The sequence below is a fragment of the Drosophila navojoa genome, chromosome 2, assembly GCF_054131105.1.
Source record: "Drosophila navojoa isolate 15081-1374.11 chromosome 2, UAZ_NAV_1.0, whole genome shotgun sequence".
Classification (NCBI taxonomy): domain Eukaryota; kingdom Metazoa; phylum Arthropoda; class Insecta; order Diptera; family Drosophilidae; genus Drosophila; species Drosophila navojoa.
In genome coordinates, this window is record NC_142890.1 from 12,707,046 (window position 1) to 12,986,448 (window position 279,403).

The 279,403-nt window shown below is 42.7% G+C and overlaps 37 protein-coding genes across 50 annotated transcripts; 31 read left to right on the forward strand and 6 right to left on the reverse strand.

Moving 5' to 3' along the window:
• Positions 1-4,761: 4,761 nt before the first annotated feature.
• Positions 4,762-52,941, forward strand: DIP-gamma (Dpr-interacting protein gamma). 2 transcript variants are annotated; one of them, XM_089259188.1, is made up of 11 exons: positions 4,762-5,817; positions 49,129-49,526; positions 49,623-49,741; positions 49,818-49,918; positions 51,106-51,212; positions 51,280-51,453; positions 51,515-51,643; positions 51,715-51,913; positions 51,977-52,125; positions 52,239-52,298; positions 52,386-52,941. In XM_089259188.1, the coding sequence occupies exons 2-11, from the start codon at positions 49,202-49,204 to the stop codon at positions 52,526-52,528; spliced, it is 1,506 nt and encodes a 501-aa protein (XP_089115314.1). In that variant the 5' UTR covers positions 4,762-5,817; positions 49,129-49,201; the 3' UTR covers positions 52,529-52,941. The 2 variants fall into 2 exon arrangements, with proteins under 2 accessions (XP_089115314.1, XP_089115317.1); XM_089259191.1 differs by having other exon boundaries at positions 4,762-5,033.
• A 71-nt stretch (positions 52,942-53,012) lies between these two features.
• Positions 53,013-57,221, reverse strand: LOC115563745 (prolyl 4-hydroxylase subunit alpha-2). Its single transcript, XM_030387205.2, is given in 9 exon segments — positions 53,013-53,168; positions 54,280-54,445; positions 54,544-54,597; positions 55,720-56,104; positions 56,106-56,247; positions 56,318-56,511; positions 56,581-56,728; positions 56,788-56,939; positions 57,010-57,221. Coding segments are annotated over 9 exon segments (1,473 nt in total). The 5' UTR covers positions 57,171-57,221; the 3' UTR covers positions 53,013-53,097.
• Positions 57,222-58,371: 1,150 nt separating this feature from the next.
• Positions 58,372-59,620, forward strand: tbrd-1 (testis-specifically expressed bromodomain containing protein-1). Its single transcript, XM_030387201.2, has one exon. It carries the CDS (start codon positions 58,419-58,421, stop codon positions 59,580-59,582), a length of 1,164 nt encoding a protein of 387 aa, XP_030243061.2. The 5' UTR covers positions 58,372-58,418; the 3' UTR covers positions 59,583-59,620.
• A 532-nt stretch (positions 59,621-60,152) lies between these two features.
• Positions 60,153-82,568, forward strand: trx (histone lysine N-methyltransferase trithorax). Of its 3 annotated transcripts, XM_030387204.2 has the most exons (10): positions 60,153-60,805; positions 66,593-67,034; positions 68,137-69,220; positions 69,947-70,497; positions 70,652-71,235; positions 71,304-71,486; positions 71,547-80,223; positions 80,283-80,416; positions 80,481-80,656; positions 80,726-82,568. In XM_030387204.2, the coding sequence occupies exons 3-10, from the start codon at positions 68,264-68,266 to the stop codon at positions 80,897-80,899; spliced, it is 11,436 nt and encodes a 3,811-aa protein (XP_030243064.2). In that variant the 5' UTR covers positions 60,153-60,805; positions 66,593-67,034; positions 68,137-68,263; the 3' UTR covers positions 80,900-82,568. The 3 variants fall into 3 exon arrangements, with proteins under 3 accessions (XP_030243064.2, XP_089112237.1, XP_089112238.1); XM_089256111.1 differs by lacking the exon at positions 66,593-67,034; XM_089256112.1 differs by lacking the exons at positions 66,593-67,034; positions 68,137-69,220.
• Positions 82,569-82,612: 44 nt separating this feature from the next.
• Positions 82,613-83,536, reverse strand: LOC115563752 (uncharacterized). Its single transcript, XM_030387214.2, has one exon. The coding sequence runs from the start codon at positions 83,534-83,536 to the stop codon at positions 82,727-82,729; it is 810 nt and encodes a 269-aa protein (XP_030243074.1). The 3' UTR covers positions 82,613-82,726.
• A 46-nt stretch (positions 83,537-83,582) lies between these two features.
• LOC108658409 (uncharacterized) lies at positions 83,583-84,491 on the forward strand. Its single transcript, XM_030387217.2, has 2 exons — positions 83,583-83,714; positions 83,766-84,491. The coding sequence occupies exons 1-2, from the start codon at positions 83,637-83,639 to the stop codon at positions 84,474-84,476; spliced, it is 789 nt and encodes a 262-aa protein (XP_030243077.1). The 5' UTR covers positions 83,583-83,636; the 3' UTR covers positions 84,477-84,491.
• A 531-nt stretch (positions 84,492-85,022) lies between these two features.
• Positions 85,023-86,025, forward strand: LOC108658410 (uncharacterized). Its single transcript, XM_018111083.3, has 2 exons — positions 85,023-85,188; positions 85,241-86,025. The coding sequence occupies exons 1-2, from the start codon at positions 85,111-85,113 to the stop codon at positions 85,967-85,969; spliced, it is 807 nt and encodes a 268-aa protein (XP_017966572.2). The 5' UTR covers positions 85,023-85,110; the 3' UTR covers positions 85,970-86,025.
• A 267-nt stretch (positions 86,026-86,292) lies between these two features.
• On the forward strand, positions 86,293-87,342 carry LOC115563753 (uncharacterized). The gene has a single exon (XM_030387216.2). It carries the CDS (start codon positions 86,318-86,320, stop codon positions 87,113-87,115), a length of 798 nt encoding a protein of 265 aa, XP_030243076.1. The 5' UTR covers positions 86,293-86,317; the 3' UTR covers positions 87,116-87,342.
• A 99-nt stretch (positions 87,343-87,441) lies between these two features.
• Positions 87,442-97,058, forward strand: MetRS-m (Methionyl-tRNA synthetase, mitochondrial). Its single transcript, XM_030387207.2, has 6 exons — positions 87,442-87,652; positions 87,720-88,000; positions 88,059-88,481; positions 88,549-88,813; positions 96,105-96,302; positions 96,504-97,058. The coding sequence occupies exons 1-6, from the start codon at positions 87,559-87,561 to the stop codon at positions 96,992-96,994; spliced, it is 1,752 nt and encodes a 583-aa protein (XP_030243067.2). The 5' UTR covers positions 87,442-87,558; the 3' UTR covers positions 96,995-97,058.
• A 14,127-nt stretch (positions 97,059-111,185) lies between these two features.
• On the forward strand, positions 111,186-112,285 carry LOC115563751 (uncharacterized). The gene has a single exon (XM_030387213.2). The coding sequence runs from the start codon at positions 111,315-111,317 to the stop codon at positions 112,206-112,208; it is 894 nt and encodes a 297-aa protein (XP_030243073.1). The 5' UTR covers positions 111,186-111,314; the 3' UTR covers positions 112,209-112,285.
• A 1,858-nt stretch (positions 112,286-114,143) lies between these two features.
• Positions 114,144-116,126, forward strand: LOC115563748 (brain-specific serine protease 4). The gene is given in 4 exon segments (XM_030387208.2): positions 114,144-114,539; positions 114,617-114,788; positions 114,962-115,563; positions 115,565-116,126. Coding segments are annotated over 4 exon segments (1,500 nt in total). The 5' UTR covers positions 114,144-114,329; the 3' UTR covers positions 116,081-116,126.
• Positions 116,127-116,315: 189 nt separating this feature from the next.
• Positions 116,316-118,240, forward strand: Sp212 (Serine-peptidase 212). The gene is given in 3 exon segments (XM_089256073.1): positions 116,316-116,872; positions 116,935-117,691; positions 117,763-118,240. Coding segments are annotated over 3 exon segments (1,575 nt in total). The 5' UTR covers positions 116,316-116,469; the 3' UTR covers positions 118,178-118,240.
• A 587-nt stretch (positions 118,241-118,827) lies between these two features.
• LOC115563742 (serine protease gd) lies at positions 118,828-121,239 on the forward strand. The gene is made up of 4 exons (XM_089256074.1): positions 118,828-119,196; positions 119,805-119,970; positions 120,030-120,654; positions 120,711-121,239. Exons 1-4 carry the CDS (start codon positions 118,978-118,980, stop codon positions 121,120-121,122), a joined length of 1,422 nt encoding a protein of 473 aa, XP_089112200.1. The 5' UTR covers positions 118,828-118,977; the 3' UTR covers positions 121,123-121,239.
• A 399-nt stretch (positions 121,240-121,638) lies between these two features.
• LOC115563749 (serine protease gd) lies at positions 121,639-124,093 on the forward strand. The gene is made up of 4 exons (XM_030387212.2): positions 121,639-121,951; positions 122,575-122,740; positions 122,802-123,471; positions 123,540-124,093. Exons 1-4 carry the CDS (start codon positions 121,733-121,735, stop codon positions 123,964-123,966), a joined length of 1,482 nt encoding a protein of 493 aa, XP_030243072.2. The 5' UTR covers positions 121,639-121,732; the 3' UTR covers positions 123,967-124,093.
• Positions 124,094-124,240: 147 nt separating this feature from the next.
• On the forward strand, positions 124,241-151,455 carry Dop1R1 (Dopamine 1-like receptor 1). Of its 2 annotated transcripts, none has more exons than XM_030387209.2 (6): positions 124,241-126,008; positions 139,053-139,158; positions 139,488-139,667; positions 142,763-142,892; positions 148,372-148,617; positions 150,253-151,455. In XM_030387209.2, exons 1-6 carry the CDS (start codon positions 125,718-125,720, stop codon positions 150,788-150,790), a joined length of 1,491 nt encoding a protein of 496 aa, XP_030243069.1. In that variant the 5' UTR covers positions 124,241-125,717; the 3' UTR covers positions 150,791-151,455. The 2 variants fall into 2 exon arrangements, with proteins under 2 accessions (XP_030243069.1, XP_030243070.1); XM_030387210.2 differs by having other exon boundaries at positions 139,053-139,113.
• Positions 151,456-167,692: 16,237 nt separating this feature from the next.
• LOC115564776 (uncharacterized) lies at positions 167,693-169,338 on the forward strand. Its single transcript, XM_030389472.2, has 2 exons — positions 167,693-168,294; positions 168,362-169,338. The coding sequence occupies exons 1-2, from the start codon at positions 167,864-167,866 to the stop codon at positions 169,287-169,289; spliced, it is 1,359 nt and encodes a 452-aa protein (XP_030245332.1). The 5' UTR covers positions 167,693-167,863; the 3' UTR covers positions 169,290-169,338.
• A 741-nt stretch (positions 169,339-170,079) lies between these two features.
• LOC115564782 (uncharacterized) lies at positions 170,080-173,244 on the forward strand. The gene is made up of 2 exons (XM_089258070.1): positions 170,080-170,656; positions 170,715-173,244. The coding sequence occupies exons 1-2, from the start codon at positions 170,211-170,213 to the stop codon at positions 173,182-173,184; spliced, it is 2,916 nt and encodes a 971-aa protein (XP_089114196.1). The 5' UTR covers positions 170,080-170,210; the 3' UTR covers positions 173,185-173,244.
• A 229-nt stretch (positions 173,245-173,473) lies between these two features.
• On the forward strand, positions 173,474-175,392 carry LOC115564774 (uncharacterized). Its single transcript, XM_030389470.2, has 3 exons — positions 173,474-174,105; positions 174,172-174,427; positions 174,503-175,392. The coding sequence occupies exons 1-3, from the start codon at positions 173,687-173,689 to the stop codon at positions 175,334-175,336; spliced, it is 1,509 nt and encodes a 502-aa protein (XP_030245330.1). The 5' UTR covers positions 173,474-173,686; the 3' UTR covers positions 175,337-175,392.
• A 365-nt stretch (positions 175,393-175,757) lies between these two features.
• On the forward strand, positions 175,758-179,259 carry LOC115564781 (uncharacterized). The gene is made up of 3 exons (XM_030389478.2): positions 175,758-176,487; positions 176,550-176,802; positions 176,860-179,259. The coding sequence occupies exons 1-3, from the start codon at positions 176,072-176,074 to the stop codon at positions 179,179-179,181; spliced, it is 2,991 nt and encodes a 996-aa protein (XP_030245338.1). The 5' UTR covers positions 175,758-176,071; the 3' UTR covers positions 179,182-179,259.
• A 140-nt stretch (positions 179,260-179,399) lies between these two features.
• On the forward strand, positions 179,400-182,696 carry LOC115564775 (uncharacterized). Its single transcript, XM_089256247.1, has 3 exons — positions 179,400-179,950; positions 180,008-180,242; positions 180,306-182,696. Exons 1-3 carry the CDS (start codon positions 179,535-179,537, stop codon positions 182,379-182,381), a joined length of 2,727 nt encoding a protein of 908 aa, XP_089112373.1. The 5' UTR covers positions 179,400-179,534; the 3' UTR covers positions 182,382-182,696.
• Positions 182,595-185,617, forward strand: LOC115564777 (uncharacterized). Its single transcript, XM_030389474.2, has 2 exons — positions 182,595-183,181; positions 183,241-185,617. The coding sequence occupies exons 1-2, from the start codon at positions 182,763-182,765 to the stop codon at positions 185,492-185,494; spliced, it is 2,673 nt and encodes an 890-aa protein (XP_030245334.2). The 5' UTR covers positions 182,595-182,762; the 3' UTR covers positions 185,495-185,617.
• Positions 185,618-185,709: 92 nt separating this feature from the next.
• LOC115564778 (uncharacterized) lies at positions 185,710-188,763 on the forward strand. The gene is made up of 3 exons (XM_030389475.2): positions 185,710-186,143; positions 186,201-186,453; positions 186,515-188,763. Exons 1-3 carry the CDS (start codon positions 185,719-185,721, stop codon positions 188,723-188,725), a joined length of 2,889 nt encoding a protein of 962 aa, XP_030245335.2. The 5' UTR covers positions 185,710-185,718; the 3' UTR covers positions 188,726-188,763.
• A 654-nt stretch (positions 188,764-189,417) lies between these two features.
• LOC115564780 (uncharacterized) lies at positions 189,418-193,096 on the forward strand. The gene is made up of 3 exons (XM_030389477.2): positions 189,418-189,998; positions 190,059-190,302; positions 190,368-193,096. The coding sequence occupies exons 1-3, from the start codon at positions 189,577-189,579 to the stop codon at positions 192,606-192,608; spliced, it is 2,907 nt and encodes a 968-aa protein (XP_030245337.1). The 5' UTR covers positions 189,418-189,576; the 3' UTR covers positions 192,609-193,096.
• Positions 193,097-202,792: 9,696 nt separating this feature from the next.
• Positions 202,793-203,974, forward strand: Recs1 (protein lifeguard Recs1). Its single transcript, XM_030387815.2, has one exon. The coding sequence runs from the start codon at positions 202,886-202,888 to the stop codon at positions 203,666-203,668; it is 783 nt and encodes a 260-aa protein (XP_030243675.1). The 5' UTR covers positions 202,793-202,885; the 3' UTR covers positions 203,669-203,974.
• Positions 203,975-205,825: 1,851 nt separating this feature from the next.
• Positions 205,826-214,165, forward strand: LOC115564010 (uncharacterized). Of its 3 annotated transcripts, none has more exons than XM_089256076.1 (2): positions 205,826-206,344; positions 213,584-214,165. In XM_089256076.1, exon 2 carries the CDS (start codon positions 213,611-213,613, stop codon positions 214,007-214,009), a length of 399 nt encoding a protein of 132 aa, XP_089112202.1. In that variant the 5' UTR covers positions 205,826-206,344; positions 213,584-213,610; the 3' UTR covers positions 214,010-214,165. The 3 variants fall into 3 exon arrangements, with proteins under 3 accessions (XP_089112202.1, XP_030243674.1, XP_089112203.1); XM_030387814.2 differs by lacking the exon at positions 205,826-206,344 and adding an exon at positions 212,857-213,052; XM_089256077.1 differs by lacking the exon at positions 205,826-206,344 and adding an exon at positions 213,104-213,232.
• Positions 214,166-215,288: 1,123 nt separating this feature from the next.
• Polr2B (RNA polymerase II subunit RpII140) lies at positions 215,289-219,325 on the reverse strand. The gene is made up of 4 exons (XM_030387816.2): positions 219,139-219,325; positions 216,858-219,026; positions 215,856-216,790; positions 215,289-215,792 (listed from the first exon to the last, which is right to left on the reverse strand). Exons 1-4 carry the CDS (start codon positions 219,158-219,160, stop codon positions 215,388-215,390), a joined length of 3,531 nt encoding a protein of 1,176 aa, XP_030243676.1. The 5' UTR covers positions 219,161-219,325; the 3' UTR covers positions 215,289-215,387.
• A 302-nt stretch (positions 219,326-219,627) lies between these two features.
• Positions 219,628-220,793, forward strand: 140up (RPII140-upstream gene protein). The gene is made up of 4 exons (XM_018112144.3): positions 219,628-219,934; positions 219,995-220,160; positions 220,221-220,309; positions 220,372-220,793. The coding sequence occupies exons 1-4, from the start codon at positions 219,762-219,764 to the stop codon at positions 220,727-220,729; spliced, it is 786 nt and encodes a 261-aa protein (XP_017967633.2). The 5' UTR covers positions 219,628-219,761; the 3' UTR covers positions 220,730-220,793.
• Positions 220,746-222,423, reverse strand: twf (twinfilin actin binding protein). Its single transcript, XM_030387825.2, has 4 exons — positions 222,262-222,423; positions 222,114-222,191; positions 221,224-221,999; positions 220,746-221,160 (listed from the first exon to the last, which is right to left on the reverse strand). Exons 1-4 carry the CDS (start codon positions 222,284-222,286, stop codon positions 221,002-221,004), a joined length of 1,038 nt encoding a protein of 345 aa, XP_030243685.1. The 5' UTR covers positions 222,287-222,423; the 3' UTR covers positions 220,746-221,001.
• Positions 222,424-222,470: 47 nt separating this feature from the next.
• On the forward strand, positions 222,471-225,465 carry Abi (tyrosine kinase Abl). 4 transcript variants are annotated; one of them, XM_030387821.2, is made up of 7 exons: positions 222,471-222,633; positions 222,874-223,240; positions 223,299-223,918; positions 223,986-224,076; positions 224,162-224,173; positions 224,234-224,421; positions 224,490-225,465. In XM_030387821.2, the coding sequence occupies exons 2-7, from the start codon at positions 222,885-222,887 to the stop codon at positions 224,651-224,653; spliced, it is 1,431 nt and encodes a 476-aa protein (XP_030243681.1). In that variant the 5' UTR covers positions 222,471-222,633; positions 222,874-222,884; the 3' UTR covers positions 224,654-225,465. The 4 variants fall into 4 exon arrangements, with proteins under 4 accessions (XP_030243681.1, XP_030243682.1, XP_030243683.1 ...); XM_030387822.2 differs by having other exon boundaries at positions 223,989-224,076; XM_030387823.2 differs by lacking the exon at positions 224,162-224,173.
• Positions 225,466-226,442: 977 nt separating this feature from the next.
• Kif19A (Kinesin family member 19A) lies at positions 226,443-234,054 on the forward strand. Its single transcript, XM_089265618.1, has 6 exons — positions 226,443-227,100; positions 231,210-231,378; positions 231,441-232,842; positions 232,984-233,132; positions 233,231-233,574; positions 233,638-234,054. Exons 2-6 carry the CDS (start codon positions 231,268-231,270, stop codon positions 233,852-233,854), a joined length of 2,223 nt encoding a protein of 740 aa, XP_089121744.1. The 5' UTR covers positions 226,443-227,100; positions 231,210-231,267; the 3' UTR covers positions 233,855-234,054.
• Positions 234,055-234,735: 681 nt separating this feature from the next.
• Positions 234,736-240,507, forward strand: LOC149092149 (uncharacterized). Its single transcript, XM_089259369.1, has 2 exons — positions 234,736-235,488; positions 236,704-240,507. Exons 1-2 carry the CDS (start codon positions 235,405-235,407, stop codon positions 238,465-238,467), a joined length of 1,848 nt encoding a protein of 615 aa, XP_089115495.1. The 5' UTR covers positions 234,736-235,404; the 3' UTR covers positions 238,468-240,507.
• Positions 240,508-241,392: 885 nt separating this feature from the next.
• Positions 241,393-244,417, forward strand: PK1-R (Pyrokinin 1 receptor). Of its 2 annotated transcripts, none has more exons than XM_089259381.1 (4): positions 241,393-243,118; positions 243,428-243,645; positions 243,712-243,858; positions 244,040-244,417. In XM_089259381.1, the coding sequence occupies exons 1-4, from the start codon at positions 242,212-242,214 to the stop codon at positions 244,088-244,090; spliced, it is 1,323 nt and encodes a 440-aa protein (XP_089115507.1). In that variant the 5' UTR covers positions 241,393-242,211; the 3' UTR covers positions 244,091-244,417. The 2 variants fall into 2 exon arrangements, with proteins under 2 accessions (XP_089115507.1, XP_030243679.1); XM_030387819.2 differs by having other exon boundaries at positions 244,170-244,417.
• Positions 244,418-247,282: 2,865 nt separating this feature from the next.
• On the forward strand, positions 247,283-247,823 carry LOC115564018 (10 kDa heat shock protein, mitochondrial). Its single transcript, XM_030387828.2, has one exon. It carries the CDS (start codon positions 247,326-247,328, stop codon positions 247,632-247,634), a length of 309 nt encoding a protein of 102 aa, XP_030243688.1. The 5' UTR covers positions 247,283-247,325; the 3' UTR covers positions 247,635-247,823.
• A 237-nt stretch (positions 247,824-248,060) lies between these two features.
• Positions 248,061-255,517, forward strand: CCHa1 (neuropeptide CCHamide 1). The gene is made up of 4 exons (XM_089261890.1): positions 248,061-248,477; positions 253,699-253,734; positions 253,815-253,861; positions 254,919-255,517. Exons 1-4 carry the CDS (start codon positions 248,414-248,416, stop codon positions 255,297-255,299), a joined length of 528 nt encoding a protein of 175 aa, XP_089118016.1. The 5' UTR covers positions 248,061-248,413; the 3' UTR covers positions 255,300-255,517.
• A 389-nt stretch (positions 255,518-255,906) lies between these two features.
• Npc2b (Niemann-Pick type C-2b) lies at positions 255,907-257,885 on the reverse strand. Its single transcript, XM_030387827.2, has 3 exons — positions 257,757-257,885; positions 256,506-256,610; positions 255,907-256,431 (listed from the first exon to the last, which is right to left on the reverse strand). Exons 2-3 carry the CDS (start codon positions 256,588-256,590, stop codon positions 256,037-256,039), a joined length of 480 nt encoding a protein of 159 aa, XP_030243687.1. The 5' UTR covers positions 256,591-256,610; positions 257,757-257,885; the 3' UTR covers positions 255,907-256,036.
• A 4,075-nt stretch (positions 257,886-261,960) lies between these two features.
• Positions 261,961-274,265, forward strand: Klp98A (kinesin-like protein 98A). 3 transcript variants are annotated; one of them, XM_089257493.1, is made up of 13 exons: positions 261,961-262,818; positions 266,353-266,576; positions 269,212-269,525; positions 269,596-269,765; positions 269,825-270,251; positions 270,315-271,061; positions 271,124-271,297; positions 271,437-271,559; positions 271,658-271,771; positions 271,831-272,818; positions 272,883-272,959; positions 273,010-273,058; positions 273,124-273,558. In XM_089257493.1, the coding sequence occupies exons 1-13, from the start codon at positions 262,772-262,774 to the stop codon at positions 273,171-273,173; spliced, it is 3,504 nt and encodes a 1,167-aa protein (XP_089113619.1). In that variant the 5' UTR covers positions 261,961-262,771; the 3' UTR covers positions 273,174-273,558. The 3 variants fall into 3 exon arrangements, with proteins under 3 accessions (XP_089113619.1, XP_030243671.2, XP_030243669.2); XM_030387809.2 differs by having other exon boundaries at positions 261,962-262,818; positions 272,883-273,058; positions 273,124-274,265; XM_030387811.2 differs by lacking the exon at positions 271,437-271,559 and having other exon boundaries at positions 272,883-273,058; positions 273,124-274,265.
• LOC115564020 (putative gustatory receptor 98b) lies at positions 273,170-275,766 on the reverse strand. 2 transcript variants are annotated; one of them, XM_030387830.2, is made up of 4 exons: positions 274,893-275,766; positions 274,745-274,821; positions 274,508-274,675; positions 273,170-274,441 (listed from the first exon to the last, which is right to left on the reverse strand). In XM_030387830.2, the coding sequence occupies exons 1-4, from the start codon at positions 275,761-275,763 to the stop codon at positions 274,343-274,345; spliced, it is 1,215 nt and encodes a 404-aa protein (XP_030243690.2). In that variant the 5' UTR covers positions 275,764-275,766; the 3' UTR covers positions 273,170-274,342. The 2 variants fall into 2 exon arrangements, with proteins under 2 accessions (XP_030243690.2, XP_089113627.1); XM_089257501.1 differs by lacking the exon at positions 273,170-274,441 and having other exon boundaries at positions 274,499-274,821.
• Positions 275,767-279,403: the final 3,637 nt, after the last annotated feature.

The following is a 279,403-nucleotide window of genomic DNA, read 5'->3' on the forward strand; positions in this document are numbered from 1 at the left end:
CCCTCCCTGGACAGTGCCTGACGATGCCTTGAGCCGCTCTGGATTAACAGCATCAGCAGCCGAAAATTTAAATTTATGCCGACTGCGGCACATAATTTAAAAATATCAATCAACTCGATAACGCAGATTGTGTGCAGGACGGCAGGGCGGCAGGGAGGGAGAGAGATCAGGGCGGGCGGGCAGGCAGCCAAGCGCCGAATCGCCCGGGTACCAGGCAGGCAAACAAACAAACAAACCCGAAAACCGTCCCGAATCCAAACCAGGCGAACTGAGGCATTGCGCCGCGTCTCTAGTCCAGGGCCGTGGCAAAGCAGCAAAGCGGCAAAGGCAAAGAAAGAACTTGGTAAACAACAGCAGCAGGCGAAAGCAGAGGCAACAAAAGTTGCTATGGCGCCAGCAGTGGCAGCAGCAGCAGCAGCAGTGGCAGCAACGGCGACGGCAGCAGCAGCAGCAGCAGCAGCAGAAGCAGTAGAAGTCGATGCAGCTCACTTCAATCCGTATTTATCCTTTGCCTTCCAAAAGCCGCTCACTTGCGTCCATTGGCGCACACTGTGGCTGTGGCTGTAGCTGTGGCTGTGGCTCAAGCTTTGCCTGCTGTATGAGGATGCGGCTGAGAGCGCTTGGCCCCAACTAAGCCCAACTGCTAAGCTCGCCAGCTCGAAACTTTGCGGATGCCTGCCCTCAAGCGGAGTGAGCCCTAAGAAGTTTAAATGTATTACAGTCGCATTGTGAGCTCTGTGTATGTATTGGATATTTGTGTGCGTGTGTGTGTGTGTGTGGGTGCGCATTATGCCCATAATGCTGCAAATAGTCTAGGATATGCAGCAACAAACAATAACACCAACTATGGCAAAAAGCAAAGCCAGAGGCGGCAGCAATAGAAACTGGTAAACAAGTTTTCATCTTTGCTTTTTACGGCATTTCACGGTACAGCGCAAATGAGCGTGACCAGCTCTGCAAACAGCAACAACAACAGCAGCAACAGCAACAACTACAACAACAGCTACATGAACAATAAGGCGTTGTTAGTCGCAGTCAAAGCGATCGCTCAAAGGCTGCCGACATCGCCAGCAATGACGAGTGCAACTAGCGTAACAACAAGCACAGGACAACAGAGCAGCGTCAACTGCGACGCGACGCGACGCTGGCAGCAGCAGCGACTGCAGCAGGAAATAACATTTCTCTTCCATTTGCCACGCGAAGCTAGTTTTTATTTGAGCCACGGCAACGCGCGGCAACTTCGCAGCCTTCGCTTCAGATAACGCTGAGCCCCGCGAAACGCTTCATATAAAAGGCAGCAGCTGCAACATGTCTGGGTCTAAAGGGCACTATGCCAACATCGCTTACAATTATGGCGACTGTCAATGCAGTGCCGCAGCAGCAGCAGCAGCAGCAGCAGCATCAGCATCAGCGGCTTTGCTCACCTCATTTTCTTAACTAGAAGTTGTCGATTCGCGGCCAGAGCTCTGCGCAGTTTAGCTACTAGGCAACCCTTGCATGGACGGCATTCGCTTATAAACCTAGAGCTCACCGTGCACTGATCCCCTTAATGAGCGAGATTCTTAATCATTAGGGCTGGCTTTAACTCTAGTCACTTGTTCTTGAGAATAAGATTTAATTACAGAGAAATAAAAACAGAAACAGCTATGAGATAATGGATTATATTATTTACTTTCAATATTGTTTCAATTGCTTAAATAAGGCTTATTTTCTAGGTATACTAAAGAGAATTTATACATCAATATAATTTCCAATAATTTCCTACTTGAAGCATTTCAATAAAATCTTGAGTCAGGTTACAAAAAAAAAAAAAAAAAAAAAAAAAAATGAATTTGAAATTGTGCGAAGTGTGAAGAAATTCCAGCAGTACAACTTTTGAATTAAATATGTAAATAAAATAATGTGCATGAATTGCATATGTAAAACTTAATCAAAAGCATGCAAAAGTTTATTCCGATATTTTTTGCCTGCAATGTAATCCGATGAAATGAACTTTGCAATCAAACTGGATAATTAGATTACACATTCATAATCAGTTTACTTGTTTCAGTTACCGAACGGATTATCGTGGCGTTGATTGGGCCGATTAATCGAATTAAGCAGAAGCTTTGGGTTCGGGTGCATTTAAAGCGAATATCATCTTAATAATATTTTGTTTATTGTTCTGGCTGCTGCTGCTTTGAAATGAATTAAGGAAATTTGTGCCACAAAAGTTTTATAGATTAACAATTTTAATTTCAATATACAAGTCAAATAATATTGATAAATTTGGCATAACAGCAATTGGTTTCAAAAAGTATATCATTTGAAAATTAGATAAATTTAGGGAGAATCTAAATACAATTTCCCAATTACTTAAATTAAGACAGCAAATATTGGCAGCAAACTCAAATTTATAGATAGATTTGCACACAGACTCCGTCGAGTGGGAGAGTGCGGGTGTGGCAGGCATACAACTTAATTACTTTATTGCATAGTTTATAACATATAACTAAAACTGAGCGCCGAGGGTCGAAAGGAAGAGTCCTTAAATATTTTGTCAATGGAAATATCATGTGCAGCGAGCAATGCAGCATCCAGCATAAATGTGTAAAAAGCAACACCTCAACTTGAGCAAAAGCAATCGCCCCGGCATCATGCCACTCCGCCAGACAACTAGACCAGTCGACCAGTTGACCAGTCGACCAGTCGACCCGTTGCCCAGCTGGCTCTGGGCAGACGATTGCCATTGAAACGGACAATTTTAAATCGAAAAATCAAAACCCAAAACAAATTCAATGTCCTGTTTGTGTGCGCTTGTGTTTGTGTATGTGGGGCTGTGGCTGTGGTTGTGGCGATGTTCGTGCCAGTCCTGGCTTGGGGCCACTCCGAGCGGAGCCACCATGCACCATGGGCAAGAACTGCAATATGCGGCTATAAAAAGCGGAAGTCTTCTCGATTGAAGAACTTTGATATTTGTGAATAAGAAAGCGGTCCGACAAGACCAGACCAGACCAGAGACCGGAAGGCGTTAAGTCTGCGAAAGGCTTTGAAATTTCCAAGTCGGAAGCTGATTATGAGGCGAGGAAATGAAGTAGTGGGGCCAAGACTTTTATTAGAAAACCTAGAGTATCACTCAGCTGCACCGGGCTGACGGATAATTAATAATGCCAGGTAAATGGTAAGCCAATCATGAGCAGCACGAGAGAAGCTAATGAAGTGGGGCCAAGACTTTTATTGGAAATGCAGCGGCAATAGTTAATAATGTCAGATGCAAAAACGAAGCTCAATTAAATCTCATGCAAAGCATTATGGCATAAAGAGATAATCTCAGTGCAGTCAGTTGCATTAGCCAAATGTGCTGCCTTATCCACGGTGAGATCATTTTGAGCTGTCACTAAAAGGAAATGACAACAACAACCAAGAGCCAATTAATGACAGCGAACAACTACAATATCTGTCCACACGGCCAAAGGGCAGTCAATGAAAATCAACTAAGCAATTGCCAATCCCCCATTCCATGCCAGTTCAACCTGCCCACTCATCGCTCACACCCATGCCATGGAATGAGCTGTACAAAAACACTGGCTATAGCAGCTGCAGCGTATGGCAAGTGTTTCTAATTAGTTGCTGGTGTCTGTATGTGTGTGTGTGTGTGTGGGCAAAGGACGACTGCAATTGCAGAAACTAACAAAAACAGACAACACAAAAACAACAACAACAACTGCTCAGAGAAGAGACGAACATGAGAGGAGGAAATGGGGACAGCGAGCAGTGAGAACGGAAAACTAAAAACTGAAATATTGTGCGAGGCTGCAGCCAAAGGACTAACGAGCCAAACGCTCTACCTCTAGCAGAGTAAACAAGCAGGAGGCAGACGACAGACGGGAGACGGCAGACGGCAGGAGGCTGTGTTTGGCCAACATAAATGTAATGCCATTATTAGTTATCGATATAGAGAAACAGGCCGCACCTGCATGTCTCCATGGGTGCAAGGATGTGCTGCCGTGTTTGGCTCTGTCGAAGACACCGTTAGTATCCGGCGCAAAAAAGATTTGCTCAGCATCCGGTTGAAAATTTGTTCTATATGTCCACGTTGTTGTTGTTGTTGTTGTTGCTCTTGTAAAGATTGTTGGCAATGCGATTGCGGCAAATCAGAAAATACTCGCACAAGTGCGAATGTGAATATTGATGCCGCACGCTCAGCCCACTCCGCCCACTCTCTAACTACCGTCCGACCCCATCCCCTCCTCTCTCTCCTAGGCTCTATGCTTCTTCGCGTGCCTCACAGCCGACGGCCACTCGACTAGAGGCAGCTACTTCGCGTTACTTCGCCTACTTTCTGATTGCACACCAGCAGCCTCAGCATCAGCTTCAGCATCAGCTTCAGCTTCAGCTTGAGCTACAGCATCATCGACGGCATCAGCATCAGCCCAGCACCGTCCACCCTCCCTTGGCGCTCGTTCGCTCGCTCGCTTACTTGCTACTTCCGCTTCCGAATCCGTTTTGTGTGCTGTCGCCGCAGAAATTTAACGAAGTCGCACGTTAGTCACTGCCGTCGCCAGCTGTGGAGAGCGCCAGCATCCCAACAGCTGCTTTCTGGCGCTCACGCTCGCTTGCCCTCTCTTTTGTCGCTTTGTCACTCTCTTACGGCCAGCAGCAGCAGCGGCAGCAGCATCAGCATCTAACAGCATCGTTTGATTCGGCAACAGCATCGGGTTTGTTGTCGTCGTCGGCCTCGCTTGGCGCTTTGTGTTCAGCATCCTTTGAGGCTTGCAGGATTCCACTTGTGTTTCAGTTTCGAAGCGTTCGTCGTTGCAGTCGGTCGCATCAGCGGAACAGCCAAGCCCATCTATATAGGCAGCAGCCAGTTGACCGCAGCGACAACGTGTCTCGATTTCGCGCCTCTGTTTATATCAGACGTTTTTTTATGCGAATTGCGTAAATTTGAAAGCCCTACGACTGACTCATTCGCTTTCAATATACGTATGTGTTTCGACTTGACTCTAATTCAGTTTATGTGAATTGCAGTGTCTGTGTGTGCCAGTGTATTGGTGAGTGAGTGCTTGTGTCTCTGTGTGTGTGCATATTTGCCGGCATCATTGTTGTTGCAGGCGCCCATTGTGGTGACAGTCGTGCTCGTCCTGCTAGACGACCCGGTCGTGGCATTCAGAATACTTGACATTTTCGCCGCCAAATTGTGCGATTTCTTCAGGCTGTGGCTGTGACATTGCCATGAACGTGGCGCACTTTGCCGCTGCTGTCTCTGCTGGCCGTCCCTCACCCCCCCTCAAGTAGACAAACTCTATCCGCCGCCGATTGACTGGCAAACAAATTTTGCAATTCAATTTCTATTGTACATGGACCAAAAGAACGTGTGTGTGTGTTTGTGTGAGTGTGTGCGTGTGTGTGCGCGCGTCGTTTGCTGTCAATTCAAAGTATTTGGCATAAAAATTGAAAATTGCATGCAAATTAAATAAATAGACAGACGCCACAGCAAATGCTCCACAGTTGCAAGGACAATAACAACAACAACAACAACGGCAACAACACGACAAGTAGATGAAATAACTCTCAGCCAGTGAAAATGACAGTTTGAAGTTCTGGTCGCAATCAAAGCAAATGTCATTAGCACACGACACAGCCCCAGCGTCAACGTCGCTGTTCTCGATTGATAGCACCACCACCAACACCACCAGCACTAGCAGCAGCAGCAACATCAGCAAATGCAACAACAAACAGCAGCAGCAGCAGCAGCAGCAGCCGTGAATTGGTGGCAACTGAGGACATTTGCATAACTTGCTGCAAGTTGAACTAACGCAACGCTCCCACAGTCAGGTAAGGGCCAAAGCTCGATTTCCGTTTGCGGGCGATCGCATGATGCGCCCGCATAGCCTCTTTAACTTCGCTTTGACTTCCAAACTCAGCTCTAGCTGGATATCTCGGCTATCATTTCTATTTTGCTATTTCTTTTTTTTTCTTTTTCGTTTTTTTTTTTGTCCGCCCCCTTTTACGCCGGTATCAAGCTTAGTGCTGCTCCATCATGCCACGTTAGCCCAACTTTTAGTTATGGCTTTCGCTTTTCGCATAATGTCAGTTTTATTTGGTTTTGGTTTTCACTGGCGGCACTCGGTCGCAGTTCTATTCCAGCATTGGCTTCGACATCGTACCGTGCCTGGGCCCGGGCCGGGCCCGGCCATTCGGCACCCTTGTAAGATTTATTGTGCCACACATAGCAACGTTGCTACACACACACGCTAGTCACACACGTAGCGACTTACTGTAAACACCTACTGAAGCTCGCACGCTGCCCAAGCAGCGAATAGAAACTCATCCAACACACCAGCACGACGGCTGCCTTGTTCTTGTTCTTGTTCTTATTCATCTGCAGCAGCGGCAGCCCCATAATCTCTACTATTTGCATCGCAGACTTTGCCTCGGATTTGGGTATGGCAATGGATTTAGTTATGGTATTTCTTCTTCCGTTTCTGTTTTCTACATTTGCTGCCGTCTCGCACGCCAGCGCTGCGCTTTTTGCCACTTTTTGCCACTCGAAGATGCACGTTTGTTTCATCTTGGCGCTCGCCGTGCACACTGAGCAAAAACGGCGCCACATTTACATTTTGCACTCGATTATGGCAGAGCTGAGCGATTATGGCGTTGCCAAGGCTTCCATTTGATGTTGATTACAACTATAAGTCCACAATGTTGCAAATGAGCAGTCATTATAATCCCACGCGGAAGCTGACAAATAAGCTCTGCAGAGACTCTAGAAATAACTATGAAAATTCATATTCTTCTAACTAAACTCTTTACTTTAGTTTTAAGCACTTTGAATCAATTTTACACGCAATTTGATGTCGATCAAATGAAAGGGCTAAATAAACAGCATTTGCTTGATTTTTCCATAAGGGATTACTGAAAATAGTTGAAATGAACACTAGTATCATTTCAATGGAATTATTCTCTTTGAAAAGCTGCTAATATGTCATATTTCAGCTATACAAATCAATGCGATAAATTATAATAATATTTCAACTCATTATACACAATTAAGCGAACTATGCAGGTTTATTTACTATAAGCATATAAGCATTAATTTATTTCATAAATCATTTCATGTAAATATTTTTGCCAACATTAATTGCAATTTATTATTTTTACAAAAACTATGCATTGCATTCACATATTGATTAATTCAAATAGAGAAAATAACTTAAAAGCAACATTTTAATGAAAGGCTTTATTCAAATATATTTATAAACCCACTACGTTAATTTTTACTGATTTTATATAATATCATTTGAATTTCATCAATAGTAAATAAATAAAATATCTATTGAAAAATATAAAATATAAAAAAAAATATATATAATACTTATTGAAATATATAAATTTCAAGAATTTTTTAGTTTTTAATGATTTTAGATTTCTCTCATAAATAAATTTAAATTTATAATACAATTTAAATTTAAATTTATTTTATTTAAATTTATTTATAAAAATTTGATTGAATTTATGATCCCTCTCATAATAAAAATCATTTATTTAGAAATATTTGCTCGAATTTATGATCCCGTTAATGTTATAGTCTTTTTATTAGAAAAAGTAATAATCATAATGATGTCCTCAAAAATGTCTCTCAATATCATGATTATAAATGTTCATAATTACAAGTTGTAAGCAACAATAAAAGTAACGGTAATAGTTGTTTTCTCAATTTGTATGCTTGATATAGCTATAATCTGCTCTCTTTATCAACATCATCATCATCGTCACACCATCATCATCATCTGCTCTTGCTGTTGCTGTTTTAAAACTTTTTATTTAGCGGCATGCAGTCTAGGCTCCTCAATGGTGTCTATTGCGCCTAACCTGAACGGGCGGGCGAATCCATAAAAACTGGCCCCATCCATTTAGCCATCCATCCGCATTCCAAAAGTGCCATAACGAAAAAAACTTTTTCGACCGTACTCCTATTTCGGCACTGTGTAGCGAACCCATTGGCCAAGGCCGAGGGAAAGCGCACACCTTAGAGCTGAAGCCCCACACACACACACACACACACACACACACACATGTGAGCGAGTTGTGGGCGCAGGGGGCGACAGATATGCGAATATGCGGACACGGACTACTGAGAGAGGATTTCACATAAAACGGAAATGGCATTATCCTCGCACATATTGTTGTGCGGATTTTAGTTTTTATTACGGCCGGAACGCGGCTGATGCCCATAAGAAGCGAATCTTGCAGCCGCCTTCCTCTCCTCCCATACCCCAGCATAAATACTATTTGTGTCTGTTTGTGTGATACATCAAGGCGCCCGAGACACCTATACACCTATACACCTGTACACCCACACTTTGTGGCAGCATTGCTTACCTGGCGGTTGCAATTTATGTGCGTGCTCCTTAAAAATTCGCACACATCTTGCAAGCTGCTGCTGGCGGATATGGGTTCGGGACGAGGCCTCAAAGTCGAAGGCGCTTCACTAATAGTTTCGGGTGTTGCCGACGGACGACTCGTCCGGCATTGTCTTTAGCGCCATTTACTGGGCCAGCTGGGCGGAGCATCGCTCTGAGGTGGCATATCGCTAGCTCTGCTGCGAGCCTTTGTTTGGCAAGGCAAGATTTATGTTGCCACTGGCCAAAGACAACAAGACAGCAAATGGTCATGGCGAATGCTCCACTACCACCTCCATGCCCGCGCCGACTCTGCGGTCCGACTTTTGGCAGCCTAAACAAACACTTGAGGTGTGTAAAGTTGGCCTTGTCCAGCCATCGACTCGGCTGCGTTTTTCAGTTTGTTTTGGTTTCACATTTTGTGCTCTTCAAATTGTGGTTAGATTTCGGTTTAGGTTTAGGTTTCAGATTGGGTTTGGGTTTGGGTTTGGGTTTGGGCTTGGGTATTCGGTTTAGGTTAAGCAAAGACTTGTCTGTCTGTTCCCCTATCTCTCTCTCTTTTTCTGTCTGTCTGTCTGTTTGTGTGTCTATGTTTTCTTGGCAAGGTTTGATCAGGTCCATTGTGCTTAATCACAGCACGCACATTTACATATTGGTTACCAAAAACTTGAGCAATCCTTTAAGACGCAACCAGGCAGACGTTGCTCAACGGCAAACCCTTTTTTGTCCGTTCGCTGTTTTATCTGGCTGCCATTGTTGTGTGGTTTAAGCTTAGTGCAAGGTGGTGCCAGGGGCGGTGCGAGACTTACGCTTAAGCAAACACACACCAAGACACACAGATCAGCACACCCTCACACACACACACACACTGAAACACTTTCTGACGGTCGCTTCCCTGGGCAACCATTCACATCCATTTGCGAGTTGGCTGTTTCGGCATTGTTTTCACTTTTTTCCCCAATCCGACTAGCTGATTGACTGACTGACTGCCTGCCTGACTGACTGACTGAGTGAATGAGTGAGGAATTGAATGGCGTGGCCTCTTCCTCAGCTACTACATAAAACATACAGCAAAATCTGAAATTGATGATGGGCAGTGATTGTGAAAGTTGGCAGTCAGTTAAATTGAGTTCTGCTTAGGCGTCGCCCTTGGCCCTTGGTCCCCGCTGCTGCCCGCAGACCCTTGACGGCGTCCTTGCCGCTGGCGTTGCTTCCTTGGGGCGCGTTAATTGCTTTGTGAATGGTGTCCGGCTCGGCCGGAAAGTTAACATTTAACTTTACTCTATTTTGGACTTTAATCTATTTATAATTGAGGAATGCATAAAGCATGTTAAATAGGAACTTACACAAATTCTGCTTTGTTATGCGCCCTAATCGGGCTGAGGATTGAGTTTTGAGTTTAGGGCCACATTCGGGTGGCGGATGGCGGATGGGAAGATGGACAGAGTCTTCATTGTTTTAAATACGGATTTCTAACAGCCAGCGTCAAAGTTGTTGTTCTTGTCGTTATTCTTGTTGTTGTTGTTGTTGCTGGCACCATTGTTGTTGTTGCTGTAACTGGCGGTTGACTGCTGCCGCTGAGGTAGAGGCGACTCACATAATTTGCATAACTAATTTGTGGAAACTTTGAGCATAGGAAGTTGTTGAAAGTTCTGTTAAGGGCGACCTGCAGACCAGGAGCTGCAGCTGAAACTGGTTTTTGGAGCTGCGGTATTTTCTTAGCAGCTGCGCCCCACAAAAGTGCTTAATTCTTTCAAAATGAACGAGGACAGCCCCATTTGAAATCTGTCCTAATTGAATACATGAGAGCATAAGTTAGCAGTTTGGTACTTTGATATCAACTTTGATTACTTTATGGCTTTATGGCACTTGAGCGTACAATTTGGCTTAGTTAGCAGTTGGGCACTTCAACAGCGACCATTCCCGTTTCTCTTGCCCCCCTTCCCATCAGCTTCTCCACCATCCCTTACACAATCATCAGGTCGACTGCAGATGCTGCTGCTCCACTGGGCATCCGGCGGTCCCTTACTAGGTCTTTTGTAATTCAGCTAATTCACGGCCACAGATGATAATGATAAAGCTGTGTAATAGCATATTTGTAGATTCTCAAATATGTTCAACTATAGTGAGGCAAACAAGCGAACAATAGTACAGATGTCATTTTAATCTGAAGTGCAGCAATTTGATATTATTAATCCTATTAATTGCCTAGTTTACGCAACACTAGCTACAATTGATATCTGAACTAATGAGAAGCTCTATTGAATTATCTATTGTTTTATTTAGTCAACCACTGTTGATTTCTCAGCATTAAAAAGTTTGCAAACTTAGTTTTGATATTATGAATAGTTCATTGCCGCAAAGTTGATTGAAAGCTGTTTACGAAACTGTTTAATAGTTTGTAATACAGTTATACAGTTGAGTTGATTGTGTGCGAGCTAATCAGCGAACCAAAATGCTAATGAAGTAATTTACCTCAAGTGAATACAATGGAGAATACATCTATTGTATTCTTGAGTAAACTCAAGCAGAATGTTAAACTTAACTTAATATTAATAAATCATATATGAATCGACTAATGAATAATGTATAATATGAGATTGAGAGTATATACAAATTAGTTTATTAGTTAGGAGAGATGATACTACTTTCAAGTTGTTTGTTTTCGTCTGTTCATTTAGCCCTTCAATTTATTTTATTTTAATTAATTATTCATTTTTTAAATTTATTTTTAATTTATTTTTTAATTTATTTTTTAATTTATTTTAAATTTATTTTTTAAATATTTATTTTTATGTATTTATTTATTTATTTTTTTAATGGTTTGGGTCGAGTCAAAAAGTATATTTGAAAGAGTCTCTTGCCCTTCCTAAATTCTGTATATAAATATATACATATGTATTATATGTCCTTTATATTATATATCCCATGTATTAAATATCCTATATACTGTATATCCTATATATGCTTGTATCACAGCATTACATAAATCACCTGATTAACCCATCACAGTGCATTAATAGATTCGACATCGATTTTCCTTAGCATTGCCAGACAGTCGATGTTCCCTATTTAACATTCGAATCTGTGTGTAAGCCCCGAGTAACAAAAAGCCAATTAGAATTGGAGTAATAAAAAGGGAGCAAGAACAAACTAGTCAGTTATGAGATGTTCTGCACAAATCACTTTTCATAATTTGTGAGCGATTGAAAGCAGCAGCAGCAGGAGCAGCAGCAGCAGTAGCAGCTTGCTCGATATCCTGCCGGCCAATTAGGACTTGTTAAAGTTGGCTTTACTATTTGTAAATCTTGTGTGCATTGGGCCAGGCCAATTAACATGGATATTTCGGGTATAAATGCCATGCTCTATTGATGGGCTGTAAATGAAATTTACCGAGAGTGCAGGAGAGGCAATGGCATGGCTGAAGGTACTGTGTGCTACTGTGGCTCGGCAGCAATTTCAATTCCAATTCCTAAGACCAAGACCAACACCAAGTCGATGCGATGCCATACCAAATGGCCAGCTAGTTTGACCCAAGGCTAGACTTGCCCATTTAATGGAGAGTGGGCACATTTTATGGGCGGAAGGGCCGCACCGCATGGCATTTGGGGCAGCATTTTAACAAAGTGTTAAACTGAGAATTTTATCTGCGATTCGGTAATTCAGGGCCAGCTCCAAGGAATACACTGACCAGGCAAAGCAGGCAAAAAAAATAAATATAATAAAAAAAGAGGGAAAAACACACACACACACACACACACAAAAACCGAGCAGCTGGCTGGAGAAAAAAAGTGTTAATTTCAGCGTTGCGCTGTGCGCTTAGTTAGCATTATGTAGGAGTACGTTGCAAAGTACTCGCCGACTGCTGCTGCTCACTGACCTCAGCAATTACTCCACGCCTTTATTTTAATTACACGGCAACAAGAGCAATGAAAAGTAAAACCGGCAACGAGAAGACAGGCAGCCAGACACACAGACAGACAGACAGACAGCAAGACAATCTGACAGTCTGACAGGCAAACAGGCAGGCAGCCAGGAGGTATTGTGCAGCGTGGGAAGGGGCGTGCCATAAATGAAGAGCCAAAACGCACAACGCCAAAAATTAGGCTATAGTCCCGGGGGCATAGTTTTAATTCCCAATACAAATATCACTACACGAATGTACAGCGCGCATAAATTTCAATGACGGTGCTGGTGGGTTTTCTCTTAGGCGATTGCCGTTTCCGGCTGCTGCCTCGACGCTTCTTGTGCCATTACAATTACACGCACAGTCACACACACACACACACACCAACACGCCAACCCATATATAAATACACTTAGCAGCACTCGAACAGAGCGAAGCGACAGTTGCATGGGGAGCAGCCGAGACTGATAACACGCTCATTTAGCTGCACGCTGCTCAGTCAGAGAGAGTCAGTTAGTCCGTCACAGCCAGCGAGTCAGTCAATTGAAGTTGTGCGCTGGCTGCTGGTTGGCTGGTTGGCTGGCTGCCCAACAACCGCAGACACAAATATGAAGTCAAATGCAGACATTCGCGGGGCAGACACAGTGGCATCTCAGTGGCTGCTCATTTAAATAAATAAAGAAATCTCTAGTAACTTCTTGAAATTCCAACACATTCCATATCATTACTGAAGCAACCCACAAAAATTTACTCAATCCTTGAATACGACATGCCCATGCATCTACTACTACTCCTCCGCTGCCCCCTCCCGCACACAGACATACTCACGCATACTTAGGGCAGGCCATAGAGCAACCACAAAGCATCTCAGTGGCTGCTGCTGCTGCTGCTGCTGCCGCCGCCGCTGCCGCCGCCAAAAGCATCAACATCAACGTCAGCACCAGCGCCAGACAGAGTCGCAGTCGTAAAAAATTGTAACGGATGTTGCGGCCGTGTATGTGTGCTGTACTCAAGCACACACAAATACACACACACGCACACACACACACACGCACGCACGCCGACTGAAACAAGTGGAAACGAACAACTGAGCGCCGAGCGTTGAGCAAAGGCAAAGACGAAGGCAAAAACGAAAGAGAAACAGCAACGACAGTAAAAAAGCTTTTTCTCTGTTGTGCTCTCTTGTAACGGGAAACTGCATTTAAGTCTGTTGCGTGTGTAGTGACTGTGCCTGCCTGGCGTGTGCGACTGGAAGTGCGAGTGAGAGTGGGAGTGGGAGTGGGAGTGGAAGGGAGTGAGTGAGAGCACACGGAGTTGCTGTTTCGGGTCTCGTGCTGTGCTGCAGGTTGGGTTTAATGCAGCATCATTGTCTGTTGCGCTAGCAGGAGTGGAGCCTTTGCCGCTGCTACCTGCCACTGCTGCCATTGCTGGTGCTGCTGCTGCTGTTGCGGTTTTGGTTGCTTATTCTGCCGCCAGCAACGACATTAGCAGCAGCAGGACTGAGTCGCTGGCGAATCGTCATCGTGGCCCTGGTCGTCCTGCCCACAATGGACCTTTCGGCGTCTAGTAGCGCTATGGCGGTCTAGGGCTATTTTATTAGAAAGTTTTAAAGTTAGTTTGAGAGTGTTGCACAACCAAAGTTGCGAACAAAATTCTGAAATGCTGCAAGCCTAATGATGCCGCTCTGTCTGACAACAGACAAGCGACAAGAGAAATAGCGCAAGTTATATTGCCAACGGAATGATTGATTGTTATAGATGGCTGTAAATTACAGTGTATATTACTCGATTCGGTTCGCAACTTGCCAATTTCATTGAGTGTATAGTTTAATTGAATTTTCCGAGACCCTTGGACCGTGTATTTACTGGTCTGTAATATAGAATTGAAGGTTAAAAATAGTTTTCTGTTCTCTTCTCACCCTTCCTTCTTTTCTTAATTTTTTTCCCATATTGACTGTTTAGGATCTGTCGTTTACTCTTCTATTTCTTTATTTTTATTTATTTCAGCTCTTTTTTGTTGACCCTTTTCTACTTTTTTCCCTCGATATCTCATCTTAACTTTTTATGGTCAATATATCTCTACTCATGTCTTTATAACTATTTTTCTTTCACTCTTCCTATTTGCCTCTCCCTCTATCTATGATATACATAAATTTGTAACCTTTACTAACCTCTTCTTTCTAGTGTTTTCTCTCACTCGATCGTTACCTTTCTCGCTCCCCTCTCTATCTCATTTTTATCTCTCTATCTCGATTGTCGATACTTTTTGTTTCTTTCTTTCGCGGATTCTCCTTGCTTTCTGTTTCTTTGCGTCTCTCACTCACACTTATGTCTCTCACTCTCCCCCCTCATCTTTCTCTTCTTTATCTCCATCTCTTTTACTCTTACTCTGCTTTCCTTTCATTCTCTCTCTCACATTTAATTTCTTTTTAATTTAGTTTCTTCTTCTTCTTATTTACCTTCTCGTCTTCTACTGCTCCCCCATCAAATTCTTATCACTTTACTATCCAGTTGAGTTGAAATGCTAAGATTACCTAAGGCGCCAACGAGCTTAAAATGTCAAACTGATTATCTTGCCCAACTATTTATAGAGTAGCTTAAGGCAAATTCTAAAATTTCAATATTTCAACATGATAAGCAGATAAGACGTCTTTGGAAAGCTTAGGTACGAGTCAATTCTAATCCTCCACCTGCCCATTTGGAATTACTTCCAAGTTGCTGACTTTGAAAGTATTTCACTTCTTGGATTTGGCGCACTTTTAATAAAAATAATAATACTAATAATAATAATAGTAATAATACTAATAATAATATGAACGCTGCCGGAGGCAATTTTCCATATAGTCATAAAAATATAAATCCAAAAAAAAAATCCAGCTTATGCCCCAGGCAAATGCCTCGATTAGCCAAACTAGCCAATTTCGTGGGGATGTGTGTGGAGAGGGGGCGTGCAGGAGGGAGCGGCAGAGAGCAAACACATTCCTTGTATGGAAATAAGCAGCTCCACATATTCACATATGCCCATAACCACATTCACATCCACAGGCAGAGCCACAGCCGCAGTCAAATCCACATGCCTTGGCTCCCCAGCCATGGATTGGCCATAAAGTGAGCAGGAGCCGCAAAAAAAAAACGCAAGAAAAATGAAATCAAAAACAATAACTTGTCTCCTGACAGCATTCCACAAGCGCCAGCACACACTACGCACGTTTTTGCCACGACTTGGCTGCCTCGTTCGGCCTGGCTTCGGCTTCGGCTTCAGCTTCAGCTTTGGATTCGCTTGACGTCTGCGTCTTCATCTGTGTCGCCATCCTGGCAGGCGAGTGTAACGCTCTTCTTTTCTTTATTTTTTCTTGGTTTTTTCTTTTCGTTTTCTTTTTTTTTTTTTTGTTGCTTTCTTTAGAAAAATGTTATTACGTGCCGCTTTCGCCGGCGCTGAGACTGTCGCTGTTGCTGGCGTTGGCAGTGCCAAGTTATGCAGTGCCGCTTATGCCCGGACACGCTTCCCGCTCCTGCACGTCCTGGCCATGGCGCGCGCCTCGCTTGATTGTGTTGTTATTCTGCTTTTGTGTCCTTGTCGCCGTTGCCGTTGCCGTCGCCCCTGCCGTTGCCCCTGCCGTTGCCTCTGCCTCTGCCTCAGCTTCTTTTTGTATGCCACTACACATTTTTTCGATACTTCGTCTTAATGTTATCGTCGTGCCCGATGCAGCTTCTCTGGCTGCTGCTCCTTCAACTGCCGCGCCTGCTGTCGCTGCCGATGTAGCTGTTGTTGTTGTTGTTGTTTGAGCCTTTGTCGCAACAATTTTATTTGAAGCTGCCACTTTTTTTGCTGCTTCATTTTTATACACAATTCCAGTTTTTTATGGCCATGGACTTGGGCATGGGCATGGGCATGGGCATGGGCAAGAGCGTGGGCATGGGCATGTGTGTGCAGCAGCAGCTCCCGTCTTTGGCTACGTCTTGGTCCTGGTCTCAATGGCATTAGGGGCTAATATTTGTAGACTTTTTCAGAGTTGATTGAGTGGCACGCACTGCCACACATCACACACACACACACCACACACACACGCACACACACATTTATATATACACACTAAGGTCCATACATATATGATTGGGATAGGCAAGCGGGCGGGGCAGCTTGTTGGGCGGGGGCGTGAGGCGTGACGCGGAGTGGCAAAGTGTCAGGGGAAGGGCAGGGGAATGGAGGGGGGCTACGTGCGCATTGCTGACATGCCTGTGGCCATACGCTGCCATGTTTGTGGCCATGTGCTCAGCATCCTGGCAGCGCGAGCGAACGACGACGGCGACGACGACGTTGCTTTCACAGCATTTGCTGTTTTTAGTTTTGCTGGATTTTTGAATTGATTACGATATCAATTATGTTTGCTTTGGCCATCGATGATGTTGGCACTGGACGCAGAGCGCAGGAGCGCATGGACGCAGAGCACAAAACGCACAGCGCAACGTTTGGCCCACTTGTTTGCTTTTGTGCGTATAATTTGGAATGCTAGCTCCCTCTGTAATTTGTGTGTGTAAATTGGAATGTGTGTGTGTGTGTGTGTGTGTCCTAATAGAATAGCCGCAGTTCCGAGCTCAATATCCGGCGTGGGTGGCTCAGTTGCTAGCGTTCTCGCTTGTTTCGTTGTTCCGCCTGTTATTTGCGCTCGAAAGTATGCTTTGTCTTACGCGCACTGCGAGTATGTGACTCGCGAGAGTCCGTGCTTGTATGTGTGTACTAAAGCTGTCATTACATCTGTGTGTGTGTGCGTGTGTGTGTGTGTGTGTGTGTGCGTGTGTATGACTCCGTCGATTTGAATTTAGATGCCACACCGCTGCAGTTCGTGCGCCGTATTGTTGAAACTACAACCGGAAAGCAATGCGCTGCGTACATGAGCCAAGCGGAAGGATTACGCCACTGTTGGCCGTTGCTAAGGTTGCCAAGGGGGCGTGGCGCGAGAGAGGGACAATTACGCAGCACAGTCTGTTGATATTAAAGTTGTTGTTATTACTCACTCTCTAGTTGCCTTAATTGTTGTTGCTGCTGCTGCTGCAGTTGATATTATTGTTGTTGCTGTTGCTATGGTGGCTGCAAACACAGCCGCTGCACCAAAATTTCAACTTTATTTTGAGCTATCTGCTGTCTGCAGTTATGCAAATATGAGAAATTGCATTTGACGCAACCAAAACGCTCAAATGCAGGACAATGGAGGCGAAGCAACAAAGGCATAGTATATTGAAAGCTCCCGGTTGGCTGCTTCCTAGTGCAACTGGAGCACCCGGTCCACGCCCCCCTTAATAACATAGGCGAAAAGTTTTCGCATTATTTGAAAATACAGCGCACAAATTTCGCAGCGAATTGTGCAAAACACTTTCATCGTGTTTGTGCATTGGCTCTGGCTCATTGCTGCCAGCGTTTGTCTCGACGCTTTTTATTCGTGCCGCACTCACACCACCATTCGGGCTATTCGCACTCGCATTCGCACTCGGATTCGTATCCGTTTCAGTGTGCTCGTTCGGCTTTATATTGCAATGGCTGCTGCTGCTGCTGCTGCTGGCCGAGCATTCGCACATATTTTTCACAGTTTAAAATAAACGAGAAGTAATTTAACTGCTGGTCACTATTGGCACCATTACAAGGACACTTTACAAACTCGAAAGTTCCATTTGCCACGGGCTGGCAATGTTTCCCCTCGACTGAGCCTAGGCAAAATGTGTACAGTCAGCAATTGGTCATTCTCTCGTCTATCGGACTAATTGCTCAAAAATACAAACACAGTTGGCAATGGGGAAGCAAATGCCTTCATAAACATGTTGACAAGGTATATTTGTCTTCGATTTAGCAGTGATTGGCGACAGTTGTCAATCTTTTCCTAATAACAGTTGTCTATGTTGATAGGGAAATTGTTAGAAGTTGTAGACCTTAATAAGCTTTCTATTGTCTTGGTATACCAAAAGCAATTGCTTACGTTAACATTTATGGCTTGAAAATTTCGAGTTAATATCTAAGCACTAAAAAATGTCATCTTAACAAACTTTAAATGTACATGTGGCTAAGTGTATTCTGAACGTTATCTTTGCAAATAATTAAAAAAAAAAAAAAATAATAAAATAATAATAACAAAGATAAGTCCTGAGTTTGTCATTCTAATCAAAGAACTCTTCATATCTCTCTAGTGTCTATGATATATAAATAAATTATATAGATAATATAAATTTATTATAAATACTTAACACGTGCCCATTATTTCATCTAAAACTTTCCTGAATATATAAAAATGTTAATAGATAGGCCATAAAAGAATGAGATAAGAGTTTGAAATTATTTCACAGAACTCTATTACGCTCTGTTGAAAGAATTTTTTCACTTGCAAGAAATTAATACAATACTCAAACATCCTCACAATTCTCAAAAAGAATGTAAATTTTTAACGTTTTAAATGCATTCAAGAATATTTTTACAATTTGACTGACTGACTGAAATGAATTTCATTGCTTAAATTGATATATTATTACTGAGCATCATTCGCTGATGTGTCACGCCAATTTGGCTTGTTTAAGACCATCTGAATAAATGAGCGAATATCGGTAGAACGCTGATTATGCAATACTGTAAGTATTATTTTCCACATTTACTGCATTTGTCAGAAACTCACTCTGTTCCCAAGCAGAACACGGAGAATTAAGGGCAAAGTAACGAATGAGTTTATAAAACAGCGAATGCAGCATTTCCATATTATCAAATTAGGCTTCAATTACAGTTTGGGCATAAAGCCCTTCCTACACGTCCAATAAATCCGATTGGCAGCATATCAAACTTTTACTCAAAGCCTGTGAAAAATATTGTATTTTTATTCACTTTCGACTGCTGTAATTTATTTACACACATGTATATATACGTATACCCAGAATTCCTGTTGAAAATCTCTGCAAATATATTCTTTCATAATCGAATCTCTTTAAAAAAGTTCCTTTGATGGCACAGTGTCATAAATGTGAATACATGATTAATTATGCACCGAATTATTATGTGCGATATAAAAACAAAATAAAATCTCAAAATGTCAAGCAGTTAAAACACTTAAGAGCGTGAAGAAAAAAGGAAAAAATAAAAGGTATAAATTGCGTACAATTTGTAAAATAAAAAGCGATAAAGTAAATGACGTAGATTAATGGTTGTATTTTTAAACAACATATAAGAATCGTACATATGAAACGATTCTGTTCAATAGCGGATATGCTAAAATCGCATTGTAATTAGTTGACAGAACAACAATTTGTACTCACAAAATTGTAAATAAATTATGCGTTCATTTGCATTGCTTTGGAGCAGTAATGGAGTCTCAATTAGAGTGCGAAATTGTGAACTGCTATGCGAGCCCGAAACGTTTTACGCACTCGATTTGCAAATTATTTTCTGTTCTGTTTGGTATATATGTATGTATGTATATACATATTTATGTTGCTAAGATATTAGCTATTGAAATAATAAATTTCAAATAACTAGGCCAAAGTAATCATCGGGCCTGCAACTGTTAAGCATTTGGGTATCATCTGCCTCAAAAGTAAATCATTTAATTTAAATGTACATAAGTACATACATACAAAGATATATGTATATGTGTTTGGCATTATTGATTAGGCATTGGAATGCTAAGCTATTTGGATAGCTCCAGTCTGTGCTTGCCACATTTCGATTATCATTCCTCTTAATCATCGAAAACACGGTTACAGCAGCGGCAACTTAATTTCTAATTACGCGTGCTATTTGTCAGCAATTTTTCATCTGCTCGGGTCTCTGGTCTCTGGTTTCTGGACTTTTTTTTCTGTGCTGCTGCAGAAATGAGAAGCAGTTTTGGTCTCTTGTTGAGTGGCGGAAATATTTTGCGCATCAAATAGTCCGAGCATGCCTCATTTCCAATTAACAATAAATCCGTTGCAGTCTCTAGTGCAGGCGTTGCCGTTGCTGCCGTTGCTGACCAACTGAGCGAATGAGTAATTTAATTTTGTTGCAGCTTGGCCTTTGGCGTTGCAGACACAGCACAGACGGCGAAAATCGTAGCGTACGGAATGACAGTAGAACAAGAGAGAGAGATGGAGAGAGTGAAGAGAGAGAGAGAGCAGAGCAGTTAGGGGCGTTGCGAAGTGTGCGAGGAGAATGCACACTTTACGCAATTAAAATTGTTGCCAGCGATTTTTTCGCTGTTGCTGCAGCTAAAAGGCATTTAAGTGTGTCTGTTACAGCGTTTTCGTGTCTTGCCTGATTCCACTTCCTTCGCCAGGACACGGATGCGGACGCGGATGGGGATGCGGCTGTGCTGTTGTCGTCGTCGTCGTCGTCGTCGTCTCATTGCTGTCGTCTTGGCAGCCCTTTTACTTTTCATTCGCAGGTAACTTGCGCTATAATTAAAAAACAAGAAAGAACAAGAGCAAAAAAAAGAGCAGAGTGAGAGAGAAAAAAATTGCAAAGCGCATTAGGCAAGAAAAGCTGCCTGCGGCAGCCGTTCAAGTTTCCACTGTCTGGCCAACTGGCACTGCATCGTCCGTCGAGCCAATGGGCGTGCCCAAGTAAAAGGAGCCACATAAAATGCTTTGGCTAATAGCCATTTTTACTTACTTGAGCGAGAGCAAGTCTCACCTGAAACGGCGGGGCCAAAAAGCCAAGTAAGTGCCCTGGGCAAAAAGTTACGCTTGTCCACTTTTCGGCCAGGCCGGGGCGGGGGCCGGGGCCGCACATTATGGGCAGTCTGCGCTGATGTGCATGACGGGCGCGGCAAGGGGCGCCGCATTGTGGGCAGTCTGGCGCGTTGGAATTGTGCCGTGCGTGCAATTAAATGCGCCGTTACATTAACTTTTACAGAGTGTCTACCTTAACGTCTATATGTGTTGCGTGTCTCTGTGTGCCTGTGTGTGTGTCTGTGTGCTGCTGATTGTTGACTTGATTTGTTTTGCTGCCTTTCGGCCCATCGAGCCACCCACACAGGCCCACTCAAAACAAATTGCCGCACTGGACGCACCAAACAGAAGGCAACAAAAGTGTGCAAAGTAGAAGTCAAGGTGGAAAGCAGCAGCAAAGAAAAAAAAAATACGAAAAAAAAGTGAAAAAATAGAAGAAAAACAAAAAAAAACAAACAGCAAATTGTTTTGCTTACTTTTTGCTGTGCGCCAAGTTGCTCATTTGCTGTCCGTTGCCGGAGCCCGTTTGTTGGCCAAGTTTGGCCAATAAATGACTGGAGCTAGCCGTGCCAAGTTTTGGCCACACCCACCTGCACCCGGCCCCCGCTGCCAGCCCCATACCGTTGGCTAATCTTAGTTTCAGGCGCGGCCGTCCAAGAACCACGTAAACAAATGTTAACTTTCTCGTTTGCTCCGTTTCATTTTGTGCTGTGTTTTTGGGAATTTTTTGATTTAGTGACTTTAATTTACGCTCTCCTCAGGTGCACCGACTGTTGCCCCCCAGCCCCGATATATCGAAGCTGGCCAAGCAGCTGTGACCGCCTGGCAGCCGGCTCAATCCACGACTCATCCCTAGCGAAATTTGACTTACCCACCGTCACCCCCACCCCAATCACACGCACACACACACAAACACTTCAGTCGATAGGAAGCGTCAGCTTCAGCTTCAATTCGTTTTTCGTTTTCACTTTTAGTGGTGCGGAAAATTGATTTATTACTTGGAAAATAAAATGTGCTACGTGTCGCACACACAAACGCAAAAGCAAACACACACACACACACACGCACGCACTCGCGTATACACAAATACAAATACAATCACCGCATCATAGGCACATACCTAACGCACACTGACACAATGCGTAGGCTGCCTGAGCAGGTGCGGGCGGTACATAGAGAGTGGGTGTGGCTGTGACTGTGGCTGGGCAGCACAGGGTAGGGCAGGGCACGGCATGGCAGGGCACGGCATGGCAGGGAATTGCGCGAATACATAAACGGCGACAGTCAGTCACAGGTCGCTACTTGTCTGTGGCCCGTTTGTCTGGCACTGCCCGCGGCATGGCCCTCAGCCCGCGTCTTGCTGCTGTCAGTTTGTCTGTCAAAACACAAAGGCGAGGCGTGCGTCGTGCCGCTAGAGGCACAGATACTCGCTGTGGAGTGCCGCAGGACTCGTCCTCCTCTTCTTCCTCCCCGCTCACGCACCCTCTGCCGCACACTCGCACGCACAAAGCCAAATAAATATATGTATATGTGTATATATATACTTTTGATAGATCAATCAATCAATTCGATTTTGTTTTTTTTTTTGCTTATTTTTTTCTACCCCCGTTGTGTATTTTTATTATTTTTTTTATAATCTTAATTTGTCTTTCACTCGCGCGACTGGCGCCGACTGAACCGCGATTGCCATTCATTTTGTTTTGTCGTTTTCATTTTCATTCTCCTTGTTGTTGTTGCTGTTGCTGTTGTTGTAGATTTTGTTTCTTGGCTGCTGTGATTTTTCTTGTGCTCTACCATGCACGGCAATTGGAATTTCCCAGTCAGCTGAGACATCTTCAGGTTATATCTCTTCTCTATCTGTCCGTCTGTCCAATAACCGACTGAACACCTGATAAATTGTTGCCCACTTTTGTGTGTTGTCAAACTGTAATGGATCCTTTTCGTTTCTTGCTGCTGTGCACATCTTCAAGCCGTTTGTTTTTCCTGTGCAATTTTAACCCTACCCTCGATTTTGACACTCCTATTTCCATCTTATTATTAGGATTGAATACGCGGGCCGTCCCAGAAGTACGTGAACTAACAATGAAAAAACACAACCAATTGGGAATAGTATTTTGTATTTATTTCTTATAATTCTAGCGATATTCTATAGCTTCAATACTCCGTTTAGAGTTTGAACCACCTGGCTATTCAGAGTCTACAGAAGAGATCAGCTCGGCTTTATTCATATTAATTGGTAATTGACTATCTAGTTAGATCTTAAAAGGTTTATAAAATTTAAAATGAGCCAAATAGTGATTAAAATTATTAAATAATTAATATTTAATGCGTATTTAAACTTAAATAACACATTTTAAATAATTAATAGAAATTTAAATTTCCGATTTCGACTAATTTTTTTTTTTAGCTGTAAAATTTTTTTTAGGATTTTTAGTCAATTGCCACAATTTACCAATGGACTTAAAACATACAGAGGTTAGCTTAAGTAATTGTAGAACCACCCTCGCACAATACGTTGGCATTATAAAAAAGTAAAGTTCATGGAGCCTATAAAAAGTGAAAGCGTTTTTAAGAGTTCACTTAAAATATTACCGGGGAAAAAAGAGGTTTTTTTCTCATTAAGCTGAGAACATTGAATTTGTTTTTGATATCTTTTATACATATTTAAACAGTATGACAAACACGAAAACAGTTTTTCCTATTTTATTTTGCTGACGATGTCGATTTGCCTCGAGCTGTGAAAGACCCATCACGTTTCAATTAACTACATTAAATTTGCAACATTTTATGCACTCGACAAATCATTTTTGATAAATTGCATATGATATATATATATATTTATATATATAATTTTTTTCAATTTTTGTCAGCCGCCTGCGATCATTCGCATTAGTTTTGAGCTAACGCAAAATGAAAAAAGAACTACAAATTTTTGGTTTTCCATTCGAGAAATCCCCACAAAATCCCGTTGTAAAGTGTAAACAAAGCCGCCGCAACTGAATTGTGGCACCAGAGTTGGCATTCAAAAAGCAACCACCGCACCACCGCCAGCCATATCAGGCCCAGGCTAGGCTGTTGTTATTGGAAGTGGCGTTGACTTTGGTTTGTTTTTGTGCTATAATATATTTGATTTGTTGTTGGAATTTGTCGTTTTGTTTGTTTTTCATTTTGTTTGTTTTTTTTTTTTTTTTTGTTGCCTGCATATATGGGTGATTCATATATACATGTATTTTTTGTTTTATTTATTTTTTTTTTCTGACGGCCTATTTATTTGGCTTGACTTTTTGTGGGCCATGTCGATCAGTGCCACGCATCGCATCTATACTTTATTGTGATTGGCAACTGTTTTTGTTATTGTCCCGTTTTGTTTGTTGTTTTTTTCCCGTTCATTTCTGTTGTTGTTGTTGTTGTTGTTGCTGCTGCTGCTGGATTTGTTGTATATATTTGGGCTGTTTTTGCCAATAGCATGCTTGTTGTTTGGCTTTGGCCTTATGTTTTGGCATTTTTGCAATTATTTCTCGCACAAAATGTGGTTTTAGCAGTTTAATTGCTTTTGGCAAGTGTATGTCTGTAGTTATTTTGGCAAATTTTCACAGCATCAGCATCGATTTATATGCAGCACACAAGCCGCCGCCGTCGACCCCCGACCCACTGTGCCGTCACTCTGCCGCGTCCACGCTCCCACAACATATAACAAGCGGGAGTAGCAGCTGCTGCTGGTTGCCAACACGCACTAATTGTTGTGACTGTTGTTGTTGTTGTTGTTGTTGTTGCTGCTGCTGCTGTTGTTGCTACTGTTGTTTGTGGCTCAGCAATAAAACCTGAGCTATGTTGCCCGCTTTTCCGCAATTCCTGTACCATTTCACTTGAGCGCAACAGCGTGGGAGACGGAGCGAGAGAATGCGTGCTATACGCGGCGTATGCGTGACATTAATTTAATTGCAATTTCACATCTCGTGTGCCTTACAGCAGCTCTCTAGGTGTGTGTGTGTGTGAGTGTGTGTGTTGTTCTGTGTGTACGTGTGCGTGTATACTCGCGTTAAATGCGTATTTGTATGGGGCACAAGGAAAAGTTATAAAAACCCGATTTACAAAATGTTTACTTTGATTTCATTTCTTATTTACGAGTATGTGTGGCTTACGCTTGGTTAGCTCCCACCTTTTGCGACTATTAGCAGCTGTTGCTCAGCTGCTGTCGCCGTTGGTGTCACTGTAACCGCCATTGTCGATATCGCCGTCATCTGAAGAGTAGGATTACATGTGCGCTTTGATGGTTTGCCTTCTGTTCGGCGTTGCCACATCCTGCGGCTGACGTTTCAGTTTAATGAGTTAATTATAACCGAAAGGCGTCGATTATGCTCAGTTATGCGAACACGAACTGTTGCCGCCATATCGCGTGCTTCACTTAACCTGAATCGCTAAAGGTGTCTGTGTGCATGTCTTACTGTATGTATGTATGTATGCATATAAGTATATACGTTGTGTGTGTGGTGTGTGTGTATGCCTGGGTGAATGTCTGCATCGTCATCGATGTCGACTTTGGCTGTCACACTCCTTCGGCATCTTTGCGTCGCATTATGATAATGGCTTGTTTCGTTTGTATATAGTCACAATCGCTGGCAATTGCCTCGCCTGGCGACAGGTGTGCCGGGCTTTAAGTCCTCCACGAGCAGTGCTCGGTTCACAGAGTTCCTTGACAGCCAGCACAAATGAATGCCGTTTATTGAGTGCTTTAACTGTGCGGTTTCTCCTTGACTTCCTGCGTGCGTGCGTGCGGGCGTGCGTGAGCGATTGCCGGCCGAGGGTGTGGCAGCACTGTGCAGTGAGCAGTGAGCAATGGGTGTTTGCTTTCGATTATGTTGTAATTGCCAAGTGTTTGGCTCGGCCTGTTCCGTTTTTAATTGGCTATTCGATTTTCCTTCTGCTTGGCGTACGTGTCGTATGCATAATGTGCGGGCTTAGTGGGCGTTGATTAGGATTAGGACAATTGGGTGTGCGCATTGGCCTGTGCGCGTTGTCATTTGCGTTTGCGTTTGCGTTTGCGGCATGATTAATTGATGCTCATCAATGCGATTAAACTCCATTAAGCGCCAACACTCGCGCCTCGCGCCAGCTGCTCAAAACTTTTCCCACAGATCCCAACGACAAGCAACAGCATTAGCGATACTAACGCGTTGTCTTTGTCGCTGTCAATGCGACAGACGATGGCGACGGCTACGATGGCGATGCCGTTGCCGATGCGAATGCCGATGCCATAGTCGCTGCCGTCGAACGTAAATTGTGCAAATTTTAATTAATTTTGTATAATCCTTTTGTAATATTCACAAATGAATACAAATTGATATTAATTCTCAAGTGCCTGGCATTGACGGAAATCCGCTTCTGTCGCGCGTTTGCGGTGTGGGTAAGTGAAAAGGATTTGCATTCCACTCCTAGCTATGTATATGTCCCGATACTTTATCACTAACACAAACACAAACACACTAATGGCATCCATGAATTATGCAAATAACATATTTGCCTCTGTGTGCGTGTACAATTATTTGCCATACTGCATAATGAGACGCAGCCGACAAGGCATTCAGCTCACCTGCGCCACTCACATGGCTCATTTTTAAAATAACTGTTATTATTATTATTATTATTATTATTATTGTATGTATGCATAAATCAATGAATCATAAATTTTGATAAGTTCTGCAAAAACTAATAAATTATTGCTTTCTGCTTCCTTTGAATTGTTTTAGCTTCTGGTTCATTTGCATGGCAATGCACTCAAATTATTCCGCTCTTGATGTTCAAGGGAGAGCTTCACAGAATGCTGCATTCTTTTTACGATAGGCAGACTCCTTCTACGTATTTATTTATATTTATATTATAATTGGGCTTCGGCATGGGACTGGAACGTGACATCTCTTGTTTTAATCTACTTTTGCATTTGTAAAAATCAAATAGTTTTTAAATTGCCGAAGGCTGAACTATAAAATTTAATAGCCTTCAAATTGCATGAGTAGCAAATGACTAATATGAGATAATTCATCTTAAACAGCCCATATTAGACAGATGTAAAGTAAAGAAAAATGTCGGCCATTTCATTAGCTTTCTTTTGATAATCAACTATCTGAATATTCAGGCCATGGTCGTTTGGTTGACCCCTTAAATCAATTTAATCAATTCTTAATTTAAATTGGCAGCCCCTAAATATAGGACGAATACTAAAAAAATGTTTTTTATAATTAATTCATTAATTTTTTATGCTGCCTACAGTCCAAAAATATACATATATGTATATATATTAATTATATTATAGATTCAAAGATATTTTATATTTGAGCATATAAATAGAAAGCAAAATATTAATCTATATAGCAATATTGTTAATTTTATATCATTAATCTTATCAAGGCTGAGCATCTTTGTTTATTAAAATAATTATTCAATGACGTCTTATGAAATAATTTGTTATTCAAAGAGCTGTAATAGGCCTTAGCGGCTAAATAGACTTTTAATTATAATTAAATCATAGACAAAGGTAAGAGTAAATAAGCAAACGAAATGAATTTGGACAAATTTAGTGCGAATTCAATATTTGTTTTTGGCCAACGTTTGTAAATATTTTGCAGCCAATGAAGATAGAAATTCTACGCTAATGGCATTCGAAGCGTGCGCTTGGCAATTGGATAATTTAATTTAATTTGATTTAGTGCTTGAAAGTTGCATCACATCCACAGAGATGGAGAGATAACTGCAATATTTTAAGTCATATGCGGCCATCAAGCAGACAGTTTGGGCCATGAATGCTGCAATGAACAGATGCAAATGTGTAATGCGCATTAACCAAAATGAAATCAGCTAATAAAAGTCAACTGATATCTCTATATAAATTTAATTAACAGTCGCCCGAGCGTCCATTGCCTCTAATTCAATCTGCCGCTGTGGCTGGCTGGAGTCCAAAATATTTTCATATTAAATTGCAATTTGTATACGCCCCATTTGTGTGTGTGTGTGTGTGTGTATGTACTGGTGTGCGTGTATGTAAATTGATAATTGTCAGTAATATTGTTAACATGCATTGCTATCTGCATTTACAGCCTCTGCTACTCCTGCTGCTCCTGCTCCTGCTGCTGCTCCTGCTCCTGCTGCTGTTGCTGGATGATATAGTTCTCGTTGCATTGCAGGTTCATTGTGCAAATTTGATAGCTACAAAGATTTGGCAATGGCAACTGCGTTGATAAGGACTCTTGAAATGCATTACAGAATGCCGAACCGAATGAATGCATTGAATATGCAAATTTCTAAAACGTTGCCAATTTAAAGTCGTCCAGCTTACATGATGTCTATTGCCTCAATGAATTACTCAAATGGCTTTTAGCCCGTTTCAACTCAGTGCACACAAGCGGCACACCCACAACCACACACACCAAACAGACATGGATAATATTTGAACATTATCAATGACAAATTTGATGAAATAATAATGATTTATTTGCCAAATTGCTCAAGTGTGCGTATGTCAAAGAATGAATGCCACATTTATTAGCTGCATGTTGCTGTTGTCGTTGTTGTTGCTGTTGTTGTTGTTACATGTTGTAATTGCTGTTTGACATGACATTAATATTTGAGCTGCGCTCCGGCACTGGAGAGTTGTTGGCTCATTACTAAAACACAAAATGATTTATTAAAATTGCTAAATGTATGCAAGCATTTAGTGTTTTTCGTTGACGACCGACTGCAATTTGATTTCGCACATGCAAACGTGCAAGCTGCCATGTGGGCAAATTAAAAATGTATGGAAAACATTTTGCAACATGCTAACAAAATTACGACGACTCCATGCGAAAGTTTTTCGTTTTTGATTCTTGTTAATGAAGTCATTAGAGTGTGCAAAAGTTCATTAAACAATTGCATTGGATAATGCACAAGCTGCCAGCTCTGTTTGTGTCCTCCACCGGCCGACTGTAGAGAGAAAGTGAGAGAGGGAGAGAGAGAGAGTGTGTGTGTGTAACAAGATTGGTCTATGGGCACCGAGGGGCTTAAGAACTTTAATTGGCTGCGGCACCCGCTGCGTATGCGCGATGTACGATAACTGCCATATGCAAAAAGGGCTCACACTTGCCGCACCCACTCAGATGCCCCGGGCCCTGGGCCCTGGCACTGGCCCTGGCTGGCTCTCTCAATGACAAAGCCAACCAAAAGTGCCGCTAATGCGCTTAACTACTTGAAATATATGCCGTATGGGCATGGTTGAATGGTTGGATGGCTAACTGGCTGACTGGGCTGGCTGGCTGGGCTGGCTGACACTGCTGGCATCGCATCCAGTTGCCATTCAAATTAAATATTTTAACATTTTACTGGGGCCAGGCAGCAGCTGCTGTTGGGCGCCATCATACGGTGCGTATGAGTGACATTTATCTCTTTATTTGACTGCTAATAAATGCGATGCTTATTAATTTTGCCCTGGGCGTGCGTGCATGTGTGTGTGTGCTCGTCGAGTGTCAAACTTTTGTCACACCGTTGAGCTCTCAGCTTTCGCTGGCACACATCGCGTATGCCCAACGAAGCCTGAAATAATAAACTCTTGTTGCCTATGTTTATTATCGCTAAAATGCACAATTAGTTGATGTTTCTGCGGTGCTAATGCCTTAATGCTAATGCCTACGCCCATTCGCACATACACACACACCCACACACACACACACAACAGACATAAATTGGTGGTGCACACGTAGCGATAAGTGTCGGACTACAGATATAATATGCACATAATGTATGTGTATCTACTATATTCCATCCTCCCATCCTCCCATCCATTCCGCCCACCTCCTGTCAATGTGTCTGCTCTGCTTTGCTCCTGCTGCCTTCTGCCTTCTCTGGCGAGTTCATTTTTATCGCTGCCGTGCTATGCGGTCAGCCAATGGGCGATAATTATGTAGTGTATTTATTATTTTAACCGCTAATTACATAAAATGCATATTAGCATGGAAATTATTTATAAATATGTTTTCCAAACGCCACTCCTGCCCATCCAATGCCACTTGCATTGCATTCTATCGCATTGCGACATTGTGTTGTGTCTGCTCTATAATAATTCTGTAATTTATTGCATGCTTTTCATTATCGATTTACACTCGGACTAAAATATTATTCAGATTTCGCCTAATGAATTTTGTTTCATCTGATTTAGATGTTGTTTTTGTTTTTTTACGTTTGGACACCCTGTAAACAGTGTTTGTTTATGGGCATGAATAATTTGTTGGGAAAGTCTTTCGAAGTTGGATTATATATCGATTGAAATTAATAGATGAAATAAAGGTTGTTTGGCTAAATTATATATTCAATAAACTATTTAGTAAAGCTATTAAACAAATTTCAAGTGGAATTTCAATCAGAATATTTGTGAAGTTCAAAGGGTTCTGACCTACATATAAAAAAAAAAGTATTCAACTCAATTAATTTGCACTTCAGTAATAAATTAAAAGTTAAAATTGATCATATATAATTAGGAATTTATTAACTTGAATTATACAAAACGATTTAATTGTTGCCTGAAGTATTGCTTCACGAAGGCTTGAAATCCCTTTGTACTCAGTGTAAATATGTTAAATAGTTTTTAAATTATACTCAATCCATTGATGTGTGTGAAACTAACTTAAAAGCCTTTTAATCCGAAAAAAGGAAATTTGTCTAGCACGAATAACAATTTTTTAAACAATAACTTTTTTAAAAGAAAAAAAATATATATACAAATTTAATACCTCCAGCTGCTTCCCAACTTATTTTAGTAACAGTAACTATTTTAAAGACTTTAGAGATGTAATAATATTCTCTCAAGTACGTCCAAATGGTTTGGAAAAATTAAAAAAATGAATCGGACATTATTTAACATTTAAGGTTCACTATATCTAGAGCCTTTCAATGTTCTTGGGTTTGCTACCTGATTTACATGCTTAAAATTGAAAAAGTAAATTTTTAATGAAATTTTATTGACATGCATATACATTTACATACTTGCATAGTAAATATACAAATGCATAGTAACTCATATTAGGCAGTCAAGCAACAAAACTAACGTAGTTATTATGGTTTCTGTAGGGTATATAAATACCAATAGAAAGAGCCCTTCGGGGGTATTCCCTGTGCGACCATAGCGACGATAGCATTCTTAATTGTTCTATTATGCAATTTATATGTAAATCGAAAATGGAATTGTTTCGTATCATTTGTGAATAATATGTGCATTTTGATTGCCCATTTGAAAAGCTGGACGAAGCGCGGACATAGGAATTCAAATGCACTTTTAAGTTCAGTATGTTTGTGGTCGCGCACTATAAATGGACAACTGAATTCAAAAGAGCGAAATCCTTTACGATTTAATTATTGGTTTAGGAGCAGTGCCAGCATTGGTTTCGGTGGGCAGCTAAACTTTTGTGCAGCTCCAACACAATCTATTCCTTGTTCTTTTTTTGGGTTGGTTGCCAGATGGGCTGGCAAATATTTCGGGTGAGCTTAAAGAAAAGCGAAACGAACAACCAATGAAACCTTATAAAAACTCAAGAAAAATGAAATGGCGAACAACAATATAAGCAGCTCCTTTTTCGTTACAGTTTATTATAAGCTTAACTTTCCATTTGAAAATATAAATCCCCATGAAGCGAGATGCACGCAAAAGAAATGCCAAATGTTGTAGCCAGCCATTTGGTTGTAGTTTTTTTGTTTTTTTTTTTTAACGGCCAAGTGCAAAAAATGGCAAAAGAAGTGGCACCAGCAACAGTAACAAAAACAATACGAAATGTGGGGAAATGGGCAAACGGGCAAACGGGAAAATGTGCAAAGAAAAATGGCAAATGGCAAATGTGTATAAATTTCAACAAAATATCTTCAACTTAATAAAAGTTTTTGGGTTTTCTTCCTCCTTTTACTTTTTCCATTTTTGTTGTTGTTGTTTGTTTTTGGTTTTAGTTTGGCTGCAGCATTTCGAATACCTTTCAACTTTTAGCTAAATAATCTGAAAAACACACACACACACATACACAGGAAAAGAGCAACAGTAACGCACCCACATAGATGCTAGAGTGTATATGGTTATGCAAATATCAGCATCGTATCAGCACCTCCCCATATATGAACATGTGTACATTATCAATTCATGGCAAGAGAAAAACTTCATTTTTGCCAACCCTTGGCAGCAACCACAGCAACAGCAACAGCAACAACAATAGCAACAACAAGCACAACAATGGCCAGGCGGGGGCAAGATGATGACGCCTCTGTTTCGGCAGCAAGTGGCAAATGGGCCACAGGACACTGGCAGGGCGACACAGGGCATGTCGGGGCCAAGCATAGCATAGCATAGCACGGAACGGAAGCGGAGCGACACTGACAACTCCCTAGATGGATGCTGATGCTGTTGCTGATGGTGCTGCTGACGCTGCTGCTGCTGCTGCTCCTCCCACCTCCCACTGTCAACCGCCCACCGTTCGCTGCCTGCTGCCTGCCGTCTGCCGTCTGATGCTTGACATTCGAACCGAACTTGCGCTGATGCCGTCAAGTTAAAAGTTTATTTAAACTTTCTTGGCTTTGTTTGTGCCTTGCCACACGCTCACACCGACAGACGCCCACTCACGCCCACGTACACACGAGCGCATAAGGATAATAAAAATTTGTTGCATTAAATATGCAGCATAACAGCAAATGAGCCTGGCAGGTAATGCGCTGATGCGGCGTGGCTCAAATAATCAACTGAACTCCACTCAACTGAGCTGATCAACACAAAGTTTGTTTACTCAAATTCAATTACAACACAGAGGCCCAAGGCATGAGCGAGCGCACACATGCAAACATCCACACCAAACTCACAATGGAATGAATAACAATGTCGACAATAACTAGAAATAACAGAATTTATTTTTCAAATGCAGCAGCAGAGATACCCTAGCACGGGCGACAGGGAATATCAGAAGATTTTAGTGAGGAGTTCTCTTAAAATGAATAAATATTTGATGAATTTTCACTGTAGTATGTAGATATATATTTTATTAAATGCGTATATACATATGCAACAAATAATTTATGACTAAATTTAACTAAGTTTTCTTTTAAAAAGTTATTTTTTTCAAATTTGGCGTATTTTTTGTTTGAATCAAAAACAACAAAACATCTAACTGATTAAAATATAATATAAGGATTATACAAATCACTGATGGTAATTTTTCATCTCAAGATGAAATTTTTAAATAATTTATTAATAATCTGCTTCATATTTCTGCTCTCAGTGTGCCGAGGCTCCAGATAAAATTCTAGTAATTTTTCTGCATCCATATGCAATCCTTTCTGTTTAATTTACTTTGAGCAACCTCTCATATATTGAAATAAATTACCATATAAATTTGATACATTTTAAAGCTACAAATTCTCAAGATTTTTAAATTTTAATAATATTAGTAAAGTAATATAAAAAATTGAATTTTATTAGTAAAGTAATATAAAAAATTGAATTTTATTATATATTAAAATATTTGCTGCAATTATATGTTAATATATCTGCCAAAGTATATTTATCTAATTGAAAATATATTTATCTTTTCAAATTGGTTTTATGAAAATATTATACTTTATAAATAAACATACTTTGGCAGACACTTATTTTTATACTAACTGCAGTAAATATTTTAAACTATAATTAATTTTTGATTAAAGAACTTATTAAATAACTTAACTCTTAATAAAAATCTTATGTCAGAGTCTGTCGAGGAGATATATTGGCTACCGCATATCCTTCTTAGCTTAGCTTTGGCTTCGATTCATTAGCTATGAATGGTATCCCGAATGCGAAAGAGTAGAATCACAGCAGGCAAACGATTTGAATGAGTTTTTGTTGTTGGGTTTGTGGAATTTTTTGGCTCTGCCAATGGCTGGCAAATCGGCCATGACTCGAAATGGGAGCACAAATGCCCATTTGATAATTAAAATTGCATTGCATTAATAACTGAAAATGTCTCGCGGCTTTGGCGTGTTCAATTAAAGTGGATTTAGGTTAAACAGAAGCAAACATCAATATTTGCAATTGGCCCATACGTGCCACAGCGTGTGGCTTTGGCGGTACGAACTTGTTAATTTAAGCAACAAAAGTCACAAACAACTGGCCAAAAAAAAAAAAAAATAAATGAAATCAACAAAAATAAAACTGAAAACGAAAATGAAACGAATGGAAATGCAAAAAATCAAGCAGAAGAAAAGAAAGAAAATCACACGAAATGTGATGACGTCCCCCGACTGCACGTTCCACCCGCCGCGTCGTCTGGGCGAGCCATAAAAATATGAGCATTATTAAAAGCCATGCATGAGCCACGGACATCTGAGAGTGGCCCCAGCCTCCGCCGCCCCCACTGCCCGAGGAAACGGCACGTAAATCGTAAAAAAAGGTTGCCATCAGAACAATACCCAGGCGAACGGCAGCAACGATAGGTGTAGGACGAAGCGCCAAGCGCCGGACGGCAGCTACGTGCCTCAGCTACTTCCATGTGGATCGTCGGCGCAGACATTGTCGGAAAATTGTTTTCGAGAAGAGACCTTGCTGGTCATTAACATCTTGGCACTAGTGTTCTCTAAATCAAATGCCATGTCCAAAGAGAGAACTTTCATATTGACTATCGTCAATTAATCAATGTGAATGTCAGAAGAAATATCAATAATTGATTATGCGAATATATGGAACTACTCTTTGCTTGATTTTGTCAATATTAGCAACTAGTGCAGCTCATCGAATCTGTAGGCAATTCATTCATTGTTCCTTTATTGGCCATGGCTGAGAGTTGAACTCGAGTAATCAAAATGTCTAAATTTATTTACGATTTTTGTTCATATTCTCATAGTTCAGACTAATTTAACTAAAATAAAATTGCAGACAAACAAACGATATGCCGTTGTCTCTGAATTCATTAAGTTTCGATTTTCACACATAAATATTTGATTTGTTTCAGTTGTTCAATTAAAGAGGAGAAAATAATTAAAGCCAGCTCCCACAGCTCGTTCAAGTCTCGAATTGACAAGGAGATATGTTTTCACTGAATTAAAACCAATGTCGGAAGTCAAATCATTAAAATGACATGAGTTTTGATTTAACGTTTGATTTCACAATTTTGCTACGTTTCGAGTCGGGATTTAAAATGTTTGTTTCACAGCCGATGCGTTGCCTGGCAACAGTTTTGCAACTTCTGTAAATACTAGTTAGGTCTTAAAGACAGCTTAAATCGAGCGAAAATATTCGCAGTCAACGTTGAGCAAGTAGTCGACATTTGTTATTGAAGCTTCTGCTGTGGGCGCACCTTTATGACTTGCCTTGATTGATACCAATCGGCTTTCCACGAATTTAAGTCATGATATTTACATTGCAGTAACTGCAGCTTAATGCAGAGAAACAAAAAGCAAAAGCTGAAAAAAAAGTGGAAACTCTATCATCAAAGCCACATCAAGTGGGACATCGGACTGACTGTCTGACTGTCCGACTGACTATCCGGCTGGCAATCCTGTCTGATACGGCATCTTGTTGGCGCTTATGGACCAGGAGTCCACTAACTTTTTAGGTTGATAGTTCAAGCTTTTTGGGCGACGGCTTATGCACATAAGTCGATTATGGTCACCCTTTGCCTAACCACCGTTTCTTATCTGAATGTGTGAGGGAGTGTGTGTGTGTGTGTGTATCTGTGTGTGTGTGTGTACTTAGTTGTTTGCATCTTTTTTTTTTTTTTGTTCATATGACCATAAATTTGTTATGCTGCTCTATTGCCAAGTTCATGTCTGTGCTCAGAGAACTTTCGCAAACAAAATGAAGAAAAAGTCGCAATAACTGTGACAGTCATCAAAGAGTCGAGCTGCTCTGCGGGTGGATGGGGGCGGTGGGTTTTGGTAAGAAAATCGGACTTGGCCAACCCAAGTAGCACACAAAAGTATCAAGTGTTGCTTTTGACGGCTGCATATTGACTTAACTGTAAAAATAACAACAGCGACAGCAACAGCAACAGCAGCAACAACAACAACAACAGAACCATTATACAAAAACAACATACAAGAGATGGGAACAACATCTACAACTAGAAGCCATGGCTATGACAGGCAGAGGCTGGCGGACAGAGAGATATCGCAGATACATGCTGCAGTTGACTAAGTGAGCGAGGGAGCCAGGGGGAGGGAAGGGGCAAAAAAGATGAGGCAATGCCCAGCAGCGGGAGCATGCTAACTGTCCTGCGAGTAAGTTTAGTTGAGTCCAACATAGTGCGGGAGTGAAGGCGGCGACGGAAGCGAAACGATGATGAAGAGAGAGGCGAGCAGCGAGTGGCAGAGAAGAGAGAGGCGAGAGGCGAGGTGTTCGGACCATGTCCATGAAGCGTGCTGCAAGTGTTTGGATTGAGTTGTTAGGAAACTGATTTGATTTACTGAATAATAAAAAACGAAAACATGTAGACAGGCACACGCAAACAGACAGACAGACACTCACACACGTGCAGACAGACAGCCGGACAGACTGACGAACTGGCAAACTGACAAACTGACATACTGACTGACGGGCCATAAACAGTCATAGACACTTGGACATGGCCTTTTGCTACAGATTGGGGCACGAAGTAGGAAGTTTATCAGCTACAATAAGAAAATGTGAAAAGCGTAAATAAAAAATATACAAAAAACAACAACAAACAAACAAACAAACAAAATAAAACTTTTTGCAAGACAAATTTGTTGTCATTGCTGATTTTGTTGTTGTTCCTGTATTTATTATTGCCATTTTTGCCACTGCTGCTGCTGCTGCTTGCTGCTGTTGCACGAGTACAAGCTGAATAAAAAAAATACAAATATATATGCACACACATACATATACATATATATAGAAAAGGACAACACAGAAATAAACTAAAAAATCAAGCTTCGCATATACGAAAACGAAATATAAGACCCATTCAACTAACAAAAATAAAAAATTGCATACTGAAAAGAAAAATTACATTGATTTTGTTATTTTATTTCAGTTTGTTGTTGTTGTTGTTGCTGTTGTTGCTATTGTTAGTGTAGTTGTTGTTGTACTCTATGCTGAAGCGAAAGTGCAAAATTGTATGCATGTGTAACGAGATTTACGAACCGAAGCAGAGTGGAGCGAAGCGAATATACCCTATAGAATTAAGCACTGACTGTATGGATTGACAGATGCGATAGATACGTACAGCTGTCACTGTTTTTTGACAAATGTCTGACAGTGGAGCTAAGTAAATACACATATAAAATATGGTACGTGTGTGCGTGTGCTGGGCTGGCTCGATGGATTGAATTTATTATATGGAATGGAAAGATTGGCATAAAAAAAAAAAAACAAAACCGAAAAAAACAATTAAATTCTTCATTCTTCTCTACAAGGATTTGTTAGTTAACTTTATGCCAAGAGCTTAATGAACTAATTTATTGGTTATTAAGAGATAATTATAAATAATTGTAAAAACAGTTTGAATATCATTTCAGTGACAGAAATTTGCGAATGCGCTTTTTGTGTAACATATAAAATATGGCTTTATAGCGTATAGCTTTTAATCCGTTTGCTTAAATTTGCGAGCCTGGCGAAAGCCGAAATGCATTTCCAATGGCCGTGCATGAACGATATGGAATTTCTTGCAAAAGGCTGACACATTTAATTTATAAAGGAAAACTGAAAACACGCATAAATATAACGAAAAATATTTTACATTTGTGGTCCACCACTCTGATTGTAAGACCCAGATATATGTACAAGCACACACACACACACACACCGACACATATTTATATATATAGACATACATTCAGTTGTTGCTGAAGCGAGGCGTGCTACTATAATGCATGTGCATATACATACATATATGAAAATATAAAATATGGGCAAACATGACGTATGCGTAACATAAACCAAAGACAAATGAACAATTGGATATAAATAAGCGACACTGTACGCCAGCGCACACACTAACGGAGCGAGCGTGATAGAGTGGGGCAGCGCGGTGCGGGGGAGGGATGGTGCCGAGTCGGATGTAAAGTGAGACGAAAATGAAATGCGCTAGGCAACAAAATGGCAAAAATGCAACAGAAGCGTCCCAAAAATTAACAGCAATAGCAGCAGCGTCGGCAACAACAACAGTAACAACAACAACAATAGCAGCAACTACATACAACTACAGCAACTGAAAGAACAACAAAAACAATAACAGAAATGGCGACATGCATGGGGCACAAAAAATGGGCCCAGCAGCTGAGGAGTGAGAGGGCGAGCGGCATGTAAAAAGGCTTTCAATGCATGCTGCATACTTTTAGGCGATGCAGTACTGTGAGCGAGTGACTGAGTGTGTGTGTGTGTGTGTGTCTAGTTAAAGGGTATGGGGTAAGTGAATGTATGCGAGACGCATGGAAAGCGCGATAAAAGCAATGTATAAAAGAGAAAAGAAATGCAAAAAGCCAACACGTCCAAACGATGGGGGCACAAAAAGCAACGTCGCACACATGCACATTTATTTGTATGCATGCATGTGACTGTGTGTGTGTGTGTGTGTGTGAGTGTGAATGTGTATGCATGCATATAGTGTTCAGCCGGGCCGTCGTCCATATGCTTGAATGCGCGTGTTCGCACTTGCACACAAAAAGCAACAACATCAACAACAGCAGCGAATGCGACTACACAAAATGCACAGCAGCCCATTCAAAAACCCCAAACACACTCACACTCACACACACACACACACACACACTCAATGTGTGGGTGTTCGTGAGTGGTAAAACGAGCGCAAGTGGGTAAAAATAAAACATTTTTGCAATTAATTGCGCTCAATTTAAAATGTTGCAAAATTAATTCAAGAGTCATGCCAAATATACAGGCGCAGTCATTTATGCAAAAAGGATGCAGAAGGCAAGCGGACGGACGGCGGGCGCAGGGCGGGCGGCTGAGGTGAGCTATGGTAATATGGCAGCCGGGTGGCGCCAGCAGCGCTGCCGTGCTGTGACCAATGCACAGTTGAATTGCTGCTCAAGCGAGCAGGCAAATGTGCAGCTGAAATGCTTGCGGATAGAGAGACACGGTAATGGACAAGGACCAAGGACCAAGAGCCAAGGACCAACGAGCAAAGACTGCATACAGAAGCGGGTGGCAGGCAAGAGGCAAGTAAATGTGGCGTTGATGAGCGTTGTATGTGAAGGCAAGGTGCAAGATGCAGTCGGACGAAGAGGCCCGCAGTGTTAAGACAACGATGGACAGGAGACAGGAGACAGAAGGAGGCGGGGCAGAGGGAATAAGGGAAAGCAAGCTAGCCAGAACCACACACGAAGTTAAAGGCAAAGGCAATGCCCACCGAGAACTCCATGAGAGCAGGGCCCGCACACGGAGTCGACAAGAAGCCAACAATAACAAGTAGGACAGCCCTGGTCGAGGTGCCCGACTATGAGACTCCCTGAAGAACGTCAGATCAACGTTTTTAAATATACTACGGCCCGTGGCATAAGCATTGAAATATTCAAGGCATTAGGAACTTGCACTTTCACAATCTAGTTGCATGTTTATCAAACAGAAGTGAATAAAATAAAATGATGAAACTCTTAACATGTAGAGAAGCTGACATCTCTTCAGGACTGCAAACATCTTATATGTGTTTGTCACAGCGCTTCAGCTGTACTCACACCGCCTCCTCACGTCTATAAGAAACAAAATCAAAGTAGAAATTGAATAAAATATATAAATGAAATAAGAATTGAGGAATTCTCATCGCATCACTCAACTCCGCCGTATCACCGCTCGTGTGATTAGCGCAAATTCGAATGTCTTCTATCTGAACTAAAGCAGCGGCTGCAAGTTCAAACACAATTCAATCGCAATTGCGATTCCTGCACGCGTTCGAGCGCGTGATTACATGAGAGCAATGTGTGCACACGTAAGGCAAAAACGCTTAGAACAGCACAGAGCTGTTTGCCACGTGCGTTAGCTACAGATTTGTTTAATATATAATATGTAATATTATATATCAAATTCAAGGGAAAAGATTGGAGACTTTGGCCTTACAAAATTATGTCTCATACATAATTTTACAACCAAACGATGATCAGGCTTATAATCGATAAGTAAAATGGAATATCCATTTTTGTTTACCAAAAGTCTGAAAAGCCTTCGGGTCGCTAGCTCTTATAGGTTATGAGATCGATGTGTTCAAATATACGAACAGATGGACTGATCGACAGAGCTCGCCGTGATCAAGAATATATATTCCTTATGGAGTATGCCACGCCCCATTCCGGCTGTAACATACATTTTAACAAAACCGTGATACCCTGATTTCCCACTCTCGATGGATTCAGGGTATAAAAATGACAGAATCCAGCGCAGTTGAAAGCAAGTTCATTTGCAGCCAAGGAGCCAGAGCAGGGCTGCTGTCCAAGAAAGCCAACCAAATGAGCAAACCGCACAAGCACACACACGCACACACACACATACACACATACACATTTGCAGTCGTACACACATGTAACGTTCACAAGATTGTAAGTCAAATGGGTTTTCTTGTTGTCGTCGTAGTCGCCGTCGCTGGCTTGTCTGGAGCTGCCTACAACAACGGGGAGCTCGAGAAGCCGACGCAGTCGAAGCAGAAACAGAAGCAGCAGCAGCAGCAGCAGCAGAAGCAGTTGAAGTTGCCGGTCCGGAAGTCGGCAGTTGAAATTAAGCCAACAGCAATTATGGTAACGAATGCAGCAAGCAGCGGCAATTACAATCCAGCAGTTGTTAAGAATTTTTCAACCATTAAAGCCACAAACAATCTGGCTCGCACACAAAGGAGCCCTGCTTTGGGCCCTGAATCAGCAGCCAGCTGTGCTTCAATTGAAAGCCAGAGGCTGAGTTCATTGACAACTTGTCATAATTCCGTCGAGCATGTCAACTGCTGTGGCATCTAATGGAAACACTTCGATCTCAATCATCCTTTACGAGTGGCTTTCAATTATAATGATATTTGCGAATTGATTGAGCAATCACGACTATTAGATAACTCATGTCAAACAAATGTAGCCTTTTATCCAGCCATATGGGTTATCTTATCGCAGCGACCTACTCCGGCTCGCCTAGCTGTACAGATATAAAAATAAAAAAATAAATCAAGTGAAGAAGAAGCGAGCACAAACACGCGTGCCCGGTTCAATGGGGCTATTGCTAAAAGCGTTCAGCACAATGCGTTTTACAAACTCCCTAAAGCTATTTCGAAACCAACTTTTTTCTCAGAAAGTACAACAAAAACAACAAAAAAAGAAGCGAAACGACAAACGAAGTTTTTTGCTACGTCTAGTGGGAGCGGGGCATAGTGGCGGCATCCTCATGTCCCGGTGTGGGCAAATAAATGCCAAGTGCTACGCAAAACCAAATAAAGTCGAGCACATGCACACAAACACACACACACACACACACGCACACAGCTCTCTCAGGATACTTACACGCACGCACATTTAACAGTAACAGACGTTGGCAATGAACACAAATGCACAGGCCATGCACAGTGGAGCAACACAGGCGAAACTGTAATGAATTTATTATTTACGTATTTTTTTATGTGAATATATATTCAAAAGTTTATTTTCCGATGCGAGTGCCATATGCCATAAATATTGAAATATTACATATTTGCGCAGCACAACAATAAATTTACATTTTATTTATATATTATACAAAAATTTACAGATTATATATATGAGCAAATTTTAATTTTCTTTTTGTTTTAAAATTAAAATCAAATTAAATGAAAATATTATAAGTTTAATTGTTTCATTATAATTGGAAATTACAAATGAGAAAATATTTCTTAACTTAAACCTAACTAAAGTTAGTTAGATACTTTAAATTATTGTTGCTTAGGGCATAAAGCATAAATGGTATACAATAAATAAATAAATAAATAAATAAATATCCGAGGAAATTACTGTAATTATTAATGAAAATTTCAAGATTATCATATGACAACTCAGTTGGACAACTTCTTTTGCTTCTGGCTCGCATTCATATGCAATTTTTGCTAACATGTTTGAAAATGTATATAAAATGTATATATAAAAAATTTTATTTAAGAGAAATTATTTGTTTAATATTGTATATTTATTTATATATTTTATTATATTATTAAAAGTGTGAATTTGCTCAAGTCCCAAACTTGTCTCTTAGTAAAATAAAATTGTATTAAAATTTATCTTAATTGATATTTATTTCATTATAATTTAGGCAGAATTGAACCAGTGTTTAGTTATGGCAAGTAGGCAACCTGCAGAGTCTTTTGGTCCTTTAGTTGCTCAATTTCAGTTTCACACTTCCGTCGCCACAGACATACACACGTGCACACTCACACACACACGCACACTCACACACACACACACTTTCACACATATGCAGATGGGTGTCCTTTGGCTGCAGGCGTAAAAACGTGAGGCGTACAATTTACGCCAGAAAAACAACAACATGGGCAACAACAAAAGTAACAGCTATGAGAACAGCCATGATGATCATGGGGGAATGCGCGAGAGAAAAGAAGGAGACAGGGATGGCAACGACGACGGAGACGACGGCGACGACGATGCCGTCGAGGAGTGCGCTAAAGGACATGCAACAACAATTAAAGTTTGAAAGAAGCAGCGCCGGCGTCGCCGCTCGACACGGAAAAAGTAAACCGAGCAAAAGTTGTTAACGGCGCATAAAAAATGAAAGAAAAACTGCACGAGACCAGGCAGGCGTCCATGTAGAGTTCGGGGCTACAGCTGACACTGGAGGCGGGGGGCTGGGGGCGTCGGGAGGCGGCAGGCAACTGGCAAGTGGCAGTCGTGCAGTAAAAGGCACGCGCATGAAGCCGGAGGATAGCAAATGGTCGGACGACCGGCTGGGACAGACAGATGTGCAGGACGAGCCGAACAGACGGACGGGGCAAAGTTTTGGGCGAACAGACAGCGGCAAATTCGCATGCAAATTGTGCGCGAAAAAAGTTGAGAAAGCGCCAAAATGAAAGAAAATTCGACTAGAGAGAAAAGGCGACGAGCGGCAAGGAGCCGGAGAAACTTGTGCCGCATGCATAGACGACGAGGCGCACACATGATGTCAGGGCTTATATGCCTCACCCCCTCTCTGCATGTGTGTGCGGGTGTGTGTGTGTTGGAGCTAAAACATAAATGTAAACAATGAAATTATAAAATAAATAGAGGGGGGAGGGGCGCAGCGAGGGAGGGCCAACAGTTTATTTGCTATGCCTACGAGTGGCAGACAAACAGACAGCGGAAGAGCTTTTGCTTGTCATCATTTCACGACCCGCTGCCGCTGGCAAAAGGTGTGAGACAACGGCAATTATCACAATTGTGCCGGCACACTGTGCGCCGCTGCCATTGTTATTTTTGCTGCTGCCTAGGGGCAAGGGGCAAGGGGCAAGGGGGGGCCGGGTACCCTCGACGCGACGCCAGCAGCCGTGAAAACCAAACCTACAATCATAGCCATTGCTATTCATTCATTCAGTCGTGCAGCAGCAGCAGCGAGCCGTGAGCCGTGAGCAGTCGCCGCCAGCCTAGAGCCAAGAGCAGCACTAGCATCTTCCACACCCACAGCCACACCCACAGCCCTATTCGCACCCTTGCCCGTGCCCATTCGCATTGCTATTCATTTGGCTCTACGCATTGTTCGTGCGCGACTCCTTGCCGGCCTTTTGTTCCACGCTCCTGTTTACATTTACACTTTGAAAGCATCATTTCTATGCCACGTCTAATGCTCAAGGCTTTTGTGGCAGCAGCGCGAGCAACGACGACGGCGACGGCGACGGCAGCGTTGCCTACTTTGCGGCGCATTTAGTTAAATTGTTTATTTACATCTTTCCCTGTCTCTCAGCCAGTCACTCATCCAGCCTTGCCGTCTTATTCCGCGTCGCTCCAACAGCCACGTCTGCTTTACAGTTTGTTCACAATCAATTAAAAGTGAGGCGCCAATGTTTAATTTAGCTAAAATGCAACGCTGCACTCGCCTTGCAAGCTGAATTAAGCGATATTCTGTGCCCTGACAGCGGTTTTAATTAGCAGCTCCCCTTCTGGCTGAATCGCAAATTGAGTTATTAGTAGCTAATTATTGAACTTTTTAATGCAGACAGTCAAATAGTTTGCAGCCAGCCGCTGACAGCGAATATAAATTGGCTACCCAGCTGCCAGCCAGGCAGATTGCCAGCCTCCAGTCCGCGCAGTCTGTCCAGTCTGCCCAGTCTGCCCAGCTGCCAAGCTGCCAGCCGGCGATGCTATAAGTCCACTCTTTCAGTCAGAACTCTAAGCTTCGAGCGTTCGGGCGTAAAAAGTCGCCAATAATTGGCTACTAATGGCGCCACATAAAAACTTTCCCGACTGCAATAAAAAATCTCATTGAGCAATGCTGCACAACTTTTCTGCATACAAAAAAATAAAAAATCAGAGAAAATAAAACAAAAGTTAAACAAACAAAAGTGTACGACGAATTGATACCTTGTGATCTGGGATTGATTGTCCGTATCCAGCTATGTTTAATGTTATTAACACAATGTTATTAACATATGCTATTAGCATATAAACAAACATTTGCGTAAAGATAAATAAAAGTGTAAAAAATAAATAAATAAAAGCAATAAAAAAATTAAAAAATAAAAAACAAATTAAAATAATATTATCTAAATATAAAAAAAAAAAATTATTTATAAAAATAAATTTAAAAAATATTTAGAAATAAATATATAAAATATATAAATATAAAAATAATATTGAAAAAATTGTATATAAGAATAATAAAAATAAAAAATAAAATAAAAAAAATAAAAATAAAAATAATATATAATATAATATAATATAATATAATATAATATAATATAATATCATATATTATAATAATATATAATATAATATAATATAATATAATATAATATAATATATAAAATATAATGCACAAAATAAAAAAAAACATTTTTTTTTAACTTTCAAAATGTTTCCATGTATAAATTATTTATTATTTTCCAATTTGACTTTCATATAAAAATCCATCTTCTACTTTATTGTCATAGTGCATATACTCCTTTATGGCATTTCCCAGGGTATTAGGCGCAATCAAAGCAATAAGAAAAGTGAGCCAAACAATTAACATTTTCATTTTGTGATTTTCTGCTTAAACTTTGCATCGTTATTTATCGCACTTGTCAGTGCTGTTGTTGTCACTGTTGTTGTTGCTGTTGTTGTTGTTGTTGTTGTTGTTAGCGTTGTTGCGGTTGTTGCCAATGCCAGCGAAATTCATTATCCCCAATGACCAGCGCAACTGCTAGGGGAATGCCAGGTGGGCTACCTGCAGCGAGCATCCGTTGTCATATCAATGCCGGCGCATGTGTTAATGGGCGCGGCTGGAGGCGAATGTGGGGGCGTTGGCTAATGGGCGGAGCATGCCACCCGCTTGCCACGCGCATTATTGCAAACAATTTGCCCTGTTTGTGTAGTGGACAAATGACAGTCAGGCGGGCGGGCTGGGCGGTCTGGGCGGTCGGGGCGGTCGGGGCGGGCATGGGCGACTGACGGCCAAGGGACAAAGGACAATGCCAGAACTGCGACTAAAGCCCGCGTTAGCAATCGGAAATGTTACCAAAGTTCTACAGCAGTCACACACAGAGAGAGAGTGTGTGAGAGTGAGAGAGAGAGAGTGAGAGAGCCGCGCCTTGCAGGCATACCGTAAAACTCACACACGCACACACACACACACACACACGTCACACTCACGCAGCTGTGGAGTCGAGCGCACAATGTGTGTAGTTGCATGCACTCAGTCGTGACTTTGTGGATTTGTGCGAGATCCCGCCCAGCAGCCCCTCTTCGCAACTTGACTTTGGCTTTTTAGCCCCGCAGTGTTTGTTTTAATTTAAATAAATGAGCTTAAGCCTGATCCTTTAAGGCCCGGCCCGCTGCTTATTTGCTGGCATTGCTGTTGTCGCTGTGACAGCAGCTCCGCGAGGCTGACACGCCCACGCTGGCCCATTGCCCCATTGCCCGTTTGCCCGTTTGCCTGTTGGAGTCCGAGCAAGTGCTCAGCACTTTTAAGTGAAATCACTTTGCCGCTTAGCAGCGTCGGTCATTTACAGTTCACCATTAGCCTTTAGCAACGCAACTGACCCGCCCACCTCGGGGCGCCATCAACCGTACGGCATAGGCATTTAAGACATTTTCCATTCGCTGGCCGTAGGACCTGGCTCAGCTGTCAGCGAGCCAGCTCGCTGCTGACGCTTGTCGCTCAAGTGCTTGCCCCTCTTTGTTGTTGTTGTTGTTGTTGTTGCCAGCTGTGCTACTTCAAAAGGTTTGGGCGCTGTGTTAGTTCGCCTTTGCTCTTTTTGTTACCGCCGGCTCAGCTGCCACTTTGCTACAACGCTTGCTCACTCAGCTGCTGTCTCACCCACACTCCAGCACCCCCACCTCTCTCTCTCTCTCTCTCACTCTTTCTTCGTATGCCTGTGTCTTTCTCTTGGGCAGCTGTTGGCATACCTTGCAGCTGCAACTGCGCTGATTTGCAGTTTCTACTTTCTACTTTTCATTTGTTTGCCGCACTTTTTCCTTTTATCCTCCCATTCCCTTTTCTTCTTTCTTTTTTTTGCCATATTTTCTGTTTACACGGCAAATTTATTTATGTTCGCGCTGTGGCACATTTTTCGGAGCCCATTCTTAAATATTCCCTTTCTTGAGTGCGGATGCAAATTTGTTTTTCCTGACAGCGACAAAAAGCGCCCAAATAGCTATAGAAGCAAACGCAATTGTTAAAGTTGATGAGTTGAAATTTCACTTCAAGTTTGAATTCCGCTGGCATTTGCACAACAATTTAGCTCGCTCATAAATTGCATTGCCTCGGACTGTGTGCCACAATTAAAAATTAAATGTTCTCACACACACACACACACACACACATGCACACACACTTACCAGCAGCAGCATAAAACTTTGTGGATGAGCTGCCGGCAACATTTTGTTTTGCCTTAATGCTTAAAAGTAGTTATATGCTTATCCACTTAACTGCTCCATAGACAGCAATGCGGAAGCATTCCAAGAATTAACTACAAAAACTTAAACACATATGCATATAAACTATATATTTATTGAAGGAACTTGAGCACATTTGTTTATCATCTGTGAGCTCTCTAAGAAAACAACTGAATTGCAATGGGCAATTGGTTTAAATATAAATATTTATATATTGCCATACATTGTAAATAGTCAGGTGAATTACAGTAATCTATATTTGCAAAACATGAAAGGAAATAATGCCCACTAGATAGAGAGACAGATAAAGAGCTATCGAGCGCAAGCTAATCAAATAGATTCCGAATTTAATTTTCATGTAGAGTTTGATTGGAGTATGATTCTTATTGAATTGGCTAGATTGCAGAAATAAATTAATATTTATTATTGTTAATTAATATTCATGCCCTACTCTCAAAATATTCTAAGATGAAAATATTCTAAATTTAAGAGGTTGCTCTTCAAAGGGATAATCGGTAGAGTATAGCACATTTAGGCTCTTTAGATCCAAACTTTGTATGTCTTAGCTTAATTAACGATTCTTAGGCTCTCGTCATGTAAACATTTATTCACATAGAACTCCTCTTTATTTCCCTTGAACCTACTCTGAGTGCAATATACATTTTTTGTTCGGCAATAAGCTTAGCACTGCATCTGCTTACTCCACAGATCTCTGAATACTATTGCATAGAATATCAAAGGTATTCCATGAGTATGTTAGCTAATGAGCATCAATAAACCAAAAGAGTTGAAGAAGAGCTCTGACCTAGAGCCTTCTTAGTTCCTCGCTATGCAAAATTCGTTCGATAAATATCGATAAATCGCATTATTTTGGTCTTAGCAGCCCTCTGGTCGTGGTCAGCTCTTTAAAGTATGCATAGCAAAGCTATTTTTATTGAACACAAAGCTCTCTCAGTGCTTTGTTCAGAAATTCAATTATGCGAATAGGCGAACAATATTATTTAATCAATCGCGGTGTGCTGTGCTCTGTTGCTGGTGCTACTCCTGCTACTCCTGCTGTTGCTGGCCGTGGCAGCTGCACTGTCGCAACTCTGTGCAGCCAAAAGGTAATTCAATAAGCAAATCGCATTTCCGTTGCTAGAAAGTTGGCTTCCTTGGCATCGCATCCACTGACGGCATTTCGCGCATTTTAGCCCCGTGGCATCGGCATTGACACCTCGTCAAAAGTTTGCACTTGGCCCGCCCCGCTCGCGCACCGCTCGCGCACCGCTCCGTATTTGACTTGAATGCACTTTGGCTTCGGCCTGGCTTGCTAACTGGTTTACTGCAAATTCAGTATTAGCCCAGCGCTCAATTTCACACAGAAATTAAATTACAGATGCAGCAAAGTGCAGCAGCACGCTGGATGATGGTTCCTGGTGGTGCCTGGTGGTGCCTGCTGGTGCCTGCTGGTCCCTGGTGGATGCTGGGCAAATGAGCGCACATCTCGTTAGTTTTTGCGTCTTGAAACTTTTTTAATATTTACATTCATATTTTGCACCTTTGGCTTTGGCTTTGGCTTTGGCTCGCAGCTCGTGCTCTTATTTTGTTCCAGTTATATTTTATTTTGCCGCTCGTCGTCAGAGCGTACCGTTTTTTTTTTATTGCTGGGCGGATGGGCGTGGCACTATGGCCATGCCATAAATTTGTGTTTGTGTTGAAAATTGCATTTGCGTTCACTTTGAGCAGCGGCTAAAGAAGATAGCAGCGCCAGCGGACCATGGCTCTGTGCCGGACTGTGGGCCATATTGGCCGCGCCTAAAAGCAGCCAACGTAACATTGTTAAACTGTGCGCCGCACATAATCAAGTTAACAGCGCCACAGCCCCCCCAGCACGGCCCACTGAGCTCCACAAACAGCTAGCCCAGCAGTCAAGCAGCCCAGCACTTGATTGCTATTGTTGCAGCTTTGGTGTTGCTGCTGCTGCTGCAGCACTTAAACTAAACTCAATTGCAGTTGTTGTTGTTGTTGTGAAATAAATTTTTGGTTTGAAATTTTTGATGTTTTGTTTTGGGTGTTTCGGGAGTTTTGGGTGTTTTTGGGTGTTTTATGGTGATGCCATTTTATTTAGTTTTTGCTATTTTTTCGTATTCGCTTGCAGATGTCAACAGCACTTGGGAATGATGCAGATGCAGTGAAATCAAAGCCCCTTGCGCAATTTGCACAAACAACGCATGCGGCAAATAGCAATAGAAATAGAAATTCAAATGCAAATAGAATTTGTGGCGTTCGCTACAAAAAATACCCATAAAATAACAAAAGCAGCAACAACGGCAACAACGGCAGCAGCGAATCGAGCAACAGCTGCTGCAAATAACAAACGTCAGCTGCAGAGCGCAAAAACAAGCCGCAACAACAACAACAACAACAGCAGCAGCAGGAGGGGCAACAACAATAACAACAACGATAACAAAATGAAGAGCCATTTAGGCCTGCTCTTTGTCATTTTGATAATGGCCGCCAAATGCGCCAATGGATATCCACAGAATCAGCATCATGGTAAGTAGAGCGTCGAGCTGGGGCAAGCATTCAATTGCCCCCATTGGCCCCAAACATCAAATTCTAATTCAATTTAATGCCACGTGCTGTGCACAGAGTTAAACTCACAGCTGGATCCCGATCCGGAGTTTATTGGCTTCATCAACAATGTCACGTATCCGGCTGGTCGTGAGGCCGTTCTCGCCTGCTCCGTGCGCAATCTGGGCAAGAATAAAGTAGGTCAACAATTCCATTCACCTGGCTGGCTCAAGTTGCACAGCTTCTAATTTGTTTTGATCGTTTTGTTCTCAGGTCGGCTGGCTGCGTGCCTCCGATCAGACGGTCCTGGCCCTGCAAGGACGCGTCGTAACTCACAATGCGCGGATCAGTGTAATGCATCAGGATATGCACACGTAAGTGAGGAAGATTTATGGGTTAATTGACAAATGACAAAATTAATTTTATTTTAGCTATTTTATTATTTTTTATTTTATTCATTATTAATTAATTAAAGCGTGTGTAAATTTTTCGACTGGCAATAATATTATTTTTATTAGTAATTTTATAATTAATAATAATATAAAATTATTATATAATATATAACAAATGTTTTTATTATTATTAATATTACTATTATAATAATAATAATAATAATAATAATAATAATAATTAATTATTATTATTATTATTATTATATTTTATTTTTTTTTTAATGAACTATTCATATAATTAATAATAATATTACAATTAAATTAAATATAAAAATAAGCAAATTTATGAAGCAACATAGACCTCTATAATTAATTCTATAAGCTGTTTAATTCCTTTTATTTCAGCAAATTTTTAAAGCTTTTTTATTTTAAAGAGAGCCAAATATGCAAGAAATAAGTGTCATAGACATTTTGTGCCATAAAGCGACTGAATGAACCTTACCAAGTCTGGGCAGAGGTTGAAAAGTTGTTCGATGTTCAGTTCTTGTCCATTGAATAGACTTGGGCCGCTTAAAAAGTTTTAGTTTCGAAGAACTTCGATATACTTAACTTAACTATATAAAGACTTGAACTATTATATATTGATTTATATGGGTAGAACTTGAAAATTTAATAACTATATTCAAGCTAAATTTAGCTGAAAATGTGAGAGTAATTTAAAGTTTGTTTCGAGACAGAGAATGTTTGTCATATCTTAATATATGATCTGTGCCCTTAAATAAGTAAGATTTATTTACTTTCTTTTAACTCGTACCTATTTAATATATAATATTAACTTAAAAGTCATCGAATGTCACCTTAGACGTTTCATAGCTTATAAATGAGGAAATGAAGGCTGCGAAACATCTTACCAAGGGGGTAGATTGAACTAGTATCTTCAGCTAACTTAGAGATCTCCCATGCACTTTAGCTTTATCCATTTGGTAAAGCTTTTTCTAGTACTTTGAGGTCTATGAAGCCAACATAAATATAGTCGATTTATTGACAACATTTCAACTTGATATATATATTATCTTAATCATAATATTACGTAATATCCTAACATCCCTCATTTCTGCATTTACCCATCTGTTGTTTTGTTATATTCCCACATTCTTACGGCCAATTAGCTGGAAATTGAAGATCAGTAAGCTGAGGGAGTCGGACCGCGGCTGCTACATGTGCCAAATCAACACGAGTCCCATGAAGAAACAGGTGGGCTGCATCGATGTGCAAGGTATGTGAGAGTTGCTCCATTGAAATGAATGTTTGAGTATACGTAATGCAATGTTGGTTGTTCGCAGTGCCACCGGACATTAGTAACGAGGAGTCGTCGGCCGATCTGGCCGTGCAGGAGGGCGAGGATGCGACGCTCACGTGCAAGGCCACGGGCAATCCGCAGCCGCGAGTCATCTGGCGGCGTGAGGATGGCGAAATGATACTAATTCGTAAGCCGGGCAGCCGGGAGCTAATGAAAGGTGAGTGCCGCAACATCATGTTGCCCGACAGCTTAAGCTCCATCACAATCCTCGCCCACAGTGGAAACCTACAATGGCTCCTCGCTGAGGCTGATGCGCCTGGAGCGCCGTCAGATGGGCGCATACCTCTGCATCGCCTCCAACGACGTGCCGCCGGCGGTTAGCAAGCGCGTCTCCCTAAGCGTACAGTGTAGGTATCCTGTGCCTGTGTCAGTGGGATCAGTGGGCTTCATTGTTGCGTCTGTCATTCCCCCATTCCAGTTGCGCCCATGGTGCGTGCCCCCAGCCAGCTGCTGGGCACGCCGCTCGGCTCCGATGTGCAGCTCGAGTGCCAGGTGGAGGCCTCGCCGTCGCCCGTCTCCTACTGGCTGAAGGGCGCGCGCACTTCGAACGGGTTCGCCAGCATCTCGACGTCCAGCCTGGAGTCCGGCTCGCCCGGGCCCGAAATGCTCTTGGATGGGTGAGTGGTTGAGCCGATGGCCAATATTTTTAGCCAAACATAGCTAACGTATTTGCCATTCAGGCCCAAATACGGCATCACGGAAAAGCGCGATGGCTATCGCGGCGTCATGCTGCTGGTGGTGCGTTCCTTCTCTGCCTCCGATGTGGGCACCTATCACTGCGTCAGCACAAACTCGCTGGGCCGTGCCGAGGGCACGTTACGGCTATACGGTGCGTATGCGTTATCGCCACACACACAAACACAATTCCCATGCTCCACGGCCCATGGCCCCTGCCCCATTCCCTTGCGATTTGTCTAACCTTTGACCTTGCGATTGTTTCAGAAATCAAGCTACATCCGGGCGCCTCGGCCAGCAACGATGAGAGCCTCAATTTCATTGGCGGTAAGCTCCACACACTTTTGCCGTACGCTCCACAATTCTCAAGCCAATTACTGACGCCGATTTCCGATTTCTCATTTCCGCCGGCAGGTCTGGACGACGAGGCTCGCAATGTGGCCGCCGTCTTCAAGCACACAGCGTGGCTGATGCTGCCTCTGCCGCTGCTTCTGTCGCTGCCCCTGCCGCTGCCGCTGCCCCTGCCGCTGCTGCTGCTGTGCGCTTGGAGCGCGTGATATCAAAACTGAGCGAGAGCCGGCAATCAAGTATTCCTACAGGTGTTACCCAGCCCTTGAGCCGATGTCCCCCCATCCCTCCGCAAAGTGTTTCGCTTACGCTCCCGCTCAAGCCCCGCGACCCCGGCAATTCCTTATCAGCGTCTGTGTTGTTTGTTGTTTTTGTTTGGGCTTTCAATTTGTTCCCTTTGTTTGGTTCTTTTTTACAATTTCTTTTTAACATTTTTATAAATATATATACATACAAACATACATACATATATGCAACGTACTGCTAAACATATTACCAAAGCGCTGTGGGCCCCGAAGCTCCCCCACCCCGCGAATATCATTTAAATACGTATCACGAGAATTGTTGTTCAAAGTCCTTTCCCCTCATAAATAACCGAAACGAAGAAGAAAAACCCAAGAAATGGCAGATGGAAAATAATGCCAAAAAAAAAAAGTAAATAAATATGTCGCATTGCATATGAAGACACATGAATACTATAAAATAGTGCATAAATGTAATTAATGGAAAATTATTGAATAAATTATCGCAAAACTAAGCCAGATGCGTTTCGCCCTCTTTAATTCGGGCAGCTGCGCCGGCAGCGCTTCCTGCGCCACTGCCCGTTCACGTCGACCCACTGGGTGGCCACTGCACAGAGAAAAAGACATAAGAAGACATATAAACGGGATGTGTGAGCAAAAAATAGGTGGACATTGATGCACGTAGGGGCTTCCAAAGGCAACCGACGAGCATAGAGACACGTGGACTCAATGCATTCATGTCAAAGCCTTCATTCCAACGATTATCGTAGTTGACTCGACTCTAGATGAGTATGAGAGAAATAGCCCAGGGAGGAGAATAGGCGCGAGGGCTGTTGCTATGGTATAGACCAAGTAATTTATAGAGCCCTCTATAGAGGAACTCAACTGCAAAGGCTTTCTCTGTATACATATAGCTATCCCAGCTCATTTTTATCGGCTGTATCAAATCATTTAATACCTAAATAATAATATGTATGGCAGTCTATAATATAGTCTATAATTATTTCTTTCCCGCTGTATCAGTAGCTATTCCTGATGATACTGCCCCATATTCGTATATGAGATTTATGATTTATAAACATATTCATATTTATCATACCCTAAATGTATTCAAAAAATTATATCAACAAGTTTACGGTACAAATTCCCAAAACTCTACAACTTCAGTAGCCTCGAAATGATTTTCGTTCAATCAGACTGGCGGATATCCGGACGACAAGATGGATGGACAAAGAGACGGAAGAGCAGCCGCACGGACGGACAGCAAGACGGACAGACAATAAGACGAAATCAGAGATTGTCAAGCGCAACAAATATACTCTTTTCACTGTGTGAACGAGTATAAAAGCCAGGCTTTAATATAAGAATTGATTCGCCATCGAATACTTTTCCATTTAAAGAGCCCTCGAAATATATTTTATATTTTATCTATTTTACCAATACATTTTTTATTAAAAAACTAACTAAATAAAATGATTTGGCGAACAAAAAGTTCAGCCGTAAAGAATCTATGGAATCTATGGCAAATATCTATTTTGAGCGACTAGACAGTTCTCATTATAGACAGGAAATTAAAGTTATTGGAAATGGCTGGGAATAGCGTGTCGAGCAACAAGTTGGCCCATGAAAGTTTGCTCCGGCAGATAGATGTCGAGCGTGCGCTAGGTCGGTTAGTTTTAGAACGGCCCTCGCACAGTGCATTCAATTAATTAGCTTACCCCAGCGATTGCCCAGCAGAGTGGGACAGGCGGCGTGGAGTGTTCGGTGGTCGCACTCAACCTCATGGTTCATATTATGCCAGATCAGGGCCGAGCCCTTGATTGGCTGCACGCCCAGGCCCAAAGCGGGAAAGGATGTAATGCCGCCCAGCTGCACTTCGTTCAGCTACAAAGGACGAGCAGGACGCCGAGCAGAGGAGGAGAAGAAAAACAGAAGTGAGGAAGCAACTGGCGCGCAATATGCGATTTAAGCCCTCTACTTACGTACAGCAAAATGGTAGCAATGCGATTACTGCTGATGTAAGCCTCATAGGCTGCCTGCCAAAAAAGAGTATTTACATACATAAATCCGAGCCATTCAGCAGCGGCTGTCTGTGTGCCCAGCACTGGAGCTCCGACAAGTCGGGCTTGCCTAACAGATTTCTTGGCCAAAACTTGCATTAAAAACTTCAAAGATTTCGCTCAACAAAAAGTGAAAGCAAATCCCTTTGTAAAGCAGAAAGGCATAAAGGAATGGGTGATTCGCAAGTAAACTTGAACTACTGTAACTAATTGAAGTTAAATTGGAAATGGTATAAAACAATTAATGGATTTTAGAGTTTTGGAGTAATCAATCAGTCATATAGATATTCTGTTCATCAGTCATCATCAGTCAATCTCTACTAATCAGTCTTAAAGCTGTTCCGAAGACTTATTTAGTCAATCAGTCACTTAATCTTTTTGTTAGTCAATCACTCATTCAGTCATTCAATCTGCGTCGATCAATCAGTTGATCCATTACTAAATCCAATTACTCAAGTACTCTATAATGCAGTCAATCAGTTTTCCAATCAGTTTAGTTTAGTTACTTTATCAATCAGTAGCTAGTCAAGCAGCCAATTTGAAGTCCCTTTTCAATCCTCAGTTGTTCGATCAATCAGTCAATCAATATATATTGATCAACAACCAATCAATCACTTATCCAGTCTAACAGTAAGTAATGTATCAGTCAATCAATTTGCCAATGAACTTGTCAATCATTCATTAGTCATCAGTCATTCATTCAATCAGTTCATTAATACGCAATCATTCGTTCTGTCAATCTGTCGATCGAGCTATCAGTCAGTCAGTCAATCACTCAGTTACTCAATATAAGAGACAGTCAATCATGCCTATAAACAGTTAGTCAGTAAATTTATGCCTTATTCATAGAGTTAGTTAGCCATTCAGGCTGTTAATCAGTCAGTCTAGAAGTTAGAAGTTCTTTGATTGATTCAATCAAGCCATCCAATGTAAGACTACTATCCACCTAGGCATGCTGAGTTAGGAAAGTAAAGTCATCCGAAGCAGAAGTTAAATGCTTATCAAAGTATTTGCATAGCTCAGTCAATTTCCCTTTCAGTCAATCAGGGCCATAACCTTACTTCCATATAGAACTATCCACCCATTCTGAACACTCACGTTGTCTTTGCTGGACCAGCAATCCAGGTGCATGGAGTAGTGACCTCCGATGCCATAGTTGAGCACTGCCAGCTTATCGCTGTGGCTTAGATCGAAGCCGGACATATCCTCGAGGCGCTGGCGCAGCGTGAGTCCCTCGGCTGAGGTATTTAGGTCGAATGCCGCATCCATGGTAACCCGGTTCTTGTGCGCAACGCCTTGGTCGACAAGGGCACGCTTCAGATAGGGTCTGCTCTGCTCGATGATCAGCTCCAGCTCATTCTCATGGATGGCATTGTGGCAGAGCGCCACATATGGATCGATGCTCAGCTGCTCGAACTTGAGTGGAGCGAGCCGGAGAAAGGGCGAGCTCTCTGTATTATAGCGACAGCGCAGCGAGTCAGCTCACGGGCAGCTGCCTCTGACCCCGACAGATCTCAAAGTTCGTGAAGTGCAAGTCCACGGTGTCCAGCAAGTGCAAGATGTGCTGCTTGTCCTGAGCGAGCTCTAGTATCTGCAGCAGAGCTGCCCGAACGCCCAGCCAATTCTCTGCAAGGAAAATCCAAACAAAATCCACCAGAAAGTTGAGTTGGATTCACTATTTATTCATTGGACTAACCCCTGGAGGCATGAATGTCGACAATGTCACGTAAAATGCTTTTGCTATCGATATTCAGCAGCTCGTAGACGCGCTCCGGCGTCCCATCATAGAGCTCCAAGGCCAGCTCTAGCCACCTCTTGGCCTGCTCCCCCTCCCCCTCTTTGAGCAGATGTTGCGCCAGGGTCACACAGTCGGCCGTGCTCAGGCTGGCGCTGCAATGGACAGAAGAGACGGACATGTTGAGCTGCATCCACTTGGCGATCTACAGACTAGAGACCCACTTGTATTGCTGCGGGCCTAGCAGACCCTGAGCCACTTCGCGCTCACTCAGGCCTTTCAACTGTTGCTGGCGCAGCAAACGCTTCGCAGCCTTCGTCAGATCCGCTTCAGTGATGATGTGCAGTTGATAGTCCGCAATGTGCTGTAGATCTGTGGGCGATATTGAGTCTGGTGTAACTGTCGAATGAGCTTTTACTGAACTGCTTTACCTGCGGTCGGATCTTCCTTCAGGTAGTTCAATATCTTGCCCGCATCCATGTGCATGCGTCGCACCATGGAAAAGGCGTTCAAAGGACTTTCGACATAGGCCGTGGGATCGATCTGGGACTCCTCCAGCCTGGCCAGGGCATCTTCCAAGACTCTGGAGGAATATAGTTGTAGATGTATACACATATAGAGCTAGCTAAGATCAACTAGAGTGCTTCACTTACAGACGAGTCGAGCGCGCCTTGCGCTCCAGAGTAGTCACATAGAGTCTCAAGTCTTTGAGCAGATCGTCCTCGCCCTGCAACACCCCCACTAAATCGTGAGCTGACGTGGCTCCTGCCAGAAGCAGCAGCAGCGGAAGTAACAGCAGCTTGAGAGTGAGCATCTTGTGCTTGTCAATTGGAGACTGAAAGGAATAACACCAAGAAGCGAGTGTTTCTCACTGCGGAATACCCCTAACGAATCGATTAGCGCCCTCGATTGGCGTAGCCGCTAATCTGGAAATATTAGTGGCCCTCCAGCTGAATTGGACTCGAAATTAAGTTCGTTCCGCCTTAAAGTGTGGAGAACCTGCCGTCAAGTGGATGTCAAACTTATTTAACTGCCGGTTAATTAAATGTTTTCAACTTGTCGCAAATTTTTGGAATGCAATACAAAAAGTACTCGGAAATCAATTTAATTTTTTTTGCTACTTTTTTCAATCAGAAAAAGTGTTTTATTTTATTTATTAACATATATTAATTTTATTTTTCTAATTTTTTTAAAATCATAATTAATGTTTTTATAGAGATTTTATTAATAGTTATTAATTAATTACTTTTTGCAGTTAGAAAATGTGTTTTATTTTATTTATTAATATATATTCATTTTATTTTTCTCATCTTTTTTAATCATAAATAAATATTTTTCATTGAAATTTTATAAATAATTATTTTAATTATCTGATTTATTTTTAATTCACACATTTAAATTTATTATTCCATAATTACTATCTACTATATATATTTTAATATAGAAACAGATTTTTTTGACACGCAAATAATAATAATAAAAAAAAAAATTAAAATAAAAAAAAAAATAAATAAAAAAAATAATAATAATAATAATAATAATAATAATAATAATAATAATAATAATAATAATAATAAAATAATAATAATAATAATAATAATAATAATAATAATAATAATAATAATAATAATAATAATAATAATAATAATAATAATAATAATAATAATAATAATAATAATAATAATAATAATAATAATAATAATAATAATAATAATAATAATACAGTCAGGTTTCGAAATGGCAAGGTGATCAGTTTTTTTTTTCTCGATTTACACAGAAGTTCAAATTATCGATAATTATCGAGAGAAAGAAACTTTTTCAAGGGGATGGAATTATTTTATATAATATTTTGCGATTTATCACGAGACTTCACTGTAATTTATGATTGCTTTGATTGGAATTTAGTGTATAATTTTCATTTCTCGTTACAATTTTTAAATGAAAATAATAATATTGTCAGCCTAGTTACCCTTGGATTTGATACCAGCTGTCAAAGCAAACGCAAACGCTGAGCTGATTCTAGAGAGAGCTCTGCATCAGATTTTAAAAGATATTTCGAGATATGTGCGATTTGCGGACTGGCAATCAGAAGCCGAAGCAGGCTGAGCCGTCCGCTGTGACGGTCGTTCTGCCGAAGAATGGGGTTGCTCAGCCGGCGGTGATGCCGCCGCCGGGGAGGCCTGGCCGGCGGACCAACGTGCTGGAGGGCCTGAAGGCGGTGCTGAGGACTCTGTGGAGTAGCCGCTGGGCGACTTACTTCAAAAAACCGGTGAACGCGGCTAAGCTCGGCATTCCGGAATACTACGATGTGATCAAATATCCCATGGACCTGAACACCATACGCCTGCGCCTGAACAACAATTACTACTGGCGGGCGAACGAGGCGCTGGAAGATTTCGAGCTGATGTTCGCCAACTGCGATCGGTTCTATGCGCATGGATCACAGGTGCGCGCTGCCGGCAAGCAACTGTGCAGCATCTTCAAGACTTTTCTCTCCATGATTGACCTGAGCAACGAGACGGAGCTGAAGTCCAAACCGTTGCTTAAGGCTCGCAAGACACGGCCACTGCAGCCAGAGAGTGCGCACCCAAGTTCAAGCAAGTTACCTAGACTGGGCAGTGACGAGGCCCATGACGAGGCCCATGACGAGGCCCATGACGAGGCCCATGACGATAGCGACGATAGCGAGTCTGAGTCTGACGTTGACGATAGGCCGTACTGTAAGGCGATTGAGATAGAGTCGGCCACGAAAATACTGATCGACTGGCAGATGTATCTTGTGGAGAAGAACCACTCGTTGCGGCTGCTCGACTGTCTGACCAAGCGCAAGCGGGCCCTCATCAACTGGCCCTTCCGCTGCAGCGATCTGTGGCGCGAATATGGCCAGAATCAACACTACAACCACGAGGATAACCTGAGCTGGGGTACATTGCGTTACATGCTGAAGAACAACCAGATCGAGAGTTTTGAGCATTTCATCGAGAAGCTGAGGACGATGTTCCAGAATGCCTTGACCTGTTTTCCGTTGGATGCAATGCTGATCGAGGCGACGACTGCGATAAATGAAGTTGTTGAATCACGTTTGGGTGCATTCCGCCGCTCTTTGGTCGAGGCGAAGAAGCGAATTCGGTATTCGGCGAGCAAAAAGCTTCGAGATTATAGATTAATTATCTCACAGCATGAGAGTTATTTCAGTTCGGAAGATAGATTATACCGATACCGTTAACTTATACTGTTTGATGATAATCATAAAAGACATTTTCTTTCTTTTAACAATAAGTTGATGTATTTACAATAATTAACAATAACTCCATCGAAATCAATCAATAAGAAAAGAAATAAAACGTTTAATTTATTCCTTTAATTTGAATTGACTCCATTTTCTGATTTAACCGGTTCATGTCTGTACTTGTGGTTCCTTCCGCCAGGTGTCGCTAATGCATACATTGCGGCTTTTATGTAACATTGCCATAGGAGCTCAACTTGTGTTAAGCAAATGTTAAATAAATCATTCCATTCGAATTGCCGGCAAACCGCCAACCGGTTCAATGCTTCCCTATAAACCCACCAGGTGCCGCTGATTACGTTTACATTGCGACTGCTTTATAACATTACTATATGAGTTTAACATGAATTTAGCTGGCAGTTAATCTGATTAAATTTGTCTAAATTTGATGTAAAAATATTCTAGTTATTCTTGTTTTGCATTATAACAAATGCATTATAACAAATAATTAGCTTCATGTAAATTCGATAATGTCCCGATTAATGTAGTCGTTATAGCGATAGTATTTTAGCTGCGCAGGGTGGAAATTTTAATATCGATACGCGATGATATCTGGCAACAGCCAGCGTTCAGAAGCTGCTCGAGAAATTTCGTCAAAAACGGTCGAAATGTCGCAATAAATTGATAATTTATCGTGAAAAGTGTTCACAAGTGCTTTATAAAGTGAATTGTAATCTAAATTTCTTTAGAAAATGCTTAAAAATGTGAAATAAAAGGCCTGCAAACCTGATTTGTGAAGAGGCAGGCTTTTTTCATCGTCGTAAAATACATACAGACATTCTCACGCACACACACGCAGTTGTAAATATGTATAAATAACGCGCGGGCGCGAGAGAGAAAGAAAGAGCGTGAGTAGAGTTGAAGTGTCATTGTATGCGTGAGTGTGTTGCGCTGTTTTGTGTGCTCGTGTCGGTGAGAGAGAGAGCGCGAGCAGCGCGCCAACCAGGCGAATGCGAGAGCAAAGCAAAAACCAACAAATAAGTGAACGAAAATAAAAACGAAAAATACCGAATATCGAACAAGTCGTGTGCGCTAAATGTTGTATTGCTGAATGTTAAGTATTGTTTGAGCGTTTATGCATTTCTGCAAGGTGAATTATGTTTTGACACAGACAAAAAAAATTGGATACGTCGTAATATCACTTTGGCAAGAATAATAATAAGGTAAATACAAAGTAATGCTTCATCCAGGCGTTGTCGGCGCATTTGTTTTGGTCGATGACTCAGACTCTCGAGTTTTGTTTTCTTTTTTGTTTCATATTTGATTTTTATTTATTTTATTACTTAATGTAGTCACCAAATCGTATCGTTCCTAACAAATGCATTTTGACACTTAAACTAACAACTCATTTACATACATATACATACTTAGCTAGATAATTGTCATGTGTAGTTGTAGTTAGTTTACATTGAACCGAAGGCGCGACGCGACGCCCAATAGCAAAAGTCTACAAATTATACAGTTACTTGTATCTAAATACAATATTTTTGTATCTACGTCGTTTAGTTATTTACAAATATACGCGCATTATTAAATACTATAGAAAGCAAGTTGGAAAACACTACACACATACACACACACTTAAAAACTGAGTGTATTTGTGTGCGCGCGAGAGAGATTTAGGCAAAGAGAGCGCGCGGCAGTTAGGAGCAACAAACAAAGCAATAAAACAGCATCAATAAATAACAGTTTAATGTGTCTAGTGAGTACCTACAGTTAATTGTTTTTGTTAAAAGCTCACATTTGAAATCAAATGCTCTTGCTGTCTCGCTCTCATACTCTCGTTGTCTACCATATTTTGCATCTCGCACGCACCAATGCGGTCAAGTGCTTGTATTTATAACTAAAATTGCGCTGATCACTTGCGTTGGTGTTAAAAAGTTTTTAATAAATTATGTACACACTAATACACATGCATATATATATGTATATGTGTGTGTGTATAATAAAATGAATAGCTGGCAAATCGATTGGCCCGAGTTGCTGTGCTTACGACAATACGACGTGTATTTGTTGTTATTGCTCTCTAAGTTTTATTATTGTTATTGTCGTTCTCGTCGCTGTTGTTGTTTTTGTTGCTGTGTCGTGGCCGGTCGGGTTGATAGTTGAGGCTGCTGTGGCCGTCGATGTTAATTTTTTGATAAATAATTACGAAATATTTTTTAAGTGTTTTTGCTTTATTTATTTGCATAGGCCATGTGTGTGCGTGTATATATGAATATGTACATATGCTTGCTTGTTGTGCGTGTGTGTCCCCACCTCTCTCATTCTCTCACGCGCGCTCTCTTTTGACACCATATTTGCTTAGGCATTTTTGTCGATCAAGAAAATAAAAATAAAACGGCAAATTCCGAATATTAAAAGTGTGAGCGCGTCCGAAATGAGTAATTGCTCAAATATTGTGTATTTGCATTTGAATGTGCAAATGTGTGAGTTGGTGTGTGAATGTTTGAGTGTATGCAATATATTGCCTTTCAAAAGCTAACAGCAGCCACAACCAGTGGGCCATGGGTTAATGCCTGAATTATTGAAACGTCACAAATTTGTTTTTCACGCTCTGTTAAGCGGACGCAACGTCGGCAATGTCGGCTGCGTCAACTGCAACTGCCGGCAACTTTACAAACTCATCTCGCACAATTTACATCGCTTGACGAAATGTTAGTTTTGAATTCTATTGGTTTTTGCGCAGCAGCTGCTGCCACTTGAAAAGAACCCACCACCGACACCACCAACAATTACCAACGTCAACAATAATACAGCCAACCGCAGTTGCACGAGTGTCGTGACACGAGCATACACGAGCTGTTTCAACTTGTGCATGACTCCATTAAATATTCGAATCCAATTTAATGTGCATAAATTTTAATTTAAATGAAAAAAAAAAGGAAGCAAATCACTGACTAATTAATCCGGTTTGAGATGTGTTTTCGATTTGAGGTGTGTTTTCATCTCGTGCCAACAAAATATCTAACACCCATCTTTGATTCAAATAACAGCAGTAGCAGCAGAGCAACAGCTAAATTGGGTGCTGCTGCAGCTGTTGACGTTGATGTTGTGTTCGCATTCGTGGCAATCGAGCACCAAACATCATTTTCGCGCTCAGTGTTGAATGCTCATTCATGCACTCACAGACACACACAATCACATGCATATATGTATGTAAAGTGCCTCTGGGTTGCGCTCCCACATACTTAAGTCTTGGCGCGCACATTTTCTTTCACCTTTACTGTGTGTTTTGATTTCAACGTATTTTTTGGCTGCTCAATCGCTTATGCCGCATTCGCTCACTCACACACACACATATATTTTTATACATATATATTCAATATATCTCTCTCTCTTTCTCTGTCCCTATTCGACTCTCACACCCCCGCAAATTTGCTCTCACGCTCATTAATTGGCCCCCACCTTCGTTTCGCTTCGTTTTGGCTTCGGCAGTCGCCCTCGCCCTCGCCCCCTCCATCTATATATCCCTCTCTTGCACCTTCCCGCTCTTTTGGTGTTAGACGCTCTCTTTTTATCTTTAGACGGGACACATTTGTTGCTTGTTGTCTTTAGCTGCTTAATTTAACTTCTCCAGCTGCTCCGCTTGGCCTGTTGGCTTTCTCTTGTTCGGCTCCATTGCGCTCTTTATTTACCGAATGGTCTTTTGTCTCCTTCAAGTTTCTTTTTGTGCTGCTCTGGCCTGCACATGGATTCATACGTACACATAATTTGGGCATTTTTGCATAATTTCATGCAAATTAGCATATTTGTGTGTGTTGGTGTAAGTGTGCATATATTGTCGCGCTCTGTGTGCATACATTTGAAGGGTATGTATATACCTTATATATGTGTGTGTATCTATTTAGTAGTTCGCTGCTGTGATTGTCGTGCTCACGTTTTTAATCGTTCGTCAGTCGATTCGGTTTTCAATCGACATCTCGCTGGCATCGTTGTTGTTAGCTACCTGCCTGCTTGCCTGACTGTCTGGTCTGCTCCCTCCTCTGTTTGTGTCGCTGTCGCTGTTGCTGTTGCTGTTGCTGTTGCTGCTTGACTTTAATCTGCTCAATTACTCGCAATTTGCAAGTTGTGTGTGCGACTGTTTGAGTAAGTCACTGTCTCTGTCTATCTCATTGCCTACCTGTCTGAACGTGTGTGCGTGCGCTTGTGGCTGTGCGTGGCTGTGTCTGTGTGACAGTCTGTCTTCATGTTTCGTTTCGTTTTGCTTCTCGTTCGCCTTATTCATGTTGCTGTACGTTTTGCGCTTGTTTTGATTTCTTAATCTTTTTACCATAATTGATGGCAATTAAATTAAAGGTGTGTGTGCGGCCTCGCGCCTTGACGTCGTCGTCGTTTGTGCTCGGCTCCTGTTGTTCGTATCACTTCGGTTTCGGTCGTCTTTCATTCGCTTGCACAAATTGGCTCGCTCGTACATCGCCGAATAATATTGTTGATACATACATATACATATATGTATGTATGTATGTATGTATGCATATTTGGCTTGTTGTCAGCCACCTTCGGCCAGAGCACCACGTTCGTGCTCCACCTCAAGCCACGCACCTCGCGTGACTCTTATTTATTTGTAGTATTCAAATTATTTCCATCAATTGCTTATTTAATACACTCTTAAAGAAGGTTATTCGCATTTGTTAAGGCTGTTGCCTGTCGCGACTCATCCGTATTTAAATCGATCATATATATATGTATATGTACATATGAAATACACATATATAAATTCCATAACATTTTGTTAGATCTCTCTTCGATTCAATGCTTTAATACAGATTGTAAAAATAAAACATCATAAAAAGAAATGCATAAATACACAAACAAATAAATGATAATACAAATCTTAATTTCTTCTTTTCTCCATCATTTGTAAAACACACGGGGTATCTTTTAGTCGTTTCGCTGTCTGTCCCTGTTTACATATTGACTTGATTTCGTCTGTTACTTTGTGGGTATATTTGAATGCCATTCGATTGTATTCTGTCATCTATGGAGATTTTATTGATTAGTTCAACATTACAGCGCTCGACACTCACACATACACACCTATGTATGTTTACATGTGTGTATAATTGTTGCGATTTACTTAATTGATGTCAACGCCGCGTTGTTATTAATTCTAGTTTGCAAAGTTTTATGTCACTTAGTATTCCATTTACAATTTAAAGCGCAGTTTGTAGTTTGCTGCGCTCGTGTTGTGTGCGAACGACTCGAAGAGTAGCAAATTGTTGACAATTGTTTTGAGCTTGAGCAAATTAACCTTTAGTTTGTTATGTCATCTGTCATGTTATGTGAATATGTGCATCAATATTCAAATTGATTGAAATAGCTAGTACTTAATTGCCATTGATTCTGTCTCACAATTAAAATAATTTGCATGCACTCATCATGACATCAGCAGGCTTATTAACTGAAATGCAGTCCTGAGGTAATATTTAGTTGAATGTCATGATGTTTCAGTTCAGTTCATTGCTGAATGAGCTGCTAATCTAGTGAATTGAATATCGATTAAATGAAAAACCACTAGGAAATGCAGAGCACTAAGTAATCGCACCTGAAGATAAATCACTATATGAATTGAATATATTTAGTATGCAAAAACCAGATATACTTGTATATCACACTCCATAAATCGATATAATTCATATTATCTCTATGCAATTAGTGGCACTTTGTATACACAGAGATTTTATATATATGAATGTATATACATATATTTATACGTTTAAGCGTTAGTCGATCGTTTTGAACTTAATGCTTACATCATGCCGCAGATCAAAGGAAAATCGACAACGAGCAATTCAAGCTTGAAATGAAATTACAATCTCGAATCTCAGTTAGAGTTGCCTATAGACGTCATGTGTGTGTGTGTATGGGAAAATAAATAATTGACTGTCCAGAAATACATATATAAAATAGATAAAATAATACCAAAATAAGACTGATCGACTAGAAAGTACCCTGTACCTAGTCTGTACTGTAAATCAGAATTTTCTGAATTAAATAAAATTACAAATTTTTTAATCCGGATCATTGAATAGAAAAACACAACTTAAATATGAATTTTCACTGTAAGTGCATACCCTGCGAAAGTAATTTGGTTCATAAAGGGTATTGGAGGAAAACAAACTATAAAGCAAAACTGCACTTGGAGTACAGTTGACATGATCGACTAGCTGCATAATTAACTAGCTAACAGCTAACCAGCTTTGGCCGGGCCGACAAGTCAGTGGTGCCACAAACAGCAGTAACTGTAGTGGTAATTGGTGCCGCTACCGGGTCGCCTGGTGTCGTGCCGTGTCGTGTGTCTCTAGGCAAATACAAACACCTTTTGCACAAAAACAATCAGCCTAGCACGAACTGACGAAACGGCCAACTGACGAACTGACTCATGCTCGAACAAACTCAATTGCAGCAGTAGCTTGTTAAAAACAACAGAAACAGCAAATAAAATATATGTAAAGAGAAGAGAGAGAGAGAGAGGGAGTGAGAAAGAAGAAAACTGCAATAACAAGTCGTCAACAGACTGGGATGAGTATAGCAGTGGCGGTGGGGGTGGTACATAGAGTGGAGTGGAGTGAAGTGGAGTGGAGAGGCACACACGCAGTTGAACGTTTTTCACCTCATTCTTATTCCATCGGCCATTAAGTAGTTCAGCAGCAAACCTGGTTAACCGTCACATGTAGCTCCTGCTGGCAGCAGTAGCAGCAGCAGCAGCTACAGCAAAAACAACAAGAACAACAACAACAACTACAGTAGCACATCAAATACATTCACCCGTGCACTCACATACATTCATTCATTCACTCTCTCACTCACACGCACATGCACACACACACACACTCATACAGTCATCGCACACCCACACAGTAAAAATCTGAACTTGTTTGCCAACTGCGACGAAGCGAACTAATAAATTTCTACTTTGTTTTCCCCCTTTTCAATCATTTTTCCAGATTCAAGAAATCGCGCTAAGACAAAAATTCGCGCACTCACACACACACATACACAGACACGCATATAAATGCGCAAAAAGAGTGCCAGTATATGTGTGAGTGTGTAGCTAGTATGTAATGATGTAGATGATTGCTATGATAATGAAAGCAATCATAATGATAATCATGATGAAGATGTTGTTTTTAATGTGGCAGCCGCGGCCGCACTGCTAACATAGTTGAGCAACGTTTCGCGAAAGTACAGCAATGTGGAAAATTGTAAATACAACGACCAAAAACTCGAAACGCAGAAAAACTAAACGCGCAAAAAGAAGAATTTTCATGCTCGCGTCACCATAAGACATCCATAAAGGAAAGAAAAACTGTCGTAAAAAGGCAGTCATAAAGGAAAACCCACCACTTAACAGGGTAGTGGGCTTCAACAGCAACAACAACAACAACAGTAAGAATTTCAATTTCTAGCAAAAAAAAAAAAAGTAAAGAAAACAAAAGCAAAAAGCAACAACAACAGCGAATAACAAGAAAATCCTGCGAAGTAGAAAAAAGTTCAAGTCCGAAGTAGAAAAACCACTTAAAACATCGATGAAACGCTGACGGGGTCGGAAGAGCGGTGCGATTAACGCGTCAGAAGAGTGAGCGTAGGCTAGAGCTAGAGCGAGAGCGAGAGAGAGCGGAAAAAGGTGTTAGACAAGGGCGGAAGGGAGGTAAGGCGCGACAGGAATCTGTGAGCGACAAAGACGAACGCGTGCTAAGGAGCTAAGAAGCAGCCGTTGTTGTTATTGTGACGACGTTTTTTTTTAGATATATATTTTTGTAAACTATATATTTAGTGGTAGTAGAGTGAAAAGGTGGTGTGTGTGTGCTGGTGGTCACGCAAGACGTGGCAATCGTCTGCAGGAGCCGAACCAATAATAACAGCGAGACAAAGGCAGCTGCAATTGCACCTTTAGCAGCGGCAGCGGCAGCAGCAGCAGCAGCAGCAGCAACGACAGCGACAGGAGCGCCAAAGAGCGACAGCCGAGAGAGCTGCTTGTTTCGTGTGTGCCGAGTGGCAGAGAGCGCAAACGAGAGCCGAAGCGAACGAGCAGCGAACGAAGTAAACGAAGCGGCTGCCGCGCGTCGCGACGTCACCTTCGGCCATTCGGCTTTAGTAGTTGTAATTTGCAAAGCAAGGAGCGAGGAACGCGCGCGAAAACGAGCTAAGCAAAACGAGAAAAGGAACGAGCTGACGAAACGAGTCAAGCGCTTTTTAAAGAGGGGAGTCGAGGGCGTAGTTGAGTGGAATCGGTAACCACAGCAACAACAGCCCACCAGTGTCTGTCCCTGTGTGAGTGTGTGTGTGTGTGAGAGTGCTCAAGGGGGAAATTGACGCATTCCAAACGCGGTTCGGTTACAGGCATAGGCCAACGCTGACGTTGTTTCTGTTGTTGCTGCTGCCGCTGCTTTTGTTGATATTGCAGTCGCGCGTTGCTAATACCGGTCTTTTCGACTCACGTGAACATTGTTATTTTTTTTTTATCGTATTTTTGCATTGTTCCCAGCAGCCGCTGCAAAGAAAGTTTGTGCCGCCAATAACGCGTTGCAAATACAGAGCCAGGTCAACATAAACGATTTGCCAATGCAAATGCAAAGACAAATGCAAAACATCAAAGATCAGCAAGTGCGTATATTATGGGCCGCTCTAAGTTCCCCGGGAAACCATCCAAGTCGATCAATCGTAAACGGATAAGTGTCCTGCAATTGGAGGATGATGCAGCGGCGGCGGCTAGCGCTGCGGCTAGCACAGCGGCAACAGAGCAGCATCAGCAGGGCGAACAAAGCGCCGGCTCAGCGTCGCGGGAGAAGGGCAACAATTGTGATAACGATGACGATGATAACGCGCCAAGTGGCGCGGCGACCAGCGGAAACAGTGGTGCGTCCGGAGGAGTTGCGGGTGCCACAGCCACCGAACGTGGCAGCAGCGCTGGCAACGGATCCAGCGGAGGCAGCACAACAAATGGCGGCAATGTAAATGGAGGCAGTCACCACAAGAACGCCACAGCGGCAGCCCCACTGCCGGCCGAGGTCAAGGAATGCAAAAATCAAGGCAACAATATCGAGCCTAACAGCAGCATCGGCGCTGGGCCCGATGAGGCCGAGGACGCAAACAACGATGACGAGGATGACAGTGGCAATGACAGGAAGGCAACAGCCGGCGTTGTCTCTTTCGGTCCCGCGCTCGGTGCGTTGCAGCGTGCACGCAAAGGAGGCAATAAAAAATTCAAAAACTTGAATCTGGCCAGAGCGGAGGTGATGTTGCCCTCGACGTCGAAACTCAAGCAGCAGCAGCAGCAGCAACAGCAATTGCAACTTAATTGCCCTTCATCGTCTTCATCATCATCCGCTCCTACGACAACAAAGGCGACGGCTTTAGCGATTGCTGCGCTGACGACGACGACGGCAACGACGTCAACGTCAACGTCGTCGTCGGCGTCAAGCATGCCTGGGACGTCACTGGCAGCAGCTGCTGGGGGCGGGGGAGGCACTGCTGTTGGCCTGCTGGCGAACCCCTTTGCCAGCGTCGAGACAAAAGTGGCAGAGGCAGCAGCCGCCGCAGCAGCAGCAGGCGCTGGCGAAGATGTTGCAATGGTAAGTGGATTTCTTTAGATCATGTTGTACTGTACACACACGATACGCGCCCGCTTAATAAATGCGCACATACAGCAACATGCAACACATACACACACATATATATAAATAAGTTAAAAGCGATTTAACTCAGTGATTTTTGTTGTATTTTTGTTTGGTGTCTCGTCTTATGTGTATTGCGTGCTATTTGCTTATTCTGCCCCATTTCAGGCAATGTAAATAAGAATCCCGTCAAGTCGGGCGCTAAATTATGCGCCCCTCGGACTGCTAACTAACTAGTGGTTACCCTATCGCCTGCTTGTCTGACTATTGCCTGTGAGCTGCTCGCTTACCTGCTTAATTGGCTCTTATGACGTTTTCGCGCTTCGCCCCGCCTGTCTGCTTACTTACTTACCTACCTACCTACCTATCTGCCTGCCTGCCTGTCTGTACCTGCAAATAACTCGTTTTCCCCCAAAACTTGCACTTGCTCACTGCTCTCCCCACCCTGCACCCTGGCCTCTGCGTCCCCATACTCCTATTCGCATATCCCTTGCCCTGCTTTGTTTTGCTTTGCTTTGCTTTGCATGCTCTTCCGCCTGCTTTAGTTTTTTTTCTTCATTTTTATGAGCATGCATGTAGTTGTTATTTGCCCGCTTTAGTTGGTTTTACTTGCATGCATTATTGATTGGCCAAAAGACATGGAGTGGAACCTTTATGACTAACCTGTCGTTTGCGTTTTTCCAGCTAAAGGCTTCAAACGAAATGGGCACTGAGGCCGGCCCAGAAGCCGCTGTCGCCGCAGGCAAATCGAATGGGTGCAGCCCCAGCGCCAATGCGGCGGCCGGCACGAGTGCCGCCCCAGGGGCCCCAACGGCGACCAAGCAGAAGAAGACGGTCACCTTCAAGAACATACTCGAGACCAGTGATGACAAGTCGGTGGTGAAGCGTTTCTACAATCCGGACAATCGGGTGCCGCTCGTATCGATCATGAAGAAGGACAGCATGAACCGACCGCTCACCTATTGCCGGGGCAGCGAGTTCATTGTGCGCCCCTCCATACTGTCCAAGATACTCAACAAGAACTCCAACATCGACAAGCTCAACTCGCTGAAATTTCGCTCAGTGCACGCCTCGTCAACCACCGCACAGGAATCGAGCTCCGCGAGTCTCTTTGGCTCTGGTCTGAGTCGAGCCTTTGGCGCCCCCATGGACGACGAGGACGCCGTTTCGGGCGGTGTCACATTTCGCAAGCAGGAGCCGCAGTCCAGAGCAACGGAGGACAACGGCGAGGATGGGTAAGTGTATTAATTAATTAATAATTGAGTGAATTAGCGCATTCTTTGTTTAACTAATGCCAATTTTAACTTTCCCTGGAACATTCAGGAAACTAATTTAATACATAAAATATTGTGAAATGATAACTAAACCAAATTTAATTATAATTTGCAGCTCCGAAAGTAGCGATGACATTGAGGACGATGAGGGCATTGATGATGAGGACGTGGAGGAAAAGGAAGAGGCGAAGCCGGAAAAGAGTGCCGAAACAACAGCTAATCTGGATGAAAGGGACGGCGACGACAGGCAACTGGTCGTGGATAAGCATTTCGTGTTGCCCAAACGCAGCACGCGCTCATCTCGCATCATAAAGCCCAATAAGCGTCTGCTTGACATGGGCGGAATAAGCAGCAAGAAGAGCACCAGCGATGCCGCTAGCAAGCCCAAGCCGAAGAACTACTTTGGGCTGACGGACTTTGCCAGCGAAATGGCCGCTTCGACGTCGTCAGCATCAACATCGTCATCATCGTCCGTTGCTTTGAGCCAGAAGCTGTTGAAGGAAACATTTCCGAGCTTTGGCACAGCGAAGCTCAACAGCAGCTTTGTGATGCGCCAGCCGCGCCTGCAGTTCCAAACGGACAAGGGTGGCTCGTTTGTGGGCGCCAAGCTGCCCACAGCGTCGCCATCGCCTGCGTTATCCAGTGCCATTTCGTTAGCAAATGCTTTATCCTTTGGCTCTCTCAATAATGCCAATTCAGGTACGGGAATCGTGGAGTTTAAGTGCCGCCAGAGCATCGTTTTTTGATTGAGTTTTTGGTAATTTCAGCTGTGAGTACGTCATGCGCCATTTGCTCAGCGCCAGTGAACAACAAGAATGCGACGCTGGAGCGAAAATATGGCGCAATTGCCTGTGATGTTTGTCGGAAATTCAACTCCAGAATGACAAAGGTATCCAAGCTATCAACGCCAACGCAGTCGGCTCAGCAACTGCAGTGCAAGGGCACAAACGGTATGCATCTATCAGAATAATTGCCAATTGATAAATAACTAACTTTTGCTCAATCTACAGGCGGCAACTGCAGCATACAATCGGCCAAGAGCCAGTTGAAGAACTTCAAGAAGCTCTACAAGGAGCGCTGCACGGCGTGCTGGCTTAAGAAATGCATAACGGTATTCCAGCTCTCCTCGGGGCATAGGAGCCGCTTGAGTGCCATGCTGCCCGCCAATATGCGCGAAGAGAGCGCACCCAAGGACGACAAAAGCTCGGAGCTGCTGTCGCCCACGGCTAATATTCGCTTCACAGCGCCGACTAGCTCCGCCACGTCTGCGAGCTCCGGCACGACCATCATGTGGAAGTCCAGTGGGGAGTCTGCAGTGAACATCATCAAGTCGAATCCTCTGGCAGAGAATAATGTCACCTTTGGCAGCACTCCACTGCTTCGACCTGCAATACTCGAAAAGCCGTTGTTCTTAAAGATAGCCAGCGATAACAAAAAACCGAAAGAACTAAAAGTCGCGTCCACGGAGGCGGCTGCTCTAAGTCCCGTGCCCAGCACCAGTGAATCATCAGTGGCTGCGCCAAACAAAGCCACGCGCAAGGCCAAGCAGGACAAGGAGAAAGCAAAGGAACAGGAGAGCGATAAACAGCTTAGTCCCAGCACAAGAAAACCGACTGATATCAACACAACGGAAGCTCAAAAGGATGAACAACAACATCCACCTGTAGCAGCGATTGGAGCGTCCAGCACCAGCTCTTCTGCAGCCCAAACGAACTCCACTTCGGCCACCCACAGTGCAATGGAGACGGCTGAGGCAGCCTCCACACCGACATCGACAGCGCCGGATAGCTTGAAGCGGCAGCGGATTGACCTGAAGGGGCCGCGTGTAAAGCACGTGTGCCGCAGTGCATCCATAGTTCTTGGTCAGCCGCTAGCCACCTTTGGCGACGAGGAAGACGAGTTGGCAGCGGCAGAGACAGCACCGCCAGCCACTGTGTCGGAGGCCAGCGCCAAGAAGCCCAAGTCGCCACAGACCGTGCAAATGATCATCGATGAGAACGACAACTGTGCCACCTGCAAGCCAGCGACTACTGAGTCCACAACGGAACCCCAGCCAGTGGCTAAGGTCGCGCTGGAACCGAAGAGCGGCAAATCAAGTGCGCAGACAGAGGCTAAAAAGACGACAGCTACATCGGCCTCCTCCAAGGGCAAGGTTACCACGCGAAATGCGACTGCAACTGTGACATCAGCGGCCAGCGGCTTGATGGCCAGCAAGAAGCAGCGGAACTACGAGGGGAGCAGCACGGCTGGCAGTCAGGCGGCTGCTCCTCAGAGTCGTCGTGCCCTGGCCAAGGAAGTGAACCGGCTGAAGGCGCTGATTTCCATCGATTTCTGGGAGAACTACGATCCGGCCGAAGTGTGTCAAACGGGATTTGGATTGATTGTCACGGAGCCAGTGGCGCAGCGAGCTTTGTGCTTTCTGTGCGGCTCGACGGGTCTGGATCCGCTCATCTTTTGCGCCTGCTGCTGTGAGCCCTACCATCAGTATTGTGTGCTGGACGAGTATAATCTGAAGCACAGTTCCTTCGAGGACACGCTGATGAACAGCCTGCTGGACACGTCCAGCAATGCCTGCGCCATTTCAGCGGCAACGAATACGGCGCTGAATCAGCTGACGCAGCGACTCAACTGGCTATGTCCGCGCTGCACCGTTTGCTATACGTGCAACATGTCGTCCGGGTCGAAGGTGAAGTGCCAGAAGTGCCAGAAGAACTACCACAGCACCTGCCTGGGCACCAGTAAGCGTCTGCTGGGCGCGGATCGGCCCCTAATCTGCGTGAACTGTCTGAAGTGCAAGTCCTGCGCCACCACCAAGGTGTCCAAGTTCGTGGGCAATCTGCCCATGTGCACCGCCTGCTTCAAGCTGCGCAAGAAGGGCAACTTCTGCCCCATCTGCCAAAAGTGCTACGACGACAACGACTTCGACCTGAAGATGATGGAGTGCGGCGACTGCAACCAGTGGGTGCACTCCAAGTGCGAGGGCCTCAGCGACGAGCAGTACAATCTGCTGAGCACGCTGCCGGAATCCATTGAGTTCATATGCAAGAAGTGCGCCAGGCGCTGCGATGTCTCCCGCCAAAAAGCGGACGAGTGGCGTCAGGCCGTCATGGAGGAGTTCAAGTCTAGCCTGTACAGCGTGCTCAAGTTGCTCAGCAAGTCGCGGCAAGCGTGCGCCTTGCTCAAGCTGAGTCCGCGCAAGAAACTCCGCTGCAGCTGTGCCGCAGGAGGAGGCAAGGCTCAGGCTCAAGGCAAGCTGCAGCCCAAGGCGCTGCAGTTCACCTACAACGGGCTGGGCAGCGATGGCGAGAGCCAGAACAGCGACGATGTGTACGAGTTCAAGGAGCAGCAGAGCTCCTCCAATCCGAAGCCGTCGACTCCGGTGCCATGTACCTGCCTGCAGCCATCGAGCCAGTCGCAGTCGTTCAGCCTGGTCGACATCAAGCAGAAGATCGCAAACAATGCCTACGTTTCGCTGGCGGAGTTCAACTACGACATGAGCCAGGTGATACAGCAGAGCAACTGTGATGAGCTGGACATAGCCTACAAGGAGCTGCTCAGCGAGCAGTTTCCCTGGTTTCAGAACGAGACCAAGGCCTGCACGGATGCGCTCGAGGAGGATATGTTTGAGTCGTGTGGCTATGAGGAACTGGAGGAGTCGCCGTCCGCATATGCCGAGCATAATGCAGCAACGCAGCCACCGAGTGCCGGCCTCCTGGACATACCGCTGGCCGATGTCGACGATCTGGGTGGCTGTGCGGTAAAGACACGTCTCGACACGCGCGTTTGCCTCTTCTGCCGCAAGAGCGGCGAGGGCCTGTCCGGGGAGGAGGCGCGTCTGCTTTACTGCGGCCACGACTGCTGGGTGCACACGAACTGCGCCATGTGGTCCGCCGAGGTGTTCGAGGAAATCGACGGCTCGCTGCAGAATGTGCACAGCGCGGTGGCCCGTGGTCGGATGATCAAGTGCACCGTCTGCGGCAATCGAGGCGCCACAGTCGGCTGCAATGTCAAGTCGTGTGGCGAGCACTATCATTATCCCTGTGCGCGAAGCATCGACTGTGCCTTCCTCACCGACAAGTCCATGTACTGTCCGGTTCATGCTCGCAATGCGCTCAAGGCGAACGGGTCTCCGGGCGTTACATACGAAACGAACTTTGAGGTCTCGCGACCCGTTTACGTGGAGCTCGATCGTAAGCGCAAAAAGCTGATTGAGCCCGCCAAGGTGCAGTTCCACATTGGATCGCTGGAGGTGCGACAGCTGGGCTCCATCGTGCCGCGCTTCTCCGACTCCTTCGAAGCCCTAGTTCCGATTAATTTCCTGTGCAGCCGCCTGTATTGGTCCTCCAAGGAGCCCTGGAAGATCGTCGAGTACACGGTACGCACCACCATACAGAACAGCTACTCGTCCACGCTGACACTCGACGCCGGGCGAAACTTCACTGTGGATCACACCAATCCGAACTACTCCCTGGTGCAGCTGGGGCTGGCGCAGATAGCGCGATGGCACAGCAGCCTGGCGCGCAGCGACCTGCTGGAGACGGACTGGGCCGAGTTTCCGAATTCGTATGTGCCGCCCGATGAGAACACCGAGGAGGAACCGCAACAGAATGCGGATCTGTTGCCGCCAGAGATAAAGGATGCCATATTCGAGGACTTGCCGCACGAACTGCTCGACGGCATCTCCATGCTGGACATATTCATGTACGAAGATCTGGGCGACAAGACCGAACTGTTCGCCATGAGCGAGCAGTCCAAGGACGGCACAACGGCCACATCCCAGGCGACAGGCGGATCGGTGAGCATCTGCGACGATGACACGCGCAACTCAAATAGCCTCAGCAAGCAGCTGGAGCTCAGCAACTGCTGGCCCGCCAGCAATCCCGTCGAAGATGCCATGCTGTCCGCCACGCGCAGCTCCAGCCAGGCGAAGCAGCGAAACAGCGAGGCGCTCAAGAAAACGGCCACGGCCCAAACGCGCTCCTGGCCCAAGATGGATGGCAGCAGCGTTGCGGTCTTCAAGCGGCGCAAGCTCTCCAAGAACCTGCCCGAGGGCGTGCTCCTCAGTCTCAATCAGCGCAACAAAAAGGAAATGGCCACCGTGGCCGGCATCACGAGGCGTCAGTCGATCTGCGGCAGCAGCGAGCTGCTCGCCGACGGAAACGCAGCCATGCGCACCAAGAGCTTTACGTGGAGCGCAGCGAAGCGATATTTCGAGAAGAGCGAGTCTCGCGACGAGCCGGCCAAGTTGAAGATTATGCAAATGGATGGCGTGGACGACTCGATAACCGAGTATCGGATTATTGGCGGCGATGGCAACTTGTCGACGGCCCAGTTCACGGGGCAGGTGAAGTGTGAGCGCTGCCAGTGCACATATCGCAACTACGACTCCTTCCAGCGACACTTGGCCAGCTGTGAGCCCATGTCCACCAGCGAATCGGAGTCGGAGACCACGACGGGGCCCACTCAGCTGAGCGCCGAGAGCCTCAACGAGCTGCAGAAACAGGCAATCGCCGCAGCGACGCTGGGCAACACGGGCGGACTCAACTATTTGCAGACCTCCTTTCCGCAGGTGCAGAACCTGGCCACCTTGGGCCAGTTCGGAGTGCAGGGTCTGCAGGGCTTGCAGGCGCTGCAGCTGCAGGCGCAGTCTCTGGGCAACGGCTTCTTTCTGTCCCAGCCCAATGCCACGCAGCCGACGTCCAATGGCAACGATGAGCTGCAGCTCTATGCGAACTCACTGCAGAATCTGGCGGCCAATCTGGGCGGCGGCTTTGCCCTGACACAGCCCACGGTGAACACGCAGGCACAGCCCCAGCTGATAGCGCTCTCCACGAATCCGGATGGCACGCAGCAATTCATTCAGATACCACAGACCAATGGAGCTGCGCCACAGCTGCTGCAGACGACTGCGCCAACGGCCATGCCCACGACCACATACCAAACGCTGCAGGCGACCAACAGCGATAAGAAGATCGTCCTGCCGCTGCGTGGCACCGCCAAGCCGCTCAAGACGGTGGCCACGAAAGCGGCGCAGCAGGCAACGGCAGCGGCTAAGCAGAAGCAGCTGAAGTCGGCGCAAGGCGTCAAGCCCATTCAGGCGAAGCTGCAGCCCCAGCAGCAGCAGCAACAGCAGCAGCAACAGCAGCAGCAACATCAGCAGCAGCAGCATCAACAACAACAGCCCATCACGGTCACCGCTGGCACCACCCAGCTGCTTGGCCAGAATTTGCTGCAGCCCCAGCTGCTCTTCCAGAGCAACTCGCAGCCGCAGACGTCGCAGCTGCTGCTGCCGCAGGCGCAGGCGCAGAACATCATTTCGTTTGTGACCGGGGACGGCAGTCAGAACCAGCCGCTGCAGTACATCTCGATACCGACGGCCAATGACTATAAGGCACAGCAGACGACGGCCACGCCCACGTTCCTGACAGCGCCGAGCGGTGGGGCGACATTTCTGCAAACCGATGCAAGTGGAAATCTGGTGCTAACCACCGCTCCGGCCAACTCGGGCCTGCAGATGCTCACCGGGTCGCTGCAGGCGCAGCCCCAGGTCATCGGCACGCTCATCCAGCCGCAGACGCTGCAGCTAACTACGGGTGGAGATGGAACGCAGAGTGCGACAACACAGCAGCCGCTCATACTGGGTGGTGCAACTGGCGGTGGTGCCACTGGGCTGGAGTTCGCCACTGCGACGCCGCAGGTCATACTGGCCACGCAGCCCATGTACTACGGCCTGGAGACGATAGTCCAGAACACGGTGATGTCTTCGCAGCAGTTTGTATCCACGGCCATGCCGGGTGTGCTCAGCCAGAATGCAAGTTTCTCGGCCACGACGACACAGGTGTTCCAGGCCAGCAAGATCGAGCCGATTGTCGACCTTCCCGCTGGCTATGTGGTGCTCAACAACGCGGTGGATGCGGGCAGCAGCACCGGCTGGAATACTGCCAGCGTGCTGCAGCAGAGCCAGTCCCAGACGACGGAGGACGCCACCACGCAGCTGCTGCAGAATGCTGGCTTTCAGTTCCAGACCGCCACGCCCACAACGTCCGCACAGCAGACCATGTCGGACTATGTGGCGCCCATGGTGGTTACGGCCAAGGTGCCGCCTGTCGCACAAGTGAAGCGGAATGCAAATGCAACGAAGGGAAACATCTCGGTGCTCAGCAAGGTGCAGCCGCAGCCACAGCAGCCCCAAGTGGTCAACAAAGTGCTGCCCACCAATGTGGTTACACAGCAGCAGCAGCAACAGCCGCAGTATCAGCAGCAGCAGCAGCAACAACAACAACAACAACAGCAGCAGCAGCAGCAGCATCATCCGCAGCCAAAGCAGCAGCAATCGGGTCACGTGAATGTGAAACATGCAACACAATTTCAGCGGCAACAGATGGCGAACGAGCTGAAGAACAAGCAGGCAGCGGTGCAGCAGCAGACGGGCACCACGTGCGGCGCACCACCCAGCATTGCCTCGAAGCCGCTGCAGAAGAAAACCAACTTGATCAGGCCCATTCACAAGGTTGAGGTGAAGCCAAAGCTCATGAAGCCGGCGGCCAAGCTACCCACTTCGGCAGCCGCAATCCAACAGCAGCAGCAGCAGCAGCCGCAAGCGGTGGCTAATCAGGTGCCCAAGGTGGCGCTGTTACAACAACGTCTGCCCGCACCACTCCAGCCACAGCAGTTACAGCAGCCGCAGCAGCAACTGCAGCCGCAGCAGCAACAGCAGCAGCAGCAGCTATCCGTGCCACAATTGCTGCCCACACAGCAGCCGATCATCAGCATAGTGAACGCATCAGAGCCACAGGCAACCGCCCAGTTTGTAATTACGCCGACGGTGCAGGCACAGCCCATACAGCTGCTGGAGCAGCAGCAGTCCCAACAGCCACAGCAGTTGCAGCCGCAGGCGCAGCAGCAGCCGGATCTTCTCATCAATGGCAATCCTACGAGGCTGCAGCACTATACCAGCAATTCGTTGCCCACGAATGTGGTCAATCCGCTGCAGCTGCAGCAGCCGATAGCTGTTAGCACCACCAGCAACAGCACCACTGTGGCACCGCAGAACAGCATTACGATAAATAGCCGGCCCACGAATCGGGTGCTGCCCATGCAACAGCGGCAGGAGCCGGCCTCACTGAACTGCGACGCCGTGGTGCAATCGCCGACGCCACCCAAGCCCATTGAGGAGCCAGTGGCTGCCGCCGCATCCACCCAGAAGGCAGTGCTCAAATGCTACGCACAGCAGGAACAGAAATCTCCTGGCTACGAGACGGAATTGAAGACGAGCGCCACATTGGATGGCCTTGTGCAGACGAACTCCATAACGACGCTGCAGTTGCAGCAGCAGCAGCAGCAACAGGAGCCGCTCTACAGCGAACACATCTTCGAGAAGCAGTCGGAGCCACAGCCCCAGCTGGAGAAACCGAAAGCCAACGATCTCATGCTCATTGACTCCACGTCGTGCCAACAGCAACAGCAGCAGCAGCAACAACAACAACAGCCACAGCATATGGATATAGTTAGTAATGGATTTCAGCTAACGTCTAACGAGAGCTGCCTGCTGGAGAAGAATGGCTTCCATGTGGAGGCTGTGGCCATGGAGACGGACGATCATTACGACAGCCTGAAGAACGGCAGCGGCACTGAGGGACTGAGTCAAGTGGATGATGCCGATGAGGAGGAGGAAGACGACGATGATTTTAGCTTGAAGATGGCAACGTCGGCATGCAATGATCACGAGATGTCCGACAGCGAGGAGCCGGCGGTAAAGGAGAAGATCAGCAAAATTCTGGACAACCTGACAAACGATGATTGTGCCGACTCAATAGCCACGGCGACGACAGTCGAAGCGAGCGCTGGCTATCAACAAATGGTCGAGGATGTGCTGGCCACGACTGGCGCCGGCTCCGTGGCTACGGATGACGAAGCCTTCACGGCCACAGCAGAGGAGACGGCTGCAGTGGAAGCGGCGGCCAGCTACATCAACGAAATGGCCGAAGCCCATGAGCTGCAGCTGAAGCTACAAGCGGACGTTGAGCTGGAGCTGAAGAAACCCAAACTCGACCTGCCGCAGCAGCCAGAGACCGTGCAGCCTAATGCGATGCCCACAGCCGCTGCCCCAGAGCAGCCGCCGCCAGTGCGCGACCCCAAGAAGATTAGTGGACCCCATCTGCTGTACGAGATACAAAGCGAGGACGGCTTCACCTACAAGTCGAGCTCCATTGCCGAGATATGGGAGAAGGTATTCGAAGCTGTGCAGGTGGCACGGCGTGCTCACGGTCTGACGCCCCTGCCAGAAGGACCACTGGCCGACATGAGCGGAGTGCAAATGATTGGGCTCAAGACGAACGCCCTCAAGTATCTGATCGAGCAGCTGCCTGGCGTCGAGAAGTGCGTCAAGTACACGCCCAAGTATCACAAGCGCAACGGCAATGTGTCCACAGCTGCCGGAGCTGGGCATGCGGCCAGCGGGGCGTCTGGCAACAGTGCAGCACTTCTTGGCACTGGCACGGATGGCCAGCCGATTATAGACTACGGCTCTGATCAGGAGGAGCTGCAGGAGAACGCATACGAGTGCGCACGCTGCGAGCCCTATAGCAGTCGCTCCGAATACGACATGTTTAGCTGGCTGGCGTCCAGGCATCGCAAGCAGCCCATCCAGGTGTTTGTGCAGCCTTCCGACAACGAACTGGTGCCCAGGTAGGTCACATCTGTTTGAGTGATATGCGAGCTGAACTAATTCACGATTTACTTTGTAGACGCGGAACTGGAAGCAATCTTCCCATGGCCATGAAGTACCGTACGCTGAAGGAGACCTACAAGGATTACGTGGGCGTCTTCCGCTCTCACATCCATGGACGAGGTCTCTACTGCACTAAAGATATCGAAGCGGGTACGTGATGTCCTTGCACCTTCTGTCAATTGAAGCTGATTGTTGAGCAATGATTTTTTCACAGGTGAAATGGTTATCGAGTACGCTGGAGAACTGATACGCTCTACGCTGACGGACAAGCGGGAGCGGTATTATGACAGCCGCGGCATTGGCTGCTACATGTTCAAGATTGACGACAATCTCGTTGTGGACGCCACAATGCGTGGCAATGCGGCACGTTTTATCAATCACTCTTGTGAGGTGAGTGGGAATGCCTTAGATTGATCCAATAAATAGATGATATAATTGGAATGATTTTTTCTTCCACAGCCGAATTGCTACTCGAAAGTCGTCGATATACTTGGACACAAGCACATCATCATCTTCGCCCTGCGTCGCATCGTCCAGGGCGAGGAGCTGACCTATGACTACAAGTTTCCCTTTGAGGATGAGAAAATACCCTGTTCATGCGGCTCAAAGCGTTGCCGCAAGTACTTAAACTAGGCCAGATCTAAATGCATATAGAATACAAATAAGGGACGGCGCAGCGCGCTCGTCCAGGACATACTCAATGAAGAATACGACAAACAAGCAACATATGTAGTTAACGGTTATTTCGATCTTATTTTTGGTCAATCGTGATACATTTCATTTGATAGCATATATTTTAAGTAGACGTAGATAAAACAGTTATACACGTAAGAGTTAAACGTTGATATTATATAAAATATATATCCCATACATATTCGTATATAAACGACTAATATTCTAACAATATAACGCGACTTGTGCTCATATATATATATGGCAAACCCATTGATGTAATCTGTACGAAATATATATTTTATCATGTATCTAAAGGGTGTACATTTACACTGTAACACACTCACACAAACACACCAACACACACACATACACAATAATATGGAACAACTCGATGATTTCAGTATTCGACGAAGATGGTTTAACTGTATATGAACTATGTTTAAAATATATGCATTATACATATGTATTAGCTACCAGATATGAAATTCAGTATATTAAGGCTTGACAGATTCTATATATATATATATATTAAAATAATTAACCTAGGCATAATAATGTTGCAAATCGCGCGATCAAGATCAATATATGTACATGTATACCTGTTTGGTCAGATTATCAATCCATGAATGGCCAAATCGGTGGACAACCATTTAATGATTATTTACAGGGGCTTGTGTTAGATTGTATATAAAGAAACAAAAATGAACATTGAATTAAATATAAAGTGTTAGGTAATTAAATATTTACGCATAAGAAGCAACAAATCTCTAATTATAAAGGAAGCCGATTAAACTATTTTATTGTAGATATATGCGCACTTGCAAATTGAGTATTTATGTTTGTTGCAATTGAACTTACTAACTAACTATTACAAATAATAATAATCCACTGGCCTAATCTAATACATACATATATACATATATACTTAAACATGCATACACACCACAAACACGCATACACATATGTATGTTAGTATTGGCTAAACGAGAAGTAACTAAGCATCACCTTTGAAATTATTTTGTGAACAGAAAACACCAATGTAATTGTAAAGAAGCGATAAACAAACGCAGAATTATACAATAGTTTTCAAATGAGCACGTATTCGTGTGATTTATTTATGTATTCGTATCAATTTTTAAATTCTTTAAAAATTCGTGTAATTCGTAATTCGTTTGTCGTCGCTTGAAAACAAAAGATTGTGTACTAAATTTATAACTAGTTTAAATATGTCAATCTGTAAAATTGTTCTTTTATTTTTTATGCGTCACATCAGCCTCTTATTGCCGGCTTTTACAAGTAATCCTTATTTATTAAGCAGCTCCCTTGTATTCTACTAGTTGTAATATGTATTGATTCGGTTAAGCCTACTTTTAGCTCGTTTTATATTTGTATTTTTGTCAAAAGTCGGTTTGATTAATTCAACCACATTATCTATAGTATAACTTACATAGTTCGGTTCGGAATCATACGAAAGCTAGCAAGCATACGAATGTACAGGCAAAGTTCCACAGCATTTTTGGCAGCCATTCAGACGCGGGCACTTTTTGTCCGACGTCAAGGAATTTTATATTTTTATTCCCTAAAGAAAAAAGTTTAATAAACTACAGAATAAATTATTTTAAACAAAGTTTGTTGCTTTTTCCTAGTAATTGAGGAACTCGAATGAGAATCTACGGCTTACGTTATTTTGCTCTTATTCTACGGATTGATCAATACAAAATATATATATACACATGTATGCTTAATGAAAATAAACTCCTCGAGAGATACACTTCTCCGATAAGCTCAGGGCTTGATGCGATCGATTCGCTGCCTCGCCTCGTTGGCCGCGCAGAGGGCGTTGCGGGCTGCCTTCTGGGTTTTGGCGTAGTCGTTGCGGGCTTCACTCAGTTGGCGCAGCAGCACGGAGACGCGCTTCTGGGCTGCTTCCAGGAGGCTGGTCTTGTCCGCCATGGACTGCTGGCAGGCGGCGGAGACCTGCTCTGCGCTATCGCAATTCTCTCTGGCCAGCTTTTGGCCGGCGAGAAGCAGCTTCAGCTCCTCCTGGGCCTGTCGGTGTGCCTTGAGCGCCAATTGGCTGTTCGACTCGGCGGAGCTCAGCTCCGAAGATTCCTCCTGCACAATTATCTCGGCCTCCCGCACCTCCATCTCCAGCTGCTCGAGCACCTGAAGTTTTCCCGATAGCACAGCCTCCGCCGCCCTGGCAGCAGCGGCCGCCTTTTCCGAAAACTCGAGCTTGATCCGATCGGACGCCTCCTTCACCGCACTCTCCATATCGTCGTTGGCCTGTTTCGCCTCTATCGCTGCTTTCATCGCTATGCCCGTGCCGTGGGATTTCGAGTTCAACTTTCTGGGCCTGGTTTGAGGGGACGGCTTCTCGCCTTCATTGTCACAGTCTGAGTGATCCCTCTCCCTAGTGCCCTGGAAGCTTGCTCTGTCGTCGACGAATTTGCTATCGTGGTTCAATCGCCGCTTAAGCCGAGTCTGATGCGCTGCTCTATACAGATCCCGGCGGGATGAGTAGCCCGATGCGAATTCTATTTGTGTAACAGACGACAATATAATGAACCACATGATTTGAAAGTTTAGTCGCATTTTCCGTACTAACACACATTTTTCACATATTCTCAGTTTCAAAACATGGTGCCACTTGACAGCTGTGTTTGATAATAATGAATACGGAAAGGGCGGCACAATGCTCTATATTTCCGTATTTGTGGTCCTAAACATCGCCTGTATATCCCAGAGCTCTGTCATCAGGCCGTCTGAGAAGGTCAGTACTGCGATATTCCCATTCCAGCTTGAGTCAAACCCAAACTGACAGATCTACAGCAAACGCAGCCTTGAGATATTTCCAAATATTGCACGACTGGCCGAGGAATGTAATAATAAGAAGGAAGGAGGCGGAGAGGACACCAAGGAGTGCAAAGTTTCGATTGGCAAGACAGATGCCAAGTCCAAGGCCTCCAACATTGCCCAGAAAGCGGCGCAAGAGGCAAAGGCGGCAAATGATGCACAGATGACAGCGGCGGACGCTGCCGCCTCCCAGGTCAAGCTGGAGCTCGCCGAGAAGGCCTTGCAGTCCGCACGCGCTGCCGAGGCCGCTCTGGCCGGCAAGCAGCAGATCTTCGAGCAACTGCAGATGGAGAACCGCGAAGCCGAATCCGTTGTGCAGGAGGTTGACAGCTCGCTGCACAACACGCAGGCGAATGCTGCCGCTGCCAGCGATGCCATCGTCGAGGCAAAGAACCAACTGGATAATCTCAAGAAACTTGTGCGAGCTTTCACCAAGAATCTCGAAAACATGGAGAGCATATCGACTGGCGCACAACAGGAGCTGGCCGAGAAGACCCAGCTGCTGGAGGCGGCCAAGAATCGACAGCAAAGCCTGGCCAGCCAGCTGCTGAAGGCCAAGCACGACTACGAGGAAACCAAGAAGGCCGCCTACAGAGCAACCTGTGCAGCAATCGAGGCCAAGCAAAAGGCGCAAAAGAGCCGGCGCCAGAATAATTTTAATCGAACTGTGAACCACTGATCGAACCACCTATTAATGTTGATTAAGCTTTATAGCATCAAAAACAAATTTTCTTGTATATTTTTCTATATATTGTAGAGGAATCAAACAATCTTGTTCATTAAAAAAGTGAAACCTGCCTCGGAAAGACGGTGTTGAGGTAAATCGTTCTTGAACAAGTCTAAGGTATAACCTGATTAAACAGTAAAATATTTGAATAATGTTACCAATCCCATGGGTGTATTTTTTTGTAAGACCGATCAGCTATGGCTTAATCCAAAGATCAAAGATCAGTGATTTAAACTAAGAAAAGATAGAGTGGTATATAATAATATCTTGTATATTATTTTATATACATATGTATATATTTATATATGTATTTCTTCACAGAGACAGAGATAAGATAAGATAGATTGATTCACTATAATCACTACTGATCTATATTTATCCTCTATAAGGTTACCGTGCTTCTGTCTGCGTTCATACATGTGTGTGTGTGTGGCTCAGAATGATAGGAATATCAGCTGCTTTCAGGGTTCAGTTTAACCTCTAGTCGAGCACTCTTGACTAGAATACATCTACATGATTTTTTCTCTACAAAAGTTTTAGTCGTCAAAGTTGAAATCGAAACAATGTACTTCAAAGGGCTGGCACAATGCACTATATATATGTATTACTGGTCCTAAACTTCAGCTGTTTATCCCAGAGCTATAAGATCGGAGCGCTCGATAAGGTCAGTAGAATGTCATTGGGCTAGTTAGCTAGAATTTAACGTGGGCTGCCAGGCCTACAGCAAACGTAGCCTCGATGTATATCCGGACACGGTGAAGCTGGAGGATTCGGGTGCTCCGAAAGACGCTGGCGGCGGGACGGGCCAGGAGTGTGAAACCAAGACTTGCTCTGGGGCTCTTTCCATTGGGGTGTCCGACCCGAAAACCAAAGCCACGAATATTGCGCAGAAGGCGGCGCAGGAGGCGAAGGCGGCGAATGATGCACAGGTGGCCGCGGCAGAGGCAGCTGCGTCACAGGTGAAAATCCAGCTGGCCGAGAAGGCGCTACAGTCGGCGCGCGCGGCCGAGGCAGCTCTGGCGGGCAAGCAACAAATCATGGAGCAACTGGAGGCGGAGCATCGCGAGGCCGAGGCGGTCGTTCAGGACGTAAGTAACTCCCTACAGAATACACAGGCGAACGCCGCAGCGGCCAACGATGCGGCCAACGAGGCGAAGAACCAACTGGGAAAGCTAAAGCAGCTGGTGCAGGCATCCATTGCGAATCTGGCCAACATCGAGAACGTGTCGGGCGGCGCTCAGCAGGAGTTGGCCGAGAAGACGCAGCTGCTGGAAGCGGCCAAGAATCGAGTGGACAGCCTATTGCGTCAGTTGAACTTGGCCAAGCAGGACTACGATAAGACCAAGAAGGCGGCCTACAAGGCAGCCTGCTCGGCGGTCGAGGCCAAGCAGAAGGCGCAGAGGAATCGACGTAGAGCCGCAGATCCAAAGTCATCTTCCCCTTGACCATTCATCTTTATCTTTATCTATTGTATATTTTTTATCAGCAGACGAGGACGAGAACAGGGAAATATTGATTTCAATAAAATTCGATTTTATAAACAAAATAATTGATAACAGAATATCATTTGATAAGGGGCATCAATGGCATCACTGCTTGCGGTAATTTGCGAATATCGTAAATTGCGATACGATATAAAATACGAATACAATGCACGTTAACATCGAATCATCTTTGATACCTAGGCTGGATTTGGAATATTTTGATTTCTCTTGCTGTGCAAACATAGTCAGTGTAGTGGCATGTGTCCGATTGAGTTTGACTGGCATTAAGGCTGAGAAATTGTAGAGAAAATGTTATGTAAGACCGTGTTGCTGTTGCTGCTTATTTTGCTGCAGGCGATACCGCGGCTGGACAGCTACAGCTATGACGAGCCTGGAAAGCGGGAAGAGCGAGCTCTCGGCGAACCGGATACGGGCGGGTGCTCGGATGATGGCTGCAACAAGAAGACCGCCAGTATGTTAGACAAAAGTGATCCCAAGACAAAGGCGTCGAATATTGCCCAGAAGGCGGCGCAGGAGGCGAGAGCCGCCAGCGATGCGCAAATGGCCGCAGCCGAGGCAGCTGCCACACAGGTCAAGCAGGAGTTGGCCGATCGGGCGGCGCAGTCGGCGCGTGCCGCCGAGGCCGCGTTGGCTGGCAAGCAACAGATTGTGGAGCAACTGCAGCAGGAAATGACCGAAGCGGATGCCGTGGTGGCGGACATTACCACATCACTGCAGACCACACAGGCGAATGCCAACACCGCCTCACAAGTTGTCGCCGAGTCGCAAGCCCAGCTCAATCAGCTGAAGCGCTTGGTCGCCGCCTTCACATCAAATCTGGCCAATATAGAGAATGTGGCTAATGGTGCGCAGCAGGAGCTGGCAGAGAAAACTCAACTCCTGGAGGCGGCCAAGAACCGCGTGGAGAGCCTCAGTCGCCAGCTCAACGAAGCCAAGCAGGACTATGAGAAGACAAAGAATGCAGCATATAAAGCAGCCTGTGCAGCAGTCGAGGCCAAGCAGAAGGCTGCCAGAAATCGTCGGATGGTTACTCGTTGGCATCAGGCAAAGGAATCAATGAAATCTGGTTCTGCCATCAAGAAGTAGTGATTGCAATTGATCTCTTTATAAGCTACTAAATTTTGTTAGCTTCAGTTGATATTTATAGTCCAGTTATTACGTTTTTGTCAGTGATTTGGAAATAATTTCCGCAATGTTTGAATTCCTTTAAGCCGTTACATAATTAAAATTTGGTGTTGCGTTTCCCATTAGGGATTTATGTATGTTCAAAAATAAATTTCCCCAATGCTCAGTTATTGGCAGCACTGTCAAAAGTTGCAATCACGTTTTAACAGTTCTGGTTACAGAATGTATTAAGTAAGAATGGTCTACCTGTTATTAACAGCTGATGCTCGCTGTTATTCACAACAATTCATCAGCTGTTAAAGCGATGGGCAGCACTGCCAAACAGCTGGACCCAGCAAAAGAAGCCGGCAAATTGTTATTTTAGTTTATTTATAAAGTGCAAAAGTTTATACACTTGCATTAAAATGTTATTTAGTAAAATAAGGCACCTGCAACTTCTTGGAGTCCGTTACAGAAGCTCCCACTACGTTACAACGCCAATATTCTACGTTAATGCAGGTACGCGTATGGCGCGTGCATATTGAATAACAGTTTGAGTGTAATCAGCCCGAATTCCTTTGAGCAGCTCCACACATTGGCCATCTCTACTCAGCGGTCATAGCGGATGCCCATTGCCGGTACCAGCGACTGCGTTATCCGGACACTGAAGTGCGCCTCTGCACCGGCACGGATGAGCATGGCACAAAGATTCAACAGGCGGCAGCGGCGCACGAGGTGCCTGTGGGGCAGTACTGCGATGAGATTTCCGCGCTCTATCGCGGAGTGTTTAAGGAGGCACGGATAGAATACGATGATTTCATCCGCACCACCGAACAGCGACACAAATCGGCGGTATCCGATTTCTGGGTGAGTTTGTCCAGTTGCTAATTGCTGATCCACATTAACAATCTTACATCATCCACAGCACAGACTGCAATCGCGTGGCCATATCTACTCGGCGGCATACAGCGGCTGGTACTGCGTATCTGATGAGACCTTTCTGACTGACTCGCAGCTGCGCTTGGACGAAGCAAGTGGCGCACGCTATTCCTTAGAGTCTGGCCATCCCGTCGAGTGGACTGAGGAAACGAACTACATGTTTCGTTTGTCCCAGTTTCAGGATGACGTGCGCCACTGGGTAAAGCAGGAAGCACGCATTCGCCCCGTCAAATTTGAAAAGATTTTGCTCGATACGCTAAGCGAACCGCTGCCCGATGTGTCCATCTCCCGGCCAGCGAATCGTGTGCATTGGGCTATACCCGTGCCGAATGACGAGACGCAAACGGTCTACGTTTGGCTGGATGCCCTGATTAACTATCTCAGCTCCCTGGGCTATCCCAATGAACAGGTGAGCGCAATTATATCAGAGAATCTTGGACTTATTGCTGACTAGATCTTATCTTTCGACTTTGTAGTATCTGGCTCATTGGCCGCCGGCGCAGCAGGTCATTGGCAAGGACATACTGAAATTCCACGGCGTCTATTGGCCCGCCTTTCTGTTGGCTGCCGGCCTGGAGCCGCCGCGCCAGCTGCATGTGCACTCTCACTGGACCGTCGATGGCCAGAAGATGTCCAAGAGCAAGCACAATGTCGTCGATCCCGTCGAGGCAGCCAAGCAGTATACGATGGAGGGCTTGCGCTACTTTCTGCTGCGCGAGGGCGTGGCGCACAGCGATGGCAGTAAGTGATTCCACCCAACTTCCGACCCCTGTGGCTGCTGCAGTCTCTGCAATCTATCAAAATGACCAAAAGCCAACCGCGGTTACTTCCAGAGTTTACTTTCCCCCTCAGCGGAGCCCCTACACTTCTGTGCATGCAAATATGTCTGCCTCGTCAGTGATGCTGATTTCGTTAGTTTTGCTTGTACCTTAGCTGAATTTGCATTTCAATTTTATAGCAAGAAGCGGAAAAAACTTTTCGTCTGCTGCTTCTGCTGCTGCTGTTGCTGCCAAACCGACTTTTGTTTATTTGCTGGCAAAGTTTTTGTATCTTGAACCTTGGCTCAGGATTTGCTCATTTGCATAAGAGCACCGCTGGCTAATTCCTAAGGCTGCCTCCCACTCGAGCTTGTGGCTGGCTGTCGAAAGTTGAGGGCAAGTTTCTGTTGGATATGATTAGTTTGTCATTTGCTCCACCAGCTCCTGCTCCTGCTCCGCCTTCTCCTCCACCTTCGCCGCACTTTAATATTTTCTCTTCGCTCGGCCGTAAAATTCATTCCCGGCACAATGGTTGGCGAAATGATTTAATGCTGGGCCGAGCATCTTCAGTCCATTGTGCGCTGAGCAGGTGAGCAGCTCATGCATGCAGCTCATGCATGCCCACCGTGCAGCACCAGTTTCACATAGGGATAAACTAATTTCAATTGTTTTGCTACCAACAAGAGGCTGTTGGACACGGCCTGAGCCGTGTCAGAGACATGCACAAATTTTGCTAAAGCAATTAACACGGCTCGACACACAGCCAGAAGTCATCAAAATCACTTTGAGTGCTGGCGTTATTGTTATTGTTGTTTGTTGTTGTTGTTGTTGTTGCTGCTGCGGCTACAGCGTGTTTCTGCTGTTGTTTGACACGCCCACTTTTGATGCGATTTGATTGATTCCATAACCTTTTCGGTATTCAATTTGCATAAATGGCCGCTGCCGAGTCTGAAGCTTAATGGCTTTTCGGCTGCTTTGTTTGCCTGGAATTTAAATTTAATTTCAATTTTCAATTATTGCCAACTTTGCCTTTCCGTTGTGCTCGCCTGGGCCACGCCCACACCTGCCTTTATTCAATTTGCCTCTACAGTTTATGGCTGATGAATTTCTCTGTTGGCTGTCGGGCAGCTCGACTCTGTTTGGCTCTCGGTTATATGTATGTATATATATAGATTTTTTTTTTTTTGTTTGGCCTGTTGCCTTGCGGCTAATTTAATTGCATTTTTATTGCATTTTGAGCGCTTCGCGTTAATATTGCGCTCATTCAGAAGAAAAGCAGCAAATTTGCAGCGCTCTGCATGTTGAATTCAATTAGGCGTGCTTTTCCTTTATAACTTGTTCGATATTGGCTCTGCGATTTGAAATCAGATTTGCTGCAGGTCGAGCCCACAGTCGCCAAGGATTGCATAATGCGGCGTATACTCAATACGGGGCCGTGGGGCGAACATTTCCGCCTCTCCCTCAATGTGCATTTGAATAAGTTTTTGGATTGCGTTCGTTTATTCCCGGTGGCGCTGATTGGCGACATCCGCCTCCATCAGCTAACAGCATTTGTGGGTAGTTTTTATGACGAGCACAAGCGTCAACAGCGGCGCAATCATCGTTCGCATCGGAGGCCACATCATTAAGTGCACAACTTTTCATTACCAACAATTTAATTTTGAAATTCTGCCACTGCGGTCGCTGCATCGGTGCCGCCGGCCCACCTCCGCCTCAGCCTTGAGATAGAGAGAGAAAGAGCTGTCCGTCTCCTGCTGCGACACTGGAACTGCATTTGGCGAAAGTGTCCGGGTGACTGCTGACGGAATGCCTCAGAGCATCGCCCCCGTCAAGTTTTATGGACATGAGAAAACACGCGCAAATAAATATATAAAAACAGCAAAAGAAAAGGAAAAACGCTCAACTGGCAGAGCACCCCCCAAAGGCGTCGTTCGGCTTAAATATCAAGCACTTGCTCAACTATCTGCGGACTGAAGCACTTGTCTGCATTAAATTACACCCAACTCCATGGGAATTGCCCCGCAATGGCCTCTAAATAAATATTATGTGTGCTCAATGTCAGTTATCACGTTGTGCTGCTGTCGCTCAACTAAGACTCGGATCACAACTTTATAAAGTATTGCTCAGGATGGCAATGCAATGTCTTTGATTGCTATTTTTAATTGGATTGAGCAATGTTATTTATTTTGTTTTTGTTTATTATTTTTATATTATTTTATATTATTAATTTCTAATTCATTTATTTATTTTTATTATTTGTCCTAACTTTTAGACAACCTAAACTGAACATAAATGAATTAATATAAATTTTTGCTAAGGAAGAGCAAGGAGATATAGGTGGTAATTAAAAGACAGTTCTATGGATATATTTTTATTTATTTTAGGTCGATACCCAGTCAAGTATTAATGTAATCCCAGTCTCAGTGGAATGACAGTACTTAGACTCCCAACTAAGCCTAGATTGGGGTAACAATTAAGCCCCATTTTTTTTGTCACCTCCTGAATTTTTTCTCTAGAACTTGGTACACTGGGGTTTTTCTAAATATATATACATATTTCGAAATATTTTTCTGCGACAGTGAATAGGAAATACATGATGATTTTCGATGATAGATAGATTCTTGTTTTGTTTTTAGGCACTGTAGAAATTTGATAATCCTAGAATCATAGTTTAAAGAGTCAATTGATTGATGTACCTAAATTTTCATAACTTTGAATACGCCGTCGTATAGGCACTGGGCACAGGGCACTGTTATTACCATGAAAATGAAGCAGCCGTATAAAAAAAAGCTGTCGAAAAAGTTGAAAAAAACTGCAATGCCATAAAGATTTATGTAAATATTGATAAATATTGATATTTATTGATCCACTCCCATGCGACTGAGCCCAACGAAGGCGTGAGACTGCGTCGCTTTAGGTGCTTTTAAATTCGGCAATGGGCGTTATATAAAAGCGTTCAAATAGTTGACGTTGACGCTCATCAGGCTGGCATTTCTCCGCCCCGGGGCCACCCGAAATTCCAGAGGGTGTGGCTGCAAGTCTGACAGCGATGTAATTTGCAAAAAATGGCTCACACATATATAGACAGAGAGCGGGATTACGGCCGGGATAGTCAGTTGCCCGAAGGAGTAGCAGCAAAAAAAAAAAGGGCCAAAAGCTTTGTAGGTGACAGGAAAAAACATGCGACAAGTCATTTAAGCAATTTCCAGTGCCTGAAGTCGGCCAAAAATACAAAAACAAAGAACGCGAACGGTATGGAAGTTTTTGTTGTTTTTTTTTTGTGCTATGGGCAACAAATGGCACAACATTTGTCTATGGGCCAGCGACCCCCATCTAGTACGGCAGTCACGTGCTCCTTTGTGCAACATGTGCAAAACTTTGGCGAAATTACGGATGTTATGGCGGCGACTGCTGCTCCCACTCCCGCTGCTGCTGCTGCTGCTGCACCTGGCATTGCATGTGCCCCGTGGGCTGTAACGCGCCTCATGTCGCAGGAGTCGGCGCTGTTGTTGCTGCCGCACACGTAAGCAGTTAAAAGCAACACGGCCCGGCCGGCAGACAGAGTTGGTTGGATTGCGATTACGATAGTGATTGCGAGTGCGAGTGCGATTGCATCTGCGATTGGGATGGCAAAACATTGCTGTGGGCCACGTGTTGCGGGCTCGCCCCTCCGTGCATCAAAAACTAACCCGCGTCGGCATAATTGCTACCCAAATGGCTGTGAAGTGGGCCAGCCAATGTTTGAGTACATTTCGCAATTTCTCTTTCCAGCTGCGATCGATTCAAGCCGAACGTAACTTGCAGTCAGCAATGCCCTGGCCCTCACAATGCAATGCATAGAAAATCAAATGCTGCTCAACTGAAAACTAAATTCAATTCAATTCAACACTCGTTTAAGCAAATTGAATGAATTTCCAATGCTCATCAATCACATGGGTATACCAGACTACATTATACAGTGGTGCAGTGCTGCATGTGAGTGTATGTGTGCCTGCGAATTGAACATGCAGCAAAGAAGACCATTCTTAGAGGAGAACTAAAGCTAAGCTGGAAGGAATTGACTCGAAAGAGAGAAAAAGAAGAAAAAAGAGTTAAGAAAAGAATCGACAGTAAAACCGAAAGAGAGAATGAAAGAGAGACAGACGAGAGAGAGATAGAGAAAGAACATCATAGCAAAAGAAAACAGAAACCAGAAGACCAGAAGAAACACTGAGGTAGAGAATTACGAGAGATTACGAGAGAGAAACTGATGCATGTATGGATTATACTTGTTATACTGCAATGAATCAGCCTTGGGATTTTGAAAACTCGACTCCACACAGGGTGTTGCGAGAGTCATGCGATTGGCTGGCCGAAATATTCATTTGTTCGTCAAGCAGAGCCATGTTGCATACGTGTGTAGGTATTGTATTTAAGCATGTGACTGCACGCCCGTGTGCTTTGGCATTCAAATTCAGTGGGTTGCCAACTTGACTTTGGAGCAGAGTTCGGCGGCAGCAAAAAGTTGAGCAGGCAGCGACAATACAATTGCATTAATGATGTGGGGCGCCCAGAAGCAGGCAACACTTTTGGTCGCCGCAGCTGCTTGGCCAAAAAAATGAGGGGGGAGGGCGGAGTAAGAAACTCTGGTCGCTGTCAAACCTCAGGTTACAGAGAGCGAAATACCCCCAGCAAGAGCCCCACTCACTCACACACATTTACACTCTCGTTAGTGTAGGTGTAATGCGCATGCATATGCATTTGCTGTATTTTGTGTTTGTTTTTGTTTTCGGAACACACGACAGCTGCTCAACTACCGGAGCTGGGCTCAAGTTCTCGACATGGAAATGCAATTCCCTGCACTGTAAAACCACAGCGAGTTTTATGCATACTTGAATAACAAGTAGTATTTGTGTGTGTTGCTGTACAGGAGCTTAGAATTTGAATTTTTGAATGTGAATGCGAATGCGAATGCGAATTTGAGTGCGCTGCACGCAGTTACCGGGCTGCAGTGACTCAATGATTTCCTATGGCTACAACTAATTAGCAACGAAATCTGTTTATATTAGAGAAGCCAACGTCAATCAATTGTCCCAATAGCTGGCCGTATGCCAGGTGCAATTTATGCATCAGCCACGGCCAATGCGGCAAACTTTTAATTACCTATAACAACAGTCGCAACTGGCAGCAACATGGACTGGCAACATGGACGGGCAACTGCAATGCATTGTTGGCCAAAATTATGCAATGGCCAACTTTGATTGGCGGCCATTGTTCGGGCCGTGCGGCGACCTGCGGATGCGCCTGTCGCATGCAAATCAAATTTCATGTATTTTAATAAACGCTGCATGCGAAATTCCGATATTCGCCCGTGCGAATCGGATGCCTTCGCCCAGATAATGATGTCGGCCATTATTAGCGACGCTAATTGGGAATGAAATGTAACTAATATTGTCGCGCTCAGTAAACAGTTGGGCAGGTAAATAAACCCAGCTCAGTGCCAATTGTTATCCATTTACTTATTTAGTGTTGGCCAGTTGAGCGGGCTCAGTGCTGCTAATCTATTGAACGGGCATCGCAATACCACAATGAATCCGAATGGCACACAGCATTGTCCATTATGTTGGGCAAACGCACGTAAGCGACTCCATTAGCTGGCATATTTGCAGCCAGTAAAATGATTGAACTTTTTCTGGCTTTCATTCATTAGGTGTGAAGTATTGCATGTGGCAATGCTTCGAGACTGCGCTTCAATTTCGGTTGCCTCGGTCCAATATATGAATTATTATTCCGGCAACAGCGTATCGAATGTTGGCACCGAATCAACTTTTTTGGGTCTTCATTAATACAGGTTGCCATGGCTGCCACGTTTTTAATACTTTTTGCCAATCTGCGCCTGGATGTTGGCTTAAGCTTTAAATTGCGCCACAACTGAGTTGATTTTTCTGCAATATTTTTAAATGTTTTGTTGTAAAGTAAAGAGCTGCTGAAAAAAATTTAGAGCAAAGGACGTCAGTCTTGCTTAATTAAGCGAAATTAGTATAAATGAATAGAAAAACTAAATGATTTCTGGCAAACTATTAGTCTCTCTCTCTACTCTATGGCCAATACATAATTAGTAGATACTTTTATTTTTTATAATTATATTTTATATTCATAGTATTGTGATATTTTTGGTGCACAAATGTTAAAGTATAACAAAAGAACCCTCTTGGTATATGAATACATTTGTATATATATCTAAATATATGTGTACATATATAATCTATATAGAGTAGATAATGATCTTTTAACTTGCATTCAAATCATTTTAGGATCGTCATTATATATTGAATCTATTTAGAGTATATATCGGGGTTTCAACTTCTTGCCATCTGTATCATATATTGGATCTATATCGAGTATATATGAATTTCTTAACTTATCGTCATCTGTACTATATATAAAGTTACTTTTTTTATATCTATATTGTATGTTTATATGTAATTTATATATATGTAGAGTAGATCTTTTAACTTGCATACGAATCACTAAAATATCGTCATCTTTACTATATATTAATTCTATATAGAGTAGATATTGATCTTTGAACATGTATACAAATCACTTCAGGTCTATCATTTATACAATATATTGAATCTATATCAAGTAAATTAAAGTTACGTAGTTAAGTCAAGGTTCATCATCTATACTATAAACATTCAATCTATATTGTGCATATTGCAAAAGTTAAAGTTGCATACAAATCACTTCAGGGTCGTCATCCGTCGCAGCCTCATTTATAAATTGAGCCAGCATCATTTAGCATCGAGCAGCAGGGCCAAATTGATGTACAAATTGTAGAGAATCCTTTGCATCGCTGAGCAACTTAAACATTTGCAGCAGATTTGAAAAATGCGTTATTTCGAGCTGAACTGGATTGGATTTGTGGCAACAGTTTACTTTGGCATTTGCATGCTGCAGCTGTGTGTGCGGCCCTCGCTTCGCTTAGTGATTCGCATGCATATTTATTTGCCTTGTCGTATTTGCTTTAACATGAGTTTATCGGCCGAACAGCCTTTTGGACGTGGCCCAGCAGCACATTATTCAGTTTTGGCATTTGTTGTTGCTATAATCGCCCTAATGGACAACGAGGCCATGCTGCAGGCAGTTAAGAGCCAAATGGTTGGCCATTGGAGCTTGGCTGGCCGTCGATGGGGGGAACATCAATCAGGCGTCCAGTTTAATTGCGGCATGGGTGGAGCCTTTTAGGTGAATATTTTGCTGACGCTGCTAAATCGCTTAAACCTTTGCAGATTTCAGTCACGTGAAGGCGCTGCGCATTTTAAACTCGGAGCTGGCTGATACTTTGGGCAATCTGCTGTCGCGCGCCTGTGCCAAGTCGCTGAACCCGCATCAAATGTATCCGGAGCCGCATGTGGAGCACTTGTCACAGCTGCTGCAGCACTTGGATGCTGGCAAGCGGCTGCAGGAGGCGCTGTTCCATCTGGCTGGTAAGTCGGCGTGTTTGTCATTTTAATATTTAAGCAGCCGCTGCGAAGTGGCTGAGTGAAGCTAAGTTTGTTGCCTGTGTGTCGCTGGCAAGCGCATTTCCGGCAAAATACATAGCTGTGGGCGAAGTGCACTCGAGAGTGCGGCCAGCCAGAAAGCAGCCAAGTAATGCCCTCCATTTTCATTCCCATTTGCATTCGCAGGGCGCTGCGAGCAGCACTACGAAGGCAATCACTTCCACTTGGTGGCGGACACGGCCATCGCGGCACTCCATGCGGCTAACAATTTCTTTGAGTGCGCCAAGCCCTGGGAGCTGAAGGCGGGCGGCAGCTCGCCCAACGCACAACGCCTCCAGACAATCATCGCTATGACAATGGACGCGCTGCGGCTGTGCGGCATTGTGCTGCAGCCAATGATGCCGCAGCTGACCAGCCGCCTGCTCGATAAGCTGAACGTGCCCATAGCGCAGCGCAGCTGGCGGCATTTGGGCGAGAGCTTCGCCACTCCAGCCACTCCGGCCACTGCTGGCAACGGGCCCGAGAGCCATCAGCTGGACGAGCAGAGCAGTGCACTCTTATTCCAGCGCATTGTCGAGCAGCAGGATAAACCGACAGAGCAGCGCACCCAGTCTCCGGCGCCATCCAAGCGAAGTAAATCCAAAAGAGAACGAAAGTCATCAGCAACCATGTCCTGAGTTAGCCCGGCACGTAGCTGTAATAAACTGTAGCCCCGCTCGAGTGGTTCAACTCAACTCTTAACTCTCCACTGAATGTATTCATTTGGCTTCGTCGTGACATTTATGAATCGGGGCTTGTGGCGCGCGGCGTATGCTTAATCTAAATAGCCAGCCCAAGTGGCCACAAATCAAAGCCCGAGCGGCGCACAACTGAGCCCATTATTATTTGACTCCGAGCCGGGAACGGTCGAGGCTCCTGCTCGGGCCGACGCTCATTAAAATCCACTTAATTATGCGCCAAGAGCGGCACAGCGGCCTCCGATACTAGAATCTATCTTGTACTCACATTCCGGTCGCATATCAGCGGCATATTTTGTTATTTATTGCACATAATGGAGATTCGTTCAGGTGCTCGTGCTTTATTTATGGCCGGCGGGGCCGAGTGATAAAGCAGCTGCGTCTCCGCCTCTCAAGTACTTAATGATATAAGCTAGCTGGATAGATGCTGTGCAAGCAATTTGCCTCGTCACTGGGGCTTGTTACCTTACTTTCATTTGCCAATGCTGAGAGTGAAACCTAAGGCAAGTAATAAAGAGGTTTGAGCCAGCTGAGAAATAACGCCCACTCAGCGCAGTCAAAGGGCGTGAGATTGCCTGCAGGCAGCGACTGCAATAACGAGGCAACACGGCAACGAGCCAATGCTGATTAGGCTAAACGGGCAATAATCAAACGTTGCGTATACGCCGAGTTTAACGCGTCTGGGTGCAGCCTTGAAGTGCTGGCCTGTTGCAACAACGTGTTGGCAAACAAAAAGGCCCACTGCGTTTGCCAAGCTGCCCATAAGCGCCGTCAGCCAATTAATAAGACCAACGCGAAGCACAGGCTGCCGGATCCTGTGTCAGTCGGCCCTCGGCCGTGTGCAGCAGCTGAAGGGCTCTTGCAACTTTCAGATTTGTTTGCAACAACTTGCCGCACATTCGTGTCAACGCACATGAAGTGAGTCTAATTAGTGAAATAGATACAGGCTGTTTAACAACGTGTAAACCCTAACGCCCACAAACATGCAGATGAACACATACTTTTTTGCTTGCTTTAAATTCTTGCCTAGAGGTTTTTCATAACTGATTTCTAGCGACTGCATTTAGCAGAGTGGAAGGGCTTTACAGTTTCGTGTGCGCTATTCACGTCGATGTGGAACAAGATTGTAATTGTGGCTTTAAAGTTTCCATTGAAAATGTCGTAAGCTTGACATTTTTCTTGGGAAATCCAAGTTTTGATATATACGAAAATTAATTGTTGTGACGAAGAAACGTTTTAGTTTTGTAAATGTTCATTTAATATAATTTTTATAAATTTCTGTAAAAGAAACATGGGCTATTGTTAAGCTTTAGATGTCCTTGCTCCTTTTTATTAAGTATCCGCCTCGTAAATTATTTATATGTTTTTTATTATATTATATTTACTTGTATATATTTTTCACTATATCTCTATGTTAGCTTGATTAGGATTCCATCAACAAATCATACCGAAGTATATACTTAGCTTTTTACTCCATTCCCATATCCTTTAGCTTGAGCCTTGTGATGGAGTAATAGTCAGATTTTCGCTTCTCTGTCTATTTTTAAGTGCTTTTGCTTTGCAATAAATTGGAATGTGTGCGCGGCCAAGAGTAGGTATATAGGTTAGCAGGAGGCGCTGCGCCTATAAAGGTAATGCGGAATGTCCTGTCATATGTGTTGCCATGCGCCAGGCGAAACTGCTTTGCATGGCCTCTGCAATGCCCGGCATCCTGACAATTTTCCATTAGTTGGGCCATTCTGCTGTGCGTGGGCGTTGTACTAACGGTCGAGCTGAGTAAAATGATAATATTCCAGTTATTTTTGATGCACACCTCGTTGGCGAGAGGCGTCAGAGCGGTCAGAAAATGCCAAAGGCGGATGATAGGATACGGATGCGCGACTAGTTTCAAGTGATTGCGACCACTGCGAGAGCAGCAACAACATGCTTGACTTGCTGGTTTTGCATAATAAATTTAATTATAGCAACAGCCGGCAGCCTGGAAGCTTCCAGCTGCGGTCGTGGATGAAGTGGCGGCAGCAGCAGCGGGGCAGAGCCGCAGGACACCGTGCGGCGATGGTCTCCTGCCGTGGGTAATGCGTTTAGCGACTGCTCCGACATAATGCTGCTTAAGCTTGAGCAGAAGCGTTAAAGGTTCATTAGTGCTATTGCACTTTGATTAATTGGATATGCATACGCGGATGTTGCCGGATTGCTATCGCTTCCATTACCTTTGAGCGCGATGCATAATTTAATTGCGTCTTGGTCTTACGTGGCGTATGTGCGATACTACGAATTAAGCGCATTGGCCAGCTTAAATGTGCCTCGGGCTGGATGGAGTATTGCAACAATCGCAGATTGAGTTCGGCTGGAATCAGACATCAAAGCGCAAATTGATTTCGTTTCCTTTCACTCTTTAAGGCTGCTGCCAAAATGGCAACGGTATCCTTGAGCTTTTGTGTGCTGCATCCGCCTGCGAATGCCGAAAAAAAAAAAAACAAAACTAAAGGAACAAAAATGCACGTGCATCACTTGAATGAAGTGCGCACAGAAATCTGACAGAGTAGCTGCAGAACGGGCTGCTGATGCAAAATCAGAGCTGGCAGCAGCAACAGCAGCAGCAGCAGCAGCAGTAGATGCGAGACGGCGCTTGACTTATAGAACGTTGATTGCTTTGAGTTAAGTTGTCCGTTCGTTGCCTCCTTTAATATTCAAAAGTACATTTGTGCGCTCTGATTAAAAATCGTACAGCTTCCCGAGCACTTTAATTTCTGCTCCACTGTCAGCGATTAAAGCCACATTGTTGTTGCTCTTGTTTAGTTGCTGCTGCAGTTGCAGCTTGAGTTGCTCTGCCGTGGTATTCGTGGTGCCTCTGGGGCTCCTGGTGCCTTGCTTAGTCAGCACTATTCGGGGGCATTTGCGAGTGAGTGATGCGGCAAGTTGAGCAGCTGCATATGCTGCATGTGGCAAGTCATGACTGAAGTGCGCCTCAAGCACATCCGTTATGAACTGAGCTGAGCTACATGAATGATTCCTTATAGAAGCAGGCTACGAATCTTTGGTTTTATGAAAAATCCAAAACAAAAAGCCATCAGAGCATGCATTTTTAATTGAAACGAGCTTGGAAATTATAGAAAATAAACCGAGTTTGATGCTCAGCAAAGGTTTTATTTCACATTTCTTGTGGAACACTAATACTCAGAATTTCAAATTTTCATTATTTTTAGGCAAAGTTGGTATTTATACGACCAGAGTATAACTGTATTTAGGTATTTTAAAATTTTAAATTGAAAATGCAAACAGTTGTTTATTGAAATATTAGTGTTTGCTATATATGTATGTATTAAAAAATAGTTTCAAAAGCTCTTGCACACATGAAGTCGCACAGTTCAAAAGAGGATATTGGAAACAATATTAATTTATTTTATTTTCTATTAAACACTTTAATTGGCTGTTTGATAGACAAAGCAAATGTTTTGTGTAATATAATATTTGAAAAGGCATTTCAAATTTTAAAATTAGAGTGTGAAAATATAAAATCTAAATCAATTATTGCAGCATTATATTCATAATTATAGATATACATATGAACCACAAATTCAATTCAAAAGAAAAAAAAAAAACAAATCCTTCATATTTACTCTTTAAATCCAGGAGAAATTCAAGCACATGGAATGCACTTAAATTGAAAACAAAAATGGCGAAGGGTCATTGAGTCAATGTCATGTAATTTAATAAAGAAGCCAATTAAATATGTAAATAGAATAAAGCAAATTTGACTTTTAATTAGAAAAACTCGTTAATTAGTGCAGCATTTCTTTTATTTTTTTTTTTTTTGTCACAGAGGCTCGAGTGGGACTGGCGCAACAATAAATTCCGCAACATGGACGGCTTCAAGTATGCGCAAATGTCGGCATAAGCCGCCTTTTTGTTTGTGAACTATGTTAGCCAGTTGGAGGGCCAGCTGAATGGCACTTAACCGCGTGGTTGGCCTACTTAAAGCCGAATCGTCCACTGTCTAACTGTTTTGCCGCTTCACATAATTTGTAATTAAATTTCGCTCAAAAAATTCTACCAAAATCCTTAATCCTTTAGCATATACACACACACTGACACACACTCACACACACACACACATAGAACGTTCGCTGCAAACTATGTGAGTCATTATCCCTTTTAATGAATTTTTTCTGCTTGCCCGGCTTTTGGTTTTCATTTTATAGTGGGCAACAGTGGCAGCCGCACTTTGCCTTTGCCATTGGCTTTGCCGTTGCCGTTGCCGTTGCCGTTGCCGCTCCCTGTTGCCCATGTCCCGATCCGATCCCTGCCCGGCTGTGGGCCACTTGTCGTTGCAGCCGCTGCCAAAGTAAATATTTTACTATGCCACTATTTGAAGCATACTTTCAGGCTGTCGGCGCAGCTGGAGAGTAGACAGCAGCAATAACAACAGCAGGGCCAGCACTGCGGAAGCAACAGACTGGTAGCCATTTTATTTTATATATATATATATGTACACAGATACATAGATTTTTTGTAGGTCACCATGTCGTAGAACCTTTATTAACCTCACGCTGAACGGGTGTCTGTTGGCGTGTGTTGCTCGAGTATTGGTGTGTGGTCTGGTTGGCCCAAACACTAAACAAGGCTAAGTGTTGGCTCTCGTCGGGTGTGGTATCAGGCAGGTAATAGGTGTTATTGCTTGCTTACACAATTAGTTTAATCTCGTACGTCTTTAAAGGTGCGAAGCTTTAATTTCTCTTTTAATTTTATTTTGCTAAATATCATATTTTCGCTGACGAAGTGAGGTTAATCAATTTGTGCAGTAGGAATTTTTTTTCTGTTTGATTGCTTTCCAACTGGCATGGATAACTATGCAATAAATATGAGCTGCTAAAGCAGCAAGCACCCAGCGAAGGGAGCAGCCAGAATGCTATGCAAAATTGTAATGTAAAGCGTGGGCAAACAGCAGCTTGAGCTCAAGACGAGCGGGAGGACAAAGACAAAGGCGCCGACAGTCGACAAATGAGCGCAAGAAAATTAATTTCAACTGCAATATTCCTTACCCAGCTAGGTTTTTGGGTTGTGTGTGTGTGTGTAGGTGTGCAGTTGCTGTGTACTTGTGTAATGTCAAGGTTTGTCTTCTGCAATTACTTTCAGTACACAAAATATATGCACCGCAGCTGAGCTCAAATACACGTAAGTATATATGTATGTATATATATATGCTTATAATCAAATTGTTTAGATTGATTAACTAAGTAATGTATTTCTAATCAATACACAGGTAAGTATTGGAATTTTTTCTCATATAAGTTTGTATGATAATGATCTTACTAATTATCACTATTATCATTTCATTATTATATATTATATTATCATTAAAGTACTTATTAATATAAGAGTAACTATAAAAAATCCGAAAGCGACATGGAAAAAAATATATATATATATATAAAAATATATATAAAATCATTCATATGTAATGCATATAGATAAAATATTCGATATATTGTCAACCTATCAATGAACGTTAAAAAGGAAAGAGACTCTAATACAAGCCTTTATTTATATTTTTGTATTTTTCTCTATATCCAAATATCCAAATACCTAGTTTAAAATCAAAATTAAAAAAAAAATAAATATATAGAAACGTATCCATATATGTATTAGTGGTCTTAGCTATGCATCTGAAAAGTTATGTGTGAATTGCTATTGGCATTGATGCTCAAAAAGAAGCTGTGAGCTCTGTCGGGGAATGAATAATGTAGGCGTTCTGTCAAAGGCTGCATGCATGCATGCATTGGGTGAGACGGTAAACATATCCAGCTAAAGTACATATAGGCAGCTGTGAGAACATCCCTTGCCTTCCACCCTTGCCTGCAGCTACATATACGGCTGTGTGGGAGCACCTGGAGTCGGCGTATTAAGAGGTATTTGAGCAAGGATATCTCACATCGAGTCCTGTAGCCATGGCATTTGACATGAGTGAGGTTTGTCTGAAATGCGAAATGTCAGAGTCGTCGACCTTATAGGTGCGTTGCTGCAGTTACTAATTAATGCCGAACCACCTGGTGCCGGACTGCTTTCATATCAAAGAGCACAATGAAGCCAATTAAAAATGACAATGACATAAAGACAAAGCCTTAATACGTCTTTTGACAATAAATCCACTTGATTTCCTTTCGTACGGCGCAACAGGCGGACTTGAGTTGATGCGTAAGGCAACCAGAATAAAGGACTTGCCCTTCAACAGTTGGCGCTGAGCCGCTTTAAATGTCTTTTTATTTATTTTACTCTGTTTTGGGATCCGACAAATAAAAGAAGAACAACAACAGAAATTCATGCAACAGGCTTGAATTTGTAGCTACATTTCGAGACACCACTACATACAAATAAAACAACAAATAAAATAAAATAAAAATAAATTGCAAATCTGAGTGGGCGTAGTGAGCATAAATCTCATCAATCAAATGGAATTGGGCGCATAAAGTTATCGGCTCAGCTTGAAGCAGATAACTCAACTAAACACCCAGCTGCAAGTGCTTCGACTTCGGTGCTCAGGTTTCGACCCTTTTTGTTTTGGGACTATTTCGCTTTATTGTTGCAATCAGTTTAAGCGGCCCCCTCCCCAGCCGGGCCGCAGCCGGAATCGTATTGTAAAACAAGCTTTGGGCTTATATCTAAATTTTACATTTAACTTGTGTATTTTTATGCTATGCGAGCATTGGGGCAGCTTTGCGGCTGTTTTGTTTGATTCTCTTGTTTTTTCTCACTTCCATTAAATTTCCAGAGTCCATTCAGTGCAAATTGTATTCATAAAAACAAATGGTTTTACATTTTTGTTATGCTTTCTGAAGTCCCCTGTGGCCCTGAAACTACTAGTTGTAACAATATGCACTCCATAATTAAATATCGATTGAAATATTTATGCAATTTTTTTTGGTTTGTTTTGTTTTATTTTAAATGCGCTTGATTTGAAGTTCGATTGTGTGCTGGTAATGCATTTATGGGTATTTTTTTTTATTTTTAAATAACTTTATTTAACGTTTTAATATTTGCTTAGTAATAGGGGAAATAAAATTTATTGCAATTTTACTAAAAGTCTTGCATTAAAAATAAATATTATTATTGAATAAGAGATGAATATATTCAGCTTATAAAAATATATTTATAACAGCAGATTAATAATGGTTTCTGCTTTTTTCTTTTATCAGACTAAAATGAACTCTGCTAAATGCTTTTTAAATTGACGTTGATGTAGGATAGACTCTTTATATATATAAATTGTAAATTTGTAAATATATATATGTGTGTATAAAAGCGAAATAAATGCGAGTTCGCCAATTGAAAGGGCACTGAATGGGTTGTCAATAGCTAATTGAATTCTGGATTTGGCAAAACTCATTCATTGATAAATTTAGATTGCTTTGAAGCGAACGCAAAAATATGTAATAAATTCAAATGAATGAAATACATAATTTAGATATATATAATGAAATATAATGAATATGAGAAGAATATAATGAATATGATAAGAATGAATATAAGAGAGCTAACAATCATCTAGCTGGGAGACCTATATATATAGCCTACAATTGAGTTTGCACAAATTTATATAAATACATTAGCTTATCTAGGATCTCAAACTAATATTAGCTACTTTACTTATCTGTGCTTATACGGCATCATCAAAATGAGAATGTCAGATGTCTAAAATTTAATCTCGAGCTTCAACAAACATAATTGGGCCTCGCGTCCTTTGCGTTCAATTAAGTAAGTGAATTATTTATGAACACTCAGTTGGCTTTAAGAGTATTTAGCGCGGCGAGTACCCAGCAGTTGTTGGTTTACTTCGCTGAGTCGATTTGTGTCAATATTGTGTTGAGTGGGGCTGAGCTGGGCTGACGTTAATAGATTTTGATTATGGCCCAACAGGCTGCTGCTTGACATTTGTGTGTTGGGAAATTTCAAAAATGTTTAGCCAACGTCAATTGCAGTTTAGGCCGTGCCGAGTCGCTAATAATGGCTAGATTGTCGCCTGCCATCCGCCCATAGAGTCTTGGCAATAAAACGGCTAATGCCGTTTGGCAACCTTGCATAAGAAAACTTTTGGGGCTGTCGATATTTTGAAAAGTTGATACTAATTTAACTAAAGCACTTGAGGAACTAAAATTTCGAGTAATTAACGGCAACGTTTGTTGACGGCCTTCTTGATGGCTCTGTACTTTTATAGACTTGAACATTGAAATGTGCAGAAAGTTCAAAATTCGTTTGAATTATGCAGAAAGTTTATGCAAAGTTTTTACTAATCGATAAACGAGGTTAGGCGGGCCACGAACAATATGCTATATCAAGTATACGAAATGCTGGCTAAATGCCCCAAAGGATGTGGGTATGTGTGTGTGTGGATGTGTGTGCGACTGTCTGTGAAACAAAGCATGATTAATGATAACTGTGGCCAGCAATGTATATATCATTTCGGTTAGCAAATAACAAACATCAGAGCGAGCCATAGCCCGACGAACGACGAACGACCCGGAGCAACAGCCACAGCCGGAGTTGTAGCCAGAGCTAGAGAAATCAAGATAAATAACGTTTGAAATGTTGCTGTAGCAAAATTTGTTACACACTCGAGTGAAGCGCGCTGAGCGCAGACAGGGTACGATATGTTCTTATTCGCCTCCCCGTACCCCTGGCCACTATATAAATAAAATGGTACAGCACGCTCACCAGCCAGCAACAGCAACAGCAACAGCAACAGCAATAAGCAACCACAGCGACAACGAGCACATTTGCAACATTTATTGAGTCGTTGAACGAGTTGAATGAGTTTGGATTTTATTTTTAAACGCTCACTGGCTGAAGCAACGAAGGCAAGGACTAAACGAGCAAACGCTGTTTAAATATTGATTTCCGAGCAGCGACAAACACGCACTCATACACACACACGCACACACTCACACGCACGGCCAGACACACACAAACACGCAATCACAAATTGACACACACACACACGAGAATATTCAAATGCAGAAGCATTGAGGGCGACCACACAAATTGACAACAAGCACTGCAAAGAAAAGGCAAAAAAAACAAATATATACAAAAACTGGCAATTGAAAATTTGTTTTTAGCATACCCTGTATTGATGAACTGTGAACTATAAAGTGTATCAGTGTGTATAACTACTAATAGTTAGGTATATACAGTAAAATTACGAATGGAATTATCAACTGGCTATGCCTTGGACAGAGCAGTAAAGCAATGAGGGCAAAGTCTGCTGATAATAGAACTGGGAGTGTCTATGAGTGAGTGTCTAGCTGCTCAATCTCTGGCTGTATATATAGCATTACTGAAGAGCAACTTTCTAGTGCAAGTGAGTAAAACAAACTGAAATATGCCTCTGCCGTTGCAGCTCTGCTGTTGCAATGAGACGTGAGACATATTCAGTCATACGCATTGCTGGGTATCGGCCAGTTGAGCATGCTCTCTTGCTAAATAATGCAGAGGCGTGAATATTTGTTGAATTTTCCAGTTCTATGGGTAGTAGTATAAAAAATGAATAACATATGCATGCATGCAATCAATCGAGCTAAGTGCATTTAAATTGAAATAAAGAAATAATCTAATTTCTGCTGTGAATCATAATTATAAACGTTTATAATTCGTTTAACGAAACCGCGAGTGCTCGCAGTGCTGTGGGCCACGCTGCACTCGACACGACCAGAAAATGTTTATGCACTCTGCGGGGTCCTTGGGCTGGTTGCTGGTTTCTGGTTGCTGGTTGGCAAACTTGGAGTTGGTCAAAGCTAAGCACAAACACAACATAATGAAGCTCATTGAGCAAAGATGCCTGTGGCAATTAATGCTCGCCAGTTGATGTGCACTTAACGTGAGCATGTGGCCAACGCTGCTGGCCAGCTGGCCAGCTGGCCTTAAAGCCGATTGACTTAAAAGCGAAAAGCAATTGCAATGAAACTTTTAAGCACAACTGGCAAAGCTGATTGCATCCTTGCGCTGCCAGCGTAAATACTTGTGGTCATTATCTGTGCAACGAGAGAAGCAATTTACCAGCTGATAAAATATTTGCAACTTTAAACGCTACTGAGGGCAGCTTTGCCAGCAAACTGATTGCCAGTTGCAAAGGTGCAAAATCGATAAAGTGTAAGCCGCAGGAGTTTGCAAGTATGAAGGAGCGTTTCAATTTGTGCATAGGATGAGTCAGTCAGCTACATAGATAAAATACAGACGAAATTGTTTTCACGTGGGTGATAAAATATTGCCGCCAGGCGACTCGTAACCGAGCTGCCCTCAAGTGCTCATTGCAGTTTCCCAAAAGTTAAATGCACACACATTCCGCGTCTGTTCACTTCACAGATCAAAGCCATCTATTCGACACTGGTGCAAGCCTCAAATTGATGGCTAGTTTGCCGATCTGCCGTCTCATATGTGAAATTCGGCAAGAGCTCGCCTCGAACTTGAGCAGCTTATCTATGCAGGACTGGGACAGTCTATTTCAATAAGAACTCTCTTACATGCTCGAGGTGAATGCATTTAATGCCGAGTTATTTTTATGCACCAGCGAGCAAACATCAAATATTTACTCAGAAGTATTGCAAGAATTTTGAAGCCATTTAACCTTGCAAAATCAATTGGCATACCTACAAACACACACACACGGTGGCAGCTAAGGAAAACTACGCTTAAATTTTCTTCTCTTAAATTGTGTAAACGATTATCTGGTTTACAGTTTCCAATGGCTGCCATAGACACGCAATCAATCAAATGGCAGGCAAATATTTCACATACTAATTGTATTTACTTAAAATATGAATGTCTTGAGACCAGCATTTAAATCTCTCTAAGATCTAATCAAAAACAAAAGTGTTGGCAATTACTTAGAAGCATTTTAAGCTCCGAGTGACATTTATTTATTGACTGATTTTTTGTTCGAGTGTGAAATCATATTTATTGTGCTCTTGACAATAATCCGCTTAAAAACGTAAGCCTTTTTTGTTTCTTTATAAAAATACTGCCAGCTTTATAACACGGCGTAAGAGAACCCTGTGGGAAAATAATATGCAGCATATACTAAGAACTCGTATGTTGAGTTTAAATTAATAAAATCTGGTATGTTTAAACAATATACTTAATCAAGACTTAGGGAACTTCTGAATGATTTTTATTTTATGTTATTTTTTTAACTGAGAGTCTAAAAGACAGAGTTAGAGGAAAGTAGTTTATGTATGACAAATAATAAATTTTTATTATGAAATGTATAGAGAATATTGAATTTTTTTGTTATATATAAAATGAATATATCAAATTTTAATTGAAGATACAGGTTAAAAATATAAAATATTGTTTTCTAGGTTTACTCAAACTTTTCTTTTTATTCGTCAAAATTATTTTAAGTTGTATGTATTATTGACTGTGGCAGTCAAATACATTTGAGCTGTCAAAAAATACTCAAAAAGTACTTCTATTCAGCATTATTTTGAATATTCAACAGACAGTTGACTTTTGTATCTCTAAGCATTCTTGTCGAAAACGATAATATATGAAGGACTATACATACATATGTGCAGCTACAACGTCAGCTCTCTAGGCCAACGCATTGATTCTGATTTATCTACTAGCCACAGCGCACTACACTTAAGTTGAACGATGATTGATGTTTGGCGTCGGGCACATCAATCATGGAGTCTTGCGCTTCAGTGATAATTGATTGATTTGCCGTGGCCCGCACATTTGGGCAGCTTTAAGTTTGTACTCCAAGGCAACGCGTACGCGTTGTCCATGCATTGCTAATAGGTTTCTGAATCTCACTTGCAAAGCTTGTCTCTTGATTCTGTATGCGACGGCACTCGGTTGGCCAAGAGAGCCACGGCGAGCCACTTGCGATAGTTCAAAGTGCATAGGGCTGTGGCTGTCTGCAACCGAAATGTTGCTGCCAGCGGATGTGGTGCTGGCTGCTGGTGTCAGCGCTGCGGTGGTTTTGTGCTCAAGCAGAAAAATGCATTCACTTTGTCCACAACACACTTTCAGCCAGCCAGAAGCTCTCCAACTCTCCACAGTGGCTCCAAATTGGACGTGTACTTGGTATTTTCCTCACTGGCAAGACCTTTTGATGTTTTTTCTTTTTTCTTTTTCTCGTTTTTGTTTTCTGCCTGCTGCAGACTCGTAGACGCTGCTTAAAGCTATTTTAAAATGATTGGCTTTTATGTCAATATGGGTCTTACTTCTCTCTTGTTGCGGTGCTTTCGCCGTTTGTTTTCCTTGTGTTTTTCATTCGCATGAGTATCTCTTATATTTTCCATATTTTTTTACTGCCGTGTATCCTCTTACATCTCGAATTTTGAGTGCTTCAATAAAACACAATAAATATACAAATAATTTTCATTCGTTTTAGCTGCCATTTCGCCTGCGGACGAATGTCGCGGAATTCTTGTCGCATTTTAATAGCGCCCAAACATGTTGGCCCAAACCAATTGGCGTGGGGATGTTTTTCTGCTTAAATGGGGAAACTTTGCCGCAACTTTTAGTTCCGTCTGTCCGAGTGGGAGGCTAAGAGCATGCTGGTGTTCAGCTATTTCATTGAAACTCGGCATAAATATTAAAAATACATTTCGAGACCCGCCCTTGCCGTTGCGGCCGCCCCTCTCTATTCCGCCCCATAAGGTTCGAGAGCAGCCGGCGTTGGTAAAACGGTATGCCATAAATCTTCACTCGCACATGTAGAAGGCAATAAGAATCCAAACAGAATTAAATTAAAACGGCAGCTTCTGCTTCAGAGCACAAATCAAATTTTCGCACCGTGACGCCAAAAAAAAAAGAAGCGAAAACGAATGAATAACAGAATTTGGAAACGAAATCACATTTGCCGTAAGTTGTCGAAAACTGAAGCGTAAAATAAGCATTCGTCACTAAATTTTATTCTTTACATTTGGCAGCCGCAACGAACTTGAAATAATTGTATGCATATAAATTCGATGCCACAGAATGGGACAAGAATGACCGGCTGGAATATACCCTACTCCATACTTAATGCTCTAAGTATAATCAGAATTAATTTAGTGTCAACGCAGTCTCTTCTCCTCTTCTTGCCTCTCCCCTCCACTATGCTCTTTTCTCCATCTCTCCTGTGATCTACCATTATTAGTATATTACAGGGTATTAAAAAATGTACGATAACAAGGATAAGGCACAAGAGCTTTCGGATTTGATGTTGATTTCAATTTGGCTGGTGGGCATAAGCAGGTCGGACAATGGGCGTGTCAGTTAGTCAGTGGGGCGCGTTGAAAGTAGCACGCGCAATTGATTTATGAAAATTTATTGCCCACATGTGGCGTATACTCAATTTCTGTGGCATGGCACAGTGGATACGCACACCTCACCAGAGACCACACAAATACACTATAATTAACGGCAGCCGCGATTAGAAGGAGTTTTAAAGGTAAGCAATTTAAATTCTGCTGGCAAAAATTGAAAATAAATAAGTGAAATGGGTGTAGAGCTTCGGTTCCTTGTTTGCATTAGCTGGCTTGCTTATGTGTTTTCTATTTAACTGCTGTATTGATGCCCATTGTCAAGATCTGAATTATTTCACCCATGTCTGTCAGCCGTCTGCTATCTGTTGTTGTTTTGTTTTGCAATGAGCAATGTCTGCTCGATGCGTCGCATCAAATGGCATGCCTGAAATGTCGCTGTGCGTGCGTGGCAATAAAATCCAAGGCATTAAAGCTAATGAGCCCGAAGCAAAAACAAACACAAATTCGTGGGTGTTATTAGAGGAGCCATGCCCATCGCAGCTCTCATCACATAATGAAAATCGTGGGCATATTGCAGTGCATACATTGCTTCATAAAATCAGGACAGCTCCGACAGAGGCGAGCTCATAAAATGACGACGGCGATCGGCGACTACCTACGACAGAAATGGCATAAAATTTACTCGAATTGTTTGTTGTTGTTGTTGCTGATGCCGTTATTGCCATGGGCGTACATAAATTCGAGACAAATATAAACAAATGTCCAGAGAATGCGAGTCAGCAGCTGATTTATGAGCTGATAATAAAATGAAATTGTTGCTCATACGCCTCGTTGAACGAGAGAGCACAACAAGTGTGCGTAGCGTACGGGCTATCAAATAGTATGCTAGAGCAAGGCACCCGGCCATTGCCTGTCAGATAGACACAACTTATAGCAACATTCTTCAAGCTACTAAATAACAATCATACAAATTCCAAGTTTTTGCTTTTGGTTTTTGAAAAAGCCTCAACATGGAGCCCAGCAGTTACCCGAACAGCGATAGTCAAGACGACAATAAGTCGTTGGATAGCTCGTTTTTCGAGACGCTGTGGCCCTTGATATTGGACGATAATCCGTGTCGTGTGGAAAGCGAATCAGTTGACTTTTTCATACCGCGCGTACCATTCGATTATTTGCATTGGCATAGCATGCTGGCCAAGGTTGGCTTCCCGCTCTATGAGCAGCCGCACGATATGCGATGCTGTCAGGCCGCCAAGAATGAGGAAGACTTGGAGAAGTTGGCCGAAACTGAGGCCAACAAAGCCACCGAAGAGCTCAATGAAAAGGCTATTGGCGACTATCAACCCACCGGCTCGCGTGGCATCGTGCGCATCGACAACGAGATCAATAATCAGTGCGAGGCGCAGGAGAGGCGCCAGCGCTTGGCCTACGCCTTTGCCAACCGTGTATATCCGTGGACCATGCAAACACCAATGCAGGAGATCAGCTTCCTGCTCACGGATAAGGTGCGCGATGAGTTCTTCTGCCCGATGGAGCGTGCCATCCTGGAGGGCATCTATCACTATGACTGCAAGCTTATGATAATTGATGCCAGCACTGAGGTCTGCGCCGACGACTTCTTGCGCTGGACAAAGTTCCGTCCATACGTCCAGATGTTGTGTCTGGTGCGCTGTCCGCGCGTCCAGCGCCACCTGCAGCTCCTCAATGTCTTCCACACGCTGATAATAGAGGAAAATATGCGCAACTCTTGGCACGAGGAGCTGCACTGCTCCCTCCGCACGGGACTCAAAGAGGCCACCAGATTGGAGCTCTTCAAGAACTGCGCCGATGCATTTGTTTTCATTTTCTCGCGTTATCGCGGTCTCTGCACTTGCGATACCTTCAAAATTTTACGCCGCACTTGATCATTGGACGTCTTATTAACAAATTTATCTATTAACTTGTCGATTTACTACGAGCGATGTCCAGTATGAAAATCCAAGTTCATTTGTGTTAATGTGAGTTAAGTGTACTATAAAAGTTCAAGTTCTACAATGACAATTATTGTCAGGAGTCAAGAAGATTAAGCAAAACAAGACGTTAATGACTCTATGCAGACTTGGAAGACTTCCCCTGGATTTTTGATCAAATAACTAGGATTTTTCAACAAAATGGTTATTCGTGTAGTTCAAATTAATGTTTGAAGTTTTTAATTTTTCAAATGTATATATAATAAAAATATCTAAAATGAACCCCTTTTGGCTCGAAAAAAAATAATAGAAGAATAAATATTTTTAAAAAATTATAATAATAAAAAAATATCTAAAATGAATCCTTTTAAGCTCGAAAAGAAATAATAAAAAAATAAATAAATGATGTTAATTAGTTTCTATTATTACTAATCAAATTAGTTCCAGATTTCTCAATTGCAAAGACTTTCAAATTGATAAAGCAATCATATGAATTGATTATTAATATTTAAAACGTATCTGTTCTTAGTAGAGTGCATTGAGAGCGTATGAGCAAAGCTCAATCGGTCTAAATTAAAATTCTATGAGACTAGTGGAAGCGTTTGCATGTTATTGGTGATTTATTTAACGGCAAATGCAAAACACACACAATTAGTCTTAAAGTATTGATCCCCTTGGTAGGTAGTTGTGTAGAGGCTGCCTCTAATTAACCTAGGGCACAGGCCCGCAGTGGCAATCAAAGCCTTTCGAGTGCACACAATTTGCAGGGCGCATGCACTTCCTGCAGCTGGCATTGGGCAACTTGCTTCGACTGCTCGCAAGCAATTCGCCTTGAGGAGCTGTCAAATTGGTCGGATATAGATGTCTCAGTATGCTTGTTGAGGCATTCGGGGCCATGCTGGTGGCTGTCACGAATGCCAGCAGCGTCAACTTTGTCGGCCATTAGCCCCGAAACTTGGCAGCAAGTTGTTGGCCAGGAGGTGCCATATTTCATTTTCACTTATTATATTTGGCAAAACGAATGAAATTTACGAGAAATCCGAACAAATTACCACAAAAGCTTTACAAACTTGAGCTGATTATAAAAGTTGGTGTGAAAAAAAGAAGCCCGAGCCAGAGCATGCCAGTGCCACAACAATGTCATCCAGCCCCAAAGGTGCCGGAATTGCGTTGCTCCGTCTAAGCTCTAAACGTCGGAATTGGGTGCGTTTATATTGTTGTTAAAAGTTCTGCTACTTTGACAAGTACCTACTGACACTTGCGTGTGTACCGGAATATTCAATATAATATTTACATACAAATATTTTGCGTTACAGCATTAAAAGTTGCCTGCTGTCTGATATAATCTATAACTTTTCGTATAATAAGTGGAAATTGTGGCGCCCAGTGAAAAGTTTTATCAATGCCACGATTTTCGGTTAAGACCAGGAAAACGTGCTTTAAGCTGGAAAATGCTGCGAGAAGGGGAATCTTTTCAGTTATTCAAGCTGTATTTCCATAGAACTAGGTAATATGCAGGCAGCATCTGCGCCTCTGCCGTCAAACTCGTTTCGCTCAAATGCACTTATGCTGGCTGCTGAGAGCGCATCAGAGATGCACAGAGAGCACGGGGAGGCAGCCCAGGGAGAGCCATATTCCAACCGGTTGAGATTAAAGTCGAGATAGAGATAAAGAGTGAGGAAGAGAGGTGAGAGAGAGAGAGGTGAGAGATAGAGAGTACTTTTTATTTTGTAAACAAAGTGCTAGCTGCGTTCATTCAAGCATCAGTATAATCGGACTATATGTATATAGTATAGTAGCATGTGCTTTTGGCTTTAGAATACTATATATAGCCAGTTTTCAAACTGACCCATGAACCGGCACTTTCAGCTCGTACAACTGAGGGGCTCAGCGGGCAAAGCCCGAAAACCTGTCCTGATGGTTGCTTCGTCAGTCGCTCTTATGCACGGGTATTCCACAGTGCGCAGAGAGCTAGCCGAGTGCTGGCTGGCGTTGTGATAATTCCAGCTTCATGGGCAATCGAGATGCTCAGTTCTCGCCCGACTGCTATCAGCGACAGTTCTGAAACGACGTTCAATGGGAATCGTGAGCCGAACGCTGAGCCTCGCGGCGCTAGGTCTTTGTCTGCGCCTCGCTCTGACGCAGCGTCTGCCACCCAATGGTTGCGGCAGCATTTTCCAGTATCGCCGCCAGGGCGATCAATGGATTGGCCACGTTACCCCGCCTCAAGACGGCCTCAAGAGCGTCAGCTGGACGCTGCGCTTTGTGTCACACGGCGTTAACACGGTACGTATGTAGGTAGACACAGCGCGCATCTGTGGCAAGACCCGTTTCTAACGTCATCTGATTGCACCTGCCTGCAGCCAGGCACGATAAGCTCCCTGGCACCGTATCCGAATAAGGAAGTCGCTCTACAAAACATGCACGACGGTGGCCGGGCCGAGTGCTTTGTCCGCTTTACTGGCTACGTCGACGAGCTGCCCAAGATAGTGCGCATCGAATTGAACGGCCAAGTGTTATGCACAGCCAGCTCATGTGAGTAATCGAATCGAATTGATAAACGTCTCAATTACGTAGCTAAGCAGCATCATTAAATGCAATTATTATGGTATAGTATTTGAAATATGTAATTAGCCATATACGATTGCAGCTGAGCTGTTGCTCGTACAATGTTTCTTTAATATTCATTTCGATATCCTATTTCCTAGACGGTGGCTCGGCGACAACATCAACGCGGGAGCTGAACATGGCTGTCTCATCGACGACCACATATCAAATGCACAAGACGCCATCGCAGCCAACAAGAAGGCTGCCACAGTATCAGCCGATAGACACAGATTCATTGTTCAATCAGCTGGAGACTTATGTATCAGGTCAACTGCCGACATCAACGAAGCTGACTACATTCACGACGACCAGAACCAGACCCACTGCAACGGCTAGTCCGGCTACGTCCTTTATATCGAATGATAATCCATTTTTGAAGCCCTGGATGAGCAGAAAGCCCACTGTCACCGTGGATACGCGACATGAGCCGGCGGCGTATGAGTGCGGCGTGGAGGGCCTCGTCGGCCTACAGATTGGCGGCGAGACCTTGCCCAGGGGCCGTTTCCCGTGGCTGGCCGCGCTCTATCACGACAGCAACGTGGATCCCAACAAGATTGAGCTGTCCTACAAATGCGTGACGACGCTGATCTCGGCACGCACCGTGATAACTGCGGCGCACTGCATCTACGGCTTTACGCCGGCACAGCTAAGAGTTTATGTGGGCCGGCACGACATCAGCTTGCATCCCGAAAAGGATGCCGCCCTTGATGGCCGTGCAGTCCGTGCACACGCCCCCGGACTTTGTGGGCAATCTGGTGCCCGATCTGGACGTGGGCCTTCTGGTGCTTACCGAGCGGGTGCAGTACTCCACCTACGTGCGGCCGATTTGCTTGTGGCCCAGCAGCACCTCGCTCGGCATCGATGACAGCGAACAGACTGCTGTCGCCGGCTGGGGAATCGATGCGAACTTCAAGCCAACGCGCTTCCCCGCCACAGTCAACGTGCGGCCAGTGTCGCAGGAGCAGTGTCTACGTGAGATGGTTACCGCCAAGGACTTCTTAACGCCCCGCACCATCTGCGCGGGCAACAGCCAAGGGCATGGCCCCTGTCTGGGCGACTCCGGTGGTGGCCTAATGGTGCTCCGCAACAACCGGTGGTTCGTGCGCGGCATTGTCTCGCTGGCCCAGCGCTCCGGCAATGGCTGCGATTTGTCGCGATACGTCATCTACTGTGACGTTGCTCGACATCTCGGCTGGGTCGAGCGGAATATTGTGAGATGAGTGCCAACAAATAAGCTAACAAAATAAACAAAGAGCTGCCTGCTTATCTCCTAATAGCCACGCTTCTATATAGTTTTCGTTCCGTTCTCTGTTTTCAGTTTTCCCTTTTCAGTTTCAGTTTCCTCTCAACACTTTGCTCTCTCTAAAGATGCTCTATCGCAGATCTCGACTTTATCCTCTCCAGCACGATGTAGTATTTCCAGTTTGCTTAGCATACTTGCTCAGCGGTGCTTAGAGCTCGGTGCTCAGTGCAATCGAGCTGTCATTATCGAATGCAGTAATATTCGCCCACTGGCGCTTGTCGCGTGTGCATTCAATAACTAGACAAGATTTTAACTGGAATTGTTATTTGTTTTTACTATTATATATAAATTTTTTGTTACGTTCCAATGGACGCGCAGCTAGCGCTGCTGCTGCTGCTATTGGCCATGGTGCTCGTGGCTTCCGTTGCTCAGCGCTTCCCGGAAAACCCATGCGCCCAGCATTTCCAGTATGTTCAGGTTGGCATTGGCGCTTTTCAAGGCGAGGTGACGCTTGGCCTGCCAAATGGTCTCAATCGAATCGATGTGCGATTCTCCCAGCGTGGCACTCACGATGTACGTAGTTATTCTATAAGCTGATTGGATTGATGTGATTGAATATTTTTTGACAGCAATCCCGATGAGGCCACAGTCCAGGCTAGTCCGGGAGCTGCCAAGTTTCGAATTAGCCTCTGGCCAGACGCGTCTGGTGTGCTGCCCAAACTGACGAGATTGCAACACAACAATCAGATACTGTGCAGGGCCAGCGAGTGTAAGTAAGCCACATTGCGATCCAGTTGGCCAACGGCAATGATATTCAGATTGCGCTTTTAGATAATCCGCAGAGTTTCTTCAACCGTTTCTTCGAGCTTCCAATCAAGAGATTACTATCCCCTCGTCGCCTGTCGCCCACGCCAGGCATTAGCAATTTTTCAGAGGGATCGAGCGATGTGCAGATCAAGACAGTAGTTCTTGATGGCGCGGATGGATCCATTTCTCGTATTTTAGGCGACTTTGTGAATGAGCAGTCCATCACCGCAGCTGATTGGTCGCCCCGCTCACCGGCAATAGTTGGCATAACATCATCAGTGCCGCGTCAGATCTGGCCCACACCACCAGCAGCAACGACTTCTCGAACTGCTCCTGCGCCTTGGGTACCAGTAGCGCCTCCACCGTCATTCATTCCAAATGGCATACGTGGAAATGCTCCCCCAAGGGTAGATTGGCCTTCGTTTGTCTGTGGCCAGGAAGGCACGAGGGTGCCCTATATTCAACGGGGCAAGGAGTTTCCACGCGGCAGATATCCCTGGCTGACAGCTGTGTACCACAAAGAGTCCTTCTCGCTCGCCTTCAAGTGCGGTGGCTCACTCATCTCCACTAGCTTAGTCATCACCGCTGCTCATTGTGTGTACAAAATAAGAGAGGATCGCGTCCTGGTGGCCCTGGGCCGCTATGACTTGGACAATTACAGCGAAGACGGTGCCGAGGTGAGAGACGCCAGTCGCATCGTGATGCATCCAGAGTATTCCTCGCGCCTTCAGCTGCAGCCCGATGCAGATATCGCGCTGATCACATTAGACAGTCCAGTCATGTGGGTTAAACCGCCTTTTGTTTTGATCGATTGTTAAGCTCTGACACATGATCTTTTCGTTCACTGAACAGCTTCAATGACATCATCAGTCCCATTTGCCTGTGGGATCCAGCTGAGAGGGATCCAGCCGAGCCCGAGATCGGCTCCATTGCCGGCTGGGGCACGGACGAGAACGGCAACTCAATGACCAGATTTCCGCGCGTCGTCAGTGCGAGGATCGCCACTGTGGGTGAATGCGCACGCCGTTGGAAGGTGCAGAAGATTCTCGATCGCACGCTCTGCGCTGGCAATCTGGACGGCTCCGGACCATGTCTGGGCGATTCCGGCGGAGGCCTGATGATTAAGCGCAACAACCGCTGGCTGCTTCGGGGAATCGTCTCGCTGGGCGAACGCAGTACGATTGGCAATTGCAATAACAATAACCAGTATGTCCTCTATTGCGATCTTGCCAAGCATATGACCTGGATTAACCAACAACTAAGCTAACCTCTGTATATCTGTATTATGTAAATTTAATAAACTCAGTACGTGAATATATGTTACAGCTGGTTAAAAACGGTATTATTTTGTCTGCACACTAATTATTTATTTTGCTTAAATTTTTTGTAAAGAATAAAATGCAAAAAAAAAACAAACTAAAAATTATACAACTTGTCTATGCTTATAGCTTACATATAAAAATTATATTTATATTTATTAATAAAAAAAAATATTAATATTAAATAGCAATAATAACTGATTCCTCAAAATAAATTAAAAATAATAATAAATAATAATAATAATTAATGTAATATTACAATAATATTATTATTAAAATTGAAAAAGGCTATATACTTAATCAAAATTGAAACATTTAATAAATTTCACAAAAGCGTTTCATCCTATCAGAGAACAAAGCCTGTTTATTTATTTATTCATTTATTTTTTTACCTTTTACAATATAACCATAATCACTCTATATAAGCTAAGCATTCATAAATTGATTATCAATAAAGGGAAATAGAATTCGAAAACTGGGAGCCTCCATGTGAGAGTATTGTTTTTACCAGACGATGCGCACATGTGAGGCTATCCGGTTTCGCCCGAGCAATCGGAGTGAAACAGATTGATTCTCTTAGTATTTAATGCTCTGATGTAAACACAAATCATTCGTGTGCCGATGCTCAAAGCGCGAGGTGTGACGCTGCTCCATATAGACATTCGCTGCGTCGTGAATCGCGTGTGTAGTTTACGCGTAGGTTCGTCATTTTCATTCTGCTAAAACCGTTCGTCAGGCAGTCATTTATATGGAGAGTGCGTTGCTATTATCCGGCATCTTGCTGTCATTGAATGGACTCATATCGCCGATATCGGCTCAGCGTTTGCCGAATATCGCTTGCCCACAGTTCTTTGAGTACTTGTTCTACAATCAGCAGTTTATTGGACACATTGCCGTACGGCACGACCCTCAATACGAGACCAATGAGCTCGTTGTGGAATTCTCACAGTACGGTGCTTATCAATGGGTGAGTAAGATCAGTCGGGAGAATATGCAGCACTGCAATGCTCAGCCCGCAATTCTACTTTGTGCTAATTTTCCTGCTCTTATCACACATTGACCCCAACAAGTGTGTTTGTGTGCTGTGAATGCTAATTCAAAGTAGTTATAGTTGCGTTAGTTAATCGACTTGGTAAAGCCCCATTTAACAGCAATAAGTGAATGTAAAAACAAATGTGAATATTTGCTTGCAATGAGTTGCCAATCAATGAGATGCCTAATTGACTGAGTCAACATGAGAGCGAACAGTTATTAATAGCCGCAAAGAGCAAGTTTCACAAGCTGAAGTGGTTCCCTTGTTTGCTTCATTCTGCTGCTCTCTGTGTGAGTAGTCAAAGTGGCACTAGCTATGCATGTATTGGTGTTTGGCCAAACGACTGCGACCAGTTTATATACAGCCTTTGTTTTGGTTTTTACCAGCCCAACTGTGGATCCCCGGCATCTTTATGGCTATATCAAAAGTATGAAGCATTATCGAAAAAAAAAGATTATTTTTTTGTTTTATTAACTGCATATTGTAATATGATGTTTATATCTGTAATGAATTATTTATTGAATCATATTTTTTCTATTTAGAGCTATGTGGGCAGCTTGACACTAATGGACAGTCAGGAGCTTACCAAGTCGCACTTGGCTAATGGCGAACCCATTAACTATCGCGTCGACTTTCCCATACCCAGCGATCCGCCCAAATTGACCAAAATCACTCTCAACAATCAGGTGCTCTGCAGTGCAGCGCAGTGTGAGTAGCTCAATCTAGAGTAGTGAAGCTCTCCACCTCACTTTCGAGTCTTTCTGCAGATCCGCCACCAAAAACCGCAATCACACTTAGGCATTCGCTGCTGTCCACAACGGTGCCGCTTGCCTTTCTGGACTCCAGGCGTGGTCCGCAGTGGGACCTTGGTCCATCCATTCCGGCTGTGAAGCAACCGGACTACACGATACCGCAAATTCAAGTGCCGGTGCCGCGAACAACTGCCAGGCCACGGCCCGTCGTACAGCAGCAAACAAATTTGAACAGCAGAGTGAGTCCTACGCCCGTGCCCATAGATCAAACGCTGACGACTATCTGTGGACGGGAGAGAGCAGTTACAACGCCGCTCATTTTCCAAGGCGAGCAGCTGCAGCGGGGCCAGCTGCCCTGGTTAGTGGGTCTCTTCGAGCGCGGGACAGACAATGGACTGATCTTCTTCTGTGGCGGTTCGCTGATATCCTCGAGTACAGTGCTGTCGGCGGCGCACTGCTTCCGCCTACCTGGTCGGGATCTGCCTGCTGACCGCGCTGTCGTGTCTCTGGGTCGCAACACCATCGACATTATTTCGGAGGGTGAATTGCGAGAGGTCTCAGAGCTGCTCTTCCACGACGCATACGAAGCCTTTAGCGCGAATGCGGACATGGTGCTCGTTAGACTAGCTAAGAAAGTCATGTAAGCCAATGCACGATCATATCCGATGGACTTAACTAATCTCGATTCCGTTTTAGCTTCAACGATTACATTGTTCCCATTTGCTTGTGGAACGAGAACTATCCGCTGCAGCTGCCGGCAGGCTTCAAGATGTATGTAGCTGGCTGGGGAGCCGATGAGAACGGGAATGTCAACACGCAGTTCTCCAAAATCACGGACACGAACGTCGTGAGCGAGTCGGACTGTCTGCGCGAGACCGTGCGCTCCCTGGTGCAGCCGAACACGATCTGTGCGAAGCGCGCGGGGGCCGGTCCATGCGCCAGCGACGGAGGCGGCGGACTGATGCTGAGGGATAACAATGTCTGGCTTCTGCGTGGAGTCATCTCACTTGGCCTGCAGAAGAACAACACATGTGATCTCAACCGACCCTCCATCTACACGGACGTGGCCAAACACATTGCCTGGCTACGCCAGAACATGTGGGGATAGCCAGTCCCCAAAATAGTGCCAGAAGTGCATTTTGCTTTACCTATTATTAAATACTCAGCTCTAAGTCAAACACTTCCTGTAAATAATTTATAAATAAATCAAACATTTATACAAATATTCCCTCTATACCCGAACTGATTAATTCACGGGGAGAAATACTGCTACTATGACCGTCACCAGAGTGGAATATATATATGCAAGTTCCCTTGTCAAGAGACGCTGTCAATAATATGCGGACTCTAACTAAATAAGCTCAAGTTTATTTACGAACCAAAACATTGCTAATCTAGAATAAATACCCGTTCAAGAGAGAGTAAAAAAATGAATAAAGAAGAGAAATTAGTACGTTGATATCGGATCTAAACACAGCACGAGAGCGATCGTCCAACTATTGCTGTGCTGTTACAGAGCGGGAGTGAGAGAGAGAGAGAGAGAGAGAGAGCGAAAACGAAACGGGTTTCACCCAGATCATCGATGCTCATCGATTGCTGACCGCTGCGTGTCGGAACAGAACTCCCCATGCAATAGTCACCGCTTGGCGCTCTTCCATTGAGGTCTGAATCGTGACTGCGCTTGTTCAATTAGTTTCGCGTCTCGGCTCATTTGGAATATGGAACAATACCTGATACTGTGCGGTATAATTACAAAGCTGCTTCTTCTGTCTAGGCTCAGTGCGGCACAGCAAGTGCCGCCCATAGCCTGTCCGCAATACTTTGAGTATCTGGCATTCAATCAGGAATACGTGGGTCGCATTTCGATACGACATGATGCACAGTACCAGGAAAATACGCTCAGAGTTGAGTTCTCGCAGCCAGGACGTCTAAGTTCGGTGAGAAATAACTAGCGTATATTTTTGGAATTTACTCTCCTACAGTCTCATACATATTGATTTGCTTTATACTCTTATCACACGCTGACCCCAAGCGAAGATTAGACTTTTGATTTTTCCTCGCAAATCGATTGTTTACATTGCTAATATTATTATTGTAGATCATATATGCTCATTATGGTAAAAGTTGAAAAGATTGCAATCAATATTACTATTTAATAAATTATACGCGGTACAAAATATAAGATAATACAAAGGCTTCTAGATGGTACTACGCAGCTCTCTTGCTTTGATACTTAGATTTCAGAAGTTGTGTGACCGGTTTCTGGCCAATCGATTGTATTATTTAATTTACTCTGCTGTCATAAATCGTATTGCCTCTTGCCTCAAAAATAAAACCGCAACGAGGTTGGTTTTACCAAATCAATTTTTTTTTTTAAATACATGAATATATGTGTGTCTATCTAAAAGACAAGCTCGACTTTATATTGTGTGTGACTCGGTGCTAAGTATTATAAAATATCATCGTTAACATTATCGGGAATGAAAGGGCAATGCTGAACAGGGGTTTCCGGTTTTTTATTTTTTTCCTACATCCATTAATGAGAATCTTATTTATTCAGAATTACGTCGGCAGCCTCACTCTGTGGGATGACGAAGAGACAACCAAGTCTAACCTGCGCTACGGACTCCCTATCAAGTATCGCGTGGACTTTCCCACACCCGGCGTGCTGCCCAAGCTGACATTGATGATGATCAACGATGTTGTCCTATGCAGGGCATCGCCATGTAAGTGACTCTCGGATTATTACTAAAAGTGAGCCTAATCCTAATTCCATTTCCCTCACAGATCCCCCGAGCAGTGTAACGCTGACTTTGTCACATTCGCTACGCTCTACGACAGTGCCGCTATTCATCCAAAGTCCCGAATTCGTCCAGCAAACAAATCTGCGGCCACAGCGGCCAATTTGGGGACAAAGTGTGGTGCAACCGCAACCACAGAGACCCACATTCAGTAATCCACAAGTGCCCATTCCGACGCCAGTAGCACCACTATTGCCGCCGCGACAAGAACCCGCTAAAGTTGCTCCTCGCCCCAGGCCCCCAGCACCCGCACCCGCACCGGCAACCGCTGCTGGCGGACTTGGGCAGCTCTCTGAGATCTGCGGCCGAGAGGGGCCGGTCACGTCGCCTCTACTTCACTTTGGCAGCCAGGTGCGACGCGGCCAGCTGCCTTGGATGGCGGCCCTCTATGAGCGTGGTCCCGACGGCCTTCGCTTCTTCTGCGGCGGTACGCTCATCTCGGCCTCTACGGTGCTGTCGGCGGCGCACTGCTTCGTTTACGCCGAGCGAAACTTATCGCCGAGTCGTGTCGGTGTTTCGCTGGGCCGCAACACTTTGGACTTGGTATCGGACGGCCTGTTGGGTGAGGTATCTGTGCTGATGGTACACGAGGAGTACTCGCCCAAAAACTACTCGAATGCGGACATAGCCCTGCTCAAGCTGTCGTCACCAGTGAGGTATGCTTCGGTAGTGCTAACTAACAGCTTCCGGTAAATCTAAATTTCATTGCGATTTTCTGTTGCAGCTTTGGCGAATTCATCAAGCCCATTTGCCTGTGGAATGAGAACTTTCGGCTGCAGCTGCCATCTGGCTACAAGTCCTACGTGGCTGGCTGGGGATCCGACGAGCATGGAAACCCGAACACGCGCGTAGCCAAGATGACCGATACGGACATCATCACAGAGGCCGAGTGCCTGCGCAGTCTGAGATCCAGCGAGGGCATCAGACTGGTCACGCAAAACACAATCTGTGCGAGCAATAAACAGGCGGCGGGACCCTGCAGCGGCGACTCCGGCGGCGGCCTCATGCTCCAGGAGAACAATATCTGGCTGCTGCGCGGCGTCGTCTCGGCTGGCCAGGTGTTTACCAATCGCTGCGACTTGACGCAGCCCGTCATCTACACAGATCTGGCGAGGCATATTAGTTGGCTGCGCCAGCACATCTGGCTCTGAGTCAACTCGTTTCTTGTTAGGCTTTAGTCAACTTGTGATAAGTGGAAGAGAGAGAGAGAGAGAAAGAGATAGATATATATATTTTCAATTGTGTGTCTAAATAAATGCTAGCCTAAGTTAGATGAAATTGAAATTGAAAAATTGCTAGGGCAAGTGCAATTTGTCAGAGGTCGCAATTTAGTTTCATTACACTTGCACTTCACACTGTCGCGCTGAGCTGTCGAGCTGGCGGTAACGAAGCCGAATTGCGGGCGGGGACGTAGGCGGGAATCGCGCATAAAACGCGCATGAAACGCGCCAAATGCGACATGGTACAACAGGTGCTTAGCCGATAACAGCGGGTGATTTCTGTGCACCTCCCCCTCACTCTCGCTGTGCCTGTCGAGTGCCGCTCTCTCGTTTTCTCGTCACTCTTTTCGCTCGGCAAAGCTCGCTCTGCTCTGCGCTGCGCACATATTTCGCCTGTGCTACTAGCCATTTGGCACATCCTGTTGAATCGTTGGAGCCTTCGCTGCCAGTGTCGTTAGAAATCGCTTCAAATTTGTTGCATACCGAGCGGCATTGGCAAATGAACGCACGGCATTCGCCTGCGTACCGCCCGCCCGCCCGACTGCCGGCCTGCCTGCCTGCCTGCCTGCTTGCCTGCCTGGCTGTCCGTATGCCCGCCATGGAGCAACGTGTCGCTCGTGCGTGCCTGTTAACGGGCAGTCAACGTTCAGCCTTCAAATCGCGCAGTTCGGCGCGGCAGCAGCCTCCATCGGCCGAAACAGCAGCCGACGCAGTCAGTACTCCCAGCAGTCCGTGTGTGCAGGTGCGTGTGTGTAAGTGCGTATGCGTGAGTGACTCTTGATCAGTTGCCATCCGTTGAAGCCACTTGCTGTGCACAGCGCGCGAACGTGCAAGCACTACAGTGCCGAGTGCAAGAAACGAGTGTGATTCCAAATCGAAGACATCTAGTGCTGGGGCGTATTGGCCCAAAACTCAACTGAAGCTCGAGCTCAAACTCAAATGGTCTGCAGCAATTGGCAACAATTTGATAATTTGCCTGATTACAAATAGGCGTGGCAGAGGCACTGGCCTAGCGCCAGGCTGCATGCAGTGCTCCACTGAACTGTTATTTAGTGCCATTCAAAACACACAGAAGCACACACACGCAGACAGAAATTGTGAAGCACACAGTTGCCGTCGAATGGTCACGTCTAGGCCATGTTATAGTCGTGGCTAATAATAAATGACTCTGCAGTCGGAGGCGCACGGCAAAAAACTGTTGAAAATATGCAATTTCCGTTGGGGAAATGTGGCATGACGATGACTGGGCACAGCTCAGCACACGCCTAGGAGACGTTGATTTACACAGTGTTTATGCTGCATTCGCAATTGTTGAAGTGCATATGTGCCCATGTGTGTGTGTGCCACCTGCAAAATGGGAAATGGGAAATGCATATGCATAGGCGCCTAACGCTAATGAATAGAACAATCGAGGCCAGCAGCAGCTGCAGCCATAATGCTTACAGCCAATAAGTACACGTCGAGCCACTCAGCCAAAGGACGCAGTAATTAGACATAACAATCAAGGCCAAAATGCCATGCCACAATCGCCTGGCAAATTATTGTTCGCTCTGAGATTGCACTTCGATTGCACATACGACCGCACGCAGCGGCTGTAAAAGAACCAGCCAGCTTATTGTCCCCCACTCCCCACATCCAACTCGCCTAACTGCCAGCCCCAGCCCCCTTCCCTCGAAAGCAATATGATAAATGCCGTGAGCGCCGCAACGGCCATCGCAGCTCTGTCCGCCGCCATGGCGGCTGCGGCTGCCTCTAATCATGGCGGCGGCAGCAGCAGAAACCTCAGCGAGGCCACTTTACTGCCGGGCAGCAGCGCCAGCAGCAGCAGCAATCACAGTGGCACGGGCAGCCGGCGCAACCACAGCGGGCTGCTGGCCGTCGATCACCTGCCGCTGCAACTGACAACAGCCAAAGTGGATCTGGAGCTGGAAATCGACATTCAACTGCTGACGAATGGCTATGACGGCACTACGGTAAGTTAATGGGCGTGGCACATCGATTGTGAATGGGTTTATCGGTATGGCATGGGTTGCTTTATGTCCTCGGAATGCTCGTAAAATTATCCTTTGCCACGCAAATGATTCAGGTATTGCTGTTGACTCAGATGCTCCTGTAATTTATTGTTCGATCGGCTACATCGGCCATCGGCCATCGACCACCAGCCAAGCCTCACCGGGCATCCGGCATCCGGCTTCCAGCAGCAGCCATCAGCTTTTATGAACTCGCTTTTATTACGCGCGCGCATATCCTTAAACATTGTAGCTTGATTGCATGCGGTTTATGGAGCGTACACGCAATAAATATCTGCACTAGCCTTTAGCCCCGCCCGAATGCACGAGTTGTCAAGCGCAAACAACAACCAGAGAATAGAAAAGCGCCGAAAAGAAGGCATCCGTCTACTTGACATTGTGGTAATCGAGAGTCGATATGTGACTACTGCGTCTCAGTATATGAGCATAATATTCTATAAATACTATCCATAAATGAAAGAATCTTGTGAACTTATAGCAAAACTGAGATTATTATTATTATTAAACCTGTTCACCTTCACTTAAGCTCTTCAGTTATGTATTGGTGGCACATAAACTTGGTCTATGATAAATATTTTTGCTGTCAATGTCATACTAGATAAGGATATAAATAAATGTAAGCAGTAAATATTCTTGGGCTGAAAATATAAAGTACAATAAATTTGCTACCATCATGTTTTGGGAATAATAAATATATATAGCTTAATTTACTATAGCACACTTGAAGTTGATTTAGTTAATGCTTAGTTTAATATTAAATTTGTTAAAGCCAGGCTAGGGCTATCCGCACATAAGAAGCTTAGCTTGCCACGCAATAGTTTATTGGAATAATCACGAACTATAGGCTGGGGATTGAGGGAATGATTATATGCTATATAAATAGTAGGTGTCTTTCTATTTCATTACACAGTTACCAGGTGCTAAATGGATATTAATGTGGGACTCATTAGCAGAACACGCACAAGCGAAACTTTTCACGAGTCAGATATGGGTAAACCTATGTGTATACCATATTTATATATATGGATGCGATGTATGTATATACATCGATGCATAATCCACTTTTGAAAAGGGTGCACAGATGGTAGGGGTAATGCGCGGCAGTGCCAAACTTTATCCTTTATTTGGCTGAACGAAAATTTACGTGCCACGTAAAGGATATGAAAAGTACTCGGAATATATACATATACTATATATGGGAGAGCTGCCGCACAGATACAAATTCAGAGCGCAATATATATAGTATTTATTCGTAACCAGTATCCCATCTACACAACGATAGAGTTTGCTCTGTGCTGAACTGTTTGCACGCTTAACTTTCAATCGAATGTAAATAATGACTAGAACGAAGTTGACGTGCAGTGCTTTGAGAATAACCCTATTGCGGCTGCTGCTGCTGTTGCTGTTGCTGTTGCCGTTGCTGCTGCTGCTGACTCACCTACATACGCACCTGTCCGAACAAGCAGCAATTAGCAATATTCGTCGTTAAACAGTTTATGTCTAAATGGACTTTTCAACTAATTAAACGGGCAGTTGCGAAAAGTGGAAGGGCCTTCGCCCTATATTATAATACAGAAACTATGGCAACATTGTTCATAACGCAATTTGTGTCAATTTGCCTAACAATGTTGTCAACCTAATTGTCAATCAAACATTTGCATAACTTTCGAAAAGCACATCTAATCGATAAATTGCAAAGTTTGCATACATTTTTGATGGAGAATTTGTAGTCCGACTGCCATTGAAATTGGTATTGCAACAGAGCAACATTTGAAAGAACAAAATGTGCTCATATTAAACTTGCATGTATATGAGTTTTTGTTTACCCACTCAACTTGAAGAGAATCGGGTATATATGTTGCGTGTAAATTTGTTAAAGACTATAAGAGATCGAATATTAGAAATATAATAATTGAGATAATTGATAATAGACAATAGAGGTTAATAATTATACTCTCCGACTTATACATATGTATATTCAAGTAACTAGGATACTGAAAATTTTGTACAATTAAAAATATATTTGGGACTTTTTAGTCTTTGAGAGGTTTAAGACTTTGTTAATGAAATGAAACTAAAAATTATCAAAATAAAAATAATAAAAAAAATTAATTAATAAATATTTAATTTGTATATATAAGCTTATTAGCATATGTACAGGATATCTGCTAGTTGTGCACTTACCAGCTATGCTTATTTTTTCTAAGCTCTCGCGCTGGCAGGCACTTTGCATTTAGAGTGCCAAACGCATGCGACGCATTGTGCAATCCAATTGAATTATTAATCCACACGTCCGACTTTTTCCGTTGCCTTGGGATGTGCAAATGCACACACCCACACACCCACTCCCACACACACACACACCCATACAACCACACAGTGACGCTATTGTTGCCATTATTATTTGTCTGCGATTCTGTGTTGGATTTAATTCGGCATTCTCCATTAGCCGGACAGGAGGAGCAGAAAATGCCCAGTTTTTGCCATTGTTCGGCATAGCCATGAAGCAGTAGTAATCATAATAATAATAAAATATTAATAGCATTAGCCATTGTTGATATATCACAATGTAGCGTTTATTGTCCCACATTTGCCCACTGGCTGTTGTCGGTCAAATACAATGCAAACAGAATCGCACACAGTGTGGGCCTCGGTGCCAATTGAAATGTGCAAACATTTCCGCCAATAATTTGTTGAATTCGATTAGGATTGTATCACTTGCCGGTGGGCGTGACAAAGGGCATCGATTACCGGTCAATCGGACTGCGCAGGGAATTACATATACCTCGAATAATAGTTCAACAACAATTTGCTGGCTCAGCGAATATGTGTCTATAATTTGGGGCGGATATATTTCTGATAGCGAATCAGATAGCGAACTCGTGAATAATGAGTTTATCTTACTCTAATTAAAATTTGTATCCTCGCTAAAAATGTAAACGCTAACGTTTATTCTGCTGCGGCACAACTGAATTAAATCATCAGTAGAGGTGAGAGAATCGCTGCAATTGAATTTTATTAGCTGGATTTAAATACCACCAACCAGTTGGGTATGTGTGTGTGTGCGTGTGGGTGTGTGTGTGTGGGTGTGCGTGCTGTTGGCAGATGCCTGACGTTATTATGAGAACAAATGAACACAATGTCTGGGTGCAATGCGCTCATTCTAGCCTGGCCATAAATTGGGTCACAAATAAAAACCACAAAAGGGAATGCAGACACAAGCACACACACACACGTACTCGTAACTCGTTGGCCAGTTGCAATTCTATGTAGGTGTGAAACTGTGCGTCTGCCATTTAGCCGCTTAGGGGAAGCGACTCTGGTCTTTTCACACCTCTACTTAGCCATTAAGCTTAACCACAGCAGCCGCAACGTTTGTATGGATGTTGCCATATAATTGCACAGAACATTATGTCCTTTGCCACTCTATAGATATATGTATATATATGTATGCCATCTTGTGTCTCTCTCTCTCTCTCTCTCTCTCGCTCTCTGTCTGTCATGCGAATGGTACTTTCTGATTTTTATGTTGTCTGCATTTCAGTTTTCAGTGATAGGTCGTCTCCTTTTGACGAGGGTCAGATGGCAGGAAAAGATTTTTCAATGCCGCACAGTCCAAGGGTTTCAATAAACCCAAAAGGCTCCGCTTTTTATTGACCATAAAACATGAGCCGTTTTTTTTTTTTTTTGCTACTTTCATTACGTTCTTTTTATTGTGGATTTCCAGCCATTGCCCTATTCATGCCGGGTTCGATGAGTGCAGCTCAAGCCCTGCAAGTTGAGCATGTAATTGCGATACAACAATGAGCAGACATTGGACACGATGCACAAGTTGCCTGGACTAGAAATTTGCAATAACATCGAGTTCCTTGAGGATGTTCAAAAAAGTTGATAACTGAAATAAATCGAGAACTATTTATAATTTGCCATTCAGCAGCCGTGTGTGTGTGTGTGTGAGGGAGTGCAGGTCTTTATTTTTGGATAAATGTGCAACAATAAATAGAGCTCTGCGCGAGTGCAGAGAATGGCAAGAGCAGACCTCTTCGGCTTTAAGCACACACAGACTAAGAGGTGCGGCTGCGAGGTGTTGCAGCAGAGGAGCGCAGCCTTCGGCGCGCGCTGAGGTACACTCGCTTTACAAGTCTTCCACTCAAATTCACTTGCATGGCAAGTGCAAAAAAGCGGCACATGGCAGAAAATCGATTGGCTTTCACTGCTAGTTAAAGTGTGATGAAGCAGCAACACCAAGGCAGCGACAGCAGGAAATGCAGATTGAAATCGACAGTCGACTCGTCGCCGATTGACAGTCTGCAAATCGCAATCAGCTTAAGTCAACTTGCTTTCGAGTGGCGTGCAGCAAGCCCAAGTGCTCTAGCAGCTAATTATTGTGCTGTTGATGGCCTGAAAATCTGCGAGGCAATCGATTGCCTCATCTAGTCTCATCTCAGAGCAGTGCAGAGCAGAGCAGAGCAGGTGACGTTGACAGAGCCAAACAATTACACAGCTAATTGACAGTTTGCCACAGCAGCTCTGTCAGATGGAAAACCGTAGCATAGCACTTGATAAATTAGCATCTACCTCTATTTGTTGCATTGCAATTGTCAAACACACACACACATATATACACATATGCAAATTGATACGTATTGCAATTGTAGTGGGAGATGCTAATATATCTAGTTCTATTCTCGACATATGTATGCATACGATATGCGTATATATATATGCAAATGTATTTGAGCACGTTCCCCAATTATTAACATTCAAACAATTATCGTGCTCATGATTACAGTTGATTTAAAACGTATTCTGGGTGAAACTGCACAAGATAACAAATCGTGTAGATAAGCTACAAACTGGGTCAGTTGACAGCTGCAAGGTTCACAAGCTCAGAGGGCGATAGATAGAGGGAGGGGAAGGGATGCAGAGGGCTGTGTTTGGCCATGAAGAATCTTCATAACTTTTATGCATTCACAAGCATTGGGGCAAGCGCCCAAAAAACGAGAGCGAGAGAGAGAGAGAGCGAGAGTGAGAGAGGGGCTGAGAACCTTTTTAATTATTTATCAAGTGCATAAATTGGATATGTGCAAACGAGATTATGTTGGGCGTGATAGCTGCCACCTCGGAAGTTGGTTGGGTCCAAGTTCAAATCAGAGCCGAGTGTCCTGGGAGTAGATAATGTTCTGTTTGCGTGCGAAACTTATCTAATTAATGCTTTAATAATTGAAATTGCCATCAAGCACTCAGCGCATACATTTATTGGGGCCGTAAGTCCTTGGCCATAAAACATGTTATCGTGCTTCGGCCATGGCATTTCTTTCCATTAAATGCTCATTTGCATTTGTGCAGAGGCTCGTTAAGGCCTTTAAAAATTTCATAGATGCTTTGCTTCAATTATGATGAGCTGCCAGATTTGACAGGCGGCACATGTGGAGCGGCTGTTGCATACTTTCGGGCGTGCCTGAGAGCCCAAGTGTCGCAGTGTCTATTTGCGTAATTACAATGGCTCCAACATTGTGTCTGCTGCGAGTGTGTTTCAGCCATGTTGACATGACTTTCAGCTGCGTTTAATTATGCCAAATGCCAACAATGAACTCAAACAAGTCGCAGACAGTGCCAGCCAAACATATGTACACACGCACACAGAGCCTGTGCCTTGACAATCGTAGACAAACGCAAACAGGGACAGCTCCAGCCAGACTGAGGCGCTCTAGCAGCATGTGAACATGTGGAAACAAGGCGCTGCCCTGCCAGCTGGATGCAATTGTCAACTGGCGCAGAGCCATTGACAGCGCAAACAATGGCACAACGAGCACTCTGACAATTGTTATTGCAGCATATATTTTCATTGAGTGAGTGGGCGGGGCAAGAATGAAGCGTAAGAATAGGCATTTGAACAGTCGGAGAAGCCAAAGCAGAAATCGTACAAATGTTTCTGTAGCCTGTCTCTTTGCTCTTTGATTTCGCATGTCGAATATATTTATTTAAAATATAAAATAGAAAATACCATTTCCACAGTTGAAGTTCAAGTGATGTAATTTAAGAGTTTATCATCACTATGGGCACATCCTTGGCCCCGACTCAATGCAGGGCACCCCCAAACTTTAAAAGTCTCCTTATGGAGCGTGCTAAAATGTCAACACTCACATAACATAAATAGACGTAGGTTCTATGTGTGCAGGCAATCAGGCCGAGGGATGTGTTCGGGCTTAAGAAACTTTTTAAAGTCGACTTCAGGCTTGGGGCTGCCTTAATAAATATTTTCGCAGCGCATAAATCAGCATGTTAGCACAGTTATTATCATATCTATAAGCAAGTCGAGCAGCACCATGCTGTGCATACACTAATATATAGGCGCTTCCTTCTGCCCAATTTCACGACTTGCCAAACTAAATACGTGGTGCAAGTATAACTGTGTGTGTGTATGTGTGTGTGGTAAATAGAGCTGAGCAGGAAACTCCTACGAATTTTCATGTTTATTATGTGAATTTAAATTTATGCTAATCATTGCTGCGGCTTGTCTGATCGTAAAGTGCAAGCTAGTCATGCCACAGTTTACGAAAGCTGGCAAAATAAGCAACTGCCTGTGGTATGTGTGGGCTTAACAATGAATACATATTGAATACATATTACCTTTCTGCACATAGAAGCTCATCATGTGCTGGGGCTTTGCACTGGAATCTGAATTATTCAGGCATTGCTGTTAAAGTCTGCTTTAAATCATCGCCGACAGAAGTTGCAAAGTTTTATTAGCTGATTTCTATTAAGCTTAGTGCAGTCAGCCAGCTGAAAAAGATTGCTTATGCACAGGAAATCTAGCACTTCGTTCGGAATGTGCCAATGTAATCTAAGAGCAGTCGATTCGAATAAAACTGTCGACTGAAAGCAGCCCGTTAAATAACGAGCTTAGTTGCAGCGGTGTCAAGCGAAAGGACAAAGGACATAAAACTGCAGCAGTCACAATGCCCGGGGTCGGCTAGGGTGTGCGTGACTAGAAAATACCCTTAACCTCGTATTGAGCTGCTTTTTCAATTACTCTCACTTACTGCTATACGCAAGAAACTACTTTTACTGCCAGAGCCAGAGTTGGCTAAGGGAAATGTTTTCTTTAACTGTTTTTAAAAATTTGTTCAGTACGTCAATATTTAATGTGAGTGTTTATTTATCTTCTATCATATGGAATCTTAAAATTCATTTAAGATGGCACATAAACATGGAATATAAATATTCCGTTATTTTCCATTATATAGAATATTAAAATGCTTTCATCTTCTATGTTTATGATTTTGTAAATAGGATATAACGATTATCTCTTAATATGGCAACTGTCTTAAATCAAGTATCATATGTCATATAATAAAAACTGCAGTTGATGCATTTGCAACAGTTGAAAATGCTAACAAAACACAAGAAAATATCGAAGAACTATCGTGTACAGATACGCTACAATTGAGTCACGAACTCGGATGTTTATTTATTTATTTTCTTGTGTGTGATAAAATGTATCGCAGACAGCTGGCTAGAGCTCCTGAACCGGATATTGGCTAGTATCACATAGATTTATAAGGCATTCGTTACGGATATTGGCCAGTGTCTTGTTGACTTATAATTTATCAGATGCTAGCCAATATCTCAAAAAACTCTGACTCCCTGCAGTTTGTTTACATAATTTACTTTAGATGTTATCATAAAGCTTTGTATATATAAATACATTTTTTATTAGAATAAAATCCCGCAAATAGATTCAATATACATTGCTTTAATACATATTTATGCTATTTGTAAATTGCTCAATGAGCTGACTTCAAAGTAATTTCCCATTAAAATATTTGCATTCTTGTGAAATACTTGAAAGCGGCTTTTTGAAACCTAAGCAACTATTTTTGTATTCTTCCTGCTTGTTTGTTCTGGCAATAAAAAACGAAGAAGAAGAATAAGAAGACGAGGGGGCGAAACAAGAAAAAACAGCAGTTCAAGTGGCGGAACTGCTTAGATGACACTGTAAAGCGACTAAAGTACACAGGCTCCATTGGGCCGTAAAGCCGGCGAATGAAACGTAAATGGAAACTCAACTCAGCTCAGCTGCAGAGCTTGATGTCGCTGCTGGTTTTGCTTATTATGCTCATTCGTGGGCTCTTGCCGTGTCGTGCCTGTAAATCACACTACTTCCGACGCGTCGGGCGCTCATATTTGCACTTATACACTCGCCTACATGGAGAACGCACAGAAGGCCGACAGTTAGACAGGCAATTGGGCGGACAGACAAAAGAGGCGTGCTGCCGAAGGGAACAGTATCAACAGCTGTTGTTGTTGTTGTTGTTGCTATTGCTGTTGTTATTGTTGTGTTTTGTTTTTGTCATTGTTGTTGGGTGCACAGGTTCTCCTGCGCAATATTATTGTAGTCGACTTTGTAGCGTTGCTCGCTTGGCTGCCGCCATTGGGCAATTTGTATGGCTGTAAGTGTAAGTGTCCGTTTTTATTCTGTGTGTATGTGTGTTGGTGTGTTCTGGTGTGTGGGTGTGCGTTTAATCAACGCATTGTACCATTTAACTTTACAAACAAAACCTAAGCGCCTACCCACACACACACACACACACACACACACACACACAAGACCACTTTCATTCAAAGCAACATCCTGCGGCGTGTTGTTTTTTGTGCCCGTTCTGTTGCTCTTGCTTATCTCATACACTGCCTGCCTGCCTGCCTGCCTGCCTTATCGGGAGCAGCTTAATAACAATCCGGCCACATAAAAATACTTGAAAGTGCTCCTTAAAAATGTATGACATTTCGCATTGGTCACCGAAGGCCCACTGGCATTGCTACACTGAAGCTGAAGCTGGCGCTGGCGCTGGAGCTGGCAGCGTTGCACTAAAAACATCAAATGTTCTTATTTTCTTCGAAATTGTTGTTTAAAAATTTATCCAAAAATCGACAAAGAAGACTTTTAGCGCCTTGCTGCTAAGCACTTGGCAACTGGAGTTCAACAAAAAGTACAATTCATGCGGCATACAAATAAAAACGAAAATAAAAAGCAACATACATTTCTTCATACCTAAATGGCCTGGTATTAATATAGGACGAAAAGAGCAAATATTTGATTCCTCCTATCTTTCAAGCTTTAAAAGTTCAAAGTGCTATTTGGATATGTATTTGCTTTATATGTATATAGACGTGGCAATAAAATTCTATCTAAAAATAAAAGATGGTTTGAGGTGAATTATATTTTAAAAAATGTTTAAAATATATGTATGTTTATATTTATATATTTATTGTCAGATATTTTATCGTCAGTTTGGTTTTTGTTGACTGTTCATTACGTATCATTTAAATACTCATTTAAAACTTTACTCCCTCCATCAGCTAACAAATTTAGAACCAGCTCAAATGCTTTAAGGACGACCATCTCTAGCTGCTCATGACATTTGTTGTTCACTTTTTATTGCCAATTAAATGCTGCAGCTGCTGTTTCAGCTCTCGCATCTGGAATCTAACTTTTCTAATTCTATTACACATTCACTCACAAAACGCTCTGTTGTCTATGAAACAGATTCAGCTTAGACTCTTGCCCTTGCTAATTGTTTCAATTGTGAAATAGTTAAAATTAGAAAATTTAATTAGCAACACGCAATGACATTAAATGTAGCCCCACATACGGTCCAGCGTAAATAACCAAAGTATATTTATATGGGCCATTGATAGCGAGTAGTATTTTCATCTGGTGCAGAGAAAAGAGATGGGAAGAAAGTCTTCTCCACTGCTTGCCTATGAGTGTCTCTGGCATGAAAAATTAAATATTTTACTAAGATATAGGTTAAGTAGTATTACATTCTAATTGACTTAAAGTCGTCTTTATTCGGATTAAAGCTTTTTGCCATTTAAACTTTTTCGAAACTGCAAAATATATATTTATTTTAACTAGTATAATTATTATTATTATTTTTATCATTAGAGGAGAAAGTCTCTAATTTGAATAGAAAACAAAATTTTAAAATATAGGAAATTGTTTCAGTGGAGGAACAGATTGGGAGACACACTAGCAGATATAGTGACAGACTGGCTAGACACCGGAGCAGACTAGCGAGAAGATTGCTCCCTGCGAGGCCACTAAGGCGATTAAAACGCTTAGGCTTTGCAAAAAATATTAGATAAGTTTAGTTTAGTGATATTTGTAAATATATATTGTAAGTCCTCCTGAATCATCAGAAGGTTAGGCTCTAATATAATATTCCAACTGTGTTGTTAAAGTACTATATTTGCATGTACAGGTTCAACGCTTAAATAAAATCAAAAAAAAAAAAAAAAAAAAAAAAAAAAAATAGGAAATTGTTTATTCCAAACAAAAAGTTTGGTAACTCTCATCTTCAACAAAAGCAAGAAGCATCAAGTAGCCACAAATGATGTGATTCCGTATCTCAAAAGACTGTCAATATATAAAAATACAATATGATATGAAAATGATCATAAAAATAACGGTGTGCCACTCCCCGTACTTGTGGCAGCATTCATAACAACCGTTTCGTGCGTTGTCAGTGCCGTTATATCTGACATCATTTAAAATCGCATTTAATGAATATGTCAGCCCATGAAACAGAAAAGTGAATTTATATCGTATTTCATTTTTAATCTCAAGTGTCTGTATGTTGGATGCACAGGACGGTTTAATGGCCAAGGGATTGAAGCTCTGAAGCTGTTAGCGCCAATTAACTTAGTTTATGGCAAATGCATGCGTAATCCTTAAATATCTCAGCCATTAGCATTTATTATTATGTATAAAAGCTTTTATATTGCCAGCCGACTTAGTTGGCTGGCTGTATTATTGCCTGGTAATCAATTTTGGCCATACACAGAAAAAGCCATTCATATTGCTTGCATGCAGAGCAACGATACGAAGTCGCCGCTTCAGATGCCTTTGAGCCCGCTCTGAGCTGCTCAATTACTCACTTAAACGTAATTATTTTATTATGCACTTGACTTAAACATTGTCTACGCAAATATTGAATTTGAAATTAGGCTTTTGAAATATTCAAATGAAATTAAATTTACCATTCTGACGGACAGACTTAGCAGAGCTTAATATGACTTGATATTCATTATTGATTTGAAATATATCATATTCTTAACATTAATCCTACGCCTTTGATTGGTTGAATGGAATGAGTGAAACATTGCTCTTTATGTATTGTATTTAATTAAACAGCTTCGGAGAAGTATATCATGGCCACTTTAACTGTGTGAGGTACCTTTCTCCTGTCGCTAATTCCCTCAATATCCGGGCTAAGCCGATTGCATCATATAATAAATGGTGTGATTTTCAACTAATTAGCAACTTTTAAGCTGCTTAAAATATTTATTAACAGCGAACAGAGTTGAATTAAAAGAGATAAATATGAAAAAAAACGTTAACCAGCCACCTGGCTGTCGCTCCATCTACAGGTGCACAACACCCATCATCCGGCCTTGTCACCTGCTCGCCCCTCAACCCGCAGCAAGTTAAATATACTTTTGCAGCAGCAGCGCTTTTATGTTTAAATTAATTAATTGCATATGTCAGCGGTTTTGAGGCTGGCTTTTAGCTCATTCTCATTTGCATTTTCGTCGCTTATGTTTTGTGTATGAGCCATTTCTGTGGCAAATAAATGTTTCACATACGCCGCGTGGGCCTAACAATGCGCTAAATTGACTGCGAGAGAGTAGACAACTTTGAATACTCTGCCAGCTGCGAGAAGCAAAACTTTTTCAATTAACAAGTTGCCATTAGCGTTTGGTTGAACTTCTGCTAGATTTATTATACATATATAAATATATGAATATAAATTTTAGATTTATTTTTGATCCAGTTTTCCTTTTTAAACTAAGCTTAGCCATTGCTTGGTCTACCCTGCAAATTATTGCAATGTGAGTGTGCCTTTAATGAAATACTATACTCATGTCGGTTGCTCCATCATGATTACTTACAGCGCTTGTCTGGTATGCATATTAATGCCATCGAGTGGACTACGCTCAAGGATGGGACTTGACGTTTTAATTGCATTTTTTCGGTATTTCATATTGTGTTGTCAAAGAGGAACTCACATCGAATCGTCTCTGAGTTTTGGTTTGAAATCGAATTAGATTCATGCATGCATGCCTAGCATAGGCCAGCAGCCAGGGGAGGGGCAATGATGAGCCAACCACTGAAATGCCAACATGCAAATACATTGCCCGAATGCCTAGCACACAGAGAGTAGAGTCTACATGCCCACTTGCCGCAAAACCCCAAAGCCAATTCGCACTGACAGAGATGCATCTGTGCGGACTACAATAGTTACAAATTGATTATAGAATAGACCAGACATCTATCATTTAAAGCGTGATGGAGCAGAGGCTCAAGTTTGTCGATTTTAATTATGAATAATGCGGTTTAGTGCGCCTAGTGTCGGCTGCCTTGGCCCTGGCCAAGTGATTCGCTCCTGGGCGACCGCATGTACCAAATGATTGATAGTTGCTGTGTGGGCCAAGTCAACGGCAGGAGCAGGACATGTGGAGCACAGACCACAAACCGCAGGGCTAGGGCTGTCAAAGAATGTGAGCTGAATGCTGGGGCCAGAGTCAAGGCAAACACGACGTAATTGAAAATTGGACTCTGGCGAAATAGAGTCTGGAGTTTAATTAGTGCAAAATGTTTCATTCTGCAGCAGTTTGTGTCATATTCAGAATTTATATATTTAATTAGCTTAGCGTGAGGGCAAGTCAAAGTCTTTGATGTTAATTAAAAGTTGTCGCAGCGCCGTGCTCTCGTTATGCCTCAAAATTCGCGACGCCCTGTGTTTTGTGTGGCAACTTGAATGCCACGTAATTAGAGGAGAATTTAGTAGAGACAAAGGATAATATGCTGATGCTGGCAGCTGTTGCCACTTTGCAGATCTGGAGCATACGGCGTGCTCTTAAAGGCTCCATCTTGATTACGCTAAAAGTCACTTAAATTTAATCTTGATATCGTTGCAGCTGACATCGTACTACAATGAAACGAGCTGGACTAACGCCTCCGAAATGGATACAATAGTGGGTGAGGAACCGGAAGAGCTCTCGCTTGTGTCAATTGTAGTTGTTGGTAAAGTAAATGTCGTTGAACGTGTAACAAGCGAAACAGACACCAGCACCGTCACCACCCGCACCACTCGCACCACCCGCACCAATCGTACCACACCTCACCACTTTTCACAGTATCGAGCAAAATATTTGCTGTTCAATTAGTGCACAGAAACGCATGTGGCTTACAATACAAGCACACACGTATACACGTATACATGTATACACACACATAGGCACACGCACACGCACACGCTCGACCCCTCATAAGTATGCTATGTTTATGAATGTTCACGTTTCTTACGTCCAATGCATATACGTTTAATCCGCCACTCTCTATCCCGCCCATAGGCGTCTTTCTATCGGTGCTGATATTCCTCTCGGTCGCCGGCAATATTCTCGTCTGCCTGGCCATCTACACGGAGCGCAGCCTGCGCCGCATTGGCAATCTGTTTCTGGCCTCATTAGCGATTGCGGATCTGTTCGTGGCCTCTCTGGTGATGACATTTGCGGGCGTCAACGATTTGCTGGGTAAGTGGGAATATCATACGCAGACAGTGGTGGGGCACAAAATTCGAAATTGAAGTTCTCGAGCAACAAATTTATGTAAAATGCTGCAGGCTGTCGTGCAAAAGCGAATCTTCGATGGGGCTTATGGAACCACAGTCAGCTGGCTGGCAGAGGAGCCCACTTGACATGCCTGTCGGCGCTTAAAGCGGGCTCCTCGTGTGGCCTGGTGCAATGCCTTTTAAAGTGTCAGCTGCTCTGCTGAGCCGGCTGAGTGGTCGCAGAGCACACCGAGCATTAGCCTGTCCTGCTCTGAGTGCACAATGCACTCTCACTCGGCAAAGAGGCGAAACAACTCAGGCAACACGAATTCCTGTTTTATGTATGCTCATATCTAAGCCGAGTTTCATTGCTCTCAGCCGGCAAACAAAATGCAACTGCTGCCATAAACCCAGTCATTACGAGTTATTATTGGCCATCAATGTATAGCTGTCGGGATGCCATGGCTATAACTAGACCGCCTTGCAGTTGGCCATTCGAGAGTCTCTAAATTAAAGTATTACCAACGCCAGCTAGGAATTAAAAGTACAAATTCTAAGCAAATAGCTGACATCCATGCCTGCTCAGTATTTACTCAATGGGTAGGGCGAAATACCAAGTATATATGTATTTATATATGAAAAAAAGTAAAACATGGGAAGCAGCTGCTGGCCAGGCATTGGTGGGAGGAAATGTGCTGAGGACTAGTGATGCGTTACCTCGGTAACAGAAAATACAGGAACTGGGAGACACACAGCCTTCAACGCGCCTCTCCATATGCGGGGCTCGATGTATGGTTGTCATTCCGTTTGTCTGCCTGTGCGTGAAAATAATAAACGACTTTGCTACTTCGAGATGGATCCAGAGCTTGATTCCGAATCCAGGCGCCGTTCTTGAGGCTCCTGCTAGTGATGGCGGTGTTGTTGCTGCTGCGTAAGCAGAAAGTGTGAAAAAATAAATAAAAATACTCTGGCTGCAGAGTGTCGAAGACAAACAGCATCTGGAGTGCCAGCAGAGGTGCCTGAGGGCCAGCCAGCCAGCCAGCCAGCCAGCCAGCATATATGCCGAGGTACACATGTGAACTGAGAGCTGTTGAGTCAAATTATTTTCGACAAAGTGCCGGCAAACATGAACCTGTGTGGGTGCCAGTAAAACAACATTTGGCATGCTCCAAGGCTGGCAAATCAGCAAATAAACGCACAAGCGCCAGCATATTTATACAAATTTGAGCAACAACACGGGCCACAGGCAGGCAAGGAGGCGGGGAGGCGGGGAGGCGAGGTGGCAACAGCTGCGCCAGCTCAAAAAATACACACGCAAAGTCATTGAGCATATATATTCTATATATACTCCTATGGCGGATTGGGCATAACCAATAAGTATTTATAAATAACTGTATATGGCTGGTTTGAGCAACTTGACGATGCCTCGAGGCAGCCGGGAGCAATGCAAAAGACTTGACAATGCAATTGTCAAGTATATAACTCTGTATAGTAACATGACTGTATATAAATAAGTGTGAAAATCATTGCCCATTCAATATATCTTAAAATATATATATATGTTTTAGCAATATAATTCCAATTTGGTTTCTGCTTTGGTTTAATGAATTGATAAAAGCATGAAACAATAGTTTTTCACAAACTTGAACACTTTTATTTCCGGTTGCTCCTTTTACGGTTGCTCGCAATGAGTTTTACTCATCTGTAGTAAAATATTTATAGATGAATTAAAAAGTTCAGAGGGTCGTCTCACAATGTAAGCACGGATTTATGACTGTAGTCAGAGTTATGGGCACAGATGGCATAAGCAGATAGGGAAAGAAATTACGTAATCGATAGCTTGCATTCAGTGCTGCACTGTGCGATGGCAGATAATCGCCTGAGACGGGCTAAGCCCTTTTTGCTGATACGCCGCATCCTGTGCGCTAAAGAGCCGTATCCTGTGACATGGCTAGCATGGCGTAAAAGCCAAGGCGGACGCATGAGCATGACGTATGTGTATCATTAAATGTCATGAAGTCAGCGCACACCCACGCATGCTGGATGAGTATGTGTGGGCTATGAGAACTGATATTAAATTTATTATAGCTAAACATTTAAATGTTATGCGTGCGATGCTGATTTCCTTCACGCGTTCAGCGTTCAGCGTTCAGCGTTGAGTGGACAGAGCGCCGGACATCCGCTCGGGTTGTTGGCTGAGAGCACGTAGATTACTTTGCCGGTTGGGGATTTCTTTTTTTTTTTTTGCAGAGTCTTTTCCGTAATTGCACTGCATTTATGGCCATGCTATCAGAAAGGGATCGCTGTATCGCCAGCAAAAATCAAATGTAAATAACATATGAGACACACTTTCGCAGACAGCAATCCTGATGTCTGCAGCGAAACAGGAAACGGAAATTAATTTATGAAATCGTTTAAACCCAATTTGCGTTATGAATAAGTAAATACAGCACTCATGTTAGCAAGAGCTCTGCAGCCATGAAAACATGATCGAAAGCCAGATACCATAAACTTTGTCGAGAGCGATTTCACTTGATTGAGTTTGCGAAATTGTTTTCAACTCCAACTTGAGGCAGTTGCCGACTGCGTGCGGACTGTATTACATGAGGCAAAACGATTTGTGTTGGCTTTAAGACAGAACAGACTTTTAGCCTTTTTCCCGCCAGTCAACTAGAACTTTTGCTGAAAACTAGAAAAGGTGCTTAAGCTGTCGGGCATTTAATATTATTAATAAATATACATTTCCTTACCATACGCAAACAAGTTGCATTTGCTGACCATGCCCATTTATAGCAGCTCGACTGGGAAGCTTTGACATGTATATGGGTCTGCGGTCCTTCAGCCTCTGCTGGCTGTCGAGAAAATTAAGAATTTGCCCGAGACTCCTGTCGGCCGGAACGTGGCAATTTCCGCTCCAGCTCATGCATAGTCACTTAAATTGCATTTGTACAGTGAGTCGGTCTTGCTGAAGGAGTCATTAAGTATTTTAAACAAGCAATCAGTGCGACAGTTAGTCAATCGTGTGCCAATCAATCAATTAATCAATCAATAATTTGCCGTTTACTTCTTTGATTACAGGCTATTGGATCTTTGGCGCAGAGTTTTGTGATACGTGGGTGGCCTTTGATGTCATGTGCTCGACAGCATCCATTTTGAATCTGTGCGCCATATCCATGGACCGTTACATCCACATCAAGGATCCGCTCAGGTGAGTGCCATAACTAATCATGCTGACGACAATGCTGATGACACTGTCACATGCATGAATAATACAATTTGTCAATAGCCCCAGCTGCCTGTCATCGCGTCCTGCGCACGAGCCTATCCAAAATCCAAAATTAATTGTTCATGGAATGACCGAGGGGTCAGCTGAAGTCGAAATATGCGTGGCGTGGAGTAGAATAGCGCAGAGTGCAAACCCTATTTAGTTTGGCATTGACTCTCAGTCCCATGCATAGCTCTTGTTGTGCTTATGTGTCAGCAATTGAGTGGAAATATTATTGATGTGACATTGACGCTCCCGATGGAGGCCCGATTAAATATCGATTTATTAAAAACAGACAGGTGAAGTGACAGAAGTGCCCCACCCCTGCCTCCTCTCCTCGTCGTGCCACCATCCATTGATTCGCAGAAGAGCAGCATCCTCCCTCATGCATATTACTCATCCGCCGTGTTGCCATGCACGTCACGTTTCCCATTGCCAGCGTTTTGGTCGTTCACTTTGTGGCTCCACAGACGCTCGACTTGTTTATGGCGCCGCCTCTCATTAATCGCCGCACATAATTGTTTCATTAGTAACAGATTTATGGGGGATTACCGATATTTTTATATGTATATACTTACATTTTTTTTGCCGACTAACAGGATCAGTATGCTGAATACATTTCTTGCCATTGTATATAAGAGTTTGCTAAGCACTTTCGCTGCCTCACCAGACACTGATTTGTTGGCTTAGCTCACTATCTACTTTAATGTATTGAGCAAGTCATTGTGCTTAAAGCTGTTGGAGCAGACTACGAGTGAAATCAAAACTGATGCCAGTTGTACATTTCTGCAGTCTCATGTGTAGCATCTGAGTTTCAAATATTAAATGAAAATAATTGCGAATTGTGGCAGGAATTCTGAAATAATTTACTATGAAATTTTCCCGTGCTTCTTCTAGAGCACAGGCAATAAAGAACTCCGAGCATTAGGGATGCTCGAGCACCATTATTTCTTAAAGACGCACAGAATTCACCTGCTTCCAATTTAATTTCACACCCTAGTAGTCAAGTATTTACGAGTGTAAAAGCGTGTGCGTGTGTGTGTGTGTGTGTCTGCTTTTCGCAATGAAACTGTGCCAAGTCCTCAGTTTAACTTCTGCCAGCTGGGTGTGACATAATGTCTTGTTCGGCTGCATTTTGTCAGCTTTGCCAGTTTTGTCGTCTGCGGGCGCTATGCAAGCTGCGTGTGCGATTGCTTTGTGGCAGCTGAGATTGTTGGGCTGTCAGAGAATGTAGCTGGCACAAAGGACTAGTCGGCAAGTGGCAACAACTATATCAGCGATTCGTTTGTACCTCGCATTGTGGCCCAACAATTGCGGGTTAATTAAATTTGTTTTTGCCAATTCCGCAACCAACAAATGGAGCAGGAAACCAACAATTTCATTCAGGAAGCCAAACAATTTTTGGACAAAATCAAACGAAAATTTATGACATGTCAGCAGCATGTCACAAGCAGAACAAACAATAGAATAACCACACACACACACGGACAGACAGCTCCCACAGGTTTTGTATCACTTTTGCTGTGTGTGTTTGAAATTGCGCTGGCCAAGGAAAAGCTCACAGCAGCTAGACAAATGAAATTGATGTGCCTCAATGGCTGCGAAGGTCCTGCCACCAAGTAGAATTGGAAAATAAAAGAGCTTAGCTACTGTCCACATATGACGACGAGACACTTCTGGCTGTGAGTGGCACGTTAGCAGCTGCTGTTGCAAATAGCCGTAATAAATGCTTTGATGCTATTTTCAGTGCAAGCCAAAAGTGGAAAAATATTTTCTGCTCTCCACAGCCACAGCCAGAGCTATTGCCACAGCCACATCATACCCCTTTTGGCTTGCTGTCCATCATCTTTCTATTTATGTGCACAGTTTCTAGGTTACTGTCGCCTGCCAAGTCCACGCTGAAACTTTATTTGTTTATTAAAAGTGTTACACACTAAGTCTTCGGCAGCTCCAGCCACTGCTGCTGGTGCTCTCGAATGAAGTCATGTTCTTCTTTATTGGCAACACTTGCAGCGCATAATGAGTTGGTGCCGGAGCACACTTCATTGAGTTGGCCAAGTTGACGTGCTCGCAAATTTCGCAAACTGAGGTGGCGAAAGTATTTGAATGCGAAAAGTTAGCTTGCGCATTTTTAATTCACAGCTGCTACAGTGGCCCCGCTTCATAAAGCCATAAAGCAGTTTTATATTGAGTGAAAGTTAATTACCTCATCATTTTGAAATAATTGGCAGTTGAGCGTAATTAACGGGATGTTCTTTGGCTGGCCGCAACATGAACATTAACAGCATTTCATTCATATTTCCCATTGTGCTCATGTCGGCTTGTCGGGGCACGAGGCAGTTGAGCGATAATGCTTATAAGACTCAATATTATTTTTAAATTATCTCAGACCAAATAACTTGTATTGAAGAGCAGCTAACAAAAGCATTGCCTACTTTCCTGCGAATTTGCGCGTGTCCTGCGGTTCAATTTAAATACAATGAAATCGAGTTTGGCTCCTGGACTCGCCATGAATTTCTGGCCCAAGTGTGTCTGCGGCTGTACTTAAGGCGTCAAGCTTCTGGCCTAGCTCTCCTACGAGTAAGCCACGCCCAGTCTCACAGGCAGCACATCCCCCATTCCACTACACTTGTATACCCTTGCTGAGGGCGTTTTTTAGTACTGTCGTAAGGTATGTAACGTTGGGACTTTTTTTTCATGTTTCTTACACAAATTCTTAAGAACTTTCTAAATAATAAATAATGGGAAACGTAATTGAAACTGAAATAAATGTAGCTTGACAACCAGCTTGTCCTTTTTCCCTTTTATCTTAGTCTAATGAATGAAACTATGTTTTCTTAGAGCTTATTATCCTATATTTAATCTACAAATATTTTGTTAAGAGCGAAGAGATTTCTAGGAAACTTTTGTTTATATTTATAAGAATGCATACTTGCTTTATAATCCTTTACTAACTCTTATTAGGAATAGTTTCTCATATGTCAAGCATACAATTTGGATCACAGATCCAGGTATGCTTTGATCTGGCACAATGAACTTCAACTTCAATGAAGTGTATTTGATCTTCGTCTAAAGTAAAATAGAGACAATATAGCTGACGAATGAGGGTGCGTCTGTGTCTGGCTCTGAATGCTGCCTGTCTAGCGGTATTAGTGCCGGTCCCGAAGAACCTTGGCAGCAGGCTTGGCACTTGGCTTGGGCTGCTCTTTATGCAAATCTGATTTATTTGCATGTCAAAGTAGGGACAGCATTTGTGTTCCTCAGTTTTTCTTGGCGTGGCGCGACGTGTCAAAGTTCGCGCACTGTTTGGGGCTGGGCGTCTCATTAGGATGCCCACCTCTGGCGCTGAGAAATTTGTCGTATTTTCGCAGCGTCTTAGAATAATTGCAAGCGTTTAATTTAATTGCGCCTGCCCAGATTTGTGCACTGCCAGCGAAAATTGGCGAAGAAAAAAAATAATAATTTGAAGGAAAAGCGCGTGGAAATCTAATTAGAAGCAGCCGCTGACAAAGTTAAAATTATGCCAGATTTAAGGAACATTTCTCTTTTTTGTTTTTGTGTATTCTGTTGGTTTTTTTTTATGCGCTAAAGCTGAATCTGGTGGCGCCTGTCATCGTCGTAACTGTCAGGGCCAGAGCAAACATATGTGTGCACACTCGTATCATGCATAAAATTCACTTTAAACTGCAATAAAAAGCGACGCAAACTTTTTATGTCATCCGCATTCGGGGTAGGGCGAGGGGGGAATGCAGAGCGAGATGGGTTGGGGATGGGGCAAATAGGTGTTATATGCATGCGTGAGCGAGCGGTATAACAGTTAAGCGACAAAAGCGAACGAGAATGTCGCTTTGGGAATGTTTGTAATTGTGTTTTGGCCTGGCTGGGCCTGGGTTGAATAAGCCCTCTCCCTCTCTCTCTCTCTCTCCACTATGCCCGCAACACTTGAAAGCAACAATAGCAATAACAGCAACAGCAACAGCAACAATAGCAACATCGTGTGCTTGCAACATTTAAGCACTCACTGTGCGAAACGCTCATAAAACCGCATATGACAAGAGGCAAACAAAATAAACGTCAGAGTTAGCCGAGCTATGCAGCCTCAACCCACTCACACACACCCACACACACACAGCTAGCAGTGTGCGTGCTTGTCTCTAATTTCTTGAGTGCGTGCCACATACTCACACACACACGCACATAGGGGCAACATTAAATGCAAATGCGGGCGGACTTTCGTCTGGAACTGAGACACACACACACACACACACTGACTGACACAGAGTCACACGATTTCAATTAGCTCTTTGGGGTATGATTGGTTGCTCCATCCAGTGGACGCGTCTAGCCCCACTTGGCATAGACATGGGCAGCTGTCTGGAGTGAAACGGCTGTCAGGTATTTGCACTTACTTTCCGTGTCTGTGCCAGTTCCTGTGCTCCAATGGGCTTCAATGGGCCTATGGGCCACGTACGGGGTGGCAACTAAATGGCTACCGGTGCGGGCTGATGTCGTCGCTGCTCGAAATTCGAATAGAAATCAATTTTGGTGGCACATGAAATCGAATTTGTTTGTGAATACAATTACCAAAACTTCCTTTTCCGCTTTGTTGTCCTTGCGACCTACCCCGCCCACCGGCTGCGGGCGCCTCTGTCATCTTTAGTATTTTCGGTCTGCACGTTGACTGAGTGCGTCTTTGAATTGAAATTGAATTATTTTGTTTGATTTCCTGCCCATGTCTGCCGCACAGCCAGCGGTTACATTCGCACAAGCCAAAATGCGGCAGCATATGCCAATGTGTACACACACACACACAAGGAAACACACACGAGCACACACACAGTGGGCCATAAAATGCCATCAGGTTTCTGCGCTTCTGCCTGCTCATTTCCGTTGCTGTAAATGCAAATTGTGCGACCGTTGTCAAAATCGAAGTGCTACAAAAATCCATACACGATGATTTGCATATGTACACAGAGCAGAGCTAGGCCTACATACATACACATGCATATACATACATATCCCTGCACAGCCCCTGGAGAATGCGTAGTGTTCAATGGTTTGTGCTGCGGTTGGGCTTTTGGCTCAGGCTGATTTGGCACCGCCTGCGCTGTTCGGGTAATTAATGACATGCAGGCGAACCGCAGTGGCCATTACACGACTGTTCCATGCGCACCTTTTGGCCGGCTGAATTTCGGCGCCGCACTGCACCGCAACAGTTGTCGCCGCTCGCTCTCGGCACGCAAAGCCGCAATCATAATGTGCGACTCTTTTCTTTTTCTGACTGTTGCTGCTGTCGCCCTGGACAGCTGCTGCTGCCGTTGCTTAACCATTTTACTGCTGGCAACCGCAAGGGACAATCACAAGCACTTCCTTTGCTCAAAATTGATGTGGTCCTCTTTCCCTTCTGTGACTTTCATTACAGATACGGCCGCTGGGTGACACGCCGGGTGGCTGTTATAACCATTGCAGCTATTTGGCTGCTGGCCGCATTCGTCTCGTTTGTGCCCATCTCGCTGGGGATCCATCGACCCGACCAGCCGCTGATTTTCATGGATAATGGCAAGAAGTATCCCACATGCGCACTGGACCTGACACCCACGTACGCTGTCGTCTCCAGCTGTATCAGCTTCTACTTTCCCTGTGTGGTCATGATTGGCATCTACTGTCGGTGAGTATGGCTAGATAAGTACCGTCATAAACTTCTAGGGCACATGGCTCCAAACTTCTCGGGCCACAATTATTCAGCGCCAAGATATGACAGCAGAAACAAAAAGAAGAGCCACAAAGGCAAATGTAATGCGAAAACTTTCAAATGAAAATGCTTGGCATACCAAAGCTGAGATATGCAGAGCCAACAGTTAAACTTATATACATATATCTTAAATAATTAGATGATGTCTTAGTTTTGTTCAAGACTTAATGCAAGCAGGATATACAAAATCGATTTCAGATATATATAGATCAAGCTCTTCTCAATCATCGATTATTTCGTAAATAGGAAAACAATTTAACTTGGCTTAGAAAAGAATTTATTCCAGGCAATTAACCTATAAATTGATGACGAATTAGGTCAACATAGGAAATATAAGAACTTAAATATTTTTATGTGCGACGCAAGCTCGTAAGACGGAAATAATAAAATAATGGCAAACACTTTTGAAATTACTTGCGTAATGCTGAAAGGCCGTCAGGACCTTGACGCTGATGTGGCCTAGACACGAGATCGGCTGCGTTGGGATAACTGGAAGTTAGAAGCTGAAACTGCGGCTGGGTGTTGAGTGCTGGGAGTGCTGAGAGTTCTGAGAGTGTTGGGAGTGCTGGGAGTGCTGGGAGTGGGACGACAAGCAAATAAAGCAAACAAATAAGCACACGCATTAGTGTCCAGCTAAGTAATCCCTGAGCTAAGCCAAAGGCGGGCAGGGGGCGTGTGCGAAAAGGGCTAGACAATGGGCAGCAATGGGGGCGGCAACAGGATGCCAACAACAACATCATCATCATCACAGACAGCCCTGCGATAGGGCCGCTCATCAGGAAAATAGCTGACGGCGTTGGGCACGTTGCCATTTTAGCTTAACGAGATTTGCGGCCAATGGGCAACTAGGCAACAAATGGAGACAAGCTGTTCGCCCATCGAGCTGAGGCTCCGGGCATCCACTAACGTATCTAGTGGCTGGCAGTGGAATGTTCTATCAAATTTCGTTTGAATTACAGAGTAAATAGACTTTTATCGCCATAATTTGTGCGTAGCCATCTTATCCTTTTCATGTTTCCATCCGGACCGTATGCTCGGTAAATGAGCCGCCATGTATGGCCGCACACGCCGTTACATTGCGTATTGAGTATACGCACTGTGTGACCCGGCAGACAGCTGTCGATTGCGAGCCGCTAGAGCCCAGTGGGAGTTCCCTGGGGCAGGCTGATAATTGGCAGGGCTGCAAAAGTAAATAATTATCATATCACTTATAACAATAGGCGGCAGACAGAAACACTCAGGTCAACAACTAGATAGACACTAATCAAATGTCCTTCCATTGAAATGGCACAGGGCGGATAACATTTCATTTTCGATAGGTTCGTTAGGCACACGTAGCTTGAGGGCCGAGCTGCTATACCTATTATCAAATTACAGTAGATTAGGCAGAGCGCGCATATCCTATAATCGCCGTCAAATCAGGGCCAAGGCTATTAATAAAAGAGAAAATTGGCTTTAGGCATATTCTAAAAATCTTGAATTGATTAACTGTAATCAAAGTTTATACAAGATCGATTAATTACCTGAATTCATGTACTCTCCACTCCGCAGGCTTTACTGCTATGCCCAGAAACACGTGAAGTCAATTAAGGCGGTAACAAGACCCGGCGAGGTGGCCGAGAAGCAACGATACAAGAGCATACGTCGGCCCAAGAACCAGCCGAAGAAGTTCAAGGTGCGCAACCTGCACCACAGCTCGCCCTATCACGTGTCCGATCACAAGGCAGCCGTCACCGTGGGCGTCATAATGGGCGTGTTCCTCATATGCTGGGTGCCCTTCTTTTGCGTGAATATCACGGCTGCCTTCTGCAAGACCTGCATCGGCGGCCAGACATTCAAGATACTCACCTGGCTGGGCTACTCGAACTCCGCTTTCAATCCGATCATCTACTCAATTTTCAACAAGGAGTTCAGGGACGCGTTCAAGCGCATCCTGACCATGCGCAATCCGTGGTGCTGCGCCCAGGACGTGGGCAACATACATCCGCGCAATAGCGATCGATTCATCACCGACTATGCCGCCAAGAATGTTGTGGTCATGAACTCGGGCCGCTCCAGTGCCGAGCTGGAGCAGGTGTCTGCGATTTGACCAAAACGCGTGGGCAACGCAACCAGCTGGCTTCTGTGCAGTGGCTGCTGCACTGGCAGCGGCTTGAATGTGGACGACGACGATGATGGTGTTCTGACCACACGGTACGTTCCATGAGATTCGGTCGCGGCGGCCACAACGACCATCGTGGAGACAGTGGAGGCCGCACAAATGGAAACGGAGCTTGTCTAAGCTGGTCAGCAATTGGGTTCCTACACGCATCTATCCATGCGTAACACTCCCAGCCCAAAGCACGACTACCCCAATCCCAAAGCAAATGCAGAGCCTGTAAGTATTATCAGCGTATTCTAGTATCCTAAGCAATCTACCACAAACAAGCCGTCAGTCGTGACAGTGTTTATACTTAATCGTATGCCTAAGTTACAACTTGATAAATGTGTGAAACAACTACTAATTAGCAACCGAGTCGTGATTAGGTCTAAGATCCCCACACACCAAAGAGCTTCTAAATACGTGTAGTTGATCCCCTAAGATTTTGTTAAGATGCATGCCAAGCCACGGCAACAATCAATAGCCGTTAACAACGCAATTTGCATGTGGCCAAAAGCTCGAGTGACTAACGTTTGCTGTAATACCATTGTAGCATCCCAACAAGGAGCTAAAGTTATGATTAGTATGACTAAGCCTGATAAGGGCATCAGTCAGAAATATTTCACAATCGGACAATATACATCCACCCACCCACAAAGACACACACACACACACACACACATACAGCGAGACAGGGATTGACACAGTTTCATTCAAGACTGGCAACTGAACGTGGCACACGCTTGCATTTTCCGTATACGGGTAGCAAATAGAGCTTTACATTTGAATTATTATTGGAAATTTATATGGCAAAGTGGTATATGTCGAGGAGTCAGCGTGCCATAAAGCTGCCAACTGCACACATAAATCATTCATTCAGAATTATGTCGATTTGGGAGCATTATAAGTAAAATGCTGAAATCCCCAGCGTTTACTATTCCGCTTATGTTAGTGTCGAATTTCTCAATCTGATTTATGTTTATGCAAATTTATTGCTTTCATTCATTCGGGCTGTCAAACTGTAAGAACATCAACTAATATTCGTTTAATAAGCACAGTTTTGATTAGCAATTCGAGTGTCAGGCATTCGGTAAAAGGGATACAACTGTTGAAAGGTGGCTGGAGTTGAAATTTTAATTTGCCTTCAACTGTGATTGACAGACCCTAAATTGAGGCGCAATAAAAACGCCAAGTTGCTTAGGGGCTGAGCATTGCTCCCTGATTGCCGAATGATTTAATGAGCCGTACCTGAAGCGCCGCAATGCGGATTCGCTCTGTTGACGGCGATAACACCTTAACTACTCAACGCTGCCGCCCCCACTGCCCCTGCCCAGCCGTGTCTGCCTGTCAGACGGCAGATAATGAACATGTGGCCCGCTGGCTGCCCGCCCAGCCGCTGGCACTCGCCGCTGAAGGGAAACAAATGTAAACAGTTTGCGTTTCATGCCAAGACAACACAGACCGCGCTCCATCCTCGGTCATATAATGAAAAATTACGCTGCCTTAGCTTCTCTTCGTGCTTCTGTCTGCTTTCTTCTGTCTGCTTTGTTTTGCTTTTGGTCTGAGGCTTCAGACACATTTTCACTTGAGTATTTGTGTGTGCCGGAATCCCTTGCGGCACCCTTCAGCCACCTCCTTACCGCAACTCAACTCTTTGCTCTGTTAATTATGTGTAGTCCCTGACAATCCGCTCAAATATTCGCAATCAAGCTTATGTCTTCTTTTTATACCCATTACCCAAACAAATTAATCAATCGGGTATAAGCTGGTGCAACTATTATTTGCCCTAAATTGCATTCAAGCCGAATACTTTTAAGAACATATGGATTTAGTAAATATTTGTGAGATATTTTAAGTCAATTTATAAAAAATATTAGGACTAGACTTCGTGTGTTGGATTTATAAAGTTCAGTTGAGCAATTTCAATTTGTATATATACTACTTACTATATATATTTATATTAATTTTCTTCCAAGGACTCTTGCAAGGGTACCTTCTAGTCATGCACTCTAAGTTACAATAACTTTATTTTATTTTATTTTTTCGGTTTTCATTTGTTTTGGCAGTTTATTAAAAGCAGCTGCTGTCGTCATTTTAATTACAATATACTTATTTATACTGACTCGCACAGCGACGGAATTCATTCATTCACTTTGCCACGCCCTCCATCCTTCGCCCACCGCCCGTGAGCCTATGCCTGAGGTTTGCCCAAGCCTCTGGCTCATTTCCTTTCAGCATCTGGCACGCAATCAATTCCACTTTTGTTTGCCCTGCGCATGCTGATCGCACGTGCCAAGTTTTCCGGCAACGGGGCCCAGGAGCTGTGACTCTCCAAGTCAACGAAAGGCTTGAATTGTGCTCGCGCGCCTACTGTGCTCGGCACGCACCGTAGAGGCAGGTGGAGGGGCGGGGCAAGGCGCTCCAATCGAGCCATTGTCATTGCTATTGGCATTGACTTTGGTGTTTTGCAGCCCGCCCAACTGGCAAATGGCAAACAGCAAATGGCATGATAAATATGCCAAGCAAATGCCACGTGCCAGTAATATGTGGTTATATTTAGAGGCCGCATTGCTGCGCCCATTTCAGTCTAGAGAATCGGATACAGGGCTGCATTCCTTTGATCTGCTACATCGATTGCTTTTTGTCTTTGCCAAACTCTTTATTGATGTCTATGACATTAGGGGGCGTGGCAGGCATGCGAAACGCCTTAGGGTGTCGTACTGCAGATTCTTTGAATTTCTCTTTTGGTCACCTCAATTAAAATCACTTCGATTTTTTATGCAATTTCTTTTGCGATGAGAACTTCCTTGCTTCGTTTGACTTTTTGCGTACTTTAATTGAATCATTTATCGTTTCGCTTCGTTTGCAGAAAGTTGACCTATTTTATGTTGCGTGTTCTTTAATTTATATTTCTCTGTAGATATATACATGTATATAGGTATAGGTATGTATACAATTGGTCTGCGACGTGCCGTGCATAACAAGAGTCGATTGAGTCCCTCGGCCTGAGCGGACTTAGGCCTAAATCAGTCCAGCGTTGCATAAAACATACCACAGTTGCCCCTTCATTACCATAATCGCTGAACAAAGAATCGCTCGTGCTGCCAGAGTGTGGCGAATGGCGAATGGGGCCGTCGGCATGGGATGCCCTATTGGGCATTACTCATACGCACCGTTGCACTTGCTACTGCTACTGCTGCTGCTGCTGCTGCTGATGCCGCTGCTTAAACAAACAGATTTCTTGTAATTGCTTTCGCAATTCAATTATTTGCCACAAAGATTCACAGAGAAGTTGAGAAAAGGAAAGCAAAACACACAAACAACCATCAGTGTCAACAGCCAGAGCAAACAATTAAAATTTCAATACAAATAAAAAACCAAATGCAAACACAAATACAATTCACTTACAATTCAGCGCGTGTTCGATTTACAAAAAAAAAAAAATATCACAAATGAATGTTAAATAAACATTTACCTCCAATTAAAGCGTCATTTAAAAAAGCCTCTGCGCTTATGGCTTGACACAATTGAAATCAGTTTTCATTGCATTCAAGAGAAATTGCTATTTATTTACACTTTTCTCTCTCACTTTTCTCTATTTATTCCTTTGTATAATTTATTAGCTTTAACATCTGTTTGATAAAAGCATATATGTCTGAAAAGTTTCCCTTAATTCCTTGACGAAATCCAAACAGATTACTTCAATGCAGATAATGGCAAAAATATTCAGCTGAATTAAAGCGGACTTAAAACTGATTCAAAATCTGGCCTTAAATACGGCCTACGCAAAGTCAACAAGGCAGCAGCAGCGGCAGCAGCAGTGGGAGTGGCAGTCCTTTGACATATCCCTTATGTATATATGCAGTTGCTAAAGCCTTTGAGACCCTTTAAATGTTTGTATACAATTTACGTACATTTACACTTGACGTCGCTCTTCGTGCCATTTGGGCAGAGCTAAAAGTCAAATAAGCCGAGTGCGGAGGACTCGAAATGCTCGGCGATAAATGTCAACGTTTTGCATAAATTGCATGACGATTGCCAAGGAGACGAGCAGCATTGGCCATCAGGCGGGCCAAGCGCACTGATTGATTGATGGCTGGATAAATGCCCGATGTGCGAGCTGCGAGCCAGTTGAATGCCAGTTACATTTGGACGGTCTTTTTTTGTGAGTTAGCAAGTTCCTTTTTTTTTAAGTGGCTGCCGGATTCACAGATTGACATTTCATTTGCAGAGCGTAACCAACTGAGCTGAGAAACCTGCAGCTGCGCCCCAGTCAGCGCCCCAGCCCCCCCGCAAGCAACAGTTGTCAACAGTGTGCCCAATAACTAACACAAAATGTCGCCCGGAGCTGTAGTTGAAAGTTTAGTGGAGCGCACACCCAACTCACACTCGCCCGCACCACTCATAACACTCGCAACACCTCTTGGCCCCTGGGCTCTGAATTTATTTCGGTGTTTTTATGACTTTGCGCCTTAAAGTGTTTATTTCGTTTTACGACTTTCTACAAATTCCGCTGGCGCGTGTCATTCGGTTGCCTACTTTTCTCTTTGGGGCAGGGCGGAGTGTGGCTTGTATTGCGTATACGCTACGTATACGTCGCCCGAAAGCGTTTTATTGCCGGAGTTGTGGGTCGTGCTAATTTATACACGGAGGCACCGCGCTCCATTTATTGCCCCGGGTCACGACTCAATGCTTCATAAAAACACACTTTTAATCACAATTTTTGCTTATGCGCCAGGATTTTGGCTAAGCGTTTGATGGATGTCGCAAATTTTGCATACATGGCCGAGCTAGATAAGCACGGTGTACACTGTACCGTTGGCCGACCTATGCCTTGACCTTGCGGCCGGCGGATATTGTGGGGGTGGGTAAACGTTAAAGGGCAGCGGCTCCATTGACCTGGCAGTGCAGCTACTTTGACTTTTGGCAAGGGCAACACTGCGTATGCGCAATCTTTGGCATTTGGCAAAACTTAAAGCGCTTAAAGCTGTTACACCAACTTTTCGTTTGCCGCATAAACTTTCGCTCGTTGTGTCTATTTTTTTATTTTTTATTTCACTTTGTATTTTACCATTTGTTGCAGTGGCAAAGTTGCGACGCCAAAAGTTTCTCGAGCTGCAACAATAACAATGCAGAAAGTTTTGACAGCTCGCCTCAGCCCACCTTGGGGAGTCGCTGGCGGCTTAGTCAGATTCAACCACCTGGCCGACGGGCCACACCCTGCTGCTGCTATTATCTAGAAACGAAAATGCTCAGAACATCCGCCTAGAGCCAAAAGTTTTCACTGCTGCTGCACATTTTCATAATGCACATTTCGAATGAGCTCTCGATGCCAGATTCTCGATCCCCGAATCTTTTTCTAGTGCCGTTTGCTGTGTGTCTTCCGCCATTTCAATTATGGCAATTTAATTGAAAAACAAATTCAATTTCGAAAGTTTTCGTTCCGCCTCAGCCGACTGACGTTTGATGGGCGGCCTGAAATCAGAGAAGAGAAGAGAATTGCAAATTGTAAAGTGTGCATTGTAAGGCGAGTCAAGTTTGCGTATAGTTCTGTTTCGTGGCCTTTTAATTGTTGCTCGGGCACAAAATAACATTGATTACGGCACTCCCTGCACTCCCAGTGGATGTGTGACGGCTTACTTAACTTAAGCTGCACTCAATCGATCTGCACAAGTACAAGCAGCAGACACAGTTGCCTGACATGCATTTTAATTAAAAAGGCCGTGACAAGCGACAAGCACAGCAGAGCACGGCAAAGAGTCGGACAGCAGCATCCTGAGAATATCTTGCGCCGCACCAACTGCCTCCTTTCGCCATTCCATATCACGTTATCAGCCGATACTCATGTACATATATGTACATGGATACATATAAACATACATATATGTATGTCTGCGTAAGCCGTGCCCTGACAGCCAACGACATATAGTTTGCAATTTTAAACCCAAATTAAATTACCGCGCCATCGTTATCCCCTCCCCACTCTCCCCCACCGAGGCTAAAGTTGTTGCACAGCGTACATTTTTTACCCTGTACAAGAGCGAAAAATAATGTTATCCAGAGACACAAATATGTACTTTATCCTAATGAGTATTCCGTGTCAAGGATATTGCAAAAGTTCCTAAACAGAGTTCTCGTTCCACTTCGGATTGCTTTACTTTATTTAAATGAGTCTTATCTATTGTCCATGTTCATAATTTTACAGGGTATATGCCAGCTTTAATTGTGTATTTTGTTGCTGACTTGCGCCTCTGGTAGTTTGCGCTTGTTGCTGAAAAAATTCTTGTCAAGCATATTTTATGCAGTCTTCCTCATTCACTTACATTTTAAGTTATGCACTAATAAAAAATACTGCATGGTTGTGTGTTTGAAATTTATACATTCATAAATCAGTTAGTCTACTAAAGGGTGTAACTTTATCGCAATAAATTTTTGTATATAAGAAAAATCAATTTTTTAAGCAGGGACTCAAGACATTCAACAGAAACTTTATATGTAGCACGATGATTATCATAAATTTATATATAAATAAATTTATTTCTTCCATTAAATGTAACAGCCTCCAATAGAGAAACTCTGTGAAGAGTATTTAAGTCTTGTCCTTCCCACATATTAAAAATATATATATATATGCATAAAAAATATTTATAAGAAACTCTATGAAGAGTATTTACTTCATTTCATTCAAAAATATATATAAAATATTCATAATTTAATGGAGCTACTCAAAAAGTTTAATCAAATCTTTGGCCAGCACCAATAACAATTAGGAGAAATTACAATTAAACTATTGCTTACACCTTTAATCATAAAATACTTAATTTAATTCATAATTCATAGTCAATTGCTCGACTGTTAAATGCTTTAAAAAATCATTATTAGCTGAATATCGTATATCAGATAATGAAACAAATAATATTTAACGCATTCATAATCCCCAAATCAACACTTTGAATGCTAATGAGCAATATTAATAACGATGACTTGTCAATTTGAATCGACATCAATATATTAATTCTAATTGAGCCCGCTTAATTCGTAATTAGCAAATAATTTCGCAATGTATATATATGTATATGTATATGTATGTGTGCATACAACAATTTGCATTTATTGCTGTGCGCGTGACAATTTGAGCATAAATTAGATTTGACAGATTCCCATAAATTACTCGGCCAAATGGTGTTTATGCTCAGCTCACATTAGTGTTGCACTAATTGATAAATATTTTTATTGGTGGCCACCGCAGCTGCTGTTGTTGCTCCTAAATTAAACAATAATAATCGTCAGCTGCGACAGCCGCAAAATGAAATACAACTCGAACAACCGTTCAGCTGACTGCGATGCGAGTAAACTATTTAAAGTAATCATTTCTGCTGGCAGCGTAATATTTGAATTCCAGCCAACAAATGCCATAAATATGCGAGTGCGGCCACAGAGCCGCAGGCACAGTTGTAGCCACAGTCCAACGCCAAGGACCGCCACTGGATACGGGCATGGCTCTGACAGGCAGCTGGACGAGGGCAAAGGAACGGGAGTTTCTACGGCTAAGCTAGCTATGGGCTGCCAACAACAATGCTGGCATTATGGCTTGAATTTCAGGCTTCAACGGGCCGCAGCTCAACTTCATGCTGGCTTCGCAGTTCCGCTTGCGTGCCGATTTACCAGACTTTGTAATGGCTAAAAGTGCCAAAGTTTATTATTAAATTATGTTGTCAAATTAAACCGTTGAGGAAAAATCAATTCCGAGCAGCCGGCCAACGGGGTTGTGGCCCGTGTGTGCGCTTGTGTCGTGCGAATGAACCCAACTAATCAAATTAACTTTATTTTTACAAAATATAAAATTCGAAACAGTCAAAAGCAACCGAGCCCAAACCCAAACCTAAACCCTAAGCCCGAGCCGAACTCTAACCCAAACCAATGCAATTCAGTAGCCAAAAATTCGATGCTGGAAATCGAATAATTTTGTCAATCTACTGCCCCAAGTCGAATTTCTTGCCATAGGGCTGGCTCGCTGGCCGAGCTGTAAATAGCCCAAGTGCTCGAAAATATCGATCGCTCAGCTTATATATATTTTGATATATTTATATATGTATATGCATCCAACGTAATCCACGTATTCTATATTTCGATTTTGTATTTGCCACCAAAATAACATGGCAGCAACCGCAGCAACCAAAACACAGGCCCTCATCATTTTCATCAGCAAGAAAACTAAACGAGCCGCTCGGTTAGACAAGGCTAGCAAGATATCACGTGACAAAGAGGGAGAGAGTAAGAGAGAGAGAGAGAGAGAGAGTGAGAGTGAGCGGGAGGGATAGACAGCTACTGAGCTTTCTTTATAGAATTACTTCTGGCGCAATAAGTTTTCCAGCCGAACGAGCTGTCGATGGAGTCGCTCTGCCGCTTCCGCTCCCCAGCCGGCTCCTGCTGGTGCTGGTGATGGTGGTGCTGTTAGTCCACTGTGTGGGCACTGCCATTGTTCCTCAGAGTCCGTGCAACCCTTTGGCTATGCGTCATTCTGAATGAATATCCATTCATTGATTTGCTTTGGCCAGGACCAACTAGCGCAGAGGAGCGTGCGCCCCGAGGCACAGCTAGCCATTTGGCTGGCTATTAAAAGCGTTTGTAAGTCACCTGCACTGTTCCGTCACTTACAGCTGGTGTTGGCCTAGTTGTTGTTGTCGTTGTTGTTGCTTTTTTGCTAGCTTGCTAAGTGGCCGTGTGATTGACCAATCGAGCGCCAGCCCGCGCGTCCCACAAGTGCGCAAGGTGCGGCTGGACCGCATGTTGCGTCTTGTGCAACGATGTCGACAACGCTGTTGATGTTGATGTTGATGTTGATGTTGATGTCTTGACCGTGGCCCCGGCTGCTAATAAATTACAGACGCCTGCGGGCCAAGAAATAGACGTTGACTGAACTGTAGCAGGACAGCCGGCCCAGCCTCGCCTCGGCCGGCCATCGGCGGATGATTAATTACACTTAATTGTAATTTATACGCGCTGGCAAGCTCCAGCTCAAGCGGCTCCCTGAGCGCCTTTTACGCGGCATTCCCACTGAAGTCTCATCGAAATGTAAACGGCTCGCAGTGTTCCTTTATTATTTCGGCTAATTGTCTATTAGGCAGCAGGATTTCTTTTAAAAATGTCTCTTAGCGCCCTTCCGACAGAGGCCAGAGCTGAGGCTACGGCGAAATCTGTCACGCCCCTTAGTGTAGCACGCCTTCTTGCTGGCTGCTGGTCAGCTCAGCAAAGGCAACGCTCCAATGCCCCTCCCCTGCCCCTTCCCCCTTCCCATGTGCGTGTAAATGTGAACCATTTGTTTGATATAAATCATGAAACTGTTGTCTAAGTGTTTTGGCGTTGCCATTTCTTTCCTGTTGCTTCTGCGGCTGCAATCATTAATCATGTGGGCTAATAGCAACAATGCTTTACCTCGGAGCGGCTTCGCTTGACCTTAGCCAAAATGTGGCATTCACTTAAAGTTGATTTACTCAATACAATGGCCATTAGCCAGAGAGAAATTTAATTGGCCGACTATGAATGTGGCTTGAGTCGGCATTATTCGGATACTTTGATTTGCAATTTGAATTTGCCGAATCTCTAATTAATTGACACAGGCGAAGCCAAGACAATTTAATGATTTACTATGACAAATTAATTGTCCGCAAATTACAGTGCGAGAACATTTGCCAAAACTTCAATTATCCAATTTGAGGATGCGAACTTAACAAAACTTTGATTTGGATTTGCTGACCAATAAACCAATCAATAAGCATCATTAAAAAGTTTTCCTACTCTCTCTCTCTCTCTCTCTCTGTCTGTCTTTATCTCTCTCGTTTTCGTTCTCCTCTTTCACTTGCAGTTTCGCAACCAGAGTTTTCCACTTGGAAATTAAATAAATTGCATCCCAACATTCAATTAAGAGCCGCCCGAAGTTAAAGCAGGATAGAGCAGCTATCCTTGGCACACTGATTGCAGCTGGGAGTGGATTGCAATAAATTATACGTCCAGTATATACAAATTAGTTCTGTCTTTGAGCATCAATGCTCGCTTATTAAATTTGCCTCCCTGCCTGTTTATAAAACACAACATCTTTACAATAATTTTTTGTAGTTTGAAACTTTTGCATCTACTCAGCCGCTGATTAGAGACATTATGCCAAGAGGACTGCAATGACAGATTAGAAAGATTAGAGAGAGGTAAGCGAGTATCAGCATGTAGTCGTTAAGAAATATACAGGTGTTAGATCGTAAATTAACTGCCTTAGTTCTGGGACTTTAGGAACATAGAGTGAGAACTAGTCGTAATTGCCGTTTGAAATCTAAGCATCCTCTCAATGAGTATAAACTTTAGCGTGAAGTGGCAAATTGAGTGCATTGGATCAAGTTGCATTGCAGAGCAGAAATTTGAGGGTCAAAGTTTACGAGCTTTGCTGGAAATTTTTATGCTGGCTAGCAATGTTATGACTTGGTCAGGCTTGGCTGGAGCTGCTGACATAGATTCGGTTTAAATATTTCGCACGACTTTTCGTTTAACGACGGCATGCAAAGAAAGAAAGGCGAAAAACAATTCTGAAATGTTTGCTCACTGCGCCTCACTAGGCCTCACCACGCCTGCAATTTTCGCCTCTATTTTCTTTTTCCTTGCTTTTGTTTGCTTAATATATGCGCCGCACTTTTTTGCGCTCTTGTTTTTGTTTGAGTTTCAGCTGCAATTGGCGCAGGAAAAACTGAAAGCGGAGCAGCGCAAACAATGCTCTACGAGATTTCGGGCCCGGCCCCGCCCACTGCGGCATCGCCCAGCAGGTTTCGACACGTTTGCGTCCACTTTTCGTGCATAAATTAATGCCGGCGTGCTCCTCTCCCAATACTCTTGTATTTTTATTTGGTTGTTTGTCTATTTTTTGTCCTTTTGTTAAATATTTACATACCTAAAACCGCAACAATCAGCTGTTTGTATGTATACTTAAAAAGAGGAACAACTTTTGCTACGAGCTACAGACAGTGTAGCCTATGTACCGGATTGGTTCTTAATTGCTTTCCGTTGAAGGTATTTGAAAGGAGTTTCTTTTCAAGCTACTTCGAGGCATTTTCCAGCTCTTAAACTTCTGCTTCGACTAAGCTGAGGCGAATAATATCTGGAGTATAAAAATGGCACGCCTCTAGCTCTCTTGGCCCGCTGTTTAATGCAATTTCAGCATTTCTCTCGATTTAAGTGCCAGACTATTAAAATGTTTACTAGCGAGAGCTTGAGCTGTCAAAGGTCCAGTTGAATCCCAATAAAGCACAGAGACATTCAACGATTGGCACTTTTTTTGCATCCAGTTGCCTGCATCGAGAGATAACTTGAAATTGAGAAATTTGGAAATGTGGAAATGTCAAAACTGTTGAAAATCGTCAAGATGTCGACTTTCATATCAACCTGAGCAGCTGAGTGGAGGAGGAGGGGCGCTGCTGAGCCAGCATCACATCTGGAGCGCAATAGTTTAATGGTCGTTCAATTGGCACAAAAGTTGACATATTCCAGAGAGTATATACAGTTATATATGTTATATTCATTTTAGTGTTGCCCCCAATGCGAGCGAAGCGCCAAAGTATTACAGGATATTCCCCATAGCTGAGCTCCACTTTGCGGAGCATTCGCATCGTTCCCGTTCCCGTTCCCGTTCCCGTTACCGCATAGACGACCAGACAGATGCACACAGACAGGCTGACGAATAGATATTGCAATGTTGCTTTTATAAAATATGAAATAACGAACCGCATGACTCCGGGTAGACTTCTGTTTTTTCTGGGTTACGGCAAATGCACAAGCCAAGCGTCTGTGCCATTAGTGCAAATGTCAATACGAATGCCCGATGCGGAAATGACAATGCGGCATAGTGTCGGTGCACGTTTGTCAGCCCAACACACACTCACACACACACACTTACACATACTTATATACAATTCACTGGATGTGCTGTCTGAAGGAATGCCACGCAGACATTGTGAGACATATCAGAAGACTCTTGAATTCGAAGAGTATCGTGCTACTTTGATAGCATTGGCCACATATCTTTAGCCCACAAACAGACCCCCCCTATATGTATGCATACTCAGATAAGCCTACGGAAGCCACTTCCCGAAGCCCTAGCAACTTGTAACCAAATAGCTAAGTGTAAATAACTACTCGAAGAGAACTTACCCAGAAATTGGCTAGATAACCAAAGAACAGAAATAAATGTATGATTCGAAGTGAAAAACATCTACGAGAATACATTATGTTATATGTTATTGACTAAGAGCTGAGATGACAGAATATAGATAAACACAATTAGAGACTATTACTTACATATATAAACATAAATAGTATCAATATGTGTGTGTTTCTCTCAGAATAACTGTATAAATCTAGACCCATGAATGTGTATGACTAAAGCTCTTTTGTACCTTCTGATTCCCACTTTCGAATTTATTAAGCAACCCTACAACTAACTACTAAGTATAACTTATAAAAGGAATTATATATAATATATATGGCTAAGCAACAACAACTACTGTATGTACTACTATATGAATTAATGGAAACTGACAACAGAAATGAATTTTATTGCTTAAACCAATGCACAGGCTAATCTTAGGTAAAAACTATGCTAAAAGCATTTAATAGTATAAATATACCTTGAGGAGGAATAGAAATACTGATAGCTAAACACTTATCGATGATTGCAAGAGTATAGTCAAAGCCCCACATGGATTATCAATATATACGTATATAACTAATGATATGTGTACATTATGTTTCGATGTAGCCAGAAAATATTGTTAAATGTTACTGTCTAAAATAGCATTGATGTAAATGTGTGCGTTCAATCATTGTATGCATATATAAGAGCATATATAGTATTATCGGATAAATAAACCCAAAACAAAAGCAAAAGCGAAAGCCAAAGCGAAAATAACAAAATATGCAGTAAATAGAACTCCCAGCAAAATACTCGAATAGAGCTAGTAATTAGTTCTATGTGTGAATGTCTATATACAGATGATAATCCCTATTTATTTAAGAACGTGCATCAACCCATTGGCAAAGGCCGCAGCTGTTCTCTTTGCTTAATGAATTCAATTATTGATGATTATCAATTGTAAATTTCAAAGTTATTGTTAAGTTGAAAACCTACTGAGCATTACTTAAATAAATACTGAATATATTAATAAGCAAACTCATCATTGTTTATTTATGAGGAGTTACTTGGTTCGTAATCAGGCTGATTTGGGTAAGTATTGGACATAATAATTAAGACTGTTGATTAATTCACTCTGCTCTTTAAACTTAAATCAAGTTTGTCATCCAATATAGCATCACACATAGGTCGAAGCCTATCTAAATGGGAAAGGAAAGGCACATTCAATCCATGGCTCAAAGCATTTCTAATCTGTTTTCTATGCTCATCCCAAATGTCGCATCCATTGTTAACTGCGCAGCATGCGATATGAGTTTATTAAAATATGTTACAGGCTTTTTTTTTACTATGAAGTAAGGATTGAAAACGAGCCTACAGCAAATATCTATTGAGTTTGAGGTTTGATGATGACGCGCTTTGTTAGCATTGTTGTTATTATGAATATATTTTCGCAATGCTCAGGTAGATACTTGTGTCAAGATGTAACCCGCTCTGCATCTAGTCAAGTTTAAATTCTAATAAATATTCTATTCCGAAATTTGTTTACCTTGGCATAATGTCTGCCATCTGAATACGGCACGAATGCCAAAAAGAAAGAAAGCAAAAAAGGAACGCAACAAAAGCCAAAAGAAGATTCTTTTCAACCATAATGGACCGAGTCTACATGCAAGCTCACAATATACATTTATGCCTTTGAGGGCATCTGGCTAAAGCAGATAAAAATAAAAAATAGATCAACTTACTTCGTTTTATGCGCCATTGCACAGTGTGTGTTATTTTTTACAGGGGATTACTTTGTGAGCTGTACATTCATACATTAAATAAGTATTTTTAGGATTAAAAAAAAAAAATAATAATAATAATATTTCGCTTGCTTTATAATTATAGGGTTAAAACCCCTTTTTGGCTAACAGATTATGCAATTCGTCATGAATTTATTAAACTCTTTTGAATATTTGAAAATATTTGAGTTTTGTTACATCTCTCACGCAAAGGCTCTACTGTACAGTGCACACTCTTCGGCTGGCCCACATCTGCTTAGCATATTTGTCTGCATATATCCAATTTCCAAGGCTAATCGTGTATGTACTTTTATTTGGCTTTCAGACCAACTGCGGCAATGGCAGCAGCAGGATTCAAATAAAACGTACAAATAACCTCAAGGCAATGCGAGAGCTCAACACATTAAAGTGAGCAAAAAATTTTAATGAAAAACACGATTCGCATAAGCTAAAAGAAATAATATACAAAAAATGGTTTAGACAACGCAACTCGACTGGCAAATATCCTGTACTGTGTTGAGAATCATGCTGACTATATAATAATAATAATAATTATCTGCGAGTTAAGCTTTAAAATTTATATAAAATAAATACGAATATAATTTATAAAGTTAACTCGCCTCTTGAATTAAAATAAACTACAAGTCATATGTTTTGTTTTTATTCATCATCATACCCAGCACTCACACTTTTCCACAGGGTAAATCCAGGCAGCAAATGATAACCGAAAAGTTTGCATATCTGGAGGCAGCCGCCAAATAAAATTCACTGGCAAACGGCAAACGACTAATCGCGATGCAAATCTGCGGCTGATGTATGGCACTTAATGCTGCATGCAGAGAGACTTTTAACATCACATGTAAACTATATAATCTAGTTTCATTTATTTAGTTATTTTCCTCAAATTACACAAAGTTTTTTGTTTCGATCGTTAAGCATTGATAGAAACAAAACGTGCTAATTCCAGAAAAGCGCTGCCAATTCGAAAGAGCAATAAAAAGCAGAATAATACATGTGCATGTATATAGTATATGTATGCATGTATACAGACTCAGTATATATATATCTATACTGAATCGTCTAAAAGGTGAAAGGCAGAAAGTATTTATAGATGTGCGCCACGTTGCCTGCAGGATATAGCAAAGCCCTAACCCAAATTCTATTGAACTTTTCAGCGATTTTCATTTAGTTCGCAGCCTTAAGCTATGTCAGCTCCAGCAATTTCAGATTTATTGGAAAACCAGCAAGCAACCAGGCAGGCAGTGTGGCAGTCAGGCAGTGAGGCAGTCAGACCTGCTGCTCTGTGGCTGCTGTAAATGATTTGCCAGCATATTTCAAACGCATTTAATGGCACTGCTCATTTGTCTACCAGCAACAGAATCTGCTTGTGGCTTGCCGAAGCCACGGCTGCAGCCACAGACTTGCACTTCGCCATTCGCACAGAACTTTATTGAACGGGAAGTGGAGTGTGAACTGATTTGAGTGCAGGTGTGTGTGTCTTACATATGTATGTGTACATATAATATATATATGTGTATGTGTATATAAAAACAACTATTTCTGCTGTTGTAAACAAATACACAGGAGATACATATATATACATACATATATACTGTTATTAATAGAAACTGTTGCAAGCACTTGATTTCTGTATTATGGGCAAGCAAAACTATCTGTAGAATATTTTTGATAACATGCCCAGAGACTATTTCGAATAACCTTTAATGCAGAGGTAGCCATCGATTATGACTCTTTATTGGAAGCTGTCAGGGCTTTTTCTGTCTGCTGTGCTTTATCGAAACGTAGGCTTAAATAATTTACAAATATATTGTTCCATTGTGTGATTTATTCAATTTCAACAATCATATATTGAAACAATGTGACGTAATTATTCTTTTGTTATGACCAAAAATGTATGAATATTAAATTTAATATGCATCTTTTATTTTAATTTACTTAGTTTTATTCGTTCATTTCATAACTACAGAAGCTTAAGTGCAAATATTTGTTATATGTGTAAGTAGGTAAAAAAAAATTTATGTGTGTGTGTAAATACTTTGTTATATTTAAATTTAATTACAATAATTTAAGTTTTTACCGCAACAAAGTTAATTTGTTACTCAATTATCAATTACATTGCTCCGGGTTTCCATGGGTTCTTCTTTACTAATTGCAGCTCTTCAATATGTTATTAATTTTAATAACACTTTTTACTAACCTATTGGTTGACATCGGTCGCTTCTTTAAATTGGTCACAATGTTACATCATATCAGTTATCAAGCATTAAAGCTTTATTAAATTTTATTTAAATTTTTGATAATTTATTTAAAATTATTTACTCTTCCAAATTGTAAAAGAAATTCAGTTGTATATTCATGCAATTATTAACATTTTCTTTTTATTTAACAGTTAATGTTTAAAGTTTAACTTTAATATCTCTAGGCTAAAAGCCATAGTAGGGCGGTAAAGTTAATTAAAATGATTTTAATTTAGATAAGCACCTGCGGCCAACTATTGTCGCCTGCTGAGAGTCTCTGGAGCTCCTCACCTTGAAGGTGTGTGTCGCAACGCATTGCGTGATAAGCCGCTTATGAGCAAATCAAAGGCAGTTGATACAATAAGTTTAACGCCCAGAAATTGGCCAGGCGTCAGGTTTGTTGTTGCTCTTGTGGCTGTCCTTGAGGGATTTACGCAGCCGCCAAGTGCATCGTCCTGTTAAGTAGCTGCCGTCTTAATGAGCAATACCCTTAAACAATGACATCTAACCCAATTTGACAGCCATCGCTGACCAATTCTCGTGGGCAATTTTGGCTCAAGTGCGCCCGTGTTTAATAATTGGCCATATCGAGGCGATGTCCTAAAAGCAGCTGTATAGGACTCGCATTTAATTAAGCAACCTTTGAACCTGGTGTCATGAGTAGTTGGCTCTACATAAGTTCAGTTCGTTTTGTATCTTTACATAAGTTTCATTCACAAAATTTTATATATAACCGTTTAAACATTTGCTTGACGAACAGAAAATTCTTAAGTTGCAATTATTTTTATAGAAAATTTCAGGTTTTTCAACGATAATGGCTAGAGCTAGTTTTTTATTTAACATTATTGTAACGCGCCTAGAGCTGAGTAAGCATGAAATCGATGAGCCACAAAATCTATTGGTGAATGTGGACTTTAACAAGACTCAGATTAAAGTCACATCGAGCCGCATCAACGTGGACCAGTTCGATGTATTGAAAGGCATCAATTGCCAAACAGATCCAGCAGTATTACGTGACTATCTGGAAGCAAACGGTCTGACCATAATCGTGCGCTACAACGGTGTGGTCCTTGGAAAAGGATGCGTCCCCTTCCTCGAAAGTTTCATTAACCAGATTGACTATGAGATGGACTATTTGACCTATGCAGGCACATGCAACCTCTTTGGGCAGCACAGCCTGGTGGGCTCTATCGATGTGATGTGTTTGCTGACCATCAAATGCGAGAGTCAAGATGATTTCGTAGGGTGAGTGGACACATCTCTATATCGATAGACAGGTATTCCAGTACTGATGCCATATTGACCTTCCTAGACCATGCAAAGACGCCTGCGGGAACATTGCCAGGAAGGACATCATGATATTGATGCGCAATCGAGATGCCGACGCAGTAGCAGACAAATCATATATGACGGAGCCGGAAGAGCAGGAAAACGACACACAATTAGGGCTGGATCTCAGCCGATATCGCAGCATTAATCAGCGTATGAGCCAGTCATCTGAGGACTCAAGCGGAACAGAGGCGTGCTGCCTGCTTAGGGCCATGGCCACGGAGTACGCACAAATCATCGACTCGGTTCTAGAGAAAATTACAGAGTTATCTTCGTCGTCGCCAGATATAAGTTGTCAAGACGTAGATGACGAGGATCTACAATATATTAATTCCGAACTCACGGATTGCCTTATACCATCTACCGGTGCTGATGCGGGCGAGTCGGATATTAAGCCAATACGCTACTGTCCCATTTGCTGTAACTCTGTGTCGTGGATGCCCAAATACGCTCACTGTCCGCGTTGCTGGACCAAGCCCGTGCCACTGGTCGAGATCGAGCCGGAGGGATTGCCCACAGCTGACCAAATCATAAAGTCCTATGTCGAGGAGCCTGAGGAAGCTGCCATGAAGAAGCTGTCTGCCATGACAGCAGAAGAGCCTGCCGAGGCAGTCTGTAAGCCTCCAGAGAAGAAAGCGACAAACAGGCACCGTGACCGTTGCCGCTGCAAGAGACGCAAGATCTGCTCCCACTGTCGCGTTCGCAAAATGTGCGCGGAGCTAATCTCATCAACAGACCAGACAGCTCCGCCAAAGACAGATGAAGAAGACGTGCAGTCCATCAATAATCGTCCGCAACTGAGAAATGTATTAATGGAGCTCAATTATCTCTACCATCAAAGGGACAACAAAGTGCAAAAGTCTCGCACGAAGTCCCAACTCTGTGGGGGCCAAAACACCAAATCATTGTAATATATCGTATTTTGTGCAAATATATGTATCTTAATTTATATCAATAGAATTGAAGCGGTTTTTTTTTTAGCTTTTAACTTTGATAACTTAGCGAATAATTGATAATGCTTTGAAAAAATTTATGGAAATAAAAAATTCAATATAAATAATAAAACAATTTCAAAATATATTTAACAGTTGTCTTCGGATATAAATGCACCAGCTCCTAAAATGAAGTCATACAAATATAATTGAGTATTTTTCACCAAAAGGTTGACGGTAAATGTATTATCATAGTTAATTGAAAAAGTTCATCGTTCAGAGTGGCAAAGCTTCACTCGCTCATGAGCAGAGCACAGACTCATGCTGAACGCCAAATTAATGCGAAAAATTTAATTAAAATTGAACTTAATTTAGATAAGTGCATGAGGTGAAATAATATCACACACTTCGAGCACGAGAGCAACAAAAATATATGTGGAGCGCGTGGTGGCGGCACATTGCGTGCTAAGCGGCTTACAGGCAAATCAAAGGCAGCTGAAGCGATAAATGTGTGGCGCTAAAGCAGGTTTGTGGCTTAGTGCGGAATGCTTTGTTTGGGTTTGTGGAGTTCGTTTTAAGTGCATTCCACACACAACTAGGCAAATATTGAAATAGGCAGAGTCTTTATGAGAATTGCAATAAAGAAGAAAGACAAAAATATACTCAATATTTGATATATATGAGTTGCATTAAGAATGCACCACCCTTAAAAAACAGAAATGTATTTCCATTTGAAATTTATAGTATTCGAATCGAACAGCATTTTAAGTCATGATACATTCATTCTAATTCATTATTGTAGAGTTTTTTAAGGGTTTCGGAGTGCCAAATCTTAACTTATATTTTTAGTTTTTATTTTCTTAGATTCTTTGTAGTTTTTATTTTAATAGTAAATTAAAAATGTCGGAACATCAGTCGAAGGCACCGACCTTCCTTTTCGACATTATTGTAACTCGCTTGCAGCTTACCAAGGAAAAAGTCGATGATCCATCAAAACTAATTGTTAATCTAAAATTTAATAACATTCCCATGTCCATAACGCCCAGCCGTATAAACGTGACCGACTTTAAGGCTGGACGTCAGTCAGCAATCACATGTGATCCCGAGATCCTTCGCCAAGGTCTCGAGGCGCAGGGATTGCCGATGACTGTGCGTTACAGTGGAAAGCCTGTGGGAACTGCAACATTAAAGTTTCCCCAATCCTTCGTCGATCGCATTCAGGACGGCATGAGCGACCTATATCATCAGGATTCGTGCACTCTAGTTAAGCGTGATGTAGTGGCTGGCACTTTGGAGGTGTTTTGCAGTCTAATCATCAAGTGTGAGACCCTAATAGAAACAACAGAGTAAGTCAACCTATAATTGAACCAAAGCATTCGACTGACATTCTAGTGCTTCACTTAGACCCTGTAAGAAGAGTTGTACCAACCTAGGAAAGGCCATAAAAGAGGCAGACATTATGTTTTTAATTGGCAGTAATGACCCCTGTGAATCGGTATGTGAGCCATGTGCAGAGCAGATAGAGACAGAGGAGGGCGATGAACGACTCCGAATGGATTTGAATCGCTATCGCGGCGACAATGAGCGGGCAACTCTGCCGCCTACAGAGAACTATAAGCTGGAAGCGACCTCCCTGCTGAAGGCTATGGCAGATCAATGCGGTCTTGCAATTGACTCGGTTATGAAGAAAGTAAACAAATTGCCCAAAGACGAGCTTATATTCACAGACTGGAGTCGTCAACAGACGCCGTTCACGCAAAAGTATGTCGATCGGACAATAAGTGTTCCACTTGGCGACATTGAAGTGATGGGCATAAAGCCCATTCGCTTCTGTCCCGTGTGCCTCACCTCAATGTCATGTCTACCCAAATACGCGCCCTGTCCCAAGTGCGACACGAAGGCAATGCCCAAGCGTGACCTTCTTTCAGAGAAACCTCTTACCGCTGATCAAATCATTAATCAGTGTCTGAGACAACCCAAAAAACAATCCGAAAACTTTTGCGAAGATCCCTGTGCAGAGCCAGCCAGTGACGAGAAAGAGAAAGAGAATGAGAATGAGAATTTGGGTACGAGAACGTGTACGTGTAAGGGAGGCCAGTATTGCACCCATTGTCGCATCCGCTGTATGTGTGCAGACATTCTTGGCCCCGTCCCTGGTGCCGGGGAGGGGTGTCCCAAAGTGGAGCCAAACGAAAATGAGGACTTTTGTGTCATAGTCGAGCCCAATCAGCTGTCGTGCAGCCCTTACTTGGAGCGAGTGTTTGCCGAGCTTCGAGATCTTTATAAGAAAAGAGACGAGAAGAAGGCTGCTCAATTAAATAAGCACTGCGCGCAGAATCTCTTGCAGCTCAAACTATCCCAGAACAGCTCGCATATGCTGACCCAAAAGTCATCGACGGGTGCCATCGTAAAGGTGACCGGAAGTCCAACCTTTATGCATCGCATGCCGCATGGGCCGAAGATTGGCCACAAGACTTGCTTGAGGCAGGAGCTCAATGTATCCAGACGCCACGGCTGGGCGTGGCCGTCGACCAAGAAGGCTCGCAAATACGGCTGGCGCCCGGGAGCTATTTGCCGCTATGCCGGAGCCGTAATGAGATTTTTCTTATGCTCAGCGGAAAATAATGCCTTTAACACCTGTCAGGAAGCGGAAGAGGACGAGAGGAGCATACAGCCATCGATCCTCAATATGCGCAAGAAAAACGGCGCAATTTACATAACTCTGCGTGCGGTGAACAGCCCGCACATGGAGATGAAGCCCATCGTGTTCAAGATAGTCAAGAGTGATCTCGCTGTCGCACTCAGGGAGATCAAGAAGAAGCTGAAGCAGAAGGGCTTTCCCAAATGCGTCTGCCACAAGTCCGTCATGATGTGCGTCTGCCGGGACGCCGTGGATAAAAAACATCTGGCACGGGCACTGCAGAAGGAGTGTAAGCTGCGAAGAATGGAAAGCTGCATAGATCGCTTGATCCTAACGGACACCAGTGAGAGCGAGATGGAGTTCAATTTCGATGTGACACCCCCATTGGCCGTCGGCAAGCCCCAGCTGGCGATTAAGCCACGTACCTTTACATTGAGTACGCAAACAGATGAGAAAGATAAAATCGTTCCACCACTATATCCAACCGAGCTCGATCCCTATTGGCGTGTCTACGACTGCGCTGCGGGCGATCGGTACACTGGAACAGCATTTGGTAAGCCCGGGGAGGTTGCATTCGAGGATGGACTTTTTGGACATGGGGGCGGTGGACCGCACGGTGCATCAGGTTCGCCCGGGGGCAGACCTAAGCTAGCTGGAATATGGGGCTCCGGGCAAGGTGGTCCCATGCGTGGGGGCGCACGTGGCGGTGCAGGAGGCGTAGGAGGCGGGCGTGGTGGTCCCGGGGGCATGGGTGGACTTGGGGGTATTGGGGGAGGTAGAGGCGGAAAAGATTTTCCAGGCGGTAAAAAGAAACCACAGCCAACTCCGTTCATCCCTGTACGAATGCCTAAGCGCCACGTTGAAGGTGTTAAACGAGCTATTCAAGCCGAAAAAGATGCAGTTAAGAATGAAATCGCTCGAAGGAAGAAGGGTATTGACCTCATGAAGTATTTAATGAAAGATGGCGCTATTCCCACGCCCTGGAATCCGAATGAGCCCAAGCCTGAAGTCAAGTCCAAGGTCAAGACGGGTCCGGTTGTTGGGGCCGATGGATTGACCGATGCGCAGCGCAAACGAAAGGCTCTCAACCAGGTTTGCGCACCACCATTCGACAGCTTAGCCAAGCTTGGTAAAGGTATCGATCCGTGCATCAATCAATGCTACTATCCATGCGCTAACCAGTGCTACAATCCATGCGTCCAATATTGCAATCCTTGTCCCTACTATTGTTAAAACAATCAGGAAGATATTTATACTGGGATGCCAGACAAAGTATTCCCATTATTAATCAAATTTAAGCACGACATCGAACCAGGTGAGCGTGATCAATGTCAAGGTATAGATATGTACAAATTAATAATTTGAATAAATAGTTTGTGAATTTTACCTTAGCATTAAGAGAAATCAAAAGTACTTTTATTTTATGCTTCCAACTGCAACGGTCCTCAATATGAGAATTTATTTAGTTCATGCACATGTACTTTTTTGGGGAACTGTATTCGAAATTATTAACTTAATCACAGTAGCCGCTCATGTTACACATGTTTGCTTTATGTTTGTAACGTCCGAAATCAAGTTTTCAAAAATTCTTAGATAATGTAATACTATTTTTATAAAAAACATATTTTAAAATAAAAAAAATTTTAATTAGACGCATTTAAATTCCCGGCTACTAAAAAATAGTCAAAACTGACAGCCTTCATCAGAATATCTCTCTAAAATATAAGCAATCGAAATGGATAGCATTAACTTTGTGGTCGACCTCATCGTGACTAACTTTGACAGTCCCGATATAGAAGATTTCAGTAGTATGCAAATTGTGGCCAAGTTTGGTGGCACAAAAATAATTCTGCCAGCCGACTGCATAAATGTGTCCGACTTCAAAACTGGTGCGGGAGTGGATATCGCAGCACCATCGGCAAAGTTGCGCAAAAACCTTGAGGACAATGGAGTGACGATGGTGGTCTCATACAGGAGTAAGACCATCGGTGCCGGTCAGATAGCTGTGCCCCAAGACATCATAGACATGATAGAAGCTGGAATGTCTGATCTGTTGTATGTAGACACCTGCACCATTGAGAAGGAGGGCGTGTATGTTGGCAAGGCAGAAGTGCTGTGTCGCATCGTCATCAAATGTGATGATCTGGAAATGGAGTTAGTAGACCTATGTGTAAAGTATAAAAGTGTGGCACCTACATATATGCATCATATGTTTTACAGGGAGGAGAGGATTGAGTGCGTGCGCAATGTGGAGAAAGCGATTAATAAGCAGGACATCCTGTTTGTTTTGGGTAAGCCGCAGGAATGTGCTCGCGTTTGTGATCCTTGCCAGGAAGTTTTGGAGCCAGATGAGGGCGATGAAAGGCTTAATCTAGATTTAGGACGCTACAGAAGCTCAGCGACCAAGGCCCAAAGAGTAACTGCGGCAACTACCACAAGTGTGCCCATAGGAAGCAATGCCTGCTGTCAGCTAAAGGTGAGAGTGGGTGCAAGTGGCTTAAATCGTCGATTAGTTTTTCCTTAGCGCCAGTGAAATATTGTCTATTTGCAGCAAATGACAAAGGAATGTGAGAAAATGATTAACTCCCTTACCTCTCGCTTTGGCAAGCCAAAGGCTGTAACGTCGCTATGCTGGGGCCCAGACGGAAAGGATCTGGGCGGTACTTGCAGTCCCATCAACCAATACTATCAGGATAGTGCTATGCCAAGTGATTTACGTGGTCCATGCTTCTCCTATATACCAGCACGTGAAGGCTACAGTCCCGACTTTTGTGATCCGACTCTGATACCAGCGCAAATCAGTGACATAAATAAGCCATTCATAAAACCACCTCGCTTTTGTCCCATCTGCCTGACCAACATGTCGTGGCTTCCCAGACTGGCTGACTGTCCCAGATGCGGTGCCAAGGCTATGCCGGTCATTGAGGCACGGCATCGGGAGAAGAAACTCACATCAGAGCAAATAATATTAGAGGTTTTGGGAGAGCCGAAGCTCGACTCCGAAATGTGCGAGGATCCTTGCCAAAAAGCGGAAAGGGAGCGTAGGGAGAGGAGCGAAGGGAAGGATGGGAGCTTTGGTGGGGGAAGCAACAAAAAGTGCGAGTGCAAGGGTGGCCAATTTTGTGCCCACTGTCGCATACGTCAACTCTGTGCAGGCATTTTTAAAGCTGCCAAAAATGAAGTAGAATGCCCCAATGCTACGCCAAGTGCCTCCGAGGACTTTTGTGTGAAAGTGACTGACCCTCAAGAGTGCACGACACATTTGACACACGTGTTCTCTGAACTGCGGGACTTGTACCGTATGAAAGACATGCAACGTAGAGAATATTGTGGACATAAGCCCGCTAAAAAGCGTCCTTTAAGAAAAAATAACAGCAAGCATTAAACAATTTGGAAAGAGCCAAACGAAAATGAAGACTAGCTTACTTACCCCTTAGCATTTGCTGAGCTAAGGATCATTATATAGAAAGAGAAAGAAGAAAGCTGCTACAATGAAAGTCTTTATTGGACCTCAAACACTCTCAAACAGTTTGACGGGAAGACTGGTCCATACATAGAGCCAGATGGAGCACCGCTGCAGGGCGCAAAACTAAATTTTTATCATTGTTCTATTCAATTCTGACTAAGAATCATAAGAAAGTTGATGATATATGTATAGAAGGCAACTTAGATACTAATCAAAAATAATAAGATATTTAAAAGAAAATTAAGCATTTGTTTATTGTTTATCTTGCTCGAAAATATGCTTTAAAATGTCATCAAAATGGGTTTGTATTCGAATTGGAATATATATACGTATAGTTTGATTTGATTAGAAAAGCTAGCCGCGTAGATAACGACGGCAAGCAAATGTATTATTTTTATCATAGTAGCATTTGATTTAGAACGTGTACACATCCAGAGCTTCAGAAATCAGATTTTGAAAAATTCTTAAGTAATGCAATAGTATTGTCTGTAAAAAATTAATGTAGAAAACACTAAAAAAAAATTGTAATTAAATTTAATGTACTAAATACCATTGCAAGAGAACCCCTTTCAAAATTTTTGGTTTTACTCGAAAAAGCACAGACCCAGAGCTAAAATTTCATTGTAATCTAAAAGCAATCAAGCAAACTGCACAATGGAGAGCATCAACTTTGTGCTCGACATTGTCGTTACCCAGTTGGAAAGTCCCGAAATTAAAGATTTCAGTAAGGCGCAAGTAACCGCGAATTTTGGCAATGCAAAAGTGAATCTGTCAGCGAGCAGCATAAATGTAACAGACTTCAAAAGTGGTGCCGGAGTGCTTCTCAAAACTTCACCCAAAAAATTACGTAAGAGTATTGAGGATTGCGGCATAGTGTTGACGGTCTCGTATAATAATAAGGTGATCGGGACCGGCCAAATATCTGTGCCTCAAAAGACAATAGATTCTATAGACGCAGGAATGTCAGATTTAATGTATGTGGGCTGTTGCCCCTTTGAAAGGGAAGGCGAGTATGTTGGCAGAGCAGAAGTGCTATGTCGCCTCATCATTAAATGCGATGAGCTGGCCAAGTGAGTGAATCCCTGTGCATAGTTGGTTCTTATTGACCTTATATGCGTTATGTTTCTTACAGTCAGGTACAGACTCCATGCGTGAGTAATGTGGACAAGGCGATCAACAAGCAGGACATCATGTTCCTGTTGAGTGATACCCAGCGATGTCCGAGCTTTTGTGATCCCTGTCAGGACGCGTTGGATGCAGATGAAGGTGATGAGAGGCTGACACTAGATTTAGGACGTTATCGTAGCCCCACCGGCAAGAGTCAGAGAGTATCAGAAATTTTTACACATAAGCCAACAGGATCAAAGGCTTGTTGTGAGCTCAAGGTAAGTCGACGAGTGATTTCCTTACGACTCTGGAATTGAGCTTTGATTTTGTTGCAGCAAATGGCAAATGAGTGTGAACAGATTGTTGATTCTATTACCGCTCGCGTAGGCCAACCCAAGGATATCAAGCCACCCTGTCGGGTGCCAGAAGGCCCAGAACTGGATGGTGTTTGTAATATACCGAGCCAATATTTTCAGGATAGTATAGCACTGGCTGATGCGTATGGTCCGTGTTTTTCGTATATACCAGCACGACAAGACGATAGTCCCGATTTCTGCGATCCCGCGCTAATACCTGCCCCAATCAGTGACTTAAATAAGCCATTTATAAAGCCACCACGCTTTTGTCCCGTCTGTCTGGCCAACATGTCATGGCTTCCCAAGCTGGCTGCCTGCCCCAAGTGCGGTGCCAAAGCAATGCCGGTGCTTGAGGAACGGCACAAAGAGAAAAAATTGACTCCAGACCAGATCATACAAGAGTATTTGGGAAAGTCCACCAATGCTGATCATTGCGAAGATCCCTGCGAAAAAGCGGAAAGGGAGAGAAACGATGAGGACGAATGCTCGAAAAAGTGCGAGTGCAAGGGTGGAAAATTTTGTGTCCACTGCCGCATACGTCAGCTCTGTGCGGACATTTTTAAAGCTACTAAGAATGAGATGATATGCCCCAAGGTTAAACCGAAATCCTCCGAAGATTTTTGTGTGAAAGATGAAGACTCTGAAGATTGTAAGCCATATCTAGCGCGTGTGTTCTCTGAACTGAGGGACTTATACGAGATCAAAGACACGCTCCGCATTAATAATTGTGGAATGAAACAGGACGAAACAGGAGGAGAAACATGCTCGTTGGAAAAAATACCGGTCAATAAGACTGTAAAAACTGCGAAAAGTTATAAGCCAATCAAACGCAAGCCACCCGTTTTTAGCAACCTGCACAAGAATTGCGTGAAGTCGGAAGGGGTAGTCGCTCGTAATCGTGGCTGGGCATGGGGCCTAAGGGAGGAGGCATGGAAGTACGGCTGGCGTCCAGGATTTGTCAAAAAGTCCGTCAAGCGTCTGATGGATTTCTTCTTACGCTACTCTCCAGATGACACTGCTTTCAATTCCTGCACAAAAGTGGAAGAAGAAGAAGCAATGAGGAAAGAAGAAGAGACACCGACTCTGAACGTATGCAAAAAGAATGGCGAGATCCTAGTCACACTGCAACCGATCAACAATGGAACTGTGCAAATGAAACCGATTGTGTTCAAGGTAGTCAAGAGTGATCTAGCCGTTGCTCTTAGCGCCATCAAGAGGAAGCTCAAAGCAAAGGGCTTCCCCAAGTGCACCTGCCACAATACGGTGAGAATGTGTGTCTGCCGGGACCCGATAGCCAAGAAGCATCTCGAAGCGGCGATAGAGAAGGAAAGCAAACGTTGCGGAATGCAGAGCTGTGTGAACGAACTGGTGCTCACCGACACCAGTGAGAGCGATATGGAGTACGATTTTAATGTGTCACCGCCAGCGGCTTCAGCATCTCCGCGCTCAAAGCCCATCACTATGAACAATGGCACTCAGACAGCCAAGAAGGATTCAGTAGTACCATCAAAGTATCCAACTAAGCTGGGTCCCTATTGGCGTCAATATGACTGTGCGGCGGGCGATCGCTACACCGGCACAGCATTTGGTTCCCCGGGTGAGATTGTGTTTGAGGATGGATTCTTTGGACACGGGGGCGGCGGACCACACGGGGCTTCTGCTGCTCCGGGTGGAAGACCGAAGGTCCCAGGAATATGGGGCTCCGGGCAGGGCGGACCTATGACTGGTGGTGGACGCTCCGGGGGACCAGGCGGACGAGGAGGACCAGGTGGCAGAGGAGGGCCAGGCGGACCAGGCGGTCCAGGGGGTCCAGGCGGACTAGGCGGACCAGGTGGTCCACTAGCTGCCCTCTTTAAAGACAAATCGTTCCCCGGTAATAAAAATAAAGAAGGCAAAGGCAAGAGCGCCCCAATCCCAGTTCGAATGCCCAAAAAGCACTATGAGAAGCTAAAGCAGGCCGCTAAGGCTAAAGAAGCGGCAAAGCTTAACGAGATAGCCAAAAAGAAGAAGGGCGTTAACCTCATTGATTACTTAATGAAAGATGGCGCTATTAGCAAACCCTGGGACCCGAACAATCCACCCCCAAAGAAAACCGCCAAGGACTTGCTAAAGGAGGAAATAGAAAAGAAGGAAAGACTCCAGGCTGGAGAACGCAAACGACGCGCCCTACTGGGCACGTGCATACCCCCCCTCGAAAGTATGCCGCGTCTGGGCAGGGGCTACGATCCCTGCCAATGCTACTACAATCCCTGCCATCCATGCGCAGCCCAGTGTTGCTATCCGTGTTGGTCCTATCAGTAGTAGCACTCAAATACCAGTAAAATGCCAACGTTCAGTTGTCTAGAATAAACTTTTACAATAAACTATATATCATAATTGAATTCTTCGGAATGGGATTGGGATTAGAGTTTGTACTCCATGAGCTATCAAGAGAAAGTTTTGTGAAAGGAGCGGGGGATTCTTGTGCTATAGCTTCCCTATCGCAACATTTAGTTTATACTATATAAATTAGTCAACATCTCTTACTTTGTCACACGAATTACGATTTATTGTTTTACAAACAAAATTATTTTACAAGTTTTTAATACTCGCTCTTCTGGGACTTATTTGCATCTTTTAAGAAGCTAACGAACCCCAATCGCACAAAAGACACAATGAATGCTAATAGCTTTCTCTTCGACATTGTCGTCACAAAATTAAATGTGGCCAACATGGCTGTTAATGATGGCAGTAAATTGAAAGTGTTGGCAAAATTTTATAAAAACGAAATATGCCTAACATCTAGCCGCATTAATGTAAATGATTTTCAGGCTGGCTCAGCCACAGAATTCAGCGCGTCGGTAAGAAGGTTACGCGAAACCCTCAGACAGTGTGGGCTGGCCATGGCCATATATAACGATTCTACGGTTGTGGGCAGAGCTCAGATATACTTTCCTGATAGATACATCGAACGTATTGAGAGAGACATGTGTGACCTCATCCACACAGAGTCCGTTGAGATCGTGAGCCAAAGTCGAGTTGTGGGTACGATAGATATTCGCTGCCGTCTTATTATGAAATGCGATAATGAGTGAGTAAATCTTTCGAATATATAGAGCTAATATTAATGCTCAACACATCTTTGAAGCCCGCTAGACAATAACATTAACAAGCAGGATATCATGTTCCTTGTCAGCAATTCACAGCACTGTCACAATAGCTGCGAGCCTTGTGTAGAGGAATGGGAATCGAGTGATTTCGATAAATGCCTGGACTTGGATTTGAAACGCTATCAACGCTATAACGTGAATACTGATGAAGAAAAGTACTCGAATATTTTTATAAATAACAATAATGTTATTGACGCCCTCAGGCCACTTAAGGTTCTAGTTTTTTAATTTACATTGGCTTTTGTATAACTTCCTGATGCACAATTCTTCTTGCAGAAATTGGTAGAGGACTGCAAGAACATTATTGAATCTATAAATTTGAAAAGTGGTTGCGGTGATTCAGGTTTTAATTCAAGAGACAAAAACTATCCTGTTATATCCGTAGCTCACCGTAGCTCGGACTTAACCTCTGACAAGCTCGTTGATTGCTGCCGTCCGAAGCCGCCAGACATGATCGTCATTAATGAAAATAACCAACAGATAAAGCCCATTCGTTTCTGTCCTCTCTGTCTGAACAATATATCCTGGCTACCAAAATTCGCCGCATGCCCCAAGTGCGGCGTCAAGTCCATACCGGTTAAAAATGAATCTGACGACACGAATAATCTGTCGGCCGATCAAATATTGAAGGATTACCTAGGTAAGCCCCAGGCTAACACACTAGATTGGTCGGCCGATCCCAATGAACGGGTAATTGAAAAGGATGTTACCCAAAAACGCCAGTCCAGATGTAGGTGCTCCTGCGAAAACAAACTGTGTGCTCACTGCCGAATACGTAAGCTGTGCTCTGATATCTTTAAATCTTCTGAAGTGTCTGTTAAGCAACAGCCGTCCGACCATTGTGTAAAATCTGAGGACTCTCGTCCACATTTGGCCAAAGTATTTTCCGATCTACGCGATCTGTATAGTGTAAAGGACGCCAGAGACCGTTCGCTGCTCGATCATCAGTGTAAGGAGAGAAAAAACAATACAAATTTAGACACCGTTCCTAAAAAAGAAAAAACAGTATCTGGGGATAATAAACAACTCAACGGCTCAAACATGAGTCTCAAGGACAATAGGAATCAGAATGCAACAAAGAGACGGCGGACAACTCAGAGAGCCTGCGCGAGACAGCAGGCTTTGGTCTCGCGTCGTCATGGCTGGGATTGGTCTTCTACCCAGGAGGCCCGCAAATACGGTTGGAAACCAGGTGCAATACTCCGGCCCATCAAAAAGCTAATGGACTACTTTTTGTATTACCTGCCCGCTGAAAAAGCCAATATGCGTAGGGACAGATTGCAAGCCGAGCAGGAAATGAAACATCTGCCGCCGATTCTACAAGTGAGTAAGAAAGCAGGCGAAACCTACATAACTCTGCGAGCAGTGAATGACGGTAAGTTGGAGAAGAGCTCTATTGTGTTTAAGATAGTGAAGAGCGATTTTGCTGTGACTTTAAACGACATCAAAAAGAGACTTAAGGCCCAGGGCTTTCGCAAGTGCACCTGTCACAAGTCGTTGATGATGTGCGTCTGTCGCAGCATTGTTGAGAAAAAGCAACTTGAAGCCGCTCTGCAGGATGAGTGCGGGCGTCGAGGCCTAGAAAGTTGTGTCGACGATCTGGTGCTCACCGACACCAGCGACAGCGAAGCAGACTTCGATATTAATGTCTCTCCGCCGGCCAGAGCGCAGCAGACGCCGGCGACACTGAAGCGACGGACCATTGAGCATGCTACCCAGATAACTAATACTAATCGAAAGATTCCCCCTAGATACCCAATCAAACATAGTAGCTACTGGCGTGCCCACGACTGTGCTGCCGGTGGTCGGTACACGGGCAGAGTCCTCGGCGCACCAGGAGAGACGATGTTTGAGGAAGGTTTCTCTGGGCACATGGGTGGCGATCCGCACGGTGTTAATCTATGGAGGAATCACTTTGGCGCGCGCACCCGTTCTGTGCGAGATTCTGACAATGTAGTTAGCCAAGTGAACCGTCTATCGTTTGCCGGAGCGAAAAAACGGGGTACCGAAGCAACGAGCAATAAGCCAATTCCTGTAAAGTTAACTAAGAAATGGATGAAAAAAATAAAACCACCGGCTCCAATCCCAGCGAATAAACACATAGATATGATGGACTATATAAAAGGGCATGGCGCATTTACGAAAGTTAAGTCCAAGTCAAGCTCTACAGCTGGCCCAGATGCTCAAGACGCGGCACAAAGTAGGCGTCGCTCCCAGTCACAGGCTCCCCTGTGGCCCATCGAATTAGCGCCCCGACTCGGAAGGGGCTTCGACCCTTGCGCTGCACAATGCTATCAAAACTACAATCAATGTTATCAGCAATGGTGCTCCCCATGGACTTATTATGGTTGAGGCGAAAAGCTATTTGTATAATGTACGAAAATCTGTAAAATATCAAAGTATGCCGCAATGGACTATAAACAGAAGTGTTTCATCAATTCAAGAACAATCCATTGTTATTTATTTTACTGTTAACATGCTGTTAAAAATAATAATACTGTTGAAGAAATTCAAAGCTAACTTTACTTCATCATAGTTGCTTTTTTATGTGTATATGGTGCACAAATGGAAATATTGTTTATTGTTTCCATTGTAATGTTTAAGTGTACACAGTCATCGAAATTTGAATTTTAAAAATTTACAATAAATTTGAAATTTTCGTTTGTATGTTATTTCCTCTAGTATATCCAGAGTCCAGAAATTGCCCAAAGTGACATATTGAGATCATATAACATGGCATGTAATTTTGTTTTCGATATTATAGTAACTCAATTCGAGTCACCGTATGTAAGCAATGAGGAACTAAACAACATTAGTGTAGAGGTCACTTTGAACAATAAAGTAATAAAGATAACTTCGAGTCGAATTAATGTACCAGAATTTGAGTACGGCTCAAGTACAGAATTCGTTGAATCACCAGAGAAGCTGCGCAAGCGTCTAGAATCATGTGGAATGCCGATTATTGTAAAGTGTTCGGGTCAAATTCTTGGCACCGCCCAGATCAGTTTTCCCCAGGACATCATTGACAACATCAACGAGGACATGCCGGAGCTTCAACATATGGATACCTGCTTTATAGGGAAGGGATCGCTAGTCGTTGGCACCCTAGAGCTGATTTGTCGGCTTGTTATGAAATGCGAAGCTCAGCCCAAGTAAGTCGGGAGTGTTCCTAATAGAGCTATCATATCTGATGGAAAACTTTTCTTTGCAGAATGGACGTCAACAGTTGCCTTCGTGATATGGACAAAAGCATTAATCAGCAGGATATTTTGTTTATTATGAGCGACTCACAACGCAACCCCTACTCTGCTTTGCCTGCTCTAGATTCACGGCAGCCAGATGAGGACGAGTATATAAAACTGGATCTGGGACGCTATTCCGATGTTGAGCCAACTCAATTTAAGCATGAAGAGATTTTTAAATACGACCTAATGCGCCCCACCATATGCGAGGACTTGAGAAAAATGGCAACTGAGTACGGCGAAATAATCGACTCAATTACTCAGCTCGCGAGTCAGAAGAGCACATCCCGCCAAACAGCGGGTGCCTCGAAAAGTCCCTGTGGTACACCGTGCTGCTATCCACATTCAACGGCGACCCCCAGTCCCATAGACCTGGCCCTGTCGAACTTGTCATCGAGCCAGTACTCTCCATATAATTACAGCAGCAACATGTGTGCAGCTGCACCGCCCCGTGCAATCAGCTCGCAGCCTAATTACGAGGTGCGCCTCTGTCCTGTATGCCAGAATAATATGTCGTGGCTGCCGAAATACGCCAACTGTCCCAAGTGCGGAATTAAACAGATACCAATCGTTAAAGAGCGGAAGCCCAGGCGAATGACAGCTGATGAAATACTGAACGATTACCTAGGCAAGCCGCCGGCCACCCTCGACGACTTGTGTAAGCTGCCATCCTACGAGTCGTCCAAGGAAAAGTCGTCCAGGTCCACGTGCCGCTGCACATGCAAGAATGGCAAGCTCTGTGCCAACTGTCGATTGCGCAAACAATATCCGGACATTATGCAGCCCAGGTCAACAGATGTCCAAATGCCATCCGAGGAGGACACCGATTCGGATCCCGAACATTATTGTTTAGATACGGAAAAATCGACGGATTATCGTCCGTTTCTATCACGCGTCTTCTCTGAGCTGCGCCATATGTATGACATTGATTTGGGAAAGCAGCCGAACGAGGAGACATGTGCTCAGCCGGAGAGGGAGAAGGAGAAAGAGAACGAAGTCGCTCCAGTTGTGCAAGTCCGAGGAGTAGAAAAAGTAGCCAAGCCCATGGCTAAGAAAAGAGCCCCACCAAATATCATTAGTGGTAAGAGTCGAAAGCGAAAATCGAATAAAAGTAAAACTCACAGACATTGCGTGAAGTCTAAACGACCTGTCGCACGGCGCCATGGCTGGGCTTGGTCCTCCAGCAAGGAGGCACGCAAATATGGCTGGAGACCCGGCGCCATACTCAAGTCAATAAGAAAACTGATGAATTTCTTTTTATATGGCTCGACAAGAAGCTCCACACGTAGAACGTGCATGGACGTGCTGAGAAGCAACGAGGAGAATGAATGTGGGCCCTCAGTGCTCAACGTGACCAAGAAGAACGGCGAAATCACCATTACGTTGCGGCCCACAAACAACAGCCATGTGCAGATGCAGCCCATTGTCTTCAAGGTGGTCAAGAGCGATCTGGCCGTCGCACTCAGCGAGATCAAAACGAAGCTGAGGGCTAAGGGCTTCAGTGAGTGCAGCTGCCGCAACTCCGTGATGATGTGTGTCTGTCGCGATGTCGTGGAGAAGAAATACCTGGAACGGGCGATACAGAGCGAATGCAGGCGGCGTGGCATGGAGAGCTGCGTGGATCAGCTTGTGATGGCGGACAGCAGCGACAGCGAGGCGGAGTTCGATATCGATGTGAACACGCCGGCAGGCGTGGCTAAGCCGCCTTCGCCTAGGCCATCCACAGTTAATTTTGGCATGCAGACAGCAAGGAAACCTGTGCCGGAACCGAAACCATTTCCGATCAAGTACTCGCCCTATTGCCGCTTCTACAACTGTGCTGCCGGCGATCGATTTGCAAACACGGCGTTTGGTGACTTTGGCGAAATCGTGTTTGAGGATGGGCTCTTTGGTTACAAGGAGGGGGGTCCACATGGAGTGCCCCCTGGTGCCCAGCCGAAAAACGCAGCTATTTGGGGGCCAGCACCTGGTGGTCCGATGCGCGGCGGTCGGGGCGTGCCGGGCGGAAAATCATTTCCGGGCATTCCGAAAGCACCACGAGTCATAAGCGATCCAATTCCTGTCAGAATGACGAAGCGTTACTATCGGGCTCGCGAGATAGCCGCCCAAGAAGCCAAGATGGCCCAGGCCGAAATGGCCAAGAAAAAGACAGCAGAAATGATGAAGTACATGATGAGTAAGGGCGCTAAGTCGAAGACACAGAAGTCCAAAGCCAGAGCGTAGCAGCTGTGTAGATGGTATAGAATTTTATATATTTAAATATTTATATTAATTTTAATTTTTTTTTTTTTAATCAAGCCACCATTTGATTTAAAAATTTTGACAATAAAATAATAAGAGACTACAGATTTATTGTGTTTCAATTGAGTTTATGCACAGATCAGATTTAGCAAGCCGTTTGATATTAAAATTATTTGTTTGAATAAAATTGAATGAGCAAGTGAAGAATGGACACGGAGGCGTGTACTTATATGCTCGATGTGATCGTCACCTATTTGAAGACAACAGAAATCAAGATTGAAGATCCCCAGAAGTTGCAAGTGGATGTCTGCTTTGACAACAAGCCGTTGAAGATAACATCGAGTCGGATTAATGTGAAGGACTTCAAGGGCGAATCAACCTTCGAGTTCAACAGCAATGCCCAGATCTTGCGGCAGAATGTAGCAGCGTATGGCATGCCAGTGGTCGTTAAATACGAAGGCAAGGTTATCGGATTGGGAAACATCGGGTTTCCGCCCGTGTTCATTGATCGCATCGATGCGGACATGAATGACATACTGTGTGCCAGCAGCTGCAGGCTTCAGCTGGCGGGGAAAGTTGCCGGCACAATCGAGGTACTCTGTCGCCTCTACATGAAATGTACCGATACAAAGTATGTAGATCTCTTGTCAGACTCATAAATCAGCGAATTAGTTGCGTTTCATCTCAGGCCGCGAGAACCGGACTACAACGAAACTGCAAAGAATAGCATTCACCCGCAAGACATTCTGTTCGTTATGGGAGATGTCCTGCCTTGCCCCAAGGCCACCGATATTTGCCCAGATGTACTGCCGCCAGACGACAACAACCTGCGCTTCGAATTAGGATCGTACCAAAGTGCAGGGCCAAAAAATGATCCTCTTCGACCCATGGAACCTTTCCCGAATAGACCCGCAACCAGTGGCGCCACTTGTGGCATAAAGGTTGCTACACATACAACAAATTTACAAGAGCTCGCCGCTTAGATTTTTCTTCTATTCACAGACTTTGGGCCGCAGACCTGAGCGATTCACGGAAATAGTCGCAAGGGGAGGAAACGACTTCCATCCATTCAAGCTGTCTGCCCGCAAGTCCATTGGAAGAAGCAGCAATGCAATTGGCTTTATGTCAGACAGTCGTAGCACCCCAAATATGCACTTCTCTGTAAACGATCCAGTCAGCGCGGACAGCAACAACGATTTGTACGACCCGCTGCTAGTCCTAGTGGATGAGCAAAATGCAGACATAAAGGGCACTCGCTTCTGCCCCATCTGCCTGACCAACATGTCGTGGTTGCCCAAGTTTGCGGCATGCGTGAATTGCGGTGCTAAGCCTGTGCCAGCCATTGAGCAGTGCCACAAGGAGAAGACGCCAACGGCTGACGAAATCTTAAAGGATTTACTGGGCAAGCCGCCAGAAACTATTGAGGACTACTGCAGTAAGCAAACTCCTACAGTTGTGGTTGAGGAAAAAGATCTGAAGCCCGCGTGTCGGTGCACTTGCCAGAACGGAAGAACCTGTGCCCACTGCCGGATACGTAAACTCTGCGCTGATATTTTCCATGAGGATGAAAAGCCCGTTCCTTGCCTTGGCGCCAAAGAGCACACGATCGAGAACATTTGCATGGAAAGTAAGACGTTGGAGAAACGCGGCCCACATCTGACGCGGGTATTCTCCGAGCTCCGCGATCTGTACGACATCAATGCCACTAAGCTGTCCGATGAGTTGAAAGACAAATGCGATCCAGTGGCATGCAAACCAAAGGACAACAACTTGAATGCGAGTGCCAAGCCCAAATCGAAAGCAAAGCCATTGGTAAAAGTCGAGAAAACCGTCTCAGCAACTGCCTTGCAAAAGCGATTGCCCGTCAGAGTCGGCCACAAGTTCTGTGCTCAGCCACCCAGCAACGTGCCGCCAAACCACGGATGGGCCTGGACCAAGAGCAAGGAGACCCGCAAGTACGGCTGGCAGCCAGGCTTCGTGCGCAAGTCGATCAAACGGATTATGAAATTCTTTTTGCAATACCTGCCCGAGCGCAATGCGTTCAACAGGTGCCTGAACGTCGCATGCAATGAGAATGGGAATGAACAAAACTTGCCCACACTGCGCGTATTCAAGAAGAAGGGCGAAATCTTCATTACTCTGCGCGCTGTCAACAACACGGAAGCGGAAGTAAAGCCGATTGTGTTCAAGATTGTTAAGAGCGACTTGGCCGCCGCTCAAAGCGAGATCAAGAAGACGCTTAAGGCCAAGGGCTACCGCAAGTGCACCTGTCACAATACGCTGATGATGTGTGTCTGTCGCAGCGTCTGCGAGAAAAAGAAACTCGAGGGAGCTCTGCAAAAGGAGTGCAGTCGTCGAGGCATAGAAAGCTGTGTGAACCATCTGGTGCTAACAGACACCAGCGACAGCGAAATGGAATTTGACATTCACGTGACAGCACCGACTCAGGAGGCGCAGTCTCCCGCGATTCTGAAACCCCCGACCGCTAATATTGCCACCCAGGTGAAGAATGTTAGTCTATGCACCCCACCCAGATATCCCCTCAAGCAAAATCCCTACCGGCGTGTCTATGACTGTGCTACCAATGGCCGATACACTGGCACAGTCTTCGGCAGGCCGGCAGCGATAGTGCTTGAGGACGGGATGTTTGGACAAATGGGCGGCGGGCTGTATAAAGGGAATACTACTCCGGGGAGCACCAGCAGTGGCTCGCTCCAATGCGATTTTAAAACTCATGAGTATATTGGTCGTGCTCAACCTGAGCAAAAGCTGATCAAAAGTTTGTTTGCCCCAAGCTTTAAGGGTCGTCTTCTCAACGACGGACGGCTTACTGGCGGGATGGCTGTTCAGGCAATACCTGGTTTAAACAAGCAGCCGGCTAACGGGGAATGCGACTCCAAGTGCAGGCCGAAAGCAACGCCCAAGCGTTTGGCGATGAAAACCAAAAATAAACTCAACTCCCAGACTGCAGACAAGGAAAACAAAATAGAAAAGAGTAAACAAAATAAGGACATGCATTACGTGAAGAAAAGCGGCTCCTTTACTAAGCCAAAGCCTCTACTCATACAGGATGGCCTAACCGACTTACAGAAGAGACAACGCGCTTTCTTGCAAATTCGCTCACCTCCCATCGAGCTCGCCAATCGTAAGGGCAACGAGTGCCAGAATACACGTACCACTAAATGTTTATGTTCTCGTTTTAACAATTTCTAAACATAAATTATTGTATATGTAAATGCAATGTATATGTATATGTAATAAAAAGTCATTATAAATCAGTTTAGCTTGTTATTTCCGTAATGGCCTCAGAGCTTTAGATTTTCTCCAAATATGTTCTCTAAGTATTTTCCCTAGGAATTTCTTTTAAATATGCCCTCCAGGTGCAGCCTCTAAGTATTTCCTTCAAATATTTCGTCTTAGTCTATAATGCATAGCTGAACGATCATTCACTTTACATAACTGCCAACTGGCCCGCACCAGGCCTGAGCGACTAAAGAATTGCTGCAGCTGATGCCCTTTATATAGGACGCGTTTCACTCAGTCACTACAATCGCTCTAAAATGTTGAGCCCGACGATAGGTAGAGCTCGTTGCAATCGAGCCTTAAGTAACCAATGGGAACCCTCTCTCCTGCTGCAATCATTCTAGCTTCGTTTTACTTGGATATAAATACCAAATGAATACTGCTGCATACATACATATTAGCGGGCTGCATGAGTGTCAAAAGAACGTACTCGAACCAACAATGCTCATGTATTACATATAAAGAACTTAAATGATCTTCTGAATTACCAGCGTAAAGTCGCACTATAAATAGCTTTAGCTATTTCGAATTTACCATGGTAAAACGATTGATATCATTTGAATGATTCACTCACTCACTTCGTAGTGAGCATTTGTGTAAGCCATCAAAATCATAGAGATATTTGGTGTATCAGCATAGCATTCTGTTTCATTATTATTCATTTAAAATTTGCTGTGCCTTAAATTCTATATTTTTTTTGAGAATTGACAATAAATTATTTTTACCATTTTGCTATTTCGCACACTTTTAAATAAAAAAAAATGGCTAACTGTACTTTTGGCTTTAATGCAGTGCTGACTAGTCTTGAGTTAAATAATCCAGATTTTCAGGATCTGCAAAAAATACAAGCTGAGGTCAATTTTTGCAATGCTTTTATAACAATACGACAGAGTGGCCTCAATGTGCCCGAGCTCATGCCCGAGTATAGCACTGATGTCAGCATAGACCCGACCGTTCTCCGCCAGACTCTCGAGGAATGCGGAGTGCCCGTATCAATAAGGTATGAAGACTTTCTAGTTGGTATGGGAGCCGTTCGCTTCCGTCCAGAAGACTTGGAGGGCATAGGGGACAGCATGAAGCAATTGGTCCTCACAGAGTCCTGTACGGTTGAGCGCGACGGGAAAGTTGTTGGCAGACTAGAAATGCTGTGCTCTCTGCAGCTGAAATGTGTCGACGAGGAAAGGTGAGTAAACGATCTTGCTTAGGAGTAAAGAGCTTCTATTCTTGTTATAACATTTGCCAGGGGGAAGGAGAGCACGTGCCAGCTATTCAAGGACAAAAGTATCAACGAAAAGGATATCCTATTTATTATGAGCGAGTCTCAGCAGTGCACCGATCCCTGCCTAGGTGCATTAGACAGCGTTGAGGACTCTCAATATCTCAAATTCGGCACTCAAAGTTTCGCAAACGAGAATATTAGATGCAAGCCGCCTGCACCTAGGTTTCTTCATAATCCAGTTGGCAATGCTATCTGTTGTGAAGTGAAGGTAACTATGAATAGAGTAAAAAGCTTCAGCAGATGATGTTTAACGAGATTTGTGTGTGTGTATAGGAAATGGCTCAGGACTGTAACGATACTGTTGACGCAATTACGGACAGCTTGGATCATAACAAGAAATTACGACCGCCTTGCCGAGGGCCCCCTGACCCGCTCGGCCATCCTTGCACATTAAATATGCACTACAATTCCTGTAGAACGCCTCTCGAGGAGAGTAATCTCCGGCTTCCATGTTTCACGCGCATACCACCGCTAGATCCGGAAGAGTACAACACACTAAGTGAAAGGAAAAATGAACTTCTGAAGGAAAAACGTTTCTGTCCCATTTGCCTCACCAATTTGACGTGGCTTCCCATATTGGCCGCCTGCCCCAAGTGCGGCCTAAAGCCAATGCTATTGCCTCAAAAGCCCAAAATAATAGTACCCGATGACGATCTGATTTATAGTAATCTTCATCTGCCGCCAGAGGAAACGCCATCAGCTGAGGAGAATCCGAGGAAATGTCGGTGCACTTGCAGGGCCGGCAAATTGTGCCCCTTTTGTCGGGTTCGCGAAAAGGTGGCCGACTTTTATGACATTGAGAAGCCGCCCAGGGAGTCTCTCGTATACGAGAACTCCGACGAGGAAGTGTCTGAGGTGGGCGTCAATGAAGCAGACTCTCGTCCATTTCTATCGCGCGTACTCTCCGAAATACGCGACTTAAATAATATCAAGGATATCAAACCCTTCGACGTTGTCCAGAAGGAGTGCGCAAGGAAAGAGAAAGCGGAAAGAATGCAGGCAGGGCGACTGCAAGCCGGTACCTGTGGCAAGGGTGAGAAGAAACCTACACGCGCTCCCATTGAGCGTAAAGCTCCGACCAAACGCAGATCCTCCAAGCCCAATCGAAGAATTTCTCCCTCCCACAAGAAATGCGCGAACCGTGTGCCCAACATACCGGCCAATCACGGCTGGAACTGGTACGCCAGCGAAGAGGCACTCAAGCACGGCTGGCAGCCAGGGCTCGTGCGCAAGCCGATTAAAAAAATTATGAAATTCTTCTTACAGGGCCCACCTGAGAAATTGGCCGCCGAGAAGTGCAAGGAACTAATGGACCTAGAGAAGCAAGTCCAGCCGCCCATTCTCAATTTGCGCAAGAAGAACGGCGAAATCTTCATCACTTTGCGCGCCCTCGACAATCCGCATGTGACCATGAAGCCGATTGTCTTCAAGGTGGTCAAAAGTGACCTGGGCGTGGCTCTCAGCCAGATCAAGAAGAAGTTCAAAGCCAAGGGATTCCGCAAGTGCACCTGTCACAAGCCCTTGATGATGTGCGTATGTCGGGATATCTTCGAGAAGAAGTGCCTGGAGGCCGCGCTGCAGAAGGAGTGCAAGCGCCGGCATATGGAGAGCTGTGTCGCTCAGTTGGTGCTGACGGACACCAGCGACAGTGAGATGGAGTTCGACTTCGATGTATCCCCGCCAGCGGCATCGCCCCAGAAGTATGTCAAGCCCAAGACGCATAACCATGAAACGCAGACGGCCGCGGCTGACTTGAAAGTAGCTCCGAAATATCCAACTGTGATCGATCCCTATTGGCGCGTCTACGACTGTGCTGCAGGCGATCGGTACACCGGCACAGCGTTTGGCAAGCCTGGAGAGCCTGTGTTTGAGGATGGCCTTTTTGGTCATGGCGGCGGTGGACCACACGGGGCCTCTGCGGCTCCGGGTGGAAGACCGAAGCCACCCGGCATATGGGGCTCCGGCCATGGCGGGCCCATGCGTGGTGGCGCCGCTGGTGGTGGTAGAGGTGGTGGCGGACGAGGCGGTGCTGGTGGTGGCATGGGTGGCGGCCATGGCGGCCCTGGCGGAATGGGAGCACTATTCGACAAATCGTTCCCCGGTCTTAAGAAGAAGGGAACTGGGAAATCCGCTCCCATCCCTGTTCGCATGCGTGATAAAGATATTAAAGCAGTTAAAGATGCTAAGCAAGCGGCCAAAGATGCGATTAAAAACGAGATTGCACGCAAGAAGAAGGGTATTGATCTTATTCAGTATTTGAGAGAAGACGGTGCCCTGCCTAAGCCATGGGATCCAAACAACCCTCAGCCAAAGAACCCGAAGCCAATCCCGCCCGTCGTGGCACCCGACGGACTCACCTACGAGGAGCACAAGAAACAACTCATGAACTCGATGATTATGCCACCGCTCGAGACGATGCCGCGGCTGGGCAGGGGCTACGACCCCTGCCAGTACTACAATTCCTGTATGACCCCGTGCTGCTATCCGTGTTGCTACTGCCCGTATTACGGCTAATCAAGGTGAGAAACTAACGCACGTCCCCACCAACAACACCAGCCATACATTTGCGGCCTATTTGCATTCAGCGCCGATTTATGCAAGCAGTTTAAGCCTCATTTGGTGCAGCTATAACTGCGCTACGTGGGGACATCACACACTCGCCCTGCATGTAGTGCATCAGCTGGAAGTGTATCTAAAGACGGTGTGTCTGGATATGGGGGCGAGGCCCTAATGGCAACAGTTAGTCTGGCATATGCTGAGCGAAATTCGTTGATCTGGACGTCCTTGCCTATCTGGCAATATTTCAGCTTTTAATAGTTTTCATGATGAATGACTCGACGTTGCAGCGATGCTGTTGAAAATGTTGTCAAAGCCGGAAATTAACGCGGCAAATGAATCAAGATTCATTTTACATTTGGATAACCAAATTTTCACGATTTTTTATGTAACAGACAACAAATTTTTATACATTTAACAATAAAAGTTTTTTTTGATGCAACTCATTTAACAGGGCATAATCAATTGAATGACTTCTGAGTAAAATATCTTTGATAAGTCATTTTTATAGATATTCAGAGTACATGTATATTATTTGTTAAAACATATTAATCAAACCCAAGAAATTAGGACAGACTAAGGCTCATGTATTAGCTACAAATTGCACACATGCTTAGCATTGCGAATATGCAAAGCCTAAGCAGCTTAGGCTGCACTCTTGATTAGCATTCCATCAATGTGTTTTGCTACTCACAATTAGTATACTGAAACAAGAACAATAATCAACAACAATTATAAGTAGGCACTCGGGCTGTTGCTATTGCTTCTCTCAAGGACTTTGATTTCGAACGGAGGCTGGTATATGATTGGATAAGCAGAGTTGGGAGCAATATGAAGCTTTTAATGGGTAGGGATGAGTTGAGTTGCGTAAATTAGACTCTGTAATCAATCCTGCTTAATGACCCGCGCTCTAATACGGAAAAAGGGAAGATATGAACAACAAAGAGTTCTCTAATCGCAAGTATGCAAATGTGAGATACCCTTAATCAGTTGCCTCTATGCTTATAAACGATTTAGCCTTAGCTTCCTTTCATACCCACAAATATTTAATCACGCTTGCCACAGGCACTTTACACTTTACTTTTATATACACCTTAATTTCTTCCCATTTCCCTGGAATTATTCTAAATTTTTGTGCATTTTTCGGAATTATTTATTTTCTTTTTTTTACCTTTGCATTAAATGTGAAATGTTTAAGCGCTTGTAATATGCTCAATTCATGTTAAAGAAGCTTGAAGAGATTTTTTAAATTTCAGCCCATACTCATATTAAATAACAGACAGAAGGACTGACAGACAGACATTCTTGAGGAGACCTAGCTGCAGAGCCTTGAGCAAAAATATATACATAGATACATTTGTACAATGCCAATATACCCTGTTGACGCATTTGCAATACTTTGTGGGCATAAGCAGGTGAGGCGGAAGGAGTGGGACCCAAAAAGGTATCAAATTCACGCAAATACAAAATTTTAATTAAAGACATAACGGCAATTAAGCAAAAAGTCGCAAGGAAACAAAGTGACTAAGAACGAAAGCTTAAGTATAAAGCAAATACCTGCTGGCAGAAATTTGATTCAAATGGTCAGCAGAGGAGCGTGACCCTCCCTTACGCTCTCCCATACCATGCCCTAGGGATATTTGCGATAGAAAATAAATCATTTTGATAAATAAATACAAGTTTACCTGCTAAATTATTCACATTCATACTATAAATAATATTATTTTTCCAATATTCAACTCTGCTCGATTTTGTGTGTTTGCAAAATTATGGTTAGACGCCTGCAATAGGCGCAACGTTCATACAATACATAAATATTTCAACAAGGATCTTTACACCTTGTATTCTGTAAATATTTATGCTTTGTGCATAATAAACATGAAATGTAAATTTTTAATGACTCAACGACACACAATACCATTATGCAAACCTGAAAAAAAAAAAACAGAAAGAAAAAAGCAACAAGAGTTCTGGTAAAGGGCTTATTAAACATTAAGCCTCAGCGGCAAACATGTGACATTGGGAGTCGCGACCAACATAAAACAAAAGGTCAAAATTTAAGGGTCAACATTATGCAGCCTTCATGCAAATACTTGTTCATTTGCTCGCTTCGCCACAAGAGGTCAAAAGGCGAACGGATTTTAGCGCAAAGCGAAACGAACACAAAACACGAAATACTCTAAGGTAAAAAGAAAATATAATTTGACGTTTGATAAGGGATCCAAAGTAGAAAATATTCCTGTTACATTTAATTGGTAAATTTTTAAATTCGTACAATTTCTGGTAGTCTGACAACAACTCAATATTAATATTAAAAATTAAATGTGCTTTAATGATATATGAACCCCATTGGTGGGCATCACACACCAGTTGCCTGCATTCACACAATAGTGTAAATCTGCTCGTCATGCCACTCTCGAGTCCAATTTATGCCAGTCATGCCAGTGTCCATTCGGTCTGGCAGCTAACATCCGTTTCCGGCGTCAGAAACAAAGCCTTATCAGATTTTCATGTAAAATGCGGCAAGGCCAGCGCCAGAAAGCGTGAAGTAGAATCGCGAAAGAAAACACCGTCCAGCATGGACAGCGGCGCGTCGAGCCGCATCAGGATGAAATGAGAATGCTTAAAAATAAAGTCAAGTCGTTTGGGCACTGACCAAGACACTTTATCATCATTTGTCAATTAGTTACGTGAGTGCCAAAAACCGGCCGGAGAAGCGTATTGAGCATGTGGCCTGGGGCCGGATCCATTAGGCAGAGTTATTGTTTCATAATTCATTATAATTATGACTGTAGTTGTGTAAATGCCCCAAGGCCGTGCCGTTGCCCCATCTTTCTGAAGTTCCCTAGAAGTTGTGCCCCACTCCCCGCCTTAATCTGTCTAACTCATTTGCAAAAGTTTTCCAGCTCTCGCTCTTGCGCTTCTGGCACTTTTTGCAATTCGAAGGCAGCTGCGCGTGTCGCTGTTACCATTTGCCAGCTGTCGGCCAGCCGGTTGCCATTTTGGCCAGTTGGCAGCTCGCAGTTCGCTGTTCGCAGATTTCTGTTTCAGCTTTGTCAGCGCGCTGAGCTAAATGCAATACGATGCGATTGCAGCAGCACCGCCAGCCAAAAGAGGGAGAGATGTAGTTGCTAGCTATGCGACACCTGCTACTCCCACTGAAAGCAGCCAGCTGGCTGCATCAGTTTTCGATTTTGCCTCTCATCTTTTGTTGTTGTCATAAGAGAAGGATTTGAAATGGCAAATGGTATTTGGCCAAAAATTCGAGCGTTTGCGGTTCAGAAAATTCCCAATTTTAATTGAAAATTCGATTGGCGCATTTTAATAGCCACAGCCATGCAAGCGGCTAGCGGTAGATGGCAACAGTCGCATGTTGGCATGCAACTTCAATGCAAACGTTGGCCTAATTAATGCAAAACTGCTCGAAGCGACGCTGTGCCAACGCTGCGTATGAGGAACAAACAGAGTCAACTATAACTACGCAGTGTAACCGGAAAATGTTTGTGAATTCATGTGTGTGTGTGTGTGTGTGTATGTGTGTGTGTGTGTGTATTATGCAACTATTATGTCCAGGAAAATACAAACACACATTTTGTACGATTTCGTTAAAAGCAATTTGCTAAACGAGAAAATGAAAACAACGACAAATAGTAAAAACTTATATAATAGAGTTCAAATGCAGAGATACCCCTTAGTGAATTTATGTGGCATATTCGGAGTGCTTTAAATTAAGATACTGAAATATTAGTTAAGCAGCTAATCAAAACAAGAGTTCAATCAACCTGAAATGAAAAAGTCTATTTAAAGTAAAGTTATTACTACTCTAGGGTAAACGAAATAACACAGAAAAACTTCTATAAATGTGTAAAAACCAATGTTAGAGCATGAACCAAAAACAAAATAATAAAAGAAACTTTAGCTGAAAGGGAATATTGCAAAATTGCTAACAGTACAAAGCTCTCAAACTATGGAGCGAATTTTTCAGCCTTCGATCGGCTTTCAGTTTTTCTGTTAAAGTATTTTGTATAGTATTTTTTTATAACTAAATTATATATATTATAAATAAAAAAAATATATATTTGTTATGATAAGCTGGTAATATAGAATGTTATGATAGAGTTTGTAAAGAATGTCAAAGATTAATGGACAAAAATAATCTCGCATTTAAATTCTGTACATTACGCACTTAAAGTCCTTATTTAAGTGTTTCGTTGATTTTCCAACAGCTTAAGTTCATTAAACAGTTTCGCTTAGCCCGCTTGACCTTTAATTAGGTTGGGCTAGAGGGTACAAGAAAAGTTAAAAGTCGAAAGCGAAAAGTTCTAGACTAAAGCGTTAAAGTGGTTTGCTTTAGCGATTCGAGCGCTAAGTTTTTTGCGTGACTTGCTTGTTGGCGAAGCATTTTTTCTGCTCCCTGGTAATTAAAACAAGGTAGTTAATAGCAGAAATATCGAGTTTATTTTCCCGCTTTATTTCTTAAACATTCAAAGCGTTCAACTTTAACTTTAATTTTGCTACGTCCTCAAGGCAGTTGCACCGAGTCCACATTTAATGAACAAAGCTGAACTGCTGCCCGAAAGGTTTGCCCGAGAGCTATCATATGGTGTCGCCAGTTTGTTTTTGGGCAAAGGGGCAGGCCCTCGGCGCTACGCATCGGCGTAAAAAGTGCTGAAAATAAAACTTTTTAATTATGCGTTTTTTGAATGCAAAGGCATTCCCACTGAGACCGAGGGAGGGGGCGTGCTTGGCTGTCATCCATACAAGCTGCAGGCGAGGTCGTTTGACACAGCGCTCCGCAAAGTATGCAATAAAATATGCATGCAAACATACGCACGAATCGCCATGCTAAAGCATTTTTATTATATTTGCATAAAATAGGATAAACCGAAAATGCTTGAATTTCATTTTCGCATTTTATCAAATCAGAACAGCAGCAGCAGCAGCAGCAGCAGCACCAACAGCAGCTGTAGCATTTCGTTCGAATGGCATAAAACTATTCTATTTGCTGCCTGAATTTTCGGCCAGGAATATAAATGTTTTTAGCCACACAAATGCGTTGTCAAACAACACTAAAAACAAGCTTAAATACCCGAACAACTCTTTGACCCAAAACAGAATTTTTAAAAAATACATCAACTTTTTTTTAGGCTGCTCTCTTTTATAGTGGAATATGAATATTTTTCATTTGCGTAATGCAATTTAACTTGTATACCCGAATTGGTTTGCTAATATTCTATGGCAGAAAACTAATATAAATTTTACATTTGGCGTACTCAATTATTATTTATTATTATGAAGAGTTGGAAATGACGGCATAAATTCAATTAATTACGAATACACTTATTATTCAATTTGCTGGCTGGCTTGCAACCAGAGCCAACTCTTTTCGACTCGCCACAAATGGGAAACAAAAAAGTATCCACAGCAGTGCGCACAAGTGGGTCACACACACACACACACACACACATACACACACATGCAGAGAGTCACTCAAAGAGCGAGAGGTTTTTGCATGGCTGAACACCGCATGAAATTCAATTAAACAAATTTATTCACAGTATCTCAGATGATATTAACCACAGCATTCGCATTGCATAATGAAAGTATCTTTTAGTGGGTTGGTTAAATCCTTAATGTGTGTATCTTAAAAGCTAATAAATGCTTTTAAATAAGCACTTTCATTGCGTCTGGCTAGAGCAAACGCAATTGCCAGCAAACATTCCTAGCACACATGGAACGAGTCATTGACTGAATGTGTTTGATGACACAGAACATCGTTGCCATCGCCTGTGGCTTGTCTGTCAGTCTCTCTATCTATCTATCTATCTGTGTGTCTGTCTGTCTGTCTGTCGATGTCTTGACAAATGTTTTGCTTACTTGCAAAATATTTACACAGCAGCAACAGCAAAAATAATAGCAGCTACTGTCCAGCCATATATGTATATCTGACCCCGTTGCCAAAGTGCAGCGCATTAAAATACAAAATGTGCATAAGCGTTTGCATACTCGGAGTCAATGGACGGGAAAATGAGTTAACTTTCGCAATTGCGCACAAAGTGTTTGAGGCAAATGAAATTTCTGTCAGCAGAAGATGTTGCCAATAAACGAACATTAAAATATTAATTAAGCTCAACAATGAGTTAAGTCAAACTGTTAAGTAGAAATATTGATAATTTTATGTATATATGTATATATATAAGAAGATGCATTTCAATAATATTTTTCATCATTTGCATATTTTTATTTAAAAATACAAATACATTTTAAATTTTAAATTATGTATTATATAAGATATTATCTCCTTTATTTGATTACCAGCAAATCCTGAGCTGAGTTAATAGCAAAATGTGGTATATAGACTGCGGTAACATGAAACAAAAACTTTTTAAAAGCTTTCACAAAGTGTTAAAATTTTGTACTTTCTAGAAGTCTTCTTTGTTTTTGGCAAAGTAACTTGTATATTAATTATTAGTAATTCCTAATTATTAGTAATTCCTGATACATAATATATACAGTAGAGTCTAATTGACAAGACAAGTCATTATGTCATTGAAAATGTGTCACGAATATTATCCCATACACATGTATGAACTTTGTTACTGATATCAAGAGTAACTCATTTCTATATGGCATTATAGTTTCTCTAAGAAAGTATAAAGAAATTACTTTTATTTCATACATCATTTTAAATTTGATAAATAAGTATTCAATAGATCATCCGCTAGAAATCTTCACCCATTCGACCCAACTCAAATGTCACTGCACTTAGGGTATCCCTTAGTTGATCATCTTCCACTAACACTCTCTCTCATTGGATTTGAACTTTGCTTCTTTGGTGAAGGCTTAGAGAACAGCACAAAGTCTGCTGAAATACCCAAAGGGCTATTTATTTCATAGCTCATTAGTACGCATTCGACTAATTCTTATGAAAATCAATTAAATGAAATTCTCACAAATGTTAATTAAACTGAAATTTAATAAAGCAGATTAAAGATTGTACATCTCAAATTTGAATAAGTTGATGGAGGCTGCAGAGTAGCCTCTTTGAAATACAAGTATGATGCACTCGCCGCTTGTTATCTTATGGCAGTATGAAAATACACAAAAACAAAAGCACCCCAATAATAATTCCCACGCCCAAAAATCTCCTCTCCTGTTGCCAACTAAAGTACACAGAGACTACTGCAAAATTTGCGTGGACTCAACAGTCTTTGTTTGCAGTTGCGGTTGTCATCGTCGTCGCCGTCGCCGTCGCCGTCGCCGTCGCCGTCGCCGTCGTCGTTGTTGGAAAGGCTTCATCTGAGTTTCATGAAGTTGAAAGCCACAAAATTAGTTTTTCTTTTGGATTTGCATAGATTAAACTGCAATGGAGTTCGCGTTTTTTGGTTAGACGGAAAGTATGTCATAATGATGTGGTCATTGTTGTTTGTGCTGTTGCTTGGAGATTTTTTTATTTTGTTGCGGGCTGCGCAAGCTTTTTGTTGCTTGTTAAGCTGTGTGGCTTGTATTTTATTTTTACCGAATCTTTGGAATAAATATATATATATATATATACCTCTTTTAAGTACTGTGTACTGTGTATTGTGTACTTTCTACTCTGTGTTTGTATTTGTATTTATCTTGGCTCTGGTCAAGACTTGTCACAACTTTGGCTAAGACCATTTTCAATTTTTGGCCAGACTGTCAACGCCTGCGATTTGGTCGATAAATTGTTAGCGATTTGCTGTGGCTGCGGCTGCCTGGCTTTTCTGCCCCCCCCCCCCCCCCCCCCCCCCCCCCTTTTATCTACCCAGTTTCCCTCGCTGAGATTTCTCCTGATTTTTGGCACAAACTTTGCGCCACACAAAAACTCATTTAAAGTTTTAAAGTGTAGTTTTTGTTTTTTTTTTCCCTATTTTGTTGTTGATAGATGCCTAACTGACTGGCAGCCAAACCCTTGCGACCACGCCGAACTCTTAAAGTTTTGCTGCCGCCAGTTTCACTGGCTGGATGTGTCAGCGATGGGGATTAGGGCAACGCGTAACTTACTTCACCTCTATTATTTTTGGCCATCCTCTAGTTAAGGTTCACATGCGGCAATCAGAGGGAATGTTGAAAACAACTTTCTCCCAAGTCAAGTACTTTATAGCTGAATTTTGCTTGATTCTTATTATAGCAAAGAGAAATGTTTTATTTTGTACCTACACATGTTGCCTATCTATAGTTCGTTTTTTTTTTTATAGATGTATTCGAAAAAATTATTAACAATAAGCCAAGTCTGTATGGCCCCATAGCTATTTATTCTAAATAGTACGAACATGCTACTCAAAACTTGGAGCCTCGCCCGCAGGCCATTTGTTCGCCTAATCCGCTTTTTAGCATCACTTTGGCGACCTTCTTATTGCGTAGCCCCAACAACAAACAAAAAAGGAACGACCGCAAATAAAACTTGTTGATAGTTTGCAGACAGCGACTGAGAGATTTTGCGGGCTTTAAGCCAACTTTAAAAAGGTACACGTGCCGTGCCAGCTGGCAGAAGCATTTCGGGCTCAATCGAAAAAATAGAAAAAATAAATGTAAGGTTTCGGAAGTTGGGTCGCATCGCATGCCTGCCCAAATGGCATTTTGATTGATGTGTGGCACAAAACAAAAGGCTGGCAATCGACAGACGGCATGTGAAAATTCATTCACCTATCACAATATTTTTAATACCCTGTACAGACGGACGAAAACTGTGTTAGAAGCAAGTCAGCAAAGCAAAGTGGCCGAGAACTGGCGTTAGCGCCATAAATCAACTTTAAGTTAGTAACTCCCAAACTTTTCAATTACAAACTTCAAAATGTAATATTTATATGAAAAGTTAAAGAAATAAATGCGCATTGGTATCAGACAACACACAGCTTTAGAGAAGATTTATCAAATGGAATTCAATTTATAAAAGAAAATAATAATACTTAAATTGTTAAGAAATCAAAAATCAGATTCAATTTATTGCAAATTTGAAATTCAGTCATAATTTTAGTAAGTTTAATTCTTCATCCACTTTGAGCATGATTCTGAAATCATAGATATTCCTCCTCAACAATCGGAAAAGCATTAAATGAAAACAGAATTTACTTCTGGATGACTGCAGTCTACGTGCAGGGTTTTCAGTGTGCTGTGCATTTCTTCAGCATAAATATTTGAACTCGCTGCCATTGGAACTAGGTTATGCTCGTTACTGACTTTTCATAACACGAACTGTCAATTCTTTTCCTGTTGACTTCTATTCATTAGGCATGCAAAATCTGAGGAAAGGGGCTGACAGATAATTGTAAACTCAAACAGAAATATTTTCTAGCAATTGAAAACGGTCAATGGAAGCCAGCAAAATACGACAATTTTGGTGACCAGGCAATCAGAAGATGCCAAACGCAGCTCCTGCCTAGCCCAATTTTCAATTCCTTTGGCCACTTAAACCGACAAAGGCGCTGAAAATACTGAAAATCATTTTGCAAAACCAACAAAAAAAAAGCTCTGAGCAGAGGTTCAGAGCAAGAAATGTTTGCTGAATAAACGCAGAGCGCAAACGCGAAATACGAGCGAGAGTCGGGCCGCAGAGAGAGAGAGAGATAGAGTGAGAGAGGGAAAATGGGCAACAGAGAGAGAGAGAGAGAGAGAGAATGAAGCATATCAAAGCATATGCAAATCAGTTATGTGGGGAAAAGGCACACCTGTTGTTGTTTTCCAGCGAGTTATCAGTTGTCAGGTGTGATGAGCCAAGCCAAATCGCATTGACAATGCATTGAGAACATTGTTAATTCATGCAAACACTAGAAATCACAATAGATGATAAACAATTAACTGATTAAATTATCTTGTTGTTATATATTATATTTGTTATACTCAATTTACGTAGATACGTCGGGAGTCATGGTAGAGGTAGATAATAGAAAGACATAAACAGATTAAAATTCTTGTGCTATTTCATGTACTTGAATTAGAAATAGACTGAAAATCGAAATATAGCGAGCATTAGAATTCCATCGAAAAAGATGTCATCAAATGTATTTGATAATAATATTTCAAACTGAATTTCATAGGATAAAAAGCAAGTGAAATTCTTTAATCTACTGCTCAACGATTTCCTATAAGCTACAAATATCTTTCAACGATTCGCAAGTGGTCGACGATCTAGCTTTTTATAAAACAACTCAGATATTCCGCACAGTTCATCGTTTGCCAACTGGGCTCAAGATCTTTGGCTAACCGAGGACATGGCATCAAATGACTGCGGTCAACAATATCCATACGCTGTCTATCACAGTCGGCCTGAAGTGAATGTCGCTATTGGCTATGGCTCCGATGCTGAGGCCCAGGCGAAGGGTCTGAGCTTTGACAATGAGACCATACGCCGTGGATTCATACGCAAGGTGTACTTGATACTCCTGGGCCAGCTGGTGATCACATTCGGGGCCGTGGCTGTGTTTGTGTACAGCGAAGACGCCAAGAACTTTGCGGCCCAGCATCTGTGGCTCTTCTGGGTGGCTATCGGAATCATGCTGCTGACCATGCTGTCCATGATCTGCTGCGAGAGGGTGCGCCGCGAGACGCCCACCAATTTCATATTTCTGGGCATGTTCACTGTCGCTGAATCGTTTCTGCTTGGAGTCGCGGCCAGTCGCTTCGCTCCCAAGGAGGTGCTAATTGCAATTGGCATAACAGCCGCCATTTGCTTGGCCCTGACGCTGTTCGCCTTTCAGACCAAATACGATTTCACAATGATGGGCGGCATTCTGATTGCTTGCTTGGTGGCCCTCCTATTCTTTGGCTTCTTGACCATCTTCATGCATGGCAAAATCATATCACTGTTGTATTCATCGGCCGGCGCCGTGCTTTTCTCCATCTATCTGGTCTACGATACTCAGCTAATGATGGGCGGCACTCACAAGTATGCGATTAGCCCCGAGGAATACATTTTCGCTACGCTCAATCTCTACTTGGATATCATCAACATATTCCTTGATATACTCAACATTCTGGGCATAACTCAAGATTAAATTCGAAACTAAAAGCACATCAACGGCCACGCATACAGGGAGAGTGAGAGGGAGGGAGAGAGAGAGACAGAGAGTGAGGAATTATGCAAATGTTATATATTTTTACTTTTACAAAGGCATTTAACTACAGCATTTAAATGAGCAATTGGGCAAATTACATAGAAAGCACACAGACAACCGCACATAAATTACACACACTCATACACGCACAAACATGCAATCAAACATGTCAATTAAGTTATTAGTAACGAGCAATAAAAATGTCAGAGCAATTCCAGTATTAACATAGGGCAACCACACACAGAACTGCTGCGTATCATTTTAGTAATATCCTGTACTCCGCACGACAGGACAATTGGGTATTCCAGACACATCGTTATGTATGAGACATCTCATTTATATGTGCATATATACACTTGTATGAGCCTGTATAGAGTTGTAGCTGGAGCAGCGCCCATTACAAAGTATCTGTGGACTGGAGCTGTGTTTCCTCGAATACTACAGTGTGTGACAGGCGGCGTCCAGCTGACTGGCTCATATAAATCAAGTGTGCTTAGGCACAGCTGCTGGTCACCTAGTTGCCGGTATACATTTAATTAAGAATTGACAGCAGTTGACAGTTGACATATCACTGGATAAGGCTGTAGATATACAGCTAGCTAGCTGGCTGTCTTCCATCGTCCGCCCATCAATAAGACTCGGCACACGCATCTTCAACTACTCGCACTCGCCAGGTACGCCAAAAGTTTTCGCTGCGTGTCTGCAAAGTTTCTGTGCTGGCAGACTCCGTCTCGCTCTCTATGTCTATCTCGCTCTGTCTCCGTGTCTCTGCAGTGTCCAAGCAACAATCTCATATCGTTATTCTGTTTGTATACATTATAGTTTTTCTACCGTTTAAGTGCCATTAGACCTCTATGTGTTTCCTGTCAATGTGCTAGCAACTTTGAGCAAACGCAGGCACACACACACACATAGACATGCACATGCATACATATACACACGAAGAGCTAAACAGGCAGAGGTATAACAAGTTTATGTTACTTAAAGGAGACTTTCTTGTTTTTTAAGCAACAGTATTTATATCAAAAGAAGAGAAAAACATAAAAAAAAATAATTACAAATTTTCCTCTATCTTGCATCAGTTTCGCATTCCCTGAAAAAATTTAATTGATTGCAATTTTTAGATAAACTTCAATAAGTTTAATTTTAAATGCTAGAAGCAAATGCAGTATTTATTATTTTTCCTGCCTCAACGAAAAATCAATTTCTAAAACTACCAGATTTACCTTGCAAAATATGAAGTCAACTCTTTTATATTATATATGCAAAAAGCGAAATGCATAAAGATAAGCTCATGGCTCAATTTTTGTTGCTCTAAATGCTTCGCTGTTGACATTGGCATCAAATTGTTTCATGCTGCAGCTGCTGGCAGAACTAAGCAGTAAACATAGCCAGGTCACACTCGATTTAGGATTTGTTTTGCAAGGCAAAAGGTACACAAGGTGGGTAAATGGAAAATGCCATGAACGAAAAAAATGAAAAGTATCTGCTAAAAAATGTAAGAGAGAAAGGAAAGGAAGCAAAGGAAAACAGTCAAAATAGCTGCAAAAAGCGGGCACGAACACAACTGCATTTGCAACAGACAAACGAAGAGCTCAGCGGGCGTGGGAGTAAACAACTATAAGATACCCCTTGGAACGAAAAATCTCTGCTAATGACAAGAGAATATATACAAGGCTCTCTTTTATGAATAGACAATTGCTTTATATAAAAAAGTCGAACGAGCATAGTTAGAATTAAAAGTGAGAAAGTGATGGGGATATATTGATAGATAATGCATTCAGCCGTACCCTCCACTTCCTGCTACAATTTGTATTATTGCATTACACCCTCTCTCACTTAGTCGAGCACACAAAGTGAGCTTTGGTTGAGGCAAACAACATTTGCAATCAAAGTTACGCCATTTTTCCTCGTTTTTTAGCCATGGCCAGCAACTTTTGGCATTTAATGGAATATCAAAAGTGTTTTGCGAAAATCAATTACTTGCCAGTTGAAAGACGTTGGGCAGCATTTCAATGCAGTTAATTATAATCAGCTAACGAGTGAGTAACTAGAAAACGAACTTAAAGCTCGACGTTAGTTACAAATCGGATGCTGTAAATGTTTTGTATATATATTTTTTGTTTGTTTCGGTTTACGTTTGGCAAAACAGAAATTCATGGAAATTTTCAATCGCATTTTCTGTAAGCTGCTTAAATGGCCGCTTGAGCCGTGGGGATAATAGCTAGCAAACATCTGACAATTTTAACATGGACTCAGCACTGGGTTGGACATGGACATGGACATGGACATGGACTGGGGCACGTGATAAGCATAGCAAAGTAACATTCAAATCCGATGCCAGAAAGTGACAAACAAGCAGAAAGCAGAGCATGGCCAGAAGACAGGCACTGAGCCTCTGGAGCATGGACAATTTAACGGACTTATTTATTTATGAAAGCCAAATGCATTTGGGGCGCTCGACAATGGAAATTGTGACCGAATCATGAAATTGAAATTGCCAGCAAAGGCAATTCGATAGACACGCACGCACGTATAACCTGGCCATTTGGCCCGATTGGACAACAGGTCAATAAAGTTAAAATTCTAGTCTCAGATTGTTTGCTAAATAAATAAGTACGCATAAGTACCAATGCTTTCCTAATAAATGCCTTTTGTATGACTTATTTGCATTCAGACTCAAGCCAGAAAACGCAAGTCAAGTTCAAATAATTTGTCATAAATTAAATTGTTTGTGTTATATTATTAGTTGTGGCATTAGTAGTAGTAATGATAGTCAGAGTTGTAATATTTGTATTAATAATAATGGTAGTAGTTGTAGGTGTAGCTTTAGTAATAGTTGTAGAAGAGGAACGACTAGTAGCAGTTTTACTTGTAGACGTAGTACTAGTAGTAAGAGTAGCAATAGTAATAGTAGTAATAGCAATAGAAGCACCAGTACAATTATTAGTAGTAGTAGTAGAAGTAGTAGTAGAAGTCGTACTAATAGTCGTATTAGCAGTATTACAATTAGTAGTAGTAGTAGTAGAAATAGTAGTAGAAGTCGTACTAATAATAGTCGTATTAGCAGTATTAAAATTAGTAGTAGTAGTAGTAGAAGTAGTAGTACTAGTAGAAGTCGTATTAATAGTCGTATTAGCAGTATTACAATTAGTAGTAGTAGTAGTAATACTAGTAGAAGTCGTACTAATAGTGGTATGAGCAGTAGTACAATTAGTAGTAGTAGTCGTAGAAGTCGTACTAATAGTCGATTTTAGCATTAGTACAATTAGTAGTAGCAGTAGTAGTAGTAGTGAACTTTATGGCGTTACACATATTTATGTATGGTATAATGCATAAAATAATTTGTTTTTATTATCAAATTCAAAAGCTTTCACAAAATTTTAATTGAATTCTACCTAATTCATAATAGAATATTAAATGTGTGTAGTCCTTTATAATAATGGAAGGACTAGGTTTTGTATGGCTTATACAGCACAGAGTGGTTTCCCACGAAGTGTAAATAATGTCCAATAATTAAATCTTTAGTTAATGCTTATCCAAAATGAAAACTTGTTACAGTCAACAATTGAGCTTCCAGTTGCTGATTGCAATGGATTTAACATTAATTTGTTTATGGAGCGACAGTTCAATGTCATAAGCCTAAACGATCCCCAATAACACAATTAAATGTAAATCTGATATGAATTTAAATTATGTCACAAACAAATACTTTGCTTGCAATTGAAAATTAAATTGTTTGACACCAGTTTTTTATTATTATTGCTGGAATGGAATTTACATATGTAACAAATTTAAGGCCTATTTTTTTGATGTACATTTTTTAGTGCTCTGCATAAATTTTTATCCGATTGAATAATTTGTCGGTAAAATGTAATAAATGAAAATAGTTTACAGCAATAAAAATGTGGATTATACATATATAAATATATTGTATGGCAAAAATATTCTCTTTAACAGTGACTAATTAATAAATATTTCCACTAATTAGTAATTTATATTTATTGAAATAGATATTTGAATCAATTTAATTCCCATCAGTGAGCACCTTTGTTTAATAACTAAAGTCGAATCGTCGGCCCGAATAACTAAACGTGCTAATCACTAGTTATTTTGCAATTATAAATGCAAGAGCGTGTGAATAAAAATAGGCAAGAGCTTTGATTTAGTACGGCAAACACGCCCACCGGCAACACGCCCCCGAGCTGAACAAATCGCTGGGAAAATTAAAGAGGCCAACAAAGACCACATCGACCCACTCGCCTCATATGTTAGGTGGGTTAATAACCGAGTTGCATGAAAATTAATTGCGAAACATTTAAGCCGGGCGGCTACGTGCTAAGGTATGGTAGGAAGCATTAAGTGGGCTGGGTTGGCGTGCAAGTTGGGGGGTCTGAATGTACCTTAAGCTGGCCCCATCTTATGAGCAATAATTAAAAGTTGCAAATAAGGCTTGCGGCCAGATGAATATCAAACTGGACCTGCGATTTAATTAGCCAAATAACTAGTTTAACATTCGAACTTTGGCGCCCCTCGCAAGACTCTAAGCACCTGCTCCTTGCTGCTCTCGCACAGCACTTCAAAAGTCAGCTTTAATTTGCCCTGGCAGCAAACAATAAAGAAAATACGAGCGAGGAAAAGTATCAGAGGAAGAGAGAGAGACGTGTAGGAGAGCTGGGTTTCCCGTGCTTGAGTAGGCGACTTGAGAGTGCTGCACGCAAAATAACTTAAAAACCGCAAAGTGGCTGGTAAAAACTATTTAAGTTTATGCGATAAGGACAATAAAAGCAGAGCAACAGGGTGGCACATGCCTGACCTGCAGCCATCACTCCCTCCCTCACTCTCTCCCTGTCGTTTTTGCACTTAGCCCACTCCACAAACATTTGCTGTTTCGCTTCCACCAATTACAAGTGCTGCATACTTATAGGCAACCGCAATATTATCATTGTAAGTGTGTCTGTGTGTGTGTGTGTGTGTGTGTGTGTGTGTGTGTCTGTGCGTGTGCCTGTGCGTGTGTGCAGTTATGTAATTATGGTAATTAAAAGAGCACCGACTTGTCTTCCTCGTGCCTTATTGTACAGTGAAGCACCTTTCTGGCTTTTTAGATTCTCCTTCAGTATAATTTTATTTCATCACGTAGCTGGAAAAGCACATTGAACGAGCCATAGTTTTGGGCGTTAAGGCGGGCTACAGTTAAACATTTTATAGCTGCCTGTACGTACACCATACTTAAATGTTTTCGCAAACTTTCCCTGACTTGTGAATGTATCTCTGGTTTAAATAGTATGACACGGAAAACCAATTTGCTAGAAGTAGTTTCAATAAATCTTTGGTGAAATTCGGCTGCTGAATATATACATGAATTCCTAAAATATCATTCTGTTATGATTTTATTTGTAAATAGAATTGAAATCAATGAACAGGCAAAGCTGCTTAGTTCATTTCATATTCAAAGTGTTTAACCATAACTAGAAATAGAAGGAATCACTAAAAAGAACTGATGCGTAACTGCAGCAGGTGTGAGGTTTACCTAACAACTTTGAGCCTGAAGTTTGCTTAAAAAGCAGCAGACGTAAAGTTAAACATGGTTCGCATATACATATACCATATATATACATATACCATATATCAATACCCAAAAATATGCATACATAATGAGCTGCTTCTAAGTGTATGGTATATACATATATGGTGTTTATATAGTTTTATACAATTTCTTAGAAATCTTTGCATCAATTCACTTAAGCAGTAACCACAATTAAATAACAATTTCGATTCGTAGAATTCTAGTATAGAATGCACGCATATCCACATAGAATACGGCTCAAGCTTGTTAGAATGTATGTGTGCACACGCATAGGGCCTGGCTCTCTAGCTCTTATAGCTAATGGAGTTCGACGTGTTCACAAATATACGATCGTATGTCTCTCTGGCTGCCTCTCTGTAGAGTCAGGAACACCCTATATAAAGGGCAGCAGCTGCAGCAATTCCTCAGTCGCCCAGGCCTGGTGGAGGTCAGTCGTGCAGTGCAGTAAAGTGAAATGTAGAGGTGTTCATACGTCTCTCTGGCTGTCTCTCTGTCTCTGTACCCTACAAGAGTAAGGAATAGAGAGGAAGGACCGAAGATCATTTAAAACGAAGCTAGAATGCTTGCAGCAGCAGAGAGTGTTCCCATTGGTTACTTAAGGCTCGACTGCAAAGAGCTATCGTCGGGCTCAACATTTGAGAGCGACTTTAGTGACTGAGGGAAAGGTGCCCTATATAAAGGGCAGGAGCTGCAGCAATTCTTCAGTCGCCCAAGACTGGTAGGGGTCAGTCGAGCAGTGCAGTAAAGTAAAGTGAAGTGATCGTTCAGCTATGCATTAAAGACTAAGAGGAAATACTTAAAGGAAATACTTGAAGAAAATACTTAGAGGAAATACTTATAGTAAATACTTAAAGGAAAGACTCAGTCATAAAAAGAATGTTATAAAACAATCGCGTGACTTATTTAACAATTAAATTTGATTCGAAAAGATTATCACCCAAATATAATCCATATATGCGGAAGCGAATGATGAAAGCAAGATGAGCTGATAATATTAGCAGAAACATATTAACTATCATGAGAGATTCGACTTTGGTATAATAAGCATATTTGCATTTTAAAGAGAAATGCCAATGGCCGCCAGTTTAAATTAGGCGCCCCAACTAACAAATCAATAACTCTGTGAGCTAATCGCTTTGCCAGACAATAAACCACAATATGTATGTATGTATGCATATATGTGTGTATATTTATGGCTATTGCTGGCGCCACAGCTGGGCTTTCACTTTTCGTGCCATTTGCGGTAGCACGGTAGCACCATCGGAATCAAAGCTAAGTAACGCCAGAGGCGACTCGATATGCCATAAGTATTCACCTTTCACACAACTCCCCGGCTGCATACGAATGTGGCCATTAATCGTGTTCGCTTCTGGTGGAATAGAACGAAACGAAACGAAAATTGAATACCAGAGCATAGAGTGGGCTCAAATGAGATCGCACTGAAAGCATAAGCCGTAAGCCGTACGCCGTAAGCCGTAAGCAAAACAGGTGAGAGATGCGCTCTTGCAATTAAAAAATCACGAATTCATACTCGATGCGCGCTCGAAAATGAAATCAAGCGACAACTGTTTTGATTATGTGATGTGCTTCGAATTCAATTTCAGCCTCATTTCAGTTTCATTTTTTTATGTATTGCTCTTTTTTCTATTTTTTCTAGCTTGTAAATAATTTCACATTTAAAGCGATTAAATTTCGCTTGTGGCCTTGATGGTGCCCAGTCGGTGGCTCTTAAGAGCGCAGCGTGTTTTGTTGCTACTTCAATCACTTGGGCTTAGTTTGATGTGATTTTTACTTCAAGAGCTGATGCATGGTTTCCTCTAGCTTGCGTAAACATCATTAGATATTGTGTCTACAATCTTGTTAGGCAGAGGTTTTTTTTTTATTTTGTGGGGCAATGGAGTCCATAGCACGCATGATTAATTACAAATTACTTGGACAGTAAATAACAATATTTCGAATTTATTTGGTAAATAGCTAAACTTAAGGTCAGCCCAATAAATTATGTAAAATAGTTAGGGACGTTACGCCAATTGTGCTTACAAAAATTATTGAAAATAAGAAATTGGAGATAATTAAAAATTATATTCATGTTGGTCTGCTGTTTTATTTATTTATTTATTATATTAGGTTTGAGGACATGATCTTCGACAGAATAAAGTTGAGAGGTGTTGGGACTAACATTTTTAAATTAAATTAAATTAAATATTAAATATTCGGTTTGTAGAAAATTTCAATTACTTAATACAAATATTTTTTGCTCCTCAAAAATTATTTTTATCAAAATAAATATTAAAAAAAAAAAAAAAACAAAAACAAAACAAAAGACTGATGCCAATGTTGTCACTTAGTTGAGGTATTTAACACCTTTCTTTAAACTCCACAAAATTGAAAAAAATAGGTATAAATAACCGACTCCATAATACTCTCCCTGGAAAGCAACAGCAGCAACAACCACAACGACAACTACAACTAAATGTAATGACAACCTATATGTCTTTATAATATCATCTTTAAAGGAGATCAGCCGGCGCTACCTATTAAAGCTAATGCTTATTTCACGCCTATATATCATTAATAATCTACCCAATAAGAAGAACAATTGTACTTATTTTATCAGAAAAAAATTACTCAAGAATATATCTAACATTGCAATCCCTCTCGCACCCGCTCCTTTACAGCATGAAGCTATATTAATATTCCGCAATTTATTGACAATTATAATGATCAATTATATACTACTCAAACGACCGAAGCAAAAGTTTCGTAAGGGTTTCCACGTCATTCGTATTCATAAATCTCAAATTCAATAAACGCTTCTGCTTACAGCGAGCAACGTTCAATTGCAATCAACAGTCGCAGAAGCTCATCAATGTCAATTCAAAGTAGCCAATCAGCTAGGCTAATAATACCACAAATCATAGAAATTTTTATTATAATTTGGCCAGAGACAATAGTCAAGCAGAACCAAACAGTTCTTCAGCAAAGCGCAAATATTTGCTAATTAAACATTTCAACGTATGTTTTGTTTCCCCTCTCACTCTCTCTTTCTCACTCTTATGTATTTATCTGGGCAATAATAATAAAATTGACATCATTGCGCGTAAAAGCATAAAATACACAAGCAAACCTTGTTGTTTCTAAATGTAAATGCCTGTGAGCTGAGCATCTGCTGCGGGTGTTGGAGCGCTTCTAGGGGCGCAGCATGTCGATAGCATTGAACCCGCGCTGACTTGGCCCGGCCCCAACGACCTAGTGATCAATTAATATCAATAATATTATGAATATTATTATTAGCTGCTGTCATTTGAAGACACCGGCAGCTACTTAGCAGCTTCAAAGCTTCAACGCCTCTACATTTAACATTTTACTTAGCCGTTATTTATTTACCTTCAATTTACAATTCATTTTGCGCAGAACGCCGTCGCCGTCGTCGTCGCCGTCGTCGCTGATGACGCTGGCGACGCTTACGCAGACGCAGAGACAGTCGTCGTTGGACTTGGACTTGGTAAATGAAGTAACCTGGCCTTGTCGCGCGCCAGTCTCTGCTTAACATTTGCGCGTCGCGCTTGGCTCTGAACTATTCGCACTCAACGGCTCTGATCGCGACATTCGGCTATTATTATATATATATATTGGCAGCGCGTAAATCGGCTTAAATTATAGAATCCAATTTGCCTTAAAGCCTAATCAGCGTGCTACGATTTATCGACAACATGTCGCAGCCTAAGCCCAAAACGGTAACTGCAAAACGGGACACAAACTAAAAAGTGTAAAAATTATCTAAAAATAGTTAAAATAAAATGTGATGATTTTTCGTTTAGATAACAAAACAATTTTGTCTGGCCATGGTCGGATACTATCGCAAAACTAATTAGTAGCTTGATTGCTAAGCATTTTTTATACAACAAATAACTTAAGTACTTGTTACTGATGGAGATATAATAAACTTTAAATAATACTCACAATAGTAATAACAAAATCTAAAATAATAAGTTGCGGAATTTGCCACCGTGTTACCTAATGCCAACAGTTATTATATAGTTATATTGTGTTATAATTTCTTATTATCTGTATACAATATTTATTATATATTATAATTTTTATATTTGTATTTATATTTTTTTTAAATTGTTCACTTTCAAAATTATATAAATGCAAAAGAAAACTTCACCTCTATTACCAATTGGTGTTTACTATAATAAAAATATTAAACAAATTTATTTAATTTATTTATCTATAATAACTAAATCATTCCTTTCTTTCCACAGCCCGTCCATTCAGCATTGATAATCTGCATGTGCTTCAGCTGGACTGTCGACAAATCGCTTGGTGCTCCAGTTTCAAATTTGGACAGGAATCTGGTGACATATCCAGAGGCACCAAGTGAAGTGCTGCCCATTGAGCCGCTGCTAATCTATCCCGAAACGCAGGAGTTTCTCTATCAGGCGCGCACAGCGGCGGGCGATGGGGAGCAGGACATAATTTACGTCAAGTTGCTCCCGGACAAATTGGATGGCTATCGACCCAAGCAGCAGCGACTTGTGGAGAAGCAGCAGCGGCGCAAAGAGCTGAGCATTAAGGACATATTCTTTGTGAAGGCACGGGCCAATGGACAATTCAGTCACGAGCGCCTAAAGGTCTATCGACTGCCCGAGTTCTATGCGATCACCGTTTTCCGCAACGGCGATAAGTGAACAGGCGAAGGGTAGTTCCGACTGCTGCATCCTTGTTGCACTTAAGCTTTTAAGTTTTTTATGTTATGTATATAAGCCGCTATAAATAAATGCCTCTGGAGTTGTTTAAGCACTGCCGAAAGGCTCTTATCAGACACGCTTTGGCGAGACGATTTACATGCCATTTCAATTATCCATAACAAAGGCGGCCGCAGTTGCCGCTGAATGATGGGCGGTGGCAACAGCGCCAGCCCCCCAAAGCCCCTGACAAGTTCAATTTCACGCGCTTCGCACCGGGCTCACGTCAAGCGGCAATTAATAACTGTCAGTCAATTGGTTGCCACAACTAAAGCCAACTCAAAGCTCCAGCATCACAACAAAGAACTAATCCCCTTTTGTCATCGGCCAGCACAGACCGCGGGCCAAACATTACGTCAAATTCATAGAAAGCAAAAATAGCAACAAAATGAAATGAATGGAAAGCCATCATGGAGCCCCTGTGCGAATACACTCGAATAGACATAAGATAGTTGCTAGCTGCAGTTGGCGATACCGGGGAAAAGTCGAAAGTAAACCGAAAACGAAGATCTTCAAAGAGAGGCAAATGAACATTTTAAATAATTACTCGACTAGGAATTTACCTAGTACTCATCTAAACTTCTATTCATTTTTTCTTAATACTAAGTTATTGAATTTTCATATGCCCATAAATCTAATCTGCAAGCCTATATGTTGAAATAATTAATGATGAATGATGAAGTACGCTAAACCTGCTTTGAAAACCCGATTGCGTTGAAATATGCCGACTCTGAAGAAGTGATATAGCGCTAACAGTCAGACTGACAGACATATATAGATATATACAGACATACATAAATATATAGATAGGTACAGACATGTTTAGATTTAGATTTACAGGATAAACGGAAGTATACCAAATAACCAAACACATATCATATCATATTATAGGCTAACAACAAATTGGCAATATTGAGAGTTTGTCTTAAAGAGGTAGCTAGAGTGCATAATTATGCACTCCCAACTCTTCTCTTATAGTTAATAATTCTGAAATATTGCATTGCTTCAATACACGTTACAAGCTTTGTATGAAACCAGAAAGATTCATTTGAGAAATCTCTTCAGTTCAGATTATTTAAAAATTGTAAACTCTTTATGCAGACTTTCGCAAAGCTATTTAAGAGTCTCAGACACGTTCACATCTTTACAAATCTGCGCACGCATTTGCTCCACTTGCCAGATGGACTTAGAAGACAATGTAGAAAATACAATTCGCATAGGGTTTAAGTTGGTCATAGTTATGAGAAAATCATTATTTACTAAAAGAAGTACAAAGAGCTCCGATGGGATGCTTATTACATTAATATAAATTATCTGGAGCTCAGCTAACCATCAGGCGCGGCGCTATGTTCATGGACATGAGCTCCTGGAAGAGCAGCTTGGCCGCGTACGGCAGTCGCACCTGCGAGATCTGCGTCTTGTTCTTGCAGCCTTTGCACTCGAACGTATTGTTGCGCAGATTGGCAATGGCAATCAGGCCGCAAAAGTTGCAAATGTGCACGCGATACGGATCGGACACTTCGAACAGTCGTTCGCGCAGGAACTGAGCGGCGCCGTGAGAGATTTGACAGTCACGCTCCATCTCGCCGAAACGCAAGCCGCCGTCACGAGCTCTGCCCTCCATAGGCTGGCGCACAAGGATCTGCACTGGACCACGGGCACGTGAGTGAATTTTGTCGTCCACCATGTGCTTGAGACGCTGATAGTAGGTTGGGCCCAAAAACACCTGCAACAGACAGACAACATTGTTTTAATATTCATTCATTCATACAGCGAGAATATTCTTTACCTGAGCATTGATTTTCCGTCCAGTGTGTCCATTGTACATGACCTCATTGCCACGCAGATGGTAGCCGTACTCCTGAAGGAAAGTAGAAATCTTTTGTACGTTGACGGCATCGTTGAAGGGCGTGGCGTCGCCGATTTCGCCCTTATTGGAGCCAAGCTTTCCCTGCAGACACTCGATCAAATGGCCAATTGTCATACGAGAGGGAATGGCGTGGGGATTGATGATAATATCTGGCGCTAGCCCCTCGCAGGTGAACGGCATGTCCTCCTGTCGATACTGGATGCCGCATGTACCCTTCTGTCCGTGACGAGAGGCGAACTTGTCGCCAATCTGTGGTATGCGCACGGAACGCACACGAATCTTGCAGAACTTGTAGCCCTCGCTGTTTAGTGTCAGCATAACTTGATCCACAATGCCCGTCTCAGAGTTACGCAAAAATGTGGAGGCATCGCGCTTGGCGAATCGCTTTGTATTGCTGTCCAGTTCATCGTCGTTCTCGGGCAGCGTAATTGTCTTGCCAATGACGACATCGTCGCCAGAGACGCGAATGCCAGGCGCAATGATGCCATCATCGTCCAGTTTGTCATAATGAGCATTTCGCATGCCTTGGCAGGTGCCGCGATGCGGTTTCTCAAAGTTCTCCTCTTGATCACCCACGCGTTTGTTCTCCGCATCCTTGTACGATCGATAGAACACCGACCGGAAGAAGCCACGCTCCACAGCTGAGGCGTTCAGGATAACGGAATCCTCCTGGTTGTAGCCAGTGTAGCACAAAATAGCCACAATGGAATTGATGCCGGCAGGCAGCTCACGGAAACGCAGATACTCCATGGATCGCGTCGTCACCAATGGCTTCATGGGATAATACAGTACGTGCGCCAAGGTGTCCATACGTACGTGGAAGTTGGTTATATAAACACCCATAGCCTGCTTACCTAGAGCCCGGAAATAGAGGGAAATTATTAATATACAATTTATACAGAGCAATCGTCTCCTGCTTACCCATAGCACTTTGATAGGTGTTACGTGGACTCTGGTTGTGATCGGGGAAGGGAATAATAGAAGCACAAACACCCAATATCATGGCCGGATGAATTTCACAGTGAGTGTACGTGGTACAATAGGCGTAGTCCTTGTCCTGCTTGAGATCGTAGGGCGACATGGCAATCATGACCGTCTCCTCCTCGAGTGTGTCAATGTATTCAACGACACCGGAAGCAACCAGCACCTGCCAGCTGTAGTTGTTGTAGTCTCGCTCCTTTAACATCTCCACGTGGGTCTTCTTCAACAGCAGCGTGCCATTCTCGACAATAAGCAGAGGTCTACATATGCGACCCGCATCTGTGTAGATTCGGATCTCACGATCGCGAATGTCGCGAATCATGGACACCTCTGATACAATGATGTCCATCTGACGGCGCAGCTTACGGAGGGTGGCCATCAATTGCTCGGGATCTCGATGTATGCCCACCCAACAGCCATTCACGAAGATTTTGGTAGCATCTGCAATCGCGGAGGGCGCGATTTCCTCCAGATTCTCCATGGACCACTCTTCCAAGAACTCCAGAATCGGCGACGGCTGTGAGCCCACAGATATGTAGGCCATCAGTGCCAGATTCTTTACCAAGCCCACAGCTGCGCCCTCAGGCGTCTCTGCCGGGCACAACATGCCCCACAGTGTGTTATGCAATTGACGTGGCTTGGCCAGCTTGCCGTCGCGTCCAATGGGCGAGTTTACGCGACGCAGATGGGACAATGTGGAAGCGAATGTGAGACGATTCAACACCTGCGAGACGCCGGCGCGAGCCTGATGCGCCTTCTTCTGATCGCCCCAGTTGCCGGTAGCCAGCGAGTAGCGCAGGCCGTCAGTGATAATATTTGTTTTTATGGCCAGCTCCAAATTGAAGTCCTTGCCGCGGTCAATGAACTTCTGTGTGTACATGCGCACCTCCTTCATCAAGTTCTTGAAGAGGCCACGGAAGAGGAAGGCCAGCAGAGGACCAGCAAGATCCAGGCGCTTGTTGCCATAGTGATCACGATCGTCGAGCTCTCGGCGACCCAGCGAGGCCAGCAGCAAGCGATGCACCATATAGCCTAGAAAATATGCCTTCTTTGTCTCGCAAAAGTCAGAGACGCCAACGTGCGGCAACATTTCCTTCTGCAGAATTTCCTTGGCATACTTTATACGCTTGTCCTTGGTAACGCCGGGGCGTGCGCCGCGAGCGCCGATGAAATTGAGGGCCACATTCTGCTCCTGCACCACGAAAGCTTCGTCTAGAGAGGGCTTCACCATCTCCATCATCTCTGGATCGTCAAAGTCGTATATAATGTGCTCTAAAATATCGCGATCAGCCACAAATCCCAGGGCACGAAAAACTATCATAATGGGTATCTCTTGCTTAATGTACGGGAGAATGGCAATGATCCGCTGTCCAATCGCCGATTTCTTGATGTTTTGCGAGCCACGCGCCATCATGTTCACCCAGAGCGTGGAGGTGGGACGCGAGCTGTGCTCCAGGCAGGAGCGTATCTCCGTTTTAAAGGCGTACTTGCCGTCCTTCATGCTGAATACGTACACCGTGTTCGTGGCCATCTTCTCCTGAGCGATGAGCACTTTCTCCGAGCCGTTTATGATGAAGTAGCCACCCGGATCTAGCGGGCACTCGTTAAGCTCAGTCAAATCACGATCGGTGAGTTGGGAGAGCAGACAATATGTTGATCTCAACATGATGGGAATTTTGCCAATGAAGGTTTTCTGATGTTGCGTCTCCAGGGGCTCCATGCCCTCGACATTCTTTGTCTTTGTAATATCCACATATAGCGGAGCTGAGTAGGTCAAATTGCGCAAGCGCGCCTCGTTGGGCATCATAGGACTGGGTGAGCCATCCTTTTCCCAATGCGTCGGCTTGGACAGGTAAATCTGTTCGAATTTTAGGGAAAATCGGGGAGGTGTTTCCACTTCGCCGGATGTATGCTGGGCCTCAGCCTGCAGCTCAATGGCCGGCGAGTCCTCAACAATGCGCTGCACAGACATTTGTATGAACTCATCGAAGCTGTCCAGCTGCTGACGCACAAGGCCTTTCTCGTCAAAATAGGCGTTGATCACGATCCAGCAGGCCTCCTGCCACAGCTCGTGAGAGATTTCCTCTGCATTTTCTTCATCGAAATTCTCTGCAAAAATATTTATTTTTCAGTTGATTTTATGCATACAACGCCAGCGCCTCCGCCGCCATGTTAATTTTTTGCGCGGCGTGCGCTGCAATCTTGTTAGACATATTTTTACCTTCTTCATTATCGTACATCATATTGACTTGTTAGCTTGTTGCACTTTGTGCACTGATGAAAATAAAAGAATTTGGTATATTAACAATCCTTTAATTTTGTTTAATAAATTGATGAAATTGACACGACGAATCCTACAAGCACCGCAATAAGCGGCTATTTTGTTGGGACTAGTGTTATTAACACCGAAGTACATGACATATCGATAGTTAGTGTTCAGTAACGATGCTTCCAGATATCGATAGCTTACAGCGCTCAGTATGCTGTGCATAGCATAGATGCATAGCAATTTCATCATGTATTATTTGCCAGATATGACGGTCTGAAACGTTTGGTTTTTGAGATACTCAATATGTAAATACATTATTGTAGATAGTAGCTCAAAGATGAAGAATAATTGTTGATTTTAGATTTAAGAATCGTGAATGATATTCCGCCTTTAATGTTTGCTAAGCCAATCTGCTTTCTAATGTTTTTTACATAGGGTATCCTCCTCATACATTTCATGGTCTGTTTACGACAGACTTTACGATATCGCGTGCTCATCGCTATCAGCCGGGAACAGCTGTTTGTACCGTTGCATGTTTTTCTTGTGCTTTTTTGTTATTTAACGCTGGACTTCACATGAGTTTTTTAAGGAAAGGTGGCCGGTTTCTGATTGCCGGCATTCTGCCGGGCATTGACCGCAGCGCTAACGATGTTGTCGACAAAGAGAGCAAAACATACAAATCTTTCTTAGCTAATAGGAGAGACGATGAAACTGGCCTGGAGCGGCTCAAGCAAATGTTTACCGTGGAGTAATTAAAGCAACTGAAACGATGTGAAGAGAATTGAAATAACAATAACTCATATTACAGTGAATTCGGCAGCATATCATCAGAACTCAACTCCATATACCAAGTGGGCTTCTTCGGCTTCCTCGTTGGAGCCCTCTATGGCGGTGTTACACAATCACGAGTCAGCTACATGAACTTCATGGAGAATAATCAAGCGACAGCGTTCAAATCACATTTTGATGCCAAGGTAAGATAACACAGCTCATGCAGTGAATTCAATGAGTACACTTTTCAATGAAACTTGCAGAAAAAGCTGCAGGATCAGTTTACGGTGAATTTCGCAAAAGGCGGCTTCAAATGGGGCTGGCGCGTCGGCCTGTTTACCACCTCCTACTTGTAAGTCTTTATAAATAATAACTTGGGCTACATGATTCCTAACAAGTTGGCTCTTCCACCAGCGGCATCATAACCGGTATATCCGTTTACCGGGGCAAGTCGTCAATTTACGAGTACCTAGCAGCGGGCTCAATAACTGGCGCGCTCTATAAACTCAATTTGGGTCTGCGTGGCATGGCAGCTGGAGGCATCATTGGCGGCTTTATGGGCGGCGTTGCCGGTGCGGCATCGCTGCTGCTAATGAAGGCCTCGGGCACCACAATGGAAGAGGTGCGTTACTGGCAGTACAAATGGCGGGTGCAGCGAGACGATGACATACATCAAGCCTTGAAGAACGAGGCCAAAAAGGATGCGCCCGAGCTATTCACCGCGCACGACAAGCGTGTTGGCGAGACGGTGACATTGGAGTCGGTCAAGTGAAGCGGCTCAATGTAGATTTAGATATTTTTTATTTAAATAATAAATTGCAATAATGTCCTCGAAATGTCGTATAGATAATACGTTTAAGGAAGCCCATGTCGGCTGCTGCTATGCGTTTCAGTTGTTCAGTTGATGCCTAGTGCAACTAAAGATACAGATATGACTCAGATACAGTGAAGATGGAGCACAGAATTGAAATGCAATAAATTAAATGCTTTGCGAGGAAAACAAGAAACATAAATATGCGTGTGAAGAACATGACTCGATAAGTTTCAGACTTCGTCTTCGGTGGTGGGACGCGTTAGGCGCTTGGCTCCGCGGTTCGGTGGGCCCTTTGGCTTTGCAAACGCTGGGCGATGCAATATCTTCTTGGGATGCAGCTCGTCCTGCAGGTATTGCTCGGTGAGTTCGTTGCCGCTGTCGATTTCCAGCTGTATTTTAAAAAGATCAAATTAGTTTCCATCAGCGCCTTGCACTGAGCGTGATTTGCTCACCTTCTTGGCTATTTCTATGCCGTAAGCGGCTAGCTCTTCAAGGAACGGAGCCTTGCAGCTGGAGTACATCATGCGCTCGCGCACAGAGCAAGAGTATCCGGGCATAGAGTATATGAATATAAAGGACTCCAAATAGTCGCCCTCGTGGGTGTGCTTGAACAGATATAGATGGTAACGCGCATGGTCGTCGGGCACCTGCTTTGGTAGATCGCTCAATTCCACATTGGCTGCATTGGATACATGAATGCGCTCTTCCTCCAGGCTAATGCGGAACTGCAAGTAGTCGTAGTTGCCGCGCAACATATCCTGCACTGCTGTCCGCGTTGCGTCCGTCAGTGGACAGGAGATGCCGCCCAGCGTCTGGTGCCGTGTATCCGTGGATATCTCAGTGCGCACTTCGGATTTCTGAAGTTCCTTTATCTCTTCCTCGCGCATAGTCAGCGGCGCCGGCGCAGCAAATTCACGCTTATGCTTTTTGTAACCCTCCAGAGTGGTTTCCTCTAGAGTCGTGGCATGCAACTCCTCCACGATGTACGCCGAACCGAATTCGGTCTTGAGTGTTGCTTTCGTTGAGGCGTAGACCATCTTTTGGCGAATGCTGGCAGTGTCTGGAATCCAACTGATTAGTAGCCAGCCATAGCCCAGAGGCAGCTTCGTATCCATGCGATACAACAGATAGCAGGGAACATTCTCCTCAATTAGGGGTGACATTAGCTTATCATAGTCCCGCTCCCAGTCTTTTTTCACATCAGCTGTGGCGCTGCAGCTGAGCTGCTCTGTGAGGGCGAATTAGCAACCGGAAATCACATTTCCGGTGTTATATTTTGATTCATATTCATATACATATAGATATAGATATGTGTATATCTATGTGTGTGTGATCTACTCACCATTTTCAATTGATACTTTTATCACCCGTATTTTACCGTTCTTGGCCTTGGCAAACACTTTCGCTAGTTGCTCGTTGGCTGATAATAATAACAATGTAAAAATAATATTTATGTTTTTATTTTCTATCTAGCTGTTCCGCTAGCTTACCTTTGATGCCTGTTTGGTGCGACATTGTGAACTGAGTGCACTCACTAACCAATTCTAAATTCTAATAGGAGAAAAAACTGTATTACTCACAAGAAAAGCGGCGCTGCCACCTCTTTTCATTTTGTGTGGCATAGGTGGCATCTTTTTATCTTTGTTTACATTTTGCACGGAAACAGTGCACCATCTGGCAGCACAATTTTATGATAGTGCGACCAGAGTTTGCGCAAGTTACAGTGCATTTTACAGCACTATCACTTGCTCTGCGTTCTTTTCACGTCCGTAAAATGTAAAACAGAAGCTGCATTTAATTGCATTTATCGCGACGCAGTCCAATCAAAAACCAATTTCTAGTGCAATCGTGTAGTGAATCAAGTGAGTGAACAAACAGGTCGCAGCTAGAGTGCCAAGTATTCCACGCTCCAATTAGTAATAAGCTGGCATACACGCTCTCGCTGCCTCTGTCATTATCTCTGTCGCTGCCAACGTCAGCGTCAGCGCTCGTCACCGCCCTACTGCTACGAATGTTTACTTTCGCTTGTTTATGTCTTGAAAATCGAATATGAAATGCAATTATTGAAGTGAATCATCAACTTTTGCTTGTGTTCATTTCAGCATCCTTACCCATGTTAACCGAAACGCTCATGGCCAGCGACAACATAATGGACGAACTAGCATCTTTGATCCGCACCGAAATTCCCGATGGCCGCCAGAGCCTGCGCGACAGCTACACGAATCTCGAACGTGTGGCCGACTACTGCGAGGACACCTACTATCGTGCCGACAATAAAAAGGCTGCACTCGAGGCCACCAAGAACTACACCACTCAGTCGCTGGCCAGCGTCGCGTATCAGATCAACACTCTTGCCTACAGCTACATGCAGCTGTTGGATTTGCAGGCGCAGCAGCTCAGCGAAATGGAGTCGCAGATGAACCACATCGCTCAAACTGTGCACATACATAAGGAGAAGGTCGCCAGACGGTAAAAATAAACAATTACAAATAAATATTTCAGTTAACTAAATCGTATATTCTTGCAGGGAGATTGGTGTGCTCACGGCCAATAAGGTGAGCTCGCGGCAGTTCAAGATTGTGGCGCCCATTAATCCCGAGAAGCCCATCAAGTATGTGCGTAAACCCATCGACTATTCCATACTGGATGAGATTGGGCATGGGATCAATTCCTCCAATCAGCATGTTGTACGGCAGAAGCACCGCGGCTCGAGTCATGGTTCTGTTCAATCTCTGGTGCCGTCATCGGTGGGTCCGCCGCCCACCACGAAGCCACCGACACCGCCACAAATGTCGCGTGCCGGCAACACAGGCACTCTGGGGAAATCGGTCAGCAATACCGGAACACTGGGCAAGAGTTCGCGGGAGTACCGCACGCCTCCAGTGGTAAATCCACCGCAAGTGCCCTCACACTATGCTCCCAACTATCCCATTGGACATCCCAAGCGTATGTCAACGGCCTCGTCCACCACAACCACCACGACTGGTGGCGGTGCAGCGGGCAACGAGCGGGCCGCCGGCTACAGTGCGCTGCCCATGCCGCCCAGCCAACAGATTGCCACGCACGTAAATCTGCCCTCGGCGGGCATGATGCAGTCGCTGCCACCGCCGCCGCCTACCACCTACGACGACAGGAGCAGCATGCCGCGTAAGTTGAGCGATTTGAATTGAATTGCGAAAAGAAAATACTGAAAATTTCTCGTGGTTACCCTTAGCAGCGCCTCCCTCGCCGTTGACCGTCTCGCAGCACGAGATGACCGAACAGAGTCACATTGGCATGCACACCCTGGGTCGCAACATCAATAGGTAAGCAACCACACATAGCATGTTCTCATTGTTCGTTTGTATATTACTCATATCGTACTTTTTAATGCCATCTGCCTGACCACAGGAATCCGAATAGGTAAATTGCATGCTTTTAACTATTAAGCTAAGTTTTATGTTAATTCTTGTGTGTGCCTAGGAATCATTTCAGCTTGAACTTCGCTCGCCCTGGATCGCAGTCGCCGCCGTTGCCACCACCGCCGCCGCCAGAGGATGAGCACCAAGACTTTGGGCGACCACGCACCTCAACGGGCCCACAATTGGCTCCAATTGTGCCGGAGGATCAGAACTTACCTGGCTGGGTGCCCAAAAACTACATTGAAAAGGGTAAATATCACAGCAAATATATTTGTATATGCGTATTCTCACATATATTGTATTGTGTTTACCTTTAGTGGTGGCTATTTATGATTATTATGCCGACAAGGATGACGAGCTCAGCTTCCAGGAGAGCTCCGTTCTGTATGTGCTGAAGAAGAACGACGATGGCTGGTGGGAGGGTGTTATGGATGGTGTAACCGGTCTGTTCCCGGGAAATTACGTCGAGCCCTGTGTCTAAGCACTGCCAACGGAATTAACAATAACAATAATATGCATTATAACGCAAACGATAAGAATTTGCGCATATTGATAATGATAATTATACAACTACAGCCGCAGCGCACGCTCTAAAAGTATTCCACTAGCATAAACTGAATGGCAACGAGTTACATATAGCTAAATATTTACTTGTGGTCAACAAACTCTCACTCACACACAGACACACACACACACACACACACACACGCACGCACACTCCAGCAACAATTGTCAGAGCATTTATATGAGCGCGCTCGCTATTTTCTACATAAAGTAAACTATAAACTAATTCAATAATCTAATAGACGAAAATAGCCCAAAGGAATGAAAAATTCATGAAATTGAGAACATACATATATATGTATGCAAAGATATATATATCAACTATATTATACTGACATATAGACGAATTCGGCCCAAAGTATAAAGTGGTTAAACAACTGCCGGCGCTTACCACAATTTGTGTTAAAATGGTTTTTATTGTTTACATTGCGCTTGCACCACGCCTCCACCAGACCCCCAATAGCCGCAGTATCGTAGGTTATACGAATTTCAGTTAGCGTTTAGCATTTAAGTATTGGCCAATTGGTTATGCATTTTTTCTATGCACACATATGATTATTTACGAGAACACAGCAATATGCATATATAAATATTATTTTGCGCCAATGCATACTAAAGATTTAGTTAAAGTGAAATTGCAAAAACAAGAAATCAAATTACATTTATAATACATACAGCTCCACATGCATTATATGGTCTAATAGCTAATAAAAATTTCAAATTTCAAAACCTCTGTTTGTTGTTTGACCATGCAATTTGGCATTGCTCGTTTGCATACGAAGGACCTCTCGACCTTTTCGTGCCGGATGCACGTGTGCCTGGGGAAATCTTTTATGAAAATTGGGACGCGCAGTGAAAGTGCTCTGCTTGAAATGGTAATGTGAGTCCGTCCCTGGCGCCTGGACTGGTGAGTGATGCATGACGTGGGTGCCCGGCTGTTCGACTGCTCTCAATAAAATATTTAGAAATGCCAACGCTTATCAAACTCCCGCCCAATTCTATCAATCAATCAATTTACCATTGCTGCATGAATATAAACAATTCACATTTCAATGTCGCGCTCGCGAAACGGCATCGGGCCAAACAGCTCTCCCACAGCCAGCCAGGACGACACGGAAATTAATGCCTTCATGTTGATGTGTTGCACTTTTTTTTTTTTATTTGCAACATTTATTATCAGGCCCCATTCACTCGACTTGAGTCGACCCACTGCGGCTTGGTGTGAGATCGATGGGGCGGAAACGTTTCTAGTTTTCCGGACAGGCGCCGGCTGCCCGACTAGACTCCGCTATGTCGCAGCAAAAACTAGAACCCAAAGTGATTTGCATAAAATGTAAAAAAGGTTTAGCTTCTGGGAAAAAACGCAAAATTAAAGTAAAAGCAATTTCATATTGATTTATTTTTTTTAGGTGTGAAAAAAAAATAAATAAAATATAAAATAAAATACAATTTTTTAATGAAGGCTTAACTCAGTTTTAATTAGTACAGATATTATAGATAATATGTATATAAATATATATATTCTTTTGCAATTTTCCTTTTATACATAAAATGTGTCTTAAATTAACAAAAAATCTAAGAGGTATTTAGGCACTTTTGGTTAGTTAGTTGTAGCTACCAAAACTTGGGAGTTTTCTGGAAAATCATATTGCCTATGAATTAAATGTATTTACCTACTTATATATGCCCAGGCAATTATCATTATGAAGTGCAAACAAGAGCTTAAATTGCTATTTACAGCTTATTGATATTCAAGCAACTTGGGATTGTTTGGCTGCCATCGGCCATCGTCATATCCATGCAGACCAACAATTACAAATCCGCTCACATTCAAGAATCCCTGGGCGAACGCTCAACTGGCCAACGTCAAAGAAATGTATGCAAAATGGCGCATTAGCATTTCAACAATTCGAAAAACGAGTGGAGTTACAGAAAAGAAAAAAAAAAAAAGAAATACATAGAGCCAAGAAACAACAACTGAGAAATTGATTGAGCTATGCGGCCAGGACATAACAAAACAAAACACAGCGCAGCCCAGCCCAGCACAGGGCCAGCCGGCAGTTGGGGGTGTATCCAATAACCCCGGCCAGGCACTATGCCGTACTCTATGCCTATAATTTGACCAGAGTCGACCAGGCCAGAGAGTCCGATAGAGCCGGTGGACTTTCAGTTCAGTTTTGTCAGTTCACGCGAACGGTTCGCTGTTGGCGCGAGTCAACTTTGCTCGAAAGTGTCTAAATAAATAAACCTACTCACATATATATGTATGTATATAAATAAATATACACACACATACATATATCAACATTTATTTATCTAGGCCCTGCCGTAATATTCAAATAGTTGGTGAACAAACAACATTTCGTAAGTGCGGCATTCTGCAGAGGTGCTGAAAAACTTTGCCATCGAGTGGCGCAAAGGTTTTGTTGTGCTCTTAGTGAAGTTAATCGATGCTAAGTTTGGGCATACAGTTATGAGCGACTGTTGGTGGTCCTGGCGGGTCCTTCAGCTGTTTGCGCATATAATTGACCTAGTTGGAGGCGCTTGCCTGAGCCGCTTATCGCGGCCATCTCTGCTCGCATTGCATTTACTTTTAGCTGAATTGTAAAATATTACATTATTTCATGCTCAGATTGGGGCCACCGGGCGTCATTTTGTTTTGAAATGTGCGAAAACTTTCGTCGGCACTGTAAACAATGCGAAGCAGTTGCCCTCCATTCTAAGCCAGGACAAGCACTCGAGATTGCGGCACGCACGCCTGCTTTACAAAGGCGTTTTGGCGTTAACGTCTCGAGTTTTTTAATTGCGTCGACTAATTGCCCAGCCTGAAGGTTAACAGTTTCCCTTGAAGCCCCACGAAACCAGCAACAAACTTCGGGGCTGGCCAAAGCCTCACTCTGCTGGCCTATGATGAAGTGTGGCCAGGAAAAACTTCATATTACAACGATTAGCCAGGCACATTTCACTTGATGGACTCTATAAATAGCCATCAAGCACACCTACACCTGAGCACGCGTAATCAACTATTGGCCACAAATGCTGGCCATCAATCACAATCCCTGGAGCCCGGGACGGCAAAGGCTCAAAATTATTATAAATGAGTTGACTGCGTATTATTTTATTTTTGATTTGTTTTCTAATTAGTGTAAACTTTATTTTAGTAGTTTTAGCTCCATGAATTAACTGTTGATTCAAAGCAAGCTCGAAACAAAAATGAGAACAGAAATAACTTTCTGTTTTGTTGCAGTTAAAAGTTGCACTTCAACATATATAAATGTGTGAAAATAGATTATTTTAAGCCCAGAGAGCCAAAGATAAAATTTTAGTTGAAATTATAGTAGGTAACATGAGAGCTAAAAATTTTGTATTTAATACATGTGGACTTAATTCATATTGTGAACAGAAAAGTTGAATTGCCATATTGATCCTTTTATCAACTTGAGTAGAAAGAAATCTGGTACTGGTTGAGATCTTTATGAACTTATGAACTTGAAGAGCCTAGATCATGTAGGGAACTTTATGGATACTTGAAGAAAATAAAAAGGAGATAACAGGGGAACAGAATTTTGTGGGTAAAAAGTAGCTGCTGATAAAACAAAACTATCCTATAATATCTTCAGCTTACTAAAAGATTCAGAATCTACTAACATCAGATATGAAATATCTATATGGATACTTGAAGAAAGTCAAAAAGAGCCTAAGATAAAAGAGGAACAGAATATTGTAGTAAAAAACTCATTTAAGTAGCTGCTGATAAAAGATAACTATCCTACAATATCTTCAGATATATGAAATATCTTCACATAAATTCAAGCCACTTCCGTTAAGAAATCGCATTAAGTATTTAATCTAATAAATTTACTACAGATTTTTTAGGCACACACACAAATGTGTGTGTGGTTTCACTTTATGAGTGTGCGCTCGATAAACAAATGTGTATTGTCGCTGATTTTTCGCAGTAAATATAAACGAAATTTGTTTAGCGCTCAGCAATTTGTCAATATGCGACAGTCGAGTCGGGAGCTGGGCCTGAGCTCATAGGAATGCAAATGAAAAATAGTGGAGCTCATTTGGAGCACGCGCTCGCGCTGATATATTTATTTACTCACACAGACGGCGTAAGTAGGTGTGAGAGGCCCGCTGGCCACTAATGAGCCTCAATATGAATATACATATACCCCATATACACACTTATATATGTATATATGTATGTACACACTCCTGGCACATAATGCAAAGGGCTGACCCCCATCCTTTAACCAAGCGCTGTGGGGCCTATCGCTGGGCGTAATCAGGGCCAAGTTTTGTCGCGGACTCTCCTGACCGAAATCAAATCAAATGCGCTCTTTCAAAATATTAAAACATTAACAACGAGAGTGCGACAACGTCAAATAACAAAACCAAAAACATGGACAACTACTGCCGCGCTCACACACACATACACATAAAGACAAATACGTTTCTGTATGGCTATTCACCTGGACACCAAATGAATTTAGTCCATTTGGTCTACAGTTGTCGTGTCTACGGGCAATTTACACAATTTCAATAAGCAACAATGGCAAACAGGTATGAGGGCTCCAGTCGAGACTGCCTCATTCGGAGATACCCTGTAGAATACGATGAGTTGATATCAGGCATATAATAAGGAGAATATCAAATAATTTTTGGTATATTTAAAGTTCTTAGCGTAAAAATATTTATTTGAAATATTCATTTATGAAGAGGAGAGGTAGGAAGGGTGATGGACTATCGGAGCAAATTATAAACTCACACTACCTATACACGACTTTTTAATATCTCTACACTGATACGGCCGAATAGCCAAGACAAATCAATTCATCATCCTGATCTAGAATTCAATATACCCCAATTTTCTATTTTCGATGGGTTCTTAATAAATATAGAATCAAGTGGGAGACAATGTGTTGCGAATGACGAACTAATATATGCTCTACATATATATATATATATCGCATAGATGCCTGCACACCCTTACATAAACGAATATACCTTGGCTTACCAAGTTTCTAACTTTTCTTTAAAATCCACATTTTGTCTTACTATAAAATGCCAATCGAAGATTTCTATTCTAACTTCATTCCGATATTATTGATTCATATATGTATGTACGTATATTCCCTATCGAAGAGGACATATTGATATTCAAATTGACAGGGTATACAAACAGAAGCAGCAGCAGTAAATAATCGTCAAAAAATTAAGGTTGATTTTGATTGGGGCATTCGAAGCGTTCAATGTGAATCGATTTGAATATCAAATTCAAATGGCTGATAGTCTGGGTCTATGGTGATCTATTGGGAATTTCTATTTACTTAATGTACAAAGACCTGGTTGGCCAGTGGGCGTGCCCGAGGATTACTCGATTTGTTTTATTGACACTGAAGGCCGGTAATTTGTCTACAAGCCACGCACCCTCACCAATTGCAGCGCGTTTGTTTATATGAAATTCCGCTTTATAATTTAAGCATTTGTAGGCTGAAATTCATTGAATATTTCATGCATTCTAACGCCCAAATATTGACCACAACGACGCACACTTTATAATTAATTCACTGCCAAGGAAAGGTGTTTGATTCCCAAAAAAGAAAATCGCTTGCTCGCAATTAAAATGAAAGTGAAAATGGAAATGAAAATGGAAATGAAAATGAAAATGGGTGGGTGATATCAGGTGATAATCATTCTAGATAACAATTTGATTTGTTGAGGTCAACTTGTGATAGAGTACAATTTATAACAATGATTCGACTCTTCAGAATTCACATACTTAATGAACTTAATTAACATAATTATTTCATTAACTAATTGACCAAGCGGTCAACCATGGGCACTCACTTCAAGTGAGACTAGCTTTATTATTAAGAAATTTCTACATATACCTGGAATACATACGTATAAATGATTTATATAAATTTGCATACATTTTCCGGTTAAAATTATCTAAAATTGCGACATTCTTTACTCAGAATAAATATAAAGATATTTAATTAATGACATTCTTGAAGAGTGGCTTTGAATCATGGTCTGTTGATGGCACAATCCTTGTGGTTCAGCTTGGTCATCCGGAAAGTTATTGGGCTTTTGAGCTGCCATCGAACTCTTGAAGAGTTAATGCTCGTTGATTTACATGCGAGGACACGCGAATGCAAGGAAGGTGTTCAAGTTCACGGCTTAATTTATGGCGCACGCCAAGCGGTAAACAAAGCCCGCGGGACTTTCACCTGCCAAACTCAGGCAACAACATCGATTAAGCCAAGTCATGTTGATGGCAGGAAAGACCTTGGCGCCAAAGTTTACAATCCATTACGACTACTTGAAGGTGTTGGCGGCAGGTGGGAGATGGGAGACGGGAGGTGGGGACATTGGGAAACACCCAGTTAATGACAGTTTTACGATTGTTGACAACAAATTGACACCATTTGTAAGCAGTTGTTGTTGCTGCCTTGTTTCAGGCTATCAGCATTCCAAAGGCACGTGGCCCACCTCTGAAGGACAGTCAACTGATCAAAGATGGCGGCTAGCGCTGGCGCCAGCAGCTGGTCGGGCAGCAGCGGGGGCAGCACATCCTCCCAAGGACGCCAGCTGGCGACCGCTCAGCCCGCCCAGGAAGAGCGTTTAGTGGTAAGTTAGCCAAACCTGAGGCAACTGAGGTGAATGAACCTTCACGCACTCCCATTGTTCAGGTGGCGGTGCGCGTACGCCCCAGCCTGGAGGCCACGGAGCGCTGCATCGAGGTCATCTCCAGCGGCTCCCTGCTCTATGACGACGGCGGCAAGAGCCGGCCACGCAAATACACATACGACCACGTCTTCAAGGAGAACGACACACAGGAACAGGTCTACAAAACCACCACCGCACCACTGGTCAAGGACGTTCTGAATGGCTATAATGCGGCCGTGTTTGCCTATGGCGCCACAGGCTCCGGCAAAACGCACACAATGCTCGGCCCGGTGCCCCGAAAGAAGCCCTCCACGGCGGATCGCGGGCCAACGGCCGTCGTTGGCTACGAGGCGGACGTTAGCAGTCAGGACATTGGCCTAATGGTGCGCGCCATTGAGGATATTTTTGGCCACATCGAGGCGGCTGGGCCGGAGAGTTCCACCAAGGTATCCATATCGTATCTGGAGATCTACAACGAGCTCATACGGGACTTGCTCAATCCTGGCGGCCCGCTGGAACTACGGGAAGATCACAGGGGTCAGCGCATCACAGTGGCTGGCCTTTCCGAAATAACCACGTCTAGCCGCAAGGAGGTCGTCAGCCTGCTCATCAAGGGCAACAAGGCGAGAACAATGGAGCCAACAGCGGCCAACCAGACCTCGTCACGCAGCCACGCCCTCCTCAGTATTACCGTGCAGACGCGCACGTCCCTGGGCACCAAGCAGGGCAGGCTCTTCCTCACTGATCTGGCCGGCTCGGAGCGGGCCAAGAAGACTAAGAATCGCGGCAAGCGCTTGCAGGAGGGCGCCCACATCAATCGCAGTCTGCTGGCCCTGGGCAACTGCATCAATGCCCTGTCTGGCGGCGCTAGATACGTGAACTACCGGGACTCGAAGCTCACCCGTCTGCTGAAAGAGGCGCTCAGTGGTCGCTGCAAGACGGTTATGATTGCCCACGTGGCGCCCGAGAGCAAGCACCGGGATGAGACCAAGAACACGCTGGTGTATGCGGACCGGGCGAACAGCATCACCACCAAGCTGCAGAGCTCCGTCTACATCGACGAGTTCAAGAATTTCCCCACCAAGCACTATCAGAGCCTCGTCTCCGAGCTGCGTGACGAGGTCACCCGCCTGCGCACCAAAATGCTAACGGATCGCCCGCGCAGCGGTGCTGCTGCCGCTGCCGCCTCAATCGCAGCCCAGCAGCCGCCCAGCGAGGAGCAGAACGAGCAGCGCAAGGCGGAGCTGCGGTATCTGCGCGAACAGATTGTGCTGACCTTCAAGCAGCAGATGAAGCTGCGTCGCAAGCTGCTCGAGGCCGAGAGCCATCTGCTGGGCCTGGAGCTGGATGCCGAGCGACAGCACATGATCATATCCCATTGGCAGGGACGCATTGGCAAACTGTACGACGCGCCCGGAGAAGATGGTGAGCATTTAGTTAAGGGAATATTATACTCTAGATATATAAGATATATAAGATACCCTAATTATCCTCTATATGATATAGCTGATTTGGAATTATGAATTCATTATTCTCTCTCCTCCATTTCTTCATTCTCTTACACAGACATTGAGTCAGAGGGATCCGTTGCTTTGAAGAATGCGTGGGGTGAACTGGCAGCTATTGAGAAGGAGACGCGACGGTATAAGGAAATTCGTGAGCACACCGAACACGAGTTGGAGCAGTGTCGCCAGAAGGGCGTCAAACTAGAGGATGTAAGTGCGAGAACTACTACTATAACTAAAACTACTTCTAGGAAATTCTTTAATCGAGAAACTAAAAGCAATTTCATTATTTAATCGTCGACTCTCAGGAGCTTCCGGAGCGCATTTCAAGCGATGAGGAGCGCGAGCTGCTAGCTCTGCTCTGCCGCGTGCACGAATTGGAGGCGGACAAGGTCTCCTTGCAAGCGGAGCGACTGGCGCGTCAGGCGGAGCTGCGACGTCGGGATCTGCAGCTGCTGCGCGCCGAACGGCAGAGGCGTCTGTGCGAGGACATCATTAGCTCGCAGCGCCGACTCATCGAGGAGGGCAACGTGGAGCTGCCGGATGAGCTGCGCGAACTCTACGGTCTCTACCAGCAGGAGATACACGCAGGAGTTGTCACGCCCAGCACGAGCAGCTACGACAAGAAGCTGCCGCCCATATACACAGCTGGGTAGGTTAACTCTCATTTCTCTCTCTATCTCTCTCTCTCTCTATCTATCTCATTTGCTTGCAGCTCCGATTCCCCGGGCTCCAGTTCTAGCTCCGAATGGTCACCCGCCTCGCCTTTGCCGGCCATTGAAAGTCACGCCGAGCACATTATCGTGGCGGATGGTCCCGATCGTCTGATGGGTCCGCCAGTGAACTCCCGTCTGCCCCGTCTGAGCACTGCTGCGCCCGGGGTCGGCATGCGTCGTCCCTCGCTGCGTCTGGGCAAACAGACGCATCCCTAGAGGCAACTGCGCCGGCTCTGTCCGAACTGCTCAGGTCTAGCTGTAAAGGTTTAGCTATTGATGGAACGTGCATTACTATTTAGAGAAACTAGAAAATTTAGCAATATGCTTAATATATGAATTAACTTTAGCAATTAATCTTAATTATTTTTGCCTAAGTTCGCAGTAAATATCGTAAATAAATGCCTTAACTGATAGAACTGCATAATTATGAATGATTGTATAATTTATTTCCTTAAAATAAAAACTATATAAGAATATACATATATGTATAATATATAAGCAATAGAGCAAGTACAAGAGAATTCAGTGTAAATAGATTTAGCTGACATTTAGGCTGCCAGATCGAACAAGTTTGGTATTGAAATTTTCCGTTACAATGACAAACATTTTTTCCAAACAGGCTGGCAGCACAGACTTCAGGCGCGAAGTTGGCTGCGGTTCATGGAACTTAATTTTTCCACTTGGGCAACTATGTATGTATGTGTAATTAAATGGAATAATCGCCTGTACTTATAAGCTTCACATATATGCTTATAAATACTATTTTTTTTCTTCATACATAGTAAATACAATATAGAAATGTTTATAAACTTCATATGAGTAGTAATATTTTAACTAAAATGCTATCTAAGGTATTTATTGCTTTAAAAAATTACTAAAAATTTTAATATTTTTTAAATTTTATCAGAAGTTAACTTTAACTGTTTTTTAGCTAACTACACATCATTAAATACTTGAGTTTAAAGAGCTAATTAATTGAGGCGTATAGAAATATTCAATTACTAAATTAATGCAAACACGCTCTGACTTTTATAGATGGTTATCGTTGTCCGAATGACATATTTGTTTGACAATTCAATGTCCGCTCGGCTGATAGTGCTCGTTATTACAAGCCACATAGTTGTTGTATTTGTAAATGTAAAGAGCAGCCCTTCCGCACACTTGACAAACTGAATAGAATGTTCGTTTCCAAGCAACCACTAAGGTCACTGCCGGCCCAAAATATAAGTTTCTTGTTTTTCGGAACTGGGTCACCAGCAACAAACATAAACAAACGCCGAGCATAAGTCAGAGTGGGACCGCAAGACTGAGAGGAGGCAGGGGGCGCAACAGACTGCGTGCAAGCGAGACGGCGCGTCGTGGAGAGAGCGCACTGCGAGAGCGAGTTGAGCATGCGAGCATGCGTTGCCACGGTAAATTATCTATCAGCATGCACAAAAGTATCTGGCTGTTTGATTTTCATTATTAGATACACAGCTGTATGGACAGTGCGTGGCTCTTGTTCCCCCTCGGTATTCGGGTTTTGTGATTCGGACAGTGAGCAGGTCGCTGTCGCACCAGGAACTGCCACTGCAAATGCAATACATAAATTAATTGAAATAAAATCATAATAATTCAAGCGAAATATTCTATTATTTCAACTGGAAACAGCGCTGGAAAACCCGTATCGAGCGGCTGACAGACGACAGACGCATTCATAAATGCGCAATTCGACGCAGATAACAATTACTTCTCGCTTGCTCCATACGAAAGCCTAAATTGTCTGGATGGGAAACAACTTAACTACGAGTGGATTGGTACGGATAAACCGAGGCAGAATTGTGTTCTTCGAAAGGCCCGTCGAGACGCAGGTGAGTGAAATTCGTGTAGGCGCCGCGCTGTCAATTTTCCTGTCACCACTGAAAAAGTATCCCAATTGCATCTTCGTGGGTGCTGTGTGGGTGTCGTGTGGGTTTAACTGCAATCTAAGCATGCATGTATTCATGTATCTACATACACATAAAGCATATAAATGCAGGTTCGACTGGGAAGCAAGCCCGGCTCTGCCCGGGCTACCGTTGCAGTGCATAGCAACAGCTAACGGCTGCACCGACAAGTCCGTCCAGCCCACCTGCACAGAGCCCAATAGGCGCTTTAACCCTTAGTATTAGCTGTCAAACACCCCTGTTACTGAAAACTTCAAGTATATTTTGATGCTTCGATGTTTGCTTAGGCAACTGCTATACACTCGATATTTTCATGACAATCAAAGAGAAGCAAGTGTCAACATTGAAACATAATTAATATTGGCGAAAAAAAAAATACAGGAAGCAAATAATTTTGAAGAGTTTACAAATAAAGAATTTATGAAACTGAATTTTGCATCGTAAAGAAAGTGTCAACATTTACTCAAAGAAAAAATAAAAATAAATAAATAATAAATAAAAGGCAAACGTAATTAAATAATTATTTTTAATTATTTGAAAATATTTAATAATTCTTATTATAAACACAGAAACAGAAAAATAAATAAATAAATAAATAAAATAAAAACAAATTATAAATAAATAAAAAAAATAAAAATAAAATATAAAAATATAAATAAATAAAATAAAATAAATAAAGAAATAAAAAAATAAAAATAAAATAAAATAAACACAAAAATATTACAAAAAAAAAAAAATAAATAAAATAAAATAAAAAATATAAAAAAATATAAAAGTATAAATAGATAAAATAAAATAAAATAAATAAAATAATAAAACTAAAATAAAATAAATAAAAAATTATTTAATAAATACTAAGAAATATTGTAGCAATAAAACCTCAACAAAAGTGTATATTAATTAAAGGATGCGCTATTATTTAATTACACATTAATTTATTAAGCACTTTTTATCACTCTTATAACAAGTAAACCTGCTCAACTCCACAGAAGTAGTTCGATCCAAAGCCATTCGTCTCGCTTGAATTAACTAAACTATTGTGATATTCGCAACTTTATTTAATTGACTCTTATATTATAAATTACAATCATATAATTATAGTTTAGATATTAATTGAACTTTTGATATTTTTCCTTATAGGAAAATAAGGCTGACCCAGATATGGAGGCCACTGGGACTAGCAGCTCGCTGATGCCCTTGAGCGAGGATGGGAAGCGTCTGCCGCTGCACATAGAGCAACTGCCGAATGATCTATGGATCGAGATTATGACATATTTGTCATTCAGAGACTTGCAGCAGCTGCGTTTGGTATCTTGGCGCTGTCGCGAATTGGTCAATCGGCGGTACTTCACATCCAAGGGCAAGGTGATTGTTACCAAGGAGAATCTGAATGCAATGAAGGCGCACATCGAGCGTGGAGTTTCGTATTTGCGCTTCGACGATGTGGAGTTGCGTGACCTGACGCAGAGTCCCGAGCTGTCGCAGTTCCTGAAGATGGTGGGACCGGAAGTGAAGCACATGGAGGTCAGGCATGCGCCAGTTTTTCGCAATATGGATGGCAAGCTGCCCAATTTGAAGCTCTTGAAAATAGTTACCACCAGCTTCCTGGACGACGTCAACATGACCATCGACGGCATCAATATGAAGCAATTCATGCATCTGACCGGCTTCGAGTGCGACGGCGTCAGCTTGGACGCAGCCCTGAAGCTGTTGATGCTGTTGCAGCTGCGCCGCGTGGAGAATAAGGTGCGATTGCGTCACCTGCAGTTCGAGTATCGCCGCAACAATGAGACTGCACTGCTGCAGGTGCTCTACGATCATGCGCCGACCTTGGAGTGCGTCGACCTCTTCTTCAGCTGCTCGCCGGGCATCGAAACTCTGCGCTGGTGCGCGGCCTTCAGGCGGATGCACAATCTGCGCACCCTCAAGCTCTCTGGCAATTGTCATCTCGTGCTCCTCGACGATATTCTGGACGCGATTCCCGAAACGAGCAAGCTAGAGCACCTCGATCTCACTGGCATGCTGTCGCTAACCAATGAAATGCTGCTCTGCATAGCTCACAAGTGGCACAAGACTCTGCGCTCCCTCGATCTCATGTTCTGCGTGCAGCTGGACGTGCGCTGTGTGTCGGCGCTGCGTAAGATGAACGGCTGCCTGGAGTCCTTGACCATGGCCTATTGCCGCGCACTGACCGGCAGGGGCCTCGTCGAGGGCCTGACCACGCAGATAAACTATACGCTGCAGGAGCTCTTCCTGGAGGATGTGTGCTTCATCGATGAGGCGTCCATGTGCACAATGCTGGAGCGTCTGCCCAACCTGCGCAAGCTCAGCCTCGACAACTGCCGCCAGGCGACCACCGATCGCACCCTCGCCACCATCTTCCGCCACCAGACACTGCTGCGCCTGCTCAGGATCGACCACTGCATCAAGGTGACCGACATGGGCTTCATTGGATTCGGCAACCAGCCGGCGCCCATCAGTCGCTTGCGCGGCTTGCATGAGCTCAATGTTCGGGGCTGTCGCAATCTGACAGATCGTCTGCTCAAGCGGGCGCTACATCTGCCGGAGCTGCTCGACCTCACGCTGGACTACTGCAATCGCCTGGAGGCCAATGGCATAGCGGCGCTCAGCGTCAACTGTCCAGCCCTGGAAAAGCTGTCCGTGGCCAGCTGCTCGCTGATCAATGACGATGCGGTGGGCTACATTGTAGTCAATTTGAAACGGCTGCGCAGCCTCACCATCAGCAACTGCTCGATGCTCACACTGCAGGCCTTCAAATATATTGTCAAACATGGCCGGAATCTGAGGGAACTGATTGCCTGCAGCATTGATGGCCTCGACCAAGATGCAGCACAGAAGATTCTGTCGCGACAGCTGCCGGAACTGAAGCATGTGACGCTATAGCAGGAGAGGCTGGTTCACTGACTAGACGAAAACAATCCCCACGCCGGCTGGGGAACCGATGACGAGGACGAGCCGGAAATCATCGAGATTGTTATCTGAGCCAGATCTATGCAATATGATCGGATCTACTTCTATTCACTGTCCAATCTGACTTTAGTGATTATTTTCTACATTATAATAATTACTTCCTATATTCTAATATAAGTTATTGAAGTTGTTCTACGCATGTTTCCTTTTCTCATGTCTCATGTTTTTGTTTATTACATAGTAATATACAATATATTTAAGTTTGACACAAAACATTAAAGTGTGCTTCACAATGTCGTAAACTTTAGGTGAAATCATATACGTATATACAAATTCGTACACTTAGAGGAAATGTTGTAAATCGCTCAACAGTTAGTTGAGATAAAATTATATATACATATACAATAACTCTCGTAACTGCTATGGTTCTCAACTCAACAATAGTTCAAGCCAAAAAGTCATGCTACAAACATACCTCTAAATAAATGAATCCAAACATTTCAAAAAGTCAAAATTCTTCAAGAACTATCAAATACATTGGAGCTATCTGAAAATTTTGTTATGTGATACAACAAAGTAAAATGATGATCCCAAGCAGAATTGGGAATACTAGTCAAGTCTAGACTTACCAACTTATCGAGCTTCACTACAAGACACTTTTATTGTGAGTCATGTATTATGAGCAGATATACATACATACTATACATATATATGTCTAAAATATATTCAAAGTGTCGAAATTATTGAGCAACATAACGATCATAAGATCAATACGATATATCGATGTATTTATTCTATATGTACAACAATGCCGCCCATTGCGAACTTGCACCATAATCGAAAATACTTGTATACATATACATATAGATATACAGATATTTATCCGAATTTACAATATACAATGCCAAATCCAGAATGAGGCTTACAATACGAAATACTCGAGCTCGATCTTGTGTAAAATTTGATCGACTTAAATGATCAACGAGATTTACAACAGCTAGAACTAAGCATTTTGTAGCTCATAACTGATATTGATGACTTTTCTTATGTGGGTCGATAGCATTTATTAACAACATTTCCCCCTCCCATTAAATATGCTGAACAAGTGTATCAGATGAGCACCTGTTGCATAAAAGTACATCTCTAGAGCTCGATTAAAATCAAACTAAGCCAAAGATTTCCAACTTTTCAGCCCGGAAATAGCCCTCTGATTATTTAAATCAGTTGAGTTTTACACAAGCATCGGGAATATTTACGAATAGAAATTAAAACTTAAATACTTAAGGGTATTCATAGAAGCAGGAGAACTAATTTTCTCAACTATCCTAGTTTAGTGATTACAATTAATTTATAATGATGTTGAAAAAATCATGAATAGGTTGTTTACTGACAGCTAGAAGATCTGTGGTTTGAAAAGAAAAGAATGAAATTGATTTAAGCAAGTATTGTTTTAAGCTTAATTTTTCTTTTTTAACAGTTCCATATCATACGTAAGTGTATGATATAACATGTGGAAGTAGAATGAATACATTTTAAGAAAAAATATTTAGTAGTTTGATAGTACATATTTACAAAAATATTATATACATATAGATATATACATAAATATATATACATACTAATTATTGCCATGCGCTACTCAGTAGATATTTCATATGTGTTGTTAATTGCATATATTATACGATGGGTTCTTGCCAAGTCTTTAATACTAACCGCATATAAACTTTTGTCATAACCCATGCATTGGTAAATGTCTATTGAATAGGTAACGAAGAACGAAGTTCCGGGCTCCGAACCCGGTGAAGGCTGGTTGAATACGTGTCCAGTGATTTAATGATATATATTTACTGACTTCATTTGATCAAGTCTTTGTCGTTTGATATAGCGAATATATAAGTGTATTCACATTTCTCTACAATTATAATAATTTGTCTTAAGTCTTACCGAACCATTTATCACATAACATAATAAAATTGATGTTGCATCTCAATCTATTTGTCTAACTATATCAAATTGTTTGATTTCGTTTTCCTGAGCTGACAATTGGGAAATTGTAGCTATTATACTATAAGTCGATCTCTGCAAGTTCACGAAACACGAGACTGGAAAGTGCCTGAGATAAAATGAATTGGACTCTAGACCTCGAGTTAGAACAAAGGCTGTGGTTTAGGCATTCAATATTATTCAGATCATTATACGCCGTTAATAAGAGTATAAATTAAATGTATGCAAGCCATCCTAATATAATAAATCAGACACACACGAGCTCTAAACAACACAGGCCAACAAAGTTCAGTAACGTGGAATTTAGTATATGAATTTGAAACTGGGATTGGGAATAGATTATTTTTGGCATAAAATCAAATACACATGTATGGAAGACATTTATAATCTGATTCTCGATTCGTAAATAGTGTTAGTTAGTGTAACTTTCGCTCTCTAAAGTCTGTTGAATAGCTTGTATATGAATATGAAATTATTGTAGTTAAGTTGCCGTATATAAGTAAGCAGTAAAGCCAGGTTGCAGTTAGAGATTTTAAAGCGAGCAATTGCTACAGCTCACACAGACTCACCCACACACATGTAGCTCATGACAGCCACCATTTTCATGTAGTTTATGTAGTTGTGTGTGTGCAACTATTTCGAAAACAACGCACGCACTTCGACACCGCCGGGTGGGGTTGGGAGGCAGCTGGGGAAGTAGGGTGTTCAGTTAGTTAAGGTGGCGCTAAACGAAATAATATAAATGAATGAGATATGTGTGCATATACATATATGTATGTATGTATGTGTATATATGTATGTATGTATGTGTGATGGGACCAACGAAAATGTCACTCGTCAGCTATGTGGAACGGAGAATAGATCTGGCACTGACAAAACGCATGGAATGAAACTTTTTGCCAGCCGTCATCGTGGGGTTTCTTATTGCTGCTCTTGTTTATGTTGGCATCGGAGTGAGGGTGGATAGCTGGCGATGTTTTTTTGTTTTTTTTTTTTTGTTTTGCGACCATGAGAAATTGTGGCCAAAACACAAACAAAGCCAGGCACAGACCGAAGCACTTACAAATATGCACATGTCAACTGGCAGCGGCAGCGGCAGAGGCAGCGACAGCCGCAGTAGCAGCAACAGCAGCAGCGACTGCGACGCGTCGTTGTGGATAGAAATCTGAATGAAATTGTCGCCAGTGCTTATCAGATAAGTTCAGAGCGCGCTAGCGTGCGGTTCGGGTTCGGGTTTTGGTTCGCAACTCGGATACGGGCAACGGGCTTAATGCAGCTGGCTCAATGCAGTTAAGTATTGTCATATAGAACTGCGAGCTGCGAGCTGAGAGCTGCTTGGCCAGTTGTAATCAAATGAACGCAGTGTCCAGCGTCCAGTGCGCGTAGCAATCGCTGGGCGGGGGCATTTGGCAACGTAGCGGGATTCGATCGCGACCTCGCTGGGCTGGCTATATACTTTAGTGTCGTCTGTGGCGTGTGCGTTGCGTGTCAGTCAAGAAACGAGTTGAGTCGAGTCGAGTTGAGCGGAGATTGGCTAGCTCAAGTTCTGTGGCGCTGTTACCTTAGTCGTGACATCGAATTATAATAATTAGCATATGGAGATATATTGGCAGTTAAGCGGCTCTCCACATTCCACATTCCAGCGCAAGTGGAAATTTTGAATGAATATAAACAAAAAAAGCGCAAACAGTTGAAGGAAAATTTCGAGCAAACATGTCACCGGCAACCGAACCACCTGCCATCAATCCAAATGCGTCGGCAATCAGCCAACTGCTGGGGGCCCAGCGCGATCCACTGGCCATTGTCATACCCGTGACGGTGGTCTACTGCCTCATCTTCCTGACCGGCGTCGTGGGCAACATCAGCACCTGCATTGTGATCAAGAAGAATCGCTCGATGCACACGGCCACCAACTACTACCTGTTCTCGCTGGCCATATCGGACTTCATGCTGCTGCTCTCGGGTGTGCCGCAGGAGATGTACTTCATTTGGTCCAAGTATCCGTATGTCTTCGGCGAATACTTCTGCATCGGCCGTGGCCTGCTGGCCGAAACATCCGCCAATGCCACCGTATTGACCATCACAGCATTCACCGTGGAGCGCTACATGGCCATTTGCCATCCGTTCCTCGGCCAGGCCATGAGCAAGCTGAGTCGCGCCATCCGCATCATATTTCTCATCTGGCTGCTGGCCGTGCTGACGGCCATACCGCAGGCGGCACAGTTCGGCATCAACAGCTACGGCGGCATCGACAAGTGCGTTGTGGTGCGCGTGATAGTGGAGCACTCGTTCCAGCTGTCCACAATCATCTTCTTTTTCGCACCCATGTCCATCATCCTGGTGCTGTACCTGTGCATTGGCCTGCATCTCTACCGGTCGAGTGTCATTGGCGGCAACAGCGGCGGCGGCGGAGGCAGTGGCGGCGGTGGATCCTCAGCCGGCTTTGGCTACAGCGGCGTGCGGCTCCAGAAGCAGCAAATGAAGTCGGTGCAAAGTGATACGGTACTCTATCGCTATGCCGGCTCCAGCTCGACTTTGGCGAACAGCGCGGGGCCGCAGCTGAGTTCGGTGCGTGGGCGACTGAACCATTATGGCACGCGCCGAGTGCTGCGGATGCTGGGTGAGTGTGGGTCGGCATTGATGACAGCCAATTATGTAGAATGGCCGCAGGCTGTGAGCCAAATAACCAAATAACTGGCTGCAGAGGGCAGAGGGCACACGATGAGCACGTTTAATCAGCCATTCACTGGCCAATTTATAGCGTCTGTCATTTGACATGCTCGACATTTATGAGTCGCGCGCGTTTATTGGGCCCCGAAAAAAACAAATACTAAACAGAGTACAGAAGATATAAGTTGGTGACAGTTGTCATAGCGTTTATGAATATAAATACACATACAATTGTTCGGTTTATCAATTCGTTTCGCAGTTGCCGTCGTCATCTGTTTCTTTCTGTGCTGGGCACCGTTTCACGCGCAGCGTCTGATTGCCATTTACGCGCCAGCGCGGGGCGCCCAGCTCCATGATCAGCATGAGCTCCTCTACACGGTGATGACATATATTTCGGGTGTGCTCTACTATCTGTCCACTTGCATCAATCCGCTGCTCTACAATCTGATGAGCAACAAGTTCCGCGAGGCCTTCAAGGTGAGTGTTCACTCTAGCGCTCTTTTATATTGTATATTTGTTTATTCTCTGGTTGATCTGCTGCAGGCCGTGCTGCTGGGCAAGAAGTACTCGAAGGGCTCGTTGAACTCGCGCCATCAGCCGGAGTCGCGTCGCTTGCGGCGCACCACCACCCTCAACTCGTCGTCGCAGACGCAACGAGACTCCACTGAGTCGAAGCACACGCTAATGCAGGTCTGTAACACTGATCGTATGAGTAATATTACTTAAAATTACGCAATGCAACAACATCAATTGTTTATATGATTTCCTCTCTCCTCATCTGACTCTTTTCTCTCTCTCTCTCTCTTTTTATTTCTTCTCTGTCTCTCTCTCTTTCTCTCTCCGTCTCTCTCGCTCATTCTGTCGCTTTTAGATAGCTCTAAATGAACGCCCGCTGCCGGCAAGGTCGCAACTAGTTTCGTAATTTGCAATGCACAATGCACTGCTAATTATAGTGAATTCATTTATCGATATTCATATATCGTTTTTCTGTTTACTTCTAGTGTTAACTTATTATAATTTATAATTTTTTTCTCCCCCCTATGTAAGCCACTTAGTTTTTATATAAATTGTAAGCTAATTTGTTTACCAACAGCTACCAAAGCGTTTAGTACAAGTTCTAGTTTGTTTCTCATTTAGCGTTTATTTCCTACAATAATAATGTTTCAGTTGAAAAATGTATTAATATAATTCGCATTTAATATAATTTGAAGGTTCAGACAACGCTGCAAGTATTTGTATTTATTTTAAACTGCTGGACTAACTAGTCGTTATTCTAATATACATTATATGTAGTGGAAAGAAGATAAATCAAAAATAAATAAATAAATAAATAAAATAATTAAAAGAGACTATTATATATGTAATTCATTTCTCAAGTGAATCTGATGTATTTTTGGCATATTTCTAAGCAGACAAGAATGCACTGTATTATTGTAAAACTATATTATATTAAAGATAAATCTAAAATTATATAAACTATATTGTAAAAGAAGTACTATGCTAATCAGTTACAAAATTATAAATAAATATATATTTATATTTATACACATGTTACATATATGTATGCATAACTATATTAATCAGAAGAAAATTGATATATATATATAAAAAAGAAATTATTAAAATATTTACAAATATAACTTGAAATCAAATTGAAATTACAAATCTTCCCATTTTTAAGTCCTAATAAAAGTTTTGCCAAACTTTAGTTGAGCTGTGTCAATAGTTCAAGCTGTCATTTTTCATTGACAAATGAGCAGCTGAGGGCAAAAAGAAAATATCACACATTTCCTCTACCGGAAAGTAAGCAATGTCAAAGCTGAGGCGAAGTTTAATTGATGATGATGATGACAAATCTTTAAGAAGTGCACGCATTGAAGTGTGTTTATATTTGATGTGAAGGGAAAAAACACATAATAAAATAAATAAGTAGCAATGTTAATTATTTTTTGTAGGGTTTCGTTAATTTGCCCATTTTTTTATGTGCTAGAGTTGGAGACGTGGAAAGAGTATATATTTTCGATTCGTTATATCGCAACGCGTGTAAACAAAATTTGTTTTTATCGATTGGGTTTGCAGGCAAATAAAAATGAAAATGAAATGAAAATGCGCTCGGTGTTTGCATAAATAAGTAATATGTTAATCAGGTCCCACACACCGTGCCCTGCGATTATAATCGGCTCAGGGTCACGGACTGCAATCGCAGGCGACTGTCAACGTGGCGAATGCGTTATATCGCTCACCCACCCAAAGGTGCATTTCTTATGAAAATGCAATCAAGCAAATGGACTAGCCACATATCATTGTGATTGTCTCCCTTCTGCACTTTATTCACTTAAGTATTCCCAGCCAGTTGGCCATAATCACTTTCCGAATGCGTCATGATTTCGTTGCAATTAGAATTATCCCAGGCGCATAAACATAAATCCAAAATCAAGAACAAATTCCATTGCTTACGATAGAATTGATGATATGTAAATACTCTTATATATATATATTTTTTTTTATTTGCAAAATTCGTATCTTCTATATATTCAGTTACTGTAGTCAACAAAGCTATCCTTCATAATTAAGCTAATTGAGCTAAGCTTCATAATTTATTTATTATATATACAAAAGCACGCTCACAATATAATAAATACTAAATACTTTGTGGAGTATTGAGAAATATATTTTTGTTTATTGATACAATAATAAACATAATTATATGACACATATTGATTTGACTTTAATTTTTTGCATATCTGGTAAGTTAATAAAAGAATTTTATATTATTAAGCTTTTATTACATTTATTTTAAGCTTATTATTTAGTGTATATAATAAAGTATTTCCCTTTATTTATGGCATTTGTTCGCTAGGTGAATTTGCAAAAATGTTGAACCTTCTTTTAACATATTTTTTACACAATTTATTATTTGCTGCATGATGTATATACATATATCTGCAAAAAAACTTCATTCATAATTAAGCTTTTTAGTATATTCAAAATGTGTTAAATAAAACAACTACATATTTATTAATAATTAATATTCAACTGATAATTTTTTATTTGCAATAACTCTAACTTTCCTTAAAAAAAATGAACAAAACACAGATTGAAATCGTGTGTATGAATCACCTGAGAGTCTTGCATTATAAAAAAAAAAAAAAACAGGCAAGTTATCGCTGCAAACGTCACCAATTCCAAGCGAGAGTTAATATGCCCATTAAACACCTATATATATATTCTTCGCGTACGTCATATTCAACTAACAAATACCATCGAGCCAATAGAAAAAAAAAAAAAAACAAGCAAGAGCAAATGATCCATACACTCACACATACATATAGAGATAGACACACCCACTGATACACATGGGCCGCCCGCAAAATGACGTAGAGAGTGTGAAATTCTGTGATTTACGAGCGATTCGGGTAACAAAAAAGCAAAATTCTGGCAAAAAGTTGTCAGCAATAACAGTTAGAAGTACAAAAAGCACCGATTTCATCCCAATCATTTAGACGGGAAGTCAAAGAAGAAACATACACACACACACACACACAAATACGTAAAAGCATTTTCGCGCGCATTCACACAAACATTGCTGTTAGTGCGCAGTAGCGCCAACAGGTGGCGCTGACGCATGCAGCGTGGGAACTTCATGAAAACAGCGCGCAAATACCATGAAATGATTTCAAAAAGCTACAAAATGTGTGTAAGCACATACATAGTCACACATACACGTAAACTCTCACACATCTCACGCACACAACTAGAAAGTTTTTACACTAGTTTCACACATTATTCAATTGCGCGTAACTGAAGTTTGTTGAAACACAATTACACTGAACGCCAAAATGGACACTGTTGAGCAATTTTAGGGTGAACCAAAATCATAGTAGGCTAAGCAAATTTTGAAACTGAGCAGGCCATGTGATTGAATTGCTCCTTACCTCCCGTAGAACTCGTATAGCTCAGTCTGTTTCTAGCACTCGAAGTGAACGACTGAAAAAATTATAAAAAAAATATAATTGCTTTTTTTTTTTTTTAAAGATAAGGTAAAAGTTTCAACAAAAAAAAAAAAAGTGAAAAATTTATTTATTTATTTTTGATTACAAAAAATTCATTTTTTGACTTTAATTTATTTTCTTTTTTTTTTCTGGCCACGCAGAAGTATGGCTAACGTTATCAAGAAAGTTGTGCCAATGCTGGATCGCATTTTGATACTGCGCGCCGAGGTAAAGACCACAACAGCAGGCGGCATCTTGTTGCCAGAGGACGCTGTGCCCAAGGAGATGCAGGGCGTGGTCGTCGCCGTGGGACCCGGTGCACGCAATCCCGTTGGTGCTGGACACTTGCCGGTGGGCGTCAAGGAGGGCGATCGTGTGCTCTTGCCAAAATATGGTGGCACCAAGGTGGACATGGATGACAAGCGCGAATATGTGCTGTTCCGTGAAAGCGACATCCTGGCCAAGCTGGAATAGGCCAGAACTCACACTCAATAGATTATTGGACATTTTTACATGATGCATCGCAAACACTTAAGACAGATCGGGGACTTATTAACACGGTTCACATACAATACACACAACCCTTACTGCGTTCGAAACTAAATGATTGATGAAATGTTGTATTTGGTAGCTAAACACTTGAATCATAACACTACACTTAATGACAGCAAGTAGCACAGGCACATCACAGGCGACTTCACACTGTTATGTAGGCAATGACAATAAACAATTGTTCAGATTGCGTTTTTTCTTGTAAAGAGCATTAAAATAAAAGCTTTTCCTTTCGGTCGGCCTATAACCTATAGCCCTATGTACCCACATCAGCCTGTTGCTGGTCCTCGCCACGTAACGGTACGCAACGCTCATTGGCGGCATTGCGTCGGTCGTGCGTTGGCGGCGGCGTTGCCATCGTCGTCCTTCGTCTGGCCCAGCTGCTTCGTGTGTGGACGCTCGCATTGGCTGTCGTTATCTCATTGCCGTAACGGCTCTCTGTTATATATACATACATATATATTGTGGACGGGTCGAGCTATAAAAGGCGCACGTCTAACGCATTTTGCTGCCAATTCGAAAAGTGTTTCGAACACACGCATTCCAGTTAACACCTGCATCAGAGAACACACCTACACGGCGCAACTGTTGCACAAAGTTTTTTATCGCCAGTGCATTAAAAGTGAAGTCGAAAGCGGGCCACAGTTGATATCTTACAAATTCGCTTTGACAGTTTAAAACGTGCTCACTTCGATCTGAAAATGTGCTGCCAGAAATTTAGTTGGACTATCTTTGTATTTCTGGTCCTTTTCACGCTTGTAACAGGTAAAGTACCAAAGGAAAGAAACTATAGAAATCCCACACAAGTTGCTATAAATTGACATATATTTAACTTTGTAGAGTATTTGCATCAAATTCAATTTCTCTATTTTTATACCCTGAACCCATTGAAAATGGGAAATCAGGGTATAATGGTTTTGTTAAAAGTATGTAACAGGCAGAAGGAGGCGTGGCAGACCCCACAAAGTATATATATTCTTGATCGGGGCGACAAGCTGAGTCGATTTGGCCCTGTCCGTCTGTCTGTCCGTCCGTCCGTCCGTCCGTCCGTATGTATGAACGCGTCGATTTCAGAAGATATAAGAGCTAGAGACTTCAACTTTTTTTTAAAATGTCCGTATATATCACGCGCAGATCGAGTTTATCACTAAAAAACGATAACTCATTCCGATATTTTTTTATCGATAAAAAACCTTATCGAAGATCACTTAAAAAATTATATCTCCTACATCTTTCAAGCTAGAGTCTCCAAATTTAAAATGTATATAAAGGTGTATTTTATACAATTTCGGTTTTTGTTAAAATTTACCCCCCAACCCTAAATCCACCCCCTCACCCTCATCTTTGTAAAAGTCGTATATCAAATACTAGAGACTTGTGCTTCGGTATACACATACATTTATACATCATGATTACGTTCTGAAAGTTTCATTACGATCGTACGTCTAGAAATTAAATTATTCCACAAATAAGTTCTCATAATATCGCCAACACTGCAGTGCAACCTAAGCGCAATCGCCTGTATATGCGTGGTGTGTGTGTGTGTGTGCGTGTGTTTGTTTGTATGCGTGTGTGTGTGTGTGTGTGTGTGTGCGTGTGTATGTGCGAATTATTATTGAAATATCAGTTGCTCGAAGGGTTCAGGGGATCTCGTAGTCGAGCAGTCTCGACTAGAGCTTTCTTAATTGTTTTTAAATAAAATTCATTTTGAATTTCTGAAAAAAATGTTTTGAAAACTAGGAATATAAAAATATATTTATTATATAAATGAAAAAAACAATATATTATTCGTATTTATTTTGAATTTACAAAACTAGTTTAATTTTAAAATGAAAAATGTTTTCTTGTTAATTTTAATTAAAATGACATTATTGACATCTATATAAATAAATTCAAAAAATTTTTATCAATTGACATCTTTAAAAAAATAAATTAAAAAAATGTTTATCAATTTTATAACTTTACTGAAACTCAGCTTTTTAAATGTAATATATTCGTATGAGTTTATTAAACTTCATAAACGTTTCGAAACTTGAAATATAATATATATTAATATATAAATAAAAAAAGTATATTAACTAATTATCTTTAATACAAATACATATTAATATAATAAATATTAATACATTGACTTTTAATATATATTCTATTTCATGCAAATCTAAAAATTTATATGAAGCATAAACCGTTTAATACATAATATAATATATATTTATTATATTTTATATAAATTTTGTAACATTTTACATGATCTTCTTGCTGTTAGTAAAGCTCTGCAGCAATATTAATAAATTCATATGCCAGAACTTAGCTAAAATCCTCGGGGTTTCTTCAGATGATATAATTGAAGTTTAAAATATATATTCCTATCGTATTATTGACAAAAAATGATGGTTTTAAAACTTGCCTTAGAGTTGAAGTAAACTATAAAAGCGCCACTGAATCAATTGACTTTTATGGCCAGCCAAAATCGAATAAGCCTAAAAGTATGCTACAAAAATGCAGCTGCATCTTTTGTGGCTTTGTCCTCTAAGTTTTACTGTTGCCTTTAATAAAACCGCTTATTAATCAATTATTAAAACTGTATGATTAAATTGCAAGCTTCAATTAAAAATATTATTATAAAAATTAGACTAAAAAGTTCAATTGGAGAGGTTAGTGGTGGTTGCCTAACTAGCGTGACTTTTAATGACGCTGGCCCTAATTGTTATCGGCTATCTCCACGCTATGTAGGTCAGCCCAGGGAAGTAGGAAGTAACTAAAAATTATATTTAAATATCAGCAACTTCTTTGCAATAGAATTTTATTGATTTCCTCAGTTGCATAATGGATCATAATTTCAATTGCTCGACTCAAGAGCTGGATTATCATTACACGATTGCATTTTAGTCGTCAAACCAGTACATAGTACATATTTAATAAAGGCAACATGACAAAGCTAATGCTGACCATGCGTCACTGGAAAAGCCTTCTTAGAATTTCCCACAATAATATGTGTAGTCGGCCATAAAAGCAAGAACCACCGACTACCTGATTAACACATATTGCTGCTAATATTATGTTGTTCCTGTTTTTCCACCCATTTCTTTTTTTTTTGTTATTTTCAAATGGTAATGCGCCTTATCTATTTTATGCACATTTTCCTGTTGCTCTTTGATCAAGTCGTGGCACGCCCATTAGTTAGCACGCCCATCAGGCATATTTGCTATAATTTTTCGTTACGTCGCGCCGTCAACTGCGTCGATTGTCACACAGCAACGGTATACGAAATGCCTGCAAATGCCCCAGCGATTTTAATTGCAGTCGTAAATTAATCCAAATTGCGTGCCAAATAACAGCAACAACAACTACAACAAAGGCAATAGGAGCAGCACTAGCAATAGCTTCAGCTCCCCTTTCAGGTGACGAAGCACAAAAAAAAACAAAAGTCGTGTGAACCACTCAAGCTGTGCCGCCGCCTGCAGCCCACTGCAGTTGTGGTTGCTTGCGGCTTACTGCGGACCATGCTTATCCTCAGCTCTATGGCGTCCACAATTTAGATTGCAGCCATTGTGTCGGCACTGGCCTTTGAACTGACTCCCAGATAATGGAAAACTAGCTGGGTTGGCCTAGGTTCAGGATGACAGATTAGGCGAGCGATTAGCACAGGCATTTCCATCATATGGGAGAGGCATTCAGTATTGCTCATGTGTCTAGAGGGAACTAGGGAACTATGCAATATTGTATTTTCGAGTTCGAATCTGCTCATAGATCTATATTGGGCAATTAGAAGTGGTTCTAAATAGAGTAGAGAATGCAAGAAATTCAAAAACTTTTCATTTACTTAACTGACTAATAATTCTAAGCAATTTAAGAATTACTTATCATGATAAATATTCCCCTATTTATTTTCACTAAAACCATTAAAAATGTTTATAGTTCCGGGAATAAAATACATATTATTTATAATTCGTAAAATTTAAATTTTATCTAAAGCCAAATCACACCTGAAGCAATTCATTCAACAGGTTGGCTTATGAGCGAGCTTGGAGTATATACATATATGTCTATATATATATATTTTTAACTGCCTCGTAAGAGGTGCTTCCCCAGTCAAAAATGACAATTTGATGTCCGCATTTACTTCGGGACACTTAAAAATAGCTTTATTGCCCCATGGCGTAACACTTTTAATTTAGACGTGCGACTTTTGTGAGGCTATTAAAAGGAAAGAATTGGCTTTACTCGGAACGAAGAGGGTCGATGGCATCGCCGACGCCAACGCCAACTGGACAGAGTGCATCAGTCAAGTGGCTGGACACGTTAATTAGGCGCTTAAAAGGGCTCCTCTATGGCCATTTAATGACAGCCTTTCGATTGGCCGCCGACGCCCCATCTAAATCCCTGAGCGGGGGCTATCTCTATGGCGCGGTTGGCCACAATTAATCCATGGCTTAAGTAATTGACGAATGATTACACATCGGACATATGGCGGCTACAACGGGCGTTGGCAACAGCTAAATGGGGCGTCATAGAGATAGAGTCATCCAACGGCTCATGGCCCATGGCACTTGATAGACGGCTCTGTTTGGCCAGTCAAAGTTGATTTTTGCGTTATCAATGTGCCTGGCACCGGCCAGGAGAAGATTACGCAAAGGACACTTACGAAGGGGCGGCCCAGCTGCGTCGTTTTGTTGCCAGGAAATGCTGCTCCGCCGGCTCCTGGTGCTGCTGCTGCTACTGCTGCTGCTGCTGTTGCTCCTTGAATGGATTGCGTAAACTTATCCAAGTGTCGCAGCTGCTCTTATGTTGACTCCTTGACGCCTCATTGTGTGACATGTGAGCCAAGCCAAAGTCCTTTGTGTGGACCTGTCGACGTGGCCATCCATTTGTGCGATTAGTTTTTGGCCATACAATGAACTGCAGCATCGAGGACAGTGCATAATAGTCCTGCCCCTTTCTGCGTTAAGCTGCATAACAGCTCTCAGCCCTCTCTCTGTCTCTGTCTCTGTCTCTGTCTCTGTCTCTGTCTCTGTCTGACTCTGCATCTAGTTGTAGCACTTCACCAGCCAGCTGAGAGCTGCTTTCAACAAGACATTACCCAGGTGCATGCTTATTACGCGCCATACCATACGACTTTGTAATGGACTAAATTTATCACAGGTCGCGGCATTATATAACGCATCCATGGCAACCATAATGGAGTAATACTGTACTGCGCCAAGGCGAACGCACAATACTCTTAAAGAGCTCTCCAGTCAGCTTTGTTTCTTTGAGTATAATCAAATTTGCATAGATGATAAATCAATCAAATTTATAATATAAATATTTATTTATAGCATATCTGATATAAGACATTTACTATATTTATATGTAGTCCATATGTAATGCTTGAATTTTACTCTGGTTATACTATGGCTATACGATGTCAGTCTTACAGCTATTAGACTATATATAACCAAGTCCAGTGGGGCAGTAGAAAGCCTCCAAGCATATATGTATATACAGTAATCGACAAATATATGTATACCCCTGCAGCATTTGCCTCTTTGGACTATTGAATGGCATTGATTTTGCATTAAATTAATTTTGTAATTTATTATTTATTTATATCTAATACATAAATAAATAATAACAAAATTCAGAATAATTGCTTTAAGGGTACACATACATTTGTCGCGCACTGTGCACACTAGATTCATGTTCTACATTTAAATACTCTGCCTAAAGGGCAAGCACATATAAAATGTAAGTAAGCCAGGAAACCGCAGCAGTTGCCATCATTTCTTGGCAATTTTTAACTTTTTAAGTCAGCTGCCACGCCTACACAGCCACGCCTTGACTCCGTGTACCGCTGTGATCAGTGCAGCGCAGCGGGGCAGTTGGTGGGGGCCAGTGCGTGGCGCTCTGTCATAATTTACTTCCATGCATAGCTTAACTCTTCAGCGGCTTTGCGGAATGATGATTTATTAAGTCAAAATTATTTTGCTTTCCCTGTTGCTTGCAGGCTCCTGTTTGGAATTTGGACACTCGTGCTGGGGCGGTAAGTTGTAAACTGACATTACATATATGCCATCATCCTATATCTATCTCTCTCTCCCTCTCTCACTCTGATTGGCATAGCTCACGGCAAGCGGTCGGGCAGCCGGGCGGCAATTGCAGCTAAGCAGGTGAGTTCCCCATCGCGATGATGTGACAAATGTTGAGCCACACCATACAGCACCATTATTATCGAGCTAATCTTATCCGACAGCATTTAGCCTCAGCTGGATTTATTAATTGGGACGGGAAATGTTTTTTTATGGCTGCGCGGCTCTCCAGCCAAAATAATTAGCGACAACCAAAATTAATTACAATTATCAAATTATATAAATGTCTGCTAATCAAGTATAGACTATAAAATTATGGAAACTATTTAACATATCCAGCTATAATTCTATGGACTTTACAATTATACGCAAGCATTTATAATCGCCTCTTCAGACTTTGTTTCAAAGTTGTATTGCTTTATCAAATATGTTTAATGCAATTTTGGCTTAACTTATTCATTTGAATATTACTCTGAAATATCTGCTTAAGGCAATTAAAACTTGTTTATAGCCCCAATTCAAATTAAATGGGATTTAATGGATTTGGTTCAAATGCATTTAGCTGACAGAAGAACAGATGAATGAACCAATAAATATTCTATTTGTTTATATATATATATTTTTAAGCCCTTCGATAGAGCCACGTCGGCTCATATCATTCGTTTGTTTACCTCTAACTCAGCACCCATAAGAGCTGGAGACATGAAATCTTAGACTTTGCCTCTTCTTGTTTAGACAATCATTTGATCATTCAGTTTCAGCTCAGCAATTTAAATCAACATCAGTTATTTGAGCTTATCCCTCACTTTTGCTTCTGTTGACTGAAAGTCAATATGTTTCATAAACTCCCAGGGAATACTCACTTTATTCCAATATAGAGATTCCTGTAGTCATTCGAAAGTGGGCTTAGGTTAAATAATAATATCGTAACATATAACTACGAGATCCTCTGTCTTCCCCCTTATATAGAGAGAATCTCGGCGCAATTAGCTATCAATATTATTCAGTATATAATAATAACCAATACAAGCAACTGATGGCATACGAACAAGAAAGGAACCACATATCTTTTATCTTGTCTATCGCTCGTTGCAAGACTATATCTAATTTCTTCTTCTTTCCCTCTATTCATCCATAGCCAACACCTCTGGTCGACAACCTGGCTGAGCAGCTCTTCAACAACAATATGAATGCGATTGACGATGACAGCAACAACAATAATAACAATAATAATAACAACAATAACAACAACTTGCCCCAAGCTGCGTCCGCTTTGACGCCCCCAGCGAGCGAATCGAGCGCGGCAGAACGCAATCGAGATGTGAACGAGGCAAAATGGAGGCAACTGCTGCGACAGCATCGTCTGCAGCTGCGTCAGATGCAACGCCAGTTCGATGCCAGCGATGCAGCCGAGAGCTGGCGCAAATTGCAGCAAGCATTGGCCGAGGCAGAGCAGCAGCAGCAGCAGCAGCAGCAGCAACTGTTGCCGGTTGCCGACTTTTATGAACTTGCAAAGTGAACGTTGACCGATTAATGAGAAAAACATGTATACGAGGCACAGATACAGATACACACACACACACATACACACACACACACTCACACAGAGACAGACAGCCACACGCATAAACAAATTGAGCTGAAGTTAAGCGAAAAACAATTAAACGATATTTATTCCATCAGATAAGTGATCTTTGCATGCTGCGCCCCAATTAAAAACTTAAACAACAACAACAACTGCAACAACAACATGGCAAACAACAATTTTGGATCGCGACTTTGGGATTTCTGCACGCGAATCGCGTATACGACACGTCGGCCAGCTAGCTAGAGCTAAGCGTTAAATGCGAATGATCTATTGTATTATTAAGCAACATTAAATGTAAATGATAGAAACATTTTAAGCTTTTGTTTTCAATTACTTATACTTTCAATAACAATATCAATATTATTATTATCATTATGATTATTATGATTATTATTATAACCACATTATATGCATATTTCTTGTTTTCTTCCCTCTCTGCGCTTTGCGAGCACAATATTGCGCCATTGGCTGGATGCCGCAATATTGCCTAGATCAATTAATCAAATGTTTTTGAATATACATATATCAAATATACGAATTCCGAATTCATAATCAAATTAAATTGTACTTAACCGAAAGTAAAGTAACTATTATTCTATACATACAACACGTTTTAATAGTAACAAATAAAACTTATGAGCTAAAGTGCAAAGCAATCTGATCTCCGTCTAAGCCTTGATTTTGGCGGGTATCTGGAAGCAGGCGGCATCGCCCTCCTTGTCGCCCAGGCCCCAGTGGATCTCCAGACTGACCGTCGGATAGACGGGCAGTATCTTGAAGCTGTTCTTGTACGTATACGTCTCGCCGGCTTTCAGCGGGCAGCCGACCTTCTTCTCGCCCGAGGCGTCGTAGATGTGCGGGCAGGCGCTTGTGCCATAGTAGCCGGGGAAGGGCAGCGGCACATCCAAGATGATGCCCTGGATGTCGGAGGTGAGCTCGGCAAAGTCACGCTCCGGCTTGATCTTCATCGTGATGCTGGCCTCCGAGTTGCGCTTCAGTATGCACTTGTTCTTGGGGCAGTTCGATATGGTTACCTCATCGGGGCCCAGGGCACGTGCTTTGGCTAGAGATGAAGAGATGAAGCAATTTAGCTTGGTTAGCTCTGTGTGTGGGCGTGGTTGTTGTGCTTCTACTCACATTTCGGGCATGGCCTCACATCGGTGGCAGCGGCAAAGCCAAGCACTGCGGCGCCCAGCAGAATCAATGCAGAGTTCAACCTCATTTTGCCAAAGTGGAAAGAAACTGTTTGTTTAAAACAAGAGAGATTTTTCTGTTATTGGTAAACGAGTGAGAGAGTGTGAGAGTGCGACGTGCTCTGCGGAGTGATTGATGTGCAACCAAAAGCTTGGCTCAGCAAAAACTAAATAAACAAAAGTCCAACTCAAACCGGTTCGATGTTTGCTCGACTAACGAAAGATCGACCTTGACTTGAGCTTTAAAAACTGTGCAATTGAGCTGACGCCGCGTGGAAGCTGCGGTGAAATGTGCAAGTATCTGTGAGTTGCAGCAGCTGCAGTAAAGTTGCTAAAATTTAAGTTAACTCAAAGCAATTTCGATGGCAGTGCGAGAAATAAACTAAAATATGGCTGAAGACTAAACTAAAGTTTTTAATCATATAAATAATACTAGACGAGCTATGTGCTTAACAAATAATATCTTTTAGATACTTTGAGATACACTGAGTGGGCATGGCAAAAATCACATTGTTTTGTTAAATAAATATTTGCATAAATATTAAATACACAAATTTATAAATGGCAGACTTTGCGCATGAAATGAACAGACTTTGCACTCAGCTGCAAATATCAAAAGTATCTGGTAGATATTCTAATGGCACTATGTCAAATATATACTTAGTTGAAATTTGAATATATCTATAATGACAAAGCTAAATAAAAGCATTGTAATTATAAGTAAACAAAAATTTGCATAATACAAAATAATCATTAATATTAATATCTTAACAATTCCATAACAATTTTAAAACTGGCTATGAATAAAAAAATATCTGAGATATTATTTGATAATTTTTTAATTTAAGCACTTAAATAAGAAATATTCACATTTTAAATCTTGAGCAAGATGCGAAAGCTAAAAATGAAAATTTAAGAAATTATTTTTAGTAAAATATTTTTACTTATTTTATTTTAATCTTTTAAGCACTGCAATATTTTAACACTCAAATTATGCAAATGTATATAGATATATATCCAAGGTCGAGCGAATAGCTTTTTGTATATATAGCTGACGAGAAACCACGAAATACACTGGCTTAAACCACAGTTTCGATACGGTTACAGTTACACACACGGCTCACATTAGGCGTTTAGTGAATCTTTTTAAATTAAAGTAATTTCAGCTCGTTAAACAAACTTTAAATTCACTTACTATCAAATTAAAATTTTCTGTATTTTTTGCTTTGGCTTGTCGGCTAATTAGTTTTGGACAGTTTATTTCAAGCTGTCCGCGCAACTGCTGAGCGACAACTGAGCGAGTGTCGCGTCGCACAGATACTATATATACAGATACATATACATATGTATGTATGTAGGTAGCTGGAGCCAGTTGGGGCAGATCGTATCGATTGTTCGTTGTCTGCCGTCTGACTAATCGGGCGAGCGATCTGCCGTCTATCTATCTGGTGGGCCTGCTTGGCATGCATGGCAAGCAGAGCCGGAGACTCTGGAGACGCAATTTGAGCAATTGATCGCTTAGTGCTTATTGTGTGTGTGTGTGTGGCTAGCATGCGTGCCTGGATTGGTCACTAATTGGGGGCATCCGTGACGTTCTAGTGTCGGTTTGATTAGCTCATTGTGAGCACTGACTGGAGCTACACTTGACTTGACATGGCATGGCTTGGCGACTGTCCACTGTATCCATTTGCTATGTATATCTGTTAGATGCGTTAATTTGCACTCGACAAACAGCAGAGCTCATATCACACTCACTATTCCAGTGCAACTCAAGTAAGTACTTCCCTAAAGCCTATTAAGGTTCGCACACAACTGGGAAGTGCTAATGGCTGACCATGGTCAATGCCCAAGTTGTTCAGCTGAACTCTCGGCTGATCGAAAAAACTAACTAACTACAATTTATTACAGAGCCGATGCTCTGAGTAGTTAAACACATAAATAGCTAGCCTTTGAGTCTAGCGAACTGTAGTTAGTCTATTAGAAAGACCTCATAAATATCATCTACCAAGCAGAGTCCCCTCATAGATTTCACATGCGTCCCAGTTAAGGAAATCAATCAAATTTTTATAGTTGGTTAAAAGCACTTTAAATGTAAATTCAAATACTAAAAACCTAAACAAGCTTTTCATACCCGCTCACAGCGTGAGAAGAGTATATTGGTTTCGTATGACTCACGAGCGCTATATACATGGTTAAGCTATGTATATTGTATCTATTACAATTAGTTAACCTTTTGCAATATAGATTTGATTAGTTCTGGTAATAATATATATATAGTATAAGAAACTTGTTTCAGGTCTAGAATCACTTACGTGTTAAACTGACGAATATGTCTCTATATGTCTATATATGTATTTATATATGTATATGGGAACGTGAACAAGTATAATGCCATCAGTTACGCCCGATCGCCAAGCTTTTATTTATTTATTGTTACTGCAATCACCTTTCAGTTCATGGAGTGCCACATCAACAATTACTTAGGCGCTTAACTCTCCTGGTTTTAGACAAGCTTTTTTAATGTTTTTAATGGGTTTTTATTATACACTCGCTGCGGGCATTTTCTATTGGGCATCAAGTTCAGACTTGCGAAATTCGAATTGGGATAATTTTAGATAATTTGAAATGCATACTATTGTTATTTTGAGCAGTTCATTTAGAATTCCTAGATTTAAATATTTATGTAAATTCATATAAAGCTTCAAAATAAATAATAAAAAAAAAAAATATATATATATATATATATATATATATACAATAATGAATTATTATTGATGTAACAAAATGGCCATATAATACGCCAAATATATAAACAAAATGTAATTAATTTAATTAATTGATTTAATCATCAATTAGGCTACTCAATATAAAAATTTTTTACATTTCACTTCTGCAAAAATAATTTTGTTCGACAACTTTTTGTTTTTCACTTTGCATAAAATTAATAAAAAAAAATTAATACAAAAATAATAATAATAAAAATAAAAAAAAAAATAATTTAAAATAATAATAAAAAAATAATAATAAAAAAAAATAATACAAAAATATTAATAAAAAATAATATAAATAAACATAAAAAAACAGATTCAGCTTCATTTGCTTTTTTTTTTAATTAATAAGAATTATGATTTCTTAATTTCTAAATTAGGTCACATTTCTATTGATGCGTGGGAGTATGCCTATAAAACTTTTATTTAATTAAGTCAAAAATAAAAATGTTTTCCCCCAATTACTTTTGAATTTGGCTGCTCTTTAGTTTCTATTAACTTGTTTCTTTATGTTAATTTAATTAATTCACTCTGTTTTCGTTTAGGTTAAACAATAAAAGTTTAGTGTATTAGAGTTTTATTTTAAGAATTTTAAATCAGTTTTGCTCCATATATTTCCCACTCAACTTTCAGCTCTCTAAAACAACTTTCACCCTCTTTTCATCTCTGTTTTCTGTAAAGTTCTGATCTTACATTATAAATATATCTAAAATACCATTTTCCATTTCCTATTTGCTCTCCATTGTGCCTTAAAGGGCGATGAGAATATGTATTATGCTTGTAAAACTGTTGTATATGACTCAAAACTGAGCATGATTATTATGCAGCGCATGCCATATAGATTGAATTGAATTACTTTAAGCTTGACTTGAAGCCAGGAAGTTTCAGGCAGAGGCTTCGGGGCGTGACTGTGATGACGTTGACGTTGACGTCGTGCACAACTTATGAATGCGAGCGGGCAGAAGCAGCTGATCGAGCATTTGCATTTAGAAAGTGAGCTCAGCTCAGCTCTGATCTGATCTGCTCTGCTTTCCTCTGCTCTGCTCAGGTCGGCTCGGTTCGGTTTGGTTCGGTTCGAATCACAGAGAAAAAGCGAATAAAATTTTCAATACTCACTCTGGCACTCTGGCTTCGGCTTCGGGCGACTGCTGCGATCACAGTTTGAGATGCAACTGAAAACCCAAAGCTAAAAGCGAAATCAATGAGAGTTTCACGATGTCTATGGGCTCTGTGCAATCAGCTACCATCGAAAATGGGTAAAGAGGGTATATCAGTTGCAGGCAAATGTACGTAACAGGCAGAAGAAGACAATGCCGATTTGTTTTTAAATAAACTAAATTTTAAATTGCATATCTTTTATATATGGCACATTTAGTAAGACTATCAATTTTTAAGTTTATACAGTACAAATTTATTAATAATAAATATATGTATATATTGATATATAGCAGCTATACTTTGCCTGATTTTCATTTTTGTTTGTCTGCCATTCTGCAAGAGTAGAGGGTATAGTCTAGTCGTGTACTCCCTGCAAGCGCTCTCCTATTTGTTTTGCTGTTGTTGTAGTTGATGAAAAGCGACTGAGCCGGTTTAAGCGAAGTTGTTTTTGTCGCCGTTTTACACACTTTACACAATATTTTCCTTGTTGTCGCTATACCCTGCAAGCCTTTAAATTGTAAAAGATGTATGCATATATAGAGAATATTTCAAACATTTGCTAATTGAAATCTTCTGATATATTTGAAATCACTTAATACTCTATATATGCTATAACAACTCAATAATCCCCCTCTATGTTTTTCATATATTTGTATGTATTGTATGTATTGACATTCAATTATAATTTTGTTGCACAGGGTATCTCTTAGCCGATCATAATGAGTTCTGCGCATGCTACGCAGGTCACAGAATTGAATATATCCGGTCTTTTGTCACATATTAAGCACTTCACTCACAATTGCAAAAGCAACAGTCTATTGTGTGAGTGTGCGTGCGGTCATTGCACAGACAAGAAAAAAAACTAATTTAAGTATAAACGACTTAATATCTAAATATAACTGATTTAGAATTTAAGCATTTTGTAAAACTTAACAGGAAATTAATACCTAATTGAATTTCAGCTGTTGTACGTTTTCTTTGTATTTATTTGTATAGACTATTTAAATCATTTTCTTATAATTATACTTAAATATAATTAATAAATCTTGGCAAACTTCTTTTATAGGAACATGTTGAATATTACCGCCAATCGCTCCAATTGGAAAATATAAGTGTGCCGTTGCTCCCAACAAAGCAGTGCAACAGTTTTCAAGCAGTGCGCCAGCGCTTACGTTGCGCCATTTTGCGTTAACGTCGTTCTCCGTTTTAAGACAACCACTTATTTTGACTCAAAATTGTTGTTATAATTCGATCAAATATACCAAAACTTTAACTTTTAACTACGTTTAGTATTTAATGAATTGAATTATGATTTTTCAACTGTTCGGTGTACCAAATTGGGTTTTTAGTAACTTATTTTAATTGATTTTAGTATTTTTTTGTATTATCCTACTGTGCAGCAAGATTGAAAAATACTGCTTTTTAACAGTGCCCATTTTGAGTACAACAGCGACTTTTGCTAACATTAACATTGTGCAACACTGTAACATTTCTACAGTAAGAAGAAGACGCCATAAGCAACAACATCGGAACGCGCACAATACACACGAAAAACAAGTGGAATAAAATAACCAATATTTTTGTGTCATGCGTTTTCACGCTTGAATGTGCAATATATGCAATTTACTCATCAGTGCTTAAATCGTGACAAAAACATTTGCATTTGAAACAAAGCAAAGCACTCAAATTGACACCAACACAGACACACGGGCACATATGAAGCGCATTGCCAGAGGCTTTGCTGCTGGTTATTGCTGCTGCTCTTGCTGCTGCTGCTACTGCTGCTGCGGCTCTGGACAGGAGATAAACAATGAAAGGTGCAAGTGAATCAAATTGTGCACAATTATTGTTTCAATTACTATTATGTGCAGTGCTTGTTTTCGACTGTCGCGCGCAAGATGAAACGCTGCACACGACAACGAAAACAAAAACAAAATAACAAGGTCAGCAACAACAAGCACAACAGCAACGAGAGCAATAGTAACACGCAAATATATACATACATAGTATGTGCATGGACAAGAAGCGAAAAAAAGAAAACAAGAAATATCGTAACAAAATACACTGTGAACAATCGTGCGGCAAAACTAATACAATCAAAGTTACGTCGCTGTTGCCATTCCGTTAAATGCCCAAACAGGCGAGTCGAGTCGAACCGTACTGTACATCCCCCTCGCTCCCACATATTTAACATAACTGTGCTGCCGCCGCGCATAGCCAAGGAATAACAACAGCAACAACAGCAACAGGAAATAAAAGAGCTGCTACCAAAGCAACCACCGAAATGTCGTCGCTCAAGGTTGCCGTAAGGGTTCGCCCCTTCAACTCGCGGTAAGTGTATGCGGCCAGTGCGATTTGCACTCGAATTGGAATTCGCTTACTAGTTCCAACTAGAACTGATAAAGCGACCATTTGTGAACGCCCCTCGATTGGCCTGTTGCGCATCCCGTTAAATACATATTTAAAAACAGCGAAGAAAAAAGCATTTGCGTTGCTGACGTTGCCAGACTGTAAATTTCTAGAAATTTTGTTTCTATTATTTTTTGCTACTGTTTGTGTTTTTGACCAACAAGTTAAGCCAGCGCTCTCAAAGTACAATGCCCCAAACTTGGCCAGCGGCTACTTAAAACCACATTAAACATATCTACTATGTGTGTGTGTGTGTGTGTTTGATTATCTTGTCTATCTTGACGCGCTCATTGCTTGTGGCACATTTAGTTGGCCTAGACGTTCATGGAGCGCAAAACTCTTTTGGCTACGAGGCAGCGAACAAAGCCGAAACCCTAATGATGTCATTCATCTCATACGCTTCGCTTCGATTAAGAAAAAAGCAAAAGAAAGAGAGAGGCAAAATAAATGAGTTAATTTCTTTTTCATGACTTTCATTGTGCGCAAAATGTTCAGATTCAACTTAGATTTGGTGCGATTTAGAGTTCACTTTTGCTCTTTAGAGTTCCTAATTTGTATATCAAGTGACGTCATCCGGCATATGTAAAACAATTGCTGCCGGCTACACAAATAACCGCACACACACACACAGACACTCTCAGAGCTGGAAGAAATATGCATATTTGATGATTTGTTTAGCGTGAAAACAAAATTTATTTTGCAAATTTTACCTGATGGTACACAGAGAGAAATCTTTGCGCACTTGTATAAAAACTTAACAAAAAATAACTAAGCATTTTTTTTTTTTTTTTTTTTTGCATCGATCAAATTAACTTTAATATCTAACATCACTTCCGCCACGAAAGATAACGAAAAAATCTCTATATCTTATGTCAGCCAAAACAAATAATCAAACATTTCTGATAACTTTTAACTATCTTATCAGCCATTTGATTTATTTGTAAATCAATAATTTTTAGTAGCTATTTGTGGGTAAGAAAAGGCAAAAGAGAACCTGAAAAGAAATGGAAATATAAAAGCAAATAATGCCTAAGTCGACTACAAAGTACTCTGAACTTAACATATAGACCACAAAAGTGGTATAGTATTTTGGCATGGCATTTCCATTATCAATTGGTTAAGGGCATGAGTTAAAGTAAATAAAAGTGATTTTTCAAGTCTCTTTTAAACCACAAAGATACTGAGTCACACTCTGTACGTCTGATAACATTTGTTGTATATTTTTCCGATATATGGAATGATTTATATGTGGGGTAGATGTTTAAATGGAATCATTGATTAAAGGCTGGTTTTTATATATGTACAAATGTTAATGAATAACTTGCCTTCTCTTATATTTAATAAGAATCTTAAACAAATATACTACATGTTAGTTAATTTAGGAGAAACCAAAGTTTATTTACTAATAAAGAATGCATAGTTAAACAATCTTATATGGCTGCCTATTCGCGTGAAGTTGTAAAATATTTATTTGTTATCCAAGTGCTAAAAAATAAGTTATGAACTCCATTTGGAATTTGGTTTTGACCCGGTTATTTCGCTCACTGCAGCAGTCATGGAAGAGCGCTTCGCTTGGGCGAAAAATGAAACAAGCCAAATGTAATTGTTTATTAAGTAAATATGTTTGTCTATGAATACATATGTGCAGATGGGTGTATGTATGTGTGTGTTTGCCTATGTATTGGTATGCACCACTTAAATTGTATCCAAATTTCGTGAGTAATACTCACTGAGTATTACAACTGACACACACAGACAAACCCACACAGACATACTTTATGGGTATTATGCATATTATTTTGAACACACTTTGCACGCAAGTGCAAATCAAACAACTTCCATATTCATTATAAAGCTTATTAGCGATTTATTCGCTTATACATATGTGCTTTTGTATATGTGTGTGTATCTTTTTTCATTTTTTGTGTGATGAGTCAGATATTTTTGGTCATAATCAAGAGAACTGCACAAGTCTATAGCTTATGGAACAAATCAGCGCCACAGATTGAGATAAAGCGCAGGGGAATGCGCAATAAACCGACTCAAAGCGCTCGACAACAAAACAACGAACAGATTAAAGAATTAAAACCACTCGACTGCATTGAGCAGAGCACCACTCAGATGCAGCTGGATGTGAATGTGAATGTGAATGCGAATGTGGAGCGTAAACATGCCACCAACAAAGCGGCACGAGCAATGAGCAATGAGCAATGCGCCCATAAGAAAAAGAGGAACGACCTAAAATTGAGCTTTAAATGGGGACAAGACGCATGTAGATAAAAAAAAAAAATGAAGTAAATAAATAAAATAGATAGAATATACATATATGAAGCGGCATGGAACTGTTAGATACGTAAGGTCGACTATTGCATACGCTTGCATCAGGATAATATACAATCTATGTATATGTATTTTTTTTTTTATTTCAAGAAATTGTTACTTTGAAATAAACTTTTGGATATTATAAAAATTAAACAAAATTTAGTTTTATAATTTGATTTATCTGATTTGCTTTATTGAAATTAATTATAATTTCAAGTGTAGGAACTCTAATCTCTACAGTAAAAAATCCAATAATATCTATTTATAATTGTAGCTTAAATTTATAACTATTTCAGTACCAAAAATCTATATTAAACTATATTTTAAAGCTGCTTTCTTTTTTGATATTACATATTATTTTCTTGTTTTTATGGTATAATATAATCATGTTATCATATATCCAAAATATATTTTTAACATTTATTTTATAAACAGCTTAATCATAAAATAACAGTCAGTACTAGATTATGCTCAATAATTCCCTTTTATTGATTTCACACATTCAATGACATGATAGAAATGCCCTACGTAAGCGTATAGAATAATATAATGCTCGTAGTAGCAGCGGCAGCAGCAGCAGCAGCGGCAGCAGCGTCTGTCTTTATGCGGGGCCATTGACTGAGTCATAGTGGCAAGTCTTTGGAATTGGTGGCATTTGTTTGTTGTTGCCATTGGCACATGCAACTGCGGTGGGTGTAGCCTCCATCAGCATGTCGATGATGATGATGATCATAATGACAATGACGAAGTCGCTGTGAACCGGTTGCTGCAGCAAACGTTCTACTGTGTGGCCGCTGGTCAACGTCTTTTCCTTTTAGTGATTCAAGTTTTGTTAGTTTTCAATGGACAAAAACCGGAATCGGTTTTCGTAATTGGCCGACTAATCATGTGATATTCGCTTGAGCGTTGCATGTGGCAGCTATCGTGGGGATCATGCACTGCGCCTATGAATAGCAATAGTTGTGGATGGGTCAGCTCGGGTAGCCGGCGCACGGGGGGGGCGCACTCACTAATGGGACAATCGAATGACAATGGCAAATCGAATCATTTGCGTGACGTCAGTTGGTTTTATTGCGATGGGGCCAAGGTCATTTACGGCGTATTGAAATGTCACTCTTCTGCTCCTCATTACAGCGAGAACGATATGGACGCCCAGCTGATTGTGGAGATGGAGGGCAAGAAGACGCGCCTGCTGAAGCCGCGCTTGCAGTCGATACGCGACGCCGGCCGGGAGGCCTACCACGACTTCACCTTTGACTATTCGTACTGGTCATTCGACCCGGAGGACTCGCATTTCGCCACCCAGGAGCAGGTGTACAGCGATCTGGGCAACGATGTGGTCGACTGTGCCTACGAAGGTGAGTTCTCATTTGCATAATCCAGAGGCCCAGAGGCAAACAAACGCTGCGATGACATCACAACTGCTGTGGGTCGCCAGGGCACGGGGTGGTGCATATTAGCCGACAGCTAATTGCTCTCGACTCGGCTGCCGGGCTGCCATGACTCTAACTGATTTGGCTTCGCATATTGGCAGCCAGACAGACGCACAAATTTGGCAGCTCATTCGCTGGCACTCGCTTGGCTTTGTTTACAGTTTCTAGTTTGCTTTGTAGTTCATTTTCGATTTTGCTGGGTTTCGCTGTGGTTAACCCAATGCGTGTGTCTAAAAATAGTCGACTCGCTTTGCGGTTCGCCCCCACAGACATGCAAATTTCCGGCTGACGCTCGGCTCCAGCCCATCGGTACCCAGCGGTGGGTGCTGCGCAGCCACTGGCACCGCCTTAGTGTGCTGATAGATTGCTGACACGAGTCGCACGTGCTGGGATATCAGTGCCATCAGTGCGTAATATATTATGCGCTTTCACTCGACATTAACTATAGCACAAGGCTAATTTCTTTTATTGCTGGCGAAATATATACAAAACAAAAGCCAAAAAACAAGAAACTTTCGCCCACAACTGCTGTAAATGCCAAACGAAATGGAACAGCTGTTTGCTGCATTTAGTTGCATTTGTTATTGTTATTGTTATTGTTTGTTGTTGTCTTTTGCTGCTGTTGCGGCTGCCGTTTCTGCTGCTTGGCACGCTTTCAATATCAAATTACCCGTCCAAGATTGGCCAAGTGGGAATGACAAAAGCTGCATGAACACGAGTCAACCATGTGCTGCCAAAAGCAAATAAAAAACTCAGATAAACCTAAACGTAGATGCAAAACTGCGTAGTCCGAAGTTCAGATACCCTTGCGAACGAATCGAGAGATTTTGACTTTTCCAGAAGTTGATTTGGTTAGAATATTTACTACATTTAGTAAAGGTATATGGGGTATATAATTACTATTCTAGTAGAGACAATTTCGATCTACAGATCTATTCTATTGAATTCATTTCCCATAAGCTGACATACAATACGTATGGGAAATAACGTTTCAATGTTAATATAAATAAATATGAGTAAATGAATCAGTGGGAGCTTCCCAGTGCTTATAAATTTATATAATTTGAGTTTCATGAAGTTTGAAAGTTTATATAAAATGATTTTATACAGATAAATAGAACCCAACATGTCTTGATTGAGTAATGCACATAATCTCTGCTACTTTTTTGCAAATACATTTTAAATTATACATTTTTATTCTAGGCAAAAATATGTATATCTTGGCTTATAAAATATGTATATATATAATATACAAACCAATTAAAAATAACAAGTTTGGTGTAATGAAAAAGATTAATAGATATATTTCCAAATGGGCATGTGCTACTCTCCAGCAAATTTATATTCGATTCAACTAATCAAATATTCTCCACAAATATATATTTATACCTAGTACTCGATTCAAGTTGTCATTTCAATTAATCATCTATTCTATATACTAGTTATATGCTTAGTAAATACAGAATTAGCATTCAATAGCAGAGCTTTCATTTCTCATGCAATCTGTCATATATACATATTCTATTTAGATTACTAGCTGAACACATCTACTGCGAAATGCGTCATGCTCCATGTAAGGGCAGACTACAAGAGAGTAAATAAAAACTGCAAGTGATGTCCATTTGCTTAGCGAGGTGCTGGGGCTTGCGCTTGCCTAGGGTCTGTCGTGTGGCTGACTCGCTGAATGAGCCAGTGACTTGGCAGTGTAATTGTTTGCGTTGTTGTTGCGACACTTGTGCGGTCCATGAAGACGAAGATGACGTCGCCGAGTCCCATTCCCATTCAGGCAGTCTCGGTGCTCGCCAGCGGCCAAACAAGCCGTTGAAATGTTTTAAACGCGTCACAGCCCGCCCAGTGGGTGGGGCCAGCTGTCGCCACCGACCGCCGGGTGACCGACACAGACACTTGAGCTGCAATTGCAGTAAAAGTGTTTGACTTTTTTTCTCCTTCTTTTTCTTTTGCACTGTCTACTCTTCCGTCTACGGATGTGCAATGGCCAAGCGGATTGCAGCTAGTATAAATATGCCCAAAGAGCGATTTATATTAAGCTAAGCCACATGAGTCAGCACTATGTCGTATGGTATTATATTATATATATTTGTATATATGTGAATGTTTCATATTAATTATATAATAATATAGTTCAGTCATTCAGGAAAATATATTCGCATAGTAATCCATAGTATTATGATTCAATGCGATTATAAACACAGAAAGGCTAATCATAAATAGCTAAAATCAGCTACAAATATACATAAATCATATTTAGGATCTATATAGGTTTGAGCACATTAAACAAGACTTTCTTTTGCATCCGTTGCCATTTTCACTTCTATTGAAGATCATATTTATGATGCACTGTTTGAAGAGTATACTCGGCATAGACTTGACGTAATCGAAATGCCAGGCATTAGTCACGGCTCGCAGTGCCACTCATGTGTTGGCCAACGCTTGTCAAGTGGCGCAATCGCATGCAACAATTGGCGATGCAACAGCCTCTCACCTTTTTCAAATTGGTAATGGGAGTTGGCATTCACATGGTCTTTGTTTAACTTGACAGGTTACAATGCCTGCGTCTTTGCCTACGGCCAGACGGGGTCGGGCAAGACGTTCACCATGATGGGCACGCCGAGCAATCCGGGTCTGATACCGCGCATTTGCGAGGAGCTGTTCGCGCGCATGCGCGTGGGCCAGGAGTCGGGCACGGGATATCGCACACACGCCAGCTACCTGGAGATATATAACGAGCGGGTGAAGGATCTGCTCGCGGCGCAGAGCACAGGCCATGCGCTGCGCGTGCGTGAGCATCGCAGCCTGGGCCCCTACGTGGAGAACTTGTCGCAGCATGCGGTCTCCGACTTTGAGGAGATACAGGTGATTGTTGGCACGTGATTTGCATAGCAAACGAGACTAACGCTGTCTCTCCCTCCCTGTCTCTTCTCAGGAGTGCATTGCGCGCGGCAATGCCCATCGCACCACGGCCAGCACCAACATGAATGACACGAGCAGCCGCAGTCACGCCATCTTTACGATTACGTTTGTGCAGGCCGTCTTCATGAATGACATGCCAAGCGAGACCGTTTCCAAGATCCATTTGGTCGACTTGGCGGGCAGGTGAGTTGGCCAGTGCATAGAGCATAGAGAGTTATGTCATTAACCAATTGTTGTTGCAGTGAACGGGCCAATGCAACGGGTGCAACGGGACAGCGGCTAAAGGAGGGTGCCCACATCAATAAGTCCCTGGTCACGCTGGGCAGCGTCATTTCAGCATTAGCGGAACAGACGAGCGCCCATAATACTTCCACGTTGGCCACCACACCGAACGGGGGCACGAAGCGCGTGCTCTACATTCCCTATCGTGACTCCATACTCACCTGGCTGCTGAAGGACAGTCTGGGCGGGAACAGCAAGACAATCATGATTGCAGCTCTGTCTCCGGCGGACTGCAACTACAGCGAAACGCTGAGCACACTGCGCTATGCGAATCGCGCCAAGAACATCATCAACAAGCCCACGGTTAATGAGGATGCGAATGTGAAGCTCATACGCGAACTGCGCGAGGAAATCAACAAGCTCAAGTCCATGCTGACTGGCGATGTCGTAAGTAGTTGCTTAACTCAATGATTTGAATAATGTAAATAATAATGTGTTACGCCCCATCAGCAATCGCTGCAGCCCTCGCTCAAGATGCTGGCCGATCTGCAGAAGAAGGAGGCGCAGGAGAAGGTCCTTACCGAGGAGTGGACCGAGAAGTGGAAGGTGGCTCAGTCCATATTGCAGGAGCAAAAGAGTCTCGGGCTGCGCAAATCCGGCGTGGGAGTTGTCCTCGACTCGGAGATTCCGCATTTGATCGGCATACACAATGATGTCACCACAGGCGTCACTCTGTACAGTCTGAAGGAGGGCGAAACTCGCATCGGCACTGAGGAGGCAGAGGTGCCGCAGCATATTGAGCTTATGGGCGATGGCATACGGCCGCAGCACTGCAGCATTATACTCAAAGGGGGTGTGGCTACGCTGCATCCCTGTCCGCAAGCTCAGTGCTGGGTCAATGCGCATCTCATCGATGAACCCAAACAGATTTCTCAGGGCGATATCATACTGCTCGGTCGCACCAACATTTTTCGCTTTAACAATCCCACCGAGGCGGAAAAATTACGCAAGGACTTAAATCGCTCACAGCTGGATATGTCGCGCCTGTCGCTAATAACATCCTCGCGGGAAAACCTGCTCACATGCAGCACCTATGTGGACGAAGATGCCATGACAGGCAGCACAACATCGCCCTATAAACGATCCGACCGCCAATATTATCCGCAACGGCCCACGTCGCGCGACGATCCCGAGTTGCAGGATGAAAATCGAAAAATTCTGGATACCATTGAGAATGCTCTCAAGCAACTGAATGTGGTATGTGGTATAAAAGCAAATCTCTATTAGCTTTTATTAACAATTGACCGTGTTATCAACAGGAGCGCGTTCAGATGCACGACCAATACAAGACGAAGGTGCGAAAGCTAACGGAGGAACTGAAGCGTCTCGAGTTGGAAAAAATGGATAACATGCAGATATTGAATTGCCGTGAGCAGGAGCTGCTTGCACGCAAGGATATGCTGCTCTGGGAGAAGAACAATGAAAAGGTTCAGGTATGTGCTTCCGATGAAACGAAATGCATGTAATGCTACGATTCTTTTGTTTCGCATGTGCTTGTCCAATTTGATTTATTATTTTCGTTTCATTTGCTTATGGTTTTTTTCTTTTCTGTTCGATTCATTTCCATTTTAGATCGACATTGTGTGTAGACAAATTTCAGCATTTCAAACGCAGCTCGACTCTAAGAAACGCGATTTCTCTGAGTATGTAGCGAAAGAATTGCAGGAGCTGCATGATTGTGGCAAACTTGACGAGGTTTGTTTATTATTTTGAACATTTTACCTTGCTTTGCACTTAGACTATTAATTAGATTGTACGCTTAATTAAATTGAATCTATAATTGTCATTTACAGATGGGAGTAAAGATTGAGAACGGCACTCCCCTAAATGACGAGCTGCTGCTGCACGTCTCCGATTCGCTAGATTTGTTTGCAGCACAATTTATCAAGGATACGGTACGAAGAAATGTAAGTTCGAGTCTATTATTTTCAATTTTTATATTATTAAAATCGATCTATTTAATCAGAATGAGGAGATACGCAGGCTGGACGAGCAAATTGCTGAGAAGGAACGCATACTGAACGCTAGCACAAGCAAGATCGCCAAGGTGGATGAGACGATGCTGGAAATACAGACGCAATTGGAGCGATTGAAGCAGGAGCGTGCTGAAAGCGAGAAGGAGACCCAGGCCATGCGGGCTAAGAAGCAGAGCATGCAACTGCTGATGCCAGCTGCAAATGATACGGACGAAGTTTCGAAATCGGACACATATGAAACCTGTGATACCTTCCATACGGCTCAATCGGAATTTTCGCTGTTGTCATCGCCTACCATCACGGAGGGCCAGCAGTCGCCGCTGAGCAATTGCTCGTGCGATCGAGACGACGACGCTGAGGACACGCGCAAGGATGACTTCTCTGGCAGCAGCGAGGATGCTTCACGCACATGCACTGCCGGCCCGAGCAGTGGCAGCGGCAGCACCTCAAATGCGCCCAGCTTGCAGGCCATTATGAGCGACAGTGGAGTGTGCCTGGAGAGCCGGAATCAGGCGGTGGTCCAAAACGGATTGGGTGGCAATTACAGACAGACCACGCGCACCAGCGACGATGAAACGGGCTCCTGTTCCTCCTGCGAGCTGGGACGAAACTCAGACGTGACGCGCGCCTATTGTCCGCTCCATGTGCAGCGCCGCAAGATCGCTGCTCAGAAGGCTCAAATTATGAAAAGTCTCGAAACGGATGTGAACAAAGCGCAGCTGGACGAGCAGATTGCGGTGCTGCAGGAACTTCAGCGGAGCTACATGCAGATGGAGCAGGAATTGCTGCAAACAGTGCAGGACCTGGAGTCCCACGCGGATTGTTGCAGAGAGGAGCGCACTGGCATGGAGAGACAATACGAGCTGGAAAGCTCCATAATGCGCTCCAGTGTGATGAGTCCAACCAGTATGGAGGAATCTACCTCACAGATATATTCGCCCAGTATGACGAGATCTTGCCCCTCCATGAGAGAATTTCGTAGGTGTTTGCTGAAATACCCAAATGACACCAGCATTAATTTAAGTTTATTTTATGTGCTCAGCTGAAGGCGAACACTTCATTACCATACCAAGTTTCGTGATGCGCGGAGCTGGCAAGCAGACCCACTACGAATACGAGGTACGAATCGCTCTTCCCGATGGCAAACTAAACATCTTGCGTCGTTATAGTCGCTTCCGAGAGCTGCACTTGTGCATGAAGCACTGCTATGGTGCCAAGGTAAGTGAAATGCGCTATTATGGGTATTTTGTATACTAAAAAGAAATTGATTTGAACTTCTACAGATCTCTGCACTGCCTTTTCCTCGCCGAGAGTTTTTTGCGTCGAACAGTGAGCCGGTAGCGAAGCATCGTCGTCGCTTGCTGGAGCTGTACTTGCGTCGTCTTTTCGTCGTTTGCTCGAAAATACCGCAGTGTCCAATTTATGACGGACCCGGGGGACCGGGTCTCACGCGTGCCTCCCTCGTTCAGCTGTCGTCTTTTTTCAAGAAGGGCCTGTTCGAGAACGGAAAGCACGGGACGGGATAATAGTTAGCCTACTGCTGAATTATCTCCTGCCTACAGTGTGTCTATTTATTTATTTGTACTATCTGCTTAGCTATATGAACGAAAACTTGGGCCTGTTTTAAATAGCTAGACCGAGTATTGAATGTAAATTTAATTGTGTATCTACGATAACACCTTGTATGTTCTATGTATGTATAAATGGCCACCAGTGTCCTTCCACTTTGTTATTACTTTTATAGATGTAACTGCAATTATATACATACATAGCTACATAGTCGTTAACAATCACTTGATGGAGCTTTACCTTAAACCGTAATTGTAAATGTTGCTACTAAAGGCATTATTGTGTGTGTTATATATAATTACATACGTACAAGTTTGAGATTTGTTGGTTAGCTTGCGCCAGATAATGTCGCTGGGCGTATTTTAAAATAGATAATTTTTGCTCTAGTTAAATATTTGTCAATGTCTTGTTTGTACGGGGAACTTCCAAAAGTTATTCCAGTTATTCAATCTGTGATTATCTAATGAAAGTTATATGTCAAATCTAAATCCAAACAAAAGTACGTAACTGAACATTTCACGACTTTGTTAAAGAACAAACAAACAAAAAAACAATCAAGGCATATATTTATTAAATGTAAGCTAATTATAGAAATCATTCAACACTGATGGGTCACAGGTAGGCAGATGTTTAGCAGTAGGTGATAAGCAATATCTAGTTCGTAAGTAATCATAAGCTGACTGTCGCAATTATATTACACTAATTATGAGTACAATTTATTCGAAAACCACATTAAATGTTAGCTACTAAGATATAGCCTAATGAGAATTGAATGTTAAAGTTGCTCCATTGCACTTGAGGAAACAATAATAGCATAAATGTTTCAATAAAACAATTTAATATGTATTTTAAAAAATCGCATTTGCCGCCAGCTGTCTGTCTGTAATGTTATTCTAAAGGTCTGTTAAGTTAACATAGAGCGGGACAGAGCTTTCAATGAGCTTTTGTCAAGCTCTTTGGCTTTGCCTCAACCAAGTCTTTTAGCTTAAACTGTATCAGAATAATGCTATAAGTAACTATTGTGAGCACCATCTGGAAAGTAGATAATATCTTATATGAATACATCATCCGAATTTCTTCTCACTTCTCTCAACTTACGCCACCAAAGCTCTTTAGATTTATATCAAAGAAATTGTTGCAACTAAAGCGCAGCTTCAAATGCTCCATTTGCAGTACATATTCTCGCAGAATATTGCTGAGCCATTCCGGATTTCCATTTCCAGTGCCGCAGCGAACGTTGTGAATAATACGATTAATACTGGCATACTGTAGAAGTATATATGAGTATATATTATCATATATTATATTATCAACCTCAACAGGTGTATAGTTTACCGTATTGATGCACTTTTGACTGAGCCAGCAGGGTATCAAGAGATTGATTAGCAGAATCGAAACATTGCCAAAGCGCGCTGCAATCAAAATAAATAGATTTCAATGTAGCCATACGAGTTGTTATATTATTACAAGCTGAAGCACTTACTAAAGCGACAATTGGTACAATCGTTTGGGTTCAGAGTCTGTATGTAGGCCCAATTGACGATGTGCAGCATGGCCACGCCGTTGTTAATGAACAAGAAGATCATCGGTAAAGTGTAGTATACCTCCAGATCGTCGACCAGTTTCCAGACTCGGGACACCAGCTGTTTATTGCGCTGGAGGGCCACACACAAGGCCTGGAGCAGAGCGTGGTGCTCGCAGTTGGTCAACTCCTGCTGCAGGTGGATGAGCGTGTGGCGCAGACGCAGCAGCAGTTCCTCCACGAAGAGCACGAACAAGCCGTACTCCACGACCTTCATTTGAAACATGACTAGGATGAATTCGGTGAAAATCTTGTTGTACCAGTCCATAAATTCGGTCAGCGAGGGCACCGAAACCAATGGAAACCCAATCGATAGACACAGAAGCCACAATCCAATCAGCTTAGCCAAACGTTGGCGAAACTTGAGGCGTTTTCCCAGCCCACCAAAGAATTGCGAGGCGGCATCGATGTCCCTCTCCAGTGCTGCTATCTCCGTGTAAATGCTGCCCAGTTTGCGAAAGTTTATCAGCATATTGAAATGAATGACGATCAAGAGCAGCGGGTAGCAGAGCTTTTGCACCTTGCCCTGGGCGCTTGTGAAGTCCTCGACCTCCAACATTAGAATTTCAAAGTTGAGTATTCTGATGTTTACATAGGTCACATCGATGCCCAGCAGCAGAATGCAGAAACAGTAGCAGCCGAAGCCGAGCATCCAGAGCCGCCTCTCGCAGCCCCCCAGAGCCCTACCATAGAAGCTGGGCGGCGGCGTCAGCGTCAGCAGCGCGAGCAGCTGCAGATAGGGCCGTGCTGCAGTCAGCATATGGCCCTCCATGACTGACCGAGCTATTCGAGTGACTGGCTGAGTGCGACTCATTAGTTTGGTTCCAGGCTATTTGGGCATTGCGATTAATTGCATCGATTAGATTGTTGAATATTTGCATAAGGTAAAACAAATATGAGCACATCGAATCAGTTAAGAAAAGGTCAAGGTAATAAAATATATGCATGCAGTTTTACATATGTGTTTTCTAAATGTAAATTCTTTTCTTTATAATTTTTTATTATTTTTTTATTTTTTTTTTTATTTATTTATTTTTTTTTTTTTTTTTTTTTTGAATTCATTTATTGCGGCTTCTGTCCTCGACTCTATTATTATTTTATAATTAATTTAATTGCATCGATTAGACTGTTGAATATTTGCATAAGGTAAAACAAATATGAGCACATCGAATCAGTTAAGAAAAGGTCAAGGTAATAAAATATATGCATGCAGTTTTACATATGTGTTTTCTAAATGTAAATTCTTTTCTTTATAATTTTTTATTATTTTTTTATTTATTTTATTTTTTTTAGTATATATTTTTTTTTTTTTTTTTTTTGAATTCATTTATTGCGGCTTCTGTCTTCGACTCTATTATTATTTTATGCCAAGAGCTGGTTTCATTTTATAAAAACTATGTAGCTTAATGAATTGTCATGACGTATTTTATTATATTATCATTCAAATTCATTGGTTACTTTTTTATTTTTATTTAAATATTTTTATTTATTTCATAGATTGCCTAAAATATTTAATTGTTTCTTTTAATTTAAACACATTTTGTATAGAGATATTTTTCTACATTTAAAAAAATATATATAAAACATTTCTTAGGTATACTTTGCTTTAATATTTATTTAATAATCGTTTTCAGCATTACAGATATGTGTGAAGTCTTCACACGCATTAAATATGTAAGCAAACTTCTTAGCCCATTGATTTTATAGTCTACACGTTTTCGAAGAGATTCTTGAGTTTTTGCATGACAAGCTTGTCTAGCCAACGCTCATTATTGCTATAAAACTAACCATGTAAAGTAATTAGTAAGGTCTTGTTCTTCTCTGTGCCGCTCACTCTCTTTCTCACTAACCGTGCTCTATGGTTACTCTCTTCTTTTTCCACATACATATATGTATGTATATATACTTTGCCTGCAATTGTTCCAGTTTCTTGCTTCATTTTCCATTTGGTGAACATAATTGCACTTCTTGTGCGCTGCAATGTGCAAACATTTAGCAGAGGAGACACGGGCAGAGAATCGTTGATTCGAATGTATGCGGCATGCATGCGAGCAGGAGGCAGCCAAATCAAATGAAAGCACCCTGCGGAGCAGCTCCTAATCCCAATGTTCGCTTGTCTGCTCGCTTGAATTTCACTTAGACAACCGTCCGCGCTGCAGGATCACGTGTCCTTTTTATACCCTCAGTCCATTTTGAGTGGGTGAAACGAGCTTACGAGCTTAGTGCTACATGCCCTAGGGAACTTTTATCTGCCCGTTCGATTGCTATAGCTTCAATTAATAACAATTGGTATTTAAGTATATTTCACAGTTCTTTAGGCCAGCAACTTAGGGTATCTGATAGTCGGCTCCTTTTTGTTTTTGTGAGTCGTGTTACTTGTTAATTTTAAACTACTTCACTTTACTTTGTCCACTCAATGAGTGAGCCATTCATGCCAGTCTGTGTGGGTGTACGTGTGTGCGTGTGTGTGTGTGTTATTTCTTTTTCAAGTCGTCTATTTTTCAGCTTGATTAAGCACTTTGTGTAAGTGGAGCACATGCAGATATTCCCCCTTTGCACATATCCCAACTGGCCAATGGCATTTTTAATTTACTCCGCTCGGAATATCTAAGTGTAAAAGTGAAGAGTCTTTGTGCCAAAGTGTCTGATTTTACCATTGTCATTTTTCTTCTTCTTCTTATTTGCTTTTTTTTTGAATGCAAATGCTTTTCTAAAATGCAAAAAAATTGCTGTTGTTGTTGTTGTTGTTGTTTTGCCCATTCAAGCAGCAAACAATAATTGAAATGCAATAAAATTAAATTATTTTCAACAAAGCCACAGGAAACGGAAGTGCTCACCAATACACACAGTAACAGAGGCATACACGCACACAGACACACGCACACACAGCCACAAAAGGCAATCTCTTCACAGTTTGCGCAGATAGTTTTTGCATTGCCTTTTATTGCGCTTATTATAAATACTCTTGGGTATTGTTTAAATTGCTTTCCGTTAAAAAAGACTGTCCATATATTTTATTTGCGAAGGTAAATAAATTGGCATAAAAGCATGTAAGCTGACTTCTGCATGCGTTTCTGCACATGTGTGTGTGCGCGTGCCTATATGTGTGTGTGGGTGTGTGTGTGTGTGCTCGTGTCTCTGTGATGTCTGTGTATAATAAACAAATACATTTTTATTATTTATGTATTCATGGCCATTAAACGGATATCCGTGGCCATTGCGCGTTAAATTGCAATGGACCCCACACCCTCGCCTCCCCAGAGAGGATCCGCCACGTGCCGTGCGCCATGTGCATATGTATTATGTTTCTGTAAATAAACCTATACACACAACTATATTGACTATATGTAATACATACATATACCGTTCACTTTAATATGCCTCTCTGGGCTGGCATTCGAAATGCAACTCTCACGTTGAATTGAATTAACGCATAAATTAACAAAAATTATGCAGCGTTTAATTTAATTTAATTAATTTTCAGCATGCCATTTACCTGAAAACTCTCTCTTTAAGAGCCGACCTATTCGACTAATTAATAATGGTGAACTTAAATGAAAATACTTTTTTTTTTATGGCAAAAAATTTAAATATAAAATATATATTAAATATAAATATATATAAATAATACAAATGTGTAAAAATTTCAAACATATTGCAATTTAGCATTGGAACATTTTGAAGCATTTCAGATATTTAGTTTTGAATTTATACACATTACATATTAAAAAATAGTTTTTTCTTATAATTATAGTAAATCTTTTATTATATTTGTTTGTTTAATTTTTCAATAACTGATTGAGATAAACTTCTCTCTCTTCCTCTTTTCTCTCTCTCTCTCACTTTCCCTCTATCTCTCTCTCTCTCTCTCTCACTTTCCCTCTCTCTCTCTCTCTCTCTCTCTCTCTCTCTCTCTCTCTCTCTCTCTCTCGTATTTTTACTTTATAATTATAATAATAATAATCTATATATCAGTATTTTAATTATTCTAAACAAATTTAATCTCGGCTTGATTTTGATCGATTTAATGTTTAAGCTCACTTCAAACGGATGAAAAGATAGACTCTTTGGTTGATTTTAATCATAAAGTCTCGAAACTTTGGTGAGCTTGGAGTCGAATTTCTTTGTCTTACTTCCTTGAAGTTTACCTTCAATTTGCATTAAAATTTAGGCCAACAAAAATTATTAGTATATCCGGGAAAAAGTTCACAATGTAAATTCCTTCTAATGGGCTTCTCAAGTATTTCAGCTTCAGCCGTAAGAAACACAATTACCCTCAATTTTTTTCAATTAGTAAATTGTAGATTAAATTTGTTGTTAGATCTACTTGCGGAAGACCTTTAGCCTTATAAAAGGTCGACTTGCTTAGAGCACCGCACGAGCCAAGAAAGTGGAGCCATAGAAATAGTAAT

Excerpts from the sequence above, each read along its gene's own strand:
- DIP-gamma (XM_089259188.1), top strand. The coding sequence starts at position 49,202 with ATGCGGCAAATAGCAATAGAAATAGAAATTCAAATGCAAATAGAATTT. Across the intron at positions 49,742-49,817 it reads GCAATCTGGGCAAGAATAAA|GTCGGCTGGCTGCGTGCCTC; the intron begins GTAGGTCAACAA and ends TTTTGTTCTCAG. Across the intron at positions 51,644-51,714 it reads CGTCTCCCTAAGCGTACAGT|TTGCGCCCATGGTGCGTGCC; the intron begins GTAGGTATCCTG and ends CCCCCATTCCAG.
- tbrd-1 (XM_030387201.2), top strand. The coding sequence starts at position 58,419 with ATGTGCGATTTGCGGACTGGCAATCAGAAGCCGAAGCAGGCTGAGCCG.
- trx (XM_030387204.2), top strand. The coding sequence starts at position 68,264 with ATGGGCCGCTCTAAGTTCCCCGGGAAACCATCCAAGTCGATCAATCGT. Across the intron at positions 80,224-80,282 it reads GACAACGAACTGGTGCCCAG|ACGCGGAACTGGAAGCAATC; the intron begins GTAGGTCACATC and ends TTTACTTTGTAG. Across the intron at positions 80,657-80,725 it reads TTATCAATCACTCTTGTGAG|CCGAATTGCTACTCGAAAGT; the intron begins GTGAGTGGGAAT and ends TTTCTTCCACAG.
- LOC115563752 (XM_030387214.2), bottom strand. The coding sequence starts at position 83,536 with ATGCGACTAAACTTTCAAATCATGTGGTTCATTATATTGTCGTCTGTT.
- LOC108658409 (XM_030387217.2), top strand. The coding sequence starts at position 83,637 with ATGCTCTATATTTCCGTATTTGTGGTCCTAAACATCGCCTGTATATCC. Across the intron at positions 83,715-83,765 it reads TCATCAGGCCGTCTGAGAAG|ATCTACAGCAAACGCAGCCT; the intron begins GTCAGTACTGCG and ends CCAAACTGACAG.
- LOC108658410 (XM_018111083.3), top strand. The coding sequence starts at position 85,111 with ATGCACTATATATATGTATTACTGGTCCTAAACTTCAGCTGTTTATCC. Across the intron at positions 85,189-85,240 it reads AGATCGGAGCGCTCGATAAG|GCCTACAGCAAACGTAGCCT; the intron begins GTCAGTAGAATG and ends GTGGGCTGCCAG.
- LOC115563753 (XM_030387216.2), top strand. The coding sequence starts at position 86,318 with ATGTTATGTAAGACCGTGTTGCTGTTGCTGCTTATTTTGCTGCAGGCG.
- MetRS-m (XM_030387207.2), top strand. The coding sequence starts at position 87,559 with ATGTTATTTAGTAAAATAAGGCACCTGCAACTTCTTGGAGTCCGTTAC. Across the intron at positions 88,001-88,058 it reads CGGCGGTATCCGATTTCTGG|CACAGACTGCAATCGCGTGG; the intron begins GTGAGTTTGTCC and ends CATCATCCACAG. Across the intron at positions 88,482-88,548 it reads TGGGCTATCCCAATGAACAG|TATCTGGCTCATTGGCCGCC; the intron begins GTGAGCGCAATT and ends TCGACTTTGTAG.
- LOC115563751 (XM_030387213.2), top strand. The coding sequence starts at position 111,315 with ATGGAGCCCAGCAGTTACCCGAACAGCGATAGTCAAGACGACAATAAG.
- LOC115563742 (XM_089256074.1), top strand. The coding sequence starts at position 118,978 with ATGGAGAGTGCGTTGCTATTATCCGGCATCTTGCTGTCATTGAATGGA. Across the intron at positions 119,971-120,029 it reads GCTCTGCAGTGCAGCGCAGT|ATCCGCCACCAAAAACCGCA; the intron begins GTGAGTAGCTCA and ends GTCTTTCTGCAG. Across the intron at positions 120,655-120,710 it reads AGACTAGCTAAGAAAGTCAT|CTTCAACGATTACATTGTTC; the intron begins GTAAGCCAATGC and ends ATTCCGTTTTAG.
- LOC115563749 (XM_030387212.2), top strand. The coding sequence starts at position 121,733 with ATGGAACAATACCTGATACTGTGCGGTATAATTACAAAGCTGCTTCTT. Across the intron at positions 122,741-122,801 it reads CCTATGCAGGGCATCGCCAT|ATCCCCCGAGCAGTGTAACG; the intron begins GTAAGTGACTCT and ends TTTCCCTCACAG. Across the intron at positions 123,472-123,539 it reads AAGCTGTCGTCACCAGTGAG|CTTTGGCGAATTCATCAAGC; the intron begins GTATGCTTCGGT and ends TTTCTGTTGCAG.
- Dop1R1 (XM_030387209.2), top strand. The coding sequence starts at position 125,718 with ATGATAAATGCCGTGAGCGCCGCAACGGCCATCGCAGCTCTGTCCGCC. Across the intron at positions 126,009-139,052 it reads ATGGCTATGACGGCACTACG|CTGACATCGTACTACAATGA; the intron begins GTAAGTTAATGG and ends ATATCGTTGCAG. Across the intron at positions 148,618-150,252 it reads ATGATTGGCATCTACTGTCG|GCTTTACTGCTATGCCCAGA; the intron begins GTGAGTATGGCT and ends TCCACTCCGCAG.
- LOC115564776 (XM_030389472.2), top strand. The coding sequence starts at position 167,864 with ATGGCTAGAGCTAGTTTTTTATTTAACATTATTGTAACGCGCCTAGAG. Across the intron at positions 168,295-168,361 it reads AGTCAAGATGATTTCGTAGG|ACCATGCAAAGACGCCTGCG; the intron begins GTGAGTGGACAC and ends TGACCTTCCTAG.
- LOC115564782 (XM_089258070.1), top strand. The coding sequence starts at position 170,211 with ATGTCGGAACATCAGTCGAAGGCACCGACCTTCCTTTTCGACATTATT. Across the intron at positions 170,657-170,714 it reads ACCCTAATAGAAACAACAGA|ACCCTGTAAGAAGAGTTGTA; the intron begins GTAAGTCAACCT and ends TGCTTCACTTAG.
- LOC115564774 (XM_030389470.2), top strand. The coding sequence starts at position 173,687 with ATGGATAGCATTAACTTTGTGGTCGACCTCATCGTGACTAACTTTGAC. Across the intron at positions 174,106-174,171 it reads TGTGATGATCTGGAAATGGA|GGAGGAGAGGATTGAGTGCG; the intron begins GTTAGTAGACCT and ends TATGTTTTACAG. Across the intron at positions 174,428-174,502 it reads ATGCCTGCTGTCAGCTAAAG|CAAATGACAAAGGAATGTGA; the intron begins GTGAGAGTGGGT and ends GTCTATTTGCAG.
- LOC115564781 (XM_030389478.2), top strand. The coding sequence starts at position 176,072 with ATGGAGAGCATCAACTTTGTGCTCGACATTGTCGTTACCCAGTTGGAA. Across the intron at positions 176,488-176,549 it reads AAATGCGATGAGCTGGCCAA|TCAGGTACAGACTCCATGCG; the intron begins GTGAGTGAATCC and ends TGTTTCTTACAG. Across the intron at positions 176,803-176,859 it reads AGGCTTGTTGTGAGCTCAAG|CAAATGGCAAATGAGTGTGA; the intron begins GTAAGTCGACGA and ends ATTTTGTTGCAG.
- LOC115564775 (XM_089256247.1), top strand. The coding sequence starts at position 179,535 with ATGAATGCTAATAGCTTTCTCTTCGACATTGTCGTCACAAAATTAAAT. Across the intron at positions 179,951-180,007 it reads ATTATGAAATGCGATAATGA|CCCGCTAGACAATAACATTA; the intron begins GTGAGTAAATCT and ends ACATCTTTGAAG. Across the intron at positions 180,243-180,305 it reads ACGCCCTCAGGCCACTTAAG|AAATTGGTAGAGGACTGCAA; the intron begins GTTCTAGTTTTT and ends TTCTTCTTGCAG.
- LOC115564777 (XM_030389474.2), top strand. The coding sequence starts at position 182,763 with ATGGCATGTAATTTTGTTTTCGATATTATAGTAACTCAATTCGAGTCA. Across the intron at positions 183,182-183,240 it reads AAATGCGAAGCTCAGCCCAA|AATGGACGTCAACAGTTGCC; the intron begins GTAAGTCGGGAG and ends TTTTCTTTGCAG.
- LOC115564778 (XM_030389475.2), top strand. The coding sequence starts at position 185,719 with ATGGACACGGAGGCGTGTACTTATATGCTCGATGTGATCGTCACCTAT. Across the intron at positions 186,144-186,200 it reads ATGAAATGTACCGATACAAA|GCCGCGAGAACCGGACTACA; the intron begins GTATGTAGATCT and ends GTTTCATCTCAG. Across the intron at positions 186,454-186,514 it reads GCGCCACTTGTGGCATAAAG|ACTTTGGGCCGCAGACCTGA; the intron begins GTTGCTACACAT and ends TTCTATTCACAG.
- LOC115564780 (XM_030389477.2), top strand. The coding sequence starts at position 189,577 with ATGGCTAACTGTACTTTTGGCTTTAATGCAGTGCTGACTAGTCTTGAG. Across the intron at positions 189,999-190,058 it reads AAATGTGTCGACGAGGAAAG|GGGGAAGGAGAGCACGTGCC; the intron begins GTGAGTAAACGA and ends AACATTTGCCAG. Across the intron at positions 190,303-190,367 it reads CTATCTGTTGTGAAGTGAAG|GAAATGGCTCAGGACTGTAA; the intron begins GTAACTATGAAT and ends GTGTGTGTATAG.
- Recs1 (XM_030387815.2), top strand. The coding sequence starts at position 202,886 with ATGGCATCAAATGACTGCGGTCAACAATATCCATACGCTGTCTATCAC.
- LOC115564010 (XM_030387814.2), top strand. The coding sequence starts at position 213,029 with ATGTCGCAGCCTAAGCCCAAAACG. Across the intron at positions 213,053-213,583 it reads CGCAGCCTAAGCCCAAAACG|CCCGTCCATTCAGCATTGAT; the intron begins GTAACTGCAAAA and ends TTCTTTCCACAG.
- Polr2B (XM_030387816.2), bottom strand. The coding sequence starts at position 219,160 with ATGATGTACGATAATGAAGAAG. Across the intron at positions 216,791-216,857 it reads CACCTATCAAAGTGCTATGG|GTAAGCAGGCTATGGGTGTT; the intron begins GTAAGCAGGAGA and ends TCCGGGCTCTAG. Across the intron at positions 215,793-215,855 it reads GACGGAAAATCAATGCTCAG|GTGTTTTTGGGCCCAACCTA; the intron begins GTAAAGAATATT and ends TGTCTGTTGCAG.
- 140up (XM_018112144.3), top strand. The coding sequence starts at position 219,762 with ATGAGTTTTTTAAGGAAAGGTGGCCGGTTTCTGATTGCCGGCATTCTG. Across the intron at positions 220,161-220,220 it reads AATCACATTTTGATGCCAAG|AAAAAGCTGCAGGATCAGTT; the intron begins GTAAGATAACAC and ends TGAAACTTGCAG. Across the intron at positions 220,310-220,371 it reads CTGTTTACCACCTCCTACTT|CGGCATCATAACCGGTATAT; the intron begins GTAAGTCTTTAT and ends CTCTTCCACCAG.
- twf (XM_030387825.2), bottom strand. The coding sequence starts at position 222,286 with ATGTCGCACCAAACAGGCATCAAAG. Across the intron at positions 222,192-222,261 it reads GCACCAAACAGGCATCAAAG|CCAACGAGCAACTAGCGAAA; the intron begins GTAAGCTAGCGG and ends TATTATTATCAG. Across the intron at positions 222,000-222,113 it reads AAAAGTATCAATTGAAAATG|AGCAGCTCAGCTGCAGCGCC; the intron begins GTGAGTAGATCA and ends TCGCCCTCACAG.
- Abi (XM_030387821.2), top strand. The coding sequence starts at position 222,885 with ATGTTAACCGAAACGCTCATGGCCAGCGACAACATAATGGACGAACTA. Across the intron at positions 223,241-223,298 it reads AAGGAGAAGGTCGCCAGACG|GGAGATTGGTGTGCTCACGG; the intron begins GTAAAAATAAAC and ends ATATTCTTGCAG. Across the intron at positions 223,919-223,985 it reads CGACAGGAGCAGCATGCCGC|CAGCGCCTCCCTCGCCGTTG; the intron begins GTAAGTTGAGCG and ends GGTTACCCTTAG.
- Kif19A (XM_089265618.1), top strand. The coding sequence starts at position 231,268 with ATGGCGGCTAGCGCTGGCGCCAGCAGCTGGTCGGGCAGCAGCGGGGGC. Across the intron at positions 233,133-233,230 it reads AGGGCGTCAAACTAGAGGAT|GAGCTTCCGGAGCGCATTTC; the intron begins GTAAGTGCGAGA and ends GTCGACTCTCAG. Across the intron at positions 233,575-233,637 it reads CCGCCCATATACACAGCTGG|CTCCGATTCCCCGGGCTCCA; the intron begins GTAGGTTAACTC and ends ATTTGCTTGCAG.
- LOC149092149 (XM_089259369.1), top strand. The coding sequence starts at position 235,405 with ATGGGAAACAACTTAACTACGAGTGGATTGGTACGGATAAACCGAGGC. Across the intron at positions 235,489-236,703 it reads AAAGGCCCGTCGAGACGCAG|GAAAATAAGGCTGACCCAGA; the intron begins GTGAGTGAAATT and ends TTTTCCTTATAG.
- PK1-R (XM_089259381.1), top strand. The coding sequence starts at position 242,212 with ATGTCACCGGCAACCGAACCACCTGCCATCAATCCAAATGCGTCGGCA. Across the intron at positions 243,646-243,711 it reads AGTTCCGCGAGGCCTTCAAG|GCCGTGCTGCTGGGCAAGAA; the intron begins GTGAGTGTTCAC and ends GATCTGCTGCAG. Across the intron at positions 243,859-244,039 it reads CGAAGCACACGCTAATGCAG|ATAGCTCTAAATGAACGCCC; the intron begins GTCTGTAACACT and ends TGTCGCTTTTAG.
- LOC115564018 (XM_030387828.2), top strand. The coding sequence starts at position 247,326 with ATGGCTAACGTTATCAAGAAAGTTGTGCCAATGCTGGATCGCATTTTG.
- CCHa1 (XM_089261890.1), top strand. The coding sequence starts at position 248,414 with ATGTGCTGCCAGAAATTTAGTTGGACTATCTTTGTATTTCTGGTCCTT. Across the intron at positions 248,478-253,698 it reads CCTTTTCACGCTTGTAACAG|GCTCCTGTTTGGAATTTGGA; the intron begins GTAAAGTACCAA and ends TGTTGCTTGCAG. Across the intron at positions 253,862-254,918 it reads CGGCAATTGCAGCTAAGCAG|CCAACACCTCTGGTCGACAA; the intron begins GTGAGTTCCCCA and ends ATTCATCCATAG.
- Npc2b (XM_030387827.2), bottom strand. The coding sequence starts at position 256,590 with ATGAGGTTGAACTCTGCATTGATTCTGCTGGGCGCCGCAGTGCTTGGC. Across the intron at positions 256,432-256,505 it reads TGTGAGGCCATGCCCGAAAT|CCAAAGCACGTGCCCTGGGC; the intron begins GTGAGTAGAAGC and ends CTTCATCTCTAG.
- Klp98A (XM_030387809.2), top strand. The coding sequence starts at position 262,772 with ATGTCGTCGCTCAAGGTTGCCGTAAGGGTTCGCCCCTTCAACTCGCG. Across the intron at positions 269,766-269,824 it reads TTGGTCGACTTGGCGGGCAG|TGAACGGGCCAATGCAACGG; the intron begins GTGAGTTGGCCA and ends TTGTTGTTGCAG. Across the intron at positions 271,772-271,830 it reads AGGATACGGTACGAAGAAAT|AATGAGGAGATACGCAGGCT; the intron begins GTAAGTTCGAGT and ends CTATTTAATCAG.
- LOC115564020 (XM_030387830.2), bottom strand. The coding sequence starts at position 275,763 with ATGGAGGGCCATATGCTGACTGCAGCACGGCCCTATCTGCAGCTGCTC. Across the intron at positions 274,676-274,744 it reads GTCAAAAGTGCATCAATACG|TATGCCAGTATTAATCGTAT; the intron begins GTAAACTATACA and ends ATACTTCTACAG. Across the intron at positions 274,442-274,507 it reads ATCTAAAGAGCTTTGGTGGC|ATGGTGCTCACAATAGTTAC; the intron begins GTAAGTTGAGAG and ends TCTACTTTCCAG.